This window comes from Siniperca chuatsi, linkage group LG15, assembly GCF_020085105.1.
Source record: "Siniperca chuatsi isolate FFG_IHB_CAS linkage group LG15, ASM2008510v1, whole genome shotgun sequence".
Taxonomy (NCBI): domain Eukaryota; kingdom Metazoa; phylum Chordata; class Actinopteri; order Centrarchiformes; family Sinipercidae; genus Siniperca; species Siniperca chuatsi.
Window position 1 is genome coordinate 18034410 of NC_058056.1, and position 288358 is coordinate 18322767.

General features: G+C 41.3%; 2 protein-coding genes and 2 long non-coding RNA genes across 17 annotated transcripts; 2 read left to right on the top strand and 2 right to left on the bottom strand.

Moving 5' to 3' along the window:
- The first annotated feature begins 10522 nt into the window (after window positions 1-10522).
- On the top strand, window positions 10523-192387 carry meis2a (Meis homeobox 2a). 10 transcript variants are annotated; one of them, XM_044165871.1, is made up of 14 exons: window positions 111812-111961; window positions 112285-113118; window positions 113602-113828; window positions 115366-115507; window positions 115778-115828; window positions 116243-116293; window positions 116814-116963; window positions 125672-125786; window positions 146067-146212; window positions 167148-167224; window positions 184870-184928; window positions 186668-186778; window positions 187283-187381; window positions 190579-190750. In XM_044165871.1, the coding sequence occupies exons 2-13, from the start codon at window positions 113107-113109 to the stop codon at window positions 187339-187341; spliced, it is 1200 nt and encodes a 399-aa protein (XP_044021806.1). In that variant the 5' UTR covers window positions 111812-111961; window positions 112285-113106; the 3' UTR covers window positions 187342-187381; window positions 190579-190750. The 10 variants fall into 10 exon arrangements, with proteins under 10 accessions (XP_044021802.1, XP_044021801.1, XP_044021805.1 ...); XM_044165873.1 differs by having other exon boundaries at window positions 186689-186778; XM_044165874.1 differs by having other exon boundaries at window positions 146070-146212; window positions 186689-186778.
- Window positions 106374-111727, bottom strand: LOC122861450. Its single transcript, XR_006374489.1, has 2 exons — window positions 110990-111727; window positions 106374-109289 (listed from the first exon to the last, which is right to left on the bottom strand). It is a non-coding gene; the product is annotated as an uncharacterized LOC122861450 (long non-coding RNA).
- Window positions 192388-204504: 12117 nt separating the features above from the next.
- Window positions 204505-256954, bottom strand: cdin1 (CDAN1 interacting nuclease 1). 4 transcript variants are annotated; one of them, XM_044166331.1, is made up of 13 exons: window positions 256821-256954; window positions 256437-256564; window positions 246677-246722; window positions 245609-245673; window positions 244732-244792; window positions 241559-241631; window positions 234715-234794; window positions 234290-234339; window positions 232728-232795; window positions 231133-231198; window positions 230804-230909; window positions 216898-216921; window positions 206043-206179 (listed from the first exon to the last, which is right to left on the bottom strand). In XM_044166331.1, exons 1-12 carry the CDS (start codon window positions 256821-256823, stop codon window positions 216918-216920), a joined length of 750 nt encoding a protein of 249 aa, XP_044022266.1. In that variant the 5' UTR covers window positions 256824-256954; the 3' UTR covers window positions 206043-206179; window positions 216898-216917. The 4 variants fall into 4 exon arrangements, with proteins under 4 accessions (XP_044022264.1, XP_044022263.1, XP_044022265.1 ...); XM_044166329.1 differs by lacking the exon at window positions 216898-216921 and having other exon boundaries at window positions 204505-206179; XM_044166328.1 differs by lacking the exon at window positions 216898-216921 and having other exon boundaries at window positions 204505-206207.
- Window positions 256955-257017: 63 nt separating this feature from the next.
- LOC122861636 lies at window positions 257018-267572 on the top strand. Of its 2 annotated transcripts, none has more exons than XR_006374516.1 (3): window positions 257018-257063; window positions 258411-258439; window positions 266687-267572. It is a non-coding gene; the product is annotated as an uncharacterized LOC122861636 (long non-coding RNA). The 2 variants fall into 2 exon arrangements; XR_006374517.1 differs by lacking the exon at window positions 266687-267572 and adding an exon at window positions 259786-260582 and having other exon boundaries at window positions 257028-257063.
- Window positions 267573-288358: the final 20786 nt, after the last annotated feature.

The following is a 288358-nucleotide window of genomic DNA, read 5'->3' on the forward strand; positions in this document are numbered from 1 at the left end:
GCAAGAGATCAGGCTAAATGATTCTGCCTGGTTGTCATAGTGACAGCTTGTTGTGTGAGAAGTTTCTTTGTATCTCTCTGGCTTTCATACAGCTTGTGCCACAGCCTTATGTTGCAGCCATATAAAACATCCATCTGTGTCACTGTATATAGACAGCCCGTGCACACAGGATCCTCACATGTGCAGCCTTGAAACATATTGTACACTTCCTTTGGTATTTGATCAGATTATCTGTCTGAGCTGTGCACTGCCTGAGAGCAAAGGTGAATTGTCTCTTGGGATGGTTTTCTCACCAAAAATACAGATGTCAGCCTGATATGAATGTTATGTGCACTTATTTACAAAAACAATCTGCATTTCTAAAAAGTCTCCCATTGGTAATCAAGTTACAGAAGACCGTCTCTGTCTGCATTTTACTAAATGTGGCCACTTGTCTTCACTTCTTCCTTTTTGAATTGGGTTACCATTGTCATGATCAAGCTTACAAGTCCAAATAAAGTGTCCCTTGTTTCAAATAGAGCAGAAAAAGCAATGACCATGAATTTTCCCACAAGCATGCTTGTATCCTTTAGAGTATTCAGAGTTCAGGAAGTCAGCCTTCTTTCTCATCTCACAAATGTGGATGGCCCTAGTGCATTTCCTGTGTTTTTCACACACTGAACACAACATACTGTAGTGTACTTTAACAAGGCAACAGGATGTTTAGCTAACAGAGGCATCCCTTGGCTTCCCTCACTAAGTGCAATCAGGGTCATCACAATTCTCTTTAAGACGGTAAACAAGCTAACATTCCTATATTGCCAACAAGCAACCACAGAATAAAGGATGTGTTTAGCTCAACACAAACCTCATTCAGCAGAGTCCAACACAAATAGAACTTTACTTGACTTTCAGGAAGATGAAATTTGCAGATCATAGTCTGATGTGGACTTGGATTTGACTTGTTATTCCACTTATGAACTTGAAAGCTTTCATTTCTGACTTTAGAGATGAGTTAGCACTTGAAATGCATACATTAAAGCTCACTTGTGACTTTGACATGAATGCTAATTAGTCTGTGTAGACCTGTAGGTTTGGAGTGGACTGTAATGCTTATTTTGAGATCCAGACACATCTCTCCAAGGCCACTTTTATTCAAAATAGCACGGGAGATTCATTGGACCATGATGACTAGAATCAGATGATGACCTCAAAACACAGGTGATGTGATCTCCAGCTCCCAGCAGCACAGGCAGCCTCTGGTCACAAGAGAGGAGAAGTGAAGGCCTCTCTTTGTTTATTTATTTATTCTGTTTATTTCTCAGACACGGGACAGTGCATATTAATAAACTTTACTGTAAATATGCCCGAATTAGCCAAAAGGCAACTATGGAAAGGAAATTCAGTGTCTGTGTAGTTGCCACCATACAGTCTGCAGAGACCTCAGAGCTACAAGTGAGAAAGACCGGAGATGGCTGATGACAGCTCTCAGTAAATGAACTAATCTCAGGATCCTCTGCCTTATATTTGTTTTACCTCCCTCCTTTTTCTCCATTAGTTACTTTTAAACATGTACGGACTGCGAGGACTGGTTTTCCGAGTGGTAAAAAAATGTTATTGCTTTCCATTCTTAAAAACGCACACCTGTAGAGTTTCTCCTGTTTGTCTGTAGGACCCCTCTGACAACGACAGTGGACTCTTGGTAATCTGGGCCAAGAGGTGTGGCTTAAACAAGAGGTGCTGGCAGCTGAACACAACAATGCATACCTATGATTAGTGTGGGCCTGGCCTCGGAAGCCTGCAACTTTTAGGCACGCTAATTGTAGGGTGGTTAGTAGAAAAGGTGTAGTGGCTAGAGGGGAAGGAAGTGTGAGGGCCTTCAGGCGTGTTTGACTATGTGCTGTGTACTAACTCTCTCTCTCTTTCTCACTCTTCATGACTGTGTGTATATGCATATGACCAGTGTGGAACTAAAGACACAAACATTTATTATATTGCTTAATCGTCCTCAGAATACTGGTTTGAGAAATCTTTGATGTTATTTAAGCAGCATGAGGAGATTTTCTTTTTCAAGGTTTTGTTTCAAGAATGTCTTAGAAGAGATGTGGATGTGGATAACTAGATGAGTAAAGTGTGTCAAGCTTAAAGAGCCAGTCTTGTGACCGTGCACAAGCATGTTGGTTCAGATGGAAGGTCATTATTGCTGCAAAGCCCTTGATGGAAACATCTCAGGGATTGTGTAAGTTCTGTAAATAGTTAGAATTTGAACTATGTGAGCATCTTAAAACCACACTGCAGTGTGTTTTAGAGGGGGAAATGAGTCGCGTGCTATGCTTATGGTTAGAATGAATAGAAACTAAAAGTGTAGCACTTAAAGTAAAAACATGTTTTACACTGTATTATACAGCTTTCTATCTAACATTACATGTGCCATGAGGGTAAGACAGTCTGTCACTCTATTTTTGATTCGCTCAAGATCTGCTTTACAGTAAATTTGTACCAGTCACTATGTCTCAACTACAAAAATGGGAAACTAAATTGGTTTCAGCCGCAGTTAGCTTTTTCAGTGCTCAAGACTCTGTTACTTCCTATTGTTTGCATGTTGTGCGTGGGCTTGATTGAAACCTGATCTAGCTGGGGAAGCTGTGTTTAGGGTGAGGTGGACAGGCCTTTGTTGCAGCCTGAGGGGTGTTTATTTGGGCGGCTTCAGTTGGCTTCCCTGTAATCATCATCCAGCCCCACAGGATAGAAGGGATTAATGAATATGTTGGAGGGGAAGTTACAGATGACTATTTACCATTCTCATGGGGATGAAAAGGAACAGCATGAGAGATGTAGGAGAAGAAGACGTTTGCGTGCATGTGTGTGTGCGTGGGCACGTGCATGCTTGAGCGGTTGTGTGTGTGCATTTATGTATATATGAAAGAAGAGCAAGAAACAGAGCTAGAGAGACATACATAGACATAAGGCGTTTTGTTTTTACAGTTACAGTTTTTACAGTTTTACAGAGCCAGGCTAGCTGTTTCCCCCAGTTTCCAGTCTGGCTGCAAAGCTAAGCCAGCTGCTGGCTCTTTACTGTACAGACATGAGAGTGGTATCAATCCTATCATCTAACTCTCGGCAACAAAGTAAATAAGCATATTTCCCAGAATGCCAAACTATTCCTGTAAGTAATACGCCTTAAATATACAGAGGTCATAAAGTTAGTTTAACTCATTGCACTGCAATTCATTTTTTGTTACCATTTACTCGCTTTGATTGTCCAACATTGCAAATATTAATTCAACATAGATGTTTTAATAGTTTTTTCTTACGATTAATTTTCACTGTGTTGTTTTCAATGCAATGTTTCCATTCTGCATCAAACGAGAAGGAATCAATGACTATAAAACCTCTGAGTCAGACATGACTCCTCATATGTCTTTTTGGAAGAATGTTCGGATGTCTTCCCTGATCCCAAAACATCCCTTCATGCAAAACTACCTACACACCCATACACACATTTTGCTATGAAAATCTAGTAACAATAAGTCCCCCAGCTGTGTAGCCCCCATCCCCATCCCTCTCTTTGGCTCCCCTATGGCCTCCTCCACTTAATCCTCCCGCTCATCTGGGAACCACCAGCACCCCTCCATGAAGAGACGCATTGTGCCCAGATTATTTGATTGTTTTCAGATGTTGAAGCTTTCCTACACAAAAGGGGAAGAACAGGGTTTGTCCAAAAGCCCTGGGCTACTTGGCCAATGGATGGACACACGGGGTTGTTGGATCGGCGCGGGGCTCAGGGAGCGGACACACGAGTCAGGAAGTGACCCCTGCAATGCCAGATTACAAACAATGTGCTCTCTCAACTCCTGCAGTCCACGCTGTGGAACATACCACTTCTGCGACAGCCAAAGGGGTGGCACTTGTAGGAGGAAGGAAGGACGGTTTCAGCCCTCTCTCTCCCTCTCTCTTTAATGCTACATCCATTCAGTGAGTGGTGGAGGGAGTGGGTGGGTTGGGGGAAGTCGGGCCAGGAAGGCACTTCACTGATGAAAAGTCGCCACATGGAAATGGATGAGAAGTGGGCTGAGGGGGGTGGGGGTTGAGTGGGAGAAGGGCGGGAATTGGCTTGCGCTACCAGCAGACATGAACGGGAATGTAAAGGGGAAGAAAGGGAGGGAGGTGAAGGATGAGAGACAAGGAAGGAGAAAAAGGATAAGGATAGTAATAGGGAATGTAAGAATAGGGGAAGTAAGCGTAACGGTGAGGGAGCAATGTCAAAGAGTAATGGTCTGATTCAGAGCTTGTCAAGCATGGAGTCCCGTGCCTGTCAAATAGCATGTAACCAACAGCCTTTTTCTCTGTCTGATGGTGGAATAGTGTGGAAGGGAAGCAATGCGTTAACACTGAATGGAGCTTTTGTTCTGGAGTTGTTGTGCCTTTACATTTGACCAAGCCTGCAGATGAAACTGACTTTGCATTAGGTCCCATTCTCTCTCATCAATCCATCTATATCTCCATCCCATTTTCCTCATCCTGTTATCTCCCAGTAACCCCTTTTATCTCCTTAACTTGCCCACCTCACCCTTGAGAAGATCTGATTATTCACGTTCTTTCTATCTGTGCTGGGTTTGTTCACATAAATTGTGGGATTTTCTATTTTATTCTTGTCAAGTCTAGAGAGAAAAGAACCTAAGCAAATCTCCTGATAAATGAAAGAAAAGACCCGGATGGGGACACATACACCCGCACACACACACACCATACACACACAGATACTCCACCCCCGTCTGCACTGTCATGTATGACTCACAGTGCATCGCAGTACCGTATGAACTTCAAAAAGAGGCTGGCTGTACATTCACAGTGTATTCAACCCCTGCTCTTTAAATAGCTCAGCCTCCTCCAAACAGAAAATATCCATGCATTAAAAATGACTGAATCATACAAGAATTAAAGAGGCAGAGAACATCTTTTCACATAATGTAGCGCACAACAGCAGCACTGCACAGACAATCCTAATTTTAAGCCTACGTGTACTCATGTGAGTGAGGTAGCACATGTATGTATGTACATAAAATATATACAGTATGTACTATATGTGTGTCTTACAAAGATGTATGTGTGTGTGTGTGTGTGTGTGTGCGTGTGTGTGTGTGTGTGTGTTTAGCTGATTGTTAATGAGGTAATAGGTTATTTCATATTTGGTTGTCATGCTGCTTTATTTGAAAAATGTGAACTTATACACATGGCTGTAATGTATGATCACCTATAAGTGCTTGTATGCACACATGGGTACGAATATACATGCCTACACATGTTGTATTTGTGATTGAGCTTAAATGTGTGTTGCTGAACTGTGTGTTGTTTGTCTAAATGTGTGTGTGTGTGTGTGTGTGTTCTGGAATGCACCTGGCCTGATAGGCAGGCAGAGGAATGCTGAATACTGTCTCTCGCCCAGGGAGGCAGGGCTGGAATGTGGCCCAGGCCCTATTCTTCCCTCCACGGCACAGCATAGGAGAGCTGCAGGTTCATACACACACACACACACACACACACACACACACACACACACACACACACACACACACACACACACACACACACGGTTGCACATCCAGTCCTAAGGCCTGGTTCAGCTCGCAGCCAAGGTTCCACGTGCACCTGTGTGTCTGTGTGCATGTGTGTGTGTGTGTGTTGGTCGGGGGTGTAAAAGTGCTTTCGTTCCTGACCATGAGTGTGTGTGTGTGCACGCACGTGCTTGAATGAGCAAACTTCTCTAGAGTGCAACCTGAGAGCAATTAATTTTTCCTTTCGAGCAGGAGCTGTGTAATTTTCATTGCTTCACGCATTGTTATTAAGTCGTTCCATGGTGCTGCAAATTCCAACCAACAAAGTGAGCTTACTGCTCCTTTTAAAACTTGCCAGATCTGCTGCCCCTTCACTTCAACCCCCTCAAATCCCAATACACTCCACTGACGGTCAAGTCCATAACACACAGCGTCTCAGTAACCCAGTCTGTGTTTTGTAATTTTATTGTATGGCACAGAAATTTAGACTTGAGATGCAACCACAATGCAGATTTTGCTGTAGAAACAAACAATTGCATTGTATATTATATCCAAATGCATAAAGCTGACCTTAAGTGCTGTATACAGTACAGCAGGTTAGCGGGTTAGGAGGGTTAGCAGTGTAAACCCCTCAAAATGGATTTAATACCAAACTAGAATCAAAGTAAACAAGAATATAAACTTTCATTTAGATGCAAACAGGAGTATGTCAGCATTTTCCTCCCTTCCTGCTGTAGTGTGCTGTATATGAAATGCTATCCATTCTCTCCATGGCCCTCTGAGCTGCCTCTGGCCTGAGCTCACTACATAGCACTCAGATCAAAGAGTTAGTCTAGGAAGTATGGGGGAAGTTGGCCTCTATGGTTTATATGTCTGTCACCCGCCAGCACACATGCAGACCGGAAAGCTAGGTCTTTTAATTGATCGGGAGTAATTAGTCTGTTTCCTACAGCGAGTATGGCTTTTCAGGGTCCTGACAAATTTGACTATCGTGATGAAGTTCAGCTCTCTAAGGAGCCAAATGTATGAAAAGATGTTTGGATGGATTTGTCCAGAAAATGGAGTTAATTTAACACAACTATCATTCATTCCCGTAAGCATTATCGAAAACCACAGAAGCTTGGTTTCTGTAAGTTTGGCCACTTGAGAATGACAATACCACAAAACCACTCACATGCTTTCAGTCAAAAGTCCCTTGATATGATTTTAGAGAAAGGAAGACAACAGTTGTGCACTCCAAATTTACCAAAGTTTGTTTTTATTTTTTTAAAAGAGGAACTATAAAAAAAAGACAGTCCACATAGTGCTGTCATTCAGAGCCAATTTACTGCATGGCAGTCTTGAGACTTGCAGAGCCAATTGATTTTAGCATTGCTTTTTTGATCTCCTACATGGCACTAGCATCTCCGGACTGTTTTCTCAAATGGGACAAATAAACAGGGTCTGTGTGTTTATTTGGAATGGGGACAGGGAAGGCAAATTGGAGAATCCAGAAACGAAGGGAGGAGAAAAAAGAATATGGGCGAGGGTGAATGGTGGAGAGTGGGAGATGAAGGGGTAAAAGTGGTGGGAGTAATTCTACTATTAGAGCCTGTTGCATTGACTCTGACCATGGCCTGAAAGCCAAATCAAAGTGTTTCCATTCACACTGAAAGTGGCTTTATGTGGGGCTGACAGTAGCACTTGGCTGTATGACAGAGCCCTGGTGTCACATGGTGACACCGCTTCTTCTTAACACTGCTGCCTGCTCTATTTGTCTGTATTTTCACTTGTTTAAATTCCATTGTTTATGTATGCAGAGCACTGTTTATCTGCATATGCATGTTAATGTTAGCAGATGAATAAGGTTTTACGTAGTAATCATCAGCCTATATACGTATGCAATTGTACCTGAGCTAGTGTGCTTGTATGTACTTGTGATGGATTGTTTGTACATGTGAAAGTGGAAGGGCATCACGTGTAACCATGTAGGTGTGTGAATGAACAAACAGCAGCAGCCCTGTTGCTAGGTGAAATTTGAACTGCTTCATTGTCAGTGCTTTCTTTTGGTCTATACTGCCATCAAGTGGGTATAGACAGTATTGTGAATATTGTTCATCGTGTGCAACAAAATGTAATGCTTAAGCCAAGTCTGTGATCCTGACTGTTTTAGACAAGGAGGCCAAGTAGAGACTGAGTCATTCCCAAGACCAAAGAGAGGTTAATTCAAGACTCAGGTCTTAAAATATATTCTAAGACTTTAATGTAACTATAATTTTTGGAATGGATTGGTATGGGGTTGAAGTGCATATTTGACACAAAAATATTCAAGGTCAAGTCTGAATCATGGCCCAAACACAGGACAAGAGTGAGAAGCAACAAGCCGTAGTTTAATGAAAGGTTCTTATCTATAAAACAACACACAGCTGAGTTTTGTGAAATAAGTGTGGTTAGCACCCCCTCGTGGCTGATGATGTATTGTTCAAGAAACTGGTCTGTGCCCAAAGTATGAGTGATGTCTTTTACTTTATCAATCTGCTCTGATATATGGCAGCACAACATGGTTGATAACTTTTTTGCTCACCAGGTCATTTATTCTGTTAAACATAAAACAAGCCTGTTTTCAGTTTGAAACGGTCTTGGCAATTCTGAAATAGGACATCCAACCTTGTAATACTGTATATGTGGATGCATTTTAAAATTGTTAAAATAAACAAACAAACAAAAAAGTTAAGTATGGGTAACTGTATTATCCAAACCACTTATTTAAAGTTTAACACTCCAGAAACAGAAATAGAAATAACTAAATAGAAACATGGTATAATTATATAACAGGAATATACAAGCATATTAGTTCAACTTAATTGTTTTTGAGTAGTTTCCCCCCAGCAATCAACAAACATGGAGCAGCAAAAACAATAATTTACTATATTATATAATTTACTATATATTTTTGATAGTTGCCCTATTGGATCATTTCACAACATAGTTTGCTCATATCTTTTCTTTATAATTATCAATATGAATACACATCAATTTAACACATTTATCAACACATGTTCTTGTAGCAGACCCAAACAGGTCATCAACAACATCAGGTTTTCTCCCATTAATGAGGACAGTGTAATTTAGTCTTCATGTTCCACAATGTAAAACAGTAGTAAAAAATGTTGGTATTGCTAATATAGCTGTTTCCCGTATCATAAAGCACTGAAAGTAAAGGTTTAACTACATGCTCTAAGGTGCAAATTGTACTCTATGGTGCATCCATGGGTGTTTAGAGCTGTTTATTGTTTATACACTTTATTGCTCCATTGGCTTTTCACCATGGATGTATTGCTTTTCACCCAAGGCACTAAAACAGGAGCAAACATATCTCAAAGCTGTTGCAAAATGCTGCACACCATTGCAACGAAACATTAGAACAAAACATACAGCATAGTTAAAAAACTGTTGCAATGCAGAACATTTTCGCAGTGAATGTACCTCATTCTTTCATATCTTTCAAAGAGCTTCGCCAACATTACTATTATGGTTGATATTGGTATTACAGTTAATTTCTCTATCCTGGGCCTGTCAAGATGGCCTCCGCATCACCCTCATCTCCCTCTGCCCCCATCTTTATTGTCCTAAGCCTCTGTTACTCCCTTATATTCACGTTGGATCTGAATTGTGAAACTACATTAATTTCTTTTTCTTTTCCTGACCTCTTATCCTTGACCCAGATAAGAAAAAGGCCATAAGGTTATGGAAAGAAGTACAAATTTAAGGAGGACAGGGAAAGACAATGTAAGTGCCAATAGAATCCAATAGGTGATACAAATATGCTGTATTACTTTAAATCTTTACCAACAAAATAAAATAAAGTGTTGCATCTCTCAGTACAGCCAAACTTCTGCTACAAGAGCCTAATAAAACACATTACACTAAGTATAAATTAATACATTGGACTCAAATGGAAAAATAACAAAATACAAGTATATACACAAAAACAAACACTAGCGGTAAACATATTAAGCTTAGCTAATTTAATTAATTTTACTTTGGGTTTCCTTGAAGTTAAGAAATGTGTTTAAAGCTGTACAGAATAATTCCCAGCATGTTCCTCTTTTTCTGTCATCTAACAAGAAGCAAAATATATTGTCTTTAACTCTTGAATTTAATTATTGCACCTGCGAGTATGAGTGCAGGCAGTGAAGAAAATTTCAGTTGATTTTATATATATATATATATATATATATATATATATATATATATATATATATATATATTACACAAAACACATTATATCATAGACTTTTTGAACACATCATATGTATGTGTTTATGTATGAGCTTTGTTTTTTGCTATCAAACTTTCTCAGGGCAGATATTTTGACTTATGGTAGTAAAACCACAGGTATGACTCATAACATTAATGATAGCTCTGTTCCATTTAGGTGTGCCAGTAAGCCATTATGAGCCAACATGCACTTAAGCAGGGCCCTGGCACCAGTACACTTAAATGGAATGCACCCATTATTGTTATTAGTTACACCTGTGTGTCCATTGCTCACCAGTAGGCAGTGCGTTCTCCCTTGTTCCTAACTTGCATAGATGTAACTCATGTCTTAATCTTCTGTCTCTCTTGATAAGTGGGGTATTGATAGATTTTTTTCCTTTTTTTAAATGTTCTGCTGTAGCAACAGCATAATACAAGAACCTGCTTAAATACGTTGACCAAACCTGCATGAGCTAAAATATATATATTAAAAATTACAAATCGGCCGACTTCCGCGTCACATGCATACCCCTCGATATCGCTTTAGTACGCCGGTCGATCTACATGTTCCCACCATAAACTTTATATACAGTCTATGGTTCCCACCTAGTTGTGCACAAGTGAACCATCCAGTATAGTTAATAATGCACAAATTGTGGATAATTTAGGTTTAGATATTGTACCTCGGTATAGGTCACTGCATCTACCTTAACTTTATTCATCAATGATTCACTGCACCGCCCGGCGACCACGTTCAGTGACCCAAATCGAACACGCCCTCAAGGGAACCGCGCGTCCAACAAGTGCGTCGAGTGAAACTGTCCAAATAGGATGGAGAATATTTGTCAAAATGTGGAAGCGTTATTAGCATTAAATTGGAAATCAAAACAGGAAAATAAAGATACATTTAAGAAAAAGAAGTTTTCAAACTAAAGAAATTGTATTTTATTCCCTGAGTCATCGTCAGCACGGGAAGAAGATGCTAGCTAGCAAGATGATTCGTGGTAAGTGAAAATGGGCTGCACCAGCTGTTGTGTTTAATGTGTTTAGCGTTATGTGTTGTCTGCCTTGGTGCTACTCTTCTGTTGAGTGTATAAGCAGTGTTACTTGTATTTATGCATGCGGCACCCTCCGTGGTGTCCACTTCGTTGGCTTTATGAAACTTTTAAATCCTGGTTCAGTTTGATGGGCTAACTGAAGTCAAACTTTTCATCTAAAGCCCTGCTTTACTGGGCATCCTTTATGTCTTGGGTTTGTTGCTGGCATAACATTGTTACACTAAGTGTCAATGGTATTTAGGTTAGCTAAGCATAACAGGGCTGTATCTTTGAGTGTGGTCAAAAAGGTATAATTGTAGTTTCTGGTTTACATTTTGAAAATTAAACACCTACATCATTTGTGGAGGCTGACATTTTTACAGCTGCTTTGTTGTAGCATTGCCTTGACCAGTGAATTTCTGAAGCAAACGTAAATAATTTGATATCAACCAATTAAGTGCCTGGACTTAAAGATGCTATTGAAAACATTAATAACATCCAGCCACTAGATGTCGCCCTCCCCCTCCCCCTCCCCCAGTGGTTGCCAATTCGTTGCACAACCTGCATATTTCATGGTCGAGTGGAGTGAAACTCAGTCATATCAAGTGATGAATCTTTTGTGATAAAGTGATGAATTCATTTTGCAACATATAGCTATACATTAGCTATAGATTTAGGTTACTTTGTGGTGGTGTTTCATGTAGCGTTATCTATGGTAATCTTAGGATATGGCTCTAGCTAGCCATATCCTAAGATTACCATAGATAACATTAGTTTAGGTAACCCGTTTTTCCCCGTCTTTTAATAATTATAGGGGCCCTATATTGCAACACTTACTGTAAAATGACATTTTAATCATCCTTACACTATAAGACATTAAGTATTTATTTACATTTTATCAATTGTTGTTTATTTTGTTTAAATATACAGAACTGTAATTTTATGGGTCATTGTTGTTCGGACGATTAAGCTATGGTTGGCAAATATGTGCTTATGTCAATGTCTGTTTTTTTCCACACTAACTGGCAACTATACCACGTGATACCGACGATGTTATACTATTGGCTCACAAGCCTTAGAAGTAGGAACCAAATGTCAGACATCTCACACAGAGATAAACAAAACATTCATTTTGGACCCGTCAAAAATGTTAAAATGATGAATTCACAGTCATAATTTTTTTTTTTTTTTGAAAAGTGATACTTTTATTCCGCACCTTTCTAAAAGCTCTGGGGATGTTTTTTTTTTTTTTTTTTTAAATATTCGTCTACATAAAAATGTTATCAATATAACCTTTAAAGTGCACATGCTGTCTCCTTTTTCACAAACAACATTTAAAGCACATCTTTGCTTTCCTGCCTGCTTTTGTGTAATGGTTGTACCTTCCTTTTGTCAACGTCAGCTGGGATAAACCCCAGCATAACTGTTTTTATTAATTTAGGATTTTGTAGCGGTTACCTAAAAACGCTTGTTATACTTTTCTTTGTTCTTTGATTATTTTACCTTGTAGCAGTATGTTTTTGTTTGGGTATCAACCGGAGTTGATGCATTATAACATTTTTTACCAGACTTCTTTGGGTGGTACTGTTCTGTTGTTTTAGCATGGATGGATGATATTTAAGATTTATTTTTTACACAGATTAATCAGTTCAGTTGAGTTGTGCAGCATTATGTCATTATCTCAACATACAGTAGCAATACACAGATATAAATAAGAGAGAGGGTAGAGTGTGTGTGTGAGAGAGAAATAGATGACCTTATCAGAGACAAACATGTTTATTGAGTGAGGAAAAACTTTGTTTGAATTGTTGTATGGATACCAAACCCCCACCCTAACACATAAAGCACACGTCTGTCTCCTCAAGGCGTGTCACCAGTGCTTTGATCATTGTGATGTGTTCATCCTGTCACCATGAAGGGATGAGTGTCATTATCATTTAACACACCACTTTGGAAAGAGAAACAGCAGTGTGCATCCCAGATATTCACATGTGCAACCACACATACATATGCACACACAGGAACTGTGATTCCACCATCAACTCTGTCAGTTTGTGGCATCTTGGCAAAACATTTGTCCATCGCATCAACATCTGGCATCAAAATTATGCCAAGCAAGTACAGCAAGAACATCCCAACTTGTATGTTTGTTCCAAGTGTACTTTACAGCTTGATGAGTGAGTCTTAGTGAAATTCTTTAAACTTGTTAACCTTAAGGAGGGCGAGGAGCAACATGCCAGATGCAGAGTAACCAATCATTGCCATTCAATGAATATGTAGAGAAAAATGTAACTAGGTGAACTATTTATAGAGGAGGTTCAGAAAGGACTTTTAAATGCTTCCTGTTATCTGTGAGTCCGCTTTGATGTTTGAGTCATCCTGCATCAAAATCGTTCTGTATTTATCCTCAGGTTTCCATTGCTTAAGCTAGAGGTTACCAAGGCTATAACTCTGCAGAATGCTGCTTCTGAGTTTTTCAGTAGTATCACGTTCTCGCCTTTGATGACCGTAGATGCAGCAAATGGAAATATTGTTTTTAGTTGTTAGAGGAGTAAAGAAAACAGGACTGTTTGCTTTTTTGACAAATATATAAAAAAATATATTTTAATGTTTTCACTTAGGAAAGCATTGTCATTCAGACAGGAACTATTTCATTCATGTAGGAGCTATTTTCTTTCTACTGATAGTTCCTACATGAAACTGCTCACAGCAAGGTCTGTGGATTATCTTGAGTAACCGGGTCATAATTTCTGGAAAGAGACATTGCTGTTGAATTTTTCAAATGTATGTTTTTGGCGCTTTGAGCACCACAAGCCGAGTGCCATATAGTTCCATTATATAAAAAAAAAAAAAAAAATGCAGACATCTCTACGGCCCATATCTCCAAAACTCGGGAACTTGCACCTAAACAATCTAGATGGATAAATAGCACTACAGGTAAGAGGAAAAATATGTACTTTTAATTTTGGGGTGAACTGTCCCTTTTAAGCAAAAACCTACATTATTGATTGATTATCAGAATAGTCGCTGATTATTTTTCTAATCGACTAATCATTTTTATCAACTAATCGTTGCAGCTGTAGTGACATCATGCCATTTACCTGCATAGCTCCACCCAACTTCGCCCTGAGCAGCGGTCTAATCAGCCACAATAATTGAAAACCCCTGTATGTCTCTGCATGGCCTTTAATATGAAGGACAATTGAGAAACTGGCTAACTTGTGGTCTGACCTACTGACTGATTTTGAAGTACAGATTTTGTTGTGGTGGGTGAAATCACCAGTGAACTATGGTACATGAATCCACACAGGTTTAGTTATATTAACTTTATCACTTAGGTCTAACTTCTTTGAAAAACCAATTGCATTCAGCAATGCTTGCTGCTGACCATGCACCGCTGTTTATGACTTACACAAAGCAAACGTGATGTCAGGTTATACACAACAATAAAAATGGTTGGTTGGCAGTAGTTTGGCTTCATTGTTAAAATAGCTTCTCTGTATGGGCAAGTATTTGTATACTAAAAGAGAGATTTGGATTCTTATGAGGCCTAAATTTAGTTTTGTTTACCCCTGAGGCATCAGGGCTCAAAAGTTAATAGATCTGCAATTTAGTTTAATTTTTAAGCTTTTAAAAGACTGGCAAAGTTTTTGTACTATTTTCCTTCTTTGTTTAAAACTTCAGGGTGTGAAATCATGTGCTTTTGCATAAAATATTAACATTTGAGTGTTTGTATATCCATCCTGTCTGACTCATATTGTTTATGTTCAGTTACAATTCATGTTAAAATATATTTTATCAATCCCGATGCGTTACACTTACCCTAACTACCGGGCAGGCATAGTGTAGCACTATTCTTTTACAACCAGTTCTGTGGGTTTTGAACAATAGCAGCTCACCCAAAGATTGTTTATGATGTAAAAAAACAAACAAACAAAAAAAAACTATCCCTCTCTAACTCCTCTGTACAACCGCAAGTGCATGTGGAGTGTTTTTGTTGTCCCAACAACTCCAACGGTGTGATGCATCTTATCTCTAGCAGATCTCTTCACGTTAGTTTCAGGAGTCACATTCTCTCAGTTAAACTTCATCATATCAGTAATTTAAGATTATTAGCTTTAATAAAAATAATGTGTGCCAAATTTAGAAGGCTACACATGTTATTTCAATGTGTCAGATAACCTACATATTTAATATACATTTAAGTAAATATAGTATCAGATCGGATTCGGTATTGAAGATACCCAGTGTCCGAAATGAACTTTTTGACTCACCGGCCAATGGGACTGGTAGATGAAAAAATCCACCGGCCAAGCATATTTTTTTTACCGGGCAAAATAATAAATTGAATTTAATAAACCTTTTTGTGTCACATATACATTCATTTCAGTACATTTCATTGCGATAATAAGGTATTATGTTAAATACAAACTTAAAAAAGAGGCCAGAGAAAAATTTGAAGCAACATTATTTTAATATATTGATCAATGGTTAATCAATTCAAGCCTGAATACAGCTCAAAATTCTACTGAAGTATTGAAATGTACTTAAGGATCAAACATAAAAGTAATGGGTCCGACACAGGAGACCGGGGTTTGTTTCCCGTGTGAAACCAATATTCAATTTTGATTGTTTTAAGGAAGAAGTTATTTTAACCCAAAACATGAGCTTTTCCTAAACCTAAACAAGTAGTTTTGTGGCCTAAACCTAACCAAACTGCGACCGTCACCTGAAATGTTTCTCAGCAAGCTTTATTTTAAAAAAGTCCAACCGGACATTGCATATTTATTGTTGCTAAATTGACGTGACTATTACATGACTATTTTTGTACACACATTTACCTGCCAGTGTGGCAGATAACCTTCCATAATTTACTCGCCAAATGGAAAGTCTACCTGCATTTGGTGCTTTGCAGGTGTTAATTTCGGACCCTGCAGATACCCAGTATGAAAGGACTTTGATCGGGATTCAGGACATCCCTACTTATGATATCTGGAAGTATTAAGTCCAAAATAATCTGGACTTGCTGAATCTGGACCTGTCACAATAACCACAGATGGTTCTTGAAATGCTGTTTGATAACAATAAACTAACACGCTCAAGGAACTTCTGTAGGTTCTGAATTATGTAGTAACAGAACGTTTTGGCTCCTCTAACTTTTGGATGTATTGGTGAACATAGTACCATCGTGGCACTGATGCAAAATGTCCACTAGAGAGGGCCGTTGATACTGGATTGAATTGCACTGTCTTATCCTCTCAAGATGACAGTTCTAGTAACTCAGCACTGTTGTACAGTATATTCAGATCTTTTATTGTTCTGTAATTAAAATTTTTTGTTTGTTGTATAGAAGTGTGAAACATACTCGCACCACCTGTTATTTTATGTTTTATTACTTAAACCAACTTCCATTATGTGGGAGGAAACCACACCAATACAGATGTTTAAAAAAATATAACAGATATGTGACATTGTTATGTGGAGTTGAACGAGGGGAATTCTGTCAGTCTAAAAAGAGACTTGAGGGAAACAATGGGGCAGGAGTAATTTAGGAAGACAGCTAATGTTAAAACCTTGGAACAATTTAAACATGTATTTTCATAAAGGGGATACAGCACAATATTAGTTGAAATACTGTGTGTAAGATGAAGCTTATTATATTGTAGCAAGAGGGTGATGCCCACAGTCATGTTTTTATGTTCATGTTAGTGGCCCTTACCAGTTTTATCATTAATTATTTCATTTCCCTGAAAATAATCAAGGTGATTTCCAAGTTACCAGTATGAACACACAGATACTATGTAGGCCACAATCATATGAACCATATATTGAAGCATTTAAATTCTCACTACAGTAAGTGTGCCACAGTGTCTACACAGGGACAAAACCCTGAGCTCCCAAAGAGCAGAGCTCTGTGTGACTGAGGCGACGGCTGCTCCTCTTGCTCACTGAACTCGGGTGCTTCACCTTCAACTACAGTCTAAGAGGAGATGGAGGGAGGGGGAGGGAGGAGAGAATTGGGGGGGGGATGTGCCCCATTATAAGAGGAAGTTCATCCTCTGATAAACACATAGCTACACATCCCACTGGACCCACTGTCTGAGATGGCAGCCAGTGCTAAATGTGAACTTGTCTGCGCTGCACCACTACAAGGGGAGAAACTGCATGGAATTCATGTTTTGTCCCTAGGTTGTTCGTTTGAGAGCTTTAGAGGATTTTAATGTGCCTCTCTGTACCTCACAGTTTCCATTCAAGGGGCTCTCCAGACGCAGTGCAGCTCTTCACAGAAGACATGCATAATCATGGCAGAGGGGAGGGGATGAAACAAAGAGGAGATGTGTAAAGCATCATATACATATGGCACTTTATATTGTACCCCTTTCAGGTATTCTTATGGGTATTTTGGTTTTAGGTTTGATTTTTTGCGTTGTTACACACAAAGGAAACAGCCGCAGCTCAGTACTTCAAAGGGGCCCCGCCAATCCCACAAAGACAGACCACATTTCAGTGGAGCATGCTGTGCTGTGCTGCACTGTGCTGCAGACAGACAGGAGCTGTTATGAAGAAGAGGAGACCATGGCTTCTCATTAAAAAACACTACTGTTTCCTCCACAGATTATACTGCTACGGGAAAACTACACAGGGAAGACACCCTTGCCACATCTACGGCTGAAAGATGCAGTGTTACATGATTGGAACTGTCAAATAAAGCATACAGTTGGAGAAGTCTCAAAACAAGTGTTCACAAAACAATGACAAAACATTTTTAATGGAAATGATTGACAGGTTGTTTACAGAGAAATCTCTGTTTTCTTGATGTTTTGAAATGTCTAGCCTTTTTGTGAGGGCTGCTTACTTTCAGCTTGTTGTTGCGCCTTACACCTGGTCAAGACCTTGTGACAGATCCTAATGGTTAAAAGGCCAGAAAAGTCCACAGTCTTGTATACACTAGGTACTGCATATATACATAGCTGGCACCCCCAAAGCTGCATGGGAAAAAATGTGTAGTGAGGGAGTTGTGTTTGGGAACGCATTGTGATTTTGAGGCCCCTTTCAAGGGCTGCTGATGTACACCTAAATTTGACAGACATTTCCTACTACTACTGTATGTAATTGAGGTCATAGCAAGTATGGATGACCTCTGTCCTTAAAATCAGCAGGCTCTGTGCTCCATTGGTACACCTTACTTCTTGTTTTAAGGCCCATACGTCTACTTTAGACCGGTCTAGTCTTAAAGCTGTAGTTTTATTGTTGCAAGGTTTATCACATACATTTAACCCAGGGAATAATTTCTTGATGTAGATATTCAAGCAGCAAAAAAGAGTGGGAGAGAGTGTGAAGGATCTTGCATGTACATAAGCTCTTTAAGTCACATTGTATCTGGCATACTTTACACAAAACAGTTTTTGGTGTATCACTTGAAGGAGAACATCAGACTTAGGATGGACAGGGTGTATATTATACCTCCAGCAAGGGGTTCTTTGGAAAGTGCAGAGACATTTATTGGTAAAGCCATGGGTGGTGCACTTTCATTTCCTGGTTTTAATGGAGAGTCTCTCAGCCCTCACATGGGTCAAAATGAGACTTTATTTGATGTTTTTTCTGCAGCTTGTGAGGACAGTGCAAACAGAAAGGGGACTGAAATCTGAAATATTTTTCACATATTGCATCTTATTTGGAGTTGTTTGTTGCTGTGGCTTTCTTAATCAAATTACTTTATTATTATTTATTTTATTTTTCTATATTCTTTATTTTCTCAGTGTTCATTTCTAGAATTGGTTGACAATGTATGTTAAATTCTTTAACATATACATTGTCAACCAATTCTAGAAATGAACACTGATAAAATAAAGAATATATAAAAATAAAATAAATAACTAAATAAACATCAGTACTGTATGTTCAGTATCAGTCAATTGCTGAAGTAGCAGAAAATGCCATCGAAATACTCAAGTAAAGTCAAAGTACCTCTAAATTGTACTAAAGTCCAGTGCTAAATGTACTTACACTCCACCACTGCTCTCTACTAACCCACTTATTCTCTAACTTACTCTATCAAGCTATGAGATTCATGCTACAGCTTTGTTCCGATTCTGAACCATTATTTTAATGGATTGAACTCCAATCAGAAACTCTTTTTTCTTGCTTATCAAAACATGTAATCTGTAGCAATATTTTGCAGTTAATGTAACAGTCACTAACATTAACTCATGGTTCGCTGCTGTCAAGAGATAAACAGCGCCTCTGCTATAAACATTCACCCTATAAGGTGAAAAAACAGGCTCCTGTGACTCGAATATGGGGACGTTATTTATTTACTTTCCAGCATTGCATCTCACCAACTAGGTAGTCAACACTCAACAGACTCAAACCACCACCGCACTGTTGTCAGCTGAGCTGCAGAATGATGAAGAGATGCTCTGATGCCAACCTTTCAGTCTGCTACTGACTGACCACTATAGCTGGCTAGCTACCTCGCTAACACTGCAAACAGTTGTGATAAACATGAGTGATGTGATGGTTGTCAGGGACAGGGTTATAATAGAATTATATTGAAAGGGGAAATTATCGGTTCATTGTTTAACAATGTATTTCACAAACTACTTAGCAATTTATCGTGAACACACCGCTTTGACACGCTTTGAGAGTAAGGTAGCCATTTCCCAGCATGCACGGGCTAATGCTGAAAGCAGTTTAAGTTAGCTGCCTTTTGTTCCAAAATGCAAAAGCAACTTTTTGTAAGTGTTTGTAATGTGTCTGTTCAGAACATGGTGGTAGTTGTCATTTTTATGCTGGTTTATACTTTTAACCATTAGTGAAGTGGCTGTTATATTTCATTCTGCTTCTTCTCTCTCTTATGTGAAATTGGTACCACTATAGCAACAGTGTTCTCTGCTGGATAAACCCAGTAGTGGCACAAATCTATTAACACAGGCCTTTCTTTCTACTTAATATACTGAAAAGAAAACTGTTTTATATTGGCTCATATCAGATAAGGCATAAGCTGATACCTACGTATCTGCGACAGGCTGATATCGGTCGATTACTGACCAATAAGTTGTTCGGGCTCTAACAATAATATTATGTCAAAACTAAACCCATTTAGTGCATTTAAATGCCATATTAAATTCTGGGTTTCAAAGAAAACATTTTCAGAAATGCAAAAACAAACACCTTTTACTTTAAAAAAGGTATATGTACTTAAGTTTGTGGCATTTGTAGGAGGCAAAAATGAGTGGACAGGAACTGTGACTATCATAATAATAACAAGAATGACGCTCATATTGACCGCAGCATTTTATTTTCTTGAGCAAAACCTAGCTAACTTAGGGACATCATAACTAGCCACCATATTCATTTACGTAACTAGCCATTACATATCAATGAAATCACAGTCAAATCACACCAAACATGCTCTTAACCGTCTCTGATCAGACACAGCATAAGCGCGTTGTGCGACAGTAATAATTATCTGTATGAAACACAGTGCGCTGTATGTAATTACATGGATGGATTAAACGAAAGTTTCGTTTAAGTAATCAAGTTACTCGAGGAATCGTCTCTGCCCTAGTAGTTTCAGAGAAAATTTTCATTTTAATTTTTCACTTAAAACGTGAAAAAGATGACTGTTTCTTACATTCATTCTTTGTTGAAAGGGACAGATATCAGACAGTGCCCTAATCCCTTTGGTCATAGTGCAGGTTCTCTGTATGTGAGCAGGTTATTAATCGCCGTTTTCCCTTCTACTCGGATAAATGAGAGAGTAAGTTGTCTCCTGCGACTCAGGGATGAGTTGCGTGCATGAATATAATACTGTACTATACTGTGACGCTATCTAGGACAGCTCTACTCTTCAGCCAATGTCCTCTTACAGTTACTGCGGTGCCTGTGACTCGCTGTCACACAGTGACCTGAATTGGTGTGTGACAGTGAGGTTGGCACTCAAGCACACACAGGCATAAACTCACTGTTGCAATTAAGGCAGATCACACTTGTAAACACAGACACACCAGAGAGCCCCCATGCACATATAATTAGACAAATATAACAAACAAACAACTAACTAGTTGTTTGTTTGTTATATTTTTTTCTTTTCAAGCTTGGTTTAAGTGCAGTTTATCTGATAACCTGTAAGCAGTGCAATTTAGTACACCATCAAAGAATCACAGAAGTGGAACAAGCGTAAACATGGTAATTGACCACCATACCAAAGCTGCATTACCCACAGTAGCCTCTGGATGGCAGTGTCAGGCTGTGCTACCTGCTGTCAGCCTCAGCTCTCTCATTAGTGAGGTCTAGCAGGCCCCCTCCGACATGTCTCATAAATGTCAACACCAATACAGCAGGGGACAGTGGGCCTGGATGTAACAAACACAGACGCCATGAAAGTCCACTCTGTCTGTCAAATCAATCACAGAGGCAAGCCACAAGCTGCATGTTCACACCTCACATGGAAACTACCTGCAAGTTGGCATTTAGTTAGTTTAAAGACACAAAGGGTTGTTAGGAACTATTTTGATCGTGAATGTAAGATGGAATTTGTAGCATGCAATGCACAGACTTTGGCATTGGTCTCCTTTATATGTGTATGTATGTGTATTCCTGTCTGTCTTTTGAAGTTATTGTCACCTTGCTGTGGTCAGTAAGTCCCTTTCACTATATCCTCCATTCCACCCTCTCCTCTTCCTCCTGCTCCTCCTCCTCCTCTCTTCTTTCTCTTTTCCGTTCTCTTCCCCATTCTCTTTCCCATTATCAAGCCATGTGCTGCCTGCACTCTTTTCCATTCTCTTCCAATCGGGCCACAGGAGCAGGTGGATTGGAGATAACTTGCGCTGTGCTTTGTTTTTGCCCTGACACTGTCATTAATCATTGCCCAAGCCACACTTCAACATATAATAATAAGGACTGGCTGCTGTGTGGGGGCTGCCGCCGCTCAATTGCCTTTCATTGCGCGGATGCCAAATTGGAGGTGAACGGCCATAGCCAGACACTACTCCCCTGTCCCCAGACTGTCTCATCATTTAGGTATTTATCTATCTCAGCCTTGTCTGTGGAGCTTCTCCCTGCCTTCCCAAGAGGCACAAGATTGTTAGGGGGAGGATTAGATTTGTTGCTCAGGCTTTTTGGCTTTGATTCTGTGCCTATAAGTTAGGGATTAGAAGCAAATTTCCCACAGGGCAGTGCTGGATTTTCTGCTGTTTAACTGTTTAACCTATCTTAGTCTGGTGTGGCAAAGAGGTGTGGGGGCGGCGGTGGGACAGAGAGGAAGCAGGGTTTTGGAGAGAGACTGGTCAACAGGCCCAGAGAGACCTAGGTGGGCTAAGCCAGAGCCAGGCCAGCGCTGATAAGAGAGGGTTCCTTATCCATCACATCTCCAGTGGAGTTGTTAGTACCAAAGTGTGTGTGTGTGTGTGTGGGGGAGAGACTGAAAATGCTTAAGAGGTTGTGTGTGTTTGTGAGTGGCTCCCCCTGGGTACCTCAGACTAATAAATCAGAATCATATTGGTCCTGCTTTGGTTACAACCCTCATGTCTTGCCTATAATACATAAAATGTGAGAACAGGTAGCTACATGTATTTTGCAAATGGCCCAGTGAGTAATCAATTATATGAGTGCCCCAGATATATTTACAGAAACTTGATCTTTGGAACAGGTTTGACCTTAATATTAATATGTAAACAAAACATAAACATAAAATACTATTCATGTAAAAATCTTTCACGCACATATATCAGTTATTTTGTATTGCAGATTGAGTTGTTGTATTGTATGTTGATTGATATAGTGTGTACACATGCTAGATAACATTTAATGTAAAATGTTAAGCTCAGGCTATATATAAAACAAGTTAGCAAGTGATTGCAGATACTCAAAATCATAAAATTCATATGTTCTTTTTGCCTCTAAGCTAAATCAAAGTGAAATTTGAAAAACCAAGAATATCAGTAAATGAATACACTTTAGATACAACATGCTGCAGATACAATGTGAGGGTTCTTAACCAGTTAAAAGGTGTATGTTCTCAAACATCTCATGGACTGAGCCAGGATGGTGGTTGGTTTGGGTCTGGGGTTAGGGTTTTGGCTGTAGCCACCCTCTGTGGGCTCTACTCTGGAACAGAGAGGAGGAACCCTGTTCTGTCAAACATAATCCAGGTGGATTACGGTGATCTGAGGGGAATTTTGGAGCCTTGAGCGTGAAGGTGTGCTCTTTGGGCCCTGCCATCTTTACTTCTACAAACAAGGACTAAATCCTAAGGTGTACACATCTGGATGGCAGTAGAGAGAATGGTCTTGGCTTTGATCTCTCACCTCCTTTTGCACAGTGCACAGGTGTATTAGTAAGTGATGTTAGACAGGAGAATGTCAACAAAGACTGGACGATTGGACATTGTTGCTGCACCAATTAGCTCTGATCTTAAAGCGTTTGTGTGTTTGGGATCGAGCTCAGACCTGCAGAAAGGTGAACTCATTATTGCTACAAACAACTCAATCCATAAGGTATTAATATGTCTTTCAGAACATCACTTTAGCAGTTTGGCATATTTCAGCTCACTGTTCTATACTTGCAAATGGTTTCATTTTGCACTTTGAATCTCCTTCAATACATATCTTGTGAACTTTTATATCATTCTGACATGTAGACAGTAAAAAGCTCCATGTCTCCTTTGGTGCTGTAGAAATGTACTGCAAAACCGTATTGATCTTTAATTAAAGAAGCTCTTAACCTTGGCTGGGCAGAGGACCCCCAGGCCAGTGAGTTAATTAATGTACTAATAGTCATAATATTTGTGCTGTGCACGGGAGGTACATAAAAGATTATCTATTGTGTGAGCAGTTTATCAGCCCAATGATGCTAGAGCCCCGTGCTGTGCGTATATCAATATTATGGGCAAAAATCTGCAATACAGACAGAAGAAGAGGTAGAGTCGGTCTTTTAATATCTCCCTCGGTTCATCAGCAGTTTAGCAAGGCCCTGTTTACCTCCTGGGATTGTCCTCTGATCGTAACCAGGCGGCATCGATGGGCCTTTACAGGCACTAATGCTTTGCTACCTTGACAACACACAGCAGCTATAAGCCCTCTAAAGGATCCACTTCTTCTCCAAATGAGTCAGGGGTCCCACTCCACCGTTTACCCCACACTCCCAAGGAGGGCGTCTCATCCCTGGATCAAAACCTCATACCACTGACCTTTCAGTTACTCCCACCAACCACCAGACCGCCTCATAAACAGGTCCCACTGAGGGAGGGAGGGAGAGAGAGAGAGGGGGAGAATATGTGCGTGGGGGCCCAGACACACTGTGATATCACCCTTTATAGCTTTATTGATTTCCTCTCAGGATGCAACTATTAACATTGAGCTGCTGTGGTGGCGGCTGCTGTGTTGTTCTCTGCAGGTAAGAACACTGGCTCACACCCCCGGTCTTGTGGATTGTATATGGGGGATAGAGTGGGTGGGGGAAGCACAGGGGAGGCACATGCTTTTATAATTAAGGTCAGCTGGGATGCATTACAGCATTTGGAGGTGTTAAAACGGGTCCTCCTCAGAGAGTATGTTGGCATTGCCCACACTCGTAAATTAGCCAAGCTCCCCGCAGATGTTAGGAACTGGAGATGGGGGTTGGAAGGAAAAGAGGGGAATTAGGTAGATGACTGGATGTAGACATAAGGCTGATTTTATTGTGTTGTATTTTTATTCTGTCTTTTTTTACCCCAAATCACTGATTTTATGTGTGTATGAAAAGGAACCATAAGGAACATGTTACAGTTAAAACAAGTGAAATCCAATGAGGTCTTGTTTGCTGTATGCAACCTATAAACCAATTAATTACACATATGGATGTCTTGTGGTTTACTCAGAAAATACTGAACCAATACTACTACTGCTACTACTACTACATATATCCCACATGTTCAAACTACAGAAGAGATGTTCAAATATCTGGTGTGTTTATAAAGTGATGAAATTAGATGGCAGCAGTGCTTTCAATTGGACAGATGACAACCAGACAAATGAGATTAACATCTATTAAGTATATTAAGTTTTTCCTTAATCAGTGGTACAATCATATTTTACTCTAGCATGATCATTCCACTTCCAAAATATTTTACGCTAAGAATGAAGTAGCTCCTATCCTATAATAATTTAGATGTTAATATTAGCAGCACAAATTAAAGAAAGGGATATCAGCTGTACATGAAACCCCACAAAACCTCCCAGAAAAGTTAATTAATAGGCAGAAAAAGTTAAATAGTGGGCAGGTAAGTCAACAGATGCTTCCACAGAATGAGCAGAGGTGTGTTCAAGCTCTCACTGGACCAACACTGGCTCCAGTGAGGTAGGCAAAAAAAAGCAGGGCCCTTCAGATTGACAATGGGCACACTGTCAGCAAGGACGGGAGGGGAGAGGGAACAAACAGAACACAAGAGTTTCACAAACAACCTCTCATACAGAATTCAGCCGGACAGGTCTGACTGGGACACCTAGCTCACACCCTGCGCCGGGGTTGAGGCAGGGGTCATCTCTGATGCATAATGGGAGAAGTATGACAAGCAGAAGGAGTGGGAGTAAGAGAGACAAGGAGGAAACATCAGGGCTATGTTACATGGCATCTTCATATTGCTGACTTATGACATGGGAGGTCTATTGTCTAAGGTTGGGTTTTTGCAAGGTGTTACATCACAGAGATAGTACAAAACATATTGTCTGATTTTGTTTCAAAAATAAACAATGTTTACCTTAAAGACACAGGGTGTATAAGTATATATGTTTTTAGTTTCTATTAAAGCATAATGTTTTAAAGCTGGAGTGCAGAACTTTTGTCTCCCCCTTCTGGCATTGAGAGTACAAACACAAACACTGTTGACGCGTGCTTATGATGTATGCCTACAGTGAGCTCACCCCAGTGAGCTCATGTTCAGAAATCGTTACGAAAATACAGAGAAATTTCCACAGTTCCAAAACAATAATCCATTATTTAGGCAGAGTATATGTAATAGCTACATAGCTTGCTCCGTCGCTACGGTTGCTCCAGAGCCATGTAGAGAGAGAGTTGCGTCCCCTGTTTAATTTAAATTCAAGTGGCTTTATTGGTATGACTGCATACAATACAACGTTGCCAAAGAATATTTTTTATTTAAAATGAATCGATTACCAAAATTGTTGCCAAGCTTAGACCCCTCCATTGGACACTCACCCTCTGGAAAAATTAAGCAGTGCATCTGGACCGAAATGCATTTATTATTTGCTTATTACTGGTCTATAAAGCATTAATAGATATATAGATGCTCGATGAAGCATAACTCTTTTATGAAGTATACCTCATTTGAAGTTACCATTAAGACAAAACAGAATTTGAAATACTGCTAGACAATTCAATTGTTTATAAAAGCTTGTTGCAACCTTCTTATAAGGCAGCCCATAACATTGCTTGTAAATTGTTTGACTCAATAGTTAAGGAAAAAAATAGTGTACTAGTGCTAAATCTCTGACACAATGACACAGCCGTTATTGTCATTTTGATTTTGTGGTATTGATTTTAGCTTTTAGTTGATAATTCTGGCCTACTTTGACAGCTTGTAGATACCAGTCATCACTCTGACCCTCCTGAGACTAAGCTGAGTGCCAAAAACCTGACAGAAACAGAGTAATCAGAGCCTGTGCCACTGACCATTGTTTGTGTGCTAACCAGAACTGACCTAGTGTCTGAGTGTTGCTTCTTTTTTAATCAACTAATCTGTCTTTGTGGATGACAAAAGGAAAACATCATTAAAAACGCAATATATTCATATATATTTGAAAGAAATATCACAATCATACTAAACAATTTTAAATATATATATTTTATTTTTCTTCTTAAATGTTTGATTTGCATTGCATCAACATTTCCTTCTGTAAAGTATATAAAGGGTAAATTCACACTGAATCACATAGGGCACAGTGCCAAGTTTACGTCCTCTGACGGTTACCATAATTACCACCTTCCCACTAGTACATATCATTCACCTGTTCAGACTAAGACTTTGGTATTTTTGTGATAGCTGTGACGTCGCTGAATAGGGTTTGGCTTAAACTTTTGAACCAACAGAGAACAATGCAGTAGCAGCATGTCTCAGAAACGTTGCTTTTTCATATTTTCCCGTTGTCAAATTCATATGTTGTTCTTCCTTAGTTGATTCTAAAATTGAGACTTTGCTGAGAAATCAAGTGTTAATGGATATTCCTCTAGAGAGTAATGAGTATGAGAATGAGAGTATAATGAGGAACTAAGAGTAGAGTTTCTCATTATTTTCCCAGATCATTGCATTTCTTGTTGCATCCTTACCACCTTGCCAGGTTCACTGAGCTGTACTTGCACTGCATTTCCGATCCAGCATATAAAACCAGAATGCGACCCCCCTGCATTAGCAAAATGGAATGAAATCTGTTGTACACCACTGAACTGTCACACAAAAAAAATAGTAATGGGCTTCAACCTGCCACCACTGTTCACAGGTGTTTTTTTACAACAGTATTTATTTGACCATTATGTTAAATTGTCCCCATAAAGCCGCACTTGGCAGCACCATTCTCTGAATCTCTCTGTGAGCCACTTAAGTATACCACTGGGGTTACTGTGTTCCATGGACAGAATATGGTCGCTTTAAACTGAATAAATAAAGCCAGTTTAGTTGGGCTGAGCTCCCTTGTTGGGGAAGCAGTGTTAAGGAAACAGCTCTCAAATTTTGTGGGTTTTCATGCATGTTGTAAAATGTAAATGCTATAAAGTTGTTAAGTTTACCTTGAGGAGATGGTAATGTTTAATATAGTATTTACCGGCCTCCTTGCATTCTAGAAGTGGATAATATTGATTACATGTGGGCGGTCAGGTTTTGACCTCTTAAGAATTTGCGTTTAAAGCAAAAATTAGGTATTGTATCTTGAACTTCTTTGTAGCCACACTTTGATATGGACTTTCTGGTATGCTGACAAGTTAAATAAGCAGCACAGAGCATAGGGAATCAGTATACATCATAATATATGAGTATATATCTCCATACATTTATATAAGTTTCAGATCTGGATTTCAGACTTTCTCTTCTTTGTGGTGCTGTTGTGATATAGAGGACTGTTGACCACAGGCAGGCAGCCATAAAATGAGGGGGCCTGACTCTGTTGAGACCACCTCTATTCATGGCCCAGGAGCCACTGGATGCTAAGTGGCAGCCGGAAAATCACAGCTGTGGGATCATGCACGCCACATTAAGAGAGAGAGTTCGGCTCCAAACAAGGGTACAGTACAGCACAAATAGGGTACCAAAAGCAAATTGATCTTCTCACTGATGCCGAGTATATATGCTCCTGTCGAGGCACCGGCACAACTTTCACAGGTTAAAACCAGAGTGCACGGAGATACTTGGAGCAGTAAATTGTGATTCCATTGTAGAAAACAGCCATGATTTCTTGTTGATTTTGCAATATTAAATTGTACTTCTGAAGTTTTTGGATATACTATTGCTGGACAGTTTTTGTCAATTATTTGAATGAAGAACGGAAAGGAAGGAATGAAATATTTTGTTACATTTACTTACTTTAAATCTATTTAGTTTATAACAAAACCATGCCAAATAAGTTTCTCAAGTCTTACTTTTCTGCTTACACAGAGACACTTGGTCCTTCATTATACCCTTTGGACAGAGCCTCACCATGTGCTTTTGCTGAATTTCAGAGACAGGGCATTTTTCTACAGCAATTTACACTCCTACAATTATAGCGTTCTGGTGCAGATATGGTGCCGGCCCCTCCTCCTTGACCTCTGCCCTTTGCGAAGCAGGCGAAAGTGTATTTCCTGATTAACGGCTGGCTGAGGTACATGGCTCCAGCTCCAGCACCTTGTCCTCCCAAACTGAAGTGACAGTCTCTTAGGCTCTTTATGGAAATTAACTGCAAAACATAGCCAATTAGACCTGCGTTATTTAGAACGACTCAGCTTTTCACCCTGAATAAAAGAAGGCCCAGATAAGACCTGTACACTCAGACACTGCAGCAAATTAATGTGAAGTTGGTGGCCTGCCAGTAAGCCAGTCCATCTAAAATGGGGACATTAAAAGCATGAAGTTTTTCTATAAGCTGTAAATTATTACTGAATAAAACACAGAATGATTAAAGAATGGGGTTTGTGAATAACTTTTAATGTGACAATTATAAATTGAACACATTACAAGTTGGATATGGTGATGTAAGATTTTTTTTTTTTTTTTGGCAAATTAGCAATTAACAATTCTTATCAAACGCTATACAATGATTTGTATGTTTCTAGTTTTAGTTTACAGTGTAGTTCCTGGACACAATGTTCCCAGGTTCTGCACCTTCTATTCCAAATGTGTAACTGGGGAATTAAGCATCTGTATAACGTCTTTTCACTCCACCAGCTAAAGATAGGGCTCTTAGCCTGATACGCTGTCTTAATTTCCCCTTTCTCAGGTCACTGCAGAGAGCGATGGCATTAGAGTGAGGAGGAGGGTCCTTACTCTATGTGCAAGAATACACTGTGGAAGTTGCAAAGGGCAGAGTCTCTAGGAAATCTACTCTTTCTTTGAAAAAATGTCACGGGAGAGATAGGAGATTGGCACCACAAAGAGCCCAAAATAGCACGGGCTGCTACGCATTGTCAGACAAGATTTGGGCTGAGACATTGACTTTTGTTCTGCAAAGTATTGGCCCCTGAAAGGGAGATGGGAGGTGTAAAAATTGTGATTTCTTCTCTTACCCTGGTTATGTGCAATACATTACCCTCCTGATAATGCATGCTGCTTGGGACTGAGGTTTGTAACGTCACAATTATTCCTTGTCTGCAACAAAAGCGGTGTACTTAGGATTGGGATAGAGTTGGGAAATGGGTAAATATGGATACTAAATCTTCCATTTTAGGTGAGTGGAATCAGTGGCTACAGAGGCAGTTATTTATCAAAATAAAGCAGAAGGCTTAGGGCCTTGTCCAGAAGATTAGGACAGATCCCTAACCCTTCTGCTTTCCCATAACTCCAGTGCACTCACATTTAACATTTCTTCTGCCTACCCCATGATAACAAAGGCCTCATATATTTTATGCAGGTTTGCCCCTTGGCCACATAATAGGATTATGAATAATTTCTACAAATTTATAAAAACAAATCACATGGCGCGGCTTAGAGTTTGCTAATAATTTCTCCATAGCTGATAGATCAAAGCAAGGCGCAGGGACTGCAGAGCCAGGCAGTAGATTGACCCTGGTCAGGCATTTTTAATGAAAGGGTTAATCTCCTCAGAGGTGACTATTCAGGAGCAAGCAGTGTGACCAAATGAAGAATTCAGGTCTGGGATAAGAAGGAGAATAGTGGTCTTGAGAGTGCTGTTGGCTGACAGCGAGGAAGCCCTGAGGTAAAACTGTGTGATGCTGTATTTGAGCCCATCTGACCAGACCTCCTCCTCAATCCATTGCTAAAAGAAAGAGAAAGGTGGGAAAAAAGTCAGGCTGTTTGAAGAACCTATGGCATGTAGGCCCAAGGCTATTTCATGGACGACCACAAACAAACCTGCTCAGTTGGCTCTGAAACCCCATGAAAAAAGTCCTAATATGCACAAAAACACACACAGGCGTGATGGCAGCTGTGTGCATACTCATACATAGAGACCAATGGGGATACGTGTGCACACACACACCCACACACACACACACACACACACACACACACACACTCTCTCAGACTCGCTCATACACTCACATACACTTTCCCATTAGGACAACTGCTGTTCATCTTAAAAAGTACCTGAATGTACTTAGAGTCCTGGCTGTTTGGGATAAACTTTGTTGTCAAGCACCTCTTGTGCTACTGTAAGCACACATGCCCTCTTGTGAGTAATTAGACTTGAATACCTTCCAAAAGGAGAGAGGGAGAGAGAGGGTAAAAAAAAAAGATGCTTTTATAAATGTATAAGCCTTGGCTGGTTAAGGAGGTTTAGAAATCTCATCATGACAGTGGCAAAATGGGCCTCTTGGTAATTAGGAACAAATGAAATTGCTTATCACTTATGGAGTTACTGTGCCAGCCATTTGGCTGTGTTCAGAGGGATTAATCAGAAGGCTATTGACATTACATTGTTCCACAATTATCATTCATACGTTTCATGGTAATTGGGCATTTTTTCACTGAGGAATTAAGGTGCCTACGTAATTCCAGACAAACATTAATCAAGTCCCTGAATTAACGCAACAACATTTCAGCTGCTGATCATCACGCAACAAAGTACTGAAATGAAATGTTAAAAATTAGGATATCAGTCTTCTCTTTGAGAGAAACTGAAATGCCATTTTAATAATTCATTTAAATTAATGATAGTTATTCATATGGAGTTAAAGATGTATTTCTGCCTAAATCAGTGATTTAAAGGAATAGCAAGGTTTATATAGCATTGTCTAAATGTTTGTAAATTGAAAATATGATGTGTGAAACTGATTTATTCCATATTTTACTCTGTTGCCATAAAAGTTCATTTACAATTTCTTCATAAGCCTGGTTGATGTGTTGCTTTAAGCATTCTTATTAGGACAACAACAAACCACAACGTGACTCATCCCTTGTACTCTTTTTCCAATACCTTCCTAACAGCACCTACATGTGAAAATTACATGTCATTGTCCTAATGGCCTGGAGGGGGGGGGCTGATAAAGGAAGACTTTGCCTAATGCTTCCATAAACGTGTTAGTCAAAGTCCAGCAGGATGTAATTGCATCTAATATATTTACAGAGGATTGATTTCCCTCCTACGACCCACCCACCAGGCAGCAACAAGCTGCGGTCAGCTCACCCAGGTCACTGTGGATCTGTGTCCACTCTGTCCTCTTTACATCAGGCAACAAGGCCGAGCCACAGAGACCATGGAAAGTATTGGAGTACAGCTTAATGAGGTAATTAGTCAAAGGCCATGACGATCCTTGGAGGCTAATACCTGTGACCTCTTGATCCTGGATTCCTGACACACGTCTCTGGAGACTGTACAGGAAAGACTGCGGCAAAATCCAAATACTGTCGCCTCGGCCAGACACTCCAGCCAATGTTTTTACCGAGAACGTGGGATATTACACTTCAAGAAAGGAGACTTGGGATTCAAGCTGAGCAACCCCACATATCTCTTCTTTTTTTGTTTAATTACTCCCACTATGCAGTAATGGGCCTGCCCCCTTTCTTTCCAAGAAGAAAAATATACCTTAGTAAACTTAAAGTACTTCACCTGTGTACTTAGAGAAATAAGTTCTGGAGAATTGACAAAGGCAGCACAAGAAAGGAAAAAGGATGAAGAACACAAAGCAGGTTGATATTTTTTCCACTCCCATCCCTTTCTTTTCTTTTTATCAGGTTACGTGACTGGAGGCTTCATTAATCACCACCTTGACAGCCTCTGCCAGGGGGAACTAACTGCATTTGGCCCAATTAGGCGCTGTAAAGACAATAGGAACAGCACAAGTTGTGCCTCTATGCCAAGAGCCAAGCGTTGCCTCCCTGTCATTACCTACAGAAAGGGAAAAATTAACCCCTACCAGCTTCCCTGCTTTCCTCCATTGATCCAAGGCTTTTGTGGTGTCCCTGGAGCGTGGCAGACAATTACAGATATTATTACATCTGCATTGATTTTTTTAAAGAGAGCAGAGTGTCTCCAAGCAATTAAAAAAATTACAGTTCGGAAGTGGGCCAATTAAAATGCCCCCGGCCCTGGAGGGTGGCAGCGATGCTGGTGGGAATGGAGATACAGACTTTACTTTCAGGATGTTGCAGTTTTTTAGAGACATTAATGTGCAAATTCACACAGTTGCATTGCGTTCAAAAACCTTTTCTTAGGTCAAAGAAATTTACTACAAAAAATAATGAATGAGTAAAAGAAGTCTGAAACATGGATATAATACTAGTCATTTACACATAAGTCCACAAAGGTTGTCCCATTAGCCTGTGTTGTCCATTGAGATTATCTGTCGCTTAATTTTGGTCCAAATTTAGCCTCAGATTGATGTCTGTTTTAATCCTTATAACTATTGTGGACAGTTTAACATTGTCAGGTTAATTTGTAAAGAACATAAATGATTCATTGAATACTATGTAAAATTCCTGTACATAGAATGTATGCCTCAACTTTCACTTTCATCCAAAACTAGAATTGCCTAATGTAAGTTGTCATTTCAGCGTCTTATTAATGGTATTTTTCTCTTGTTTTTTGTTTAGTAACTAATGAAATTTTTCAGCAGTAATTTAGCATAGCAGCTGTATCTCTGTCCTGACATAACCGACTCTTTCCTTTGGTTGTGTGTCTTCACACAGCTACCTCATAAATATTCATCTGAAGCCTTTTCTGATTCATGCTGTTAAAGTATTATACCTTTGGCAATCAGCTCCTCTGTCATCTTTTATCTGTCTGACCAAACCCCGAAACTCATGCAAACTTTCTCACCCTTACGGTCTCCATGTCTCTACATCTATCTCTTGCTCTCTTCATTTCTCCCTCATTCTCTCTCCCTCATTCTGTCACACACACACACACTTCCTCCTTTCCATCTTTCACTTGGGCCTTGACGTTGCTTTCCCCCATGGAGCAAAGTTGGCCTTTACCATGGCCATCTGACCAGACTTCCTGAAACCACAAAGAAAGGGAGAGCACTAATTGGAATTATGGGTAGATGGAAGACTGGCAGTGTAGAGATAAGGGATCAATGTGATGCAAATAAAGCCTGCATCCAGTGGCTGCAGAGCCTCCTAAGGGCCCATTGTTTTCTTGCTCTGCAATTAGAGCTAGGGAAGGAATAACTCTGTATTATTGCTATGTTTGGTAGTTTTTTTTTTTTTTTTTGGAGCGGTTTGAGGTGAGGAGGTGGGCTCTGGGATTATTCAAAACCAGCTTTTGACTAAGGAGGTAAACAATACCTCCAAATAAAAAACCCAGACACTTGGAAACCAAAAAAGAAAGGGTACGGTTTAAATAAACAGCATTTGGGGCTGGAGGAAAACCGACAATGAAACTCTGGTTCTGAGCTGTAGTCGTTTTATCACTCGACACGCTGCATGTGTTTGAAGTGGAAAATCGCAGTTTCTTTAATCCATGGAGCATTCAAATAAATTTATTTCTTTCGGATTAAAAACAGTAACAATAGCAGGCAGTTAAAAACAAACAGCTCCAAACAAATGGCGACGAGGCTGAGGCGCTCTGCACGGGTAAGCTCTCCATACATTGTGGTCTGTTTCATTAGCTGAAATGTATTATTATTGTTTATCTATTGAGCTTCCTGATAAAAACGAGCCATGCATCCCCTTTGGATTACAGAGTTAGAAAGGTTCAGGGGTGGCTTGCCAGTGTAATCCACAGAATTATTTTACAACAACAACAACCTCCGGAAGAGGGGAGAAAAAGAGTTTTCAACACCTGAACACCATGGCACATTTGATTAAAGAGGGCTAATTTCAGAATATCATCAAAGGCGAAAGGCGCTTGGTCTGTGTCTGTGTGTGTGTGTGTGTGTGTGTGTTAGCATGTGTGTGTTTGTGAGGGACCTGTTCATTGTGAAGTTCTGGCAGCTGTTTAAAGAAATAAATTCAGGAGTAGTCTCACGCAACCTTAAATTAAGGAAGTAAAAAGACTGGCCGACATGTCCTTATTGTTTTGTCACTCTTCTTTCAGATGCACATGGAATTTGGGAAGTACAAACTTGATAACAAGTTGGCCTTGTCACGTAATGTCATATATGTTGACTGTTCATTGTGACTGTCTCAAACCAGCAGGAATTTGGGCTTTTTTTATATTTAGTAAACAATTTTGATGGCTAATTCAGCTGCATAATCAGTCAAATACACTAACTATGTGCTGTGTTGTAGGTATTTTTACTAAAATCATCACCTGTGTCATGTAAACATTCTGTATGGTTGCTATGAAATATACTTGAATCTCATAATTCCAAAGTTTCCTATCACTTCAGTTTTTCTTAATGTACATTTGAAAAGAAAGCACAGTTTCAAGTTTTCCTCATCTGTTCTTTGCTATCTGAGATCCGCACAAATGTTTAATAATGTTATCTAACTGTCAGAGTTGCAATTCATCACCGGCGGTAAATACACATTAGAAAGACAGAAAAATATCAGATGATAACCAGATGAGTCAGGGCTGGGTCCAAGCAGATCAGACAAGCCTCACATTCCACCGGGGGCGATGGAGGGACGGGGAGGGCTGCAATGATTTTGGCAGAGTGAATATTCGGAAATATAAATGAGACAGTTGGCTCGTTTCATAATGAAATATCAAAAATTCACCTGGAATTGTCGCATTGGGTCCTTTTTAGGTGGCCGACTATGAAAGCTATTGGTAACATTTCAGCAGTTATAAATTTATGATAAAGGAAGTGATTTTAAGAGAGCCTAAAAAACTGTGCAGAATATTCCTTTGGGTTTTATTCAGACTATAAGCTGTTATCAGACATCTGTGATTCACATTTACACTTTGAGCCCACAATCATTCAAAACAGTCACCTCTGAGAAAGCGCCCCACTGAACTGAAACGCCCAAAAAAACATGAACATTTAAATGAAATTATGGGACCTGCCTCTCCCGACAGCCAGTGTGATGATACGCTTTCAGATCCTATTTGGAAGGGTTTGAATGTGCTGAAATGTAAATGACTGGACGCATGGAGGCCCAAATGGGAAGCTAGATTCTACATGGGTCAAAGACAGGAAGACTATAGAACTAAGATAAACGGAGGGAAGAAGGAGGGAGAGATTCTCATGCGAATCGTTTAACAGCGGACACACAGTGCCACTTGCATTATGGTGACTGTTGCATCAAGGGGCAATGCAAAGGGGCCCCTGGGTTTTTGGTCTTTTCTGAAAAAAGGAGCCAACCAGATTTAAGAGTGAGCTGCTAACTCATGTTATGGAATCAGCTATCTGATTTGCCATGCAAAAATAAACTTATGTACCTTTAAGTATTTGCATACAAATTAGCTGAATTACTAACATTTCAATACAATAATATATTTTAGAATTGCTTGAGAACCAATGTTAACATAGAAAAATGTGAAAATATACTAGTATATTAAGCTTTAGTATTAAAGTTTGGTGCTGATTTATGTCTGATGCTCATGTTTGTGTCATGCACCTCACCATTTTACTGCCTGTCAATGTCATTATATCTCGTGTGCAGTTCATTCATGGTGTCTGACATGCCTCACTCTCTTGGTCTAGTGAAATACATGCTCTATGCTCCCTGGAAGTTCAAAGCAGCCTTTTAATAGCAAAGATGCCTTCTTGTTAGCCAAAAAAAAAAAAAAAAAAAAAAAAAGGTCACGCAATTGGATTTCCGAGCTCTTGAAATCCCTAGATATTTACCTCAAACATGGTGTGCGCCTTGCCCTCTCAGCTCACCTTTCATTTTCTCTAACTGCTCTCATGCTGATTTGTCAACCATAGGTAGGATCAATTAATCTATTGAGTCTGAATAGCATGGAAAATTTAAATTGTTCATACACACACCCATGTGGCCAGCAAGCCCATTTTGTCTATTTATAGACAAATGCTGTGAGTGCTATAGACAAAAGCCTGTCAATTAAAAATACCCCCCCCTTCGTCTTTTTGGTGTCTGTGGGAGAAATGTGTAGCATTTACCTTTAATCTCACAGTAGCTCTTTTGTACAAGGCAATATAATGAATGTTTTTTCTCTCACAAAAACAGAGATGTACCTTAATCTAATTTTACAAAGAAACTCATTTAACTAGGCATACGTTTCATAGTTCATGCCATTTTTTCACATCAGCAATAAACAAGTTGAATTGTACATCGTGACTGCTTTCAATATTCAGTACTGTTTTCTTATGTATAAAAGGAAGACATGAAGACTGTGTTGTTTATTTCAATCTTGGAAGAGAAGAGGAAGATAAAAAAGAAATCAGTGATTCTCGACTTATTCCTTTCTTCCTTCTAGAAACAGGCAGGTACTGCAGCAATAGATTCATGTATAAGTTTCCCCTGCAGCCAGTAAGTGCCAAGCTGTGTCAAAAATTACATGCATATCCTGTTTCCATGTCATGCCATGCATTTGATGTGATGGGTGAATGAAGGCAGTTCCTGCATTATTAAGCCTCTTAAATTAGCGCCCCCTCTCACACAGCCCTTGCAATATTCCAAGACCCACAACCACACGCACACCTTCTGAACTCAACACATTAGACTTGACAAAGAAAATAATTTCCAAAGTTTACTTGCAGCAAACTCATTTCATATGTGATTATGATCCATTTAAAGTCAAAGTCACACATGTATGCTTTTAGAACCTGTTTGAGCAGAACCATGCTGTTAGTTATAGACTGTGCCAATTGCATGTCCTATGCAATGCAATTTACAGGTCTCTCCATCACTCTCACTTATATGGTTCAACTCACAAGAGCTACAATTTAGATCACTTAAGGGGGAGGGGAGAGGCAGCGAGCTACATCCCCTGGTATAATACCATATGTATGTACTGCAGTGGTATAGAGTGGTTGGCAACAGCAGCAGAAAGCTTAACCTCTGTTGCGCCTGAACTTGATCCTCAGTGAAACACAAATGACACCATGACAAACCCGGCTCGTGCCCCAGCCGTGGAAATGGTGCTTCTCCTCCCATTTTGATAGGCAGGTCCCACCACTCTAGCATCTGCCTGGCCCATCTAAACGCTCTTAATATCCCCAGATTAAAGAGACCTCAGCCCCAAGGTCAGCGTTTGAGGGAATGCCTCTTCTCAAGAGCAAACACTGCACCCCTTGTCTCACTTTTATTCCACTCCCTTTCACTGATTTTCTCTCTTCTATGTCTGTGTTTCGATCTATGCATCACAGTCTTTCCCTCTTTCTCTCTCGCTATCGTGTATATGTATATTTACAAGAGTGCACATAACTGGTGTCTGGGGAAGAGTAAGGAGCAGTGGGGAAGGGAAGCCATTAGGGGAATAAAGAGAGGTGCTGCCTCACAGCTGAGCTTCACAGGCCAGTGGAGCAAATCAAATTGGGTCTTGTTCTGCAGCAGGACACACGTGCACACACACACACACACACACACACACACATATACACTCAGTGACAGTGGTAGAGGCACACAGCTGACAGGAGGGCCTTTGGGACATAGCAGGGCTGGGCATGTCTAGAGCTGGCCCACCAAGGGATGCATTCATGACCCCAAACTCTCCTGAGCAAACAAATTTTAAGAAGAGTTTATGATTAGTTAGTATTGCTATTATATACAGAAGAACAGTGTTTTTCCATATAATTTCACAGCTACAGTCAATTTCAAATGTATGTGATTGTAAATTGTAAACCATCACGTAAAGACAGTAAATCCTTAAAAACCTGATATAGCTTATTTCTCTGTACCATAGACATCCATTGTTGTCCAAAAAGTATTAAAAACACACCAGTGAACCACATTGTTACACTGGGTGACATGCTCCTTCATTATGATGAACATGGGCACTGTAGTTTATTTTCATTCAATTCCACATACAGTACACCGTCCTGCCTGCACCAAATCCGCAGAAAGTAGTTACTAACAAATGTACTGGTTACTCCTGTTTGAGTAATGTTTGCTAAACACTCCAGTGACCAGCTGTTTTAGGAAATGATTTAGCCTTTTTAAATATGAAACTAAATACCTGTTTTTAAATATGTACATATTCAATAGGAATGAATGGGCTTGGGATTCAGAGCTACAGAAAAGCTGAGGAAGTCAAAGTATTGAGAGACAGACGAACTTGTTGGTTTTGGTCTTTTCATGGGATTTGTTAACAATAACAAAAATATTGAATATCTCCGGCCTTATCCTTTGGGTGTTAGTGCTGGAATAAAGTTTGGAAAGAAAGGTAAACAAATATACTCTCAAGAAATATACAGTAGAATATCATAAAATACACTGTCATATATTGTTAATGACATCCCCTGTGACAGTTTTTATGGCAAGTAGCAATATCCATCCAACCTCTCTGCACTAATACCTCATTTATAACTGCTCAAATCCTTTATTCCCATAATGTTCTGAATGAGATTTAAGTTATTAGCAGGCTCATAGCAAAGCTGAAGAATTGGCAGAGGACTCCAGGTAAAGGGCACTAAAGCTAATGAAAAATGAGATGGAGAGTCATTCTTAAGGCTTTAGTTTTATTAGAAATACATGGTAATAGCACCAAAACCTTAGTCAACATAATGTTCGCTGCCATCTATATGATACCAATGCCTATAGGGCACCATTCATCCACAGAGAAATAAAGGGAGATGGGTAAAAAATACATGCGATGCTTACACTTCATTCAGTTTCTCTAAAGGATTACCACCACAAATCACTTTTGCTCAATTCATTACATGCCTGCAGAGAGGGGGTAGATGTCTGATGGATGGTTGTCTGCAAATGGACTTGTCGGTAACAGAAAAATGCACACGCTTTAATTAAAGAGGGATGGACAAGTGGATCCAGAGTGGATTTGGGTGTCTCTCCACATCTGTACAGGTGGGATCATGTATCAGAGGGTTCTCGAGGCATAGGGCAGTAAGCACAAGCTGTATATGTTCAATCTGAAAATATTCATCTTCAGTAATCACAAATCACAATCAAATTCATCTTCAGTAATCACAAAGACAGTGTAAACCAGAAATAAAGACTACAGTGCAATAACATACTATATACCACTTGGTTTTGAGACTACTATACCTCTCACTCTCTTTAGTTTTTAAAAACCTTGTTTAATATGAATTTGGGTTTTGTAGAATTGCAGAGAGTTGGTTGGGTATAAAGTCTTACTTCAGTATTGCATAATTTAAAGTGGAAAATACAATTTTAATGCAAATTTTGTGATATATTTTAAAATTATACAAAAAATTTGTACTTTAAGGTACCATGTGGAGTTTTTGACCACCTTGAAGCAATGTTTTTATGAGTGAGTCCCCATTTTGTTTGCTTCTTGTGCATGCGCACAAAGACGCTTATGTACATGCATGAGTACACAGGCATGGGATACGCACGCTGGCGCTCTTTTGTATAACCCGATTTTTGAGGCTGACATATATCGGCCTAGCCTATTTATCGGTCTAGCTCTGGTTTTATGATATTCCAATACACAGTGGCGGTAATGCAACCAAAAAATTTAGCAAAGTGTCAGCAAAGGCAGAGAAGAAGACTGCTAACAGATGTAAATAATGGAATTTCAAAATATAAAAACAAATCAGCTTTGCAAAGGAATGCATTCAACTTCTATTTTGTGAGAAACACTGAATGTAAAGATAACTTTTGTTTGTTTGCGATAACATTCCACTACACAACGTTTTTGAGTAGACCTGTACATATGCTTTAATATAATTAAAGAAGTGTGTTAATGTTGTAACTGAAGTATACCTTTGCAAACTTTATACAGTGTGGTTTTTTTTTTTGTATGATTTGGAGTATGGGGTGTGCCACTAGAATAATTAAGTTGTAAACATGGCAGTGGAAATGGCGTAGAAAAACAAAATATCCCCTCTATGTTCTCACCATGCCTGTTGTTCTCCTTCTATCAATCACTATAGTCCTTTGCATTTCACTCCAATGACACAAATCCTATGCAGCTACTTTTGTTTAAAGCTGGCTATTAATGAAGAGCTCTTCAGCGAAATACATCTTTATTCTGCGATTAACGATGGTGCTTGAAGTAAGCACTGGTGTGAAAGGAGGCTGAGGCCCTTCAGCTTCCAAGCCTTTACAGCCTCTCTGCCATCAATCAGGCCTTGTGTCCAGTAAGTGCTGCTAACATTTATGAAATATTCATCAGCCATTCACTTTTGCTTTCCACTCACCCTAATCATTGCATTTAGGCAGCATTGTGTCACCTCTCTTAAAAAAAAAAAAAAAGAGCTACAATCATCTCGCTGAGGGGAGGTGAATTGCGTTCTTGCTTTTATGCCAGGCGTACCACGGGTGGACATTTTCGTTTTGGTATGAATGTGTCAGTCAAAGGTCTTCCCCTCCGTCCAATGATGTTGCCTTATGTTTTCAGGGGCAGTTTGCAATCCATGCTTTAATTAATGACAAATGTATACATATATGTTTAAATAACTTAAAATACACTATTTTGTGAAAATATAACTTGTGTCTTGGTACAAATCAATAGATAAATTTGAATTAATGCATATTGCAGTTTCACACAATGTTTCCAGTAAGCTGTGGCACTTATTTGTGTGGTTGAAATAACACAATATGTGTGTGTGAGCATGCACCGTATTGCTGCTAACACTTGGCCTCATTACATAAAAAGTTGCACTCAAAGGAAACTAACTGAAATATCTACTTTGACTCTTTTGTATCTTTAATCAGTTTCTAATATGACCCACTAACACAAACTAATTTCAGATTTTGCTGTTAACCTCTGTCTCTTTCTTTCCATCTCTGTGGCTCACTTACCTATGACTGTGATTAATGTCATTATAATACAATGAGTACAACATTCCCATCACTCATGTTCAACCAATCCAAGACCCAGCTGATGAAAGGTTGTGATATTCATCACCATCCACTGACTGCATTCAAACACACGTCTCAGTTCACAATAGCAAAGTGAAATTCCACCTTATTTTTTACCCATTTGCAATTCTTATTGCTGTGAGAAAGTTAATCTATCCCCAGCAATAAGTCATTGGATGTTACAGCTTAAGCGAAGATGTCCTCAGTTGCCCATCTTGCATTTTAAACAGGGGGCAAAGAGCCTTGGTACAATTTTCCAAACACAACTGAGCTAACACTGATTTATTGCTCCAGTTTATATAACTCATATTAGGAATTCATGGACCTGGCAAAAGGGATTAGAGCGTTTATTTCAGGCAGGGAGATGATCCTGTCATTAATGGTCGATACTTTCATCATCATTTAAACCAGAGGAATTTGCCTGGTGACGAATCGTGGCGGACATAGCTATCAGAGTTGTGCAGCTGTACTCGTTATCTGCCGACGACCCGCTCTGCTCGGTGAACGTGGACCCGCACCCATCAAACTTGGATTAGGCTGTCAATCAAGCGTCAGCCTCGTATATTGTGTTACAATTTCTCCCAAATGTCACCAAGATCAGAGTAATTTCTTGGCTAATTGCATTTCGTCTCCTTTTAATGCTGCACGTTTAATGGTTTTGTTACATTGCGTGACAAGATGGTGTTTCTCTCATACTGGCACGGTGATGAGCATAAAGAGGGCCACGCTTTTGTTTAGAGAAGGAAATGAAAGAATAAATGACTGTTAAAGTTCAGAGGGCGTATTTCTGAAATGGCAGCAAATAAAGAGAAGAAACTGAGAAATGATCCCAATCTTGCCATAGTGTGACATCAATTACACAAAATTCTCATTAGAAAGGGGTTGCTCTGTAAGTCTGCTAGCTTTGCCTGGGTTTTTTTATTCTGGAAGTGGCAGCATGTTATGCTGAAGATCTGTGTCAGACAGCTCAGAGCAATGCTGAGGATTTTCTCTCCTCTGACACCTACATTTTTTTACATGCCGCAGACTTAGTTTAAACATGACAAATACAATTTAAAGTATTGGACTATGTCCATGTGCTTCTCCACATCTAACAATAGTAGCCACAATACACCCATTAATTTCCTCCTCTCAGAAATCTTTGCTAGGGGAAATACTATTAACCATGTTAAATAAAATACTGAAATACTAATTCCACTGCACATCATCGGCAGGATTACATTTACAATACGTGTCAAGTCATACTGGAGGGAGCTGCACATATAATTACTAAAACTCTGTTTTTAAAATGACTCAAAGGTCAAACATGCACGGGGGGGTTGATTCATTACTGTACTATTATGATGGTGGCTCTGTGTTGCAATATATGCAATATGAAGGTGCCATGTACAGATTGCACAGGAAACATATCAAATATAATTTCAGATATTCACATAGAGACTATACTATACTATCCTTTCTCCTGTGTAAATTTAAAGAGTTTGACTGTCATGTTGGATATGATGTACAGCGTACCTGTGCCATCTTAACACTACTTAATTTTTTTGTCCACGGTATAATTGCACAAAACTGAAGCACTGCAAGGACAAGGAAGATGACGAGACAATGAGGTGCACTTAACACTACGCTCCAGCACCATTTATTATTGGATGGATGAATTAAAGAATTGCCATTAAAACATTCAAAAAATTTACATCTACGAACACAAACTATAAATATAGAAGAGAAAAGAAATAACGGAGCAACAATAACAAACACTTAACTGCTTTCCATTAGTGCACTTAACCTCCTCTTCATGGTGAGCAATCCCACTTTACATTTCCTGTGGCTAAATGCGTGTCTCTAATTCACAAATGAGGGGACGTTTTGAGTGGCCCTCTGTCTCCCCAATGAGCAAATGTTGCAATTAACTTTTCCTCCTCTTTTTGTAGAGGGAGAAGGTGTTTTAAAGACATTAGCCTATAGTCAACAGCATCTTCTAGCTACTGCTAAATTTAAGCAGATGGTCTTTTTTCCCCCGATTTTTCTGTGGTACTTAATATTACAGTTGAAGATAATAGCCCATTTATGCTGTATTATTCAAGGATGATTTAATGGAAAAATCTAAAGGTAGATAGTCATTAGACATTATTACTGTCATCAATTGAATTGCATATGCAACTTTGAACAAGTTTTTATTCAAAACAATTTTATGCTTAAACATGCACCATTACTTCTTTCCTTTTTAACAAACAGCCATTTTAATACAACTACAATATACTCAGAGTTAGTATTAATGACTTTGAATGGTGAAATTAATCTCAGGTGTACACAAGGTGTTTAGGGGAGGACCTTGATAGGGATTAGTGGTCAAGATAGCAATAATAAGCAACATCATGTTTTGGTGTTGCTGCTGACATGACACTCTGGTAAATAATAAGCATATGTCAGGATTAAACCTGATTTAGTCCTGTAATGATCTCATTGTATCCGTATGTGCATCATGTGTATGTGAGTCTCTGTGTGTGTGCACTGGGCTATGCATGCCCATGGGTGTGTATGTGTGTGTCTTTACAACAAGAGCTGGTTGCATCCATGAGCAAAATGGCTGCATAATTGGCGATGTCCATGACACTGTGCTCTCTGTAGGTGTTTTTTCTGCATGTTGCCCAGACTGTAATTACTGGGGTTTCAGCGGGGAGGTAAGGCAGGAGATGAGGAGAAGGCGCCTGTACTGCCTGATTCTGTCAACTGACGGGTTGTTCTGTCTGCGGCACAGCCAGGCAGCCCAGAATCCCTGGAGTGAGTTTGGGAGAGACCCAGGGACTGGTCATATCAACAAATCTTAATCAAAAGCCTGAAATTGTCAGCTGTCATACACTTTTTGTGATCTTTGATTCCTTGCCCCTCCCCTGACCCAGACCGCCAAATAATACCTACCTACACACGCGGACACAGACGCACATACACAGAAAACACATAAACAAAGCATATATTCACACATGGCTTACACGTGCACTCGCTTTCTCTCTCTCATACACACAAAGAACCAGTGAACATGCGCTTTCACACTGATGGCACATATGCAAGCTTGCAAGCCACACACACACAGACAGACAGACAGACAGAAAAGCAACAACTTGCAGTATCCTCCTTTGAAAAATGCAGACAGGCAGACAGGTTCAACATATTGATATATTATTTATAATAGCACTTATGACTCAACTTAAAACTTAGTATGTCTAGGTGTAATCCTGGTAAAAATACAATTTTCTCTCTTTAAGGAAATGAAAATGAGCTTTTGTAATTGTACTACCATTAAGGTGGCACAGTAACACCAGTGCTCGGTTCACTGCAATGTGTTCTGACTTTTCAATATAACACAATTATACTGCAGAATTTTGGATGAAGTCCAACACTTTCAAAACCAAAACCTTTTAGTATAATGAATGAAACCAGCACTGATGTGCTTCAGCTTAAGAACGGCACATTTTGGTTTACCGAGTCAGGTCAGTGGCAAACAATGCCATTTTATTTAGCCCCAAGTCCCCTTTCAGACAATCTTAAACTTGTGCTTCAGTTCAAGAGAGGATGGAAAGGCTGTGGTGGCTTTGATCGACCGACTGTTACTAAGAAGCTTTGAGGGGGTTTAAAGGACCTAAAATGTATAAAATGGATGGATCAAGAGCAAGCAGAAATTTGACGGTTCAGAGGCAGGTTAAAAAAGTAGGCGCATTCCCATACAATATATATCCAGTTAGTGCACATTAGGGGACGGCAGATGACAAAAGTGGAATCTAAGAGCCGATTAGCACCATAGTTAAACCTTCACAGGAGCAGGGGGTAAATACAGCTCCATACTCTGTTTTTCTCTGTCTTTGAAGGACAAGATGGAGGCCTATTTATGAGTGGAGTCAAAATAAAAGTAAAAAAATTTAACTATCTAGCAGATTGCCACTTTTAACTAGAAGAGGTAAAAAGAAAAGATGTGTGTGTGATGCTCAACTGCGCTCTAGGTCCTTAACTAAACCACCAAACAGTGTGCAATGCTGGAACGAGGGAAGTGTGAATGTGTGAAAGAGAATCCAGTGTGGTAAGTGCAACACACAAAGCAACCCCAAATAAACAGAGTTTACAGGCTAATACTGTCCAAGTACGCTGTAGCTTACCAGCCTGACGAACATTTTAATGAATTAATTTTTTCACATTCCTTAAGATCTATTGCCATGCCATGATTGAAAAAATAAATTATTTCTTGATTAGAATGCATGCATGATGATGATGAAGTAATTGTTAAATTGAAAAAAACAAATATGAAAGACAAAATGTTTTTAGTGTCGTCAAAAATACTTTCATCACTTAATTGTCAATTCATTGATAAAAAATTACAGAAAAACATTTCTCTTTTGTCAATAAGGACACATCAACAGAGGTCTTGCCCTCAGTAATGAAACAGGCTTGGACTGCTAATGATAACTGTTATTTATTCCACTGCTACCCAGGTTTATTTGGGCCAATGTGGCACCATGAACCTCTCTCACTTTGGTAATTAAGCGTGTTGATACTGCAGGATGCTTACCTGCAATTATGCCATTTTAATGAGCAGCAGCGGATGGAATAAGGGCAATGCGAGGTCAGCCAGAGGCAGCAAAGCATTGGTGTTTTAATAGATACTTAAATTCTGTTAATTTAGCTCTTGGTAATGGAGAAGCCTGCTAGTAAAAAAATATCTACAGTTCCAGGCGTGGCAAGTCACAGGCAAGCAGCTGAGGGACTTTTTGAGGGTAAGATAAAAATTCTTAAACTATTCAGAGACTTCTTTTACTGAGGAGGATCTCCACATCTTTTGCTTGTTATCGGAGGCAGCCTTGGCATGTTTTCAGCTCTCAAGACTGTTGATGGGTTTAGGCAAAGGTTTGGCAGGCCCTCACCTGTTCTCGCCTGCAAAATGTGTCAGTGTCAGGCTGAGTGCTGGATTTTCATAGAGCAGATCCAAGGTCTAAGGAAAGAAGAGAAAAAACGTAGTTAAGAATGCATAATATAGTGTATGGTACAGTCTATCTATCTATCTATCTATCTATCTATCTATCTATCTATCTATCTATCTATCTATCTATCTATCTATCTATCTATCTATCTATCTATCTATCTATCTATCTATCTATCTATCTATCTATCTATCTATCTATCTATCTATCTATCTATCTATAAAGAAAAGCATCAACATGTGGATGTTTAAAGACGGTGGAACAACAGTCTAGTTAATCTGAATCTCGCGTACATGACATTTTTCATGGTTTCTGTGAAGGTGGTGTGATAACAGTCATTAGGGTAGCCGTGGGAGGAAACTGAGTCTTATTAGAGAAGCATGGAGATTCATTGGAAAAACAAGCACTTTCATTAACAGGTGTGAAGCTATGCAAATACATAAACGCACCCTGGTAGCCCACCATCCTCACACCTGCATGTGAAAAATGGCTGCTTATTAACACAACAACCCTGCAATTAGTTTAGAGAATCTGATTCAATTAAACTGGACCAGAATGAATGTGTAAATGTCCAGATGCACGTGCAACTGGATAGATGTGATATGGAAAATAAAGATGCCAAATTGATCAGGTTCAAAGAAATGTTGGATGATATAGGTTATAAATACACAGCAGCCTTGCAGTAAAGCTGATTTGTCTGTTTGAAAATTTTGCCCTCAAAGTTTCTCCTTATATAAGGGTGACAGATGCCTGAACTAAAGTGGTAGCAAAAATTTAACACTTGGTTCTATGCTTAGCAGCCTTCAGTCCAAGCAGGGCCAGCATTGCTCCTATCTAGCTCTCTTTCCTCTCCTCCTGGGGCGATCACAACACCTGCCGTCATGCCTGGTCCGGTTGATCTGGCTGGGTCGATCGTTTCAAGGTCCGCTGCTCCTTAATCCAAATCCTGGCTTCCTTTTCTCATGACGATGATGATTCTGTCATAGGTAATGCATGTTTCAGCAATAAAGCAGAAAAAAAAAACATGAAAAAAGAATGTAGCTAGCGGAGTTTGAAGGAGCTACAGGCCGCAGCATCTGCCGTGCTCAGCCGTCGCCATAGTCAAAATCTCCTGTTCCAGTTGATTTGACCAATTTTGGCTTAGCTCTTTAAAACAAATCCAATCAGACATCATTCAATGATGTTTCAGCATTCAAACCGGAAAAAAAAACATTAAAACAAAAATGTAGTGAAGTTTGAAGTATGTACATGCATCTACATGCGCAGCCGTTGCCAAAGCGTTATTTTAGTGAATTATAGTTTCAATTGTGATTATGATCAAGTAATCTTTAATGGCAAAAATATGATACAGAAAAATGCCTCAAAACTTGTCATGATCCTAACAGTTAACATAATAAGCACTTAATAGTTAATGCTGTGCATTTTCTATTCAAACTCTTTGTTATAATACTGACATTTTCAAGTCTTTGTTTATGCTTGTTGTTTTACTCATCTTTTTTTAAATGAAACCAGTACAAGTACATGGCAGCAGCAGTGAGGTTTGGATTCAGATGGATCAGAAGACTCATACTTCCAGTGAGAGCTCTTGAATGAGTAGATTTTTGAAATGTGCCAGAGTGGCTCCCTACTGAGCAGTAAGCTAGGTCTTTAATGTATCGCGCTGTAATGTGGTTGTTATCCATAATCGGCTTGAATTCAGTAGGGCCACAGCTGAAAGAGAGGTACAACGGTAACATGTTCTTGTAGTACATTAAAATATGACCGTCTTCCCATTAAAAATCCTCCGCCCTTGCCCACTGCGACCAGAACTAAACACCCTGAAAACCCTTATTGCCGAAGCACCTGAAATTATACATTCACAAAAACACTACTACTACAAAATACTGATGTTTTTATAGTTTCCGACAGGATAAAGGATAATATTAGTAACAGAACATTGTATATCATTTAAATCCTGTGAACCCATAAGATGATGCTTAAATGGAGTTTCTTGATGCTTATGCAAATTTCCTGTTTCTGCACGTTTGTGATACCATAAGTTTAAACAAAAAATAATCCTGACGCTATCACATTAAGCTGTGATGTGAAAGGTGGGAGGCAGACAAGAGTTTGTGATACGCATCAATGTAGGGCTTGCAAGGAATATGGAGATGATATTTTGCATTGCATGAATAACGATCAACAGTTGAGGGAACAAAGAAGTGTTTTGAAATATGAACCCTATTACTCACTAAAATGAGACCCCTAGTAATGGAGTTTTAATGTTGCACCACGAAGCAGTGAATTTTCTGGAAAACAAAGATGGAAGTTACTTGGACCATAGAAATCTTAACATGTAATAATCCAAGGGAATCACGAGTTGTTGTGCTGTCATACATCTAATGAATAATATGGGTGCTTTCCAAAATCAAAAGCCATAACACTGCTGCACATTGTGCTCATCCTAACGGTTCAACACATCCTAATCTACATTACCTGTAATACGTATGCTGTAATAAAGACATTTTGATGATGCAGTTAGAGTTCCTAAAACAGTCTGATAGGCTGCCTAGTAAAAAATAAATAAAGTTAAGCACCCAGGTTGTGATTGTTGCTCTAGAGATCTACAATATTACCATCTAGCCTGTGCTTAGGGTTTTAATTTAGCAGTGATAATTTGCTTATGCAGGCCTCCACTGATTAGAGTTCTTTGTTGCACCAACAGTTTTTAATATAGTGTGAATTACCTACTGTGCTTGTTTATACCACCCGAACAGGACTGAAAATTTTACAGCGAGCCTATTTGAAATTAAAGATGGTTGAGAAACCAGAGAGACAGACTGAGAGAGAGACAGGTCTGGTGGAGACAGACAGCCAGCCAGAGGGAAATGGATGAGATTGTGGGGGTGGTTGGGGGGGTTGAGTGTTTGTAAAGGAGAGTAATCAAACTGCAAAAAAGACCAAAATATAATATTGAATGCAGCTGACTCTCTGACATTAGCTAGACTATAATAGTTAGGTTTGAGAGGCCATCCTCATTGAGGCTCGCAAGAGTGAATGGAAGTGTACTAGTTATGCATCATTACAGGGGGGAAAGCTGTCCACTTCCTGCTGGGAAGAGATGCCCTCTGCTTTCACACTAAGCGGAGTAGTTCACAAAATAACAGCATACCAAGTGTCTGTCCCCCTCTCTTTGACAGAGGGCTCATATGAAGAGCCCGTGGAAAAGGATACGCCTCCATTTAAACTTAAAAGCAGGCATCTAATTCACAGCGTACAAGAGAGAAGTCATAATAGCGCACAGTTAAAAGATGGCAGAGGAGGAAAGGCGTCAACAGTACATAAAAATGCACAATTACAAGGGTAAAACATGCAATTTGATGTTTTTCAACTAAAAAATGGCACATATGCAAGATTTTAAATTCAATTATGAGTCAAGTAAAAAAAAATAGAAGAATTTGGTTCTCTTTTCACTCTGTGTGAGCAGGCACAAGGTTGCCCTACGCATCATCAATCTGTATTGTGAAGAGCTCCTGAGGTTTTTTTCATCAAGGTCTTATCCACTTCAGAGGTTCAACAGATTAGCGATCCACTGGGGTGCAATGGCTTTTCAGCGCTGTGCTTTACGTCCAATTTGAAGTGTCTAAGAGCATTCTTGTCATTAGTGTTTACTCGAGACTGTTTTTTAGAGAGCCCAGACTGAGTGTGACATTAAAGACAAATAAAACCACATCAGCCGTGTTGATCTTTTCGAAGGCTCTGGAGAAACAGGCCCAACATTTTATCTTGGCAGACAGCAGTTTCAGAGGTTATAGATAGGCCAGCTTGCCGATGCTATTATTTACCAATGGAGCAGAATGTCAGCCCTCCTATATACCTCTTTGCTTTTCTCTCTGTATTGTTTGCCTGACTTTGTGAAAGGGGGCACTTTATAGAGGTGAGCGGTGAGAGAAAATATTTCTATCTTACCATCAATGGATCAATGGAGATGTGTTTACCTGTCTAGGGGCACAATGCTCACTCAATAATAATGGATATTAAACAGCTTGTTGACTGAGTGCTTTTGTCCTGGTCACTTGTCAATCTCTTAAACACTGCTGGCCAGTGGAGAGACACACACTACTGCTGTGGGGATACCACCGACACCTCCAGCAACCAGCGCCTGTCAAACTGTAGGCTGAACTGTTCATGGACGCCCCTCCCTCCCCTTGCTGGACAAAAAAGGACATGTCAGGTCAATGAGATTCTAAGTAATTACACTGAAAGGGGTCATTTTCAGTGCAAACTTTGAAGCCCTTTAGGTTTAGATGGTAGGTTGGAAGGTGCTGGCCTCTGCACACACTCCCTGATCAGTCTGAGTAAGCAGACTTGCTCAAGTTTCTGAAAGGAAAGATTGATTGGCACAGAATGTATATTTAAAACAATATATAATCCTCACTACAGAAGACAGCTCATCTCTTTAGATTACAACTTTTGATTAATGGTGCTAAAATGGTGATCAAACCATTAAGATTTCAGTAGCGACCAATTATACCCCACATAAACTCAACTTTACAAATGTTAAGCTGTAGGGAAAGTATTAATATGTTGCCAGAATCATGATCAATGACAGATACCTGCTGAATATTAGCACAGTCAGCTAAATCCTCGACCCCCCTCCAGTTAGACAGAACTCAGAATGAACCATCTCTTTGTTTTTAATCGTGACTCCTTGCCTTCTCCATAATCCAAACTGTGTAATAACTGTCTCTCATGTGGAGTGGATTTTTAGCTCATACATCAATAAAACAGAAACCCATGGTCATTTTGTGGCTGTTGGGCTACTTTGGGGAATGCAGAGTCTGGCTTTCTAGCCGCTGCGAAGTGGTACGATGGGAGCAGCAGAATGAAAAGGCTGGGTTTGTTTTACATAAAGGCTGCAGCCATCAGGACTCAGCAGGACAGGCGGAGAGTGGCTCTCTGGGCCCGATAAATCATGACCTGCATTCATTCATTCAGCACATTCAGACCCAGACACACATTTCTCTCCCAGCCAGCTCTGCTGACTCCTTATTTCTGCTCCTGTTTAATATGTGACCTTATGCTAGGATTTTAGTTTCCCAGTTCAGGGGGAGAAAAAGTGAGATGGCTGATAATAGAGCCAGGAGATGCTAGTTTTGGATTTGTAATAATTAGAGAAAACATAAGCTGAGAGAAGATCTTTACTTTTATTTCAAAAAAGACAAACTACACATTTAAAGTTATAGTGTATCACAAATGCTCGCCAACTATTGGTGTATATTTTTCCTTTCTTTCAGGTGAATACACGACGCCCTTTAGGTTAAATAGAATTCGTAGTAGTGAGTGACAGGGTTTGAATAGGCTGGAGAAAATGGGGAGGTAAAAGGGGCATTAGGAGTAGCTAAAGAGGTGGGGGTTGGCTAAAGACTGACACCATCTTCTGCCTGTGACACGAGCACACAAATACTCACACAGATATTCAATAAAGGGTCAAGGTACAATCATTTCAATACGTTTGTGGTGTGTGTGCTTGCGCGTGCGTGTATATGCATGTAATGTGCAAAAAAAACCCTTTTCACTCTTTGTTTCAATGGCTGAAAAGATCTGCAAGACTAAAGATGCAAAGCTGTTTTAGGTACTGGTTACTCACACACACAAGACATCAACACAATTTGGTGTGACTACCGAAAAAAGGGGGGAAAAAATTGAAATGCAGAAAATAAAACAGAAAAACACTGCACTTACAAACAGTAGTCTAAGTAGTTCAAGTAACAGCTTTAGAGCTCACTACTTTTCTTTCTCTGTATTGATGGAACATGGGTAAAGAGGTCAAGGCAGAGGTTGGTGATGGTAATTGTTTGTTGGTTTAATGCTCAGTGAGCTGTGTTTACTTCCCATACAGCAGTGGTTAATTATGTCCTCCGACTAAAGGCAGAGCTGATTACCACATGACAACTGGACTTATAATTCCTCACTTGTCATTAGCATCATGTGATGGCAGAGAACATGTGAATGCACTCAACTTTATCTGACTTTGGCCGGGGATAATTGTGTCTTGTGCCACAGAAATGACCACAGCAGCACTTTTAGCAAATTAATGATGCCAATGAGACAAACAGAGGGGGAAATAAGAAAAATGATACAGTCAATAACTCCTGACAGATGTTACTTTTAAAAATACTTAGAAGGAACAAACATTTCCTTGGATGGAGCTAGTAACCATGGTTGGGTCTTAAATAAACATGTTACACTGTAAGTGCAAGTGTTTAGGACTGGCAGACGTCTGGATTCCTCACACACTAAACAGACAGCAGTCTGTGATAAGCAAAGGCTTCCATTGTTATTAATTTGTTATTTCTCCTCTGTTTGGTTCCTGGCTGGATTATCATGTTGAACACACATTCCAAATTCCACTGTAAACATTAGCAATTAATCTTCTCACCGGCTCTCCCCCCTAAAATGACTGTTTAACATAAAGCTGATCAAATTAAGTTGTTTGCAGTGGCCAAATTTTGTTGTCACTTTGTCTGGAAATGCTACAACAGTCATTTACTGATAGACGGTTTCGCTTTTCTTTGTGACAGTAACTAACTATCATCAGAATTTGTGTTTTTTTTTTTCTCCTCTTGCATGTCTCATGCGTAGTCAACATTCTCAGTTGGCGCTCTGAACCAGAATGGGTGTGCACAACAGAAAACAGCCAATGTGATTTATATTCGAGTAATCCTTTAATTGCTTCATGGCAAAATGTCTATACCATATTAAGTAATTCAATACAGCCAGTTAATGGAAAGGCAGGGAGAGATATCATGTTTTGCATAAAACCTTTAAAGCCACTGCTTCACAACGTGGTCTGCCTCTCTCATTTTGATCACATTGACATATTCACATCCGAGGTAATCCCCAATCTATTTTGGGGCTAGGACTGAAGATGATCAGACTCTCTGAGAAGGCTAGGGCATGCTACTATTCAAAACCACTGTTACAATCACATCATGTTTATATAAATGCCACTTTTGTTGGACTGGCTAGATCAACATAAAGAATACAATCATTCCTTGTAAAAAAACAGAGGTGTGTAAACAACCAGTAACCAATGTACATCACATATGTATTTTGTCTCTCATCTATGTAAAATCTGACAAATATTTTAAATGATTGTGTTGAATTTCTTTAAGTCAAGTGCACAATGTTTTATTTCACACTACACCTTGATTCATAATCTAGCATCTTTGACATGGGTTAGGTCAGAACACATAACTAATGTGTAAATAAATGCCATCACAATTTCACATCTAAATGTAACAAGTATGTTGCATTTAGATTTTTGTGGCACACCTGGGATTATTGTGACAGCACAGTATACACGGCCATGGGTTAAAGAACAGCGAAAATTATATATCTTCAGTATTCCTATATGTTTTGAAAAACTCTATCAGTAAGTAATTTGCAGGCCCCTTGTGATGGCCTGAGGGACATTTAGAATTCATGAAGACATCACGAACCTTATTGACTAATGCCTGGAGTAGTATCTTTACCTAGCAGCCATTTTCCGTGGATGACTGACAAAAACAAAGAATATATGGGAGGAGTGTCTTAAAAAGCATCTGACCTGCATCTGCATAGCAAACCCTGTCATGTCATAATGAAAGTTTTCACAATATTCAAAGAGGACATGATGGAAAGCAGTAAACCATGAATGCTGTTTGAAGATGTGTAATGCTCTCCTGGGAGAAAGCTGTCTTAGTGGTGGACCTTTCTTAGCTAACATCATTCAGAGGGACTGGTGGACCCGAATGTTTTGGAATCATCAGCTTTTCAAATGTATGGTGTGTGGTGCATAATGAGAGCCAATTAAATTGTTCTTTCTTTACTTAACACAGAAAGTTGAGTTTCTTTTGTTGTATCGTGGGAGGATGAATTAAGTGTTTTGGAAAAGGTTTTCTTTCTATCTATATAGTATAGAGTGTATATATAGATGTGTCCATGTATTTATATGCTAAAGTATATGTATATAGAATTCAAATTCCACCAGGAAGATACACCCATGTTTGCTGAATTTAGAAGTGATCATTCAAACACTAGTCAAAGGCATGTTTGATCAAGACTTTAAACAAAACTAAAACAGAAAAGGCTGACAATGGACACTGTGAGACCAATGGCTTGTTGACACCATTTGACTGTCGGCACGTATACCGTCCATTGTCAAGGCCAACAGGCGGCCATTGGCGGCACTGATCACCATGTGAAACAAGCTTAGAACGAAGGTCCAACCAAGCTTTCTCATCAATGGAACTCCTCTGGCCGCTGCAGGACTCGGGGTCTCAGGGGTCGCAGCTACGGGCACCCTGGTCCAAAGCTAAGGTCAGTAGGTCTGACTCAGGTTTATACTCCAACAGTAGGGTGCGGACACAGAGAGCGAGACTTACGAGTCAGATGGATTACTAAAGAGTGCTCTCTCCATTTGTTTGTTCGTTGTCTAATCCTCTGGGAACAGAAAATGGTCAGTGTTGCCCTCTAAAGAAACTAAGTATGCTATGCAGTTAGAAGTGATTTATATGGGAATCAAACCTGTCAACCTGTCTGTAGGAGTTAAGATACCTGAGCTGGGTTAATACTTAACACAAGGGGTTAACGGCAGTTGATTTATAGTTCAGAGTTGGATTTCAACCATTGATAGCACCACCACAACACTAGACAGATGTACTTGATCAGTCTGTATCTTGGGCTTCTGTGCTTTAATTATATTCCCCAGACTGTGTTTACACTTACCTACACATTTCCTTTATGATATAGAGCGACGGTGGGTTACTCACATACTTGGAATTGGAATTACATCCAAGTAAGTTCCACTGTGTTTTGCCTTTTTACTGTTACTGGATTACCATGCCATTGTGGTGCTCTTTCATTTGTGGCGAGCAGAAGGTTTGCAGTGGAGATGGCTTTGCTAGATGTGTGTTACTGAAAAGGAGCTGATAATTAAGGCCTTTCTTCACCTTGCTTAATGCTGTCTTCACTAGCGATCATTTCATCATCAGCATCAGAAACTTGTTGGGGAAAACACAAGCAGCAGTTTTTGTGGTTTCTACATTGTATCTGTATAGCCTCGATGTGTAGTTAGATTTTTGAAGCGGTGCACGTCGCAAGCTAACCACTAAACGCACAAGTATACGTCCCCCGTTACACCCTCTGATTATGTAGGCCGTGTTTCCGAATGCAAAGTACAACAATTTCTTTTCATAGTAACAATTCTAAATACTTACCCAAGTGCTTTTTTTCGAATGTACTGATTTTTCTGGCTTGCACAATTTTTGTAGCTTAAAGGTAAAGATCTCAGTCCGCAGTGGATGAGTAAGGACAGGGAAGGCCAAGAAGACAATGGATACAGGCCAGGGGACAGGGATCTCATATTTAGCTCGTGATTGCACTCAGGGTAGACAATAAGTAAGATTCATTAGGTCATTTTTTACTTGCGTCTGCCAAGATCTGGAATGAAATGTTAAATGTTTCATGGGCTAAGAAAAGGGCAGAATTTGTCTTTGTGTTTGCCATCAGAGAGAGGAGAGAGAGAGAGTCGAGGGAAAAGTGAAGAGAGGGAATATGATAGACAGAAAGATATAAAACAATGAAAATAAGAAACGATGGGATGAGACAGAATGTGAAGGGAATACTGCGAGAGCAAGAGAGAGTCTGGGAAGGAAGAAGGAAGGAAATGGGAGGGAGGACAAAAAAAAATGAGGGAGAGTAAGTGGATAAGGGAGTCAGGGGGAGCAAGGAAAGGAGGGAGCATGGCTGGGTGTTTTGGGCTGTCTGATGGATGAGGGTGTAGTGGGGTTGGTGGGGGCGGTGTCTCCTGAATGATGATGGCCTAATATCATCATCCCCCTGTCAGGCCTAATAGGCTTTCCTTGGTAGAAATCACTCACACAGAGCCGCCATAATGCCCAGGCCCCTGACAGCATCATCCATCCACTCAAGCCAAGCGAACGTCTCCAAACTAATAAGGAAATATATGGTTCAAGGAGATCTGAAAAATTAAACAGGTAGCTTATGAACAATTTGTTTCACAGGGATGTTTATTATATTTATCGAATGTTGTAGCGGTTGAGGTGTCTCTCTCGCTTCGGCTTCATGTTTGAGACATTGGCTCGGAGCATGATTTGCTGACAAGGCAGGTCTGTAAAGTACGAAATAAACACCCTCTCCTACACCTCCTCTACCTCAGGGCTGGCCTTGTCCTCCAGTGTTGCCTGGCCTTACTTTTGTCATTCCTAACCAAGACAGAACAGCTCCTTCATCTTCGTAAAGCCATATTTTCCACCGTTGTTGAATTAACAATATGTGCAAGCAGGGAGGGAATAAAAATACTTTTTTGAATCCTTAATCCCCTGATCTAACAGTCCATTGTTCACATCTTCTAAAATATTCTAATTTTAGCGGCAGAGAGTTGCCCATTCCTGTTTTCCTCGCAGCAAGCCTATCTACAGTACACCTGTCATTGCTTTCCCTCATGCAATGGCTGATCACAGCACACTTTAAACATGGTTACTCTCCTCTTATCTCTTCCCATACCCTACCGATCCTGCTATCTCCAATCGCTGCTTTAATCATGTGACACCTTCCCAGCAATCCCCCTCCTCCTTCTCCTGCATCCACAAGAGAAAACTGCTGCCATCAATAGCGACAAGAACTTTTTCAGAGTCTGCTCTTAAAAGCCCCTGTCCCATCAAAATGGTCAGATTTCATTATCGATTGTGCACTATGAAAAAGTGCATTAGGCAGTCATTGTTTTGGCTTCACTTTGAGAAGCTATACATACATCCCTAACATGGCGATAATTCATTTACATCACAAGTCCTCCAGTGTCTTTCTTATGCATATAAAGTAATTACTTGAACACTCTTTCTGGAAGTTGGAGGGGGATGGAGTGGCCCTTATACACATTCACAAACATACACATATTCTTTGTGTTATACTCTGCATATAAGGATACTCTGCAGTGCTAACACTAACTCAAAGAGTAAGAATTCATTAGAGATTTTGTGAACAAGGGTATCTTTTTTTTTGCTGTTTGATACTGTAATTCTTGTTTTGGGAATCTGGTTCTGTATGTTGTTTTTGTAGTCAAACATGGCAACTGATGCTCCTACAAAGATATGACCATAGATTAATTAATAGCCAGTTCCCTGCTTTTTGGTTAACATCTTATTTTAAATGAACCTCTGTGTATTCAGCTGCATCTCAATTGTGGTCAGCTTTAATGCTGACATACACTCATCTGCAGCCATGTTATCATTCTGCATGTGGCAAACAGTCCACCCTCCATACGCCCCTCTCCAGTTGTAGGTTGAACCTGCAGCACGAAGGGTGTGTGTTAATAAGAGAGGGCTTGGTGAGGTGTGTTGTGAGGCCATTGTGGTCTCCACGCTCACTGGTTTTCTTTGTGCCATGAAAGCCTGGCGATACAGTAACAGCCAGAGGCAGAAAGGAGCTGTCTGTCGTCGAGACGGCTGGTAACACTTGTTTCACCCACCCTTCCAGGGGGCCGTGGAGAATAGAGGAGAGGCAGCTGGTAGGCTTAACAGGAAATGCAATGGTAACAGTGTCAACAGCTGCCCCCATGGCCACGCAAGCCAAACGGTTGGCAACAACAGGCCATATGAAAAGCTACGTGTTTGGATAGCTGGGGGGATTTGGTTCATACTGTATGTCTGTGTAATGCTGCAATGCCAAATGAGCGCCCTTGTGTGCTTCCTCATTAGAGCTTTATACTCGGAGCTTAGTCATTTCACAGGTGATGACAACATGGACGCCAGTGAATGTTGAGTAAACAAGACAAAAACAACAGCTGAAGTGAGAAGGACTGCTGCTTTGTAACCTTTTAAACACAAGATTATCAGTTCAGTCCATTGTTTACTCACGCAATGTCCTGTTTTAATTTTTCATTTAATAATTTTGAGATAAGAGAATAGTACAAGTGTAAAATGACTGACTTTTATATTGTATATGTCATGAGTTGTCCTGATACGTATTTGCATAACGCATGCTGCACAGTTTGTGTAAAGTGGAGATAAGGGCACGAAAATTCCCATTCCCCGTGGCTGTTATAGTGACCTCAAACTCAGGTCAAGATGACCCCCTGAGGAGTCAATAAATCACGATGTCACCTCTGCTGCCCAATCCCCTCTTGCTATCACTAACTTTGAGTGTCCTTAGCATTCTTTCACTTCCCCTGCTCCTTGCTTGACCCCCCCCCGTCCAAACAAACCGCCTGTCAGCACCGCAGCGACAGGTACGACAGCTCCAGCTCAACGTGAGGAGTGATCTCCCCCCAACAGTAACACTCTCCCTGTCCTCGACTTTCTGTCTCCAGCGCTCTGTCTCTTCTCCCTCTGTCTCTCAGGAACAACTCAAGACTCACTTTGGATGTCTTTTCCTCCTTTCCTTCCTTTCTGTAAATCATAGTTAAGCTGTGAAAATATGTAATTATCACATGTACACTAAGCTATTTGAAGGTGGAATTTGTTTTTAGTCTATATCCAAATTCCAAGTGAGAGTTTTCAAATAAGGAACATGGGGATAGCAGTATAAGTTTCAGTCTACAATATCAGAGTCTTTATTTAAGTCTTAGTTACATCCAATTTGGCTGGAGCTTTAATTCACCCTCACAGGATCATTGTTGGGCATACATCTTTGAATCTTGTGGTATTATCTACCATTTGCTAACTTTAATACCTTGCTGGGATTGCTCTGCATTCAAGCTTATTCTATGTCTGACTTGAAGATTTGGAGCTCCTTTTATGTACAATTCATTACTTTAATATGAAAGACTCATTGGGGTCATCTTGGAATGAATGTAGCCATCAGTTTACATTCTTAGTCATCATTAGATGAATAAATATCAATGAGATTACCTCATAAGCCATGGGAAGTTCCCCCCGCAACCCCACCACTACCAAGTCTTTTCAGACATGTAGGAAGTATTAAAGGACTATTTCAGTTAGCGTGTAAAATCTTAGCTGTGAAATAGCCTCAATTTTTGAGCCTGGACGAATTATCCAAGATCTTTTTCATGTTGCAAGAGAGACCAAGGCGCTTTCTCGTTTGGAGCGTAACATGGTTCTGATAATAGTAAAGAGGAAGGCCAACAGACAGTGGAATCTGCTTTCAATGACCTTAAATACCTTATCAGCACCTTTGAAGCCAGGGCGAGGTGATTGGCAGGTCAATTTGTGATAGTATCGGGATGTACTTGGCACTCTTAATGCTCTTTGCCACAGATAAGTCTGCTTAATATGAAAACTGTCAGAATTCATCCGCCTTTTCAGCAATATACATTTTCTTGCGGAATCATCAATCCGGTCAACTGTCAGAAAATACCTGTCAGGATTCCCATTCCACCATCCGCCCTTGTGTGATTTCACTTTATGGAGCTTATCCCACACTATGAAGCAGTTTGGATTATTCCTCTGGTATGTTGAATCAAAGTTAGTTTTTCCCTCCCTGAACACTGCGTGTAACAGAGATAGGGAGAGCGAGCGAGTTGCCCAGCCCACGCAGTGTGGATTTTCATTGTGTCCGCTCTTTGTCCAGTCCTCTGTCAAACCCATCACAGTCCCATCCCCTCTCAGTTGGTAGTTTCCTGTGTAAATTAACAGACTCAGTGGTGAAGTAGATTCCAATTTTGAAGCAAAGTAGAGTGTGCAAATAAGACATGTTTTTTAATTAAGCCCAGTGCACAGTGCGAAGGCAGAGGGCCATTGTTCCGGACGGGCCAGGTGCAAATTTATTCTCTGGGGAAGCGCCGCTATGTCCGTCCTCCAGCCGAGTCCCATACTCAGCCTAATCAGTCCCCAGCTTGAAAAATGTCCACTTTTTGGCACTCTCTTGCTGAGAGACACTGCTGAGACTGGTCAGAAATGATTCATTATTTGAGGGCCTCATTTGTAACATTTCCATTAAAAGTTGCCACCATGCAGACAGGCTCAACATTTGATTTTTGATAATTATAGTTGCTGGACAAATGTATCATTCAGTCTTTCTGTGTGTTTCTCTGTGGAGGCCCTTTACGTGTGGCATCTTTTTAGGAATCCTCTGTCCTGCCAATTTCTGTCAGTTCCCTCATAGGATGGTCTAGGATGCTGTCAGGGTCTCCCAGTGGGGTGGTATGCTGGAAATGTAAAACACTTGGTCATTTTTTCTTTGTTTTTTGAGGTGTTATGAAGATATTAACAGTAGAACTGAAATGATTAGTTGATAAATTTATTAGTTGATAGGCAGAAAATTAATTGCAGACTATTTTGATTTATTGTTTCAGTCATTTTTTAAGCAAAAATAGAGAAAAAATACCAAACATTCTCTGGTTCCAACTTCTCAAATGAGCATTTGTTGCTTTTCATACATCATTGTAAATTTTTCTTTCGGTTTTGGACTTTGGTCGAACAAAACAAAGACATTTAAAGACGTCATCTTGGGCTCTGGGAAGTTGTTAGGGTTATTTTTTCACTATTTTTTGATATTTCATAGACTAAACAATTCATCTGAAAATTGTCAGATTAATTAAATAATTAGATAGTAGATAATTTAAATAATAGTTGCATTCCTAATTAACAGCAAATTAATTATTGGAAAAATGTATTTGTTGTGGTCTTTCATTAGAAATAAAACCTGTGAATAATTAAGGTATTTATGATTAAGTTCAGAAAAGACATAATGAGCAATGAAATTCTATATCCAATTCTGGACTGGGTGGGACCTGAAATATCAAAAAGGCAGATTCTCTTTTGGGTGACAAGTGCGCCTTCTCTTTAGGTTGCACACATTGCTCTGTGGGGGCTTGAATCAGACAGAGAATAACCACAGATAATGAGCTGTCTTTAATCATGGGAGACAGTACTTTGAGATGCTTTGCATCGCATTTGCAGAGAAGCGAAAGGGGGGTCTAATTACTGTACTGCAGAAAAATCACACATCTTCCTGTCCATTGGAACTGATGCTGAGTCCTAACCAATCTTGACAGGAAGTGACAACAAAGACTGTCTCTGTTCTGAACACCGCAAAACAAAGAAAAGTAAAAGACAACAAAACTGAGACATTTATGATTGGAGGATTTGGATTAATGAATCATTTTCTATTTCAGAGTGGAGGCACAGTGATTCTCATTTGAGCTTGTCTTTGGAACTACAGATAACTATGTATGCTGATAAGATACAATATACTGCTTACAGTTGATAGCATATACCATATACTTTATTGATGCTTTAAAAATGCAATTTGTGACAGCTTTGTGCGAACATTTCCAATGCATATCAGTGATATGCCCCTTCCTGCTGACAGCGTAAAGATGAAACCATGTACATCAAAATAGAAATGCATCTGAATGTGAGCTGAAGTTGAATTTGACTCAAACCAGGTTCTGACTGAAATTGACAGGAGAGGATTCTTGTCAAAAATGCTCAAACACTTTTAAGAGGCAGTGAATACATTTCTGGATTGGTGACATAAAACAAAGCACATGTCCTGTACTCCCTCAGTGTCTCAAACACTAATTGCAAATGACACCTTAAGATGTTTTTAAAAATGAAACATGACTCATATCATTCCTGTGAGGTTTTTAAACTCGGTTAGTTCATGAAATCCAGATTTACATCAGGCCACACTGATATACACATTTGTATAATAAAACAATCTTGATGGTAGAATCCACCTTTCTTTCATCACCATGTACATTCCATTAAACGGAAATAGCTGCCTGAGATAAGTCCTCCAATCCCTCCACTATTTCATCCTTGTCCATATCCATAAGCAGCAGAAAAAGATTTGTCCCATAACCCTGTGTGATCATTTGCATCTAAAACGATATTCGACATTTGTTATTCCATCAATCAATACCATCTCTCCCATTCTCTGTGCGCATAATGTCAGAGCCTGCATGCAAAACGCTTAACAATAACATGTATGTTATACAAGAAGCCATATATCATCCCTGGACGCATTTACATCCTGTTAACAATTTCTCAGGGCAGATTAGAGGGCACTGCGACAGCAGCCCAGATCCCATGAGAGGTGGGCTTTGGGAGCTGATAAGGCCAGCCATAGGAAGGCAGGATTAATACGTATGACCAGGATACATGGAGGCCCTCTGATTATTCCAGCAGAAAAACGGCCCTATCCCATCGGCCCCTGCATGATTAAATACAGCCCGAGTGCGGACAGGGAGGCAAAGGGATGGGGAGATAACCGATTTTATTTATGCAAGCCGGTTAGCCTGGCAGATCACGTCTGAGGATTGTTCACGCTACAGGGCTGAGGGATCGCACCAGGGGAGCTCACCCCTGATCACACACAGGGCTGCTTTAGCTGTCACTTTTCCACCTTGTCTTCTTCCCTCTGTAGAATATAGATCAAGCATTCCCAAAATATTTCATACCAGAGTAATACTGCAGACCTCCATTTGATTTAGATTTTTTTGCTGCTCAGGAAACAAATTGGAGAAGACTTTTCCCATAAAGTATTATTTAGGTGGAGAATATACATTAGAACATTTATAGTCAAACTTAAGTATTTTGTCTTATTACATTGTCTTATGGAAAATAATAGAATCATTTCTCCTATTGTCAAGGAACTTCCTCATGGACCTTCTGAGGCTGATGGGCCTCAAACCTGAACAAATTCCAGGTCCCACCCAGTTTGTAAGGTTTTGGAGCAGCTGAACATAAGTGGAAAAACTCTTTTCCAAACTTATTTAAGCTCACACTGTACATATACATACACTCACACATTCTTTTCCCCACATTAAGAAGTCCAACTATTCAGGCTACATCCTTCAGAACTTCAGCGAGTTTTGCAGTAATTGTAGTTCACATTAGATTCTGTATACAAGACTTTGTGGGAGCGGGGATTACTTAATTAACTTCTTCAAAAACATGTACTCATTATAGATTGAATTCCTTTTGGTAGTTAGAGGGTGCTTAATTAATTAATCGTGTTAATGACCCATTAATGGTGGTGCACAAGAAATTCTAATGAGCCACCTTAATTAAATATTATCTCACTGTTTAATCAATGCGTTTAATTATTCACATGATATTTTCTGTGGAATCAATTTGGTCCTGGGTCGCAGCAGCAAAATGCTGATTGTGTGCTCCCTCACTGATTCATCACTGAATTGGTCATTCAGTTCAAAATCCTCTTTTAATCACAGGGAAAATAAGCCATTTGGCTCAGATCCATACATTTCTGTGTAAGAGAGTAATTCTGATCATTTTGATATCAATTTTAATTGACCCCGGGTCACATTTTACATCTGTTTGAGAGACATGTTTTAATTAGAGATATGAGATGTTGCAAATGCATTGCCATGGTCGCAGTGTGTTCCTAGCCATCAGGGAAGATAAATAGTAGGATTCCATATATTTTCATATATTAATGGACAATCTACCGGTAGTTTTCTCATTGTACAGCTTGCAATGTTATGTTAATGACTAGCCTAATATATGCCTTTTTGTATTTCTCTCAAACTTTAACAGAGTGTGGCTCCAAGATGTAAAATCTTTATGCTCCTTCACAGACAAGCCAAGGACAAACGGACATGTGGTCTCCCAGACACATCTGCATGCATATTCAAAACAATGTGTCATTTTTAGGTGGAAACGCATCTGTGAAAGAGAATGCATGTTCTCTAAAATGGGATTCATTGCCATGTCATCACCAAGTTGCTCTCCCTCTCAAGTCCATGAACCTCTGCTCTTCCTCCACAACCCCCATCTCCAGAGCAAGCAAACTGGAAGACCTCAGTCATCAGCCTCGTTTTGGCTCAAATTTGGTGGGATCAAAGGTGGCCAGCTGGGAGTGGGCGGGGAGCAGATGGTTGCATGCTCAGGGGGACCAGGCAAAGGCCCTTCAGGTTTTAACACCTCCTCTCCCCTGGGTGCCCGGGTGGGGGGGATCCGGCTCGGGGAACTTACCTGAGCTCAGTGGCATGACCAGCAGGCTTCCACTGCACCACCCCCTGCTTTGCTCACATATGGCGCCAGCCATGGGGGCCTTGAGCTGGGGTTCTGACCTGAGGAAAATAAACTGTGAAAGGACAGGGGAAGGTAAGCCTCACTCATTAGGATGAGTGCATGAGAATGAATCCATTCATTAACAAACAGTATGAAAAGTATGAGTTCAGGGAGTTGTGGATTAGACTTTGACATGTAGTACCTAAAAAGTTATGTTGTTGACAAAAACATATTGTAGGCCTATAGTTACATAGAACACAAAATATAAAAAGGTGTGAAATTTTATGAAACAATTTGAAAGGGATTAGTTGACTTTTTTTTATTGATTTCAGTACTTTTACCTCTTTACCTCTGGTAACCCGCTGTTGTGGGGTCTCTATAGGCCAGGCAATGGCTGGTTACAGAGACTGCAGGTGCTGGGGCAGATTAATCCCTTGCCAAATCAGCTCCGCCTCAGCAATCTCAAAGTTCCAGGAAAGGAGCCTGCTGGGAACGTGAAGTGGTACTTGTGGTCTGGGATTATGACTTTCAGACTTGTTGGCCTTGAGAACACAAATGTAGCCTCTTGAATTGAATTTGCAGAGGGAATAAGTTCTGTGGAGGAGGGGTTTGGATTCATCCACCGACCAATGTTTTTTTGGGGATAACTATTTTTCCATAAATCCATCTTAAGTAGTCACATTCTCCCTGTGGCTAATAGGATCATGATGGGAATAATCTTTACAAATCTGACAGAAAAAAAGAATGTCCTGGCCTTCAACTTCTTCCTCTCGGTAAATGAACAATTTCAAGAGTCTTTCCTGTGGGGGGGGACTTACATTGGCAACGAGACAAAAAAGTAAGAGAAAACAACACAATTTTCTCAGGAAAAGGTTTGGCTACTATTACTGAAACTACATAGGTTATACTGTATGTCCGCTGCGTATGCTCAGCTGCAAATGTGGATGATCAGTATGTAACTGTAATGCAATTTAAAGAAAAGGAAATGAAAAAATATACTGTAGATGTATGCATCAATAGTAAACTCTAGCATGTTGCTGTTTTCTGACTGCTTGTGAAAACTATGAATACAGATTCAAAGAAAATTAGTCATAAGGAAAATAAAAGGGACCTATAGCTTTCCAGTGAAGACTCTTTTTAAAATAGAACTGGCATCCTGTTCATAGTGGATTGAAATTGAAATGGTGCCCGGTCAGTCATTTGCTCCCCATTCACACCTTGTCACTCACATCCGCTTCTACATAGCCCTACAATAGCCTTGGAAGCACACAATATGACCAAGCAAACCTCTTATTGTCATATCAAACTCTGACAGCACTGGGGTATGGATCTGCTCTGTATTTACCCACCTGCTCCAGCGTACAAACACGTATCATTTTTAGCCTTCACAATTTCAAACAACAAAAATGACACCAGAGAGAAATCTGCAATATATTGTTGATATTTCTGATTTTCCCTTACATGTCTGGCCTCTTAAAGCAGATTTATAGTGGTGATACTATTCACATTTCTTAACATAAATCTATTTTTCTTTACACATAACATGAAACATTTGAAACTCAATCTTACTAGGGGTCAAAGAATCAGTCAATTGGTCGATCAACATCATCAAATCATTATTAAGCAAAAATGCCAAACATTCTTTGGTTGCAGCTTCTCAAATGTGATGATTTGCTGCTTTTCTCAGTTTCATATCATTGTACATTAGGACTCCAACTAACAGTTATTTTTGCAATCGATTAATCCGATTTTTGCCTTGATTAATGGTTTTGTGTGAGAAAAATGGTCATCACAATTTCTTAGAGCCCAATGTGACGTCTTCTAATGTCTTGTATTGTCCAACCAACAATCCAAAATTCAAAGACGTTCAGTTTAGAAAGATATAAAACAGAGAAAAGCAGCAAATCCTCACATTTGAGAAGCTGACTGACTAATAGATTAGGCGAATAATCGTTGCACCTCTGTTGCAAACTGAATATTTTTTGGTTTTCGACTATTGGTTGGACAAAACAAACAACTTGAAGACGTCACCTTGGCCTCTGGGAAATTATATTATTTTCTATAACATGACTATTTTCTGTTATGTTACAGCCTAAACGATTAATACTTACTATATTAAATACCACACATACTAGATAACAGGGCTATTAGTGACTAAATGATTCATTAATAAAAGTAAAGAAATCCCTCAAAATTCATCCGGCTGGTATTCACAATGTTTACAGTGAATGTACTGACTGTTGTAACTGAGATCCACAACTTAACAAAGAGCCTCATGCTGCTGGGCCTATTACATTCTGGGTGCCATCCAGGACCCATCTATCTTAAAGGATCTCAATGAAAGCAAGGAGTTGATTTAGCTGGCATGCATGTTTTTTCTCTGTGCCTTTTGTTTGTGTGTGTGTGTGTGTGTGTGTGTGTGTGTGTGCCAGTGCACGTGTATATCTGTGAGTGACCCATTGTGGCCAGACACCTGCCCACAGGCTCCTTGTCTGACTGATGAATCAGTGTCTTCAAGGTGTCTTTGAAGAAGTCTATTGTATGCCTTTGTTCTACAGTCTTAAGCATCCTGTCCTGCATCTCCCTCTGCACACTAAAGAGAAAATAAATCCACTGCTGACACCGCCACAATGAATGGCCCGAGCTACCATCCCATCAACCATCTCTTCAAGCTCAGAACAGAAGGAGAAAAGGATAATGGATGTTGGATCAGAGAAAAGAGAAATAAAAAAACAAGAGTGTATACAGAATCTGACAATAGACCTCTATCCATTTTCCATCTACCCATCATTTCTATGAAAGAATAAATTAAAAAAACTCCCCAAAAACTTTTTCTCATTTTTATTCAGTTTTCTCTTTATTCACTTCATTTGATTTCTCTCTTATTTGTGATGTCACACCTGCTATCATTCATGTGCTGCATGGTCTGTCAGGGCAGATTAGAAGCAGGAGCTTGTGCCTCGACAGCCATCGTACAGTATCAATATTGTGACGGCTGAGGAGCCGCCCGTCCTCACATCTCCTTGGAGTGCAAAGACAATTGAAAAGAGGAAGCGTCACAAACCTGACACCCAAGTCACTTCAAGGAATCCCTTTCAAGAAGAAATAAAACCTCACCTGACAAAGCAAAGCTAGCCCAGGACAAGAGTAAATAGCATCACACAGCAAGGGTATTTCCACTTTTAACAAAAGGAAATGCACCCGCTGGAATCAATTAAGATTCAGGAAGTGAAATTTGTTCTTAAAAGTTTTATTTTGCTAAAGGAATTTTGATTAAGTTGCATGTGGTCAATATGAGGTTTTTTGAATAAATAAAAATAGACAAAAGGAATTCTGCTTTGATCCAAACAGATGCAGAAAGCATGCGCTCTCATTGAAAAGTTGAGGTGATTTCAAAGGCGAACACAGTCTCATTATTGAAATAAAAAGCATTTTCTATAAGGGCTGATGCATGTTGGTGCATTTTTCAAATCTTGTAACATTAGGCAGAGTCGCTTTGGATTTTTTTAATGTAATGTCTGCCACTGAAATTTTTCATAGTTTGACTAAATGTAATAATTTCCTCTTGTACAGTACCACTCATTAACCCCAATTACTCTTCCAGGAGGCTATCAAAATTACTCTTTCTTTCCAGTGTTCTCATAACTCCAGCTGCTCTCCTCATCAACCAGTTTAATCTGGGCAAGTTAGACTGGGATGTAAGCCAAATGAAAAAATGTAACATGAGGTTAATCACCCTGAATACATTCTCCAAGTGGTGTAATTTGTCAATTTTTTGCCTTTTCTCTTAGTTTGCGCACACTCCCACCCTGCCGAATGTGTCATTAAAAGTTGGCCATTGCTTTCTTTGTAGCAGATTAGTAGAGTTTGTGACCTCTGGGAGTTACATTTACTGTGCCAATAACTTAGAACGAAGGAGAACTGTCACTGATTTGTATGCTTTTATTTTTTTTTTTGCTTGCTGCATGGGACCAGCCAGGTTTTAACCAAATTCCCTACTTTTCACCAGAAGATGCTTAATTTATAATTTAATTTAGTTTAGACCCACTGTTTACCCCTGGTAGGTCTGACCCACAGTCTGCAGAGCCTGGTGAGGAATGCAAGCAAAGGAGCACTGATTGTGCATCCCACTTAAGATCTCTGCAGAAAGCAACAAAGGTCCAGAAAAAAAGAAAACAACATGAAACAAATAGAGATAGAACGTGACAGAGAAAATAGAAAAAATATCAAGCAAAAAAAAAAAACAAAAAAAAAATCCCAGGGTGATTACAAGATCAGCATGCCACGGTACAATTACCGTCACTTTGAATTTGAAATGGCCATTTAAAGGGCAGTAGAGCATCCTGGAAAATTAAACTGGAGCCTAATTAGCACACTCCAACCTGACAACGGAGCAGCTTTCAGCCTGGCTGAGCAAAGCAGTCAAGCAAGAGGAAATGACTGACTGAAGGACTGATGGACCAAGGAGGCCCTGCCGCTCCTGCTCTGAACCCATCACACACCCAACTGTGAGACACACTTATACACAGACACGCATGTGCAAACACACACTGCACTAGCATACACACAAGTGCTCTCTTTTCCAGACACACCTATCTTCACAGACATACAAAAATGATCAACTTTACAATTCTACTGTATATCTGAAGGTTGCATGTTTCCATCTGTGGTGAATTCATGATATAATTTTTTGATATTTGTGGATTTTATGAGAGCAAACTGTTGTTGTGTACTTTTATTTTTCTAACGGAATGGTGGCGCTCAAGCATGTCTTATATCCCTCTCAGCCTGCCAGCAGCGGTTGGGTCAGGCACATGACCCCTGACCCCTCACTGTTAAATTACCTCTGCCCCCAGTTGGGTGTTGTGCCAAATGTCAGGAGCGGCCTCTAATCCTGTCTCGCTGTCTGGTTGGCCACTCAGCACCAGACTACCTTTCCTGTTCAGGCCAATCTACCTACATTCCAAACTCAGCTCAACTCTGCTGCAGGCTCTCCTGCACATAGAGAGGACCACCTACTCACTCCACCTGAATACTTGGTCGTCCAACTGAGATATATATTTTTTTTAATCGCACCAACAAAATGATGCAGCAGAAGAGTTTTAGTTTTGAGCTGAAACTTTTCACCGTCAAAGTGGGTGAAAAGTGGAATTGCTAAATCCTGCCGGAGGGATGGAAAACTGCTGAGGGGAGGTGAAACTAGACACTGTCAAGACAGCTATGTCTGTGTGTGTGTGTTTTTCACCTCTGTCTTTCCTGAGCCCTGGGGTCTTTACTGAGGTCTGGTCAAAGAGAAGGAGAGCCCCATGGCTATATCTGTCATAGAGCACAACAGGTCGACTTTAACTTCCCCTTTAACTTTGCACAGTGAAACTGAGTTTGATAGTTAGGTGTTACCTAGCTAAAGTTAGAAACAAAATGTGAAATAATTTAGAATTACAAAGAATATCACACACAAGGAATACCATTGGTAGAATGTCGTGCATGTTGCTGTTGTGATGTATCTTTTGCCATATTGATTGCGGCTTGAGCAGGAGATAATTTCCTCTGGACAGATCAATCCAAACCTGTTCCAGAGACCTATGCGACCTCTCCATACCACATTCATGGAGCAGCGACATTGTCTGAAGGCACAGCTAATTTGATTTGAGTCAAATGTGGGGCTCAATCACTGCCTATTAGCTTAGATTTAATTAACCCAAATCATGTTATTGTGTTTGATGACAAAGAGGTTGCTGTGTGGGAACCTCATTGTCAGATCATTGTTCTGTTGTCTCATTCAGCTCAGTCAAAGGTTGACAAAGAAAGACCAGCTGCCAATATGAACTATAGAGGGAAACAAACGTCTTACATTATTGTTAATGGAGGGTGGGTACTGCATACCTTGACATAGACACTGTGCATTGATCATAGGCACAAAATGAAGAGCTTGGTTGTATTTTAGAGTTATCTTTCAATGAAAATGAATCTGACAAATAAGGCATGGCATCCTGAATTTAAGGTAAATGGAAATTGGTGTCACATCAATATCTGAAATGTAGAATAAGAAATGTATTGCCTCACATCACTTCCTTTTCACATTCAACTTTTTCAGTATCTTGACTTCACTCTCACTAATTATGCTGTACAAAAGGAGTAGGACAATATATATAGCATTTAGGCAGTTTTAACTGGTCTTGCTGGCTTGTCACAGAAGCATCCTGTATGAAATCAAGTTTCTGTTGCAAGTCAAATTAATAGGAAAAAAAGCCCGACATGTAAAGAATGAAAAGTGCAAATCAATCACCTTCAAACAAAATGACATAAATACCATTAAATTCTATAAGATCTTATTTTACCTCACTCCTCTCTTAATGCCTTTCTCTCATCTGGAGTGACATGATATTTTTTCCCTGTGACGCGCTGTAATTGACAAAGCCTGGCTGCACTTTGCCAAAGTGTATTGAGCTGCTATCTGGTTGACGAATACAAATTCATCCTGAATCGGAAGTGCCCAACAAAACTGCTGCCAATTATCTGAAGCCCTGCAAATGATAACTTTGTGGCCACTCAAGCATAAAACAAGGAGATGAAGATGAATGTTACTCTTCCCCATCATTTCATCCCATTTAATTGACAAGCTCTCACTCGCTGTTAAATTTAGAAGATTACAAATATGAGCTGAATCTCGAGCACCCAATCCACCCGCTCTAATCACATGCAGAACCAGTCGCAAATTAATCTACATATTTTAATAAGGTGCCAGTAGCAGGGAAGGTGTGTGCAGACATTTAACGGATTATCATCCGCCGTCCCCCGAGTTCAGAAATTGAATAAATATCTTTCATATAAATACACGGGAACCTCGGCTGATAGTGAGGAGCTTTTCTCTTTCCAACTTGCTCATATTCTCATCTCTTTTCCCCTCTTTTTCTCTCTCACAGACGAACATGTGGACTAGGCTTTCAGGGGCTTTCACTTCACATGTGGTCCACAGTCTTATACTTGGGCCGATTAACAGTCCAAGCACTTATTGAACAAAGAAGATGTAATTTCCCGGTCCTGCTAATACCAACAGCTCCTGGGTTTCTTACTTCCAATGTAATCTTTATGAGCACATGAGTGGAATATGATGGCTTTTTCAAGAATTAAACCTGCTTTGGAGATGAAGAAGTCTTTGAGTATAAAAATGGCCATGTGTAAAACACTACTATAACTTGCAGTTTTAAAAGTTAATAGGCAAACTAAAAGCTTATTGAAGGTTGACTCATGTCAGTGTCGAGCAGAAGCAACAGCCCGATTAAACTGAAACCAATGATCTCTATTCCCTTTATTTCCAACCAAACTTCCTTTTTGGTCAAGATTACAGTATTGGACTGTTCCAAACAAATATCACAGATTAGCGATAAGCAAGCATGTCCACAAAAGCATTTCCTCCAAGGACTGGGTATATTCTAAGTATGTGTTACTGTCAACAAATTCCATGCAAAGACCAAAACCAGCAGTGTGTTAGTTCGTCTCTCAACATTTTCCAGCTTTCCTACCCTGTATGTAGCTCTCAGCCTCAAGTCCATTGGTTCCTACTGAAGATGTAAATCTTTAAAAAAATTAATGAATATATACTTTAATTTTTAAAAAAGGCTAAATAATTTCTCCAAACAGTTGGGCACTGTAGTTTTTAGCAAACGTTACTCACACAGGAGTAAATAGTGCATGCCTGCGGATTAATACACATTTAGTACACTTGTGGGTATTTGTGATAGCAGGACAGTGTATGTAAGACTACAGTGGCCATGTTCATGGCCACGAAGGAACATGTCTCCGTGTGACTCATTGATGTGTGTTTCATAGTTTTTGGATAACAATGAAGGTCTATGACAGAGGAATAAGCTGTTTTTTTTTATTTTCTAAACGTAGAATATCACCAGAAGTATCCCTTAACATTTGCAGTTGACAATACAGCTATGTTGACCTTTGTAGGTCAGATGTATCCATATTGTCATTACATGTTTTCATTGTGCTCATCTATAATCCCCTTACTAAACAAACACAAAACATGTCCTCAAATCCTGAACCTGCAGCTTAACCTGCTATTCACCTTCTTCAACATACCTATTTTCCTTGAGAAACAGTGAAAATTACAAGCTTCCTCTTTCACCACAAATAAACTGGTGATGGGAGTCCTTAAGTGGCAGTACAAAGAGTTATAAATTGTTTTTTTTCACCTTTTAACAATGCCAGGAGGAATATAGCCCCATTACACTCTTGAGGGTCACTTTTAGTGTCTGAAGGTAGTGCTTACACAGACTTTACAACGTGTATCATTATAGCTCGCCATATAAGGAAGCGGCTGGGATGAGAAAGAGAAAGGGAAAGAAAGAGGAGGTCACCAAGCCTGTCAGTTTCAGAGGGAAAGGAGGACTAAAGATCAGCACTCAATTATCACCACTTAACTGAAGTGAATCTTCCTTCTTATTCATGCCACCTGTTTGTGAAATCAGCTTTTTGAACCTTTAGCACATCATACAGTAGCCTAATACATTTTCTGTGTTTTCTGTCAGCTAATTCTTGCTTTAAAGTTCCCTTTTGTGGAGAGATTTTAAACCTATGACACAAAAATCACAAATATCACTCCTAACCAAACACATTTATCCTCAATCAGTGATAGACAAATATCAGTACCAAGACAAAACGGTGATAAACCACCACCACAACAGTGATTTGTCATTTAGAAGTAATTCGTCTGGTGCTGTCCCATCTCCTGGCTGAGTAAGACATCACATGTCAGCGGTGATTGACAGTTCCCAGTTCTGTCAGTTAGCTGCGGGGGAGCTGCAGGGAAAGATAAGGACATCTATCTGTGTAGTCCCTAATGGCAGGCTGGGGTCACGTGAAGGTCCCATCCAACCATGATGATATCTGTATCTAGTAGGCCTGGGTTTACTCCTCCTGTAACACCTGTCCTCGGCTGACCTTTCAACCCTTCCTGACCCCTACCACTTATCTGGATCAATCTGTATGATCAGTTATTGTTAAATACAGTATGTGAATAGAGTTAACATTCCAAAGTGAAGCAGAAGTGAAATTGCAGAACATGAGGTTTTGATTTAGAATAAACAGCCTTTATAGCATGATTAACTTATATTTACCTGCATGTTACTTTGTCCAGTCCACAGCGTGACATCCCTTTGTATTCACTGTCAGTTTAATGTAATAAGCAAGGTAATAAACACTAAAAACATGCTATAAATGTTTGCAGTTTTTATCAAGTTCTTTGACTATAGTTACATTGGTTATTGGTTCCTTTATTATTAAAGGAGCACTCCACTGATTTTACACATGATGTTCAGTTTACTTGTCATACAGAGTACCACACCACCTGCAAAAGCATTTGTATAATGTCTTCTGTGGCTCTGGAGGGAGCTTTCCAAAGTTTGAAACATTAACCCTGATGATGTCGCTAGGGACTAAAAGTCAGACTACCTCGACCTCTGCTGCTTCCATTCTTAGTTTTTTTGGTCTTTTTAAAAAAAAATCTCTTTTGTGTCCCTTAAGTAAATGGAATTACAATGCTAAATTGCTGGAGTGCCCCTTTAAATGGTGAGATTATCCTACTTTAGACTAGGCGATGTCTGTGGGACCAATCAGCAGCTTCTCTCAAAAGAAAGGACATACACTATAAAACTGCTCTAAAGATGGATGTCTGGTCTAACAAAACTACATATTGTGACAATTTCACAGTTGAAGAAATTAAATTATATCCATCCTCTCATCCACTTCTTTTTACATGCTCAAAACTACAGTGGATCAATACAAATATGGATATGCATTTCAATTGTAATGCAGTTGTCACTGTTTTATTAGCACTAAGCTCACGATTACAAAGTATGTAACCTTCATGCCTATAGGCATCCATGAACCCAGCCTAGCCTATGCTCAGTGTACCTTTAGACCTAAAAAAGATCTCTAAGTGGAAACTTAGCCAAATTCTCCTGCTAAAATAGCAGTATGTAGCTGAGCAAGATGAAGCCCCTGATGCACTGGACTGTACCAGACTGCACAATACCATAAGTGTGTTAGCAGATTTACGTGTCCTTTTCTTTTATCTCTTCAAATCTCCTTATTTGGGTTTATACAAAAGCAAATGGAGAATCAGGCATTGCAGGGGGTACTAGTGGGGGAGGGGCAAACCCTCCACCACTTAACCTTAAAGTACCTTGTAAATCCCTCAACATATGTAGTGTGGACCTAAGATCTGTGTCAGAGTTTGTTTAAATGTGTTTAACTGAGTAATTCTGTAATGTTATTAGCTCAGCATTACCATGTTGACTGTTACAGTAAAGAGGTTTGTGTGCTCTGGTGTGAGTGGGTGGTACAGTATATTCTGTTCAGATGCCTGTGGAGCCATCTGAGGTCAAATGACTTAGCCAAAGCATTAGAACAGGGCTATTCAATGACAAATTCAGTTGGACCAGATTTTAAAACCAGGAAATGTAGATGGGCCAGACATTTTCAGCAGCCTATTTAAAACCTTTTTTTGTTTGTTTTTGGTAAGGACAAATTTTAAACAAATGCAAATGAATGTAATAAAAAATAGCAGCCGTTTGGAGATGGTGGTAAAGTAAACAAATACATGCCAGTCCAGGCAGGGTTAAATTGATGATTTTCATTGTCAAATTTACACTTCAGGGTTGACAGACATATTTTCAGTAGAGCACTTCTCTACTTGTGACTGTCAATAGCCAGATTTTTTGAAAAGCTACTAAGCGTGGTCAGAACTCACATGAGAAACCGTTGATTTGTGAAAGATATGATTGGCGGTGTCGCTACATCTGTAAACATCCTGTGCGATCGGTAATGCGCATGTGCAACAGAGATGAGAAGGAAGCAGGAGATGGCTCACTCATTACTCGCTACTTCCATACTCCACATATGTAGTTTACTTATTTTGTCATATATCAGATTTATGTATGCTGGGCCACTCGGAGGTTGCTTCTGGGCCAGCAATTGAATGGACCTGCATTAGAAGATGGATGGGCTTAGAGAAAAACAGGACAAATGCTCAAACAGGAACACATTTTAATTACAGTATAGGTTTCACTGTGCATCTGTCACAACCATATGAAGAAAACCCTTGGTGATGTGCTAATGGAGGTAGTGTGTGCATGTGTGCATCTGTGGACATGTGTTGGCATGTTTGACTGTTTGTTTCTACATTGGAAGGCCCTCTGAGGTCAACCAGGGTCGTAAACTGACTTACCCTGTTTCTATTCTTACGTATCACAGGTAATAAGAGTCACTAGACCACAGCCTCCCCATGGGCTTATAGGTTATGTCATTTAAAGATGATGAATTTATGAAATAGAATTTAAGATTAAAACTTGTAGACCTGATTCTCATATTGATCCACAGTAAAAAGTATAAAAACGGACTGATATGGAATGCTGCAGAAAACTATAAATTGCAGCTCCAAAACCATAAATGACCTTGTCTGTGAAAGAAGAGAAAGAAAAATGCAAATAGCAATGGGAAATGACGGAGTGGAACAACAGGACATTTAAAGGAGAAACGAGACAGAAAGAGTTGGGGGGGGTTAAAGGGTAAGAGAGAAAGCCTTGCTTATTATCTCAATCATCGAGCGGAATAATAGGACAACAATAAGCCTGAGTGTGCCCAGACCTACCAGCCTGCCAGCCTGCAAGTCGGGCCTGATGTGGTTAAAAAGAGTTTGGCTAATCGACTAAGCGCTTCCTGTCCCCACCCCAGTGACCCAGAACAGCCATCTTCTTCTCCCCCATGAGACCCCTACAGAGCAAACACTGCAAGGACATTAAACACTCATACACATTTTTAACCATTAACCTAAATGGCAAGGACTGTTCTTTTCTCCTTCCATAAGGTTTGAGCCATTGAATAAACTCAAATGATAATCCATCAATTTATTTCTACTTAGGTTGGTGAATAATGGAGCAATATCAGTCCTGGAAGGAGCATTGGGGAGTACAGATAAGTTCATGAAAAATTGACATCATTTGTGTCAGTAGGGATCTGGATTTTCTTTTTAAACCTTTGCAAAAAAAATAAAAAATAATAATCTAAATATGGTCTGCCAGCTACTTCTCCACTCTGCTTGTCCATTATTTTCTTGCTGCCCAATTTCAACCTCCTACTAAACACTCACACATGGCTATGTGGCAGTAACATGGGCAGTATGCCAGACCCATTGTTACTGCTAGTGTTTCCTCAGAGGAATATCATTTGAACTGTAGCTATATCTTAACCACCTGTAACATGTGAACTAAGTTTGATCCCTTGAACATTTCCTGTCCCAGAAGAGAACATAAGGCTCTGTGGTGAAAGGAGGGTAAAATCCCCATGTTTGGATTTCCTTTTAATTACAATAACATTTGCGGTTAATTATGTACAAGTATTTTAACAGCACAGGTTGCCTGACCTTCTGTGTCACAAACTATTTAAGGATAAGCAACAAGCTAGAATTGTAAATGTTGACAAAAAGAACTGAATCAATTACAATATAAAGTAAAAATAAATGTAAACATGTAAAATATATATCAAATAAGAAAGCAACCACAGTATTATGACACCAAATTGTTTTAAAAAAAATAAGACAAAATTCCACTCTGAAGGCGATCACTTTTGGTTCTCCTGTACAGTTTGATGTGATTACACTTTACTTGAGTATTTCCACTTCATGATACTTTATACTTACAATCCACTACATTTCAGTGGTACGTTTTACTTCACTTCATTTATTTGTCAGCTATAATATCTAGCTACTTTACATATTAAGATTTTACACATACAGATTAAATTACCCAACAATATGTAAAGTACTTAATTAAAATTAGCTTCACTTCTTCCAGCTACAACATTAAAATGCTGCTCAGGCATTAAAGCAACAGTAATAATAATAAAATAATATGACATATATAATAATAAAACTTACACTTACAAGGGCCATTTTTCTGCATAACGAGTATTTTTACATTGTGGTATTGCTGCTTCTACTTAAAGGGACAGTTCACCACAAAATCAAAATTCTGTCTTTTTCCTCTTACATTTGTTGTGAGCAGTTTCATGTAGGAGCTATTTTCTTTCTACCGAGAGTTCCTGCATGAAACTGCTCACAACAAGGTCTGTGGATTATCTCAAGTAACAGGATCATGATCTCTGGAAAGAGACATTGCTGCTGAATTTTTCAAATTTATTTTTTTGGCTCTTTGAGCACCACAAGCCGAGTGCCATATAGTCCCATTATATTCAAAAAATGTATCGTGATTGTATCATGCATGTGCGTGGGCGATGCAATACACATTCCTGTGCCGGTTTCATGTTATTCCACGGTTTGACAGTTGGAGGCAGTGTCTTGAAGCTTGAAAAACATGGATGTAAACAAATCACAATTAAAAAAACAAAAAACAAAACACTTCGTGTAAACATAACTTTTGTTTGTTGACAAGAAAACTCCACAGGTACCTTTAAGTAAAAGATCTGATACTTCCTCTACCACTGGCTGCACATCAGGTTAAACATTTAGCTCTTTCCAAGTGGCGCTAACTTGAAAGGTCTACCAGCAGCTAAGAAAACAATGGCCCACTTTTGTCAGATGCTCCTCTAATTCCCTGTTGGCTTGACGGAGTTGGCGTGCTGACTTCCTGTGTGTGGGTGTGTGAGAGTGTGTGTGCATACAAGTTTGTAATAGTGAGGTGATTGTTAATTTACATCCGTTCATTGCCATCCCCTGGTTTTAATTCCACCATTAGAGCATTTAAGGCGCTGCTGGCAGAGGCCCTATTACTCTGTTACTGGGGGTGGTTGGAATGAAACAGTGTTATTATATAAATACCATTGCACTTTTGACTCCAGGAAGCTACTTCCTGAGGTGTAACCCTTAGTCATTCAGGGACCTGATTTACAGTAACTAGCCAGGGGTGGACGTGCTTCTCTAACACTTTATTTCACCCCTCTGCGCTCCTTCCCTCCTTTCTCTCCTTCTCCTTCCCACCCTTTACAGACACCCAGGTTTCTCATCTAATTTTAGGACTGGAAATCTCACTCTTTGACATGTCCTGGGGTTGATTTTCACCTCGACCACCGGCACAGCTGTCCATCCATGTGACGTCCAGAGGCGAGATGTTCTGCTTTATTAAAAAGTGTGAATATAGAAAAAAGGAGAGAGGGAAAGAGAGTGAGACACGCACACACACAAAAAGAGGTACAACGGCAGAGGCTGTTAACATACATCTGTCCAATTTGTACATGCAGAGATGCAGCCTTGTGCTAGCTGGGGCCGAGGTGTTTGTTTGAATTATAACTGGCCATCGTACATGTTGTGTAGTGTACAAATCCATAGAAGAAAGGGTGCTGTTGTGGATCCATTCATCTGACAAACGTCTCAGGCAATTTGAGGTAAAAGACAATAACAATTTACATGACAGAGAGAGAGAGAGAGGAGGAAAAAAGATGCAAACTCCCTGCCAATCAAACTTGCTTTTGTGTACACCACAGCAGATAAAAAAGAACCTGACTTTGGAATCAAAAGATTAAAACAAAAGCTCCCTTGTCGAGTGTCTGTAATAGCACCAACTCTCTGGCTACTGATTATATAGAAAACAACTGCAATTACATTTCTGAGCTCACAAGAGAGGCGAAGAGGCAAAACCAGGCCCAGGAGAGATGATTAATAATTAAATTTTTATTCAGACACAGCCAATGTACTGACAGCCACACCGTCTCACTGGTTCCCTCATCAGCCAAATGCAAAGCATGGCCACCAGGAGAAAAAAAAAGAAATAAACTGACTGTGTTTTTCTGGCACAGAATCTCAAAAAACACATAGGCGTCCCACGCCTTTTCTTCTAGTCTCACATTTGATGAGAGAGTAACAGTGGTGTTTTAATTTAAATGTGAAAATCCCAGTTCTCTGAAAGAGAATGATGCTATTTCCCCCCTAGTGAGTCTTTGGAGAAATCCTCAGCTCCCCTGTGCCTCCATAACTCCTAATTTATTTCAAGAGTGTGTGTGATTAGAAAAACCCTCCTAAATTACTGTATTGCACAAAACGGTATAATTAAATTAATATTGGATGTAATAATTACTTTGTGGATTCTCATTTTTCATACACGCAGCTGCTTTGTTGCCTGAACCATTAGCATTTGTCTGCCGCAATTAACAAAGGCTCTAATGAGATTTCTGCGTATGTATGTGTGTGTATGTGAGCGTGACTTTATGGTTCCATGTTTGAGTGTGTGTGTGTGTGTGCATGTGAGTGCTTATGCATGCAGATTTGACTGTATAGTGTGGGTTAGCAGGCGCACACCTCACTTACAAATATATAACAGCTCTGCATTTCATGACACGTTAAAAGGGTTTTGTCATCGTAGGGTTTTTTACGAGTATCTTTGGACAGAGTAATTTAGCTTCAATGAGAACATGAACTTTAAGGAAAAGGTGGAAAAGTTCCCACTTCTTAATGACTAAAGGTTGAAGAATCTCTGTGGTGCCAAGAAAGGTACATTACTCTCAATCTCAACTGTAATGTATTCCACTACTTGTGAAAAATAGCTGCATTTGTCTAATGCATGTCATGGAACTGACTTAATTCTGAATGATGATCCTGCCCACCGATTTCATTCACATTCTCACGCTTACCAAGGACATGAGTCATTTTATTTCAACTTCGATAGTTCGGATTTTATATCCGTGATTACTTGTACAGAGTTTAACACTGATGTTTAGGCTCGGTTAGGGGAATCCAATTCAAATATGCTCTCCGAGTTTCACATTGGCAACAAATAAATTGCATTAATAACATGGCTAAATATGTCAGTTAGTCAATAACTGTCACATGCTGTTGGGCAGGTTTGGGACCTGCTCAACCTCCTCCAGTGGTCTTTGAGATAACCCTGTCCATTTGTAATGACTACAGTGTGTGTCACAGTTGTCTCTGTGTATTCTGACTGGCAGGTGAACCTTCTCTTTTCTTCAAACAGGACAACAGTCTCCTTCTCTCCCTCTCTCTCTGTCTGTCTCTCTCTCTTCTTCTGTCTACAACAGACACACTTCTGTGCCAGTACTGTCACTGCGGATGAAAATGTCCCCTAGTTATCTGCCTGTGTAATTGCTGTCTTGTTTGGTTAGGAGATTAGAGGGCTGAAACTCTTTGTGTGGTCTTGCAGATTGAACAAACAGGCACCAGTAGGAACCCCTGTCCAAAAACCACAAGACAGACTCTTGTCTGTGTGACGATAGCAAGCCAGATGGACTGGCGCAGGTGATAATTGTGGTGGTTGGCGTGTTGATGGGCCATGTTAGGATTTGACGATGTAACCTCATTTGAAAGCCATTCCGCTCCATGCTATTACGTTTCCAGATATGATAGCTGAAGTTTTCCTGCAGAGCGAAGAAGAGTGTTTGGACAGCTCTGCTCATGAATACATACACATTACACCTAATGACTTTTTTAGCCACACAGAAGAAATGATTGTATAGTTAAATTTGTCAAAACTCTTTTGAGCTCTTACAGGGCCACATTCTGTCGCTATTGACTGGCCCACTCTCTTTAGTGTACTGTATGCAACTGCTGCACCTCTCCAAGTGGTGAAGCCTGGTTTGGTCCTCTGTGTGTTGTCGCTAGTCAGAAGTGACAGCCTTTATTTCAGCAGCCTGCACTTTTCCTCCTTGTCTCTGAGGGTGGTATCCCATCAACAGCACAGCCTCAGCCTCAGCCCCTTACAATACTACACTCAGGTCCTCACTATTAAGGCAAATTTCCATCCCAAGCCCTCCAGTCTCCTTTGGCCTGCATGCTTTTATTTTCCTCTTCTTGCTGCTTTTCGCATTTTCTTTCTGCTGTCCTCCCTCTTGTGAAAAGTGGAGAGAACGTCAGGCTCATCTTGTCACGGTGGTTCCAATCAGTGGGGCAAAGCTCAGGGATCATGTTTGATACTGTCAGATGGCCTGGAAAATTAAAAACCCAATTAAAGTGGCAGTCCAGAGGTCAGCTCTTCTGCATATCAAAAGCTCTCCTCTGGCTGTTCTACACAAATTATATCCGTTAACAGCTCACTTTGCTTAGGCTTCACCAGCACAGCACTTAGGGAGTAATAAATGCTTTCGCCTCTCTCTGTTCCATTTCAAATGTAAACCTCTGCGCCTGCTCAGCCAGAGGAAATAGAGACGAACAAATCATTACCAAATAATTTTTTCGTTGTTTCTTTCTTTGAGCAAGACACAAAGGTCTGTCATGGGTGTATTATTTATGTAGCGAGAGAAAGAGAAATACAACCAGGAGTTTATTTTTTAGATATGTTGCCACCTAACTCTTTTCTCCTCTTTCTCCTTTGTCCACACATGACATGCTGCATTTCTGCTCGAATTTATCTTTCACTTTTGAGAAATAGCCACCAACCAAGCCCCCTATTTCTCTCTCACTTTCTCTATCTCTCTCGTTCTTTTGTGTTCACTGTTTTACCCACGATTCATTAATTCCTGTACAGTGGTAGGGAAAGGACAGAGAGAAATGGCCAACTAAGCTTAATGGCATGCATCTCGGGCCAGGCCATTAATATTCAGCTTAATGTTTCTGATAACAGGGCTGGGGGCAATGAGGAGCCGCTGGCCCAGACAGCCTTATTAAGCAGCTGAAGTGGAATGATGCTCGCTCACGTCGGGGATCAAATGCAAGAGTAAACACATATGCATGCACGCACACACACATACACACACCCACCCACTCAGAGTCAAGACAGTTGTCTTCGGGACTTCAGACAGCATCAGGATCTTCCCACTAAATCGCTCCCACCATCCGCCCTCTCTTTATCTGTGTGTCAGTAGGAGCCTCAAAGGTTTGGTAAGTCGCAGTAGCTGTTTGTAAATGTATCACACCGCCATATGACGATGTTCTAGTGCATTGTCCTAGGTTGGTCAGCTTATTAAATGTTTATGTTCCCACAAATGAACATAGCCTTGATAGCCTTGACATTTCTCTTTTTTTATCTCAGATTTTCTTTTTCCCCCTCCCCCTTTCTTTTTCTTCTGCAAGCCACAAGTCCTCAGCATTGGGTCTTTTAGCTCCATCTCATTTACATTTAATGACATGATAATACACATTAGCAGACTATTTCAAATAATTACAGCCTTTCAATCGCTTTTTACCCTCACCTCTCTCCCCCAAATGTTCTTCTACGTCCCACATGGCTCTGTTCTTTTTCTCTCTCTAAATTTTCATATTTCTAATGGCAATAATAGAAAATGCTTTCCCTTAGAAACAGTGTATAATAATATGTCACAGGGACAGGGGAAAAGAAAAGATTGAGCAATTTTCGAAACGGTGCAGGGCGGGGGGTTGAATAGGACATTAAGTTCTTTTCGCTGGTAGTGGTGGTGTTTTTCTGTTTTTTTTCCTGTCGTACTGACGGGGTCTTACGTTAAAGCTAGACGGGAAGGGGACAGCTCTCCTGTCAGGTCAGCCATGGCCGATGCTGAATAAGAGCTGCTGTAAATCTCCCTTAAGTTCAAAGAATCTGAGAATCCATTGTATTATGTTCTCTCATACTTTTCCTTGTTATATGAGTAAAGTCCAACATGCTGTGGGTGATTTTAGATAGGGAGAGAGAGAGAGAGAGATGTATCTGATAAGATGTTGAGTGCCATGTGCAAAATAAACATTGTTCAACAGATTTATGAATAAACAAAAGAACAATAAATAAAGGAATTGGTATTGGCAAAATCTACTAATAACATTGAACTCTTACAGTAATTGCTGAGATCTGGGCATGACAGCATGGCTTCACAACAAAGTCTGACAGGCGAAGAAACAAGTGGTCAGATGATCAGACAAGTTGTAAACACGGCAACTGTTTAACCAGATTTTCTAAAACACTTTATTTGGATGTAAAACTGAAAGTGAGCACACGACCACTGCCCGGGTGTAAACTGTGATGGATGTTCACAACAGAGGGTTTGTGAAATAATTTTACCATTTGCCTTCGTTTTCTCTTGCAAATAAGTTTAGCTAATCTCAGGGTTTGTTTAAAGTCAGTCAAACGGCAGTTAGAGTGTCTTTAGCTTCTGTAATGTGATGTATTTGCGAGTGAAAGGAAATATGTGGGGAGGGTATGGATTCCTCACGCATGTTATTAGATCAGGAGGCAGAGGAAAACAGAAAAATGGATTAGAACTTGGAAATTGTATTTTATATTTCACTGTGTCTTTGAAACCAGACTAGAAGCAGGAATGATCACCAAAACTACAAAATAAGACCCAAATTGTAATAATCTGGAGTTTAATCCCTCACATTTTATCTTCATTTCCATCTCCTCTGCCCAAAATGTCCAGTGTTTTCCAAAATATCATCAGTCTTGGCTCTAGAACTTTCCATTAATGTTGAATGATGTTTTTCATCCTGGTGTTCATGAAACCACTGTTGAATCTATTTAGCCATGTGTATGAGGGCCTTATCAATTTTGGAAGCACAATGAGAGAACAGTGTTGGCACCCAGTGGTCCCACTGGTCCTGTAAAATGGCTTTGAATTCCTTTGCTGTTATGGTGCCCTGCAGAGTGATCATTGGACCTAATGGCTCTGAAAAGTTGGCTGTCCATACCACTCCAGTCCTACACCTTGTTTAACAGATGACAACAGAAATTGTGGGCTGAGCCTAAACACATTTGAATTTAGGCAAAGGTGTGAAAGATGACTCATCAACAAGCCATATAACGTTTTCTATCGCTCCAGGTGTTTATGTGCCAAAACATGTAATATACTGGCTAATGGTTTTATATACAGGTGGTTTCAGGCCATGCCATTTGTTTCTTTTTAGCATATTGTGTCAAAATTTCTGAGGCTGCTGCTCCTGTAACAGTCAAGTCATTTAGCAGTTTTAGTGGCTGACTTGTCAGCAATATAGGCATTGACTGTTTTCAGTCTTGTGTTGCTTTGAAATCTTGCATATCAAAGTGATGATTGTCAGACGTCCTCTAGAGTTGACACATCAATAACTGACATTCAGCGTAATATGGGCCACCTGTGAAGCTGCTTTTTGTGATTGAAACTCACAGTATTACCTTTTAAGTTATGGATTGTCTACCCCACTCAGCAATGTTTTTTGTCTGGAATGATTTATTTTTCTTTTAACAACACTGTTTGTGTGCACCAGCTCTGTAAATGTTCATGCTCCAGCTCCATGACCCACATGTTACTTACTGTGACCTCAAGTCTTTTTAAGCTTCAGGTCTACACATGAAGCATTTACATTTGAATGCAAGTCTGAACTATCACTGAACACAGTGAACACTGGACACTGATAGAGGACTTTCATGTCTTGCCAATGTCGTGCCAACATGCTGCCTGAATGTCAAGCCATTCGTAGACTTTATAGCTGAAGCCTTTATTTGTACAATGATTTCATTATTTTGTCCACTCCCTCATTTCAGAATGAGCTAAAAGCTCCTGTTGCTGATGTGAAACAATTTAATCAATGAAGAATTTCTAGAATAGGAAAGCCAAACAAAGGGAAAAGGAGAACCTGAAACATTGTAATTCTCTATTATGTACTGAAGTAGCTTAATATGTACATTGTCTTAATAGCATATGACAAACACAGAATGTTATCTTTGTATTAGCACGTGCTTATGTGAATACATTCTGAATACATTTGCATGTATGTGCAAGTGCATCCTCGTCTTAATGTGTCTTGGCCGGGGAAACGGGACTTGTAAATGAAATCAAGGTTTCCATAGTGTCTCTATTTTTTGCCATAATATTGCGTGAAAGAATTAGCCATGTGGAAGAGTAAGCAGAGCTCCCTCGTGGTGCCTGTATGAATCTATTCCTCGCAGTTGCACTGCACTGGTCAAACAAATTAAATTACTACACCAGTATGTAAGTAATTTTATGTAAATTATGGTGTTAATGTTCTGCATCGTGCTGTTGACGATGGGCTGGTGTGTTCCTTCTCTGGTGGCTCTCATCTGCGGGCCCGGCAGTCACCAACTGGAAATGAACACGTACATTTGCCAAGAACAGTCGACAGTCTGCCCTAATTTTTTCTCTCTACTGTCTGTACATTCAAAAGGATTTAACATTTTTTAGTTGGCTTGAGGCTAGAACAGTAGTGTGACTTTGTAAGGATAGTGAAGAGGGTGGTTAAGATGAACAGGCCTATTACTGTCAGTACAGATATATGTACATTTGGGAATTTTTTGGCCAAGAGGAGCACTTATGTAGAAGCTTACAGCAGGACAACATCCATTATATTGTGGGTGTTACTGGACAATATATATTGCATATGATGCTTGTTAATGTAAAGCAATATATCTTAATTTCACATGTTTCCAAGGCACTGTTTAATACAACGTCCAAGCCAGGAATGTTGCAATTACAAAACACATTTATGGACTTACAGACTCAGGTCCACCTAAGCAAATATCAACCTCCATCTCCTTTCTCCCTCACAAAAAGTCTCTGCTGGCATCCTCCCTCCCTCACGTTTCCTCCTCTCTCTGCTACAATTTATACACCCATAGAGGAGTGCAGGATTTACGCTGAATTTTTGTTTCAGCCATCTATGGAATTAAGAAGTCTATCCTTGTATTTCATTAAATCCTGCCTAATGAGATAACTGTCTCTCCCCAAAGAGCAGATGATAAAGTACCCTATGCCATGGTGCATAAATTAGTATGGTGAGGTTAAATGCTGGAACTGACTCATGTTTCACAAGAGGACCCTATCCAGCAGTTAAATCAACTTGCATAAATACTGTCAACTGCGGACTGAATTCACCTGCATACTTAGAACATGCATCCAAACTAATGCACCATTTGTTGGATCATAATGAAATCAAAAGGCAAAAGAATGGAAGTAAAAACTAACAACTTTGTGCTTTTCAAACCTGCACACAGATTCATATGTAGTATTGTTATTTTAGTTGCTGTGTACTGTAAGGAGTAGTAAACAGTATATCAACAATAGCAACAATACCGCATTGTATATATACTCCATTGCAAGTAAAAGTCCTCCATTTAAAATTTGTATTAAAAAATGTTTTAATCTATTACCTAGTTTCTATAGCTGTAAAATACACAATATTTACATTTTGAAATGTAGAGCAGTAGAAGTATTACGTAGCATAAAATGGAAATACGGAAGTAAAGTACAAGTACCTGAAAATTGTACTCAAGTACAATACTTAAGCAAATGTACTCTTATTGTATTGACCCTTTTTTCAAACTGTTTCAACTATATGTTAACATATTCTGCCAGAATTTGTTACAAATCTATATTGCATTTTCCATTGTTGTAACCCTTCTGCTATTTCTGTGGCTGTGGGTTTGAGAATACACAATGAGTGGTGATAATCAGTTTGATATATATTTCAGCCAAAACTATATTACTATAATGATGTGCCCCACATGGCTCATACACTTTGAAGGAGGCATTTCCGATGTATTAGTATAATTACCAGTGATGAGAAAACGAACCAAATTTCCTTTCATGAGTTCATCTGAGCTGCGGTTTCACCACACACACACACACACACACACACACACACACACACACACACACACACACACACACACACACATTCACACACAGTGAGTGAGAGACAGAGAGAGAGGAAAAGAGAGAGAAATTGAGAGAGAGAGAGAGAGAGAGAGAGAGACAGACAAAGAAATAATCAAGAACTCAAGAGTGGGGTTCATGCCTGATTTGATCATCACTTCTAATTGGAAGATAATTTTCATAAAGCCTTTCAAATAGCTGACAGCTTCTGTCCTCCATTTCTGTCTATCTCTACAAGTCTTTCACCATATTTTTCCATGTTTTAAAAGATGCCCTCGGCAGAAGGGGAGTGATTGGAGGGGATGCTGGGAGTTTGCTGATATTCCAGGTATTTTAAGCTTTTGGGTCCACATGGGTGTAATGGACTTATTCTTAAGCAGTTCTTGTCTCTAATTAGAGATCCCCCCTCGAGCCGTAACAAGGGCACTGACGAGAGAGGCTTTTTCCCAATGATAATGTGAATGGATACCTGCAGGGGGAGATTTCTGCACTGTTCCTCATCCTGTCAGCCACTCTGGGTAACACTGGGGCTTAATGAACCTGAAAACAAGACACTGTGTGTGGTGAGGGGAGTGTGTGTGTGTGTGTGAGTGTGTGTGCGTAGATCCAGATGGGTACTGTGCAGTACCTTAGAGCTGGCTGTGGTATGTTTGAAAAAATACAGTGTCCCTCTGGTGAGAAATAGGCACTCTGTGTTATGATGATGAAGTCAATTATTTGTTTGTGTTTTTAGGATTTCATGCAGTATGTCAGCTGTAAAGGTGAAACAGGCGTCGGCACCTCGCCACATTCACATAGGCAGAGTTTACCTTGTGTGAAAGTGCAAGAATCCGAGTCCAACCGTGTGCGTCTTTCCCGCTGGAACACAAGAGCTGCTGAACATGTAATGTGAAATGTATGTCCTGCCTGTGAGATAGTTTGACTGATAAGTTGACACCACGGAGATGCATATCTGGGATGCATGCAATGTCACAAATGTCACGTATGATCGATCGAACACCGCACTGTCTGAGTGAGAGGTCATTGCTCTCCATATACAGCCGGGGGGGTGGGGGGTGGGGATGGGACAGATCGCCTGGTCAGCACATGGTCACATTTTGGATGCATCATTTTTCCCTCCCTCCCCTCCTCAGTGGGTAATGAGCTGAGTTGTTGTTGGTGGAGCACACGTCACTCCATGTGACATTAGACTCACTCAGTGCTGCCAGAGCCTACCCTGTGCTTTATCTTGGACACTAGGTCCTTCCAATGAAGGGCTGCAACTACCTTCTCAAGCTTGCTGACATTGAATGATGTGTTTGTTTATTATGTCTGATAGGTGTCATGTTAGACATGCATTAAGTCCTTGCAAAGTGAACCATGCAATTTTTTTTCTCCTGTAATACTGCTGTAGACCAAAGCAGGGAAGCACTTGCTTGAGGATGAAGCAAAGCGGGAAAGTCTATGACAGACTAAACAAAGCTGGATGGAATAAGGGATAAGCAGGAGAAATATGGACAAGTTTGTGTGTGAGGGATGCAGAAAGACAAAGAGACAGAAAAACAGAGACAGAAAGATGGAAAGACTGAGAGACAGAGATGGAGGAAGGGAGCCACAGATGTGGCGGGGCCTCGGGCGATACAAGTCATTATGGTGTAAACTGCTCCAATGGTGATGTTGTGGGGAGAGCAGAGAGGTCACCAGCTCAGGGTGTGTCAAGCAATACATGCACGCATACACATAAGTAGATGCACATACACAGAGGAAATTGAGAGAACATCTGGATATGTGCCACCTGCCTAGAGGAAGTCATCTAGTTTACACGCAGTACAGGAGGGGGTTTGTCCCTTCCTGGATGTGCAACCTTCATGCTAGCCTGCACCACTGGGAGAGGATGGAGGACGAAGTGGAGAGTGAAGAGCGTGCAAACCAAATGACACACTTTACAGGGATTAAGTGTTAAAGTAAATACGGATATCGTGAGTTAGGACAGGAAATGGGAAGAAATACACACCATCGTCTTCCCTGCAGACCTCTATCATGTCACCACAGTTGCTTGTTTTACTCAGCTGCAAGGCCCTGGTCCGAGGTGCCGGATGGATGCTTACTGACGAGGGCTACATCCATAGCAAACCAATTCACAGGCATTAAATTGAGAAAATAAAGAGATTTTAGAATTTTAACAGAAAAGATCAAAAGTCAGTAAAAGACAAATTTACAATTAGAATATGATTTTTTTTAATGCTGTTTACTTCTTTATGCCTTCTTGAGCGTAAAAGCAAGAAAGAAAGGAGGAAAAGAAGAAAGACAGGAGCCACAAAACTCAGTGCTAAGTATTGACCATCTGGCTCCAGCCCAAGCTAGCGTGCCACAAAACAATTGCATTCATTAGGTTAATTTATCATGGTGGTAAGCTCAATTTACTTTTGCTTGTGCGAACGTGGCTCATTAAGATTCAGACTGCCGTTTCCTCAGGCCGTCTTGTGATCATTCACACAGGGTTAACGCATTTTGGAACAGATAGGAAGCACTCCGGGGCTATCTGCCAGACCTAAACTGTTTAAATAAAGGCAGCAAAAGAAGAGGTGGAGAGAGGGATTACGGTGACAAATGAGAGAATGAGAAAGGGATGGGGGGGTGTCAGCGGAGGAGTGATCTGAAGAAGAATGCCGTTGAAGAGTAGTGGGGAGAAAGAAAGGCTCAGCTCTCAGTTGACAGAATGGATGTAGCGAGGCCGTGGTGGAAGAGGAATGGAGAAAGAGTGAGGGAAGGGAGGCACGTGACTAAATGTATTCTGATAACTGAACAGCAGATGTCTCGCATGGAGCTCCTTTGTTGCCTGAACAGCAGGACCCTGCACTTCAGTGGGCTCACTTCACACCGCATTCATTTGCCTGCCAGCTGCCAATTTAGGGTAGAGAGAGAGAAAAAGAAGGAGAAAGAGAGAGAGAGACAGAGAAGGGAGGGAGGCTCACACCAGTCCATCCCTCCCCTCCCTCGGCATGTCATGCAGAGAGGCTGCCATTCCGTTCTCTCTTCCCCCGGTGGCCTGTACAATTAGTGATCTGCATAACCACCCACACCTCCACGCACTGCTCTCACAGAGCAGAGGGGGAGCTGCCTTTGTCTTTTGGCTGTTGTACAATGAGTCGCTTTAGACTTGGCTGGAAGCCAGGAACTGTGGCACAAAACTGCATGTTCTTGATGGATGACGAATACTCCCTGAGTCTTGTTTCCTCATGCAGCTGATTTGGCAGGTCAGAGATGAACTGCAGCAGCGGCTATCAACAGCCCTTTTGTTAAAACACCTCCTAAACTGTGGACAGGGAGAAGTTTCTGAATTGTGAACTCTTATTATCCTCCCAGGTACCTTTGCTCAATAGAAGCACACTCTCATTAAGCCCACAAAGCCCACAGTTCATTAACGCCTGGGTGAAAACAAATTCACACCCCTCTGCTAAGTGATGTGGGCCGAGGCGTGAAGGCATCGAGGCTTCAGCAAGGCTGGCTGTGTGAGGCGAGACTCAGGTGACTGCAACTACAACTTCACAGTTCACCTGAAGCTTGTGACCTTGCTGAGAACCAAATCACATCTCACTTTGTGCTACACATCCTCCACCTTATGAGCAAGAGGAAAAGAAGTGTTAAGTTCCTATTTAGTTAATATAATTGGTTATGAGCACACTTCTTATGTAATATAAGAGGAAAACTTGAGGCAAAAGGCTTTATTTTTCTCTAAACTCCTCCGTCATTGTATTCTCCCTCATTGCACAGCAGCACCATGAACTTCTGCTCTGTTTGACATTCACCATATTATTATCTTAATTGTGAAGGCCATTCAGTGACGTGGGTGCTATGGAGGTTTGTAGGGATTGCTAACCCCATTATTAAGGCTTGTGTGGTGCATCGAATGGGAGATAATACATGTATTGATCGACGACCACCAGCTCATCTAAATTGTGCTCACTTGTTACAGTACAAAAGGCAGCAAGAGCAGATCCCTCTCATCACCCTCCCCAATGTCAATTCACAGGACGAGCAATGGAACGAACATTATCCCCACTTCCTGAGTTGGAGAGGGGGGAGATGATAAAAACTTTTTGATTAAGGGAAGAGAATCATTCTGATTCGGGAAGCAGGAGAAAGAGCGGAGGATTAATCTTAAGGCCGTCGTTTTACTGCCTATCCCCACTCCTGTCTCAGAGCTGAAGAAGCGCGAGTGAATAATGGGGTGTCCATCAGCCATGGGCTCAAGCCCAGATTGGGATTTTCTCTGGGGATAATACAAAGCAGGGCGACAATTGATGATTCATAATGTACAGTTTTAGCCTGGCGATAGCGCCAGCTATTGTGGCGGTGTTGGCATTAGTATTACAGTATCTCCCAGTGAGGTGTTCCCGCTTGACAGCAATCTTTCGAAGTGCTCTTCTGCTGAGGATGGGAGAATCATGAGTTTATAAATATAGATACAGAGAATCATATATTCTGTAATTCAGATATGTGACAAATTGCACTTTTAAGTCGTCTGAGGTAACATCCTCAGTCATACATGCACAATATTTAAGAATCCTTTGAAAGGAAGGGAGGATCCAGCTATGGCAAGAACCAGCGAGGAATAATGGCGCCTTGTTGTGTTCACTTACTTGACTTCCTCATTTTGTGCACAGCGGCTTTACACTGAACCGAGAACAATCCTGCTAACAAAGTTGTCTGGCTTTCCAGTCATGTGAGCAGCACCTGTCGTGTCAGAGAGTGGAGGCAGAGGCGGCGCTGGGGATCTATGGAAGGGACGCTATCCATCAGTGGTTCCATTTGATATTTAATTTAGACTTTTATGAGCCTTAGAGGATGGGCCATGTCATTTTTCTCTCGCAGGCTCTCTCTATATGGATTGAGGGTAAATTCCTTCCATCCGTGCAGCAGCCTAACGTGGGCTCCCTCAGATTTATAACTGTATGTGATAGTGGTGATGCTGTCGGTAGACGATGACTGGTCCACATACAGGACATAGCACATGGGTCTCTGTCCGGGTCATACCTGCGCTAACTTAGTAAAAACCTGCTCTGTACTTGCTCAAATTTGGATAAAAGTAAAAGACGCACTGATTCATTGCAGATTTTAGTAGTTGCCATAAAAGTTGACCATGGACATTATTACGGTGGCATTATATTAATAAGAAAGAACTGGCGTCTTTAGAAGAACAATATTCTTATTTAAAAGCAGCAGAACAAAATCAATTAATTTAGCATTAATCAACAGAGTGTGATATTATGCATACATGTTTTTTATTTCCATGAGTTATGGATGGAGTAGAACAGGCGATATTCTGAGAGGGTAATTTTAAGGAGCAGCAACGAGTTTTATAAACTAATCCTCTCCTAATGGTCTGTTTTAACGTAATTTATAGCTTCATTCATTACCCCTTTTGTATCAGTAATTATTTCTAAAATACCAAAGAGCCATCTTTTCTTTCCTGGTTCTTCTCCGGCTCTGATTTATCGCCCCGGCTCTGGCCTGATGCTGTCTTCCCAAGGTGTGACATTTCAAAATATTTATAGCTCTGGCACATTAAAGGCCTTCCTTTGAAGGTGACCGACTGCTCTTCCACACCAGTGTAATTAATGGAATCTCAGCTTGTTCACCTTGTGTTATTTATCCAGTCCATTCTGTTGAAACACTATGGAAAACAGCAAGGTGTTGGCTTTGCTACCTCAGCTCATAAACAGGCATTTTATACCCGCTGGTCCCAGGATGCATTGCACTTGGGGCGATAGGAAGACCATTTCATGTCAAAGCCCCAAAAGTTTAATATTTTATTGATTAGATCTAAACCTTCTGTCCAAAGTGGCAATTAAAATTCAATTAAACTGACTGAAAGCATCATATTAAATTTCATCTCTTTATGAGCTCCAAGATAATGCTGGAGGACAAGACCTGAATATAATCACGTCCTTTTTAGATTATATTATCCTGTTCATTCACTATAAATGTGACACTTTTAGGTATACTTTCAATATTTCTTAACTATAACCTTCTAATGAACACATTTATAGCCATTAAATCAACTATTGTTAGGCATTGTAATAAAGAGAGATAGCTGCTTTTTGTTCTGCTCTCCAAATTAGACAAGAATAAGTTGCAACCACTTTTTTCCAAATTAGTGCACATGCGCCAACGTGCATGCTGCCTGTTGCCGTAGCTCCGTCTTGTCGTCTTAAAGAGTTTCCCCTCGGGGATCAATAAAGTATTTCTGATTCTGATTCACAGAGGTAAATAAAATGTCCACCAACCAGTAAAATATAAACAGATTGATTTAGCATATTTATTTAAACCTCCATAATGCTTACTGACATTACACACAATAGTGACAAAATATTTGAGTCTTGTAGTGTTGGATAACTAATAAGGTGGCTTAAAACTTTAGTTTTATAGAAATGTGCACATCAATATTATAAATAATGTGCTTTGTTTTAAGTCTATCCTTAGGGTAATTCACCAGTAATGTTTTTTTCGGTGCAGATCACTGCACAGCCAGGACAAATGTGTGAAAAATGGGTGAAAACCAGAAACAAGACAAAGAGTCTACAGCCATGCTAGCAGCTCTGAGAGGCTGCACATAGGCACAGCGGTGCTTTGAAAATCAGCATGCTGTGCTCATGTGCACACAATGACAACATTAACATGCTGATGTTTAGCTGGTATAATGTTGACTATGGTCAGCATCTTAGCGTGTTAGCATGCTAACATTTGCTAATTAGCTTAAAACACAAAGTAGCCTACGCCTGAGGCTGATGGGAATGTCATTAGTTTTGCAGAACTAAAATTAATAATAAAATATAATGCTCATGGTGGCACTAGATGAAAAGTCAGAGGAACACCAAAGTGATTACAATTTGTCCTGAAGGAGACATGAATGTGTGTGCCAAATTTTGAGGCAATCCATCCAATAGTTGTTGAAATATTTCACTAAAAACTAAAATATCAACCTTATAGTAGTGCTAAAGGAAAAGTCAAAGGATCACCAGTCAGCAGACTGTTTTCCTCTGGAGAACATGAGTGTGTGTACAAAATTTCATAGCCATCCATCCAATAGTTATTGTAATATTTCAGTCTGGACCAAAGTGATGGACAGACAAACATTGCCATCCATCGAGCCATATTGCTAGCATGGCTAAAAACGTGGCCAACATGTCTCAATTTTAACTAAAACATTTACACTTATGTTTTATTTGTTGACCAAAAATGTGTCAGGACTCATGTTGTAACTCCACCATGTCCTTTCACTTTTTTCCTACAGGCTCACCAAAGGTCAAAGGTCAGCGCTAAGCCATAGCAAGGCCATTGATCCCGCAGCATCCACCGCAGTAAGCAGGCTATTTAGATGTACACAGAGAGCAGTGTGGGAGACTGAGAGAGGTTGTTATTACTGAGTGCCTCTCTGTTTCCCCAAGACTGTTTGCTCTGTGTGATTATTCTCTCCAGCTCCCTGAGCATCCTGGCTCCTGCCTCTGTGATAAAGATATTCATTTACCTGATATGAAAATCTTGTTCATGCCGATCCCAAATGACTCCAGATAGAAGAGGAAGAAAGCAGGGAGGTGAGAGACAGCGAAGGAGGATAGAGGAGGTGATAGGATGGAAGTGCATGAGGGAAGGGAGTGAGAGTGGCTGGAAAGAATGACATGAAATATTAACACGATCTGAGCCAATGTGACATCTAAAGTTTGCATGATAACAAAATAATGCTTTGTATCAAATGTGGGTCCAGGATTTTTTATTGATTTGTGGAGAAACCAATGCCAAAACATACAAGTCAGTTGAAGGGCAGAATATGAATTTCCCATAGGTTTGAATATGCTTGTCTTGTAGTGATTCAGGAAATTAATGAATGAATGGAGGCTGTGCATGACCGACTGTGTGTGTGTGTGCACAAGCTTATATTGTAGGTGTGAATGTGTGTTGCTCTTTTCTCTGTTTTGTTGTGTGTGTTCATGACTGTTGTCAAGGAGTATCCTACAGTACACATCCTCCCCTTTCTGTTAATGATGAGATTCATATAGTTTTAACTGTTTCTGGATGAGGGTGCTTTGCATGCAGTGCTGGCATCCATTCACTAACTCTTCCACAGATATGAAGTAGAGAGAGATAGATGTATTTTGGGGGGGGACTAAATGTGTCCTCTCAAATGCATCCTCATGGATAAAAGGGTAAAATGAGATACAGGGGTGCGATAGTCACTCCCCTTTATCACGTAGCCAGCCCATCTTCTCTTCCTTTATTTTGTTTGAGTATATGGCTCACTCATCTCAGGTTTTATTGTCTCTATCTCGGGGAGCGCTGCTTTTCCCTATAACATGGTCACCATGCGCGGCACATCAGGCAAGTTTTTGATTCTGTACTCAGTAATTTAAAGCCTTTATGGAATTGCAATTTCAGGGCTCAGTGCTTGTTTTTCTAAAATGTACTCAAGGAATTAGCTACTCTAGCCACAAATCAGTTGAATTTATGCACAGTTGTAATACACTTTATGGGCTCATGGTACATTGCTTCAAAAACAGCAGATGTGAAATTATGATAAATATAATGAGGGTTTTTTTCCCTCCTCGCTTGCCTTTTTCTGTCCCTCACCCTCCTTCCCTCACTCTCTCTTTCGACTGTGAGAGAGAAGGATGTGAAGCGTGTTTACTTACCCCATACAATACATTTAATGTCTTAGTAAGGGCCGCCAACAAAACCTGATTAATGTCCTCATCTCTTTTATTAAAGATAAGAGTGGCACTGCAGTCAGGAGATAGAGAGAGTGCCATAAATCTCAGGCAAAATGAGCAGTCAAATAATCACTCATCAGAAATGAAATCTACATACATTAACACTCGCAGACATTCTGCTGAGAATATAAACACAGGGCTACGGGCGTTGAAGCCAGCTCCATTTATCCACATATTTGTGGTTAGGGGGAGGTAAAGGTGTCTGCAGAAGGTAAACTCTCAGCTGGTGATGATGTTTAAAGGAGTCCTGTCCTGCTAAGCTACAGTCCACCAGACTAACCATGTGTCCAAGGAAGCAGACGCACAATCATTAGGGCAATGGATGAGCTGGATGGCGGAGGCAATTAAGCATCACCCTGAATAGGACATAATGTTGATCCATCCCTACGATTAATCAAGGCATGCATTAGACAGTGATGGGCGACCCTGTGCCTTTGTGACAAAATGATTCTTCATCCTGTGTTTGGGGATTGGGATCCTGAGGTCCCTAATGCGCCTTAGAGGCGCCCCAATGAAACCCTGTCATTTATTCTGTTTCTGTCCCTGACAGCTATCAACCTGTCTTCTGCCAGCCAAGGAACATTATCTGAACTCCCAAGGCGGTTAGCGACAGGGACTAAGCTTATGAGTGGTGCTAGCAGACAGGCAGATATGTAAAGCAATGATAATGCTACCTTTCTTTTGTACTATCACAATCAGTGTCAACCCAGGTACATGTACACTCAGTTGCCAGTTTAGGTACACCTAGCTAAAACTAATGCAGTCTGATACAACAGACCTTTAATAAAACCTGCCTTCACAGTTTTAATTGAAACTGTTTTAGAGAGGTGTTGATTCAACTGTATAATTATTTTGGAGAATGTTGAATTGCATTGCATTATACAGAGAGGTGTTTCTGTTATTTAGCCTACCCTCATTGATATAAATGAGGTGGACAAGATAATACAAATGCCTGTCAGTATAACGCAATACAATTCAACAGCACCACCACTCCAAAATGATACATTGATACAACAATGATACAACAATACAGTTGAATCAACACCTCTCTAAAATGGTTTCAACAAAACCTGAACATTACAACCTTTGTAAAGATTGGATTTATTAAAGGACTGTTATATCAGACTTTATTACTTTTAGCTAGGTGTACCTAATAAACTGGCAACTGAGTGTATCAATGTATGTTCTTATATATGTACTGTAGACACAACAAAAAAACATATATAGATGCATACAAGCACTTATGTACACATACAATATACATGTACAAGCAAGTCATGTATGCACAAATGCATGAAGCCATTCATAAACACACTGTTATCCATACAGCACAAATAGAGCCACATGTGCTTTTTCCCATCTCACTCACATCAGAGGCCTCCCTGTGACAGATGTCATATGTTGTGAATAAAAACTTGTGGAAAATTAAAAACAAATGCACAATGCACTATGACTGCTCTTTGTTTTGGCGTCAATCATATCTTGATAATCAAAGTGATTTTATTTTTTCTTTCACTCATTCGACACTACTGTGGCATCTGGCAGGGACAGGCTGACGAGGTGTCTTTACAGCGGAAATTACAAGAAATGGATTTTCCATGCTTGATAAGAGTGTCAATCCACTTCATATAGAGTTGTGCAAAGTACTGCAGCTCCACTCAAAATATTGACAGGGATGCGTAGCAACATTAGTGGTCTCACTGTGATAATGAGTTGCTTGAAAGCTGATACTGTACATGTGCCTCATAGACATGATGCCAAAGCACATTTATGGTTGTTAATCTTTCATTAGTCACTCATGGTCTAAATATCATGTCTTATTTGTTTTTTGTTAAACTTTATAGTTACTGTTTTTCTGCACATTCACCCTCTGACCTTTTTAAAAAGATCAAACCGGTAGAGAATTTAAATATAAAATCTTTGATCATTTACTGTGATTTAGGATTATATTACCGCCATTATTTCTAATCACAATGTAATTTTACACATATTATTTAAATGTATAAGATGTCCAGTTGTTCTGCTCCACAGTTTTCTGCCTCTCTGTAGTCTCCCACTGTCCATATGATTACCTATTCACCTGTATTGCTGGATCATGAATGTCATTACCTCCATCATTGAGCCCAGGCATCTAAGAGCCTGTTAACCTGGAACAGGCCTGCCTGTGCAGCCCTGTGCTGATGGTACAATATGCTCCTTGTTATTCCAGGATCATTGACGCTAAAGCCCTGGCAATCAAGTCAGTTTTGTTGAAGCTCATTGGCTCAGTGGGGTCTCATCTCATCTGCTTAGAATGAGGAAAGGAGTGTTCGGGTTAGTTGGGTCGTTAGGTAGAAATTCTTTGATAATGGTGCATGTTACATTAGACCCTTACAAACCAAGGATAAGTGTTTCATAGTCTGTGTAATGTAATTTACAGAATGGTTATGGTAGATAAGAAATTCTCTTGAGGTGTGAAGTATGGAGATGAATAGGTCCTTATTAATCTAGACTCAGCACATGCTATACAGCCAAGACACACTAGTTACAATGTGAATAGATTCATACATATCCGAGACACTTTTATTGCAGATGATATATGGCTAAATGTATCTTTTCAAACTGCAGACCCAACACAGTTAGTAGAGGGGTGGGATTGTTGGTGCTATCATCTTACTTGTTTAAAACAATTGTCCAAACAACAGCTAATTTCATGTATCATTAATAAGACTTTCATAAATGCCCATTAGTTGTGAGCAATCTCTCAGCATTAACAGGAGCCTGATGAAATGTACACCCATGATGAAATGGAAACGGCTGAACAGCTGAAGTCAGAGGTGACCTGCAGCCACCAGATTTCCCTCATATGAAACAATGTGTGGTGGGACACTTTTTCATTGGTCCCCTGTGAGACCAACTTAACACATGAAACTTTTTCATGCAGCTTGGTGCAACCAAAGCCGCACTGTATATAATGCTATCGCAGTCTTGAATAGGTGTAGGCAATGAGGATGGAATCCTATATTGTGGTCTATCGTGGTAGTGAGAGGTGCCATAGTTGCTGAATTCATCCAAAATTTACCCAGAATCCACAAGTGAAATGATTTAAGATCTTTAGCTTTCAGCTACCTTTAGCAGCAAACAATGGAATTTTAAGCTCTGTGATTGGATGTTTCTTGCTGAAATGCACCTTGGGAGTCGTAGTTTACTTCTCACCTTATGTTTTTATGTGCACAGGCTTGTACCTTCAACTACTTTTCAAAGAACCATATATTTTCTAGTGCAACTGTTAATCTTTTGTACTGACGTTTCAACCAGGAGACTATCAAGGACATCCAAGCCATGGAAGTACCAACCACCTGTATTGTTTATGGAGATAATTATATTTTAATGAAATGTAATACTATTCAACTTCAGGGATGTTAAATTATATAAATATAAACTTTAACTGGCAAAGATTTCTGTTTTTTCTATTTTTTTTTTTACCATAGCCTACTTTAAACTGTTACTTTTGATGTAATTATGATTACATTTGAGTGTTTAGTGTAACAGTAAAATAGCACAAACTTTATGAAACATGTAGCTCACCTCCACAGTCTGACTGTAGGCACAGTAGTTTTATCTTGCAACAACAGCTCAATCTATGTTGCAACTTTTGCGTGGTTCATGCTGGCATATCACAACTTTAAGGAATGTAAAGTAAGGATAAAATTTTACCATTATGATTGTATTCAGTGTTGAGTTGTAGTGAACCCTTCCGTAATTCCCTCAGCAGATCGTCAGCAGCATCTCAGTTGATCCCTCTCCCTGTGGGACGTCAGCCTCTCAGAGGAAGAGGGGGCATCTTTGAGGAGGTGGCGTCACACAGCTGCCATAGCCTAGCAAAGCTCCTCGAGGAAAGACATGTTGTCAGTGCGCATTAATCATCGGGCCCACCATCGGAAACAGATTCCCCTCATAAGCAATTTCACTCATTAGAGTTACGGTGCTGATTTGCTGATTGGAGTTACGCTGTGGCTACTACACTGTGAGGGAAAGAGAGGAGAGCAGGAGTGAGATGAGGGAAGGAGGGAGGAGAGGTGGAGAGAGGGTCTGACACATTTACAGTGATGTGAAAGCTGAGATGTTGATTAATGTGCATTGTTCCTGTCACATAAACTGAATAAATAAATATCAAACAAAAGCAGAGGGAGAGACTCATTTACAAACCAGGAAATGAAAGTTCCATTTAGTTAGGGAGTAAGACAGACTGGGATGACAGTCTGTAGACATGACTGTAAACAAGAAATCACCACAGTCAAGGTCATGTGCCCACATGCACAAAGCACCTGGTGTGGCTGTTTCAAGCATTCCTTAAATTGACTCAGTTCAATTCTTGTGACATAGACAAAACATTAAGAGAGCCCCACTGCCCTGCCAGCTCCTCTGAAGTCCACCACTGTGATAAGTGGCCTTCCTGGTTAGCATGACATCTTGCAATCAGCTCTTGAAAGCCCTCGGGCTGTGATTGGTTTCAAAACAATCTTGCAGCTCACAATTCAAGCAGGGACACAAAATAAATGCTGTTTACACCCTTCAAGTGATGCATGGTGATAACAGAATATTCCACAACAGCCCATCTCTGTTTTGGTCATATTTAGGATAGGCTGTTTATATTGATCTTCATATCCTATTCACAAACACCCTTGTTTACATAAATAAACAATATTGAGTTTGCTGCCATGGAAACAGAGTTTACACAGGCCACAAAATCACCATTTAATGGAGTAAGATGTTTACATGCCTGAGAATGCTGGCTAATAATGGCATATCTCAGCTGTCATACTCTGGTTTCTCATAACTGGAATATGTGTTTATGCAGGCTATTGGGAGTGGAAGATGGTGTTTACAAGCAACTGTTAAACGTAACACTCGTGTATTCCAAGTAATTTCAGAATATTAACGGTGAACAGTGCTCCTGTGATAATCCTCTGACAGTAATAGATATAGATTTTAAAAACCATTGATCATTATTTTCTATTATATTTCAATGTATTTTTACACTTTCTGACATGAAGTCTATGCAGTTATGTTCCTGTAGCAGAATTTTGTGAACAGACTTACTCCGCAACAGACTGCATCCATTGTTTAACAGTGCCAACTTTGCGGTATGTTTTGGTTTGATCCTATCCATTACATCCTCTCCCTGCGTGCCCCCCCCCCCAGTCATTAGATCATTACTCCGTTTTAGGGAGCAGCAAACATCCGAGGCCGTCTGAACTTTTCCTGTGGAGTGGAGCCAACTACCACATGACTTAATAAATGGTGACAAACATAAGCCAGCACTCACATCAGCAACATTACATCTTAGCAGAGACATGGAGCAAGTTCAACCAAATAAATGGTCACTGCAGGTTCTGTGTGTTTATATGTATGTGCATATGTGTGTGTGCACTCTCCTCATCTGTCATGCCAGCATCATTTCCGTACTTTGATCATTTTCAAATGATACTTGGCATGTGATTCTTCTCTGACTATGTTTAGATACACAGCTTGCGCTAATTAGGCATTATTTTGTCAGGTGAACGATGGATACCAATACACCCCTCTGTCATTATCTTCAAGAGAAAATGCACTCGTGCAGGAATTCCTCTGTCAGCTTCCCTCAGCTCCTTTTTTCTCCCTGGTTTTGCAGATTCCTCCTTCCGCCTGGGAGAAGTCGTTTTACAGTTCAATCAGGAATTCTAATAAACTGACCTGTGCTTTAATGACTAATTCATTGTCTCCTTTACTACCTTCATGGGTATAAAGCGGATTAATGACTTGAGCAAGGTTAAAAACAGTACCACTGTGCTTTTCCTTCATCTATTATCAATCATCCTTTAGATTCTTAGGAGAGCAACGGAAATTGAAGGAAAATTAGTAATCCTTTTGATGGATGATAGCATAGGTAGGAGTGTATGCGTGAAGATATAAGTGTGGCTATAGCACTAAATGGAAATCGCCTGATGAGTAGCATCACATGAGGAGCTTGCATTTTAAGACTTGCCACATATATGAAACAAACTATAATGCTGTATGACAGGAGAATTATCATGCTGTGACAACAAAGCCACTGCAGTTTTAGACAACCCGAGTGAGGAAAAGAAGTCATATTTTTGATTATTCTCTCAACAGAGGACTCATAGATACCTGTTATCAAAATGGCACAGAGACATAATCTCATATATTGCACAGCACAGTTCTTTACAGCATGTTTACAACAAAGAGCTTTTAGGAAAAACTCCAAGGAGAAAGGAAAAACTCCACAGCAGTTAAGAGAATAGAGGTTAAGAATTTCACGAGAGTTGTTAAACTTCTTTGACAGTTTATTTACTTTTCCTCACACTGTACTTCTTTCTTGTTGTTCAGAAATCCCATGGAAGAGGAGAGAAATAAAAAAACCAAAGGGGAGGCAAAGGGGAACAGCAAGGAAAAGGGAAGAGCGGGTATAAGGCTGCGTCTCTTTGTTTACCATTCTATATTCCCATTATACGTACGGACGCCTCCGCTGCATCACTGGGCTCTTCCCATTCTTGGCCCAGTCATTTCTGACAATGTTAATGATTTAGTGAAGAGCCCTCCACAACGGATGATTTGTGACATGTAGGAAGGCTCGAAACGGGGAGGACTAGGCAGGTTTCTGTGGGGAGTGTTTGGGATCCAGGGATGCCTTGAAGATAGTGATTCATTATATTTAAGACAAGTGTGACATCCTACTTCAAGGAAGCAGCACACATATGTATGGAGGGGGAGATTTTTCGGGTGGCCAAAGTGGGGAGGGGTAGGTAAGTACAAAGGAATGCCTCAGTGTTTTTTGAGATGACATAGGAATAGGAGGCAGGCATATGGAGACGGCAGACTGGAAAATAATGGGTAATGGAGGAATTTAGCCTCAGGCTATATGCCTGCTTTGCCTACTTCTGTATAACTAGTATATTTATAATTCAAATACATACCTTTAATAATTAACAACTAGTGAATATTAAAGGAGAATGCATGATATCTTCTCTACAGATGGAGTCAGGTGAAAAATAGTATTACATTTCAAATCTGACAACAACACAGAACAAAGGACTGAATATCGAAAACAAAAAGTTGGCTGCCATTTTGGGCCAATTTCTTATCTTGGCTTTTTGTTTATTGCATGAGCCCATCTTGTATGAGTGTGAGATTTATTCTTAACACATGATAGTGTCTTTGCACTAAAAAAATATCTTAATGTCACTGGATTTTACAGGCTGGCTTAATAGTTTTGTTAGTAAATTAGAAGACATTCAATTGCTGGCTGCTTTTACAGTAGTCTAATTGTTTGCTTGGTTTCTGTTAGTGAATCATACCATATGTCAGTCAAGGGCAACTCCCTGGAAACTTTAGTGTGCAGTTACACAAGCAAACATATCACTGATTTTGCTGGAGTTTCTTGTTCAGTATTCAATTGTTGTCTGGAGTCATTGTGAATTTTTGCTCTGCTCCAGTCATCAGCATAACAGCACAAGTGCTGGTCTAGTGTTGACACCCTTTTGTCTGCAGTGTGACATACACATCACATTCATGTATGACATTCAAGTGACTGAGTGATACTCTACATAAAATGATGTCATTTCAGACACATTTAGGCTGTGGCAATTTGTAAATAAGAACTGTTACCAAATGCATTGAAATTCAGTGTATTTATGCAGAGCTCCAAGTGTTCCTTTTAAAATAAAATATCCCAAAGGACAGTGTGTTTTGTAGTCTGTACACAAGTGGCACAGAAAAGCTCTCATAGACGGTGTCAACCGAAGTTATGCAAACACCAGAGTTCAACAAAAACCAACACATTTGCATATTCTGGATCTAAAATGTGTTCCGCTTTTGTGCAGGCCTCATTTCTATCTCTACGCTTTGATGTAGCTCATACATATTGACGACCCGCTGAAGAAACCAACCATGTTAACTAAAGCATGAGCTCAATTTGTGCATCCCCTTTAAAAAAAAAATGGTGCATTAGTTTGTCCCATTTATATTTCCAGGGTTAATTAGCAAGTGAGAGATTGGACAATTAGTTCATCCATGCTAATTGATTATAATATTACAACTTGGTGATGATAGGATGAACATAGACTCCTCGTTCCATATTCCTCTAAGGGATTCGATAATATATACAATGCTTCTGTGTAATGAGGGTTTTTAAAAAGACCAAATCAGCTAGGGAAATTGTTAATTCAATTCCACTCAGATGATACTGAGTTTTTCAGGTCACAAATGAATTGAATTGGATTGCAGCGATGCAGGGATCCTGTAGAGTGGCAGTGTCCTTTTTGATTCTGACTCATGTCAACACAAATGATGTAGATCACTGGTTCATTTCTGTCACTGGCACAATAGGATGCAAACTCTCAAAGACCTGATTGTATCTAGGTCATTTTTTTCTTCTGCTTGTAATTGAAAAACTCTCAGAAATGCATGCTGCTTCGGAGGGAGAGATACAGTGAATATAGAAGAGGCAGAATGTGGTGTCTTTAAACATGATACTGCTTCAGCACAACACCCTCAGTGTCCATATTATACCACAAGTATAGAATTACACTTTCTTTCACTATCCGCTGTTCCTCCCCTTATCTAACTTTACCGTCATATAGGACCACTTCTCTCCTCAGTTGTCAAATGTCTGGAGTGTGAAGCTCAGGTATGGACCTCTAACCACCTCTCGCTGGTGGCCCCACTCGAGCTCCATCATGCTGTGACAGTCTGTCAAGAGGCACAGGCCGCCAGGCTGTGCAGAGGAAAAGAGCTGCAGGAATGAGTACTGATGTAGTTCACCTAGAAAGTTACACAGGAAGTGCTCAAACTTCCACTTTATATATGAAAAATCAAGCAGAAAAGACAGTTTAACTTACTTTGCCTTTTAGCTCAGATGTCAATGATGTATACACATTGCTCATGTTCAATGTGAGAATTATTACTCTTTATTTCTTTAAAGTCATCATTATTAAGCACACCCTTATTTTTTCAGCCTCACAATGAGAACCATTTTGTGAAAAATGTCTCGTCTCACCTCGAAATGTTCATCCTCGGGTGCAGCAAATAAAAAATAAGATTCATGTGTTAAATGCCGAAGTATTACACTTCTTTACTGTGCTTAATAATTAATAGCCCATCCCATCACCCTATGAATATTTACATGCAAAGTGTCCCTGGGAGCCTTCCATATGCCAGAGGGAGGGAAGTCTGTGTGTTTATAGCATTAAACACTCAAACATCGTCACCAACCCTATTTCGCCTCCAACCATGAAAAACAGTCACTAAAGCATTGTGAGCATTTTATTTGTTGTTGCACAATGTAACCTATTCAACTTCCATTTAGATGTGGCAAGTCAAATTACGGGTACTCTCTCTGTGCTCAACTGAAATCCCAGGACGCCGCTTGTCTAGTTCGAATGTGAAAGGAGCAGAAATGAGGTTTCGTAGGGGTTGTTTCCAGAGCAATGACATTGTTCATTGAGATCACCTTCCACTTACTGTGTCAAAGTGTCAAAGGTCTTGTTGTCAGCCCTGCTCAAATCAAGGCGTCATTATGCAGCTGAAGAAATTACATAGTGTATTAGATTATGTTGTAAAAGCAGAATCATGCAGTGCAGGGGGAGAAAAGCTGTGCATGCTGATTTCAAAAGTTCATTTGAGCCTGTACAACTTTCAGCAAGAGGAAAATTAAAATACAAACTCTGCAAATTCTAAATGATTGCTGTGGTTATCTGAACTAATAAGGCTGAGGACTTTGGACTTTTACAATGCCAGACATTAATGCGCTATTCATTTCTAATCTTAGCGACTTGCTTCTCTTTATTCCTCCCTTTTTTGTATCTGAAGTATAGAATAAATGCTGCAACCTCTTGTAAAAGTTGCACTGCGGCCGCTATAATGGATACCACAAGCTAATAATGGACAAGTATGATATGTAATACAAATAAATACGCTGTTGCCGGTGAACCTGGGCATGTTTGGCTCAGTTGCTTCCATTGGTGATATTTATCTAGGAAGCGAAGGCTGAGTGTTGTTGTTGCCTCTCTGCAGGTCCCCGAGCTCTCAGATCTCCTCTCTGTCTCCTGTGTGGATAAGCAGTGGCTGCAAAGGCAATGCTGGTCTTTGATATTTCACTCCTCATTTGAATCAGTGGTCGCTTTATTTGACAATGCCAGGTAAATTACCTGAGTACCTTGCTTGATCATGTGAACTCCTGCAGAACCAGAGTTGAGGGAGGGAGGAAAGGAGGGAGTGAAGTGGGGGAGGGTGGAGGCCTGGGCTGTGGGTATCGGAGAGGAGATGGAAATGGGAACACATAAACAGGAAGAAAACAAAAAGCAAGGGGACAAAAACAAAACACACAAACACAAACAAGCCATCTGCATTTGTTTAGCTGCATTGTTTTCTGCAAATATTTCAAACGAGTGGAGCCATGACTAAGACACGTGCTGTGTTGTGTTAAGCAACTCGTGTGTGTTTTTAAACGTTCAGCAGTGGTTTTTCTACTGGGACTGTCCCATGCTGTGAAGGGAGAGAGCATGAGGTCAGACACTGAGAGATACTTGAGAGAGAAGATACACTAAGTGCAAGTTTATTGTAACTCATATTAACAGTTTTTGGCTCTTGGGTCATTTGATTAGCTCATAGTCTGTAGTGTGTGTGTGTGTGTGTGTGTGTGTGTGTGAGAGAGAGAAAATTATTCATTGAAACCTTTTACGTATGAGCATGTGCGTATTTCATGTGTGCTGAAGCAGAAACACATTTTGAACATAAAAGAGAAGAGACAAACCAAAATACAGTTTAAAAATATTTTAATGGCACCAGGAAATCATGGAAGTTACAAAATGTACAATACAATTTCAGAGAACAAAGTATAATTTGTTACAATGGGTACATGATACAGACTAAAAGATAAGGAAAGGAATTTAACTGTGATTTTTTTTTTCATTTACAAATAACAAAATGGTGTTTCTCAATGGGGTTAAGCCCAGTATTTCAAATAGCTGTATGGAACCTTGTCAATGATGTTTATTGAATAGGAGAGCAGTGTTTACTCTGTTGTGTGACTAGAATATCAAAACCCATCACTCCATGTGACTGCAGCTGCGTTCAGGCTGACTGACTGAGCTCTCCTTGGAGGAAACCAGCAGACAACTTAGGCTTGGCCCTGAAGTTTAACTGAAACACTGTGGCTGCATTTATTTAAAAAAACAAAAAAACAAACAATATCCCTCTCCTGTAGCCAAATATACAATATAAAGATTTTTAATTTAAATCACAAAACTAAACTTTTAGGTTACATTTGCACAGAGTTAAGAGTAAGCAGCTGCTTTAATTGCCTCCCTATAAAGGACATGCAATTCATTAAGGCTATAAATAAAAGAGAATGACACACAAGACAGGCTAAATATATCCCAGCTTTTCACACCGAAGTCTTGTCTCTTTTTCTCACCTTTTACTTAATTTTATGACTAAAGCAGCTTCGATGTGTGCAGGTAGTTTTGCCTGATATCTTCGGCGTGAGTTGAGATAAGAGATGCAAATGTATTTTCTTTACAGCCTTGTTGAATGTCTCTCATGCTCCCGAGTTTTAACGCTTCATGCATTATTTCGGTTCTGGACAAGTTTTGCAGTTTGGAGGCAGCGTGCTTTAACTCGGTGCTATTTTATTCCCTTTCTAATCATATTGGGAACCGTGAAAACATCCGCACTTACATTCCCCCGCTTCCGCACTGGACAAACAACACAAGAGTGGAATTTGTATTCATTTCAAAGTGTAGAGGGGAATTAAGACAATTTAATAAAGGCTTAAACCGCTGGGGTTGTCTCTGCAGCGCCTAAAGCCATATTTCCTCTGATCAGCGGAGGAGGTCGACTTTATTGGACATGTTTCTATTTCCAAATCCGCATAACAGGCAACGATGCATGGATTCCCTATAATGTAGATAAGGGAGAGAGGGTTTGATATGTAATAAAAGGTGGGTCTGTGCTGCCTGTTTAAGCCCCTTAAGCCTGATAAATGATGAGCGACAGAGGCACAGCAAGAGGGTCACCGCTATTAACTCCTCGGTTTCCCGGCCTCCACTTAAACTTCTCTCAATTACATCTGGTAATGTGGCTGGATACGGGCCTTATAGGCTTCGACCTGCTCAATCTAACTGGAATAAAACAAAAAAAGAAATCATACTAAAATCTCCACAAGCACCTTTGTGAATGGAGGCTATAGGATGTCCCTAAAGCCACGTGTTAAGGAGGAAACACAGGGATTATAGTCTGTGGCGTTACTAACACATGCACACCAGGTATTCTGGGACAACACCCAATGCAAGCTCATTAAATCAGCATTTGGTGTATCCGCACAGGCGTTAACGACGGGCTCTAATCTCGGCGGTGACCTGCTCCAACTGTGTCTCAGCCGAGCAGAGCTGAGAGGCTGCAGAGAGGCTGCAGACATGGCCGAGAGTTGTAGTTTGACCAGGAAGTTTTTATTTTGTGCACATGTTAGAAAAATTCACTTATAGCTTTGAAATTCGTTTTGGGGGGGGGGGGGGGCAATATACTTTTACATCTGAAAGAATTTAATCGACATAAAGAAGAATTTTAAATAAGTTATTTTCCAACATTTATATTTTATTATAATAATGTTGATTACTTCGTCGCGCTGTTTTCCAAATCACAATATGAATCCATTGAATGTTATTTTTCTTTTACATTTTTAGGCTTCGCTTGAGCGATAGTTGAACTCTTACTGATTCATTTGTTCATTTTTTTTATTTTAACATGCAACAACGCGTATAAAAGCACATAATAAAAGTCGTCCGGATTATATTAATATTAAAATAATCATATAAGCATCAGTGTGTTTTGGGGTTATATACCCTATAAGGCTACATATTAAATATTTTTATCTAACTGATTTGGATTTATACGAATGCCGATTTACATTTCAAATACATTTTAAACCCACATAAATTTACAAAATCAAAATAATTCTTGCACACGAAATTAAAGACAAACTGCGACTAATAAAGCCCACATTTTTCTATTTTGTTCGGCACAAGTCACAATCTTGTAACAGCATCAGCTGTGAAGGGTGTAAACAGTTCAACCGAATTTATGGTCAAAGCACTGGCAGCGAACAAATAAAACATTATAAGAAACAAATGCATGGGACGCTCCATTTAGACAAGCTCACTGACACAAAATCTGCATTTTATAATATTCATATTTTAGATTTAGGCTACGTTTCTGTGTTGTGAGAAATTACTAATTTGATTGCAATCCCTTTCATATTAATTTTAAAACACTGATCTTGGTGACATTTGTGGAGAGATTTGTGTAAACTGAGTCAATCATTGTTTGGTTTATTTTGCGGGCCTTCTCTCATTTATTGCAAAGCTTTCGACAGCTCGGCATCCGCTGCGGCCGCCAGGTGTCGCTACATGGCCGCAGATTTTCTAATGAGTCTATGAAGGGAAAAGCCACAGTTACATTTTGTCTCTCTCCCTCCCTCCTCCCTTTACTAACCCTCTGACACCAGACTCTGAGAATCGGTGGAGGGGAAAATGAGGCTTTGGAGCTGAAGAATTTACAGTTAGTCGCGAAACTTTTACAAGTATTTGAGTTGTTCACTCCACTTTCTGAAATCCTAGTCACATTTCACTCCGGGGTCAAAAAGAGTTCAGATTCAGATGAGTGAGGTAATGCTTTCTGCAGAGGAAAACACAGAGGAGCCAAATTATTATAAACAAATCATAAATAAAATCATCTAAAAATATGTCGACAAATGAGGAAAATCAAATGCAGTTGGTGGAGATGATTGATGGAATTTCATCAGTTGCCTTCTTTACAGTTGGGACCCACGGGGCGACGTAAAACTGCATTACTTTTATTTTGTGCAAAAATTGAACTTTAAAGTTAAATTATGCATCAGCAGCTGCATTTCTTTTAAATTTGAAAAAAGAAAGAAAAAAGAAAGGGACATGCTGCAAGGTTTTTACTTTCCGAGCCTCTCCAGTAGTCAGTCTATGATCCAGTCTTATCTCGGGCGCCTCTATACATTAGCTTAGCTGATTTACATAATCTCAAATACTGAAGAGGGCCAAAGAAGAACAAAGTTACAAACAAGATTAGGGCGATTTTATTTGTTCCTGCGGTTGAGCGCCAATTGTTTCTCCAGGAGTGTTTAGGGTCACTAAGAGGATTTGAAGCTCGTTTCATATCGGTGATCTTTTTGAGGGAATTAAATCAACAATGCATTTCTCTCCATATTTAGCAACAGGCTTGTGTGTGTGAACAACCGAGCCCTGCAGGGCAGGAGAGGGGGAGAGGGATTGTAAGTCCTGCAAAGAGTAAACAGAGTGGAAGTTCAGTGCTGGTATCGCATGCAGGCGGTCCTGGTGCACCTTTAGGATGTGACATGCAGTGGATCTTTAGCCTGGTGGTTGTGCCAGTAGTGTTTTCCTTGAAATGGATCCTCTTCCCCCCCTAATGAATCCAAACGCAGCTGGCCATGTCCCACACGGACACCGAGAGCTTTAACCCTAAACTGACCTCAATTTGACACCACCAGATGAAATTTTACCGCCTGTTAATGCCATCCACTGATTTTTTCATACGCGTAAGAGTTGTGTGTGCACCTGAAAATGGTCGCAACGTGAAAGCCACTTGTAAGAAATATAAAACTACTTAAAAAGTGTAATTGTCTGTGATAGGTGTCCTCCTGGAATTATCTGGCTTGTAAACGCGGTCAGGTTATAAGCAGGGGAGTTTAAGTTGGCACAGGTCTTGTTTATGAGGAAAATTAATTTTAATTACCTATTGAGTGAATGATGATTAAAATAAAATTAGAAAATTAAACACCGACATGTGTAATGTCACATCAAAAGCTGTTATTAAGCGAAATTAACCTATTTCACAGCCTAAATATTGTTAATGATGATGTCTTGTGTTTATAGCTTCTATTAATTACTCAAACAAATAGTTCACAAAAGAAGGAGTCTGAAATTTCACGTCGTTAGGAGTCGTTTCTGGAAGTTTTATAGGGAAGGATGTGTTTCTGTGGAGCCGTACATTGGACACGCATAATTAGCCTCTGCTATTTTCACACGCTCTTCGGGTGTTTACATCCCTCTCCTCGGGGGCAAATCACATATTTCCACAATAAATGGGAAGAAATGCGGAAAAATTGCAAGATCTAAAAGTGCGTAGGCTATATTTAAAAATTCGCTCCAGCGTTTGGATTTTTAGGAAACAGTGTGCGCTTTAACGGCAGATTAAACATGTATATGAAAATATATTCTACGTTATTTTTTTATAGTCCAGCCTCAAAACGTCCCCTTCACTGCGCCGTGAATGGACGCGCGTTCACAACAAAGCGGTAGATACAGTATAAGGTTTATGCTACTTACCGTGGTTGTCCAAAAGAGGAAGATGGGGAAAAAAAGTCAAGCGTTAGTGCACAAATCAACGTGAACGATAGTATTTAGCTTATGAAAATATCAGTCTTCAATAGCAGAGTCTGCCGGGCTGGTTGTGTTTACAGAGTGTAAGAGAGACTTGGAGACGGTGAATGCCTTGGCTCTCTGCGCACCGCTCTGCAGCTCCTTCCCGGGGTATTGCACGTTGAAATGTCCACACAGCCGTTTGTCAAAGCCTGCAGTCCTACACTTCCCACCCCCCTTTATGCCAACAAACATAACTGTTGTCACGGTTTCATTTATTAAATCTTTTCCCTTTTTAAAAAAAAAAAAACAACTGCTATTTCTGTAATCGACCCTGAGCAACTCTGCTTGGTATTTTGTTTGTTGGGAGAGTTTATTGACCCTCCAACGGTAGCCACAGCCCATCTCCCTGAGCGTGTCTACCTTAATCCTAACCTGTGAATAATTAATTTCCACCATCAAAAATGTCACGGAGCCATAAATGGAGCCTTTATGTGAGTATCTGCCAATACAGCCACGATGCCATATTAGCATTGATGGAGCTAAATATTAAAGGGGATAGATGGCCTGCTTCTGTTTTGTGCGTAAAAGTGCTCAGGCTCCAAAAAGGGCTTCGCTGCAATCGATGGCCGGAGTTGCTCCTCCTCTAAACTTCAATCTCCTCACATGATTGATGATCTTGGGGAGCTTTGATAATTGACTACTCTGAGGTAAGGCACATATTTCTATCAAGAGAGGGGATTGGACGAAAGAAACATACAAAATTACTTTCTCCACAAAAGCTTTTTTTTTTCCTCTTGGAAAAGTTCATTCTGGGCTTGGAGGGGTGCTGCGTGACTTTAATTTGCAAAAAAGACCAGAGCAATAATTAGCTGTAAGATTAGGAGGTATTACTGAGATATTAGGCACACCGGCTTATAACCACAACACAGATAACAAGTAAGCGTCATGCTTATATATTAAACTCAGCATTCATAAGATGTCCTGAGAATTTTAGCTGAAGATGCTTTATATGCTTTTCTTTAACTTTTATCACTGACTGTAAGGATGGATAACAGTTAAAATATGCATTGTTTATCTGTGGGTAAAAGGCATGCTTCGTGCGCAATTCTGCGTTAAAATGGACTTTTTTAAAACTCTAAATCATGATTCGTGTAGTTTAATTCATTCAGTGTTATGTTTAATTTAACTCAGATGAGATGCAGCAGAAGTGTCCGCGCTGGTAAACCTTCCTCATTCAGCCTTTTCTGCTTTTTCTTTAGGACTCTTCTCTGCGAAAAGGAATTGGGTGGGAGTTGGAGCTGTGTTGGTTTGGCTTTTACCCCCAGTGTGGAGTTGAAGCCGTCCCTGTGCCTCGCATATACTCTGCATATCACAAGATTTGGTCTCTCCTCTCTCTTTTCTGGAGCTGCTGTAGGACTGGCTATGGCCACCACTACTTCCGGGATCCGTCATTTCATTCGCCCACCGCTCAGCGCTGCGAACTGACTCTGTTTCTATAAGCAAGCTAGCAGCCAACCTGCCAACACTCGCTGACACTCACTCATCTCAGTTTCGCCAGATAGACGAAATACCTACGGGGGAAAGAAAGGAAAGATCTGAATCGCAATCTCTTAATTTCTACTGCTTTTTTCTTTTTTACAGTGATAATAAAACAAGATAGCGATCTGGAGGCATTAAAGGAGACGCGGACTTGCGGGATGAAAACGGACTAAAAAGATTCGTCCTTCTCTTGAACATTATCACCAACCGTCATTCATTCATTACCTTGACAACCTCTGGCTTTGATTGACAGCTGGAGTGGCAAAAAGCCATGAGACACGACAGTTTAGTTACATGCAGGTTGTTGATGGGCCGATTGTAACCTTCACTTTGGCGCATTTTTTTCTTTTTTTCCGAGGAAAGAGGGAAAACAAGAAAAATTGCAAAACTCCCCGATGCTACGTTTTCTACTGAACCACACTGGCGAATAGGAGAAGTCGCAAAGTTGGTTGAAAAAGGAATCTTGCCACTAAATCACTTTCTAACCGGGACTGGGATATTAAATATACGACAGATTCAGGAGTTTATTGGAGCGCAGCCTGATGGCGCAAAGGGTAGGTTTTAAATCTCCTACACTTACCTGTTCAAATCCACTGTAGGGAGGCCCTCGTATCGATAACCTCTTGTCGGGTGGTGGCAAATTTACAAAGTATTCATATCAAAGCCGCTGTATTTGACATTGTTGCAGCGCCCTTACTCTTCAAGCAAAGTGACAGCCTCTGCTTTTACCGACAGCCTCCACGACAGCCGTGGAGCAGTTTCGCAGGAGACTCCAAACTAATTCGCTCTTTTCACCCACCAAACTGTCTTTCGTGGAGCACCTAAGTTATAATGTTTTTGGTAATGACAAACCGTTTAGCAGATATATAATATATGGCACTTTTCTGCCCTGGCTGCAGCGCATTTTCAAAGCAACAGCTTATTAGTTTCTCCTTTGTGTATATTCAAAATGAGACGGCATGCTTTTTGTACTTTTCACATTTGTTTAAAAAAGTAACCGGGCAGCCCGCTGATTTTTGCTCTGATTTTATTCCCAGTACGATGAGCTGGCCCATTACGGTGGGATGGACGGAGTCACGGCGTCGATGTACGGGGACCCGCATGCTCCCCGGCCGCTTCCCCAGGTCCACCACCTGAACCACGGACCGCCGCTGCACGCCAGCCAGCACTACGGAGCCCACGCTCCTCATCCAAACGTTATGCCCACCAGCATGGGCTCTGCTGTCAACGACGTTTTAAAGAGGGATAAAGATCAAATTTATGGGTAAGGTTTGCATGAACCAAATACGCGTACAGTTATATTTTTTTCCCCCCAAGTTTTCAGCTTTTCTATAAGTTTGTTTTGTTGGAGTTTCTCCCCCACCGCTAAATTTAAATGCTGTTTTGTGCAGAATTGACCGCAATTTTGGAGCTCTATTGTTGGTCAGCGGAGTTTAGTTGATGTGTAATTTTATACGCATTGTAGAAGGCATCGTCGAGCCTGCAGTAAGTTAGAGTAAGCCTTGAGCTTGAAATACAAGCTATAAAATAATATGGAAGCTCTCTGTGTATAGTCCAAGCTTGAACGCCACAGACTGCATGGGAATATAAAAAAAAAACAATTTTAAACATCATAACAATTGTTCCATGTTCTAAAGTTTGCTTTAATATTTCTTCCCACTATTATTTGCCTATCTTTTAAAATAGTCTCTACTCGTTTAAACGTTCTCTCGTTGCTGCCTGCCAAAACTTCTCAAATGTTTTCAAATATTGTTTGCAGTAACACAACGCACCGTGTGCCTTAATAATTATACTTTTATCAGGTTATTCTCAAATAATGAAAGAAAACGTATTTAGACGCTCTTACCGATGATTGCAAAACTTTACAAATGTTTTCAGACATTGCTCACTAACACACGTACACAGAAAGTACTGTAATCCGCAGTGTGTCATTAGAATCTGGGATGTAGTGCAGAGTAAATCCTCTTCATCTCTTTTACTCACGGTTTCATATATGCGGAATAGAGTTTACCTTCATTTTTATACTGACACAAATCTAAATGACATAAATTAAGCAAGTGATGCCACTTTTATGAAGTTAACGTTTGTTCTAGAAATAGCATTTTTCCCCCCTGAAATTATAGTTTAGTTTTGTGTCATGATGCTGACTGAATGGAAGTTAGACTTTACCCATTTTTTATTCACCTCTGCCTCACTTTTAAAGCTGTAGTTCTAATAGGGAAGAAATAATAAAGTAATCGGCGACTCAGTACGTCTGTAGTGTCACTCCGCAAAATTATTTCATTTTAATTTTTTTGTAGACTATAAAAAACAACAACACAATGAAGTCACTGGGATATTATTATTAATTTGTAGAGTTTTGTTGACTTCTCAGCCGTTTTCACTTTGCACTGCAAGAAATGTCAGTCTCAACAAGTCGATTAATATCATGTTGAGCCTAAAATCCTCATATTTCCCAAAACGAAAAGTCAGAATTTCCAGATGCGTATTCACCCATGCTTTCAACTCGAAACAGCTTCTAAAAACAATGATCTTGAATCCAGATATATTGTTTTAGTTGTTGTCTGTCTTATTTTAACATGCGGTCACTTGTTTTAAGAGAAGTGTGTAAAAACTACACAGTGGGGGGAAAAAAGTAAAATTATCTCATTCAACTGTTATATTTTTCAGTTGCTATGAGGAAAGTAAGACTTTTAGGGCCAGGGAGCCGACAGATATGCAGGTTGATTGGACATTTTTTGCAGTGGGCATTGTGGAGCCGGTGTGCTGCTTGTACTCAGGCTGTGTTTCCCCTCTTGCAGTCACCCTTTATTCCCACTGCTCGCACTGGTTTTTGAGAAGTGCGAGTTGGCGACGTGTACTCCGAGGGAGCCCGGCGTAGCAGGCGGCGATGTCTGCTCCTCAGACTCCTTCAATGAGGACATTGCAGTCTTTGCCAAACAGGTCGAGCATTTCGAAATATTACAAAAACTTTTTTTTTTTTGGATGTTGTGGCTGCGTCATGGCACATAGTTTTCTGCCTGCTTCATATATTTTTTTTATTGCAATAAAACTTTCTCTTGATATGATTAAAGAATAGTGTGTGTTCTCTGCAGAATTTCCACTTTGATAAGAGTTGTCTTATTTTTGAAGAGTTACATTTCAGGATAGAAATAAGACACATTCCGCACATTTCATGCCAAACTAACTTTGACATTTGGTGTATTATTTTAGGTCCGAGCAGAAAAACCTTTATTTTCATCCAATCCAGAGTTGGACAATTTGGTAAGCGCACACTTTGACCTCTCTATAAGAATTGCCGCTTTGCTGCGGTTATACTCTGCCTTGTTTTGGGATACTCTGGAGTGTCCGCAGCATCACATAGTAAATATGTGAACATATGATTTAAACTTCCCCACAGATGCCAGATCAATTTTTAAGTGAAGCTGTGTGACCACATTTGCCGCTGTCATTGTTCAGTCTTCCCATCTAACTAACCCAGTGTGTGATGACCAGCTAGATTGTGAAATGCAGCTTCCTTTTAGAGTTAAAAAATATTTAGCTCCTGCTGGCTGTAGTGCACGCCATAGTGTTTTGACGGGCGGATTATCACAAGATAACTCTACACAAGTGTAACACAAATATTCATCCTGTAAATTCTGTGATGTGAATTGTGCATATTTTGCTTTTTATTTTCAGATGATACAAGCCATACAAGTATTACGGTTTCACCTCTTGGAATTAGAAAAGGTAAATATTTTCAATCTGTACAGCCTATTGTAGACTTCTCCTATCTGAGGAAAATGCATGACGCCACCTGCACAAACAGCCTGTATTTTAATGTAACTGACATTATTAAAAATGCTTTCATATTCAGTGCAGTGCTGTAGCTATTAGCAGATGTAAAAAAAAATAACCGGCATGCATTGGGAGGAAGTTTCAGGTGTTTCATTTTCATAAAATGTGCTATTTTATTTAGCCAACTATTTATGTGACTATTGATAAAATATGTTGGAGCCTCTTTGCTCACGTTGCACAATGTTATCGATCCGCAGATTTAGTTTCAACTGCTCATTATTTCCCCAGCTTTACGGCATGCTGTTTGTTTTTTGTCGTTCAACTTGTTGCTCCAGTCTCAGGAGAATAATAAACACTGCAACAATTTCACTATTGTTTCCTTGCCGCCGATAATGCCCCTTAATTGGAGTTATTCTTGGACTGGCTGAAGCGTTTCCCCATCCTGAAAAAGGTGTTTTCTTCCCTTTTCTAGGTGCATGAGCTCTGCGACAATTTTTGCCACCGGTACATCAGTTGTTTGAAAGGAAAAATGCCAATAGATCTAGTTATTGACGAACGGGATGGCAGCTCAAAATCAGATCACGAAGAGCTCTCGGGATCGTCGACTAACCTTGCAGATCATGTAAGTGACAGAACCTTTATTATATTCAGAATATGTGATGTGCTGTTTTTGTCCGTGTCATGCTGCTGATGGAGAACACCCGAGCTTTGCATATGAATAATCGGCTGTTTTTAAATAATCAGATTAATTTGATGTATCTCATAATGCCAACTTTTGTGCTACTTAGCCTCTGCTCAGTGTGTGACCCTGCTGTGCCATCAGTAAATAGAGCATGCTCTGTTCTGCAAGGGAAATCTGCCGATCGATGTTCTAAGGTCAAAAGCTAGATGTGATACAATAGACTGAGTTATTGTTTTAGTCTTTTGATTAGAAGCAGTCATGTGTGCATAATGCGTCTGTGCTTGCTTGTGTGCTCGAGATTTGAATGTGTGTGTGTGTGTGCATTAGTGGGTGCGCGTGCGCGCGTGCAAATCGCTGCAGTGCATTATGGAGAGTTGCACGCTGAAAAAAAAAAAAACTTGAGGCAATTATCTGTTACGCAGGTTTAACGTTAAAGCAGGGTATCAGTGGTAAGCTTTAGCTTTAGGCCAATATTTAAAAAGAAAAGGGCTTTATATTTGGGGCTGTGGGAGCTGGATATGGCCTGTGCGTAAAGCTGTGGATTTTGCTGCAGAGGTGGAGAAAGTGGTAGCCTATTGAAATAGATCTCAGAGCTAAAGGCTTACCATCAATGTCAAGTTCACAAGGCATATGATGGTTCGTCTGGCCTTCCATTGCTGTTGATGTTAATGTGTTTAATTGTTTCGTATTGATTGCCGTGTGGTTTGCTCTGCAGTGGCTTTCTCCTCTGCTCCCCATTTTATGGCTGGAGGCTCCATAATGCTGAATTCAATTATATGCACCTGAAGTACAGTAGCTTTAAATTTGAAGATCGATTCCCTGGTTTAAATCGTGCATTTTCGGTGTAATAAACCCCCGCAATATGGATTGAGCTGACAGTGTATTATTGAGTTGATATCTGTGAATTATTACGTCTTGCATATCCGTGATAAAGCTAATAATTTGGTGTGGAAAACATGAGCGGCTATTGCAGCAAAGTGACTAGTTAATATCTGTGCAGCACAAGGCCAAACCTATTAGGAATTAAAGCAGATTTAAGTGTTATGCAAAGTCACTGCGCTACATCTGTTGGGTCTGGCTATAGGCCTAATAGCGGTGGATTCCCTTTGAAAGCCCGTCACGTTTACAGGGCCAGGCAGCGCACCGCACTAGGTGAATTAAAACATAATTAGACCTAAGATGCCGATGTTGGTTTGAGAAACGGTCAAAACGGCAATATTGTGGTCCTCCAACACAAGTGTAGAAATGAGGCATGCTGTTGTTTATATTGTTGAGATTAGATAAACTAGCCTGTTTAGTTTCATGGCAGATGGTTGATACTCAAGCCAGTTTCCAATGGTGCCTCCAGTGCTCAGACACCGGCTTTGTCATCAGTCCTCTTGTGAGAAATATTTGGATAATTAGAAAATTAGATATGCCAATAAAGCAAATCAGGAGCAGCAATAAACAAAGAAGGTTGCATGACACAGCATTTATCTTGGAGTCATTTGGACTGACCACCTCATTAGGTGTTTACATTTTGAGGGATTTATTTCACTTTTGTGGCACCAATGAACTTTTTATCATAGCTAACTGCTTGGCTGAATTTGACAAAAGGAGAGGAGAGTTTTTTCCCCCTGTTTGCTTTTAGATCTCTGAGCTGAGAGGTGATTTTAATAATGGCTACATGTTATGGAAATACAAACTCCAGCTTATAGTTATTTTTTGCTGAATAAAAATACAGTGTCTTATATTAGTACAGTGTGTGAGAGAATTTTGCACCTTATGATGCTTTAGTGTAAATGATATTTGCAGAAAGTGAAACTATTGAGGTGAAAATGTGCACAGTGCAGTCATGATCTAAAAGCCTTATGGTAAAGAGTTAACTTCTTCTTCAGTAATTTCCATGTGTAATTGAAAGGAGTCCAGCTTGTCATGCCTGAAATGTGCTTTGAATATTGGAAACAATGCACAAAAATGCATTTGGCTGCAAAACTGTGCCGATGGATGGAAAGCAGTTTCTGTCCTACTTGTCTTGATTCATTTATTTTATTTATTCATTTGTATTTGGCTCTATTTTATAATTCATTTCTATCCTCGCTTCCCATTGAGGACAGAAAGGCGGTTTGATAGTTAGATATGCTAATTTATTTAGTTAGAATCTCTCACGTCCATTTTTCTTTGCTTTGATATGCATTTTTAATATATAGCCCTGGGCTACATCTCATTTGGCGAAAGTTGGTTTTTCTGGAGATGATGAGGCTCTTCACTGTGAAGGAGGCGGCCCGTTGAGCTTGTTTTTATATGTGTGTGTATATGCGTGTGTTTCCTTTTCTACCTCTTTCTGTTTCCCTCCTCTCCCCTCTTCAAACCTGACAGCGAAGCATAATAAGCACAGTTTTATTTACACTTGAATGCAGCATTGTTTTTGAGATGAGTGGATTATGGTATAGTGAGAGCGGGATGAGTCCTTGCTGACACTGTTGATTTCCCTTATTCGCTTGCGGTGACTATCTCAACCATGTAGCCCACCCAAGGCTTCCTAACTCATCGCCCCTCCTCAGATCAACCCTATCCCAATTAAAAGAAAGAAAAAAAAGATGTTGTATTACACATGAAGGGTGATGGGGAAAAAGAAAAAACAGAGCAGTGTAGATTTGTAAACGGTTGATACAGTGTGTGTGTGTGTGTGTGTGTGTATGTGTGTGTGTCTGTGCTTGTCAATCGTTTGCTCTCTTGTCTTTTAATTAATGAATAAAATTTCTGTCTCTTCTGTGCTACATCCAATTAGGGAGGCAAATAGAATTAACAGTGTCTGAATATTATCTGTTCTAATGAATTAGCCTTTGTGTCTTCTCGTGCTATTGTGTTGCTTCTACAGTCAAGCTTACATATTAGCAGAAGGCTTTTCATTTCCTCCATGCATATGCATTACGCTTTTGAAACTGTCTTTGAATTTGTGCATAGTTTCACATTTGTTATACAGAAAGTCTGTAGGATTTGCAGGTCGCTTTGTTTTGGAGAGCTTTCCTCAGGGAGTGATAGTAGTTCCCATAGAGGTTATGGCATAGCTTATCTTGACTCTGCAAGGCTGGAAAAGGGAAAAGGGGGAAAAAAGCTTTCCCTGTTTACATTTGATTCTCTGGTACAGGCTCTGAGCGCTCTAGACCATTGGTCAGACATGGTGATGTCACAGGTTCAGTCAAGTAATGCAATAGTTCATCTTGTGCCCATGCAGTGATTTACTGTGTGTATCAGTAGAGATGGGTGCTCAGTAATGTCCTGTTTCTGTATGTCACTATGCATGGTGCAGCGCACACACAGCCCTCTGCCTCCACTCTCTGCCTGTGGACCGCGAGCCCTCGGGCCGAGCCGGCCTGCTGAACCGTGGAATTTCTCAGTTTTGGAGTTGTGGTGTTCTAATTCAACTAGCTTTGTTCTCCTTGGGGACCGACTATGTTTGGATCTCTCCCCCCTTCTCATGAAAACAGTACATTGTTGACTTGGACCACTCTATCTGTTCCACACAATTGTTTTGTGATGATGGGATGTCTAGCTTAACATTTCCTATTTTATTAGTGTTCAGAGGCAGGGCCCTGTTGGCAGGTATATCTAATCATTGCTACCGTGCCTGGCTATCGAGGCTGGGCTCACTTGTTGCGTCTTGCACACTCCCCTTCCTTTAACTGCATATATGCTCTAAATGACTGCAATAAAAAACATTTACTGTGAAGTCATTTTAGGATCAAGACATGCATGTATGTTGACATGTATTGAAATAAAACATACAGTTAATGTTACTACAGACATACACTCAGTTGCCACTTTAATAGTTACACCTGTACAATCTATTGCAATTCAATACAACAGCTCTGCCATGAATTCTAACTTCACAAAGTTAATAATGTTCAGTTTTGGTTGATATTGTCAGAAATGTGTAAAATCAATTACATGTTTATTACTGAGGTCATAGTTAAAGGTGGTGTTGTAATGGACTGCACTATATTGAGAGGCGTTTCTAATTTTCTGTCCCTCCCATTTACATACATGAGGGGTGCAGAATATTAGAGACACCACTCAATATAATACAGTCTAGAAAAACCCCACCACTAACTATGACCTCAATGCTAAAACATATAATTAAATTAAAACCTCTATGACAGTGTCAACAAACAACAGAACACTATATGCATTTATAGACTTTATGGGAACAGTTGTGTTGGATTGCATTAGATTGTACAGGTGTATGAGTTAAGTGGCCACTGAGGGTATATTTACATACTAATTTGAAAGCCCATATTTTGGGGTTATTTGTTACAAGGGATAACTGAAAGTAGAATTATCTATAATGACTTGTATGTTTTATATTTATGCCATTTCATGTTTTGGAATAGCTCTGTCATTTTGATGTGAGGCAAACCCATGTATCACAATAGCAATCACATTTTTTTATTTAATCTCTTCCTTCTAAAGACATATTTGCACATGTAATCTGCCATTTACTACAGTGAAAAAGGTTGTTTTTGCCTCAGAGAAAGTTTTGAAGAATAAATACAATCAGTTAATCCCTTGTGTCTGTTAAAACATGCTGCAGTGAATTATTAGCTGCTAAATTAAGGACTCTATATTCTGGATAATTGGCGGTGTGGTAAATACTCAGTTGTTCAATAGAGGTACACCTACACTTTTCTAAAGTGGCTGTATATAATTACATGCTCAACCCAACAAAAATGTTGGAGTTTTTCTCTGTTTATACCATGTGGCAAGATGTGTCTTGAAATGTCAGCTTGCTTTATGATTTATGGTCCTGTATGTTTCTGGTGTGTCAGCAATTCTGAACATGTTCAGCACAGGATCCCTGAAGCTGCTCTTCGCAGTGGCAGTACAACACAAACACACACACACACACACACACACACACACACACACACACACACACACACACACACACACACACACTCACACACACACACACAAGGCTAGTCGTTGTCAGCCTACCTTACACTGCTACAGATTTCTTCCCTTTCCTCCAGGTTCTAGGGGAATTTGAGGGAAATTCAATGATGCTGCTAAATCAATTTTATTTGAAATTCCTAGGGATGTAGGCAGAATACAGTGAGGGAAGTGAGATTGTGCCAGGCAGGTGTTTGTAAATGAGAAACAGGGGACAGGAGCAGAGGAGACGGCAGCATTCTCCTGCTCTCCTGTGGCCTGGATTCACTACAAGCCTTCCTCCCCATATTGTCTCCTGCTTTTATATTAATTACAACTTGTATTATCAGCTGCCAGTTGCTAACCCCAGCAAATAGAAAAGGCTGCCCCTAGAGACCATGCTTCTTTTGTATCTTATTCTCGATATAGTCCTATTGTGTTTGTGTGTGCGTTCCCGCCTGCACATGTATGTGTGTTTGCTTACTGGCGTTCTCCTCCTCCTCCTCCTCCTCCTCCTGGTAACACTGCTCTTTAACACAATTAGTGAAGAGCATGGAGTGAACCATGTTTGACTCCTAATTATGCCCAGCTTTAGGGAATAGTCACATGGGCTAGAGGCCTTTTTTCTCTTTTGCTTCTTCCTCTGTTTTTTTTTTTCGAGGACTTCTTGTGTAGGTTGAAGAAGATTGTTTGGGTGACATGATTTTTTTTTCAACTTGTTTGAACTTTATCAGACCCACAAGGGTTGTGACAAAATGGTTGTGTGTGTTTGTGTTGCGCGGTGCGGTGTCTGTTGATGCACCCTCCATAGCTCAGAGAGGCTCACTAAATTATTCATGGGGAGGAAAGGCTGTTGCTTTTGTCGCCTTGTTGAGCTTGGAAAGTTAACACTTTTGTTGTGGTATTTGTTGTCTTGTTTTGCAGACAGGGTTATGAATGAGAGGTGACTTACAGGTATTGAAAGCAGAGAGTGTGCTCCATCAAACTATTTAAAACTGCATATTCACTGGGCCTAGTATCCACTGTATTATTATTATTATTATTATTATTATTAGGTCATATAAAGTGCTGTGGTCTGCTTTTTGCCCTATGAGAAACAAACTAACAAAGCTTTATCTATATCATTGCATACAGGCCCATTAAATCCACAGGGTAGCAAATCACAGCAAAATATAATTCCCTTTAACACCATTAGCTGAGGTGTCTTTGAATTTAATTTAGTGCCAGCACCATTAAAAATGACACATTACTCTGCAATGATAGCTAAATTAATTCCTATCGATTCAGCTGTTGCATTAAAGCCATGCTGTGGCAATAGCTGGCAAGTGTTAGAGAGAGAGAGAACAAGAGAGCGAGAGTGTGTAAAAGCAGCGAGCATAGTTTTTCAGGTCTGTCTCGCATCTTGCCGGCAGTGGGTGTCTCATTGTGAGGAAGTAGAACCCAGTCATTTTCTTCTCTTGGAACAACAACAGCCCGTTCGGAGAGCACCGATCCCAGCTCTGCCTAAATACATTATGCACCCGGGGAGTCTGGGATTTTTACCTCTTTCTTCCTTCCCTCCTTGTTTCATATGACAAAGACAAAATTAAACAGTTTTCAAAGGGTTGATGAGGCTTTTCCCACATTAGTGATTTTACTTAAGTGTACGCTATGTTGAGAACAGAAGCCTTGTTCCCATGAAGTATACCATGTGTTGACACTATCCCAGAGAGTGAACACATCACAATCATCTATTCCTCTCAGAGCAGGGACACTTTTCCCTCCGCTCACTCTGGAGGGCTAAAACCCACGCATGGGCTATTGTTCACCCTGTCTTCTTACCCCTCTTCTGAGTAATTCTCCGAGCTCTTTATCTGATTGCCATCCGGTGAACAGCTGACGCTGAGAGGGCCTTGAGTGGAGCGGAGGGTCTGAAGGGCCTTGTGTGTTTCTGTCTGCTGTTTGCAGCTCCGAGCTGTTTGAGAAAACAGCCCTCCTTCCCCAAAAAACTTAGCAGATAAAAGGGTCTCGCTCACAGGCATAGCAGCAGCCTCGCCTCTGCAGCAGAACAAGCAGCAGCACATCAGGACTGTACACCCAGGGGAGCTCGGCAGCCGCTTGTCTTATAGCCTCTGTTTCCCTACAAACCTCCACTAGTCTCCAGGCTCTATTCTGTCTGTACTCCACCAGTACAGCTCACTCTGACTGGGGCACCAAAGTGGGCAGGCAGGCTCCTCTTTGGCGGAAGCTGAGGGAAAAGAAGTTCATCAGGAACTCTACTGAAGTTAGACAAAATGGTAAAAACGGCCTCTTTCTTGGAATATTCTGTAGCGTGTACATTTTCCTTCTGCTTTCGTATGTATGTATATGTGTTTATGTGTGTTTGAGGGAGAAAAAAAACCCAAAGTGGGTTGAGGTTTGTGGGAAGCCTTGGTGCAGGCCTGTGTTTGTTTGGCTTGGGATCTGCTCAAGGGGCTGCTTTTCTCGGGCCCCAGACAACGTTGGGCTTACGTTCGCCAACATTTTGTCATCATGCTCAGGTGACAAGTTAAATGGGAAAGACTAGCTAGGGTTTTGTGAGCTATGAAGCTGTATCAAGAGAGGCTGTTTGGAGTGTGTATTTGATTGAGCCTGTCTGTATGTGAGTGCGATTGTAGTAAATGACGTGATCAGTCTGTCCCTCTATTGCCTGAATGGCAGAGGAAATTCCACCTCCAGCCTGCCTTCGTGTGGCACTGATAAAGCCTTTCCTGTACAGTAGAAAATCCTGTTTCCCTGTGTGCACTGACAGGGCAGTGGGGAATGACCAGGAAAGAGAGGAGGAGGAGGAGAAAGAGAAGGAGAGAAAATGAGCTATAGAGGGAGGGAAGGAAAAAAGAAAGACGCCTTAAAAGCTATGAATTTGTTTATGGACATTTCTTTGAAGTTAGCCAGCAGAGATTTAACACTTTTTTTCAGCATGTGTTTGTATATATAAAAGTGAGTGTGTGCATGTGTGTTTATACTTCTTGCTCTATTATGTCATTAGCATGTGTGCATAAGTGTATTTCTGCAAGCCTCTGTGGGCGTGTGTGTTTGTCAGTGTGGGCGTGTACACATTTTTGGCAGATTAGCTGGAGAATCACTGTCATATCTTATTTTCATTTCTGACAGTGGTAATGATTAATGGCGGCTGTGGTGTGTTTGGACTTTTTACCTCTATATTTCTCACTTGACACGGAAGTCTCAATTGGTTATGGTATAAATGAACTCCACTGGGCTCTGCCATATGTGTTTAGACAATTACTCACAAGTGCTCCACTTGCAACGTTCAAAATCAAACGCAACATTAAAAGTTCTGCATTTTGCTCTCATGCATTAATGAAACACTTTGATTACAGTGTTTTGACTTATTGCCAGCTGCTTTAGTGCATTTGTTTCTTTCTAATTCATCCATGATTTTTGTGGCATCGTTGATTGTCTGCTAGATGGGAAATAGGCAGTGGGGCTCTTCGCCTTGCCAGGAGAATGTAGGCAGGCCAAGGACCCTCACAGTGCCTGTAGACTCTTACAGATGTCACTCTCACTTTTCCAGCATACTCATATGGTCTCTCTCTCTTTCTGTATCTCTCCCTGTCTACCTTCCCCTCCTCCCCTTCTCCCCTTCTCCCTCTTCCTGCTCTCTCTGCTCCTGGTTTGCGGTTTGGACGGGGAATGTGGATGGATGCACGGATGGATGGATGGATCCCACGCTCGCTTTCTCTCTTTTCAAACCTCAGAACCCAGCTTCCTGGAGAGACCACGATGACGCCACCTCCACACACTCAGCCGGCACACCGGGGCCCTCCAGCGGGGGACATGCTTCACAGAGCGGTGACAACAGCAGTGAACAAGGTGAGCCAGCTCAGAAATGGGCATGCACATGCACGCATGCTCACACACACACACACACACACACACACACACAAACACACATATACATGCACTTGTGCACTCAAGCACTCATACATAAACATACAAAGATACAGGCACAGATCCATGCGGGACATATTAATCATCATTCATGGGTAGAGTTGCCAACACTTCACTTTAACCCTGTCTAATGTGAGATCTACAGTGAATAGATGCCACATCTCTCTATACACATACGTCCCAGTCCTTCCTTTTGCACGTTGGATTATCCCACTTTTTGACTGGCGTCCATGTAAACACATAGTCACACCTAAAAATGAACACGCTTATCCACTCGTGCAAATGTAAGCAACAGCCACTGTAATACACCAGCCTACTAAAGGGCTCTCCAAAATGTTGCTATTTAGAGAGCTGAACAAAAGCTGGTGATGATTAATAGTACATTTCTGCCAGTTCTTGTTTGCATTTAAACCATATTAACTTTGCTCGCACAACAGCCCCTAATTATGTCTCAGTGAGCCTTGTGTTATCTAGTACGTGACCTGCCAAACAGTAATAATGCATTTCAAAACAAATGTATTTGAATTGATTACAGACAGCATGTGCAAGTCACAGCTATCCTATCTGCCTTGTATTTTTGTCACCGTCTGTATCAATATTGACATGTAAATTATCAGAAACATATGCTATTAGTTGAATTTAGAGGTGAGGCCAAGCATCAATACATTGTGAGGTTAAAATTGTTTATTAAATGCAAAGCTGGCTGAACTAAGAGAACAGACGATGAGCTGCTGGCCTCTCCTTTCATGTCTTACCCTTGTTTTGAATCACCAAGATCTCCTTTCACTGGCGGCAGAGTGTGTGTGTGTGTGTGTGTGTTTTGTGAGTCTCTGTCTGTATCTGTGTGTGCCCTCTGGCAGTGTCCATGGTTTTGCATGAAATTTCATCACACTGTCTACACACGCAAACACACTCAAATACTCAGATACACACGTATAACAGCTTGCTCACAGAGTGAAGCTGCTTGTTGTGTCCATTCAAGGCTATCGTTTTGCCAATAAGCAGTCAAATGTATCGATGCAATGTGTGTCTGTGGTGGGGCTGTTTAAATCATCATCTCCTCTTCAGACAGAAGCAGTTGCAGCCTCTGAATCATTACTGACCACAGACTGAGGGCCACAGCAGACCTCTGTGGTTGGCTGTGTCAGGACTAGTTGGATCACAGGCTGTTGTCAGGCTAGTTGATGATAGCTAGGCCTTGGCTAAGCAACAGGATATGTCTGCTTGACAGTATAAGCATAATGAAGGAATGGGACAGAACAGTCTCTTGCTAAAGGACACTCCAGCAGGGCAAATGCTTACTGACACTGGGCTTACTCTCATATAATCTGTATACAGGACATTCTCATTAAATGATGGGCTTTTAGAGTGAACAGGTGTCTCATTTTTTAACAAAGAAAAGCAAAGAGAGAAATTGCAGTAAATTAGGTGTTGGATTTTCTGGTATGAAAGTAATAATATTAGTTAAAAACACTGTGTGATTACAGGTCAGAAGACGGAGCATAGGTAGAGTTTTTGCACTCATCTTTGCAATTGCATGTAGCATGGGAGATGAAGACTGCAGGAACAACAGAGAGAGGAGGGGGGATGAGCAAAAGAAATGCACTGCTTATTGATTATCTTGCACACATAAGTACAAGTGACCTGTAATCCACAGAGCACTTATCGACTCCTCTCCCCACCGTATCCAGTAACAGCAGATCAATATGGGCCAAAGACAGTTACGGTACAACACCGTGCACTGGGCCAAGATAGACTTGGACTAGATCAGGGCCAGAGCCTGACCTACACTCAAGACTGCTAAATGCTAGATCCACCAGCTCAAAGCCTTTCAAGTTAAAAACAAGTATAAGCATATAAAAGAGGCAAAGATTTAAAAGAAGGACTGAAGTACAGAGGTGAAAGAGTAGAGAAGGTGAAAAAGTAGGCAGAATGAGAAAGAGAAAAAAAGAGAGAGAGAGGGCAGCTGATTTAATGGTCTAATGAGGCCGTCCTCCAGCCAGTTGTTTTGTGTGAGGCATGCTCTGACCTTTCGCTCCGCTTGGGAGCCCCGCCGCCTCATTTTTCACATTCTTGCAATTACGTTAACGCTTGAAGCGCTCGCTGACTCCCAACTCTGGCCCTTCCATTCTGACAGAGCCTTCCCTCCCCAACCTCTCCACCTTTCCCTTCTCTCCTCCACTCCACTCCACGCATGAACTCGCCTCCTATCTCAATACATTGCCACATAAAATTTGTAGTCCACACTCTCAAGCCCACAGAGAAAATGTGAAATGTGTGCTTCACTTCAGTAATGGGGTCTTTAACAGCTTGGCCCCTGTTAAAAGGGGTGACGATGTGGATCAGTTGTGGAAGACAGAATAGATGGGAGAGAGTGGGAGAGAGGGATAAAAAGTGTGTGAGACCCACAGTGCTGTTTGGTTTCAGCTGCCAAGAAAAACATCAACTTTCTTCCGCCATCTTCCATCTTGAAAGGTGTGTGTTATATGTGTCCCTGTGGCTTGAAAAACATTTACCTCGAAAATTGATCCAGAAGCATCCCTGTGTTGAAAATGTGACTCCACTCCATTTCTCCCAAAAATGGTGAAGCCAACTGTTTTGAAGGTTAAAAAGTTTCTCCCTTTGCCTTTGTCTGATGTTAGGGGATGTACAGTAGAATAAAGTTCAGTATCACTCACATACCTTTTTTTCAAGATGGTCGCTGTGAGCAGAATTCACGTCCTCAATCTCCGGCTTGTATCTCAACATTGAGCATTGCTCTGAACTTGTGCCAAAAAACAATTTAACAAGTGCGCAAATATGTATTGCCCCTCTTGTGGAATAATTTATTGTCAAGCAGTAAACCAAGGTGAAGCATGCTCATAGCTGTCAGTAAAGATTGCCAGTTAAGGTTCTGACACATTTGAAAAAGGTTTCAGTACAATCTGCAACCTCTCCCCATGCTCTCCCCCGTTCTTAACAGACTTTTCTTTTTCTCAGAATTTCCCTCCAAAAAAGAAAATATGAATTATCACCCTCAGGGCAAATTCTGCACTCTCACTTACTGACTCTTACAGAGTGACTCCCTATGTTCTGGCTAGATAAACAAATATCAGCAGATAACGGGATATGGTTCAGAAGGTAACACACAATAACTTCATTGGCTCTGCTTGCACATCATTTTGATTAACAGTCCTTTGGAACTCCTCCAAGCTTATCTAAAAAACATCAGAAACATCAGTTGCAGGGAGTTGAATGTGCGTGCCTTAAGATAGCACTCATTTCCAAGCCGGTGTTCATAATATGTTAAACACCCAAGGTGTGATGGAGCAGCGTGATGAAATACTCTGCACATTTGCCCACACCAAACACAGTAGAGTCAAATGCACTCAGTCATGAACTGTAAATCCCAAACACTGATTCAGCACGGTAGGTAACGTTTTCCCCCTCTTGCTGCATATGTGTGTGTCTGAGTGTGTGCGTGTGCATGCCTCAGCTCCAGTCCACACTTGTAATTATTAGCTATGCATGAAGACCAAATCCACGTTGACATCTTGAGTGGTGAGCAAAGGGGCTTTCTGTACAATTCCCCGATTCTACCGTAGATGGAAAAAGCTCAACAGAAGAGAGGAGAAAGCATTTTGTACATTTTCTCAGCAATTGAACAATCCCCACGCTCTGCGGATAGATAGACTCCCCAGAGAGATTGAGAGAGGCAGAGATGGAGAGAAAGGGAGGAAGAGAGGGAGAGCTTGAGTGTTCGGCTCCAAAGGAGCATGCTGCGCTTGATGGTATTGTGGTACATTTGTGTATGTGTGTATGCGTGGGGAGTGTGGTGAGCTCCCTTGGCCCTGGCCAGGGGCCCCACTCAGCAAGGTCTTTGTGGTTGAGCTCACTAGAGGGGGGTCATTCCTGGTGGGGACACGTCTCCCTGTGTCCGCCCAGACAGTCCCAGCATGAACAAGGCCTGTTGAATCTGGCATTTTCCAGACCTTTGGCTTTGCTTTTTTGCAGCTACACTTAGGGCTCAAGAAGACCCAAAAAGGAGGGAGGAGAGAGAAAGAAAACAAAATGTAACCACAACAGAAAGAACAGCAGAGTCTGTGCTAAACGCAAGATGGAAGCCTTGTTGCGTTTTAGTAGCCTGTACTCCAGCTCTGAAGTGATCAGTGAGGTGTGTCTGTGTATATAAAATATACAGTGTGTGTGTGGGCATGCATGTGCGTGTGTTAGCTGGTTCCCTCTAAGTGCCTGTTAGAGTTTAATTTAGTGTAGTAATTAAAGCTGAACACTGGCCCATAAACAACAGATAAACAATAAAGCAGACCCAAGCCCTGCTGTTTCATGGCTCTAACTCCCAGCTGTTGGAGCACTGATAATTTTTACACAGTGCCCCCACCTCACCACAACACAATGCTGAAGCAACAACTGTGTGTATGTGTTGTAAATGTGTGCTTGGATATATTTTAGTGTGTGATGGCAGAGGCTGAACAAAAAAGGCCAAAGAAACATAAATACACAGGATATGTCCACTTCCTTTCTCGAAAGAAAACACAGAGAACCACAGTGAAGCAATCAGAAAGTATAAGAGGAGTAGTCTGCCTCGGTAGCCACTTACGAAACTAGCTCAATGGCAACAGCGACCACATGAACATTAAACCAAGTGCAGCTATGATGTGCATTCAACCTATAACTTACAATATCTCGCTATCAGTGGCAGCAAGTAGAAGTGAACTGCGCTTAAACAGAAAACAAGCTAAAGATGTACCTGCTTAATGTCAATAACAATGCTACAATGTTTCTCAATAAGCTACTGTGGGCAATTTTAGCCTTGTCACTACATGTCAGCCCCATGTTAGTCAGGTGTCTGTTGTGAAAACAGTGCAGATGGTTTGTTGGGAAGGGGCAGGGCCATTGTTGAAAGCTGAGAAGAGTTGCTGTGGAGGGGGAGAAAACACGGTACGGAGGGGATACTTTCATGATCCCATTAGCATAAGAGAGGCTAAATTATTCATGTGGAGTGCTTAATCTATGGGGAAAAGTATAGTTAATGCACATAGTTTTAAAATGGATCCCTGCCTCTGCTCTAACACCAGATTCTTGCTGGATTCAGCATTCGCGGGCATTTACGGGAACGCTGTCACTCTCCCTCGCATACACACACACATAGACATAGTATGTGTGGGCATATGTGCACTCTTGCTTAAGCGCTGTTGCACTTCAGGCTGTTTCAAGGGGCTCTGCTCTCAGGCTCATCCCCTCTCCCTCTCTTTCCATTTATTCCTCCATCTCTCTCTACCTCTCTTTCTCCCAACCCCTCCCTATCTTATTGTCTCCCTCACACTCCTCTCCTCACTCACCCCTCTCTGTCTCGCTCTCAGTACTGCAGACTACCTGGCCCTCATCCAAAATGTGATTAAAGAGAATGATCAGCTCCCTCAGCTCCCTCCTTCCTTCCTCCCTTCCGCTCTCTCTCTCTTCCTTTTTTATGTCTCTGTCTTTCTTCTGACCCTGTGTTACGTTCTTAGAGTCTATAGATCATGAGAGAAAAAAACACATGAAAACAGCGAAAGCAAAGGAACTGTAAAAGGATGAGGGTTGCCAGTACAGTCAGCTCCACTTCCAGTAACATAGTCCTCTACCCACAACATCACCACCACTCTATGTCCTAATATCCACACTGCAGCTCAAGCTTTCTCCTCTTTCCCGCTCTTCCTCTTATCGTCTCCTTCTTTCCACTCCTCCCTTTCTCCCTCTCCCCTCCGCCTCAGCTCTGGCTGGGGCCTGGTCCCTCTGGTCCATAATCATGAACAGGCCCCCGGCGCGACCCGGCCCAACCCAGCCTGGCCTAGCTTGGCCAGGAACTGGGTCCTACACAGCAGGAAAGGCACGTTAACTGGGTCAGCCTAATGTGCAAACTAATGTTTGGAGAACATAGGGAAAAAATTACCCAGATTATTCTGACAGCAACTGAGGAGAATGTCTGTTTTGCACCATTAAGGGAAAGCTTGGGGGAGACGTTAATTTCTTTCTTTCTTTTCTTCTCTTTCTGTCTTTCTCTGAGAAGTAGATGAATGTCAGCTTATCTGGGAGTGAGTTGAGCATAATTAGAAAGCAGAAAAGGAAAAGGTGTTGCAGGGACGTAATCATGGTTGAACTACAGTGAAAGGACGGGAATTACTTTTTCTCTCTTTTACCCATCTTGGGCCAAAAACAAAGAGAGTGCAGTTCTGTAGTATCAGTTCATTATACAGTGGGTTTACACACCCATGTTCCATTGCTGATTACTCCAGTGCATGTGGTGATGATGAGGAGTGCACAGGGGTCTGATGTAATATGTCTAAAAGGGATTTGAGCGTGTGCCCCAAAGGGCATTTCCACGTCCATTAATGCTGCTAACGCTGTATTTTCTCAAGGATGACAGTGCTTCTGTTCTTTAAAGGGAGAGTGTTTTCCCAGGAAATTTTCTGTCTTGTTTCAGCAGGCTAGCCTGAAGGGGGTCAGCCAAGAAGTCACCCCTTAAGAGGTGATAATCCAATTGCTCTAGTCCTCACCAGATTTGTTTCCCCCTTGTCTGGCAGTGTGTTTGTGTGTGTGTTTACAGAGAGTGTAAGCATGCGTGTGTAAATGTAATAGACATAGAATGGCAGGCAGAGGCAGCAAGATGCCACCGGTTTCTTCTGTGTCCAACCCCGGGCCCCATTCTAGATCAGAGAGAGGTTATGGAGGCCAAGTCTGTCAAAGGCACACCTGCAGGGAAACTCCAAAAACCCTGACTGCCAGCTTACACAGGCCCGTTTAAGGTGTGCTTATTTGGAGTTTAACCCTGACTTCAAATGTCCTTTCCCTCTCTCCCCCTTTGTGTTTGACCAATGGGCCTTGTGCTCTTTTACTTTCTTTCTTCTGCCTCCCTTGGCTCTTTAATCTCTTCCACCACCCCCACCCTCCCAATTCTCCTCCCCCTAATATCCGAACCCCACATCACAGCAAAGGTCCCTCCCAAAAGACAGCAAGCGGTTGAGTAGAGTGGCTTAGCAAGGCCAGCTATAGCTTGTTCACTTGCTGTGTGGTTAACTCTTGTGTAAACTAGGGTTTACACACTGAAGCATATTTGGAACTGAGCACAGCAGCTATACCCTACAGGTAGTGCTTTAACCATGCTGCCATCGTCCAAGAGAGTGGGAGGATGATAAAGGAAGTGTGTTACAATCCGAGTTCTTCCTCTCTGCTGCTGATTTTCACGCGCACATCTTTCACGTTTATGCAAAGCTTTTGAGGGCATTATGCAAGATAAGCTCATTTTCTAGTCTGATTCCCACTCTAGTACATGCTTTAATGACTCTTAAAGCCAAGGGCTGCTTTTTTAGGCATAATAGCAGTCCCGCGGTCTCTCAGTTTCCATGTAGCCAGAGTGCTTTTTCCACACCTGATCACTTTTGTTCACCCATTTTATGGCTATTGGGGAGCAGGCGGAGGTGAGTGATTTGACAGTGGTTAGTGCCACGAGCCCTAATGTTTATTGGAAGCAAGCGTCTAATAATTTTTGATTACCCCAGAGGAGGTATTAGCCATGTTAGTCAGCAAGGATAATTTCTTATTTACATGCCCCAAGCAGTGAACACTCTGAAGGAACACTGGGGCTAAATGCGCAACAAAACGAATCAAACATGCCAAACGAGATGCTCCATCCTGGCTGGCTGCAGGGCTGAAGCTGAGAAAACCTTCATTATGCATTTACCATAATTCATTTAGAGGGTTATCAATTTGCAGAATACAGAGAAGATGTTTGGAGGAGGAAGCAAGAACACCATATCAAACGAAGGAAGAGAAAAAGGAACAAGGGAAAGCGAGATGAAAAGGAGTAAGATATTCAAGGATAGCTCAGTGCCTGGATTTTTAAAATGTTGTTCCAATTACACACTTTTCCATGTTCTGAGGCAGAACTTGCATGTTAAATGCTGCAATCGCTTCTCTTTAACCAGTGTCATGCTCCGCCCCCTAAAAAAGCAGAAGCGGATTTCCCTTTAATGAAAGCCATTTGGCCCTGGAATTCTCTTCTACACAATTTTTGTTGGGATTGAGGCTACACAGTGATGTTCTAGTTCAAATATGGTCTTTCTGTTCATTTAGGGTCACTCTTTGTTTGGCTTCTGCCTGCTTACTCAAGGGTTTCTTGTATCTGTCTCTCAGTGTGGATTTCAGGACAGTTACTACACTCATTTTTCTCTCCTGGCAACACATACTGAGAGAAGAAAAATACCTTTAAAAGCATCTTTCCCACTGCCATCAGGCAAGGATGACTAAGGCCCCATTAGAACAATTGGAGGAAACTTAGGGAGACGGGGAGTGTTTAAAAGAATGAAAGCAGCCAGAAAACACCACTAGCTTGTGATAACCAGTGCTTTCTTTCATTATCTAAACACAAAAACCTCCACCTTGGAAAAATTGCACTCACTCTATAGCTTCATTCAAAAATAAAACAATGAAAACAGAGAGGTAGAAAAAAGCGAGACAAAAAAAGAAAAAACATTTAACATTTTCCAAAGTAGGGGGGGAAAGCTGCATTGTTCAGTACGAATGCTTACTCCCAGGGATGCAGTCCTTAGACAACTGAGTGTCTGCAGGAGACATCTGTGAAGCCTGACCTTGTGACCCCGGAAAGAATGCTCTTAAGGTGGGGGAAAACTGCCTTTACCACTGCATCATGGCCTACAGGATAGCCCAGCAGACGCACAACAAACACTACCACTACAGGAAATAACAACACAACAGACCAACAGTCGATGAAAAAAACGAGAATGCGGTGAAAACAAAGTGGAGTTAGTGTGAGACAAGCAAAAGAGAGAGGAAGGGTATGTAAAGAGAGAGAAAAGAGTGATAAGGAAAAGCAATAGAGATAGAGAACAAGAAGGAGAGAAAGGCATGTAACATACACAGAAAACACAAGACAGACTTGATTTGAATTGTGCCTCACAGACCTGGCTGTCTCTTACTCTTTCGCCCCCCCATGAGATCATTTTCATCCTTTATGGGTCAAAAGGAAGCCCGGTTGAAAATGAAAGGTTACACAAGCCAGAGCCCAAGCCCTCGGAGTGAGAGAGAAGATCCCTGCTGCATAGGCCCTGCTGCTATTCAAAGCACCTGCCATTGTGTGGGCGCCCATCCAGGCCTATTGTTGTGCAGAAATTAGTCGTGCTCCCTTTGGCTCCCTTCGGCTCCAGAGGCATGCGGCAGACCCCCTTGTTGTTTTGGGTTCAGATACGTGGTTGGATAGATGCGTGGCCCTGGCTACCATCACCACTGGCTGTGGCCCTTTGCCCTCTCTCCCAAAGCACAGTATCATTCTGTTTTTTTTTCTCCTCCACTCTGTTGTTCACTTCTCAAGAACACTTTCAGGCCAACATTCCTATAGTTTTCTCTCTCTTTCTTTTGTACTCCTACTCTCCTTTCTCCTTTGGTGTATATGCTTATTGTTCTTTGGAGCACCCTCATTATACCCATGGTTATATTTTAAGGGCCTCTCTCTTTGATTTTGGTCTTGTGGGGAGTAAGTGGTGGGCTGGTGGGAGCTGTAGGGCTGGCCCAGCTCTCAGGGCTCCCCAGCCAGCGTCTCGTAGAGTGGGCTTGGGGGTATTGTTGGGCTGGGCACTGCTGCAGAAGAGACTGGTGCTACTGCTAGTGCAGAGGGTGGATGTGAAGGGAAAATTGAAAAGTCAATAACGAAGGCCGCACAAAAAAATGAAAAGAGAGGGTGAAACAAAAGGAGAGCTTCAAAAAGCTGAGAGCTATAGAACACTGCTAATTAATAGCATCAGAGGAAGACCTTTTTTTCTTCCTTGTGGAACTTTAATGCTGCATATTAACTTGCAAGGCGAGGCGATTAAGAGCTCACATCGTGAGTCAGGTCCATCTCACTGCCAGACTGACCCACAGTAACCATGTCACATGAGGGAGGATTGGTAATGTCTCATTTAGAAAATGGAAAAACAAACAAAAAAATTGCATTGAATGGCCAGGAATAATAAACCACTGTATATTGTAATGCAATCCTACCTTTGTAAAACTATTGAATCATCAATCACTGTGTTAGAGAGGTGTTGATTCAACTTTGTGGTAATTTATGAGGCTTTAGTTTGTGGTGTTAATTGAGTTGCATTTTATTGGAAGCTGTTTCTAATATTTGTGTTCTACCATATGTAAATGAGATGGTTAAAATATTAGAAACACCTCTGAATATAATGCAGTCCAATACAACACTATCACAAAGTACAGCCTCAATGCACCATATAATTGAATGAACACACAAATAAGTAAACTAGTAGTCAAAAACAGAACTTTTTAAGTATTTATTTCAAGGCTTTTGTATTGCATTTCATTACATTGTAGCTGTGTTCCAATTTTTTGGGTCACTCAGTGTAGAATTACTGTACATTATTGTCAATAGGCATGTGTATATTCACATGCACTTCTTTCTCTGCATTTGTCAAATGAAGATAAGGTAGGTAAGGTCCATGCCCAGGAACGTGACGAAATACGAATTTTGGTGGGCCAGCGAGGAAGTGGCAGTAATTTCAACCAAGGCTTTGCAATTTGTATTTTTCACAGCAGTAATAGGCTCCTCTCTCACTGTTCCTGCCATAGCAATTTCCACTACCAACAGCTGTCAAGTCCCTAAAATCAAAATTAGTGCCATGGAATAGGGCCTTAATGAAATGACCTGCTGGATTTACCTTAAGGAGCAGGGTGGACAGTCAATACTAGCCTCATCAAAACCCTTTTTCTGCATGCTGCAGTCCCATTAATGAAAGGAAATAGTCTCAAGTAAATGTATTAAGCGCTACTTCCACCTTCTAATTATATTTTTCCCTTCTCCCTTCATAATTCATTCACTCTTTCATTAGTTCTTAATATAGAAAAAGGCTTTTAACTGGCTCTTCTGGTCTCATGGGGTCACTAATTATTTGTCACTATGTATTATAGGAATGTCAGAGGAGTCCATATTGTATATTTGGAATAAATGTAGTGTCCCACCACAGCTGGGACCATGGAAATATATTTCCTTATGTGTTAGGAGCATTTTCATAGCAGAAATACAACATTATTTCCAAAATATCATACAGAATAATGTAGGATTAAGGGTTACACCATGGAATCCAGAACTGTGGGCTCCTCCCACCCCTGCTTCCTATAGAAAGAGGTGAATATGTGCCAGGACCCAGTGGAGGACACTGGGCCCTGGTTATTGACTTGTAAAGGAGCCGGTAGGTGAGGGGTCTTGACAAGACATGAGCGGCTGACTCTCTTGTAAAGCTGTATCTGATTTCTCTGCTAGTTGGTTCCCCGGAGAGACCCGCTTTACCCTCTGTTGATCAGACTCTCACTCACAGCTGTATGGAAAAACGCAGTGATAAAAAGAATGAAAGAGTAGTTTTGTGAAAGGAGACACTCTTGTTCTGTATGCCATGATTTCCTTTTAGGGTGAGAATGAGAGCAAGGGAGGAGGGAGAAGGAAGCAAAGGAATCAGCTGCTAGGTGAAAGAGCTGTACCAAAGAGTAGTAGAAGTATGTAGTATCTCAATATGGCAGAAAAAAACCCTCAGATTACTGTTTTGGTGAGCTGTGTAACATGGACTTGTCAATAAGGGCATCTGCGTTTTTGTAGGTGTGTTAGTATAAAATAACAGAATTGTATCAGCAAGAGGGCAGACAAAGCAATTATCAACTAAGCAAGAGCCTCACTCCTCACAGATCTGACTAATTTATGAGAGTAAACTGTGCTGACAGAAAGAGAGAGATGCAGGTGGAGGGAGGAAGTTTTCATTGACTCTCCAGAGCAGGCCAAGCCAAAGCCCTGGAGGGATCTCTCAGTTTGAACTTTATCAGGGGCTACGCTTAATCAATACACTATCGGAAAAAGAATTAATTACTAAAGCAGAATAAAACAGCTGCATTTTAAACCAAGGATTCATCAATTCTGTAATCTCTTGGTTACAGCTCAGGTGTCAGGAGGATCATTTCAACTCCATGTAATGAGGAACTGTGGGAGTTTACCAACCCTATGCTGTCCTCCTCCACTTCTCCATTTCTGCCCCCCCCCAACAAACACCCAGTTCCTATCCTATACCTCCTCGTCAAGATATTTTCCTTCCCCTCTTTTCTTTTTTCATCCAATTTCCTACCTTCTCAGCTGTTTATCTACCTACAATATTCTTTCTATTTACCTCTTTCCTTGCCCCTTGCCCCATCCTTAATAGACCAATTGTATTCCACTCTCTCAGGCCCCCATCCCGTTACATTCCCTTCCCACTAAATTCCTGTCTTTGCGGGGATGGGACGAAGGGGTATTAAACTTGAAATCTCTGGTGCGAATGCTGACTGGAACGGGACATTCCCGCTGCTGCAGCCATCAAGCCGGACATTCCTCCGCTCAGACTGGGACACTGCTGGTGTTGCGAAAGAGGGGGGGCATAAGGGATGGGGGAGGTTGGTGTAGGGCATAAAAAACGACCCACCATGCTCAAATAGTAAAAATAAATATATTTTTTGTGTATAAAATCAATGGAGTGTGACAATCAAAGGAGAACATTGGTTGGAAGGAAATCAATGGCGTATGGTGAACACATTTAAATACTGGGGAACAGACAAGCCTACATACGAAGTATCCCTTGTGTCAAAATAACCTTGGCCGCGCTGTTGCCACTACCACTGCCATCCACCCCTCACAGCCCTTGACCCCAGCCCAAAGCCTGTAAACGGACTGTCCTTGACTCCCCATAATGGGGGATTTCAAGGCAGGTTGAGAAGGGGTTATGGGTGATGAATTGGGTTTTTAGTGAGCTCATTAGGAAGCCAAACAGAGTTTAGACTGGCGGAGCGGGGCAGCAGCGCAGTAATCAGTTCTGCTCGCTTTGTTCCCTGCCTCCAGGACATTTGTGTGAAAAAAAAGAGAGAGCGAGGAGAAAAAAAACTTCATGGCATTTGGCTGATGAGAGGGCTCCTGAGCAGAGGCTACAATCTGATGGTTGACTTGTTGATTTATAAACCTTTTAATCCATTTACTCTACCAACCCCCCCCCCAGCTCTATGTAGAAATCCCCATCTCTGTTAAACTCTACTTTGATGCCACTGTCCATCAGGTGTGGCAAAGATGTCTGCAATACATCCTCTCTCAGTATAAAAACAGTGTTTGTTTGTTTGGTTTTAAATTGTAATTGAGGGTAGAGAATCACTGCTGATGCTGTTATCATACATTGCCTCAAACAGTGTAAGCTGTTCTGAATCACAAAACCACACTCTATTAAAACTGGCGAACTGCATACAGCTGCTCTTTCTGGTGGTTTTGGTAGAAGACTTTGATATACAATGTTTCCTAGCGGGGATTGTAAAGCCATTTCTTCACTAGCAGATGGATCCATACGATGCATTTGCATGCTCTCCATCTCTTTGTTTTCTTTTGCTCTGTCTCATCTCTTTATTCTCTGCTTTCGCTCCTCATCATTCCAAAGCAGAGCAACTTAGTCACTTTTAGAAAGCAAAAAATATGGAAGCTGCTTGTTTTACTAATGATTGTGCTTGTTTCAATTCAACATAGCCCCACTTGCTATTGGGAAATACCTCTTCTTTAATATTTAATGCAACATCAAGCCTTAGGATTTAGGTATGCCTCTCTGTGGGCACCCATCCCTGTTTTTCTATCGTAACAATTATAAATGATAGAAGGAGTAGCTTCAATAAATGCAATTTAACCGCTAAGATCAAAAATAGCTCCATTGTACCATATTTGGTAAGGGAAGAAAGGAGGACGAAGTCTGGGTAGACAGAAGGAAGGTTTGGACAGGTGCATTGGCAGGTTTGTAAATTTGTTTATTAAGAAACAAGGGGTGAACCAAGATTACCTGTGAGACCAATTAGCCTCATTCGATTTGGAATCTAAGGAAAAGCAGCGGCAGTGTTGGAGTGCAGGGGGAGCAGGGTGGAGTTGTCAGGGAGGCAGAGAGTGTGAAATGTCTGGTGGAGACCCAAAGCCCTTCATTAGCCACTGATCCCTGTCTGCTGAGTGAAGAGCAGTCATGGGCATCACAGCTCCCTTTTAGTTCCCCCAAAAAGAGCGGGGTGAGGGGGTGGAGGGTAGTTCCCCATCCCCTGCAATTTAGCCCTTTGCCATTCATGCAAATTGGGTCCTGACATCTGCAACAGCCTGCCTCCTTTCTTTTATACATCTTTATTCCATCTCTTTTCTTTGGGTTCTTTTTCCTCCTCAAATAAAGTCCCCTTTAGATGGAGTCTTGTCTCAGCTGACATGCATCCTTTTATACATACTTCACATCTATGTAAAAGTAGCACTTTTCTGTGTGTTCATATACACATATATATGTCCGGAATTGGAGGAAAATATTAGAAAAATCAAGATCCCAGGAGTCATAAATGGTCATTGTGCAACCCTAAAAGTCCCAATTTATGATGTAATAAGAAAATTGTTGTTGCAGGTAGAAGGTGAATTGTACCAATAGTTAGTTCAGTCTAAAGCCTTGGATAATGTGCATACTTGTGCACCCAGTGCTAAATTTTAGTTTCTTGGCAGATGATAATCTTATGAAAAGATCAATAGAGTTCTAGGTAGTGACTCTGGAGAAAAAGCAGTAACCAGGCAGCCTGCCCCCCTCCCTCCCTCTCCCTTCTGGACGAACTACTCTTCTTTGGCTCCAGGGGAGAAGCTGAAAGGGGAGGGTGGCTTTGCTCCAGCCCTTATTTTGGGTTAAAAGGTAAAATAGCCTAACTGGCTGTTAAAAACAAAGTTTTACCTCCAACCCTCCACCCTCACCCCTCCCCTCTCTTTCTCTCTGCTCCCTCACCTCGCCCTCTATGGTAGGGATGTGCACAGTGGGGTCAACACTGTGCCTGAGAGGAGAGAGGCCTTGTATCGGTGGAGAGGTGATAGTTATCTCCAGCATTCCAGGGATGACAGAGAGATATCTGCCTGATGGCAGGGTTAGGGGGTTTAGAGAAGGGGTGGAGAGGGGAGGGGGAGAGGAGGTGAGCAACTACCTCACCCCCCACCTCCCTCCCTGCCTTTCTTACTGCCTGACTGCCTCGCTTCCCCACACGTAGAAAAAAACCCATCTAATTAGAAGCTCTTATTCCACTTCATTTAAGGGAACACTTAATGATGTGTTTTTGGATGGAGACAACTACACATTACTTCTCATGCAAAAGGAACCACTCAGTCGTAGCACTCAGGATGCAGATACAGCTGTGTTTGAGATGGAGGTTTGTCGTCATTTCTCTGGGGTGTCATGGCTATTGGAGGAGAGAGGAAAATGTAGTAGTCTTCTCTCCTTCACCTTTAGCCAGTGTCCTGGTGGTAAGAGGTGGCAGTAAAGAGAAGGCGGGTAGTGACATCTGAGTTTGGCAGGGAGACTTGCTGAAGGAGAGAGTTTGTTGTAATTGCTCTGACAGGTTTTAGGGCTGTTAATGACTCCGGCCTGAGCGCTACCAATTTGTCAGCATGCTTGCTGTTTACTAAGCTGTTGTTTTATGGTCCAGTGCAAGGGGCTGCTGCTTGTTTAAGCACAGATCAGGAAATAATCAGCATAAAACACTGGCTGCAGTGGTGCAGCCACACTAAAACAGTTCTGTTTAGAGCCCTCGTCTACTGTATGGATCTGAATGAGCGCAGTAAACCATATGGTGTGGTCACACAAAAACACACAAACACACTGATGGGTGACTTACTGTTTGAAATCGGACGCTCAAGTGTGTTTTATCATTAAAAGGATTATGTTCTCCTTGTTAGCACTCGTCTGTGTTATATGTTATGTGAGTGAGAAGCATATTGCTAGCATGTGGTTATAGCCAGAAGACCTGTAGTCCCTAGTCGGCGCAGAGCAACAGAGGGCTGGCCATTCCACTAGTGTGAATAGAGCCTCTACGTGTTTGTGTATGTGTGTATGTGAGAGAGATTGTGTGTGTGTGTCAAGAGCATGTGGTCCCAGAGCCGGCAAAGACCCCTTCGTAAATCCAGAGTAAATAAAAGGGGTAACCAGACGGACAAAAGAGGAGCCCCCACTGCTTCTCTCATTCGCTGCCATTTGGGGGACTGAATGTGCTAAACGCCGCTTATGTTGGCTGAAAAGTTGAGGGGAAAAAAGAGGGAAACGGGAGGCTCTAAATCCCCCTCTTCTTTTCTCTTCATTCTCTGTGGCCAAGCCTGCAGGGCTAGAGGTGGTGTAATAGGAGGGTGTTGGAGAAAGGGTTAGAGGGTCCGGTCACTATGGTGTGCTAAGGTAGAGATGGCCAAAGGAGGTCCTGGTACAACAAACCTCTTAGCTTCTGTTGTCCGTCTACTCCTCTTTCCTTCTAACTTTCCTCATGAGTTTCTCTCTTCTCCTCATTTGGGTAAGCTTGGGTGAACATGCCTGACTAGTTTGGACTGACATGGGGCTTGGGGGGTCTGTTGTAATTAGTCACTTTAACCACAGCTTCCATAAGCCACTGCCTCTACACTCTTGCTTCATTACCCTGAAACAAATGCCGGGGCCTCCCAGTGCAAAATCACTGCACAGACTTTAGAATAATACACACACAACATATAAAGCTTATCTAGAGGCTTTTCAGTAGGTGTATTAATAGTAAAAGGACCAATAAGTCTGGAGTGTTATTTGATAACTAGCCATGACTGGGTTTGAATGTTTTGCAGTTACTGACAAGTCATTATACATTCATGCAAGGGTATATCAGAATGGTATACTGGAGCAGCAAAGGGAGGTCATTCTTGGTGTACTGTTAGAGCCGCAATATGTGTTACTCGCGGTCATATCCATAATGCTTCTAGGGCGGACTAGACCTTAGTGGCTCCCTGAGGGACAGGGTGCCTTCTAGACATGAAGCATGATCTCTAGAGTCATTAGGACTCCCCTGAATCCCCCCTTACTCTCAGCAGACTGTAGGACACTTTGTGCTAAACCAGTTCTTTGTGCAAGAAATCCTGAAGCGACCCTGAATGTGCCAACATTAGATAAGCAGAGTTGCAGTGTGTTTACAGTCCTCTCCCAACCCGTTAATGAGCTCAGCCCTGAGACCAATTTACTCACAGGGAGATATATCTGAATGCATTTTTAATAACCACCCACTGGTGATGAGAGAGGGAATGTATGTGAGCATAATGTGCTCCTGGACTTGTGCTTGTTTGTTTGCTAGTGTGTTCATTCACTCTCTCACCCTCATTGCGTCTGGTCATTGTCTTCCATCTTGCCTGATTACACTGTCTCGGTGTCTGTGCATATGAAAATATGCACAAACTTTCATTGCAAGCACTTTAAGTCAAGATATTGATAGAGTGGGTAAGGGTGAAGAAGAGAGGAGGAAAGAGTGAGGGAAGACAGAAGTGGGGAGAGTGGGAGAGAGGGGGGCTGTCTTTTTTCCGTCTCCAAGGGCACTGCTTTTCCAAAAGTGCCTGGGGCTACACTCCAGCACCTCGGCTCCCTTAGGCCTTTCGGCTGCCTCCTAATAGCCAACCCCCATCTGTGTCACATGGCCAGATGATGGGACGCTTCCCCCTGCTCTGCCCTGCACTTTTTTTTTTTCCTTTCCCCATTTTTTTCAGAGTGCACATCCACACAGGTTAGAATGGCAGAGTTGCCAGGGAACAGTCAGAAGCCATTAGCGTTTGGGACAATTTGCCCTGCAGCGTTCCTTCTCTCGCTCATAAGAAAGGAGTGGGGGTGGATGCAAAGCACCAGCTCTCCTTTAGATGTAATGAGGTTGTGCAAGTTGGATCTTCTTTATTCTTTTTCTACTCTTTCTTTTCTTCCTCCTGCTTCTTCTTGTTCCTCTTCTTTCTTTGTTTCTTTCTTTTCACCTTCTGTCCACACTTGATTTTCCTTCATTCTCTATTTAGAATACACATATTTCTACATGTAGATAGTAAGTCAAAAACAACTATTAATACTGTACACAAAATTCATGCTTGAATGCCACATGTCTGATCTGTGCACACATGACAATATCCATGTGCATGTGAGAGAAAGACAGAGGGAGAGAGGAGCTGAAAGCCTTGGAGTCTGGTTTCACCCTTGCGGGCTAGGGCAGGAGGCAGCGAGCATGCTGGGTAATGAAGTGACAGGTCAGTCTGTAAATACGCATGGGTCCCTCTGGCCCTGGCCAGGGGGAAGGCTATCACATTGCAGTGAAAATGGAAACGTCAATAAAATTAATCTGCCAGCCTTTTGGCCACTGTGTGGTTCCATTGGATGAGCCTGACTGCTCACAGCAGGAGAGGGATTTGGAGACTAGCTCGAAAATCAACACAAAACCTAGCGGCACACAAACAAACAACCAAACTGTGTATCAACATTATTCAGTGAAGCTCAAAGCAGAGAAACAAGGAGAGGGTGGTTAAAATTCACAGCTCACTAGTTGTGTTGTTATTGAAGTTTGGAAGCAAACTGAGGGAGTTAGACTTGACTTCCGTCTGGGTTGCATTTCTCAGGAAGCCCCTCACAGTCAGGGTAGGGCTATGGCCAGACCAAAGTTTATTGTTTTAGGCTTTCCTGAACAAGGATTCGTACTTAGCCTGGGATTTACGGCATTTGCCACTAATGAATGCCCATTCTACAATTACAACACCCCTAGTCTGTGTCCGCATTCCCCATATGTCCTTCTGAAGGGCTGTTGCTTCTCTAACTCTAACACACAGGGAGCGCAAAGTCGGCACTTCTCTGTTTTCCTCTTTCGTGTGGCTCTGCACTAATGATGTAGAAGAAAAACACTGTGGACAGAAAGAAAAGAAAGACAAAAGAAAAAAGAGGGAAAACAAGGGGGAGGAAAAAGAAAAAGAAAGTGGGGAAAGTAGTTAGAAGTGAGGGCCCCTGATGTCCTTGTATTCTTCATGTATTTTGCATTTGATTACGCCACCAGTCGGATCCTTTTTCTTTCCTCCTTTTTAATGTTATTAGTTCAAATATTTATGCAAGATTAAGGCTTGTATAGGTGGTTGTGATTGATGCCTCCCCAAAAATAGGAGGACATGTGAGTCTGAATTTTGAGAACGTCAGGGTCCGTCTCTGCCTTAGTGGAGGAGTTTTTCAGATACATAATTTAGATGCCCTCAAGGAAGGCTTTCAAGGCATTTGTGCCCGGGGGCAAGAAAAAATAACTATGACTGTTAAAAGTAAATCATTTTTGCTAATGCACAATTAATGCAGGGGAAGAGGAACAAGGAAAAGGCAAGGGACAAAGATGGAAACTTCGATTTAAAGGAGAAATCATGCTTGGGTATGTGCATCCTCTTGAAATCAAACACTGACGGACATTAATGCAGGCGAGGCTGCCGCTGGCCTGTCATGCTAATCTTGTGGCGGAATGGGGAGGGGTTGCTGCAAGGGAAGGGAGTGGGAGAGGAGGACTAAGAGAGTCTGGGTTTGGGATGGGGTGGGGGAGGCAGACGAGTCCATTATGTGCATCGAAGTGCAACAATGAACCACCCCAAATCACATCCCTACTTTAATGCTCATGCATCTCAACTGGATGCCGTGAATTATCAACGCCTTTGAGTTTTGTTTGTATGTTGGTGTGTGTCTGTGCACGCAACATGAATGCATGAATGTCTGTGTATTACTGTATATGTCTGCATAACTCCTTCTTGTCTCATTTGGCTCTCTTCAAAAGATGAAAAAAAAAAGCTCTACTTTATGTCAAGCATGCAAATTTAATTGAATTAATGACTTGAGTCCAAGCCTCTACTGTACATGAAGGCTCCTTGTCCTTTTTTTGTCATCTCGCTCCATTTTTTTCTTTCCTCCTACTGTAGAACTGGAATGAGGAACGTGGTGTTTCAACGTCCAACCATAACATTATAGTCATTAACCCCTATTCCCCTCTCCCGTGCTCTGGGGTATAGAACAACTCTGCTAGGCCTCTGTGTAAACCCCTCACTCTCTGTACAGGCCTTTGTCTAAGGCCATCTAAATCCCCCTACCTCCATATCTTCACTAAACAGCACTGGCTTTGCTGCTGCGATTCTCTTGGCCTCAGTGCTTTTGAATTCCTTCGTAGGTATCTGTGGTATTTGTCCATTTATCCATCTTTCATAAGCCTTAAACTCAGCTTTGACTGTCTGTACTGCTGTTTCAGCTTTGAGAATTTTTAGATCAGAATTTTTTTGTTGTATTGAGTCTGTGGTGTGTTCAGGGATGTTATTTAACCCTGGGTTTGGTTTCCGTCCAGGAGATGGCTTAGACAACAGCGTTGCATCGCCTGGCACAGGGGATGACGATGATCCAGACAAGGATAAGAAGAGGCAGAAAAAGCGTGGCATTTTCCCCAAAGTGGCCACTAACATCATGAGGGCGTGGCTGTTCCAGCATCTCACGGTAAGCTCAGCCATTACTTTTTGGAGATCCACATGATTGAAAACAACCCAGGTAGAAACACACACACTTAAAAAAGCATGCTAAAGCACACACACACACCTGTCACATAGTCGTTACTGAGGGAGTGAGTGACGGCAGCACTGTGATGCTCACCTGTCAGCCACCTGTCAGAGGGACACGGTGACCAGGTCAATCTAATCAGTTTGGACTGTTTACTCTGCTCAGCACACTCTGAGTAAGAGGGAGATGGCCCAACAATCCATGACATTTACGCCAATATGAGATGCACTGTTTGTTTTGCCTGAGGAAGAATGTTTTTCTGGGGCAGACTAAGAGAAGGAGTGGTAGTTACTGGAGAATGATTGTGAGTGTAAAGGTGTGTAAAGATTTAGGTTGAGTACACTGATTTTTTAAACATCTAACATGATCACTTGAAGTCAAACATACTTTTGTTATTTTTACAGTAACTCCTGTGTCGGTGTATAGACGGTTATGGGTACAAATATGTCATGTCTTTAAAAATGCTGTTTTTTTCATTGGAATGAGCAAAGACTTAATTTATTCACCTTTTGATGAGTTTCACATTTTAAAATCTGGTTGAAGATATTCTAGTTTATGTTTGAGGTTGAGATGGTACATGGTAATATATTTCTCCTCTGTAGCTGAGAGGAAATTGTTTGTTTGCCCAACAGTTCACTCAGAAACTCATTCACTTCACTAAGCACAGTGATGCTACATGGCTTAAATATTTAAATGCCACAGTAATTCAAACATACTTGGTAAAATAATTAAATACTCTTTGCTTAGCTGTTTGCTGTATGTATCAGTCTACCTTTCTGTCTGTCTATCTGTGTGTGTCAAGTATAAGGGGATGGACCACATGTCCCCCCGCCCCCACTAATGTCAGGACATAATCAGAACATCAGGCTGTATTGATTTTGCAACCCAGGTCAGATTTCAGGAGGAGGTGGCCACGTCAGGACACATAAGCTGCTCTCTGAGCACGTGGCTCCCTGTCCCAGAGATGGAGGGACAATGTAGAGGGAAGTGAGAAGTAAAAGAAGAGAGAGAGAGAAAGTAGAAGAGTATTAGTTTAGAGCTTCAGCCTTATGGATCGTCCACACATTTAAGAGGGTCAGGTGCCCCCTGTGTACCCTGTACCCCCTCCCCACACACACCATGCCCAAAGCCCCTGTACCCTGATTACCTAACCAAAAGCCCAAGTAATGTGTGGCCAGCAAATACGGCCTAATTGAAAGGGCTGTAAATCCATTACATATTGGTCAGGGATAATCAGGAGTGCTTTAATCACTTTTATCTATTCAGGAGCAGTGAAGCTGCAACAGCAAAGCCCTGAGCCTTGCAGGCCTTAGCGGCTCCACCACGCCAGTCTGCATGCTTATTATTCTCATCATTATCAAAATGACTTCACAGCTGTTCACAGCTCCATCGCTCCCTGACCGGAGACCTCTCACCAAACCATACAGACCAGGCTTCATTCAGAGGCTGAGGGCGGGAGGGAGGCTAAACTTTTTTTTAATTATTTGAGAGAAATTCTTTTTCTGTTTTTTTTTTTTTCCTTCTTCCCTGAGCTTGGAGTAGAATGCATGTATGTTTGTGCATGAAGGGGACAAACAGAAAAGTCAAAATGTTTTAAGTGCAATTCACTGTATGTTCATATATGCATGAACAAAATACATGAACACACCTTATGTAGACTAAAAATTCCCTCATGATTTGGCATCTTTCCTGGTGAAAGCCTCACACAGCTTCAGCACTCCCTTCTGCAAAAGATGCAGAGAGAAAGACAGAATGACGCATACAGAGCTTTTGGAAGAGTCGCCAACAATTTTCTTTAGACTTGTTTTAAAATTGAATTGAAAGACTGGAAAAGAAAGGAGGGGGGAAAGCCCAATGTTGGGCACAGGCACATGTTTCAGAGAGCTGGTTAATTCAGACAGAGCAGAGCTTTCAAGGCCCTCTTTTTCTCTGTCCCTCTCTCCTTTATCACATCCCCTGCTTGTAGATGTTCTCTCCAATCTTTATTTGTTTCTTTTGTGTAAAGCCCTGGCCGGTCTTGTACAAATAATAATCCCTCCCTTTTAACCTGCCTTCATTTCTCTACTGAGGAAGAGGACTAATTGAATTATCCCCCTTCTCTTCTCACCATCCAATTCTCCCACCCATAAACTCGCTCACTTTCTCTCTCTCTCTCTCTCACACTCACACACACACACACACGCACACTCACACCCATTAGCCATTCTCCTTTCTTTTAATTTGTTAAGCAAATGTATTTGCTATTGCTGGATGCGTTTGTGCAAGGGTGAATTCTTGGGGACTTTGGCCCCTGAATGGCCTATAGCGGCATTCTGCCATTCATGCATTCATTAACTGAGGGGTGAGGAGTGAAAGGAGCGGCCTTGTATTTTCTCAAACTGCGGGGCCAGCATGGAGCTCCTCTTCCATGAGCCACAGGGGTCTCTCTACATATGTTCTCAACATCCAGCCATTGTCACATCTTCTGAAAAGCTCAAAAGGACTGGACCCCCCTTCACACACAGAAAAACAACACAGGCCAATAGTAACAACTGTTGGCTTTTGGATTCAGTATAACAAAATTGCCCTCTCCCTCTCCCTTCCCACCCTCCCTTGCTTTACTCTGACCTCACACTCTCTTGGGAGAAATCACAAGATGGTTTTGTTCATGACAGTCACATATAGAAAGTAACCTCATTTCAACTCATATTTACCATCAGTCCTACAATGCCAACATTCCAGCTGAGTGGAAAATACAGTATTTGGTGCCATAAAGATTTCACAAAATATGCAAAGATTCCACAATTACTCTGGAAAGGTGGAAGTTGTGATAACCCTGACCTCTTTTATGTTGATCCCATATTTACATGCAGTAGAGAGCTTGTGAGCTGGCGACCTTAAATGCTCCATATGTAATTGGCAAACGGCTGGGCAGATCAGCTGGTGTTAGCTGGCAGAAGAGGGTCAGACTGTCTCTTCACTCCCTCCTTCTATCCTCCCTCCCACTCAAACCCCCCCCTGAGTTCCTGGATGTCTTCCAGCCACATTAGGGGAAGGAAAATCCCAGACTGTTGTTATAAGCTTTTCAATACTACAGGGAGATTATGTTATCAGAAAGGTAAACTTCACTGTGAGGGGTAAAATGTTCTACTGCACTTCAAAAGCATGGACTACAAAATCCAGGAGAGGAAGAGAAGGATAGGTAGATAGAGGGAATGTAAGATAGAAGAAGAAAAGTGGAAAGAGAGGTTGGCAGATGGAAAAATAGAGAGGCAGTGATAGTAGTTTTTTCTTATTGTTGCACAAGGTGATGCCCTTTTGTTTGGCAAAAGCAAACTCTAAAATCTACAATTAGCCCCTTGGCAGTCCTGGTCTTCCTTCCCTCTCACCTCCTGCTAGCCCCCTGCTAGCCTTTACTCACCCCTGTAAAGACAAGGGTCGGCCTCGCAATGAAAACAGGAAGCACTCAAATCCAAAGATACCACTCTGGTCTCTGGTCTTGTCTTTTAACTAGTGTAAACCTTCAAACACCTATGAAAATAAATAGGGGACCTCAGGAGCAAACCAGACCAGTTGAGAGTTTGCACACGTGTGTATGTGTTAGCTCGAAGGAGGGAGGGAGGGATTGAGGGAGAGGGGGAGAGTGGTCAGTCAGATGAGTAAGTAGGTAGCCCTCTCAAGCATCAAGCGTCTCAGGTTTTGTGCCGGGCCACCCTTTGGCCTGGGTGTTTGGGGAAATTCTGTTAAGCTGCTAAGCCAGGTGTATTGGTCCCCTGGGCTCCTTGAAAGGGAAGTGATATATCCCTTGGTCATTTGGAAAGTCCTTGGACTGTGTGCATTAGAGCTGTGTGTTCAGATGAGAAATGTTTATGTATAATTAGATGGTATTTAAATATAGTTATTTTTAAAATACATCATTGTCTTTTATCCTGTAACATCAATGTGAGAACTGACTCATAAACAGTTTTTTGACTGAATTGATAAAATGAACCTTATTGTGCTCCTCTTGTATAAATGGAAGAACACTCACAGCAGAGCCCAGAGGATGCCCTGTTAATACAGGCGTTAACCAGAGTGAGGACACATCACACTTTGTGAGGAGATGAGTGCATTGTGCTACAAACATCATTAGACACTAGTGACAGTGGCTACCACCCCCCAACTACCAATCGAAGCCCAACATAGCATTAGTCTCCATGACAACAGGGTGTCATCGTCAGGTCGAGCCCTCCTAGCTGCTCTCTCAACCGCCCTTTATAGACGCACATAAAAGAGATGGCTAGGGTCATTCACGAGACATGGGCGCAGGCAAGGCCAAACCCTGGCAACGGATGTTTGTCCTATATGATAAACAAGTGTACAAGTCCATCCCTCCAAAAGAGACGGCATGTTGTTTGAGCAGACTAAACAGTCAGCTCTGTAGTATCCCCAGTTTTGTTTAAGCTCCTCTAGTCCTTCTAATCCTTGTGTGTTGTTCCAGTACAAGTAGCATTTAACTGGTGGAGACACACATCTGCAAACAGTTTGAAATACCCAAGCCCTTTCTTCTTTTACATTAAACTGCTGAAAGCTGTTTATTCCATATTTGCTGGTGCCCACTTTATCTTTTCAGTATACATGCTATAATGCCGTTATTTTGTTTTTAATTCATGCTTAGTTAGTTGACTTACTTGTCATCTAGTGCAATTGCATTGTTAATTTGTTTGAATTTTACTTGTATTCGTGTTTGGAAATAGCATTGTATAATGAACTTTCTAAAGCCAGAAATATTATAAAGAAGCAACTTTAGGCTTTGTGACAGTGATGTACATTGAAAATATGTTTGCTTTTCACCTCCTTAGGTTGTGTGAGTTTGGATGAAGAGAAGGTGGAGACAAAGGCGAAAAAGGGAGGGGGGTTTAGGGGTAAGCGCAAGGGTGAGGAGGGGATAAAGAGGGGGCTCCTAAGGGTCACAGAGGTGGAAGCCTGGAGGAGGCCCACACACTAATCTGTCATGTGCTCGTTTGCCTCAGAGCCCAAAAGTCAGCTCTCCAGTCACCCGTAGCAACTCAGGCGACAGTTTGGTTCACTGCCACTGCCCAAATGTGTGACTATTAGTGGGAGACGCAGGAAAAAGAGTCATCACATTACTTTTGTGACAATACCCATTGCTTTGTGTGTTTACAAAAGAGACGTTAGTGACAATATGACAGGATAGTTTGGTGATGTTTAGCACAGGAGTCATTGAAAGTCATCGATAATGATATAATGGGGGGGGGGGTGCGCCTAGCTATTGTCTAGTCACTGTGTTCTAACGTTGGCTGCTCAGCGACCCTGGAAAACAGAGACACAAGCCACCTTAGTCTGCCATCTGTTCTTCCCCAGCCACCACAGAGGGGCAGACCTCACAGGGAAAAGACACTCAAATGCAGACACTCCCATTCTGACACTACAGTGAAAAGATACTCAAGAAATTAATTCAAGAATCTCACCTTCCTTGTCAGAACTCAACAAATTACCACCACATGTCAACAAGATGCTTTTTTGTAGGAGAGAGCAGTAAACAGAATGAAAGTTTAGAAGGGCGATCCAGTGACTTCCCATTTTCACAGGCGGTATAATTATAACTTTGCCATCTCACTGTAGAGCGGCTTTGCGGTAATTTCCCAGTGTTAGTGTGTCACAGCTCTGTTTACAGTGTGTTTTGGCATAGTTGGTAGCTGTTCCAGAGGTTTAGTGCTGCATTAGAATGTAATAAGCCCTAATTCATTTCATGCTCAGACATCAGACCTTTACACTTTGCCCCCTAATCCAAATCTGTCAGTTTCACTTCAAAGCCAACTAACCCCACTTGGAATCCCCTAACATATAAAGCACAGCACATTAACCTTGCATACACTATGCGGTTTGTGTATGCTTGTGAAAAGAACAGACATGTTTGCTGTTTTTTTAACTTTTCATTCCCATAGGTTTGCTTATCCTCAAGATGAGCATCATGTTATTGCGCATGTGGAAATGCAGGGCTTCCTGTATAATCCCAACACTTCTCCTCCCTCTACCTCATGTTTCCTCCCCTTTCCCTCCCTCCCTGTTAATTTTCATTCCTGCTGTTTGCATCTTAATGCAGGTTGTTTAATGAAGTAGCAGAAATGAGTGCTTTCGCTAAGGGACTGTTTACGACACGTTCCCACTGCATGGAGGTGATTAAGCTGTGTGAAAATCCACAGTGTTTGCCAAAGAAAAAAAAGAGCAACCCTCAACGTATCCTCCAGTAAGACAACAGCAAGGAAAAAACAAAGGAGGAGAGTGTTGCCTGAAATGTGATGCCATGTGCATTTGTTTAAATGAGGTTTTACAACATGGATGTCCTCATAGAAGACCGGGAGCACAGCATGAGTTTGACCGTCCCCTGCAGAGGTGGCTGCACATGCCCTGACCGCAGCAGAATACAAACAGAGCTATGCCTGTGGTGGGCAGTCAGATTTATAAACTCACAGCTCTGAACAGTGAGAGACTCTTATAAGGCCCTATTCTCCACTGAGAATAGGCCACAGTCCGGGAATGTTTCCCTGCCAATACACTGCTGCTGTAGTCATAACACTGATCCGTTGGCTAGGACCTGGCTGAGCTGACTATAAGAAGTAGGGCTGAATGACGTCATGTGTAATAAGGGACCCCGCAAGGTAGTCTGTGATAGCACACATGCCCCCAGTGGAAAACCGGGGTTATTAAGATAGTGGTAGCTGATTTTGTGCCGTTTTCCCTTTTCTACACTTTTGGGGTTATCTTACTCATAATAAAATGTATAAGACGATTTTGGTTTCACATCTTAGAGCTAGTTTCCTTAAATTACGCCTTACCCTTCCAGGGGTACCGCCCTGCAGGCTAGCCTCATCCCCCCCACTGTTGATTGCGGAGTTGTGGCAAGAGCTGCTAGAACGGTGGCTGCTGCATGCTGGGGACCGTGGAGGCCAATGAGATTCTGCTGCAGGCCTCCAAGCTGCCCCAGCAGTGCTTTGATATTCATCTCACACCAAGAGAAGAAAATGCAAAAGGGAAAAGGAGTAGCACAAGCATGGAAACAGCAAACCAGGCTAAAGAAGGGAGGGAGGCAAGGAAAGAGAAAAGGTTGAGGGATGGAGGCACTGAGTAGAAATCAAAAACAGACCTTGTGTTTCACTGTTTGGTTTGTCATGGGACCCTGGCTGCACCAAATCCCACTCCTGCCATTTTGTGCGATTTTTCTCCCCTCCCTGCCTACTCCTCTCAAATGCATGCTTTTGTTTCGCCCAGCGCTCAGTCCAGGGGCAGGCAGTGGGATTCCTGCACAGTGGGGTCCTTATAACTGGGAGCCATGTCTCTTGTTCTCACCTCTTCCCCCCACTTCCTCACCTTTTCATTTTTTCCCCATTGATATCCTCTCTCTTTCCCTCTCTGAACATATGGACTGGCTTTTAAGAGAGAGCCCAGTCCACATCAAAGGCTGAGGCTGAGCGGGTCAATTTGTTGCTCCTTTCCCCGACTCTTCCCCCTCCACTAGCCTCAGTGGACCCTCCCTGCACTGCAGCCATTTACCCAGAATGCTCCATTGCTCAAGTAGTTCTGCCTAGCATATATATTGAGTCTCGTGTTGTTAGTGTCTGTTCTCTACATGGACCAGACCTCGTTCACTTCAGACCTCTGAATTTCTCCGCAGCCACATCCTCCTAAAATCATATAAGGCTATACAAATGCACATGTGTGATAGATAGCAATTCCTGTATCAAAAAATAGCTGTACCACACGCTGATAAGAAAAAACAGACGGATAGAAGAAGAAGAGAACAAAAGAAAAAAATATATAAATCCAAATCTAAGAAGAGCAGGCCTTGGCTCCAGATGTGAATCTCTCTGAATATTGATCATGGGGAAAGCTAGTCCCCCATATCCCCAGGGCTACAGCGACTGACACACAAAGCACCTCTTTTAAGCCCATAAACCAGCTTGTACAATGATTTAGATAAAGAGGGCGACAACAGCAATGTATGCCTCCCAACCCCGAACCTCCTCCTTGGCTCTCATCCTCCTACTTCTACTCCTGCTCCTCCTTTTCCTCTTTCTCATAACAGTATGAAGATGAAAAAAATTAAAAAGGAGGGCAAATGTGTAATTAGCCACACATTTCTGAATCCTCCTTAATGTTCATTACTGAAACCAGGGGCAATTACAAGTTCAAAGGGGTTTAGGGTACCAGCAGCCTGCATAATCAGTCGCAAATTAAGCACAGCTCATTTGTCACAGCACAGCACAGCACGCACACTTGTATGTGCTCACAGAAACACACATGCATGCATACTGTCAGAGTTGAGTCATAGACAAGCTGACAGGCATCAATTTCCATACAGGCACAAATCTCAGCTACCCCAAGGCACTGTGTTAGGTCGCCCAATCCTCTTACGCTCTGATGCTTTGTTTTCACTAGACAACAGCAAACACCACTGACACCTTCACCTTAGCTTGCTCGACATTATACTGTATCCTACTTGCATTGATCCTCTTATAGGTGTCCTGTTTGCTCTTACAATCCCTGCCACCACCTGTTCCGTCGTGTATCCATTTTACAGCTTTTTTTTACCTATCTTATCTTCCTCTCTGTCTGTCTCCTCTCACCTGGCTGTGTCTCTGCAACACGTGACAGTGTGTGTTTCATGTCTGTCCCCGGAGGTGTATCTCGGTTACCTCTGGGGCCGGGTCACAATGGCTAATCCTGTCTTCAGGTGGCTGTTTAGCACACTGAGAGGAGAGCTCGCAGAACCGGAGGTGAGCTCCTGTTACAGGACTCCCTGACCAGGGGTCACCTCCGACGCTGTCAGAATACACACACAGAAACATGCACACATGTCCTGGCAGATAGGCAAGAATGCTTGCACATGCATGCACACACACACAAAAGTTTTCACACACAAACACTGTCACTCAAACACATTGAGCCTGCTTATCTATCCCAGGTGGCTCAGCCTTCATCTCTCTCCTCCCTTGTTCTTCTTTATCTGTCTACTGTAATACTCCTCTTCTAGTCTTTCTCTGTCTTCTCTCATTCCCAGATCAGTCAGACTCTTGTTCACATTAGGATTCCCTGATATGATCTCCATAAAGACTTGCTCTAGTGGCCATGCGTTGCCTGTCCTGCCCAGCACCCTCATTGTTTAAGCTGCTCTCACACGGGGACACACTCAGGTCTCCAGTGAATTGAATGGAGCCCTATCATGTGTGGCTCAGTGTAGTGGGAGAGAGAACTCATTTTTCACTGGTGGAACAACATCCATCTTAGCAGCCGAACGCTGGCTGTTTCATTAGGTAGCCCATCCAGGCAGACAGATGTGTTCACCACACAGCCATGTTTGCCTATGCAAGAGCGTGTATTAACCCACAATCCTTTGGGGGAGATTAATAGGCTACCAGCCCCTTTCCATTGATTATCTCCATGCCATGTTCCCCTCCTTTCCTTGGCTAGATATTAAAAACTAATGAAGCCTATTGAAAATGGGAACCGCGAGGCTCTTCACGGATCATTTTAGGTTATTTGGATTCAAACAGAGAGGGATCTCTTTAAGGCACAGTTTGAGTCGAATTAAGAAAATAAATGTGGAGAGCAGTGTTGAAGAAACAGGAGGAAAAAAGAGGAGAGAGAGTAGAGAGTGTGACTGTAAAAAGATGTGTGTTTAAGAAAAGACAACTCTACTCTGACACATGGAGCGGAGACACGGCAGATGTTAGCAATTCCAGAACATAGCAAAGCATTCCTAGTGTTGGAACCACATCCTAATTGCCATAATGGAGGTGGTAAGCGCTGACAGTAATGGAGTTGTGGGGATCCATCCCCAGCAACCTGAATTAGGGGCCACTTGGCAGATCCACTTCAAGATGGCCTGTGTTTTTTTGTCAAAATGCTCTTGTTTTCACTGTTCTGCAAACTTTTTTAATCTTGCTTTTTTTGTTCTGTTGCATCACCAACTTTCTCTCCCTGCCATGCTGTCAGAAGCAGGGGGCTCAGGGGTGGTGGTTGGCAAAGGGTGCAGTGTAGAGGGAGAAGATGGTGTGAGATAGATGGGTCAGAGAGACCTGGGCGGAGAGTAAGCAAAGAGTTAAAAGCATCCATGAGATGGGCTCACCTCTGCACCAGGCCTGGTGAAAGGCGGCGGGGTGCTGTCGGGGAAAATGACTTCCTGAGACATTACCATCAATCACCAGACAGGTCAGGCCCCCCAATCCCTCCATCAGGATGGAGGAGAAGAGAGGGGGATGGGGAAGGAGGATTAGACTAGAGGGGACGAAAACAGAGAGGAAGTCTGAGTTAAGGCTTGTTGGGGAACAGACTATTAACAATCTCTTTTTCTTGCTGTCTGACTGTTTTATGTCTTTCTCTTCCTCTGCCTATCTGTCTCTCCGTGTCTTTCTCTCTTTCTATTTTCCGGTCTTCCATAAAACGGCTACCCATGCATTCAGGAACGGCCCCTGCTGGTCAGAGTCCTCTCCTCGGCTCAATTGCATCATTAATTATTCCACAGGCAGTGGGCTAGAAGCAAATCTAAAGAGAGGAAGAGAAATAGAGATGGAGCAAGAGTTAGATGGGGAGATGGGGACAGCTGTCTAACACTCCCAGTTGGTCTTGCTTTCGCTCTTTTTCTCTCTCTGTCTCTTTTTCTTTCTGTAAATGAAGGATGGGAGAGGGGAGGGGCTTGAGTTACCTCAGTGAGCGGTTGTGTTACATTCCTGAGAAGGGAAGGGGTAGGGGGGTGGTTCAACGAGTTGTTGAAAAGAACACAGACGCTTGTCAACAGCCTCCGAGCTGGGGAGCCATCATGCCTCGCTTTAGGCCCGCAGGTCAATGACCCTCTGTTGCACCCAGATAGAGAGAGGTAAAGCGAAACAGAGAGAGAGAGAGAGAGAACCACCAAAAGCTGCAACAAATCACCGTATGGTACGTGTCACTGCTTGTCTGTGGCAGAGGTCAGTCAAAAGCCTCAAAAATCTCTAAATCCTTCTCTTTCTCTCTTCACCCATAAAATTCTATATGTGAGCAGTGGCAGAGTGACTGTGGATTAGCTTTCTCCAAAGCACTAGTAGAGTAGAAGGAAGAGGTGAGAGACAGAGAAAATGGCAAGCGCTGGCAGTCATGGCAAAATGGCCCATTAGATTTAAGGAGTAAAAGTTCATCAGCTTTATTAATGGGAAGGTATATAAATGAAGTATGAATTACCTGACTTTTATGGAGTGGCGAGAGTGAAACTGGAGTGTCTTATGATATAATGTTTTAGTGAGCTGTTCTGAGCGCTCTGATGAGCAGGCTGCAGAGAGGAGGAGAGAAAGTGGAGAGAGAGAGAGAGAGAGAGAGAGAGAGAGAGAGACTGAAGTGTGCTGGGGTCCCCTGAGTCCAGTGGCTGGAAGGTTGCCTGATTGTTGCTAACATGCGTAGCTGATCGGGTTAGCTTGGAGACAGGGACGTTCGTAGCTTCCAGGCTTATTCTTTGCGTGTCATTAGCTAGCACAGTAAAAATTGCCGACACCAAAAAAAAAAGGTCAGCCACATTTCTGATTGTGTCGCTCTTCTACACATGTGCACGCAATCATAAGTATGCAGCTACAGTCGAACATGCCTGCAGTTGCACATGCACAAGTATTTTTATTAACAAGCATGCATGCACTCATACAGTATGCAAGTACACATGCAAGCACAAGGACACACACGCCAGTGCACAGACAGACACACACACACACAAACACACATGCTCCCCACCATCCTGTAATAAGCGGTAAGCTGAGCTAGCTGATGGTCATCCTCCCATGGGGCTGCTGGGTGGCTGCCAACTTCCTGCCTGCTTTGTCAGTGGATAAAGCCCCTAACAAACGAGAGGGCTGTAGCTAGGCAGGCCAGCCAGGTCAAAGGTCACCTCGGCCCCCGGGCAGGATTGAGCCTAAGAGCACTATAAGGAGAGAGAGGGAGAGGATGGAAGAATGCACTTAAAGATTGGCTGCTATTAACTAGGCCTAAAAGCTATATCCCTGCCTTAGCACTCCTACTCTTCTTCTCTTCTCTTCTCTTCTCTTGGCGGCACTTCACAAAGGCATTTTAACTCCTGTCACATGTCGACTCTGCTTTGAGGAACATTAAGAAAGTGAAAGATCCTGAGGGCATTTGTCAGTCCACACAGCCCCATGCAGCCAGGGTGTTGAGCAATGACAGGAGATATCTCCTTGACTCATACACCCCTAGATGAAAGGAGAGCTCAGAAGACGTGCATTTCTGAAAGGCAAAAATGGTATTCAGCAAAAGAGAACAGACACAACAGGTAGGGATGGGGTGGTGACTGATCAGGGCTTGGCTGGCTTTGTTCCATGGAAGTACTTGTGATCTCAGATGAATGCACCTATGGTTACCATCAGCTATGCTCCTCTGTCTCACTGACAGGGACATGATCTGAAATGTCTGTCTGTCATGGGCCTAAGAGCTTCTCTCACTGGCAGAGGATAGAGGAGAAGAGGAGAGAAAATCTTTCTTTCCACCCCAGCTGTCCATTCAGAGGGAGAGAAAATTTTACATGGTTGACTTGAACACATTTAGCATCATTAGCAAACAGGAAGCGTCCCCTGCAGCTGTTTTTTGGCAGGGGAGGGAGAGTTCCTGCCCACACTGTAATGGACAAATGTTACCCACCATGTTTGCCTTTGATTTTTGACCTGAAAACAAAAATTGACATTACAAATGTCCTATGATATCTTCCAAATTGGCTTGACATTCCATAGCTGGCCCCGGGGGTTTCTTGTTTGTCCTCTGTAAGTGGTTGTGCTCTTGTTGTTGTGTCCTGAGGCTCACTATTAGAATGTACTGGCCTTTCTCTCGAGAATGTGAAGTCTTAAAGAGGCCGAGGTAAAGACTAGAAAGAGAGAGAGGGAGAGCTAAAAGAGGTCCTGGTTGTGTATTTGAATACTTATGCTCATTAAGTTAATGCACAATGAAAAGGAGAACCGTCAAGTGGAAACTCTCAGAAGCTTCTGTTTGAGGAGCGAACACACTCGCTTTTCTCTCCCCAGTCTGTCCATCTCTCCACAAATTAATCTGTTTCTATTTCAATTGAAGATCAGCCCCACTTTACTTTGACTTAGGAAGTTAAACAAAGTCTAAAGAACACAATAGAGAAAGAGGATAAACTTAAAGAGACCCTGTATGTTAATATTAAGTCCTTTTCCCAACAGACTTTATCAACAAGCTCTAGGTTGTAAGTGCTTTACTGTTTTGTCATTGGCCCCTCGTGCTTTCCCAGCATTTCTTTAAAGCAGCCTATAAGCCTCAGTATGCCTGAATAGTGTCTAATAACCTAGACCTATTTAATGCAGAACATTTCTAATTATTTATGTATATATTAAGCCTAAGGAAAAACAAAGCCACATTTGTCAGGAGGTAGTTATAGTATAGTTTGGACACTGAATTATGGAATCACAGAAACAGAATTATTTTTTCCCTATTATCATATAGAAACTGAAAAAGATGTATAACATATTTTTGGGTAAAATGATTTGGTGACAACCTTTGTGTTTCACCCTCAAATCCCATTCCAGAGGTTTTCTTAGGACAAGTCTCAGTTTATCAGTGTAGAAAATCATTGCTTTTTTACAATGTGTACATACATCATTAAACCAGTGCTGATGTTTATTCAGAGGCCTAGTTCGTTCACTATGATTTAGCTATAGCATGTGCTCCCAATGACTTTATGAATGGCAACAGTGACAAGTGGTGTCCAATGCAGGCAAAGTGGGTGGGTCTTCTGCTTTGACAGGCCCACCGGGCCTCTAATCATCTGCTTATAGGCCCTAAAAGTCCCTTGCAAAGGCAAGAGACCAGTTACCTCACAGTCCCAACAATCAACATTATAGAGGATAAAAGAACAGGAGATTCATTTTCAGAGAATTATAAAAAAAAAAAAATCAACTTTACTTGAAAATTTTAACATATTGAAATTGAATAGGAAAAAATCCTTTGTAGGAGGGTGATCCTTTGGCTCAGATGCAGTCATTGCAACAAGATGTTTTAAAGATTTCTTGAGAGCCACTAGTGAGCGTGGCTGTGTGTTGACATCAGGCGAGCTGGAGAGCAGAGCAGAACAGAGCTGGGTGCCCCTGAGCAGGCAGTTACCACAACAAAGCCAACAGACTGGTCTGAAAAACCAGGCCAAATTCCTGCCCTCTAGGACCTGGCTTAAAGCTTGAGCAGAAACTTTGAAAGAGGGGGACGAGATGAGATGAGAGGAGAGGAGAAGAGAAGAGAAGACGTGGAGTGAAGAGGATACAAGACGAGGCCAGATGGGTTAGTGTGTAGCGAGAAAGGGATTGCTGCTGGGGCCTGTGGAGTATGGCAGGAGAAGGAAAGATCGACAGAAATGAGAGAGAGAGAGAGGAAGAGACTGAGAGGAGACCAGGCCCCCACTGTAAGGATGGAGGGATCGTATTCCTCCTCTCGAAAGCGGAGGGGTAGCCGTGTGGTGGAAAAAGAAGCCATGAACTCGATCTGACGATTAAATAGGCACATCTCTATGGCTGCAGGTCACAAATGAGACAGGGTCCACAACACAGCACACACACAGTTTGTGTATATAACTGTTGGCAAACTCCAATAGATCTATGGGTTGAGTTCAGTTGATCCTTGTTTGGGAGTGTTTTGCGGATCTCTGCGTAGATAATGAACACCGTTTTATTTTCTTTATTGGATACAACTGATACCTTATTATAATTATGCATGATAGCATTTGGAAAAACATCTCTCTTTTCTTTAGTCGATCTGCTAAGTCCGGAGGTGCATTGGGATTGTGTGGGAGTGATTGCTATTTAGCCTCATGGAGCTTGGTACAATCAGATGCCTATATCTTGCATATCCTCCAGGGCTCCTTCCCCTCCCTCCATTCATTCTTCGCTCCTTCCGACTCCCCTCACCCACATTACTGTTACTGTAGCTTGGCAGGCAAGCAGGGCAGTTATGCCGTAGAGCTTCTCTACAACCTTGCACCATCTCCAGTGAACATAAATTAATGGTGTAGAGCAAACAGGCTGCTGGCTTGGGTCCAAGAGCTGGTTTCAGGAGCCCAGCCAGCGATTGTTGTGGCGGGCCATGGCAGCAACAGCAGCAGTAGTAGTACTGATGCACTGCCAACCAACCAGCCAGCCAGCCAGTCAGAGAGGCAGACAGACAGAATGGGGGCCCTTTTGCTCTATAATAGATGCCGCAGGCCTCGCCAGTCTGCCTTGTATTTGCAGTCATCACCGTTTTACTGTCAGAGGGCAGTCCGCTGAGAGCCCTTATACTTATTGTGGAAGCTCTGGAGTCTGGAGTGAGAGAGACAGAAGTGTAGTGGTATGTTCTGAATGCAGATCGTGTGAGGTGTAGATATGGATGTACTTTAATTTGCTGTTATAAGAGGTTGGCATGCAGTGTGTCTGTGTGCGCGTGTGTGTGTGTGTGAGTGTGTGTGTGCGTGTACATCTGTGTATGTGTGCAATCAAGAGAGGGTAGAGAGCGAAAGGGAGAGCAGCAGGGTTGAATCATTGAGTCATGTGGCATTCTTGCCTGTTTTCAGACTGTTGTCAGGAAGCAGTGTAGTTCCCAGTAAAATAAAACAAACACCCTCTACTCCCTCCCACCTCCACCCGCCCAAAAACACACAAAAAAAAGGGAGTGAGAGAGAGGGATGGAGAGAAAGACAGAACAATGGAGAAAGAGATAAAAAATGGAGATGGATATGACTTTTTTTAATTTAACTTTAGTTTACACACACTGTTCAAAACAACTTCAACTCAACCAGTTTAGTTAGTTTAGTTCAACTTAGTTTGTGCTCAGCTAAACATGAGAATAAACCAGACATTAGTTCATAATTGATGAAATAAATCAAATTGATCTTTGAAATCTCAAATCTGCATCACCAATAATAATTTTAACTCATGATAATTGTATAATTATTTGCAGTTTATACTGCTAAATTTGAAAAACTGATAATTTCATTGTCATAGAAATGTAAAGCTCTTCTTTTTTAATTGTCAGTTGTCAATCTATTTGATGTTTACAGACGGAAGTAATTAACTATATCCTTCAATTCAAACCACAAAATCAGTCAGAAAACTGCAGCTAAAAAGCCAGATATTGCTCTGTGCACAGTAAACACTCATGATGGATTCAAAAACTCCAACTGGATTTATTTGTCATATCTGGTTGATCTCCCAGTAATGCCGATATGCATTCAATCTCATTGTCATTTGTCAAAGAAGCCAATTGTAACATTATTAACAACGGCAACGTGATATTTAAAATGTGCCAATCTTACCCCAACTCAATGCAGAATCCATATTAAAATGTCATTCCTATATTTGATTGCATTTATTTCTGACAGTGAATATTATTATCATCCTCCAGTCACTTTGATTAAAAACAAATAAGATTCCAATCAATGTGAGGAAGGCCTATATGAAAGGAATACTGGTATACAATATTGCTGTAAAACTAGACACAAACTCACAATAAAGCCCATCAAATGCTCCCAACACATAAAGCATTACTATGAAAAAAGTTATTGTATAGAATTATGCCTGTTTAGCAATTGACACTTTTTATTAAGTCCAATACTTTACAATGAATAAACGGTTTTATAGAATGAAAAATGTAAATGCAGATTATCCAATAGCCCTATCCAAGTGACAAAATAGCTGGAGCTAAATCACACCAGTCATCAGTAAATCCTTTGTGTTGCCATGGCACCTGGGTAAACAGCCAATGGCCTGTGATTTCCTCAGAGTCATTAGCATGGAATAGGTTTGTAAGCCACTGTAACCTTATGACCTGGCTCTATAACTCATGTCACACACTGATGATGTCATTCATTAATGGGGTCCACCAGCTTCTCAGGCAGGGGCTGCAGGTTTGGTGAGTGGAGGGGAAGGGGCAGAGTGGTAGAAGCAGTGGGGGTTGAATGGAATGGCTGGGATAATGATCGGGCTGTGGGATTTGACAACGGCAGCAAATAGGTGTCAGGAGAGTATGAATCTGATATATAGCAAGCTGGACGTTGAAGGAGTAGATTGGAGTCAGTGTGGGCGAAAGGTATGGTGTGAAGTAAGCAGTAGATGTGGTTATTGTATATGGTGAAATGCCAAGCTAGGCTCAGGGGGAGGTTTAAGGACCATACACAGCAGATGATGGAGTTACCTCAGTTTGTAATGTTCAGCAACCATAGGGGCCATTACATCTAGCACTATCAGAGAGCACAGAGCACATCACACCCTGTAATTTTGCCAGCAGTCGGTCACACACACACACACACACACACACACACACACACACACACACACACACACACACAGCTTGATTCTCAGTGACTGGCAGAATGTGATCCACCTGCATATGCGCCTGTGTTTGTGTTTATGTGTTTGTGTTGATGTTTGGCTCTGCTTTTTCAGGTCAGATTGTAGGAATTGGACAACATGTGTGCATCAGGTTATTAACAGGCTTCAGCATAATTAACAGAGCTGTTTCGATCGGAAACCAGCACTGCCTGGACAACAAATTGAAGCTGCTCATTTCTGGCTTATTTATAGACTGGCTGTTTTACATTTGGCGGTCAATCCTGTTTTAAGGATATTGGCCTTGGTGTTTGTAAGTGAACATATTGAGCGGATCCAAAGCTAGTGGGGAGATTATCAATACCATCTTTGATCTTGCTCTGTGTTTGCGCTTCATCCATTAAGTAACCATGTCATACTGTCTCCTGAGGGTAGAGAAGGACATCTCCAGGAAGAAACTCATTAGAACAGATTTACAACTCTGACTTTATGAGTTTGATTTGATATTTATTCACCAATTCATCTCACGTTTACTCTTTTCATATCAGATTTTTTTTGTGCTCATTGGGTGATTTACTAACATATATTTTTTTACTGAGGCAATTAACATTAAGAGGTTACTCAGAGGTCTAAATAGCCGTTCTCCAATTTCACGGCTGCTGAAGCCCTGTAACCACTAGGCCCACCATGCTGGCTTACCTCTCATGTCCGTGTGTGTGTGTGTGTGTGTGTGTGTGTGTGTGTGTTGCGATTGCGCCACACACCATTTTCTGTAGCTGAGATTTCGGAGTGCCATGCTTTAAGGAAAGCTTCCACAACGTAAAGTGTGGGTGGCCTGCAGTCGCAGCCATAAAAAGTGCGCGTGTGTTTGGGTGGGGTGTCAGCAAGAAAAGCGAGTGAGAGAGTTGAGGACAGATGAAGACAGGATGAGGAAAGGTTGTATACAGGCATACTGTGTGTATGTTTGTATGTGTGTTTGTAAATTTGCTTGTCTGTGTGTGTGCTTGGCGGTGCATATGTGCAAGTGAATACAAGTCTTGGGGTTGCAGGCGAGCAATTTTGTCTGACACAGGGAGGCAAGGTGTGGGGGAATGAGCGCTGGGAGGAGTATGAGCTGAACGAAATAGGATTTTTTTTTGTGTTGTGTCTATGTGGTTAGAGTAAATCTCCTTACTCAGGGGTTTTGTGTTCGAGGGGGGCTTTAACGTCCCCACTCTCCTTGATGAGACATCTTTCTTGTTTGTTCAAACCATTCATTACGTGGTGGCTGCTGGACGAGCTATGCCGCTGGCCGGCGTATTTATCACTGAGCTAAAACGCGCTCTGGCTGACACTAGGCGATTGATGACTGGGTCTGGGCCTGAGAGGCTGAGGAAGCCTTAATACAATGTAGATGACCCACTCCCATTTCCAATTTAGGCTGCTCCTCTCCCCACACCTTCACACCACATCATCTTTAGCTACGTCTCAATTTGTGTGAGTCTGCGCATGTGTATATGTTTGTGTAGTTTGCATACATAAAAAAGAGTGGGAGGGAGTGTGTGTTCTGTTATATTTGCGAGCGTGTTTTGATTATGACCGAGGTCATAGCTAATGTGAAAACACCAAGGAAGCCTGAGAGTGTAAGGGGTAGGGAAAAAGAGGCTGTACTCTTATTACATGTTGTTGTCCAGAGTGCACACACACAAACACACACAAACATGGGGATGTAGATATGTATATCTGTTCTTTGGACATTGTGCACACTGTGCATTCTCTTGAGCATGTTTACACCCACATATATACATATATATATATATATGTGTGTGTGTGTGTGTGTGCACGCACATACATACACACACACACTAACCAACAGAAATTGCTCTGTCTTCCATAGCCAAGGAAATGTCACCACCTGGCAATCAAAAAATGTATTTCTATGCAAGCATTATCATCTTTCCTTTGTTAATGATTTTAGCATATTAAAAGGAACTGCGTACACAAGTACAAATCAGATTAATCCCTCTCTGCAGCCGGGATTCATTATTTGTCCAATCTCAGCCTTGTTTGTTATTAATTGAGCACATTCCTCAAACCATTTTTTCATCTCTTCTTTAATTAAAATAGACTACATTTAGACAGGCAGTAGTACTACCTGAAAGGAGACACCCCCCTCTCTGCTGATATGAAACCTCACTTACATCAATTATTTCAGCAGTAAATGAGAAAATAGTTCTTGAGCAACTGTTATCATTTCATGTTAAAATTGAACTCAATTAACACAAGCAAGGCAGACATCACCAGCTTTATGAAATTTGCTTTCTCAATGAGTGTGGAGGAGGAAAGGAGCTGAAAAAAATGGTATAAGTCGTGAGGCTAAAGTTGTTTTCCTTGAAGGGGAAGAATATGTGTTAATGGAGCTTGAAACCACCCAAAAATAGAGGAGGATTTAAGTGTCACTTTTTAAAAGGATTTTTTGTGTGTTGTGATTTGCAGGTGTCATGTCTATGAATATTTGTTTGTATCTGTGTGCATTTCTGTTTGCACATGCTTGTGTGAATGTATAACTCCGTGTGCACGCATGCTCTCTGTCTACAGTGGCTGAATGAAACACATAGTGTCTCATTTGTTTCGTTTGCATGTGCCCCGACTCCTAATCTGGCCCTTAAAGACATCTGTCACCAGCGATCACTGTTGTTTTGTCATGCTTCATAGCAGGCCCAGGGGGAACAAGGCAGCCCAAGGTCTGCCATTTATATCAGCCTATGTTCTCCAGATTGGACCTGACGCAAATAGTATCATTGCAGTCCTGGTCGCAGAATTACATTTTCAGGTAAAAATCTTGGCGAGGCTGTGGAGGAGATTTCATAGGATTCTGTTCTTCTAGCATTAGTCTGTATTCAGCTGCTCTCTATGAAAGAACCACAACCAGGATACATGTCAGACATTCAAGGAAAGATAAATGTATTCGCTGCAAATCTGCACCCACTCATTCTGTTGCTTGGTATTATAAAAGGATTCTCAGACACCAGTATCTGCATTAGGCCTGCTTGAAAGTCTTGTGTGTGTGTGTGTGTGTGTGTGTGTGTGTGTCTCATAAGTGTTTGTTTTTGTGTGGTACATATGTTTGGTGCGTACACTATATGTTGTTTGTGTGTGGGCGTGGTGGGGATAGGGAAGGGGTTTATTACAGTTAACAGTTTTGACAAACTTGTTCGGCCAGCTCTGACAGGTTTTGTTGTTGTGTGTGTGTGTGTGTGTGTGTGTGTGTGTGTGTGTGTGTGTGTGTTGTGTTGATGTGTGAGTGGACACGTGTATGCTCTGAATGTCTATACTGTGCAAGGGAGGGGCAGGGTTGGGTGGAGGTCACAAGAAGGTGTAGTCTTGGGTTACACAATACAACAAACACAGGGACATATTGAATACATACAGTAAAAAGCAACAGCCAGGAACTTGACTCGGTGCATGTGTTCCCTTCCAGCGTTTCTCTTTTTGAGTGCTTACATGCATGAATATTTATGTTAATCTGTATGTCAAAGATGCTCATATGTGTGTGTTTCTCTCTTGGTTTGCTCCCACAGCACCCATACCCTTCTGAAGAGCAGAAGAAGCAGCTAGCCCAAGACACAGGCCTCACCATCTTACAAGTAAACAACTGGTGAGTCAAGATTTCCGCTCGCCCTATCTCCACCACCAGCATCGCTCTGCCTTTCATTTTCAAAAGCCTTCGCCTCCCTCTCCCCACCAAGTGTGAAAACCGTTTATGTACAGCCCTCCCCATCACATATAGACACACACAGAGGTGCACGTGTAGACATACACACTGACAACCTTTGTAACATTATTATATGTAAGCTACCAGGATGTTCCGGTGTTATCGGCAAAGTGTTCTGCGGCTAAGTCAGTGGTCTTTGTGGTTTGATACACATGTATTCATTGGGATATATTTAAGGGAGAAAGGCAGAGATCATAAGCTACCCCTACATCCCCCACACCCACTCCACCCCTTCATCCAAAACCATACCTAGCACCGCCACTGGTGCCCCCACAAAAGGCAAAACTGCCTTCCACCCCCTCCCCGTTTTGCACAAGCTATATGGTGGATTAAGGTTTGGTGGCCTGGCCAGCAGGGCCTTTGTAGATGGCTTAGCACATAACTGGGGGTGGTGGATTAAATAAAATGATCACAGAAGCAAAGAAATGATACAGGAATTACTTATCAAAATACTAGCCCAGGTTTTATCTGCAGCTTAATTTTGTTCAGTACATTCTCAGGGTGATGTTCAGATTAATTGAACTGACAGCTTCCTTTCAAATTTCCGGCAAGGTATTTGCACGGATTTCAGGTCTTACACAAACTTAATTATATGGAACCCCATTTTATCATTCTAATTCCATGTAGCGGGGGTTCTATTTACAAATGACAAGTCTGTGCCTTTTATTCACAGCTTTCCTTAATGTATTTATCAAAGCGGGTTCATTTACAAAGTGCTCTATCTGTTGGGTACAGGCAGGCCGACATTAACGAAGCTTTTAGGTTTATCAGACTCACAGCCTGACAAGCCACCCGAGGGTCAATTGATTTTTTGGTTCTGTGATACATTTTTTTCTCATTTTTCCTGGATCACAATGAGAAACATGCCTGGAGAATTAGCCTGGATTGTCGGCCTTATCTATCAGCCCCCTCCCTCGTCCTCCCCCCTCCGTCCTGACATACTCTCTCTCTTTCTGTCTCTCTCTCTCACCCTTTTCTTTATTCCCTTCTAGCCAAGGGAAGTCAAGCTACTTAAATTGGCCACAGGAACCGCTGTTATCAGACTTTAATGCACCCTACAGTGTGGATAGCATTTCAATTACACCAGTAACCAAAGATTAGCCCCTGCTTGCCTGTTTCATGCCTCGTGCCACCGTTTCGGGACGCCACGCACCTTACCTACAGGAGCAGAAAATTGAGTTGCCTTGCCTGTGTCATGGTGATTAATGCAGAAATAGTCTGCAAACCTGCGAGGAGAGAAAGAGAGGGAAATAGACATAGACAGAGATAGATATAGGAAGAGTCCCTGCCTTCTCAGAGGCCATGAAATCCAAGCCTGGCGCTGAAATGCCTCAGATCCATTTATAAAGAAGTCTGAAAAAATCTCGTGCTGGGTAACATCCTCATGAACCTTGTTTCCACACATTCACATGCACATGCACTTACACATACGTGGTCATAGAGCTGTGTATTAATGTTACACCAGCCATGTTAACAAAAACACACCAGGAATCCATTTTCACAAATAAAGTCATTAGAGAAGCTTAGACTCTGCTGGTTTATCTCTGGTACATTCTGGGTGTCGTCAACTCGCCTGGTGGATGCTGTCACATTATTGGCTATTTTACAGTGAGGGAAAGATGAGAAAGAGAGAGGATGCTGAAGTTTCATTTTTCCTTTGTAGTGCTTAACCAGGCAGGACAGTGAGTTAGTTAAATATCGCTTTGTTTGGGTCGTCCCTTTGCCTTTTCTCTTTGGTTCCAGTGGCTGCTCAGATGGTCCACCCAGGATATGACAAAATCTGCCATATGAAATTCCTGTTTTAAAAAAAAAAAAAGCTCTTCAAATTCCTGGCTGGCCCCTTGCATTGTTCTGTAGTTCCCTTTGATGCACGACTGCTGCCATGTTACTGGCCAAAGAGAGGGAGATAGAGACAGAGGGAGGGAGAGACAGAAGCAGAGGATGAGTGGGGGAAATGGGAGGGGATGGCCGGCGTCTTCGGTTTCCAGAGCTTTCCCTCGGGGAAAGGATGTGCTGAATCAGGGCTTTGTGCACCGGCACAATCGCAGCCCAGCGAGGGCACAAGGGTGCTCTGTGTGATAGTCAATAGACAGTGCATCTCGCTCTCTCCCCACTTACTCCATCAAACCTCCCCGAACCTTACCCTCCAACTGTCACCTCCCTTTACGTTTACCTGCAGCTCACCTGTACACAGAAAACAAAACCCATAGTAGACCACTTCCAGCTGGTTGGAAACCTTTTGTCTCAGTACCACCTGGTTCTATATCTAGTCTATATCATTAGTTAGCAGTCTCACCTGTTTGTAGCCCACACCCCATTAGCTGTTTGATGTTAATAAGGAACAAAAGAGAAGGTTAAAGTCCACAATCTCGTGTAGAGCAGATGAGGAGGAGGACTTGATTATTCAGTTAATAGTATCCTCTGTTTGCATAAGTGTGTGTGTGTGTGCGCATCTTATGCACATAATTACTAATAGGACACTATGCTTTCTCAGTATGTACAGAGATGTTATGTGTGTACAGTGTGTCAGGACACCATTAGTTGAGCATTAGGTAGTGTGTTTGCTCTGTTTACATTTGAGACAACTGGCGTCATGCTAACAGAAACAGGGAGTGGTCTGACATGTAATTGCATTTGTTTAAGATTGCAGGAAAAGGTGAGGGCCATGTCACACATGACATTCTGAGATGATGAAGTAGGTGAAACGGCAGACTCAGGTGTCTATTCGCTGGAGAAGCGTTTACAGTTTACAGTATCTAGCGGTATATTTGCCTGCCTCAGCAGCTCCTGGTGTCCTGCTATCAGTCTGGGCTAAATGGGGCCTGACCGAATCCTTTCATGTCTCAGCGTCAGACCCAGCATGATGTGCCCTCACTCACTGCCATAAACACACACACCAACTGCCCTGCTGTTATTTACCACTGAGGCAATGCACACACACACACACACACACAAGACACACATAACATGCAGGATTATTACATGGGCCTGAGAGATGATGCCGATAACAGATGACTGAGAGAAACAGCATCTAAAAAAAGGAAGGAAATCGTCCCCTCATTATTCCCTCATCTCACAGGCAGCCAGTTGGTCATTTCCATGGCAGAGAGAGAGAGAAAAGAGAGGCAGAGCAAGTCAGAGAGCGAATATGTCAGTTCTTGGCATCTATGATGACTGACTGCTGTGCCACTGGAGCACTAATAACAATAAAGAGGGCACTAAGCCACACTCTATTTTTACTTCTCTGCCTCCTCTCTATAGCCCAGGGGGGAATACATGCATAGACACACCGACACACACACACACACACAGACACACACACACACACACACACAGGGGAGAGGCTCTCATTAGCGGCAGAAAGGAATACAATGAGTGAGTTATTAAGACACAGGGGCGGATCGCAGCCAACCTTTGCCCCCTGTCGGAGCACAGGTCACATGATAAGGGAAGGATATCCGCCAGACGACGGCGCCAAGCAGCCTGTGCCCACTGAGGAGATGAAATAGCCATTCAGGGCAAGGCATGGTGCACTGATTGTTTTTTTTTTTGTTGTTGTTGTTTTTCTTGAGAATCCATCGTCACCAGGGGGACAAACTCCACCTTTATCAACAGTTATCATATCACTAAATATACATTTACTGCATGTTATGTTATTTAATTTAATTGTTTTGAGACTGAGAAACAGTAGAAAAAGATCCATCGTATGTACATGTCTGTGTCCAGTAAATGTAAGACAGTAAGACAGGTGTGCAGGTGGAATAAATAAATTAAATAAAACAGAGGTCGAAAGGATACTACAGTTAAAAGACATACTTTTCAAAAGTCATTGCACTTGTATGCTTTTATTACTTTTGCCTATCTACGTATAATCCAGATTATCCTCCCAGATTGCATCCTGCTATAGCATAGCATGCAGATAAATTGAGTTTAGCTATCTCTACACTGACTGCTCTGTAGCTCTCTTCACAGCATGTTCCCCATTCCCACTCAGATCCTCATTTTTCCTCTCTCCCTCCCTTCTATGGATCCCTCCAGACTTCTCAGAGTTTAACCTACCCAACAGAGGTACATAGAAGCTGTACTACAGGTTCACATGCAAAATGTTAACGGTCAAGCACATGTATTTGTAGTATCTAAGAACAAGAAAGAGGAAAACCAAAGCCAAATTTGTTCCTCCACTTAGCAAAACATTTTCCACCCCCCTTCCTCAGTCCAATGAGACACTTAGGAACACTGGCTTTTATGATTTTTTATGATCCTCTGGTTTGGCGGGCGAGCCCATTATGAAATGCAAAATAATAACTAATATTTTCCAAATGTAACATAAAGCTATGAAACTGGCCCAGCCGCCTCTGTTTTTTCCACATTCTTTATAAGTATTTAAGTCTTATGAATCTAACACAGAGGCTTTTGAGGTCCTTTTCCCCTCTCCTTACTCTTCTCTCTATCACTGCCTATTCCTTACTTTTCTGTCTCTTCATTTCTGCCACATTGGTGGGCTAGTTGACTGAAGTTGCTGGTTATCTGTCTAACTTTGACCCAGATGGAAATGTCAGGCCTTTTTTTGGCTGCAACCAGGGACTCCCAGCAGTGGCCATCTTATGCCCCTGGCTTTCTAAATATACAGCTGGAGTGTGGAGAGGTTGTGGCTGTGTGTGTGTGTTTGTGTGTAGTCTGTGTGTGCGAGCATGAATGTATATGTGAGTCTGACTGAGAGAGAGAGACTATCGGGGCGCTGCCAACACAGGCATCATGATCCCTCTCATTTAGGGACCGCTAATTGGCAGTTAATTAGCAGAATTGACTCTGTTGTCAGATCCCAAGTGCCAGCCCCCCTACCAACACCCCCTACCCACTAAGTTCATTTGATCTGGCTGCTTTCTTGATGCTGTAATAATAATCCCATTTTATCTGTTTTGGAGGGAGAAACACATTTGGAAAAACATATTTTCATCATTGGCAGAGTAAAAGAGAACAGACTCCCTGTTGTAGTAGGTTTCATTTTGTTTTTCATTTTGTTCAGCCATTGTTACAGATCCAAATATCTGTTTGCAGTGCAATCTAGACACATGCTGTACTCACAGGATAAGCCATGGAAGTCTTGAATAGCTGATGCTAATGTGCCACTGTGTTTATGTGTGCACTCACAGTATATGTGTTGAGTGTGAGTACATGAGCACATGCTGCTGTCGAAACACTCGACAGCAGTGTGATTAACAGGGCCAACTCCCACTTTATCAGGCACTGGGGGCACATTGGGTCATAGCATGGCATGGACACCCACCGTGGCCACGGAACAGCCCAGTGCCCACCTCTCTGTGGGTCTAGAGTTATGAAAAACAGGTGGTGCTTTAATAAAATTGGCAGTGTTGGGCAATCATGCACAAAAATGAATGCTTTTTAACTTGTTTTCCCATTATAAGCTCAAGACTCTCCAAGGCTGTGGAATTCTCCCAGAAAAGACGGCATGCAAGGAGAACGAAGCCAGACGAGGCAAGATAGAGGCAAAGAGCTGAAAGAGGCATTACAGAGAAAGCATTAGAGAGAGATGGAGAGAGATGGGAGGAGGGAGGTCTTTGTACTTCTCTTCTCCTTTTGGCTCTTTTATTCCTCAACGGCTTGGTTTTATTGGTGGGTCGTTTAATAACAAGGGCTCTGCGTTTGAAATGAAGTCGAGCTGCGTTTGCGTGGGCGAGTCTCCTTTTTTTATTTTAAGATGGTAATTTCTGTACTAGGGGTGAGAACTGGAGAGAGATCGAGAGAGAGAACGAGGTAGAGAATACACGAGAGAGAGAAGAAAAAGAGAGAGAGACTTTGAGGGAGAGCAAGAGGGTGAAAGTGTGGGAGAGGGAGAATTCAAGGAGAATACAAGGGAGGAAAGTAGGTTAATTTATTTCATTTGCAGGAAGAGAAAGAACTTAAAAAGAAAAAAAGGTTGGTGATAGTGAGAAAGAAAGTGTAGGATGCTGTTTTCATGAACAAGCAGCTTAATGCACACGGGTAGCCACAGTAAGCCTGCCAGAATCTCCCTGTGCCTGAGGCCATCTGTGAGCAGAATAGCAATTTTATTACTTTGTCATTAAACCAATTTCACAGCAGTATTGTTTGTTAATGAGCAGCCGCAAACGAGCGAAGATGTCACGTACTAGAATAGCACCAAGATTTGTGACCCCAGTTCTCCTCTGTCTCATTCTGCCAACCTGTACCTCATTCTTATTCTTTTGCTCTTTCTGCCATCGTCTTCTTCCTTAATATCCTTACTATCATCCTTACTCTCTCACTGCCATCCTCCCATCTTGCTCATCCCTCCGTTCCTCCCCCTGTTATAGGGGTCCCTGGCTCATAAAAGGGGAAACTGCTGAAAGATAAAATGCAAAGTCTATACAGTCAAGTCTCTGTTTATGAGCTTCCATTTGCCTTTAAAGCTCATTGGGACGAATGGTTTCTCCTTGGGCTTTCAGGGCGTGCAGCTGGAAAGCCTGGGATGTTGGCCTGTTATTTAGCTCTAAAGCCTAACATGGGTGCCAACGGGAAGTGCCAACAGAGGGACTAGGCATCTGAATAGGTGCATAAGTCCATTGGATTGTATGCTAGATGATGTCATGCATTTTTCGTGATTTTTCAAAGTTGTTTAGACTACCAGGCTTGATCAGTGCTTTTTTTGTGGATTTGATTAGCCTTGTAGTTGTGCATTTAAAGAAAAATCTAACTTCAGGTCAGTCTGGTAGTTGTTGGTAATGGTCTGTTTTCTCAAAGAAAGCCATGTGCTTCAGCTATGGTGCTCTATATGTGTCTTTATAGCTATTCACTCTGTTTATGTTTTTACTCTGGTGGTCAGTTGGCAGAGATTCTTGGTCTTTTTGTGGCTTATGACAGAGAGAGAGAGAGAGAGAGAGAGAGAGAGAGAGAGAGAGAGAGAGAGAGAGAGAGAGAGAGAGAGAGAGAGAGAGAGAGAGAGAGAGAGAGAGAGAGAGAGAGAGAGAGAGAGAGAGAGAGAGAGAGAGAGAGAGAGAGAGAGAGAGAGAGAGAGAGAGAGAGATTTAATCTGAGGCCCCAGAGGATCAGACAACCTGACAGAGTAGATTTGGAATAATTAGTTTTATCTGCTGAGGGAGATAGCCAGAGGAGCTGTGCATTAGCCACAGGGTGCAGCTTTGTATGTCTTGGTGGTGATGTGTTTCAGGTGGCTGAATGTTGTGTATGTGTTTGGGTGTATGGTGAATGGTGGATATGTATGGAAGGAAGGGTGAGGTTGTGGGGGACTAAAAAGGATAAAGGTGACCAGGTGTAACAGAATGGCCTTGAGGCTGTGTGTGTGTGTGTGTGTGTGTGTGTGTGTGTGTGTGGAGCCAGAGAGGACAGGAGCTCCTTCTTTGGCTGAGCTCTTTAAACTCTGTGAACCTCTACAAGGTATTTTCTCTGTCCAGGCATGCTCGTTCTCTCACCTTTTCTCTCTCTTTCTCTTTACCTCCCTCTTTCACACTTTGCATTCCCTCTATCCCTGCGTTTGGATATACAGTAACGGCATGTAAATAACCATGCTCTTCTATCTTTGCTTTGTTTGTGTGGTGTCACAGTCAAAATAACCTCCATTGACCTCCCTCACCCTCCTTTAAGACACAATGAAAGTGAGTGTTGTATATGAGAGGGAGAGAGGGTTGTAATCACATCCTTAACAATGCTCCAATGTATTATTCTTACCTGTTGTGAGCGTGTGTTTGTGTGTAATTTCTGAAGCTGTGATTCATGGCTTGGTGCCCTCTGTGGCTCTGAGGTGCAGGCCAATAAGCGCATCATGGAAGACCCTATAAATCAATATAGCCCTTTGTTTGTTTAAGTCATGCTCTGCCCCAGTTCAGGCCTGTTATGGATGAGATATCAGTGGAGTCTGTGCCAAGCAGAAAAGGGGAGGGGAAAGGCAGGAGGGAGAGAGTCGCAGGGCCTCTCCAAAAAACAATCCAATCTTAATTGGAACGTGGCCCAAAATCTTGGAGATATCAAACCTGGTAATTTGCAATTTGGGAGAGGTGAGAAGTAAATGGTGCAGCTTGCTGCTTCTCTCCATGCACACAAACAAACACATGTGCACATACTTTGATGAAGTTATCAGAGGTAGCTGGAGGAATTAGCCACTATTAGCCAACACTATTACATGCATAACAAGATGCAGAGATACAGAGGAAGAGCTGGAGAAAGGCAGGGGGAGAACAATGAGAAGTATATTACTCTAATCTAGGGTTTCTCTCTTCCCAGCCTCATGAATATTTATTCCTCCCATTACCAACAATGATGTTTCAATTGGGAGATTCTGTGAGCATCTGTGGTGAGGAGGTGGGAATGTCTTTTCCCTAGTGGGGGTGGAGGCCGTCTGCCTGTAGCCCCCCCAAGACATTTCTGCTTTATCATCTCCTTGTTATATTGTATGGTAGACTTTCTTCAGCTTTGTTTTTTCTGAGGTGAAGAAATAGCAAGTCTCCAAAATGATATATCTGCCATTTGATAAAAAGTTACACCTTTTCTGAAATAATTGCAGATATCAATGTAAAACTCATCTCTGTTTAGGGATATTTTTAATATTAACCTACAAAATATAACGTTATGGGGTCAACTGTACTTTGGTTTTATTACTAGACCCTTCATAAGAAGAATTACTTATGACGGTTCACAGATTTAAGGACCATATTCTACAGGGTAGGCTGAATTGAATATGGCTTTTGTGAGACACAGAGATTGTTGTATGTGTTTCTGGCTGTCACATTTGAAGGAGGCCAGTCAAAGCTGTACACAGTCAGTGGTAGAGCTGATCTGAGAGGCAGAGGGCTCGCTTCAGGCCACCAGACACATCAGAGTCCCTGTGGTCCGCTCCACAGTGTCAGCGCTGCTTCTGCCAGCAGTCCCCTCCACAAACAACAGCTATTTATATCACTAGCCTGCTGCTGGGCTTTTTAGCCCTAAACTCTGCTTCTGACTGTGCCTGCACATGTGTGTTTGTGTGCCTGTGTTCATGGTTATGTATGTCAAAGCGATTATGTGCAATTGAAACTCAGATTAATTATTTAATAGGGAAGTCAGAGGCAAGCTGACAACATTTGACCGATGACTCTCGTGGTCACTAATATGTGCTAGACACAAACACACTTACTCAGACACATCATGGAAACGTGCTTGGTGGAAACACTCACTCACACGCCAGAGACACAATGATGAGAAGATGATGACATCCCAGTGGGAGGGAGAATCCCTTTCCAAACACACACACACTGAGTCCTGTACTAGCCAGTAGTCTGGCTCTTAAAGACCCCGAGTGCAATGGCACCTAATCCCAGGCATTAGAGAATCTTGACAGTCTATTCACTAGGTTTAGGTGTCACTTTTGAATTGCTCAAACTGGGTGCATTTTTACTGCCCTAAATTCATGGTTAATAGTACAGCAGTGTGAGAAGAAAAAAGTAAGTGGCAAGAAGAGAGAGCGCATGTGCATGTGTATATATATTTTTGGGGGTGGGGTGCTAAAATGGGGGCACCTTCCCTGCGCCACCTCCCAATGGCTCTGCTTTCTGACTTGTGCTAATGCATTTGAGATTCAGAAATGTAAGTTAATGTCTGCAAGTGTGTGTGTACATGTACAGCACATGCATGCTCACAAGTGCACCCAAGCATGTATGTGTGTTGCGTAAGGACGTAACTGTTGAAGCCCTTCTTGGCAGGCCCCCTCTTCTTCTCTAAGAGCTGAACCCATTATAGTCTTATAAAGGAGGGAGAAGAAGAGACGTTTGATATGAAGCAAAGGAAATAGATTGGCCTTATTTCCTTCCTGGCTGCTGCAACGCAGACACTTGTGTTGCCTAGACGATTCAGGCAATTGACACTCAATTTTGTTTGAAATATCACGCCTCTATCATGTCATTATCAGCTTCCCCTGGTAATCCACAAAGCCGCCCTGTTTGATATCTGACAATAAGGGGGAGTCACAGAGTCGCAGAATCTCTCACTCGATTACCAGGCAGAGTGGGGAAAAAAGGTTGAGAATGAAAGGGAGCAGAAGACGATAGAGCAAGAGACAAAGAGAGGTTAAAAGAAATAGAGATGGAAAGATAGTGCAGGAGGGAGACAGAGAGGCTAAAAAAAGTCCCACATTTGTATGATAGCAGTGAGAAGTGGATGGAATGGATTATACCTGCCCTCCCAGTAGAAACATACAAAGGAATCCAACAGGCCTGGCATTGTGGGAGAAAGAGAAATCTGGGCAATAGGGGTGGCCCTCTTCACAACTTTGAAAATAGGGCGTTCTTGTAAGCACACCCACTCATCTCAGGAGGGCTGATGGGTAGGCCGGCTTAATGATAGTGCTAGATTCATTCTTTCTTTCTATTCTCCCCCTCTCTCCTCTGTGTGTGTCTGAGTATCTGTGTGTGTGTGCGCCAGCCTGCCAGCATGTCTCTGTTCTATTTCTTGCTGGCCCTGCATGAAAGCAGGAAGCCCTCACCCACCCAAAAGGTGAGAAGCTGGCTTATGAGTAGTGAGTGTTACCTTCCAGCACTGACGACCCCTGTCATGCGCTATGTGCTGGAACCTTTGACGGGGGCTAATATTGACATATGTTGGGTGTTTTCAGATGCTCTTCAAACAACGGAAAACACAGCTGTTGGTCCCTCAGCTCCTGGGCAGGCAGACAATGCCTTTTGTGCACCTATGCACGTTAATAAGGTGTTGTCTTAAGGGAGGGAGTGCAAGAGTAAGAGAAAAGGGGCCTTGCTAACAAGGGAGATGTGGATCAACTCTTTCCTTAATCCCCCTGTCTGGTGGTGATACTCAAAAATAACAGCGTTAGTAAAAACATTCCAGGGTGGAGGTGCCAGCCTCTGAGGAAAGGGAGGTTAATGACGGGAAATATTAGGGGACTGTCTGGGAGAAAGAAAGAGATAGAAGAGATGATTCCACCCTCCCTCCTAACATCAGAAAACTGGTAGAGCTAGGGCAGGATAGCCATGCTGGGTTGCTACAATAAGGTCTCTTTCATACAGGTGTGTTGACGCCCGGGGCAGGCTTGGCCTCGGTCCATTCCATCACCCTGGCTGATTTGAACAATAACTATCATATCTCTTAAAAGAGAAGGGAGGGTGAAGCGTCAAGAAGGAGATGCCTGAGAGCTGTGTCGGGGCCAAGAAAAACCCCCGCTGCCGTTGTCAGAGCTTGTTGATGTTGTAGTGAGGAAAAAACAGGCAAGTTTTTTTAACCCCCCACCGCCCTCCATAACCCCCACATTTTTTCCTCTTCTCCTTTCTCTCCCTCCACTTCTGCACGGATTCAGTATTTTTGTGCCGTAGGACAGAGTGTGGTGAGGAGACAGAGGAACAAAGTGCTGCTGTGTGGAGCAGCAGCTGCTACTTGCCGGATCAAAGGGGCAACAAGCGTGGTCTTCCTGGCCCAACGCTGCTCTGGAGGTGTTTGACGGACAGTCAGCAGCTGGGGCCGCACAGCCCGCCATGTAGGGGTTAGGCTGCTGGACTGCAAGGCCCAGGGGTGACATGCCCTCACTGGACAGGGGGAAGAGGGGAGAAGGTGTTAGATGGGAGGGTAAATAGAGGGAGAGATGTCTATGTTTGTTTCTTTTGTTGTTTGTCTTCCTGTTGTAGTTTAGAGTTACTGTATATTTCTATCATTCAAATTGTGTCGGACTGTATGATATTTACTCTTTCAAGATGAGCCAGTGAGTTCTTACTTACTCATCATAATGCATAGGCAGTAGTTGAAGCCTGATTTTAAGGGTAAAATCATCACTAGAATAGCATTGCACTCCACACTGCAGTATTCCACCTCTTTGGTGCTGACAGAAAATCAGAACGAGAGAAGAGAGACAGACAGCGAGCGTGCATGCCGCAGTGCTATTGATTTATTTTAATTAGCTGCTCGTTAAATCGTGTCAGTTTGCAACACAAATATATAATTCTTTGTCTGATTTTCCACTCAAGTCTTAATGACTCGTTCTCCCCGGGTTTCAGAGAGGAATGACTTCTGCAGCTAGACTGACAGAGCAGTGCAAATGTTACTCATATAGGGCTGAGGGGGGGGATGCCACAAAAGGGCAATGAGTGGAGTAATAAAAAGGGAAAGAAAAACAGGTCAGTGAAAGTCCATGGAGGAGAGGTGAAACAGTTCCCCTTTGAGAGGCAGACAAAAGAGTGTGGAGGGGGGTATGGAGGAGGCACTGTGGATGAGAGAGGGAGAGAAAGACAGAGGTAAAACTATGTAAACACAGTGGCTGCCCTAAACGTGGGCCCTCTCTGACGTTCCTAAAAAAACGAGCCTGCCTCGCTCCGCTTCACATCTGCACTAAATCAAACACGGGGGTGAGGTAATGTTCGCTCGGCCTGGCCTCTTAACTCCTGTTTTAACTTAAAGAAAGGAAGAAGGGATAGAAAAAGGGAAACTCTGTCTCTGATAGGATGAGAATGAGGAAGCTTCCTCAATCCTACCCTATCTCTTTGTCCTCTATCTCCATCCTGGAGGAGTGGAGCCTGTGAAAAGCTCCTAAGTAGTAGTTTATGATCAATCCACAGATACAGTAGGTTCAGTCTGGTGGCGAGCTATGTATAAACTGTTACAAGGGGCCTGTTAGGACCATGTGAGCTGATTCAGTCAGTGTTGTTGACACTACAGTAGATCAGTGTTGGAGGTTCAGTAGCCCCAGACTGCCCCACTGTCTGACCGGACCATAATTAGTGTTTGCTTATACTAAACACACCCTCCTCATGGGGTTAATTTGCATGCACTTCCTGGTCAAAGGACACTGAGTGTTTTACTCCTTTCTGCCTGTGTTTCTTTTTGTGGGGGGAGAAGATCAAACTAAAGCCTTCCTCCTTTGATTCCACTGAGTTGTGACTCAATCGCTGGAGGTTTGGAATCTTTATTTTTGTCTGAAGCAAAAGTATGGAAGCAATGAGCTTTAATAGGAACCAGAGGACAGTCATGTTTGCAAGCAGTGATCAGGGATTGAGTTCAGCACGTTCTTGTTCAGATTGTGTTGCATCTAATCTTCCTCCAATGACAGACAGGGGCCCAGGCATTTGACTGACAAACGGAAACTTAGCCCCCTGTCCCAGGCATATGAGCTCTCAAAATGGGCATTTGCAGGTCAGCCATGAAGGCAATAAACTGTCAATGATTTCTGTGTCACAATTTCAATGCTGCCTCCTCTCTTTGCACACTCTATAGGGCGACATTTGGAGCAGTCCGGCTCTCATTTCTTGGAGAAGACATGTTTAGTATTTCTCTGTTTCTCTCTCCTGTCTCACTCTGGCTCTGGCTCGGTTTCTTTCTTTCATCACAAACTCGTCAAACGAGTGACCCTTCTCCTGATTGGCTAGGTTCCCTCGGATCTCCACAGCAATTGGCCAGCCAAGCAGCGAGGCTCTCTCTCTCTCTCTCTCTCTCTCTCTCTCTCTCTCTCTCTCTCTCTCTCTCTCTCTCTCTCTCTCTCTCTCTCACTCTCTTGTCTCCCTCCCTCTCACTCTCTCTCTCTGTTGGCTGTGCTCCAGGGTAGGGTGGTTTGGCATGACGATTTCTCAGGGAAGGAATGCTGACAACAGGAGCGAGCTACCAGGTGTGGCTGCAAGTCAGTTAAGCAGAAACAAGGCCTTTGTGACAGATTGAGACGAGGAAGCAAGCAAAAAAAAAAAAAAGAATAATACAAGCACTGAGTCACAGACTGGTTTGCTGTGATTTAATCTCCAAACTTCCAGTAACCTTCCATAGTACTTGTCAGCTTATAAGGTTGTTTCTTTTATGATGATAATGCTGTTGGTTTGTTGTCTCATGAAGTTGAAGGACTCTACTTCATTAAATCGATGTTTTACAATTATGTAAGTTCCCTAATGGACCTAAGTCTCTTCTTCTGTCTCTGACCCCCCCCCCCGACACACACACACACACACACTGGGTATAGCATAACATTGTATGCTAGCCAGGGTATTTAACACCTAAGCAGACACTCTCTGAAGCCCCCCCATGTGTGAGCATATATTAGTAACCAGGGATGCCGTGTTGATCCAGCCTAGCGGAGACCCTGTGTCAAGTGGACTCCTGCTGCCCTGGCTCCATCATTCATATCTGTCTGTTATTATCCTCTGCGACCTGCACAGCCATAACACTCGGAGCACTAGTAAACTTAGCACTCTATATCGTTATGGAGCAGGGTTCTGTCTTCCAGTGGAGATGCATATTGTATCTGCAGATACACGTGTCTGTATACATGTGTTGCTCATGCCATTTCAGGGTATGTCAGCGGGGAGTGCTACTGTAGGCCAATTGGCAGTAGTGTGTGAAGAATTCACTGACATGCACATACACACATATTGACTGACAAGTGCATACATATTCACACGCATGCTCCAAAGCATTCTTAGCACTGCAAGAGCAGTTTTTGATATGCAACTTGAAAATGTGTTTAAGGCTTATTGGCTAGAAGACACCAGTTGCCCACATTAAATGGCAGTGGACCGCTGCCCCCACCAACCCGCTTTCTCCTGGGGTAATGTACACATTCTGAGCTGTATCCCAAGGAATGACCTCCACATGACCCCCTAACCTTGCCTTTAATTATTTGTTTGAAGATAGCATAGAGTTCCCATGCTGAGAGGTACTCTGTGTACTGTGTGTATGTGTCTGTCTGCGTGTGTGTGTGTTGGTGTTTCTGTGCTCTAACATTGAGCAGAGGCAGGCCATAATAAGCTAGACCACCAGATGTAGATAATAAAACATGGGCTTTGGGGTTGGAGGTTTTTTAGCTAGTGTCCCCTGTGAGCCTCCTATGTTCTGGTTAGCCTACAAACACACTGGCAGTGGTTGTGGTCATGTCCATGGTGTCAATGTGTGGATTTACAGCGTGCACGTATGTTTTAGCGAGTGGTTGGGAATTCTGAGTCCCTGTGGTCAACCTCTGTGTCTCTCCCAGGGCCTTGCGTCCTCAGATCCATTCATCTATCCGTCCATCCCAGTTGACTGGCCTTCATCTCTGGAGGATTCCTGGTTGTGTTGTTCTAAGCACACACCATTAGCAGCTCACGGGTCGAGGGAAAACAGTGTTATCAGGCCTTGCTCTGATAATCTCAATTGGCTTTACTCAGACTGATAAAAGGTGCTCTGAGGCCACGAGAGGGGCCCTTGGTCACCCCCCACTCCCTCCAAAGCACCGCATCACCTCCCGGTTACTGTAGCAACTTATTTAGCGTACAAAAACAGAGCCTTTGTGTGTGTGTGTGTGTGTGTGTGTGTGGGTGGGTGATATGGTGATTGTTGGCCAATAAGGGATGTTGACAAGAAGCAGGTCCATCTCTGAAGCAGTTCGTATGGAAAATATTTGAATATCCATATGTTTGTGTACACGGCAATTTATACTCAAAAATTACCATTTCAATAAGAGTTAACACCCTGATAGTTAAACATTTTCCTGTATGCTTTATGTCATATATTTCCTACAAGAAGTCAGAAAACACAAGAGGAAGAACAATGTTTTCAAAGGAACACTTAGAAAAATAAATAAATCTGAAAACGGCACTTTGATCATACAGCATACTCTCTAGTGCATAGAGTATTTCCTCTGCAGTCACTGGAAACCGTATGGGCAAATTTAGCACCTGGGAAGAACATTCCTAATATTATGTGTTTATGGTTATGTCCCAGAATAGGTAAGAACACACGTGGTTGTGATTTTGAGCCCCTTGGTGCATCTAGAAAGGTAGAAAGCAGGACATATATTTTGTCAGGCCTTGCACTCTGAGCTTAAAGAGGGAGTGTGATACCAGGAATGTCTTACTGTTTACTTGCTCAGCTGGTTTTGATGCTGGAAGCGTCTTTCTCTCTTAAGCACTGCAGGCATTTCTGACAGCAAAGCTATCTAAGAATGCTTTGTCCTCTTGTTCTATCAAAAAAGACTTTCAAAGTTAATAAAACTTAATTCTCATTCCTTCCTTAAATCACAAATTATGCATTACAGTCATATAATTTCCAATCCCGTTCTCGCTCTCATTCACGCACCCCACCTCCCTTCCTCCTCGTTCATTCTCTCTTATTCTCATATGGATGTGTTTCATCTTTTTCTCTCAGGGGCCCGCGGCACCCCTGCGTACCTGCACTCTGGATGCCCCCTGGCAAATGAGCACAGCGTCTCTCTTTTCCCAACCGTGCATTTTGTACGTTTAACCATGTCACTTTGAGCCGGGCAGATTACAGGCGTTTAAGTTCATTGGAGAAGGTAAGGGCAGGTATCAGGGCTTCATGGGGGATTAGGAGCCCAAATTGGTTCCAGCTCTCCCTTCCTTCTAATGACCTGTTCTTTAGCCGTACTGATGGTGCCGTGGCCTGTACGTTAGAAGAGGGCGGTGGGGCCTTTTTTTTCTCTCCTCTGCTCTCCTCTCTTTTTGGGACCAGCAAAGGACTCCATGCTGGACAGCTCCAACGTGATTTGAAACCCCTCTTTAATATCAACCACATGGTGGTACCTGTAGTGTTAAGTCCACGCTACGTTTTTAGTATGTGAAAGTGAAAGGGAGAAAGACAGAGAAAAGGGGGTAAAAGAAGAAGAAAGAGAGGAAGGTGGAACGCTTGCTCGGCCTGAGTGGCCAGCTTGTGTTTGACACAGCCCAAGGCATCCCATTCCAAGTTTAAAAGGTTGCCCCTGGCAGGCAGTCACCTCCAAATGACCTCCGGCTCTACACTGGAAAAGCCACAGGAGCAAGGCCGGCTGGGGAGGCTTTGTGGAGCTGCACTTATTCGCTGCTGTGGTGGTGATAAAACTTCAGACAGCCTAATTGATGGGCTCGCTGACATAACAATACCTTGTGAAAGCACGGAGTGGCCCATGCCTGGTCCTCATTTCTAGACAGCTGGAAGGGGAGCAGAACCCCCTACAATGCAGCCAGAGTGGGGGTCCCACAGAGGGAAAGGGTGGAGGTGGGGGTGGAATGGTGGGGAGTAATGAAAGGAACCATTTGTATCCTGCACTTTGCTAACTTAAAGCTTACTTTGAAATTCCAATGTGTGATAACACTCCAGAAGCAACGTTATTTTGGAGAAGGACCTGTAGACAGGATACTGTACACTATGTATGAAGTTGGTGTGTGCTGTGTGCAACTGGCTCCAGGAGCGACTAAGAAAGACAGAGGGAGAGAGGGATGTGCCACGACGAGGGTTCTTCTGTGCCCAAGCTGCACTTAATACTTGAGGAATGTCTCCCTGGTGCCCATAGCAACCAAACGTAATCAAAAGCTTTATTAAAAGAGGGGGGAATAGATCATATGAACATTAAAAGTATCCCTCACTGGGTTCCCAAGTCAGCACACAATTGCCCTTTTGTTTGTTGCTGTTTTGTTGTGAGCGCCTCTCTCAAGGACTCGGTAGCTAATGTTGCCATTAAGTCATGCAAAACTGTTTTGTCTTTGTGGTGGCTTGTGATGAATCTTCCTGTGTGTGAATGCAGGGTGATTTAACATTTGTTTTTCTCCTCTCTGTTTTTTTCTCTCTGCCAGGTTCATTAATGCCAGGAGAAGAATAGTACAGCCCATGATTGACCAGTCAAATCGAGCAGGTAAAAAAAAAAAGAACAACCCAGCCGACGTACAGCAGAGTACTGCTTCTCTCTCTTTCTTTCCCCAGCATCCCAAATCCGTTACTGGCATGTACATCATGCCTGGAGCCCAGATTTTTTAAAGGAGCACCCTACATCTGCTCCCCCCAAAAATCCCTTCTACTCCCTCCTCTTCCTCTCTCTCGCTTCATCCCCTTTTCCATTTTCTCTATGAGATGTGTTCAGCAGTGGTGCAGGCCGTTTGCTGATTGACTCTAATTGGAGATTTCCCGGTCTAAGTGGAGAGAGAGGTATATTAGCACTCTCTCTCTGTGAATTACTAATTGGACACAAGAGGAGTGCCAGAAACGCTAGCAGCATTTTATGAGTTATCTCCTTTCTTAGGCTGTTTTGTTTTTAATTTTTTTTCCAGTCCAGGGTTAGGGGTTTCCCCTCGCTTTTTCTGCTGCGTTTTTATTTTATTCCCTCAAGAATCACTGCTCTGAATTTTGATCTTAAGTAGTCATTCAGCAAATTTTAAATAGGCCACTGCATGGCTACTTAGCAAATTTTCAGTTTAACAGTATCAATTAATGTATTTTCAGTCATGAAAATTGCCCTTAGGAGGGAGAATGAGTTTTATGTGATGCCTTGATTAAATCAGATCAGATGTTTTGATTTAACGCCAATGCAGAGAGGGATTACCATTTCTTTAAAACAGATTATGGAAAGCTTCATATTGTTAATTGATAAAAACATTTATTTTCCATATCTTTTGTGGTCAGATTACAAAAAGCACAAACTGAGTAGTAAACATGCCACTGTGTGATCCTGTGGAATGATTTAGTCACCCTAAGGTTAATTGACTATGGCATTTCCAAAAAGAAGCTAAGTAATTTGTCTCTGGGAGGGAAAAGCTGTTTTTGTTTATTAGCAAGCTCCCCATCTTAAAAAGGTCCCTACACACCGAGGTGGAGGTCGTTCAAACGAACATGAGCCATGAATAAAATGAGATGCACTTGTTCGTTGGGTGACTCTTTCTACAATTACTGCACTCTGGTGTGGAATATTTGTCAGCATGCAATCTCTACAAAAACAGCTCCCCCTAATCTAGACAAATTACAGATTATCCAAGTTAATACAGTTATAGAATACACTGTTTTCTACAGTCTCCAAAGAGCATTAGTTCATTAGGGCTAATAATAGACAAAGCAAGATACAACTGAGCAAATTGATTGCTACTGTGTCTTCTGATAATCATTCATAATATTGAATGATTTGGCAGTTTTGGGATTATCTACATGCTTAGAATTATATTATATTTATATTTATTATATTTAAGATTAGAAATGTATATGCTGTGAATATGGCTACTGATTTGAATACTGACTAGGGGAATTGCCTGCCATGGCAGTAATTCTTCTCATCCTGTCAAACTGCATGCTTTCTTTTCTCGGTTAGAGAACAATGTATCTCCTGTGAGTGTGGTTTTGAATGACACTGGCTGTGTGTGTGCATGCGTGAGTGTGTGTGTGTGTGTGTGTGTGTGTGTGTGTGTGTGTGTGTGTGTGTGCTTGCATGCATGAGGACCTACTGTATGCGTGTTTGCATGCCACGCGTCAGTCAGTGCGGTCCACAAACATGAGCACAATGTCTTACAGTATGTTTGGGCTGAAGCTGGGACAATTGCTGATTGTCTGGTGTGTTTTCTCTTCTTCTTCCCCCTCCCTTTTTCATGTCCACGTTTTGACTACAATCAGGTTTTCTTCTTGATCCTTCAGTGAGCCAAGGAGCAGCATACAGTCCAGAGGGCCAGCCAATGGGCAGCTTCGTGCTGGATGGTCAGCAACACATGGGGATCCGACCAGCTGGTAAGTCCATCCACCTCTCTTCCTTCATCTCTCTTCTCTCCGTCATGCCTGCTTTACCAGACACCAGTTTCACCCTCAGTTATCACAGAGCTGATCAACACTGATCCTCTTGTTTGTAGCATGAGATTTAGTGACCTCCGCACGAAGCAGGTCCCCAAGTCAGCCACGTAAACCTAATACTAACAAGTACTACACAACTACAATAACATTTCTCTTTAAAAGTCCCCTCACCATTCCCCAGACTGTCTTGCTTGTTTTTTCTCCCTTTCTAATCTAACACATCTGGGAAAATCCCTTATAAATGATCATAACAAAGGGATTTGTGGGATGCAATGCAAAATAAAAACACTTATGGCACTTCTTTACATCTTTCACTTCCCCCTCCCTCACCATTTTCCATCTAAAGCTAACCAACCTCAACCTCTCTATCAGTGGGTCTCCTCTGACCTCTCTGTGATTCAAACTCCTGCTGACCCTTTTCTGGCATTTATCTCTTCTTTCTAGGGCCTATGAGTGGAATGGGGATGAATATGGGCATGGATGGGCAATGGCACTACATGTAACCTCCATCTTGTAAAGCAAAACGCAAAGAAAAAGGGGGAAGTAAGTACTGGGGTCTTTTCCTTGTTTTTTACACTTTGGGGCTGTGGGTTTTATTTTTTTCACCCACAATTCCCTTTCACTTCACCAGCACTACCCCTTCTTACCCTGGCCATAATTTTGCGGCAAGCGCCGACCCCCTACTCTCTAGCATCAACAGCTATGAGCTAGCATGCATGGGTGTTTTAGCAAGATGCTTTAAGGGGTAGAGAGGGGCCAGTAGCCGAGGATGAATTAAAGACTTGGGAAAAAGGGGGGACCGTCTTGGGACAGAGAGGGCCTGACTTGTGGCGCCAGACAACAGGAACAACAACAGAAGAAGGAGGGGAAGAAACAACCTGGCATGGCATGCACAAATTTATTTATCACAACAGCACCATCGCTCTCCCCATCTCGGACAGCTAATGCAAATGTTGGACATTTAGGGAAAAAATAACATCTCCTGGGGAAGGGGCTGACGGGGAGAAATTAAGCAGGCTCCAGTGAAGCGATAAAGAAGGAGAAGTGAAACTGTCCTCCGAGTGACATAAATCTGTCTGGGGAAGGATTGATGCCCAAATTATCTTATATGCAAAGATGGGAACACCGCAGTACATTACGGTCCCTGAGCGAGATATACGGGCCATGGGTGACATGGCCGATCCTTCACTGGGGGTTTGGTTTGAGCTGTGTAAAGGGAGGAATGTGTGTGTGTGTGTGTGTGTGTGTGTGTGGGGTGTTTTGATTATTTTTTACTGGAGGGAGACGATTTAAGGGGGGTGAGGGCCTGACCTGAGACTCACAGACAAGAGCAGGGAGACATTGAGATAAATTTATTAGGCTGTAGACACAAGCACGACTGCATCTAAAAGAAGGGGATCTCTTTCACACATACAGATACAGTCTTTCTGTGTTGCTGTTTTTCTGGCTCTCTCTCTCTCACACACACACACGCAAATCCCTATACGGCTAAATGGCGGCAGTCTGATTAAGCTGGCCATTCCACCTCCCGCTAGTGCTACAGTGCTGACATTTGAAAAATCAAGACATATCACATCCCAAAGGCGGCAGGGCAGAAGAGATTTTATTTTAACACCTAAACTCCCTTGCCCAATGAGGCACAATATAATAACACTTACCTTGATTAAAAGAACCCTCTATATGTAAATGGAGACTGGATTTTTCAAAGGGTCACAGCGGCAATTCTGTCGACAGAGATCATTTCACCCCTCTAGTCCCCTCTCTCTCTCTCTCTCTCTCTCTCTCTCTCTCTCTCTCTCTCTCTCTCTCTCTCTCTCTCTCTCTCTCTCTCTCTCTCCCTCTCCTACTGTCTTTGCTAATGGCAGCAGAAAAAAAATCAGGAAGCAATGTTCCCTAAAACAGCCACACAGAGACAACATTTGCTCAGGTTGGCTAATTCTTAATATAGGGCTATATAATTTTGAGACTATTTAATTACATAACATACTTTATGCTTCATGACCAATTACATTAATAGCTTAATACAGAGGAATATTATCCTCTCTTGATTTGATTACACAGCCACACAATATGGTATATTTGGTACTTAATTATGACCAGTCATTGAGCAGGGCTGCTGTGCCATAACAGAAGTACAGCACAGCCAGCAAGGGAGGCAGGAATACAGAGATGGAGAGAGAGAGAGTGGCCCAGTCTGTCCTCCAGTTATTGTCTTCAGATGGTTTTACCACTCTTGTTAATAAAGGAGGGGGGTCTCGATCTACTTAACGGAATGACTGCAGCTTACAAGACTGGAGATTACCAGTTTACAGTGTCAAAAACATCTGCTGGGCCTTTTAACAGGAGCTGCTCTAGGTTATATGGAGGTGAGGGCACCCATCATACTGCAACACCCTGAATGATTTATTTATTTTATGACCCCAGTAGTGAGATTTTAAGAGACCTGCTCTGACAAACATGTGCATTTCAAATGAACTGATATGGAAGGGGAGTATTAGAAAATGACACAGCTTTCAGCCAATGAGACTGGTCATTAATCTTGGCCTTTGCTGTCCCTTTTTTTCCTCTCTCCTTTCTGTCCTCCTCTTCCCCTCACCGGGGCCCTTCAGTGTAATTTCTTAATTGCAGTGTACTAAGGTGGAGGAATGCAGAGAGTGAGCATGCCTAGTGACCTTGCAGCAACCTCTCCCCTCCTATTACAGCTTCTAATCCCCCAGGGGTTCACATTACAAAGCAGGTCAGCCCAGACCCAATCCCAGACCCAGGCCCCCCGGCTGCTCTCACTTGTCTCTCCCCAAGGTCCAGGCCTCTGGACCAGCCATGTTCCCATACTCCAGTCCCTGGTTCCAGGAACAACCCCCCACATCTTACTTTTTTTTTTGTCTTTCTGATTACAACAAACAGCCGTGTGAAGAGCCAAACAGTGGCACTGCTGAGCCAGCTCTATGTCCTGGGTCCTGTCACAGTATGAGAGATGCCAGCATGCTGAGGACTCCACACATATGAAGTGGAGTCCATCTTAAGGGACATCAATATACCCCACCTGCTCTTCCTTTCTTTTCTCTTTTTACTCCCTTTTATCTTTGCTGCTCTGTCTTGGTGCGGTTTCCTGCTCTTTTTCTACTTCCAAAACCCACACTCCATGCATTTAAGAGCAGTACTTTGTTTTGCGTAAAATGCTTTCATTCAGGGGTGGAAGCAAGCCTTTAATGCTTGCTGTCTTGGTGATACAGCTAACTGAGTCCTAAATTATTTAATAACTTCTTTAAGGGATTCTAAATCTAATATGTTCACAGAGGCACATCCCCATGAGAGAATGCCTGTTCGGTTTGTCACTAAAGTCAGCTGGGGAATTGATTGTTCCACTTGTAAAAGTATTAGCACATCTCCACATCAATACGGCTGCTTGGTTTTCCTCACATCCTCCAGGACTACAGTGTCTGTGGATGACTGAGGATCATTTTCCAACCTGAGACCTGACCACAACACTATTGGGCATTGTAAACCACTCACCATAGCCTAAAATAGCCCAGTGCAATAATGCCTCTCTTTACTTGTTGAAGCTAAAAAGCGCTGTAGTCACAGACGCAGTGTCATAAAATCTGCTACGCTCTTTGTTGTTGAAGTTGTTTTTAAATTGAATTAAGGCCTGTTAATGGAGACGGAGCATGTCAAAGCTGCAGTGAGAAAATAGTTTTATTGACTGTAGATTAATTTCTCTCTTTCGGTCTTTTTCTCAGGTCTGCCAGGCATGCCAGGGGAGTACGTACCTCAGAGCGGTCCTATGGGCATGAGCATGGCCCCGCATACTTACACCAACTCTCATCAGATGACCTCTCACCCCTCCCAGCTCAGACACGGACCCCCTCTCCATGCGTACCTGCCCGACCACCCCCACGCCCACCACCCTCACCACCACCCCCACCACGCCATGCTGATGCATGGAGGACCCTCGTCGCACCCAGGAATGACCATGTCTGCACAGAGACCCCCTTTACTCACTCCCATTGACCCCAGTACTGGAGGACAAGGCCTGGACATCCATGCCCAATAGTATAAGGGAACTTTGCTAACACGACAACAGCAGCTACTACAAGAAAACAGTTAAAAAAAAAAGAAAGCAGCAGCCCACAATAAATCCTATTTTGAGACTATTTTTAAGAATAAAAAGCGAACCCTTTTGACCAGAATTTGACACTAAAGAAACAGAATTCCAGATGAGCTGTGATAAATCTTCTCTTTTTTTTAAGACTTGTCAATTTTGTTACTTTCATCCAAACGGAGGACCAAGCTGACAAGAACACTTTGTAAAGTCTTGGGCTTTTGGTAAAGATCAACAGAGGATGTTTTGATGTACACGTGTGCAAAGAACGGACAGATGCACACACTCAAAAACACACACTTTTCGCACACTCACTCACACACCATCATAAACATGTTCAGTACACTTTCATGTGATGCGCTCAAACGCTTCTAAAATAAAATCACTCTGGAAGATTTAAAAAAAGAAACAACAGAAAGACTCCAAGAGTTATAACTACTGTAGTATAAAAAGTATAGATAAATAAGTTAAAACTTGTGCATTTTTCGTTGATCACATGGTTTATGTTTCCTGAGCTAGTTTTAGAATTAAAGGTTAACCTTTTCTCTCTCACACTGTGTGTGCTCCTTCCTGGAGGAGAAACTGTCTCGCAGCACAGCACTATAAAAGAAAAAAAAAACAATAAGAAGATGGAACATCTCAAAAAGGCTCCAAACCACAGAGGGCAATCAGGTCCTGTCCCCCATAAGAACAGGGCATGATGGGAAAAGGCTGCTAAATGACACCGGATCTCTCCAGAAGATTCAGTTTGAACATTTGTCATGCCCCTCTTTTTTTTTGGTTCATGAATGAATGTTGCCCTGTAGGTTTTAAAGGAAAAAAAGTTCTTTGTTTGAATTGCCCAAGCACTGGATTGTGTTGGTTTTATACATTTTTATTTTAATATTATTTTATTTTTTTGTACCCTGGACTCTCATTGGTAAGAGCCTATTGAAGGAAGCTTAATAGTGGAAAAGCAACATCCTATGGCGCTTCTTTATCTGCGGATCAATGTTCTTGCCATAAGGACAATACCGACACAAACGTTGATTCTGCGGCACTGGAGAAGCATTTGACGGTTGATGCACCAAAAAACCTATAACTAAAAAAAAAAAAAGAAAGAAAAAAAACTTAAATTATGAACTCAATGCTTTTGGGGGGGAAAAAGCTGAGAGAATATTGTAACAAACTTCGTACAGAGTTCAGTCTATTAATTGTTTCATGTTAGATATTCTATGTGTTTACCTCAATTGAAAAAGAATGTTTTTGCTAGTTTCAGATCTGCTGTGGCATTGATATTGTATGTCCATGAATTCCTTCCTTTTTCAGCACGTGTTCCTCACTAGATGATAAGATGCCGTCTCCCTTAAGCTTTGTCAAAAATACATTAAATACTTGTATGAGGACTGTGACGTAATGTTTAAAAGGTGTTCAGTCACAAATGCTGTAATAAATATTTCATTTTTGATTTTTGTTAGATTTTTGTGTGATTACCTGTGTTATAAACAGTCTTTATATACATGTCCATTTTAATAGTGATAAGATTAATTGGTTTATTATTATTATTCAGAAAATGTGTTTTGGGTATGATGCAAGGTCTTAATTATTTATTTTAACTGAGTCAAGTTCCCACTTTTTCCTGCACTCTATTTGCAATAGCTTGTTTTTAACCAGACTGCCCATTTGGTTATTGAATGCCCTCTTAAAATGACATTAACAAATTATGGTTGAAATATATCTTGCCATGGCAATTTATTTAGGCACACAAATATGTCCTCGAAATTATGAATTACTGTCAAATGCAAATGAAGGCTGCAAATTCACCAGCCACCCATCTTAGTTTTAGACCAAAAGATAAACTGTCAGCAGTGATGTGGTGGTAAATAAAAAGGGTCAATTGTGGCCTCCGGTTCATAAACATAAGGGATAAAAATTTTCTTGAAAATATCCCAATTTACAGAAATACATATGAATTAATAAAATTCAGATGAAATAATATTTTAGATATTTCTTCATATATATATATATATATATATATATATAGAGAGAGAGAGAGAGAGAGAGAGAGAGAGAGAGAGAGAGAGAGAGAGAGAGAGAGAGAGAGAGAGAGAGAGAGAGAGAGAGAGAGAGAGAGAGAGAGAGAGAGAGAGAGAGAGAGAGAGAGAGAGAGAGAGAGAGGATGGTAGGGTAACCTTAATTTGGGGGAGGGAGACCAAACACACAGTTAATTTAGTTTAGATGGATTCACCCTTCACTCTTTCCCTGTCGTTCAAACAATAGAACAAGGATTCGTCTCCAGCGTAATTGCTCCTGTAGTGAGAACCATGGCTGGCCCTCCAAGTGTGTGCTCTGCTCATTTCTGCCGTTTTGCAGCGCCGCCTGTCGGCCGAACGTGGCACCGCCGCCCAGGAGTACAGAGATGGGCTTTGATAAGATATCTCCTCTCTCTTCTGTGTCTCTTTGCCTGTGTTTTCCCGCGGCCATCCAAGTCACAGCCTTAAACCAGAAATGACAACATCACTTCGGCTGAAATATTTTCTGTCCTTCACATAGAAGTGTAAACGTCTGCTGTGTCGGATTCAAGGCCTTACATATATTTTCCTTCAGTTTTGTTTGTCTTTAAATTTTTGTTACGAACACTGCTTATCACTGACTTAGTCCTGTGTGTGAATCAACAAATATAATAGGTGGCTATAATAATAATAATAATAATAACTAATGATAGTAATAATAATAACAATAATTTAATGCATGTATATTTTATTTGTATTAAGTGCACTAAAACAAACTGCCCTGGCTGGGAATTTTGTTTATCAGTTCAGCTTTTTATTATTCTCTTGTGGCCTTCTGAAAGTTTTTTTTTTTGTCCAGCAATTTGTTAAAAAAAAAAAAACATTGGCCTAAATATAACGTGATCCATAATTTGTTATTTATTAATTTGCAATTAATAGTAAATATAGTAAATTATTAATTCTTAAGATTTCTGCAAACACGGAATTGTTTATCCAGCAGCTCTATAGGCCTTTTAATTTATTTAACTGTTGGCTTTTGTTTGTTCCAGTTTTTTTTTTTTAAAACGAACAAACACGAAAAAAGTGATGAAAATCACAATGACACCTATTTATGATTTAAATCACTTTTACACACTAAATATCTCCAGCACAACTCCCCGCGTGGAAAGACCCGTTTTAAATCTTAAAACTAATAGAAACAGTTTATTTTATGTTTATTCAACATTTTCAGCCTACAGCATTCTTTCCTTTTAGGTTATTTTAGCATTTGATTTGAATGTTTCACCGGTTGTTTTTAGTGAAATTCTGGACATAAACCCTGCGCAGTTCATTTTTTTTGTTGAACACTTTCTCACCACACATAGAGGGATGTTAGGCCTTAACTAGGTTTGAAAAAAAGTAGACATTTATTGGTTTTACACCAGAGTCTAGTTAATGCATCTTCATCTCTCAACTATTCAAAACCTAAAAGTTCTTTTTTGTTTTTCTTGTGCTCTATTATTCTGCGGATAAAACGGAAGGAAGAAGCCCTCCGTTTTGTGCGGAGATTATCAGATGAAAAAGAGAGAAAACGTGAGGATTACTGTGGATGGAGAGGATTTTAATATTAATAGTTATTTTTTTCTTTTCGCTTTCCCCTCCCCCTCCTCCTCCACCCCCCTCCTCCCCGATGAGACAGAAGGTAGATTGCCTCTGCTGCTTTCCTTTTGCCGATTCGGTGTGACAGGGATGATGGATGATCCAGCCGAGCTAAACAACTCCTCCCCTTCATCTCCTCCCTGTCAAAGCCAGTCCGGGCTGCTGCTGCAGGAATAAAATAAGGAATATATTCCCTCTGCACTGCTGCACAATGCAGCCCGGTCCTCTGGAAGACACTCACTTCGCACCGTGCAACAATATTAAAAGTCCACACACAGATTCTCCCTGTGTGCGTGTGTGTGCGTTACAGAGGCAACATGTTAATACTGCTTATGTTATTGGCTCTTTTTCTCTGCAGAGCATCTGGTAAAGTGGGGTGAATGATCTGAGAGAGAGGACGGCAAATGTGTATTTTTAGATACACAAGTGCATCTGTCGGCAGCAAGGGAGAAACACGTTAAAAAAAAGTTTTGTTTCTCCTTTGGTTTTCTTTCAAATTGCTGATTTGGGCAGTGGTCATAAAAATGGACGCGCACGCAGGGGCTGAGTGTCCTTCGCTTTGCAGCTGGCTCTCCCCAAAAATGGCTTGCTCTGGGGGACAGTTTTTAGGTTTTGTGTATTATGTAGGCCTGTGTGTGTGTGTGTGTGTGTGTGTGTGTGTGTGTGTGTGCTGCCCTCCTTTTTTTTTAACATTTCAGCAGTTTTCTCTCCTCTTGCCATAAGGTGTTTCTATGACTACGTTATGTAGGCCTGTGTGAGCGGGTCAGAGGCGGGGGTCCCTGGGAGAAAAGGGCCGCATTTGGCTGATCATTTATCAATGTCAACCGCATAATGATTCTCCCTGCAGTCCCCCTATTGATGAGGATAATTACATTAGCTCAGAGTGACTGATCAATAAAGCCCAGGGAAAATGGTTTATTATAGCACCACCGAAAAGGCTTTCTTTAAGAGGGGACTGGCTGCTTCTTTTTTTTGTTTTGTTTTGTTTTTTCGACTATAATCGAGTGAGAAGCCAAACTTCCAGATTTCATGTTGGGATTTTGACTCGGAATGTTTCTATTTTCTCATTTTTCTTTCTCGTGTTGTTTATTGCCTGAAGTGAACCATAGTTTAGCCTATTTTTTTCTTCATGGGTTGGAATCCAAAATAAAATACACTATTTACATCTGTCTTTATCACATGTGGAAATAGTTCAGTTTCTTGGGATAAAAAGAGTTCAGTTTTAGCAGCTTGTAAAGTCATTGATTTAAAGTACATGAAGCCGCATGCATTCACGTCTTGTTTGATTTTTAAGTCAAACTGGAAGCCACACAAGACTTAAAGGCTGCCAACCATCTTATAGCCACAAGGTGTCATTTCAGATACAAATATTCTCTTTTAAATGTATTTTGTCTGCATCTTGGTGGCAAAAACGACGTTCAAATGGCAGCAACACCCGATGCAGTGTCCAAAAATCGAGCCGGCCCTGAAGAGAAAGCCTTAAAATGAAGAGTAAACAAAAAAAAGTCTTGTTTTGTGGGTCAAGTAGCAAAAATACTGCACCGAAATAAACGAAACAGCCTTAAAAGACGGACAGTAAGCGCATTTCTGACCCCTCTCTCTCTCCCCCCGTGTGTGTGTGTGTGTTCTTTAATTGTCAACAACTTATCCCCTGCAGGAATGTTGCAAACTCTTTCGCCTTAATTCTCCGTGGTGCTCCGCGCCAGCTCCCATTTACCGCTGATGAACGTGTCTGCAGGAGACAGCTCCATTATCTATTTATCATTTATGATAGTATTTTCTCAGACAATGGAGGAAGAAACGCGCCTGCAGACAGTCCCCTCTTCACTGCCCTTTTATAAACGCGCACTTCCTTAGCCTATTTATTCGTTGGCATTTTGATAAATAGAAAATTAGGATTTTTATCTTAAAAATAAAGCCTTGACATGTTGGATATTATGTAAATATGCGTAATCAGACTTTAAATTAAACCTGATGACAATTTATTTTATTTTTTAAAATGTTTTTTTAACATAGCCTAGTCTACAGTGTCATTTTAAAACGACAAATCATGAAAAAAAAGATCAAACTGAGAAATGAGTGAAAGTGTGGTTTTAGAGGAAGTACTGAAAACAAATCTCTAACTAGATGGGTGATAGTCAGGACTTTTTGCGCTTGGCCGCGACTACTTGAATTAGAGGCGATTTTTTTCACACTTCAGCGGTGCTTGTCCGCTTAAAAATGAGTGACAGCCCCCCCACCACCACCACCACACACACACACTCTCACCCCACAAAAATAAATCTTAATGATGTGAAAATTATAATCAGTCAAATAATATATTTGGAATGAGCAGAAGCTGAAAATTGCAGTGGCCAGTGGTGAAGAAGCAGAAAAAGAGGGCATATGAGTGCAGAATAAATAAAGCGCAATAAAAAGGAAAATAACCGGAGTTTAGTCAAGCCTTGAGGTACTCAAACCTTTATTTCAATCAGTTAAGATTTAATTAGGCAAGCCTCAGGCCCGAGCGTCTCTTTTTTCCTCATTATGTTGCCTTCTCCAGCGCTGTGCTACAATGGCCCCAAGGTTGGCAACATTTGACCGGTTTTTCCAGTGAAATAATCACGGGTTATGGCTTGAGAAACCCATAAGACTCGCAAATAAATCTGGCATTATTCCATTATGAGACGGAAGTGGCGAACATATCGATTGGCTTAATTTATGGGTTGTTGTCCTAAGTTGTTTTTTTATTATTAATTTCCTCCGGTTTATTTTGAGAGCTTAAAAAAGGTTAGAAATATCTTGCGGGTAGCCGAGGTGAGCAAAGTGAGACATTTCACAAGAACTGTAAATAACAGAAGAGGGCTGAGAGACAGAAACCGGGGGGGTTAGAAAGACAGAGAGAGAGAGGAAGAGAGAGTACACTTACTAAAACATGAAATTTCTCCAGGTTATTGATTAATGTGCGCATTTCTATAGGCACAGTGCACGTTTCAGATCAATTAATTATTAACTCCAATATAATAGATGTTCGTTGGTTTTTGAAGAGAGAGAGAGCTGGAGACCCCCTCCCCACTACACCCTTGGGCGTACTGTTATTACATGATGGCGACCCCTTCTGGAGGCCAAAGTAAATGTGTTTATAGAAAGAGAAGAAGAAGAAGCGGCCTCTTCGTCTCTGTTCAGCTCCTGATTCGCCTTAATTCACATTTCTGCTTTAAATATTGAGATTTGTCCGCTCTGTGTTTTTTTTTCCCATATAAAAAAATCTTGCAAAAAGGCCTCCCGCCGTTTTCATTCTCTAAGATGTTAAGACCCTGACCTGCTGCAGTAAATGTGACCTCCAAAGACTCTCATCTCATATTTACTCGCAGGGATAAAACTCCTTATGCATGTATTAGGCGGCCACGTTGATGGTAAAATCAATAAAGATGGATTGTATGGTCAATACTAGCTTCGCACCTGGGGACTTGTTGCCCGGCTCCTACAGAGAGAGAGAGAGAGTGACAGAGAGAGAGAAATGAGCAATTCATAATATGCAACCGCAACATCTCACACGGCCGAGACTGTGTGTGTGTTTAAAGGGAAGAGAGAGAGAGAGAGAGAGAGAGAGAGCTTGAAGAGCAGGGCAGCAGGGCTGAAGTCATCCAGCCAGGGGCCTGAAGGACCCGGCGAACACCGACATCATTAATCACGGCCCACTTGAAGATTATGACTGAAAGTATAGAATCGGTAACCATTATCGTCTCGGATGGCAGTTAAAACCTCTCCTTATTTTTCAAAACAATTTAATGGCATAGAGGTTTATGTAAAAAAAAAAAAAAAAAAAGGGGGCCAAAGAAAGGGGGAGGGAGGACGAGGAGAGGGAGACTGGTGTCACTGGGATGGAGTTACAGACCAGCGTTTCCTCTGGAGGAAATATCAAGGAGACACAGAGCTGGTCCACTTCATTATGTAGCCTGCATTGCTTTAATAATGATCAGAAGAACAATAATAGACCCATAATTATATCAAACGAACAACAACAATCGGCTTCCATTGCTTTAAATAATAATAACAATGGCGCCATATATACGGATTATTATTATTTGTTTTGTTATTGCTAGAATTGATCATCCATATGTTTTATAACATGTCTACATGATTAGAATTCTGTTAAAATAAAAAACTAATTACAACCATTTCGTTTGGAAATTACATTAACGCGTTTTTTTATTGCCGTTAAAGTACAAAGAAAAAGGCTGTCGACATCTTGACATCGATTTAAAAAAAACAAGAATATTTCGGTTCTGTAAATATTTCTACAAAATGTTGTGAACAAGTAGCAACTTAGGGGGATTACATCACTTTAAATTTAATGACCCGAAAGCAGAAAGTAGTCGTCGAAATTTAGTCTTTTGAAAAACAAAGATTACAGCCGTATTTTCTTTTTTATCTTCTTTATTTCGGCAGAGACTGATATCGTGTCATTTGGCGATATCAAAAGGGCAAAACAAAATGCGTAACGACTGAAAACTACGGAACTGAATTTCCCTTCTGATTTACGTTACAAAACAAAGGATGGAAACCGTTTTGGTTTGGCATTTCAGCTGTTTTATGCACAAAACCTCAAATGACTGATGCTGTGAGGATTCCTACGAACTACATTTTATAGCTGCCATCCTACTATTGCTCTGTGATAACTTTAACGTGTGTGTTTCTGGTTTATATGTGAGAGAGGCAGGGGGGGGCTAGCATGGCCCCTGTTAGCAGACGGAAGCTGCAGTGATGAAAAGCAATAGCTGGTGTCAAGAACTTTTTTAGCACATCACTACAGCTGGTGGGAATAAATAGTGGCCAACTGAAGAGGAGCAGGAGGAGGGAGGGGGTGCAAGCTGTGACATAAGGCTATTTGGGTGTGTGACCACAGGGAACCTGAGTTTTCATATCTCCTCCACACAATAAAAGCCCTGTGTGCGACTGTCTCACAAGTCCAACTTTGTTTCTCAACAAGGAGTGTAAACTGTTGTCAATATTCAGATAGCCTTCATCTGCCAATAATGACAGGCAGCCGGCTTCCTATCTTATCTGCGGGCCAGGTAGCGCCGTACCTGGGGGGAATAACTGCTGCGATAAAGAGTGTCTGGGCCAATAGAAAGGCTCTTGTCTGTCTGTGAGGAGTTAATGGAGAACGCCACTGGAGACAGGAAGTCCTCAGAAAGTGAAAAGCACTTTATTGCGCACCTGAATGGCCTGGCATAGGGTTTCTCTCAAATCCAATGGGAAAACCACATTACAGGTCCTTACACAGGGTCATTACAACAGGGCAATGGAGTTCAAGTGATCCATTGCATTTGAATGACAACATCACATCGCTCCATTCATTCTTCCCCTCTTGTGTGACCTGACGATGATCCCTGGGGGACTGGGATGTTGTCAGTGGAGTGATGTGCTGAAGTTACAGTAAAGAGAGCGCAAGATTCGGCTCATTCAAGTTTGTCCTCAAAGTGTGCGTAAAAATCCACTGTGGCGCACGTGTTGCATGTTGCGTCACCGACTCCGAGTCCGAGTGTGGTGGCTGTTGCTTTCTTGCAGCAACAGGTTCATGGACCCATTACCCACAGTACACTGCAACGTGACATCATCAAGCCTCTAAAAATGAACTGCAACATCGATCCCTCGCAGGCTGACCTCCCGTAAGTCAAATATAGACCATGTGGGGCATGTGTTTGGATGGAAGTGTATATTTACCTGCCACCAGGAACTCAAGGACATGGGAGCAGTGAGGTTGTATCCAGCCCAAGAGTGGAGTGTTTTGGGGTGAAAATTAGTTGTAAAAGTGATAAATGGGCTACATTTCTCTAGCTGAGGAGCACTGGAGCTGGCACCGTGCTTTCAGCCAAACAGTTAATTGCCCAGCACAGTGAAGGCCCAACAAAATACTCGTAAAGCATCACAAAAAAAAAGTTTAGTCCAGTCAACTCTTCCTCTCTTCTCTCTCTCTGCTTCTTCCTTTTCTCGACTCCTCCGGCTAAACGGCTGCGTCAGTCCCTGCCCTTCACAATTTCCCAGCACAAAAATATTATGTTGCCAGTGGCAACAATTTAATAAAATAACCAATCACATCTGCTCTTTCAGATATTTCCAAAATTAAGCTGAGTCTGTACATAATGGAGCAGTCGTCTCATCTGTGCGTTAGGACTTCAAGCCAGGATTTATTGCGGTGCGATAAATGATCATAAGGCTTGTTTTGACAAATGCAAGGGTACGTTCTGATGCAGGGCCAGACCCACTGTTATCAACTGGATTAGTGGCTCTGATTATGCCCTGGATTCAAGCTTTGCTCTCAGCACCAATCAAAACCTGTGGTCGATGCATCCCATAATAGCTACGCTCGTCTCCATGGTCACCGCCACCCGTGTACAGTAGCCCCACCTCCTCCTAAGTGCACTTATTTCACAATAACAAGCTTGCGACAACTCTCATCAGGCAATCACGCTCACAAACAGAGGACAAGGGAAAGGGTGAGCCAGGGTTTGTTTTGGCTGAATCAAATTTTGTCTCCAGCCTCTTGCAACTAACCTTTTTCCCCCCAGGTTACCTCCACAGTCATATTTTCCTACCACACAGCTCTAATCTTTTAGAATGTCACTGGCACTCATACATCTACTGCTGCCTCTTCCTCCTCTACCTCTCCTCTACCCTGATGCACCCCCATGCTGGCCTGTACCTGTACCTGTGGATGTTACCGGGTCTTCTCTGGACCCTTGCTGAGAACAGGAGATGACACAGTTTCTGGGTCACTTCTGTCACAGTCCAAATGCCACTCAGGGGGGCTGACCTTTCCGGTGGCCGATGCTAGAGCAGGCAGCCTCCATGCTGGCTGTCACCCCTGTGGTTCCAACCACAAACGCACGCTCCTTCCATTTCACTGACAGACCCTTTTTTCCCTGCAAACTCCCCACGCTCCTCTGCCGTATTCACCTCCTCCTTTTTTATCCATGACAATACATGTTAAAACAATGGGGACGAATCAAAGCTGACAAGCAAAAATAGCCAATGTAAAATATGGCTGATGTATGAGATCTTGGCTAAACTCAGGACCCTCACAGGCCTCAGCGATGGCCACAGACACATGGTGTATCAGGTCTCACTGGAAGGAACTCCAAAAATGCTTCCTGGATTTATCTGAAGGCATGGGTTACACGGCGAGTGCCACTTTTTTTTACAAATGAGATCTTGGCTCTAAATGGAATACCTCAATTAGTAAGAAGCCCAGTCGACACCTTTCTCTTTAACATAGTATACCATCTAAGATATTTAGGTTTCCACTGCCAAGCTGTTCCTTTTAACAGAAAGTGACTTGAGTTGCTCATTTAGGGCTGTCAAAAAGGAATATTTCAATGGCCAGGCCCTGGGTGCATGTGATCCGATGCCACATCAGTGTCAGGAGTGATTTTTGCAAGGGTGTTCAGAGCTCTGGATTTTTTGTTTTTTGAAGCTCTCGGCCGTGTCTCTGTTTGTCCCGCACCACCAGTGACTCATACATCACTAAACTAAACTATCCTCCACATCTCCCCGCACCCCTCTGAGAGGATTAATGTGTCATAGTTGTTCAGTTTCCCTCAAACATACCATCTGCCCTCCGTCCTGTCAATCAAACATCCACTGCTTTGCCATTTAAAATCCCCCAGACCATTTTTCTCATGATCCATTGTTGTTTTTAAATAACAGCCTCTGATTAGCAGGCAGAGAGCTTCCTAAAAATAAAAATGAAATCTCTTCATATCTGCTTCAGCTCAGGGCAGAGGCTGCTTTTTTCCCAGTGCTGATATTCAAGCCCTCTTAAAAAAAAAAAAAAAAAAAAAAATCCTTTTTTAATTTCAAACTGGCTGCTCTGACTCTTCCAGGAGAACTTTTATTTATTTCCACCCTGTGATGTCTTGCTGGCTGAGGGAGGCTGAGAGGATCCCTACTAAAAGCACTATGCTGCCTAAGGCAGAAACAGGCCAGAGCTCTCTCCACATAAATAACACAGGAGTGTGGAGGAAGTCCGTTTGGTGGTCTGCTGGAGGGATAGAACCTACCCTTCAGTCTGTCTCTGGTTCTGTCCTTCTTTCTCTTTCTCTGCGTCTCAGTGGTCTATCTAGCAGCTTGGCTGAAGAGGCATAAAACAGCAGGATCTGGAAGAGATTGGGCCAAGATGTACATCTGAGTGGATAGTGGACTTCCAATAGCCTGCGGGCCCAGGCCAGACAGAGTGGATGCTGTGAACTGCATCAAACTAATCTGACACATGGGAGTCACAGATTTAAAAATTGTAACCAATATTACAATACTGAATAAAATGTGTAACTAAATTGTTTTGCATGTAGTTTATTGCCAATATTGTAACAGGAAAAATATGATTAATAATATGCTTTAATTTTTTTCTCCTTCACAGAAAATTGATTATCAGTAATCCTCATATATTACTGTAAATCTTTTTTTTTTTTAATGAAAAAGTACTGTATGTTGAGTCTTGTACTTGCTGGATGCCTCTTGAGGATCAAATTTCTCCAGAACACTGGTGTTCCTGGCCTCAGGAAACGACCTCTCCAGACTGGCCTTATTTGGAGAGCACTCGAGTGCCCCATTGTTGTGGCAAGAACAATGAATCTAAAAAGAGATGAGAGACAAAGGCAAGGAAAACACAAAATAGATGATGTCTGGCTCTTAAAAATCCTCAGATGGAAGATTTCTTTCTATATTTGCACTCACATCATGGAAATATTATCAGCTGATGCTGACGTCAGCCCTCGCCTTTGAAGTAGATTTTAAAAAAGCTGTATTTAGTTTGCATTGTGTGCAGAACCTAATTTATAGGAGTTGACCCTGGCTCCTCTTTTGTGCGACAGCCATCTTGGAAAACAATGGCAGGAAGGCTTGAAACTTGAGAGGAACTGAATCTGCTGTTTTCCGTTTTTTTTCTGTTCTTATTCAACAGAGAATTTTCCCTCCCTGAGTAAAATGGCTCTGTTTTTGTGTCCAACAGGAGCCATAAACTGATGTCTAAGCATTCCATGGCCAGGCAATAGGGCTGAGTTTAACTGGACACATGGGGACAGTTGTTTTGTACCACATGGAGCAGGGAGGCCTGACAGAGGAAGCCATGGCCGCCTGGCGACCTCGCGGTGACCCACTGGCCTCCTCTTGGAGGGATGAAGGCCTAGATGGGAGCTGGCTGAGGGTTAGAGGTTTAAGGGTAACAAATCAAGCAACACTTTAGTGTTATTTAACCCCCACATTCCATATCTCTCCATAACTGAGTGAGCGGTGCATAACTGCAGAACAAGAATAGAAACGCTTATTTGTATTTTATATGGGGGAGTTCTCTTCAGTAACTGAACTGGAGTGGGTCAGGTCTGGGAATGATGACACTAGCGGAGACAAGGAGAACATAATTTCCATCATATGTCACTATACCTTTCACCTCAGGTCTGCTTTGATTCATCTCTCTGCAGGACAATAGGCGAGCACTGATGGTCAGCTACAAAGCCTCTGTACTGAAAGATCTGTGATATTAGGAAACAAATTCTCTTCTTTACTCAGTTTTAATATTGTGACAGTTAAGGGGCACAATACAATGATTCCCCTGTTATTATAAGATGCATTCTCTGAGGTGGTGGCAGGTTCTTCACCCTTTCACTTTCTTTCCTCTTATCGTTTTTTTGTGCCATAAAAAGAGGACAGGACAGGGACCCCCTACAGGCAGTGCATATCTGCCTCTAAAAGCATCACTCAACTTTATGTTCACTTCTGGTTCCCCTAGCTCGGCTGTGTTTCTTCCATTGGTGTGTGCTCATAAAAGGTACTGGGGTTGTAAAGATGTGCAACAGACAACTGCTGGATAGTCACACACCTTTACATGGAAATCAGGTGTTTCTAAACATAGAAAGTTTATGCTGTTAATATTCACGACAAGAACATATTGAAAATCATTTATCAAAACATATTTATTAATATAAACACATATACAAAATCGCACTGTACAATAAGAAAATATTTTAAAATATCAGCGTAAAATGTGGGATAGAGGGTGACAAATACTGAATGTTTTGTTTTTTTCCAATACCTACAGTGCACTCATGGAAATGACAGACCTAATTAATTAGCATTTTATTTGACTGTGAGCTCATGAGATGCTTAATTCCTTGTGTGAAGAACACTAACATCAGGCTACTTGGCTTGCTAATTGATGTTAGCAAAGGTTAGCTAACACAGCTTATAGGACACATGTAGTACAGACTTTAGGCTAATAAATAACCTTGTGACCTATGATCAGTGCTGAAACAATTCGTCGACAGAGAGAAAAATCGCCAAACAATTTTGATCATCAATTAATCATTTTGATTTGTGAAGCAGAAAATGCCAAACACGCTTCTCATATGTGAGGATTTACCTCTTTTTCTTTTCACTGTAAATTGAATATCATTGGGTTTTGGACTGTTGGTTGTGAAATTGTGATGGCAGATTTTTGTGATTTTCTGACATTTTGCAGACTAACCAATTAATCAAAAAATATTAAATTAATTGAAAAAATATTCAACACTTTAATCGGTAATGAAAACAATCGTTAATTGCAGCACAGACTATAGAATATAAACACCTGTTGTGTAATGTCATCACAATTGTTGGCATATGAGGTTAGTGGGAGCTGTGTGAAAAACTGTACCCAAAATTTGAAGATTTACAGTTAATTAATTTATAGTTTCACACTAAAGAAGCAGATACAAAGTGTTGATAATAATTCTGTGATGAAATTCAGTTGCGGTGTGAACTCTTGCTTCAACTCACTGTGGTCAGAGAAAAAAAGGAACCCCCCCATTAGATTTTTTAACGAGAGGTGAAAAAGGTCACAGTGAGACCAACTTTAATCAGAAATGATCCTGTTTACCCCCTTGGAGAGTGACTGAGAGGGCACTGAGTGACGCAGGTAAGAGTCAGGCGTCCACCCAGCCCCCGGACCGCACCTCTCTTATCTGCCTATTGAGCAGAGGAGGAAGGAGTGACAAAGGCCAGGGCTTTTGGGTGTGATAAGGAAGGGCCATATGTCTTACTTTGGCCCTGGCTCTCACCCTGGCCGTCCGTTGCGAGAGGCCATCCAGGGGCCAAGAGCTGACCACAACCAGGAAAGCCTCCATGACGGTGTTTTCACACACAGGTATGAATCTGACCCTGTGCTGTCAGATATACAGAATTCTGGCGTGTATTTACATGTGGTAGCTTTGGGGCAGTGAAAGAGAGGGATGGAGGAAGAAAGGGAGAGACAGAGGGTCAGGTGGAGTTCAGGGCAGATTTTTGCCAGAAGTCTCACACTGCAGGAAAACCAAATTGCTTCCGGATCTAAGTATCCACCCCTGTTCCTACCCTTCCTGCCTCCTTGTCTTCCTCTCTCTTTCCTCCCATCTTTATAGTTGTTTGTATTTTTCCTCATCTTTTCTCACTCTTTGTCTTTATTCTGGCTCTTGTGGCAGTCGGTCCTGCTGGGCGGCATGGCACAGGGTGACAATGTCTGTAGGGAAGCAGTCTTTGAGCAGGATACCTCTGTCTCTCTGGCAGTCCAGCTCTTCTATGAAACCGTACCAGTAGATCACAAGGCCTGGACCAAATCTGCGGTGCAAAACAAAAGAAACAAAGCCTGTCATTTGTTAGTACATCATTGCTGTCATCTCAGAGAGCTCTGAAGTAGCTACGAATGAGTTATACCGTTGCTTTTAAATTCATATCTGTAAAATGCTTACGGCTCTTGACTTTGGATTTGGAAGGCATAACAAAAAAGCAGGAATAAGTAAGCAAAGAGATAGAAAGATGGGATGCTAGCGAGATTGATCTATGAGAGATAAAGTCGCTTAGGTATTTTCCTTTGATCACCATCCAGGAAACTTGCGCTGAATCAAACAAAAAAAGCCGCCAAGAAGATTAAGATCGTTCCGACAGGGTGATACACACTCGATCACATTACAATGGCAGTGAAATAACAATAATCAGTGAAATAACAAAGCTCTACACCAAGGTCTCTGCATCCTGTCATCAGAAGCCTTTGGCACATAGCAGAGCACACAGAGTTCAACACAAAGTCTGAGACTTAAATACGCTGCATGATCTGGTGGTTAATGTTAGCCAGTCCAGCAGTGTCCAGCTGTTTCATTCACATTCACTTTGAAAACCAAAGCAACTTTGCCTTAGTTGGTGAGCACTGCAGTTCCTAAAAGCTATAAATAATAACTTGCCAAGCAACTGAGAAGTCAAGTTCAGACTATTTAAATATAAGGTGTTTTTTTACTTTCATCTTTTGTTTTCTCCCTCTCATCACTTTTCTGCTATTGTGTCTTATAGACACTGTAGCTACTGTACACCTGAGGGTCTGCCGAAAGGTGCAGAAACAATTAAAATGGAGCAGTTCTTCACTGGGAAAGTGCAACGTTATTTCACTACTTCTCCTCACAAAGGCAATAAATCATCTTTCAAGATATTTATTATGCCCCAAAGAGCCACCGGTGGCCCCTCTCTGCCTCATATAGATCATACCTATTCTTTGAACATTAGCTGCCATGCATAAAGACATGTCACAGTTGAACTCTGAACAGAGAGCTCCTCAGCCCCCACATGCAAGACCAGATTCAGGGGGCTGACAGTACTCTGGTCTTAGACACTCTATCCTCAGACAGTTAACAATGTTGTGGGGCCTCTGGAGACCCAGACAGGAAGCTAGCCAAAGGGCCACAGAGAGCAACAGAAGTTCAACTCCAAGGTAAAGTGCATAAAACCTTGAATCTATGATTAATCATTTCATATTAAAATATGGACTCAAACCTTATGGTGTTATTTTAATAATAATTATGGGAATCTTTTGTTTTTTGTATGGTTATAATTTATGAGCCATCTAGGTATATATTATAAATACCTAGACGGCTGACTTTACAACTTCGACAAGATATTTTAACCACATAAATTATAAATGCGAATGTAAGTATCAGTTGTCATGACACTGCCAGCTATTTGCGTGTACTGTACTGTATTGACTGGGCCTTGAGGCAGTGCATGTTCTACATACAGTATTTGTATGGAGAAAGACATATGCACAAAATAATATGTGACTATACATGCACACATCCCTCCCTCCAAGAGGCCCTTGCAGCAGTACATGCTTCTGCACCCCATCCCCGTATTCTACATTTTACAGTGTGTGATTTATGGTGCTGTATCTATGAGCAAACAGGCCAAAGCTAACAGCCCTGGAGAAAGCCCACAGATGCACACTGAAAGTTCACCACAATGTCACACACATAGCTCAGCCTTTCAGCGCTACACAAAGCTCAAACCCTGAAACTCTCATCGTTTCCATGGTCCACCGCTGCACATGGCCGCCAACTCTTAATATGGAAATGTTATGGAAACAAAACCTAAACATTTACATTAGATGACTTTTGGGTTATGCTCTTCTTTTTATTCAGCCGCCGTGCTGTATGTATTTCCTGTGCTCTGGATGGGGAGGTGAGGCTGAAAAGGGGAGAAAAGGGAGACCAGTCTGCACAGAGTGGAGAGAGGCAACCTTCTGAAAAGGTTAAAACTGTACATCAACAGATAAGGCAGCAGTGTACGATACATCATGTCCCGGGTCTGTCAGGGGAGGCCAAGCACAAATTGAAACAAGCAAAATTATAAACACAGGGGAGCCACGTCACCAAGGCCTTTCCATACCGTAAAGAAAATAAATGGACTTTGAATCCTACTCAGAATTAATACAAGTCAATACTACAGGGACCTTGAGGTAAAAATCTGAGACTGGGAATACAAACAATAACACTGAGGGGGAAGGGAACGGTCAGGGGGCCAAGACTGAGCCTGATGGCTACAGTATGAGATTCTTAAGAAAAAGTTCCAAGCAGCATCCAGACACTGTAAAGAGTAATTATAAATATACAGTATATGAAGCCCTATATTCGACTATACAGTCCCTATGAACATTGTGTGTTATAATGCCTAAGGAAGTGAACGGAAGTTCAGTTTGAATTTGTAGGCAAATTATAGTTTATTATGTGGGCTGGTTCATCTTAACCTGGTGTGTGCTTATTACACACACCACCTCTAAGTTAGAGTCAGCCATCTTCCAATAAACACCTAACTATGTAACGAGTTGGTGAAATTGTTTGTGAAATGTAGCTAATTTTAGCAAGGGGGCCACTTGACGAGGCTGGGCGTGTATTGCGGCTGCCAGCCATGCTTTCGTTAGTGTTAATGAGCGGGTGGTGGTCGCATTTAAAGCAGGTGCCAAGCAGCTTACTACGGCAGCTTAATGAGAGCAAAGGCACTCAGGAACAAAAAACCCTCGAATGGAGAAGAGGGAGTGTTATTAGTGTCTGCCTGCGTGTACACACAGCGAGTCATACACAGACAGAGCTGAGCACTGAATTAAATCTCTGCATTTTAAATGCACAACCCATACATACACAGGGCACTAGTAAAAATATGAACTGCAAAAGCTAATAAAAATACTATAAAATACAAACTGTAGCCTTCAAAGAATGTGTGCAAACTTGCTTTCTTGATTTTATTTATGCCCTTCTCATTTTCTGAGGTCTGAGGTTGCTGAAGGTAAGACAGCACCCCCCCTCAAAAAACATTTCAACTGAACACACAGATCAAGGCTAATTTGATCTGCCACATTTGGTGAGAAAAAGCTTTACTAAAACTGGGGGCCGAGCACTTCTGCCAAAACACATTACACGACATGATGAATTATCAATAAAATCAAGATGAATTTACGCTCGACTTTAAAACACCGTCACTTCATTTTACATACTGCACAGACCCATTTTAAACAAACGCCCCAGCAATGATTTAGACAGCGTAAGCCTCTACCTGAGAGTGAACTTTATGTCTCTGTGGTCTCCCCACAAAGACCTCTTTGTTTTCATCATCCATACATCAGGTCACAAGGTAGGCCCACTAAAACACTGCCAAACATTAGCTTTAGTCAGTCTTTTCTCTGCTCCCTGAAATGCAGGTATGGGACCTGCTCAACTTCTTTTAAGACAGAAAGCATTGAGAGTGATTGGGGTGAGAGGTATAGAGGAATAAAAGTCTCAGTGTTGGAGACACAAGAACTATGTACGTAGCGAGAAAGACAAAATATGTGTATAAGTGACAAATGGCTTGTTCTTTCATGGTCAGGCCATACTATAGGCAGCTGCCTATAGGAGTTAATTTACATGTTCAGATAATGGTTCTGTGATGTGTTTTTATGTGTGGAGTTTTAGAAGAGGGGCAGTGACCCAGAGCCTGCATACCAGGTGATATGGCCCTGCAGCTGATCACTGTACATCCAGCTTGTGTATTTTAATGGCCTCGCAGTGGCTGTTTGTAGCAAGTGAGCCAGCCTGATGATGAAGACGCCCCGATAACACAAGCTTCCGCGCACACAAATAGGATATTTAAAGGCTGACTGCCCGGAGGGCCGTCCACGCACAGGGAGGTAAATAATCCCTTGCTACAAACTATACATCCACCTGTCCATACATAACAGGAGTTGAATGGAAGAGTTAACCTCCCACAGACAGGTTATGAACATGACTAGAGCTAATAATAGAACACCTTCTTTTCTCTCTCCACTTCCCTGTTTGTCTTTGTGGGCAAGGAAAAGTTCTATTCTGCTCAGGTATGTAAAACACAATTACAAGGCTGAAGCACACAATCGTATGTTAAATGAGTCGCCCAAACCTACACAAGCATCGTAATTAAGGTGGAATAGAGGGCAATAAAAAATAAAACATCTTCCTCCAGGTGTAATTCTCCCCGACATTTTTATGTTTTCTGTAGATGGGGTATGGAAATGGAACGTGACACGGATGTGTTTCGTCTTTGTCACTGTTGGAGGTAGAGAGAGTGTTTTATGTGTATGTATGTTTGTGTAGTGTAGCGTTAGGTTTAACACAGAGGTGTGGAGGTGTAATGTGTGAGTATGGAGGGTGTGGGAGGTCAGGTTGAGTCAGTGTGTTGCGAGTTGTATGTTGCACTAGGAGCTAATTTACACTCACTGATGGGAGATACCAATACAAGAATAGCTGTGCTTTCAGAAGTAACACATAAAAATTTGAGAAATAAAAACATTTTTTAATTTAAATTTAACACTGATATCTAGCCTCAAATCATCACACAGTATAGTGTTATAACAATATATTGCCCCACTCTATAGACAATATTGTTCTTATGGCAGTGGTGTTTAAGATGTGTCAATTTACTGCATCAGGACAATTGTTTTATGAGCACTGAAGAAGGATACACAACATTTAGTTAACATACACAACTGCGATGAGTGTTAACTTTGTGGTACTCATAGCAATATCCACAAATTTGTGATTTGGTTAAAACAAAAAAAACAAACTATAATAAGCATTTCAATAATACCAATTAATCTAAGCTTTGCACATTAGTTATTTGACTTTTTTCTCAATGATAAATAGTACAAATGATTTATTCTTATTATTTTATTAACTCCTACACCCTTAAGCTCCCCCAACATTATTGTACTGTGGTACTCTGCAGTCTTTATCTCCTACTAACGAATTATCACTTTCTCTGACCTTAGTCCCCCTCGCAACCTCCTATCACTTTAGCCACCTTCTCACATTAACCCTAAATCTTATCACCTTACCCACACACACACACACACACAATCTGACACACTCTATATCAATAAACTGTTTGATAACTTGGCTAGCACGTGATTATATGAATGGGCACAGGAGCTAATAAGCATCAGCCTTGTTTTTTTATTTTGATAGCTCAATAGCAAGACATAGAAAGCACTGCCTCTCAACGGCATTTGGTCCTGGTTAGGATCCGTTTGTACAATATCATGCTTCCCAAACATCCTCCAGCTGAAGGGAGGAGTCTCAATCAGTGTTTGGAACTCGTTAAGTCCCTTAACAGAGCATGTCGCCTACCACATTAGCAACACGTATCTGAGGGACATGTGTGCGTTGTGTGTGTAATGTGTGCTGGTCCCCTCTCAGATCTACGGCGTCACAGTCCAACGCGCTCTGACACACTCTGGTCTGCTTTGGATGTGGAGCAAAACCAAACACGGTGTGGTCTGGCTTTGGCTTTGTCTGTTTAGTGTTCAGAAGTTGGTCCAAACAGCATCGAGGACACTGCATGCGACTAAACAACCTACTGACGACAGCTCTATGATGACACCAGAACAGTCTATATTAAAGTTAGGTTGGAGTTGTGAAACAACTTATATTTCAGACAAAAACGTTCTGTGCATCATTCCTCTTTCACAAACACTGTCGCTTTTAAATTCAGCCTTCGTAATATGAATGTAATAATAAGAATGCTCTGTCTCTGTGTTATTCTCTGGCTGTGTGAGGGTTAACATTCAGACGATCAGAGCTCACCTCATCTTTTCTAAGATATAGACTCTCCATCCTCTATAATGACCCTCTACATCATGAAAACGGCTTGATCTCTTCAGTTATGACACACTGAGTGGGTATTCATTAACGCTTGATGCTGATATTATTAAATTCTTATTCTTATTATACTGTTACTATATATACTATATACTGTTTTCAGATGAGGCTTATCTTAAACACTGGCCACAGCGCTAATTTGGAGATCTGTCCAGGGAGTCCCTCTGGCCTTTGATGAGCCCCCATGTCTGTAAGTTCTGCTTGGAGACAGGAAGCTCCCCACGGTGGAAGGCGAGCAGGCTGGGGGCTGGGAGCTTGTGCAGACGGAGAGGACCACATCATCAGGGGGATACATGCTCCTTTAACCTGTTATTGTGAACTCCCAGCAGCCCTAGCCGATAATTGCCACCTGTCTCTAGGGAAACACAGTCAAAGGCAGGCAGAGCGACAGCCATTTTGTGTCTGCTGCTGCTCTTCGCCCCACGCAGCCCTGGTCCTAGTCCTGCCCTTAACCCTGGCGGCTAATGTGTTTTCAATTTAGGATGATCCCCCACTACAGGCACGGCCCTAATCAACAACAGTTTGTACTGTAACCCTATATGCACTTGCAAAGGCAGCGTCAGCCTGACCGGGCGCCTGCAAACCTGGTGTGTCCAGCAGAGGAACAGTGTTATATGTGTATATATGGATGATATCATGTTTAAATGTGAGGTCATAGGACATGTGCCTGATACCTTGGCTGTTTGTCTTCTACATCTTGTTATGCTATTGAAACAAACATAAACATCCACACGCACGCAATGCAACAGCACCTACAAGCACTCAAGCAAGTTGCACATAATGCCACACGTCATTTTACAAACTAAACACACTTTTAATGATGAATGTACATAAAACAATGAAAGTCAGCGCTCTGTTTTTAAACATACATTATTTGGGAATACCTCACATTAATGAAGGCAAAAAAATATTACAAATTTTAAATATTCTGTTTGTTATGGCTGTGTTTCATTTTAAGTAACATTTTAACAAAGTGACAAATGCCCTTTATATATTCTTTATGTCACTCCTAATTGTTCTTTATTTTGCAAAGGAACTTGCATTTCCATTCTGAAAAAGCCATACTATCCATTGGCTGAATCTCTCGGTCAGATTCAGGAATAAGTCTTACATTTTAAATTCTGCTGCCATTTCAGGGAGGGCTGAATCAAAAGTTAGGCATGGAAAGGCAGGTGTGAATGTTTGTTGTGTAGGGCCTTCTGGCCTCTGAATCCATGAGTAGAACCCTGCCCCAAAATTAGAGTGTGGCCTCTAATGTCTCCCTGGGAGAAAAAGAGGCCTGGCTTTCGTCCAAGTCAGCACCTTTGGAAGTGCAGTCGTGTTACCACCACTAAATCAACATGTCAGCGCCTGGCCCAGTGAACTTCTTCACCCAGACTCCACTGCTTACAGCTACCCCACACACCTAATGAATTGGTGTGAATGCCCATCTGTCTGCTACAATGAAAAGGGGAAAGGAGATATGAGGAGAAAGAGGGGGGGAAAAAAAGATATGTCTTTTTCAGCTGTTGCATAGAACATTTGCAGTCAGCCATTATGATTACCATCACTAGAGACAGAAACAATGTATTAGTCCTGTTACTTGAACAGAGAACTGCTGTGACAAAATAGCTGAAGCCAGGTTAAGGTATCCTCGCCATCAACCTTGGCCTCTGAGTCCAAAATGGAACTGTCCCAGTTTGGAGGGTGAGTTTAGAGACGGACGCAGGCGAAGGGCCACAGAAAGCTGTGTGCTTACTCGGCAGTCTGTTTACATTCCTGAGGGTAATTTTAGCCCTGGGGAGCAGGGGGTCGACAAGTCGTTGGGGCTTGTCAGTGGTCGACGGGCCAGCCGGCGTAGTGGCGGCACCTGGACATGTGGGTGGTACATAAAAACACACACAGACGTAGACCTCCAGCATACAAATCACTGGAACTGTGATCCGTGTTTGTGCTAATCAATTATTTACCAGGTGTAGTAATAGGAAAGAGCCAACTTGCATCTTCTACATCAGTGGTTACTTTGTCTATGAATGGACAACTAAACAGAGACACAAACTAATGAGGAGGCCTTGTGGAAAAAACACAGAAGTGAGGGTGTAGTCTTACTAACAGGCCCACCACAGAGCACCATTAGCTTTGGACAACACAGGATATCCCCAGTGTTTTCACTGATGATCTGGGGTGAAAATCTAATTTCATTGTAATTTTTAAAAATTTGCTATGCAAACAAAACAATAATCCTAGTTCAAGAATCACTGAGGGCTTCTGTGCGCGTGTTGGGATTTGTCTTTTTATTACTCCCAGCCCAGAGTGTCCCTTCAAAGGGCAAGAAAGCAAAATGTCCATGTGTTTGCGATGCTTGTGTGTCAGTGCACATGTAAGAGAGAAGGAGAGAGAGAGAGAGGCAGAGAGAGAGAGACTCAGAGCTTATCGAAACTAATTAGGCGAGGGATCAGGATGGAAGTTAAATACTGGGCTACATGTAATGAAAGAAGCAGAGTGGGGGACATCTAGGGGTCAGGCCCACACCAAACAGTGGTCCTCAGGCAATCTGGTATTGATTTTCACTCGTTTGGGGATGAAGGTGGACAAGGGGGAGGGAGCCATGGAGAGAGAGAGAGAGAGAGAGAGAGAGAGAGAGAGAGAGAGAGAGAGAGAGAGAGAGAGAGAGAGAGACAGGGAGAGGCAGTAGTCCAGAGTCTAAGGGTCTTGTGAGTTGTCAACTTGACAGTTTAACCCCTTTTGGAGGAGAACAAACAAATAGAGGGATCTCCTGGGCTGACAGCGTTGATCTGTCATAGCGATGACACTGCAAAGCCCCACACAATGCCCACACGGGAGAGGAGAGTGGGAAGGAAAAGGAGGGAGGGTGGGTTGATACAGATATGCAGAGGCACATTCCTTAAGCCTAAGAAGATAGGACTGTGCTCTGCTTAAGATCTGGGAAGCCTGATCTATGAATATCTGCACTTTCAAAAATTCAGAGAAGGAACAAATTCAATAACTAGACTACATTTCCACTGAAACTGTCCAATTTTAGAACAAATATAGACTAAATATGAATACAGTATAAGCATGACATTTCTTATTAATGGTGTTCTGTAACTGTGGTAAATGACAGAGCACACACAAAAGAGGGCCATACAAAGTGGGCAAATCAGTTACATTTTAGTCTTTCCCCATGTCAAAAAGTTTGGGTGTCTCTGATAAAGCAGTATGGGTGACCGTCCACAACCACACAGACACAGATACACAGATGTCAGCGCTCCTCTCTTGTCACTCAATCTGTGAAGGCCGTCACCCCGAGCACCTTCCCTCTCATGTCCTTAAACACTTGAAGACCCCTTTTCACTTTTCCCCTCAGACTGCCTCATCGCTTTGTCACATTGCCAAAGGGGCCTCCATTAGCCTGGCCATGCACAGAGCCCCCAGCTCTCACAAATTCTTAACACACACAACCAAACACACACACATAGGGAGGCTGATACGCGCAGCTAAGGCTGTCCACATCAAATTAGCGTGGCCCCTATTGTCCCTATTACGGCCTGGGAATGCTCCATCATGACGGATGCTACGGGGTCCTTCACTTGTCAGGAGTTGTCAGACAGACAGGGAGTCTGGATACACACAGCTGACAGGTAATCTTAATGTCTTCAATTAGCCCTATTAGGCCTGTCATAAACAATTCGATAAGTGCTCGACCAACACAAACAGATAAACACACGCACAAGCACACACAGACGCACACACTCACACACCGAGGTCTGCAGGGTATTAATGAGAAGGGTAATGGGTATATCAGCGGACGGTTGACTTGTCTTTTGTTTCAAGGAGGGGTGTGTCCCCATCCCTTGCTCTCAGCTGTGCACTGCTGGCTGCTACCTGGTCAGTTCAAATTGTACTATCTCCTTTCATTAGCGCATCGCTGGCTGAGAATCTGAAAGGCCGTGACAAAATTCATTTGAGACGAGTGGGAGCAGATTGCCTGAAGCAGGTGCTATAAGGGAGATAAAACAAAAGCAGCACCTCTGAGAAGCTCTGTGTGTGCATGTAGGTGTGTGTTTTCCCATCTGTGTGTGTGTGAGACGTTTTTCCCTGGTCTTCACATTCTGTTCTTTTCCTTGCTATGGTAAATGGGTAATGACACAAAAGTGCTTTTGAAAAAAAAAGAAAAAAAGAAAGAACCGGGACCAGAGAGGAATCAGCCCAGCGCACAATTGGAGAGTTTACAAAGCTGTGGTGAAAGCTAAATATTGTTTCTAGCATGACTAAACAGGCCAACACCTTTCTGTGCAGAGGATGTGCGATAGCTAACATTGTTTGATTTGGTCTCTCCTTTATAATATCTTATCATTGAACAACGGTGACACCCACACTACATCCCCTGCTATTGTCCTCTAACAGTTTCTTTAAATCCATCTATTTGCATTCAATATCAATTTCTTTTTCCCAATGTATGCAGAACATGTTTCAGGAACCATGAAGCATAAGCTAATGTTTAAAACAGAGATTCCATAGTTTGCAAACACAAGACCTGAGCAAAGTTAGCATTAATATTTGTACAAGAACTTCACATCAACACTGCCTTGATCTTATGTACAGAGGCCCTGAAATGCCTCATATTAAGCAACAACGCTGACACTTTCAATGCAGCGCTTATACACTAGTCTCTGGGAATTCAGGGCAATGTTGCACAAAGGCAAGAAAAAAAATTAACAGTATACAATCAACACAGAAGAAACCAAGGCAATATGCCGAATGGTGTAATCTCAAGGCACATTTTCATTCAGTCAAACTGGCACGAGAAGACAAACCAACTGCTATCAGCAAGAACTGTGATGGACATCTAACTCTTCTTCTGATCTTTACCTCAAGTGACGGCTGGAATGCTATCTGAGAAAAAAAAAGAAAGAAAGAGAAAAGCAGTCACCGGGAAGTTGTAATAGGAAATTGCTCTTGGCAACTATTTGTTCAAGCACCAGATTTTTTTCATCTTTATGCCAACCCAGCGAACCCCCATTGGAAAACAGGGCAGGTCCCCCTAATGAGTAATCTATTTCAAAGCAGTCGTGTCTGGGCATGACAGTTTACTGAGAGGCTTGAAGAACTGGTAATTACCAGTGTTACGGGGCAATTAATGCATATTACACTGCGGCACTCATGGCGGTGACTGTCAGCTCCCCAATAAAAATGAGCACTCTTCAGCTAAAGGGTGACATTAATTGGGCCCTTAATGACTATGCAGAGGAACCAAGCCAAATAGGAACAAAACAGGGGACTCGCTCTGACTCCAGCAGAGGGCTGGAAATTGGACTAAAAATGAGATTAATTGCTGTTTAGAAAAAAAAGAAGGGAAAAAATGCAGAGAGGGGAAGGGGGGGAAAGAGGTTGGAATTATAGGGTGCAGAGAGCAAGGGCTGCTCATACAAATGACAATTCAATTAATTATATTATACTGTATTTTCTATACCTTAAGGAGTGCAGACAGGCCTCAGGCCCATTCCGAGGGCTTTGTCTTGATATGATGCTCAATGCATAAACAGCTACATGTACATTTCCTACAGCACCCACACACAGCGTCATTGTACATATGCTCAATATAATAAATACATCTAAAATCTTCATTTAAGTGAAAAGAAGCTTCCCCACATAACACAAAGAAGGCATGAATATATAGCTGTGATGAATGTAAAGGAGATCAGCTAGTTAGGTCTTCCATAATGTGCAATAGAGAAAAATCATCCTAGGAAGAAAGTATTAAGAGTTTCTGGGTTACACACTTTCCTATAAAGCCTAAGGCCTTAAGTATGTCTTTCCACTTAAAACAGTCCATAAAAACATTAAGCAAAGCTTAAAAGTAAATCTGCCAAATTGCAGGCCTTCCACCCCCAGAAATGTTTGTTCAGAAGGAGATCAAGGATGTGGTGAAGACATGAAGTAATTCTGATTAATGTTGCTAAAGCTAGGCACGTACTGAACACCACCTGAATATGCAAGCCCCAAATCATAAAAATATCAGCATGCAAAACATGCCATCATTTGCATACATTTTTGATTTTGGATTTCCTTGCTATTTAAATATGCAGTTAGAAATAGTCCAGCACTGCCTCTTGCGCTGTCACGCTGCACACTCACACTGTCATTGGTCCTGATAGAACTCTTCCGCTTCAAAGGGAGCTTTGCAATGGAGAGGAGAATGAGCAAATATTTGAATTGCAAAAACACATCATCTTGCGAGGGGAGAAAATTCAAGACAACTTTTTAGAGTTAGACACCCCCAAACCCCAGCAAGCTAACCCTCTGCACACAGAACAAAAAAGTCAACATATTCATAGCGTAAGCGCTCTCATTGCTAATTTACCATATCCAAATTTGTATAATGGGATATGACACATTTTAGAGGGGATTGCGGAAAAAAACTTTAATTTGAGGAGAGAACCATAAAATGTATTAGCTGCCCCTGTATTTAACTGAAATCCACCACACAAATCCAGGTTCTTAGACAACCTGACATGGGTTTGATTACAGACTGAAGTGTAATTAGCTACTTAAATTATCCTTTGGTAGGTTGGAGTGAGCAGTACCACCACTGTAGCTGCAGTAGCTATTTCAGCATAACTAAAGAGACCTTAAGATTCTACGGGAATATATTTACCCTCAGGATTCAGCACAGCCAGTTTACAGCCATTTATATGTAATCACTCCAGGAGAATCTCTGACAGCTTCCAACTTTTGCAGAAGTTAGTGGAAAAAAAGTGCAATAAATAATCTTCATGACAAATCAATAATATGACTCATAGCATATTTGAAAGTATGAGCTCCCCAATGTGATGCCAGGATAAATAGAACATTTAAGCCAAAAGTTACAAGTCTAGCCACGAAGGCCATGAACAACATTAACAGTAATAAATACCCATCTTCAGACATCTGAAAAAATACCCCTGCAAAGGGGGAAAACTATGTTTATGATTGTAAATTTATTTACCCCAGGCTGAGAACTACCTTGAATTTTAAATCGGGGAAAATGTGAGCGTCTCAAACACATACTCAAAAAATGTCTAAGACACATGGAGAATTATTGAGAGTAGCAAAATAAACTGTGGAAAGACAGGCAATCAGCTACTGGTGGAAAAAAATCAAGGCTACATATATTTTCTAAGCATGTCAAAGCTTTAAATGTAAGACAAATAGTTTGTGGATTCCATACAATAATTAGAAGATCCAAATTAAGCTTATACGGTTACCTTATTTCTAAATTATATCTAAACATCATTTCATCATTTTTAAAATAGGAGTCAAACTGTAATCACAGTCTTAAAATGCTAAATTCTTGTCATCTCTTAACACACACTTAGCATCACCCAGAGCTCCTCAATACACAGTCCACATCACACCTCCCACCAGTCCAACCCTCCTGTGGCCTCTACTCCTTGTGACTTGCATATGTGTAGACAACTTGGAGACAGGTCTGAGCAGAAATCAAACCTGAATGATGGATAGCTTTACTGCACAATGACCTCTGTCACTGGGTTCTTGCCCTAAATCAATGCTGGCGATAAGGGCCCTGCGCCAGCGCTCACCTTGGTATGTTCACCAGCAGACCTTATCTATGGCAGGAGGAAGTGTGAGTAATAACTAAAGACAAGCCACGACAAAACCACTAACTCCACCTTGTCAAACATAATTTACAATGTATATCCCTCTACCCCCCCTCTGCTGCTGTTAAAACAGTAATTATGAGAACCAAAGAGATTTGGGACTGTGTTTGGAAGATTAACTTGTTGTAGGATGGTGGGATCTTTGGTCCAAGTGGGGTTCATATTTTAACAAGGAAACTGAGAGATGGATTGACTGAGGACTGACATACTCTACTCTTGATACATTGGCGTGCCCATACACATTCATTCACAAAATTATGAATAAGATCCTTAAATTTCACCCTTGTCAGGTCTGTGTGGAGCAGTCAACATTTCAGTGATGCATACAAGGAGAGGTTGGAGGTTGAAGTTGAGAGGAGGGCTGACAGGAAGTAGAAGCAAAGACTTTATGAAGATTACAGCATTGAGAACTCTAAGACCTTTCAGTAGTTTTTCATTTGAGTGTGTGTGTGATAAAGTGTGTGTGGGACAGAGAGAGAGAGAGACACAGAGAGCAGAGCGAGCATGCTTCCAGGCAGTCACATCAAAATGGAGAGAGAGACCAAACATGACATCAAACGTTGCAATTAGCTGACCCCTTTCTCCTAGAGTCACAGTTTGAGAAGCTCTGCCTTTAAAACCCTGATTAAAATATGTTTGCTTTCACATTCAAAATGACATTTGACAAGGTTAGTAATATTTCAACTAACTGCAAAAACATTCTTGTGGCCATAATCCTTTTTTTCCATCACTTTTCAGGGGCGCAGGTAACCTCGGAGCGAGTTTCCCATGAACTCAGCGCTGCAATTTGAAAACAAAACGACTGTGGGGAAAAAAAATGAAAGAGTAGTTCAAAGTTTTAATGAAGCGTGTTTTGTTTCACCCGGGTAGCTGAAGCTAAAAGTTTTGCGTTATTCAGAGAATTTATCCCCTTTCTAATTCAAACCACAACGAATATTTAAAATAGAGCCAGTAGTCTTTTCTCTAACCGTGAGCTCCATCCTTAACAGCGACTCAGGGGGGCTGAGGACTGTCAGCAGCTCTGGGGATAGAGTTCCTCAAACTGTTAAACCCCCTCATCACCAAATTAGGAGAGGTGTAGTCTGTAGTTCAATGGCCTCTTCAATGGAAAGCTAATACAAAAAGTAAAATGTAAGTTATTGGTGCATGACATTATATAAATGTAATACTATTTTTTGAAAGGGTATATTGCAGTCACAACTTTGTTTTAAAATTGACATTGAGCCCAAGTTAAAAAAAAAGGCTTCAAAGAGTCAGCAAACTTAAATAAACAAAATGTAAATGTTGTCTGAGTTAGTCTTTGTCAATGTGCATTCCCGACAAAACAACCTGAAGATAAGCAATGAATAAGGGGAAGGGATCAGAACTGGTCAGGCCAAAACTCTGTCTCAAGTTAATAGTTTTCACATCCATTCCAGTCGCAGGAGAAGAGAATGTGACGTGTCGGGCCGGACAGTGAGCCAGCCCAGGCTTAGCTGCAGCTGTGCTCAAATTGAAGTGGCACTTTCTATCAGAGGCCTTTCGCCAGACAGCTCTATTCTGTCCTTTCACTTGTAACCTCCATGACACACGTTACAAAAAATAAGAGTGGTCATTTAAAACACACAGCCGTCATCGAAGAGACAGATTCCGGGTTTAACATGGGGGAAGATTCATGGTGCGAACGTGCCAGCTGATAGAGATATCACTCAAAATGAGAAATAGATTTCTCCGACATATCCGTGGCGGCCGTACAAAGGGGGCGGCTCAAAGCACCAAACTCTGTGCAGAGTTTATATTTCACTTGTTCAGAAATGTATGCCTCTGTTATCTTGCATCAGTCCAAAGGAAAAGGATTGGATATCGTCCGTTTCAACTTCCCGCCTATGATGAAACGTTACATCGACAGCGGACAGAGTTGGAATTTGGATCATATCATTACCCTGTTAACTCCTTAAGCCCTTGTCACAAAGGTTTGGTTCATGGTGCTCATTTAAAATACATAATACAGAAAAAAAACATATTAGCATTATTAACACAAGAGTGGAAAGAATACATTAGCAGTAATATTGAGTGCACATTTATTCTAAGAAGTTTTAATAGGGTTCAGTGGCCAAACGCATTTTTCCCCCTAATCATTTACAGACCTGACAGAGCTTGCGGAGACAAATCTGTTGACCTGATAGATCTTGTACATTAACCCCCAGAATTGATGAGCAAAATCAGAAGGTCAGCACTTGGACACAGGATCCTCATGTGTCTTTGATTACACACTCCCACTAAGGGATAGGCAGGGAGAGATTTTTAAGCTATCAGGCAATCAGACCGCCGCGAGACGTGAAACTCAAACCAGAGACGGGAGAAGGCTGCCTGGGAACAAAGATGGGGGAAGAGGGTCCTGACGAAGCTCTTTAACAAATGCCAGGCCAGTGAGGAAAGACTCAGATGTGCTTGTATCTCTTTCAGTGTTTCTGGCAACAACGCAATGAAGTGAATTAATACTGAAATACAAAGCAAAGTTCACAAAAACAAATACCTTTTCATCTGGTATTTAAATTCAATTCCTTATGGTACATCAAACAAAATGACTGCCATGAGGTACAATCAGATATAGGTCTTACATAGTGAAACAAACAATTCAAACCATATATCAATGTTATTTTAGGAGATGGATGAGGTCAGACGGTGAATGGAAAAAAAATAAAATCCCTACTTAACTAAATGCAGAATGATGGGTGCAAATTCAGAACAGCACTGCTGCTTTTGACGTCATTTATTGTGGAATAAATACAGAATCTAATTGGTGTTTTGGTGATGTAGGTTTCTACAGATTTGTTTAACATTTTTCTGTTCTCATTTTAATTTACTTAATTGTCCAAGAAGAAGAGAACCTTGCCCCCTTGGTTCAGAATATCAAAAGCTTTATATAGGTATAAATCAGCAAAAGCTTTTTATCAGGATCTTTCTGCAGTCAATACACACAGTTACCACTTATTACACTTATTATTACCACTTTTTACACCAAAATTAATTTGGTACTTGTTGAGGATTACAAGACTAGGAAAAGATTTAAATGTACGCAGAGCTAAACAAGAAGGTGAAATCACTGGAAAAGAACGAAAATAAGAATGGGTGGTTAAAAAAAAAAAAAACAAGGTTATGTGAGGGACAGTGGGCCTATAAAAAGAAACCTACTGTCTAGATTATCTATAAGGAACCACTTATCACAAGCGACCAGCTCCACACAGTGACTGATGGGCCTCCACAGACCATGAGTACCAGCACATTATCTGGTACACACAGAGCTGCTCTTTAAAACACAAAGGCAGAAATATGAAGCATTGTTTTCATGGCTGTCATTTGTTAAAAATATTATATTTGTTCTTGGTCTGAAATAGAAAGAGTGTTTACTGTTTTTGTGCACAGAAATACACAAGACAATGCTGACCAACATATAAATTAAAGCAAAGTTAAATTAGCTAAACTAAACTAAACTATTACTTTTTAGCATGTAAAAGACCACTGATTTGAACCCAAGTAGCTCTTAAAAAGGTTAGATGAAATCTTGAAGTATACTATTAAAAATGAGCACAAGTAACCTATATAATAGTCAGTGAGTCAAGGCAACCCAAAAAAATAAATAAACTGGAAAAAAATTTCAAGGAAATCATAATTTGCCAAAAGTTGCCATATCATGAAACTCATTCCTCCTCTATCCATGTGAACCATGGAAAAATAAAAGCCCTCTTCCTCTGTACCAAATGCCATTCCTTAAAACAAAATGTCAGGACCATATTGGTTGATAGAAGAAAAAAAGACTAGATTGTTTCTTTAGATTTTCTGTAGATTGCATTTATTTCCTGTGACAGGCCACAGGACTCATGGTCCAGTGCTCTCCTTAGGCCTTGCAAGGACACTGGAGGAATCATCTGATGACTCCTGGCCTCTCTCATCCTCCTCTACGGAGAGGTTAAGACACAGTTAAGCCCTTTGGTTGGGCAGTGTTAAGACGCTTCTGAAGCAGCTGTGGAGGTGCATGAAATGAAATACTTAAATGGCCTCATGAACCAAAGGTCCTTGAAAGCATTAAATATTTGTGTTGTAGCTTTATGTCTACTGAGCAGCAGCAATAACTGTGCTCACAGGCCTTTGTGTGATGCAAAGCAAGCACCATGTATTGTGTGCAAAATCTATTTGTCTAGGCTAACTCTGTGTCAAGAAAATATCACTGCAAGTTTTATGTCATATTGTAAGGTGGACCTGAATGTCTTTTGGGGGTCAGGCAGCCATCGAAATTCTCCTGTTAGACTGAGTTTTACAAAGAGTCATTCTAATCCTTGCCCACTACTCTCTGTGCTTTTGACAAATTCTGCTGACTTCTTCCGGGAATGAAACGCAGAAGGTCACTGTAGAGGGGGAAAAAAGGAAGGGGAAAAAGAAAGCGAGACCGGGGGGGGGGGGGGTATGTGTGTCTCTAAGTCTGATGACATACATCGTGAAAGCTGACAAAAAATGTACGTTAATCTTTTAAAAAGTTCCATAGCAAAACAGGAATTCATGGAGTAGACATGCTTGCACCTCATTTTACTCGAGGCTTTCTTCTCCATCTCACAGTGTCACAGGCAAGCAGAAAGACAGGAGGAGGGGTATGTATCGCTGGGGTGCCGCTTTCTGTCCCACTCCTTGCTTATACACACAGCGGCCGTGTCAAAGCTGCTCTCACACTCAATGGTGAATGACAAATTTGGATAATGCACACATACAACCCTACAAAAATAAATAGGAGACATGGAGGCTTAACCGGAGCTAAATCCTGAGGCTGCTTGAGACCTGAGAGTGCGGATTACACCCCAGACGCCTTAAACAATGCACCCAAATGTGCATCCTTAAAACCATGAAATCCTTGAAGCATCAGAGCTGACTTGTCATTTGCCATTAATATTCCAAGTTGCTTGTGCTTTGGGGCCAGCATTGCACTTCTGTGTGCTGATGTGCCCTAAAACAAACACTTACAAAGCCCTAAAGGAACCACCATTGTGGATAGTTATTTTTCTAGCTGTGGAATATTCTACGAGAGGATGTCATAACAAAGGAAACAATAAAAAAGGCCACGTTCCTGCACTGCATGGGGTATCCATAACTATAAATAGGAGGAAGGCAATGTCAGAGGCACTTGCGCTTTACCAGGAAAACTGATATTTGTGCTTTCAAAAAACAGAGGGAATTAAGCTCCAACTAGAATTTTCCATGCATATTAAGTAAATAAAAACTCCACAACCTTAAAATACTTTAACCCTGAAAAGCCACCTCATCAATATCACAATAGAAAGGCTTATATAAGAAACTAAACATGGTGCTAGTAGGTGCAGTAATGCAGCTATTCACATATTTGATCACTATCTAGTTAAAATCAGATATTCTTTAAAGGCCACTATTGCATGGAGATTTGTTTCACTTTTCCTCCCTTTCTTTGTTGTACACATCTCTGACAGGAAGGTGGGGTAAAGTATGGCAGGGCACAGGTCTTGGAGGTGTCACATTGTCACCCCAGAAGTGCCAGTACCTGTCCTCGGGGATGGCCCTGTAATGTCCAGCCTCATTGGATCAGCAGCAGCCACGACCTGTGGGCACCCTCTCTCAGGTGACATCCTCTATCTGCTCTGGCTCTATGATGGCCCTACTGCTGCTGAGGCTTATATTACTCTTATGCTACTATTGCATCAAATGAGACCACATAACCTGGCTATATGCAAACAAACACATATAGGTACACTATATGCACATGCAAGTATTTCTAAATATGAGTAAATGCCTTTATTCCTATTTAACCAGTCATCTGAGTAAAAGCAAACTAGCTGCACATCTAAGGATCTAGGCATAAAACCTTGTTTAAAGATAAAGGTATAATCACCTGAATTCAATAAGAGTTGTCTACAACACACTGTGTCATTACACTCCACTTATTAAGCATTCCTGTCATTACTGCTTTGAAAAGTTCAACAAAAAATGATGGACATGTCCATTAAAAAAGGATGGCAATGTGGAATATCTTAAAACAAAAAATTAATTTCATGTCGCAAATGGATTGACGGTTCTGAGAATATAACAGAATTACCATGCAATTTCAGCTGTAAAATCTACAGCATACAGTTCCAGATATAATTGGAAAAAGTTCACAAAGACCTCAAGATGTCTAATTGCAGCTGTGTCAACTAATATAAAACATCACATAAATCAGATTTTTGTCTATTCATTAGCCAATGTGTCAGCGAGCAGATTAGTGATGTTGTAGGAACAGTCTGGTGAGTCTTCAGAATTATGACTTCCTCATTAATTGTAGTTTTCCTTCCATTATGTGCATCAAAAAAATGCTACAACAAAGGACAAGCACTAATCTCATTTGCACAAAACAGATTTAAATAGAGATCAATATGCACTTTTGGAGCATGAGAATTTTCTGCTGGTAATTACTGGAGGACATAAATTATCCACATTACGACAGGCGATGACTTTCAAAATTATTAAAACAAAAGAGCCAGATGAAACATAATGCATGTGCGTGCATTCAAGTCTCAACAAATTTCCAAGTGGTCAAGCCAGATGATGTATAATGGCAAACCCAAAAGTCTTAACCCCCATTTCATATGAGGGAGAAATGAGGCATACTGTCCCATTATATTGCTATAAATCATTTTTTGTGGACGGCTGACAGCTTTTTATCAGATCTAACCTTTTCAAGCCTCCATTAAGAGAGCTAACATTTTCAACTCTGACACATTTGCAGTTTACGAATCTCACAGCTGATTTACTTTGGGAGGGGGCACGCTGGCGTCCATGCTCATTTCCACACAGGCTGTCCATTGTGTTGGATTGGGTGGAATGGGGGAGGGAAAAAAGGAAACAGTGAAGAGAGAAGAACGGGCTCTGAATCTATTCATTTAACTCTACATTACCCCTTTAATTTGCTATACTACAGTGCAAAGTAGTTTTGCTGCTGAAAAGCTATTTTGTGGTAAACAGTATATTCTGATTTACACTATTGATCCTTTCACACAACTGCGGCGTAGAGGACAATTAAGGGCCACAAAGACCCCTCATAATCTGACAAATTAATCATGAGTGGACTCTTAGCGAGGAGATGCAGTGAGACTATGAAATTAGCAAAGTCTAGACAAATAAAAATACAAATGACAAGCATTAAATCAATTTAAGAAGAACCATTGTAGCCATTTGTGTCAGATGTTTGCTTTGTGACTGTGCTTTGATGTGAAAGGATGTAGTGTTAATGTTTTGACTGATTTTTGTGTTTAGTATTTTTTGTACAAGCTGTGATACACACTCTCCTGACAATGAGGACCAATCATTGATTTATAGATCCATCTATTTATCCATCCATCAAGTATCAAAACTTCTCTGGTGTCTTTTGTCCTCCATTCCAGATACACTGCCTTTACAAAGGACTCCACAGACTGACAACAACATATTAAGTAACTAAACCTCACAGGCACCACTAGAGTAGCATGGTCAAAATTTGCAATAAGCAATGATAAAAACCCAAGTACATAATTATGGCAAATTCATCACAAGTATTCAAGTGCACAAATAATCAGGTCAGCAAATAATTGTCATTATCTGAATGTATTTTGGATTAAGTACTTGATGAGATCAACTAATAAGACAAGTACAAGGGCAGAACTTTAGTTGCTGCTCGGAGAGTTATAGAAGGAACTTTGCCAACCATAATTGATTTAAGTACACCATAATCAAGGAGGGGCAGTTAAGGTAGCACCACACAAGGGTCCATATTTCATTACATGCTGTGTTTAACCTTACCCACTTCTCCTAAAACACACAAGAGGCTCATTATGTGTTTAATATTCACCAGCAGGTGAATAATTTTTATGCAACTCTGATAGTTGGGCGAGATGGATAACTCAATTATCCGAACATCCGTCAGAGCAGAGGGCTTGCTGGCTCTGGAAAGGCACCAGCTAAGATTGATGGCTGGAAGACACCAATAGCTGCTGCTTCGCCATCTCATCCAGGCACTGGGCCTGAACACGCCGCTTGATTCTGCAGAAGACCGTTTTTCTCTCCATTTTTTTTCCTTTTATCTTTTTTCTTGGGAGCATTGTAGGTGAAGCGTCATTACCCCTCACTCCACTGAAGAGGGGTTCATTATGGGGTTAGTGTGTTGGCAAGACTATTGTTTGGATGATAAATGCAGTTGGTGAGGGCTTTGGAGGGAAAATTAGTTATGTTTTTTCTTTCCGTCTACAAAAACATGTCCCCATAGCTCACTCTGCAATGCTTGAGGGCAAACCAAGAACAATTAACACAAGCAATGGGTGAAGCAGCTCAGATAAAGCAAAGAGGGAATTCATGAAAAATAAGCAAATCACTGGAAATGTCAATCAGGGGCAATGAAGTAATTACAAACACTGCTGTGCGATTCCAAGGGCAGTCAAAAAGAAAACTGAAAGGTTTAGAGTCAAGCACTGAAATCTGAGTTGGAATGAAAGAATGGACAAACACCCTAAACATCAGCCCTTCAGGGCTCGTCTCATAAACTGAATCCGACTAATGAGAAGTGAAAGGAGGATGATGTCACCCATCCCTCTCTTGTCCCCTATTTCTCTATTGGTTTATGGTTTTGTGACTATAAAGCGCTGACCCCAAATTCACTGCCTTCACTTTACAAACACACACAAATATGCACATGTGTGCACACACTTGTACCTCAGACGATAATGCATAAGGTCTAACAATAAGAGAAAGATGAGGCACATTTTCAAATGTCAGCAGTAAATGTCAATTAAAAATTACAAGGGTGCTGGAAAAGGTAGGGTCTGAAGGGACTGACATTTTTTCTTTTTTGACACAACAATGTTTATCTGACCGGGCGGCTGGCTGACATGATAGGATCTACTTTGTCAGTTCCTTAATATACTCAGAGGCCGCCCCAGTGAATATCAATGAAAGACACCCATGGGCAAATATGTAAGACTCAGACTAACCCTAAACATCCAATCAGCCTGTTAGTATTCTGACCTACTGTAAACTAATACCACAAATACCAAAGAGGAACACCAAAGACAGATTAATGCCACTTTCTTCAATCCAAACGAAGAAAGAACATTGATTTACACAGTGAAATATTTATGACATCTGATCTTCATGTCATGCTGCCCGTGGTGCTAATCAGATTAGCTCTTTTCACATTATTTTAAGTTTGACTGACTGAGACAGCAATCATTTAAGTACTTTCACATCAAACATGGTCTAGAAATGTTCTGGAGCTTAAGTAAAACCTTTTATTGTCACCAACTTTCTTAGTGACATTAAATGATGCCTAACAAAGTTGGTAACAAAGATTTTCCCTTTTTTAAATTCACACCTCAGTGACTTTTAGTTCCTGACGTCAACAATAGTAAAAGAAAATCACAAAAAAGCACCATTGATTATGAACTTGACCTCATCTCCCACATTTTAACTGCTCAATGATATTGGATGAGTCATCTTCCCTGAAAATCAAATGATTGTTCTGCTGGCAGCTTCTGAGTGAAATCAGTAGGTCAGTCATCTATTTTAAAAACACTATCAGTCTTTACATATAAAAAAAACTGTTTTAGAAGTTATTGCTTAAAATGCAGATTAATTTTACATTATTTGTAGGATTTATGGGAGCCTCCCCGGAAATCCTGAGTATGAAGGGGTTATCAATAAAAAAAACATATATTACCAACTTAGTTTGTATATTGTAAATTAAAATTGAGAATAAGAAAAAAGAATAAGTACAGGCTACAACAACAACAAGCTATTTTGAATGCATATTGGTTATCTATATCAGGAAAACCCTAATATAAATAAGTATATTGCTATCTAATCTCTGATAGGCAGACGTTAGAAGGATTGTTTTAGGTAGGGGAACAACGCATACAAAAACCATACATCAAAATTCATTCATGATAAACAGCTTCTCTTTCTGGGTTGTGGTCTCCTGATCTGGTACTGTACATGCACCAAGAAAACAAAAACAAAGACAGAAAGAGAGAGTCCGGCTGCGCCTGGAACCTCCTGACATTCCAGCACCATGTCACAACATGTCAGCTGGCCGTCACGGCTGAGGGGGGCCGGGGCCGTAGCGAAGCGAATGGAAGCAGTGTGGCCGACTTTTCAACTTGGTGACTGGAACCTCGTGCCAAGGGAGGCAGGGATGTGAAGACCATGTGTGAGCAACCACTACTCTTCTCTCTGTGTGTGCCTCAACACAAACATCACTCTACCTGATTACTTCAGTTTGAAATTAAGCCTATATAACAATGGGTATTGCTAAATGATTTTGATAATGACTGGTGACACTTTGTATGACAGGTGCTCGTAGCCAATTTTGCTGGCACCTAATAGGGAAAGACTGACCTATCCAATTTATTCAATGGCTGGGACACTATAGGACATTTTCAGCCTTTAAACTAAGAACTAGAACATAAATGACTAAATAAAAAGTAAGCCTTATGTTTTCACAGTGTGATGAAAAATAAAATAAAGTTGGTGTTTTCTTTGGGTAGACTGTGTAAAGATATTCTAAATAAAATTTATGTTCTCTCAAGAGATAATGAAATAAGTATGTATGTTGTGCACTGGGACACACACATTCATATGCATACAAATGCATACACCTCTGTTTCCCTAGGGTCACGACCACGAAGACCCGTTCCTGTCCAAAAGGTTCTCATGACAACAGATGCAACGAATTAATCAACCATTTCACAGCTTCCCTTCCAAAACAATATGTGTACTCTGGAAAACAATCAAGCTCACAGGCAGACTTCTTCAGGCTGTAAAAGGCTCCAGTGGCAGGAGTTCATGTAGAAGTACTGTGATGTACAGATGTGACATATGGAAGTGTGGGGTTAGTGTGGCCTATGCCAGGGAGGAAGTGGTTAGCATTGTTAGACAGAGATATGAGTTGCCTTTATAATACTGAGAAAAAGCTGATCGTGGTTAGTGGTCAAAAAGGAGAAGTCATAAACAACATGCAAACTGGGAAAACAGGAGTTGCAACATTTTATGGATAATTTAGAGAAAGCAAATGAAAACAGAATACAAAGAGGTGAGAATACGAAGAAAAGGCTCACCTGTTCCAGTAGCTCCAGAACTGTTCGTTGAGATAGGTGCGATGACTGTGGTCGTCTCCGAATGAGGCTTTGCTCTCAATCCAGTGTACAATGTGTCCCTCCACGGCTTTTCAGAAACAGAAACAAACAACAACACTCAAAAAAACACAAGCAAGTTCCAGAAGGGACAAGTGAGATTTTCTTTCTTTAGTTTTTTCTCTGTCATCCAAAAAATATCAAAGAAGAGCTGGCATTGACATGACAGTGTTTTCACAACTGCATAATCCTTTTGAAACACGTTAACAAAGGTTAACAGATAAAATAGTGACATTTGTAATGTAAATACTAACCAATGGGAACCTCCAGGATGATATCAGGTGTTTTGTCGTAGCCCATAGCTCTCAGTTGGTTTTCATCTACAGGAGATTAAGGGCAGAATTTTGACATTTGACTCTTACGTTGCAGTAAGTTTTACTCGTCACTGACCAAGTTCTGCTACATCAATCAAAGGCTGGTAACCTAACAGCCTTCGCCAAGGTGCTGGTAACAAAACCCCTTAGTGTTAGCAAAGCAGAAGAAATAACAGTAGAGGACAGCAAGCACAGTAAAACCATTAACTACATCTGCCACATATTCGCTGTCGTTGCACAAAAACCTGTAAAGCCCAGTTACAGAGCTGCTCTCCAGTTTGCAGTTTGGCAGAGCTTTATAAAATATACAGCAAGGGGACAAGGTTGGCATTATAGACTCTGTAAGCCTGACCCCTGCCTGCACAGGCCACAGCCATTGTCCTTGACTTCTGGTGCGCTTCGGCCATTATCCCTACAACACCTGATTTCTCCATTAAATCTCAGGCTGACCAGGTCATTCAGTTCCAAGGGCCTGCCTCTTTGTCTCCAGCCAAGCTCAACTAATGGGGCATGGAAGGGAATTGAGGAGAGATGGAGGGTGGCGGTGACAGTGGTGGTGAGGAGGTAGCATCAGCCAAGGGGGGAGAAAGAGAGCTGAGTGAGGTCAGTGAGGCTGCCAGAGGCCTGTGGTACAGAGGGGTATCCTGTGTGTGGCAGTGTGGGTGTAGATGTGTATGTGGTAGGATGGGAGCCTCTATTCATACCTACTGGGCTGTTGACATTGTCATGTGGCTCTGATCGCCTTTTTACATCACCTTTGATTAAAATTAATGGGCCATCCCTGCTGTTGGGTAGCTTATTTCCAATCCATTTATCAGATAGGGTGAGGCTGCCTCAGTGGCCCTTGTGCCGCCCGAACTCTGACAGTTTTAGAACAGTCCCCTGTACAGCTCTGAGGAAAGGTCAGCACTCCAGGTCCAAATAAATGATATGGTCTTTATGGCAGAGGGAATGACTTTTATCCTTCATCACTCATCTGACCTAGGGGATAGTGATGGGATGGTGGTGATGGTAGTACGGGAGGGTTAAAAATTCAGTTTCACAATTTCACACCTGGACACTCTACCTTGATTTAATAATGTTGGAACAAGACAATGGTGTTAGAGTTCCTTTTTTCTAAACTTTAAAAGCCCAAAAATACCCATTGGAGAAAAAAATGGCAACAGTCTTTGCAGTCAAAGATCCCCTTAATGGTACCAACATAATATTCATGTTTATGTAAATAGAAACTGGCCTTTTTTATTCAATTTTGAAAGAAAAATTGAAAAAAGCAACCTGAGAGGACTAGCATTACAACTAATGAAGCATGAAAATCTACCTTTGAAGCTTTTATTCTTTAAATATTCATTGTATGCTGGTGCATAAGCATCCAAGGGTAGTTGATAACAGCTCCTTGTTGTTAGCAAATCAATAAGAGATAACGTCCAATGCATCAGTCATGTCCAGGTCTTCCTTTACTAAGCTTACAAAAAGGCTACACTGCCATGTCCAGATTGACTTTAGAAATGTGATGAGAAGGTCAAGAGATGGCTTACCTAAAAAGGAAAGGTTCCTTTCCTTCAATTTGTCACAGAGCAGCACCTCATGCTCCTGGCCAATAGCGCTGAGAATAGAGTCAAGGATTCCAACATATAGCAACAGCAGTATTTTATATATCTACTGAAACACCAAAATGTTTAGGTAGTGTGTCTAAGCAGGGGTACAACATAAAATTAAATAAAGTAATAAGTAAATAAATTATATTTATGAGGATACAAAAAAGTTGAACATAACAATTCTATAGCAAAAAAATCAGGCATTTAACCTATAAAATTGGTTACTACGGAAACTACAAAATACACTGTAAAAATGCTTACTATGAAAAGTGAAGGCCACTTTCTGAAGATGTATAGTGCACAATCTTTGGTCAGAGTTGTCAGGTCAACCTTAATCTGCTTTCACAACAAATCTCCAAAGTGCATTACCTAAATGAGGAAGATGAAACAAATGCCAATTTGGCAAAATGCATAGAGCGCCTGGACTAGCTGCTCAACTCATTCCTCTAAAATCTTTGAAGAAAAATGCTTTTAGAATAAATGCCATTTTGCATCACGATACACGCTCCTTGATGCCACAGAAAGGAATCCTGCATTTGAAGAGGCTAGATATTATATATGCAAAACTTTAGCTTTTAGCTTTTTCCAAGAGAAAGAGAAAAGTTCTTATGGCATTATAATGCCCTCACGAAACACTAATCACACAAAATGGATTCTAATTAATACATACATATTGTGATTAGCACAAATGCATCCATCTTGTCATGTGAGGACGGAGCTCTTCAAAGCACATAGTAGTGGGGCGGTTATCAAGAATTCTCTGTGGCGGTGTAATTGACTAAGTTGACACTGACGAGAGGACTGCCAAAGAAAGGTAAAAAAGGGGGATGTGGAAGGGGGGCAGGATGGGACAGGGTTGACTGACTATGAACTGAACAACCCAGCCCCACCACACACATGAAAGCTTGGAGAGACACAATAACATACAGACATACACATGTATACTCATTCAAATAAGTCTCCTCCCCCAGGAAATAGTTGGTCTGCTACCCAGCTGCTTGCCCCTAAATAGCCTGGACTACAATTCTGCCCCTATAGTATTTGTAGGGCAAAGAAAAGGAAGGAAAACACAGAGGAGTACAATTGAAATACGGCATAAGAATGATCAGAACAAATAAAAAGGATTTAATAATTCAGCATGTAAGAATATTTTTTTGTAATTAACATAAAATAACAAATCATCTGAGTTAAATAAAATGCCAAACAAAAGAACACATCAACCACCACAAGGTTTATGAATGACAATTTTTTTCTTGTATCATAGAACATTGGGTCTGATCCACCGTGTGCACATGGAGATGCATTTAGATCAGCCTATCCTCTCCTCCTCCTCTTCCCTCCATCACCTTCCAGCCCCTGTATCTGTGATAGTGGGATGGCAGGCAGGATGAAACACTTCCTCTGTGAAGCAGAACTTTTATGTCAGGTGAAGCCAGACACATCTCATCCCCTTCAATAGCTCCTCGTCAATTTCAGGCTTAAAATTTTATGGGATAGGATACTGTTTGATGCAGTCTACCAGCGGTCCATAACAGCAGTCATTTATTGTGCACTGAAAAGAGGGGGAAGAAATATTATGGTGCGCGAAAAGGGTGGGTGGGTGGAAGGGAGGTGAGGGAAGGAAGCCCATACAGTGCCGGGAAAGGAGAAAACACAGGAGATGCTGGCAGACTGGCAGGCATGACCGCCGGCTCTCACGTGACCTCATCAGCAAACATGAGCGGCTGATGCCGTCTGTCAGCCAGGTGGTACAATAACACTTAAAAACTCACTGTACATACAGTAAAGCAGTGGATTGGTCACATGGAAAAGGGTAGGGCCGCAAACTTAATAATAAGTAATTAAAAAAATATCATTCCACGACACCAAAAAATTTAAATGATTTCCTATAACATTTCAGTTTAAATTAAAACATTGAAACACTTACTTGGTAGACGTTATTGGCCAAAATTTGGTCTGGAATTAATGAGGGCTCCTTCAGCATGCTGTTGAGAACCGTTTTAGAGGCTGAAAACAAGACAGAAAGGCAAGACAGGGAGAGAAACAAATTCAAAAATCACATAAATATTAATATGCAAATTACACCAAACATTATAGCTTGTCTACATTGCCTATAAATGTAAAACATTATTCTAATTGCTGCATTGAATTGAGAGCAAACAGTGAAAATATACAGAAAAAAGACAGGCTTGACATACTGTAATTCACCATGCCACTGCAGTATTTCCACACTAGTCCATTAGATGGCTGCTTGGTGTCTATACAGATTTTCTATAGATAAATGTTTCAGTCCAGAGCACAGGAGCCCCATGTAGTTTATCTATGTTATGAACGCTGACTATTCTGCATCTCTCATCCCCATTCTTGCTCTACTAACATTATAAATCAGAAAGGAAAGCCTGGTGGATTGATTCGCTGGAACTGCAACAGCAAAAAATTCCTTAAATCATTTCTTAAAAAGATTTGGATTAAATGGATTGTATCATTGTGTGACGAAATGGTTGAGGCACGCCATTTTAGTGATACATGGTCCTGACAGACATTGCAGCATTACAGACAATACAAGGAATGTTTCTATTCACATTTCAGGCATGGATGGTGCCTGTACCAACACTGCACAGAGATTCCCAAGCTCATCTAGAAAACCGCTAAGTATATAAATGTTAAAAACAAGACAGTTTATTTGAAGATTCATAAAAATGGATAAAAAGGGACTTACCCCCCCACCCCAACAGAAAGACTTGGATGTACATTTACAAACGCTGACTGAATTATTAAGCATCTGTTAAATGTATTTCATAAAATAGAAAAGGATTTAGAAGAGCATTTAAAACCCTTAAGACCCTTCTTTTCTGTCCTGTCTTCCCCTTTGCATTTCCTTCATAGGAATTACTCCTTGAGAAAACTATCACAGAGAGGACAAACAGTGCTGTGATCCCTCATCTACCTTATGAGGAAATAAAGAGGGAGGTGGGTACAGAAGAACAAAGCCCATTCAACGCTCCCTCCTCTCTTTCTGTTTCTTCTTCTTTGTCTCCATCTTTCTCTAGAACCAGTTTTTTTTTGCTACCTCCTCTCTATTTCAGTCTCTCCCAGCCACGGTACTCCCCCAGCCCACCCCATAACCTCACACTCCCTCTTTGAGCTGCAAGGCACAGGGCTGTGCTTTATTTCTTTGCTCATTTTTCTCAGAGATTGGTACCTTCACACGCAGATCCATACCATGCTCCTGTGCAGTGCGGGCGGCGGTGAAGAAAGAGGGTTATATTTTCCCCTTGAGTTAGGACACCTCATGACAAATGATAATGGATAATCAATAAAGCGGGAAATATGAGGCAGCAAACTTTATGAAGCCAAGAGACATATTACTCCCCAACAACACTGGTTTCCCTTAACAAAGTCACTACTCGACTGTGCCTAATAATCTGAAGGAAAATCAAAGGACCCGCAACCACATCAGCAATATTGGCAACTTATTCCACTTTAATGGCATTTTGATTGATTTTTTCCCTCTTCCTAATGGTCGTTTTATAGATTTGACGCTGCTTCTGCAAAACAGTAGTGTGCAATAAACCTCCCCGAAGGCAAATGGTAGCCATTAAAGCTCTTGTCTTACTAGCGCTCATAATTGGAGGTTGACCACCACCACATTTTGGTCTCTCACATAACACACACAAACACACGCTTCCAGGACTAGGCTTCTCTCTCTCTCCTTGTCTCTCCAGCCCTTTGATATTTTTGGTAGATGGCCATAATAAGTGATAGGATCCCTTACTCCTGCTCTTTTTGAGCGATGGGGTTAAAAATAGCCATAAAGAGCTGACCTTGGCTCTGACATTGTGGAATTTCAGCCAAGCACTGACCTGATGAAAATGGAAGGCCAGGCCGCTAATAAATCAGGATGCTTTTAAAATGAGTTTACCCTAATGCTCATTCATCACCGGCTGTAATGCCATTTGCAGGCCCAGGATTCGCTGCTGTGCACAAACACAGCAGTAAATAACAACAGGGCCCTTGCATCCCTCGCATCGTTGCAGCCTCCAACATCAGCATACATTTATTAAAGACGCCCCCGCCTTGCACGGCAGCACTCCTCTATGACACCCTGAGCTCCCCAACTACCACCACACACACACACACACACACACACACACACACAATGCTCTTTAAATACACACACTCGAGGCACACACAGACGCACACATAAAACACGCGCAGGAAAATAAAAAGAATAATCTGAAGAACACCAGACACAGAGAACAAAGCCCTGCAGCACGACTTTGCACCTTGTAAACATTCACCAAATTTACTGTAATTGTCCCATGTTGGTATAAATTCTGACTAAGGCACCATATCACACCGTCAACATCTGAACAGAAAGAACAGAGAAGAGGAGAATAATAGATGTGAAACGCTACGCCTCCATTGAGGTTTGCTAAAGAAAACAACCAGTGTAAACAAATCACAAGCCTGTTTTCATATGCAACTCCAAAACAAGATAAACTATATAAAGGCAAGGTAACAGCGACATAACCTTGGCTTGATTTCTTATTGCTTACTTGTGTCATTTGTAACTACTCTTCCTTTCTCCACTAGGGTGAAAAAGTCATTATCTCAAACAAAAAAATGTTGAGAAACCTCATTAGATAGCAACATTTGTTGAGGGAGGACGTAATAAACAATAACGGATGACGATTGTTATTGCCCCTGACACTGATGAGCTCCTCTGCAAGTTTGTTTATTAATTAAAAAACCCACTTTTTTCCACGGATGGGGGGGCACTTACCCATTTCCTCTATATAACCCCCCCCCCACACACACACACACACTCCCCATGTACAAGCCATTGAGCTGTGGAGGGGCACTCGTTCATCAAACTTCATGGAGCAAGGGAGAGACAGGTCCTGATAATGTGCGCCGCTAAAGCTGATTTTCCATGATGAATCTCGGAGCATATAAATTGGCTAATATCTGAAAACATTTACAGATACTAGAGGAATTGACTACTTGTGGGACATGATGGATGAGGCTCTGCGACGCTGGCCGACAGCTCTGCAAATCTCTGCGGCTGCCTAAAGCCCTCATTTGATTTTCCAATTTACTCCTTTTAAATTTATCCTCCCGTATTGAAAAAAACATAAGATGGGAAAGAGGGAGAGAGACAGAGAGAGAGGGAGATGAGAGGAAGGGGGAAAAAATGCGTTTTTTTAAAGCTATCTGTGGTGGTGTGTAGGTGCTAGTTGATGATATGAGGTGGTATCTCCTGTGCAGGAGGAGCCCAGTCCCTGAAGAGGTTACTGGGGCAGAACTGATCTGCTTCCACCTGATTCTCCCTGATAGCAGTGAGATGAGACTCTACATTTCTGTGTGTGTGTATGTGCGCACGTCTATGTGTGTGTGTGTAGCAGTAGTAATAGTAGATCTGGGGAAGCTCTGCTATGGAGAGAGGCTTCCTAGGTCAGGCCATTAGACTGTGGCAGAGGCAGAGCTTCTCTGCTGAAAAGGAGTAATTAGTATACTTGTCAAGTGAAGTGCCACGCTGCTGCTTACCTCCCTTGCACCCACCCCTTGCATGCATACACACACGCACACAAACACTCATCCTGCCTTCGCCTCCTTAGTCCCTCCCGTCTTGCTAATGAAGTGCCCTTGCTCTCATTATTTAAAAAAAAAAAGGCTGCATATACACACCAACTCCACCACATTGGAGAGGTGAGGGAGAGAAGAAAGGAGCACTTGAAGACAAAAGAGGAGGAACCATAGCAATCATAGTGGAAGTTGAGATTTTACTGGATAGAACATAATACAATATTCAGTTATCAACACATCTGATCTGCAAAACACTGAAGCTATTATGAATTCTGTCAAGGAACCAAAGGATCATAGTAGACGCTAACATTCTCACAGTGTTAACATCAAACACAGGACATTTATAACCTTGCGTACAAGGCTTCTGTAAAGGAATGTGACAATAAATCTTAAAGGCGGTCGAATCACATAGTTACAAAACATGGAGCAGCAATCTAATCTGGAGCTGGGCCTTGGGAAAATGGAAAAGGTCAAATAGCTAGCAAAATTGCCTCCTCAAAAAAGTATGTCTAAATCTAGAGGCACATCAAGTCCTGTCAAAGGAGGAATAGAGAGAAAGATGAAGAGATAGCAGGAAGGGGAAAAGAAAGAGCAGGAGCTCCCCCAATGTGCCTTATAGTGACTTCTGAGAGGTAGTATCTACAGACAGAATTGAAATGACAATACGGCTGTTTACAACGTAATTGTATCATTTACTGAACTGAGAGGTGTGTAGGTTTAATCCATCTTATGATATCCGTCCATTTCAAACATCATTCCTAAACTATTTTGAAATATAATTTTCAGCGATATCAGTTCAGTTTTCAATAAATCAATTTAAAGTTTTGTTTGTTTTGATAATCAGTAAAAACTCCAAACATTAGCTTGTTCCAGTGCAGCTTTTAGTGACCTTAATATAGTGGATATAAACAGTGTAAAAGTGCACATGTGACCTTTCCTCCCCTACTGCCTAGCCTGTTTCCATGAGACAAGGAGCATTATGGATGTTGATATCATATTCAATACGTGATAAAACTGCTTTGAATGTATTGATTTATTTACAAGCGCCACCAGATAGTCTTTCATTCTGCTTGACTGATGCTCTCTCCAATACTTTTGCTGCAAGGAGAGGGGGGAGGCAGCTTGTTGGTGGTGTCGTCATGTTGAGGTGTGGTGGTGGTGTGTGTAGCTAGTGGGAAGGAGGGAGGGAAGGAGGGAGGGAGGAAGGAAGGGGGCAACAACAAGCGAGCAAAACAAAACAAGGAAGGGACAGAAAACAATTTAAAACTCTGTATTGATCCAGCACTAGTGATTGTACATATATTCCACAGTCCCAAAGGCCCCATTCCTGTGTCTCTTAAATGCAAAGGGAAAGAGAAGGGGAATAAAAAAACAATGGTGCTAGGCAAAGGCAAGCCACTGATCCAGTTGGGGGTAATGTCCCTTATATAGAAGTCTATTGATCTTTGCAGTGCGCCTGCCCTCCCTCCCTCTGGAGTCTGACAAAAACACACAAATACACACACATGCACACTGGAGCGCAGTCTGGTGCTGGAGGAGGCCATGACGGATATGCCTGACAATAGCACTGGACCAACCTGTTAGCTAATTGCCAGCAAAGACAATTATCCTTGCATTGTTTTATAATGGCAGCACATTACTGGAGTCTAATATACACACAGGGAGATTGGATGATTTGACTGTGCAGCCCATGTGGGCAGCAGTTCATTTGCAAAGGCCAAGCAGGTCATGAAGACATTGCAGAGGAGCTCTGTCGAAACGGAAGTCACCCTCAAAGCAACTGACTTTACAGCTGGCAACAATGGAAAGGTACAGTATAATCACATATTCGTATAGCAGGTAACAGTCAAACTACTTTAACCAGATAAAATAGTAGATATTAATCAGATCTAAATAATAGTGTTTTGTCACAGCATCTAGGCTTAGTTAGACTGATTTGGATCTATGATTATCCTGTGAAAGCCTAGATGGCTTCTGTGAAATCACTTTCTATAAGGAGAACCATGACCATGACATTACTGGCTAGTGTAACACTGAGATACTGCATGGTTACAACACTGTTTTGAAATTAAACAACGATCATCCAGGAAGTTTCATCTGCTACAAATCTATTCTAAGCAATAATAAAGCATGCTCTCACTGTATGGAGATGGAGGGATGCAGTGCGCTATTATCTGAGATGGAGTTCTTCTCCTGGATGAATGCCCTGTTCTACAAGCTGCTCAGACTAGTATTTTGACAGGCAGTGGATAACGGTGGGTCCAAAGCAATCACATCTTTGACTTTGACAAATGGCTGTGCTGTGGCGAAGTTGAAAATAACACACATCCACTTTAATCTCTTTCTTGATTAAATTGGAAGCACGTCTTTTTGACATCATGCTATTCACTCACAAAGCACTGACTACTGCACAGACACACACACACAATCCAGGATAGGCCTATTGAAATTATATAGAATCATGTGTGCATGTGATATTGGGAGTTCCTGAAGTAAAAAAAAGGGAGAGAAAGGGTTTTTGTATGAATTAACAAATGTTACATGTAAAAAGGTGTAACTGCAAATTATGCCAGTATTCATGCCAAAAAATATTACAGAAGATTACATAAGAAAGTTCTAGAGAGGAAGACACTAACCAGAATGTGGACAATTATTCACCCAATTTCTGGACAATTTCTGGTCTCTGACATGTTCAACAAAAATATTTGCATCTGGAATTTTGTTCTCCCGCAGCGTGCCCATCAGCATTACCTAGGAATGGTTTGCTTTTTCTGCCACACTTTTCCTCAACTCAGTTTCCTCAGAGGACCTCAGCAGGGACGAAAGAGAAGAGAAGAAGAAAAGGTAGGGGGTAGATGGTTGCATTGGGGAATGAAGGAGGGTGAGGAAAGAAATCAGGGGTGTTATAAATAACACTGATGAGGTGAGCTAGCATTGATCTACACTGCAGTTGAGAGGTGGGTGGTCCCCCCAGTGCTTAATTGCCAGTCATGTGCCCTGGGATGCAGCTACTACTAAATGTGGTCTGTCTCTCATTAGGCTTGGACAGGCTGAAAATACAGAATCTTGAACTGGAATTGGGACTCAAACAGAAAGGGATTCAAAAGACAAAGTGCTACAATTAAGACTGATGGGGGGAATGATAGAATGGACAGAGTGAGAAATGGAAAGGTGTTACTCACGCATTCCACCCTCCAGGCCCTGAAGGAACCTGTCGAGGATGATACGAGCCATCAGTGCAGGAGACAGATCCACCTTTACATAGATTGAACAAAAAAAAAAAAAAAAAAGAATTGAAGAATTTGCCTTAATAAAAAACAGGCTATGGCATCAATGGGCATTTAATGCTACTTCAAAACATAGGTATAGTGGAACTGTTATTCCTCTCTGGAGAATTACTCCATTTACAAAACTTCAGACTAAATCCCACATCCAGTTAGAAGTGCAAACATATTTCAAAAAGCCTAAGAATTACGGCACTGAAAATAGACGGCCAGTCTACCTTCGGCTGATGTCACATAGATAATAATGATTGTAATGGCTCTAAATGATATTATTGCGTTTCCAAACCTTGACCTAACTTTCAACAATCCCTGTGCAAATTGGTCTTTGAAAGCCTTGCTTTGCAATAACCTTTCCCACAGGAACAAGGGATCGCCTATTACGCAGCCAAGCTACCCAGCTGAATTGTCTTCGCCTCTGTCAAACGAACAACTGTAGTCTCTCATCTCATATGAAAAAGCGGAACAAACTATGCCCAGGCTAGAGGACAATGGAGAGCTTTAATCATAGGATGATCACCAAGGCAAAACTGCAGGAATCAACAGGACACACCGGAGGGACTGTGGGAATGCAGTCCTTAATAGGAAGGATAGAACCTATGGCTGCAGCACTCTTTGAACACAAACACACCTTGAGAGGTGTGCGATGTTTTTGGTTTGAATGCAGGGAGAAGCTCTGACAGGTAAGGGAGCACTAATGACTGATACTCAAGGTGTCTATCTGACACCATTCTTATCAGCACATAAATCCTTTCCACACATTCTAAATAATATTACCATGAAAGTGTGTGAAGAATTAGAAAAAGTCCCAAATGTTCAGAGGTATGTATAGCATACCAGGCGTATGGAGCGAATTTCTTTTTAAAGTTTGTGTATTTCAAAGCCTCTTCAGTATGGAGGGAATTAAAATATTGCTTGAGTGCTATTCCTAGCCAGCTCGTTATGAAACACAACATTCTTGCAGCCAGATCATTTTTTCTCTTGTTAGCATAATTGGGGACCAAAAGTGAATTTGCCCTTAGCCTATAGTGAGAATAGTGCGTTTCATCTTTTCTCTGATGCTTCCTGGTAACGCTGGGAGCAGAGCAGCTTCTGTCTAAACAATGTCTTTTTACCCGCAGTAGTATTTGTTAACATCTCAATAATATTCCACAAAGAAGGTAGCTTGTAAAAAAAGGCCAAATATGTCTATAATAACTAAGGGGTGAGCACAGAGTTTATATCTTCATTAAGACCTCTGATAGTGTTTCAGACTTAGCATTTGTAGCTTGCAGCTAGAGTAGCTCTTTTTCCTCTCCCTAACCCTTCTCACTTTCTCTCCCTTTCTTATCTCCTCTCAATCCTTTCCTCTTTGTGCTTATTGGCCTGCTCTCCATTCACACCTTTGGATAACATGAGAGCATCAGATTCCTGGTAACCTGCATCAGGGCTGACACATGAAAAATGGCAACATTATGAACGCTGGCCCAGCCTGAATAAGGACCACCTGATTAGTTCAGGTACTTGCGTCTCCCTAATTTTCATATTAATCATGAGTCCATCTCCATTCTCAGGTCAGACCGCAGCACTTCATGAGTTTAACATGTGACTAAGATTCACAGATCCTTGAATTCCTGCAGAAAACAATTATTGTTCAGTAAAACTCTGGTTTTATTAGCCCCCAAAGCTAATAGGTGTCACATACAGAACAACATAACCGCACCTGTTCTAAATCCTGTATGTTTAAGTAACCTTTACTTAAAGCTCCATATAAAGCATGCAAAAAAACAGCAAATGTTGAGTTTAGAAGCCTCATTCATGGAAGACTTCTGGGGGCAAAAAAAGCAATTCATGAATAGTTTTCATCATTGTTAATCATTTCCCTCTGTTGGAGATATATTGTCTCATAAAGGGATGAAACTACATCAATTAGTGGTCTGGGAGACCATGAGTGCTTGGTTTAAATGTTAAGTAGCATATTAAAATGACAGTTAAACGGTTCATAGACAGTTATCTCTGAGCTGAATTTAATCCTTTGGAGAAAAAAAATCATGTGTCAATTAAATGGAGAATGAATAATGGCAGTTAGCTTTGAGGTGCCACTGATGCATGTGAACTACTCTGATTTTAGATTAAGAAACTCTCAAATCTTGTTCCCTGGTGTAAGCACCAATAAAAATTGAAATGTGCATTTAAATATTTTAAAAGGTTACGCAGCCTATTCTAACAATGAAAATAAGAGGAAACTGGAATAACAATGCATTCAAATGACAAAAAAATAAATAAGTGGGAAAAAATATCAATATCTGGCTTCACAAAACATGCAGCTATGCAGTATAAAATAGCATAATAATCTAAAACGTACTGCATTAATTCTATAGTAATTCAGCCACATTAGCTGCTTTTGCTGCATTTTGTTGACTGAGTAGGAACTGTTGGTTGATTCTTTGGTACTACCTTAATGGAAATTATTATTTATTGACTGGGTGCAAAATGTAAGAAACACTAGTGGCCACTGAGTAGATGCAGAAACTTGGTCATGTGAATAACTTAAGTACTTAAAGCATGAGGCTATTTTATAACAAACACCCACCACCCTCTATTTGAGTTCTGTACCACTGAAAAACTTGGATTTAAGTTCACATAGAATTATATGTATGAATACCATTTGTTAACAAGAGCACAAATCCTACACTGACCTCCTAAAGTAAACAAGTGATGAAGTGATGAAGAGAAGAATTAACCAGTGACCCTGCCCTCACCTGTCCGCAGTTTGTGGCAACTCTGACTGAAGTGCAATTTGGAAAATTACATAATAAAACACAAAAAGTATTTTCACATCTGCTTAATGGAGGTGAGAGCTAATTACATTAAATAATTGATAATGGAGCGGACCATTTTACCAATTTTGATAATGACTAACAGACAAGGGAGAAAATCAAAAACTGCAGCCAACTTCTACAGATCTACCTTGTTTTCTATACCCATGTATAGAAAACCCATGTATAGAAAACAAGGATCAGTTGAAGAGATTTTTTTCAAACATAAGAAAAAAGAGAGAGAGAGAAAAAAAAACCTGAAGGTTATGCCATTACCTCAATGGCCAACTCCAGCAGGACGGGAGCAGTGGGATGTGCCTTGGCTTCACTCAGATACCTTCATTATAACAAAGAATAATGAAGAACAACAGCAGTGAAAAAACATGGCCAACAAAGGCAGACAGAAGGGTAGAGGGGACTAGAGCAGGCTAGCCAAGACATGCTAATGTCCCTGATGACTTTGCCCTAGGTGGCATATGGCAGGCTTGGTGCGGTTAAAACAGCACTGCTTGAAGGGCTTCAAATTTCCTTGAAGCCAGACAAGCATATGATAGTTAAGTTAACCCCTGCCGCCCAAAAAGCCTTTTTTCCCTCGCCAGCTAAAACTGCTGCTCCCCCCTGATCTTACCCAGATCATCTCTGAGGTTTGTTGTTGTAAGTGGATTAGAAGTGCATTATCCAGCCTTGTTTTCCCCAGAACAATGGCCTAATAAGCTAGATAAAGGCTAATTGCAATATGCAAAGAGGCTTCCCCCCCTACAGCCTGTTTTTCTTTTTTTATTTATTGAATTACAGATAATCATCCCATCATAAGCCTGTGTGAGGCAAATGTCCAATGGCTAGTTATTTATTTATTTTTCTGCTTTCAATTTGACATGGAGAACAGAGCTTTAGCTTAGCAGGTGCAAGTGGAGGTCTGGAATGAATCCTGAGGGTGGTGATTTGTTTGGAGGAGATTATATCTGTCATGGTGGCCCACCTACTCTCTGACTGAGAGTCAGAGAACGGAGAAGACAAAGAGAGCACGCAAGAGTGGGAGACAGATTTTTAAAAAAAGAAAAAACAGTGATAGAGATGAGAGGAAGATAAACAGAGAGTGCTAGAAAGAGGAGAGAAGAGTAATAAAGCAATACAATCCAAAGTAATACAGCACCTTTGGTAGTGGCTTTCAATAACATCTGGTGCATGGTGTCTTGAGAATGTTCTTTTGGTTCGTTTCTGTCACAAAGAGAACACAGATGTAATAATAATAATAATAATAATAATAATAATAATGATAAATGAAGTATCAATAATAAAGATATTTCCATACAATACACTTCGCTAGGAGGTAAAAGCTTTACGTTTTTCCAGTCCACCTGAATAAAATGCAGACTTGTTTAGCCTTGGGTCCTCTTTCATGCTCTATTGTATATCAACAAGCGCAAGACATCTCGGGTCACAGTAATTTAATTTCACTAAGTTTGCTGGGGGTCAAAGTGGCCCAGGCAACCTTGTTCAAACCCCGTAGCCCCCTCACTCAAACCTTGTATTCATTTCCCCTTTTTCGATCAAACAATGACCTTATTCCACATTCCACACCCTGACATTTCCATGCAATTCAATTGCTATCTTCACCGAGAAGGAGGAGGATAGGGGATAAAAGAGGAAGAGCATTGGTTAAAAAACAACTTATTTAAAAACTACTACACACAAAAAAATGTAATTCCACAGAGACAGGCAGTGTGACTGACACCTGTCAGGGGGATGATAAATGACTCCATTTTCTGCCTGTGCTGCCTTCTGCCACTGGCGGCAGTGGCCATTTATCATCATCCGCTGTCAGCCGTGGAAAGCAGCAGTGACAGTGCGAGTCAGCAAACATTTAGCACACGCAGCCGCACTACACGGGGAAATTATTATTGTCAGAATAATAATGGTTTAGCATAATTTATTACAGGTCCACCAAATAAGCAGGGGCTAGATGTTATTAGACAGATGGATGGGAAGGCTTGGCAGACATCCACTGAGGCTCAGTCAGGCAAGGGCCCTCAACGTGAACGTGAGGAGGAGGAGGGAGTGGAGGTGTGGGGGTGAAATAAACGGGGGTATGGTGGTGGGGTGTGGGGGGGCATCCTCCAAACCAATCAGAGAGCTGGCAGTTCAATTACAAAGAAATAAAGGGACATTCATCATTCAATTAGGCACCTGTCAGGGCTCACAAAGGAAGAAAACTTCTAACCTGGTACTCCAGGGAGAAGATGCTCAGAAGAGTGGACTGCGAGTGACTGGAACAAATAAAAGAAGGACAAAGTTAATTACCAGAGTGCATTGCACAGAGACAAAGGAAGAGGGGGAGCTTCAAAGCTGGGGCCAGCTGCCCTGTAATCTAAAAGAACATGAAAACAAGTGTGGCAAAGTTGTTCCAGATGAACACCTCTGACAAAGGATTCCTGCCATGATGGCGTGGGGGTGGGAGAAAGGAGGAGGTTGTGTGTGGTATGAGAGATGAAAAAAATATAGCCCGTTTTTTTTTCTTTCACTCATTCATACATACCATCTTCTTCCATCCCCTTTCCCTCCAGTAAAGAGTGATGAAAGCTAAATTGTCCTTAATTGAAGTGCAGTTTCTGCTGTTGTAAAACTACATAAAAGGCAAGAACACTCACTCATAGCCAAACTAAACAGAGAAATGAATAACATTAATGTCATTAATTGACATTCATGCAAATAATTGATAGGATTCAAGTCCTGAGAGAAGCACAGCATTCACTGGCAATTACACTCCCTTGTTTGGTAGATGTCTCTTTGCAAAGGGGTTGACCACTGAGTGTGTGTATTTGTTTGTGTGAGTAGTGTAGTAATACACGGATAGGAGAAAGTTTTCCTGCTTCATTGTCAGTGCTGGCATATGGGTCGTTCTGGAGCCCTCCCACTGCAACTGATGGGCTTTGAAAATGGAAACTTTCACTGCAGGAAGCTGGGATTCCCAGGAGTCGGTCAATTCCATGGGTTGCCATAAGTTACATTCATCTCCAGCTCCAGTCAATGTCAAACACCTGGCAGAGAGGCAAACCTGGAAAACAGGCAGCTCCAACAGGGACTCACAGCCCCTTCGATACCCCTCCCCAACCCCCACAGCATCCTTTGAGTTGAAGATATTTAAAGCAGTGACAGATATTATTCTAATTGGATGATACATCCCTCCACCCTGCATATATAAAAAAAATAAAAATAAAAAATTGCAGTAGAAGCATGCACACACATACAAACTGCTCTGTGATAGTCTCTAGTGGTTTTGTGTCTCCATACAATGCTCTCAGTACACTTGATTGTTAAATTTAATGGACTTTTCATTACAAGTCACCTGAGAGTAGTATGTAAATACTGACAAGAAGCCAAAGCTTGCAATCTGCATTGAAATATTGAGTCCACATAGGCATTCGACATCTATCACTATAAACCATGAAATAACTATGTGACATGTAAACAAAGCCAAAGAAATCTCAAACATTGAGTTCTGTCTAGAGTCTCAGTCTGTGACCAAATCTTAATAAAAGCATTTCAACCACTGGAATAGTTTAGCAGTTTATAATGACTTACCCCACCAAAGATGTCATCTTGGGTTTAAACAGTTTTACTGCTCTTGCTGGAGAACAGCTAATTCTCAACTATTCAAACTCCCTGGGGCTAGACCTATCACACAGATGAGTCTCGTCAACCACAAACTTACAGTTACAGTGAAGGAACAAATGTATGAAGTAAAGGAGAATAAGGGGAAACTCTCAGAAAAACACTGCCACCTCAGCATTAATTTACAATGATGCTTGGGGACGAAGGGGCACTGCAATTAAGTGGGCCATTAAATGGTCAACTGTCAACATGTGGACACTTAAGGAAGGAAAAAAAATTCTTCCACACTTCAACCTTGCACCTGAGCATTTCAACAACATTACAGCCTTATTGTTGGCATGGGACCATCACGACCCCCTGTTGGAAGAGACATCTGTTAGGTTTTAAATGGATTACTCTCTATAATGAGCATGATTACCGCCTAATTGCTAAATCTATACCCTGTTAAGTTTAAAGGGACATAAACTGCTCTAAATATCTGGGAAAACATATCTGTTTCAAAAACACAACAAAAACTTTGGGGACTTTTTTTTTCTTTTCTTTTTTTTTTTTTACCTCAATCAGTTTTTTCCAACATCAAAACTGGACAAAAGCATCAAAAACACTGAAAAGTCCCAAAACAAGAACAAATATTTTAAGATTTAAAAAATATAAAAATAATGAGAGCAATGTAAAGAGATGAGGGCAGATACCTGAAGAGTTGTCTACGTTTTACATTGCGTTCATATCGCATACTGCCCTTTTTCCATTTAAAAGACATTAATAGTAAGTTATTGCGGGGTTTACATTAATGTATATCCAACCTGTGCTCTCCTGGGAACAGTACGCTCACTTCATGCTAAAATATGGAGCTAAGTACAGTCTTACAATTGGGATCTGATCTGCCTGCTGCACAGTTGCATTACATTTTCATTGTGATACATCCACTCCCTTGCCTCATAATACAAGCATTTGAGGGACTCAGTGGTTATGAAAATAAACTGATAACAAAAAAAAATAACATAACTATTCCAAAACCAGATGAAGTCTTTTTTTGGCTCTAAACAAAGCTAATGAGCAGCATTTTATTCAGATTTGTGCGCATGATGAGCACAGCAGACGGATTAGTTTCTGTATAAAACATTTTTTAATGCTATATGACATAAAGTTAAAGTAGAAAAAAGACAACAAGGTAACAAGATTTGTATAGTAATGTCGCTTATTTAAAATAATTGTTAGATTAGACAAATTTCTTCTCAGAGTTAATCCTAAAACAACCCTCTGGCTATGACAGAGAATAGGAGAACTTGGAAAGCTTGTTTTTTCAATACATCTGTAAAATGTCTATGTAAACAATTGAGTTCATTAATCTCTCTCCTACTTACTTAGCCTACTTGATTGCATTTTTTGAATTACAGAGGTTTGCCAGTTTAGTTTCAAACCAGTGTTAAATTATCAAACTGTATTAAAGAAAACAGTGAATATATTTGAAAATTAATTTCCAAAAGAGTCCGTCACATTGCAATGCATCCTTACATTGACCTTTATGTGAGTAGAAAAAAATAAAAATCCCTCCCTCTTGGATATAATTTAGAACATGGGGAAACAGAAGGTTGGGAGACAGAAGAGTGGTTAGGGAATCATTCACTCTCAACCTAATTACCCTTCCTTACAACATAAGACAGAGCATTAATATGCACTGGCACCCAAAATAGTAAAGCAGCAGATTAAATTAAAAACAATTAGGGACTTTCACTTTGTCATGGAGCTGGTATGCCTGTCTGGTCAGTGCTTTAGGCTCTATTAAGTTAGGCTATCCACTGGTTATGAATCTGACAAATTCATGTTTCAGTGTTGAATTGCCTTATCTCCTTATGCATTCAGAGTGTATCAGTGTCTTAAACATACAGGGAAAAACAGCAGCAAAAAGCCTAGCAATTCCCATCAACCTAATTAATAGGAGATGGGGGAAAATTCAAGCTATCAATTATATTCAGAATCTTCCTATTTGCAAAAAATTAATTATAAACAATAGCTGTAATTTAGGTAATGAAAGCCACCTGGCTAATGGCATTGGTATCATATGCTGCGACAGTACTTAGCATTTGGTGGATCTGCATGCAGAGAGTGTTGCATGGTGCGACTCTTCAGGGCATGGAACTGGCTAAGTGAGGCATAGCACGTATTTTTACTAATGGCAATTAAGCTATTTTGAAAAGGGAATGACATGGATAAAACGATTCACTCCTACAAAGTGTATGGAAATATTGTTTAGTTTTAATACCTTGATCTAATGTTATCCACACCCCCATTACTATAATTATTAGCTGATGCTTTCCTAGTATAGTTAGGATTTATATCTCATCTAAGGATTTCATTCAAGCAAGAGTGCTGACAATAATATATTAAGCATTTACTTTCCTATAGATCAATATTTTATAAAAGTGAAAAAGAGCTGAATCTGGATATGCAAATGTTGCTAATTACACATGCTGATAGGCAAAATGCTAACATCTGTTTCTCAGCTAAGCCTGCCGTCATCAGCAGCAAAACAAATGTGTACCAAAAAAATCTTTACACGTTAATGTATAAATGTGATATATTTTGACAAGAGATAGAAACAAACACAAATCTCAGTGTGTCATGCAGCCTCAAACAAATACTTGCACAATGAGCACACATGTTTACAGTTCAAATTAGTTTTACTGCAAAACAACTGTAAAGCCTTCTTCCTATTACAATCAATGCAACAACAGTCATGTATGGCATTTACTATAGTTACAGAAATGTACTATCATTTTCATTATTATTTTCTTTTCTTTATTTTTCATTAGTTAGCATGTAAAGTATGGCAAATCAACAGTTTCCCTATAACCCCCATAACTGAAGAAAGAGTTACCAAAGGTCTGACTCAGAGTACATTCCACTACATTTACTGATAGTGACCCCCCTGTCTCTCAGCGGAAGGCCATACAAACCTACAAGCCTGCGGGGGGCTGTGGACAGAAATGGCTTTAGCAGAAGCACACCAGGGCATCTCACTGCCTACAATTGTCCTAATAGACAACAAATATGACCCCTACACAGCCCCCTTCACTTTATTACAATCTTTAAAATTTCTGTCTGCTGAGGTGCCCTAAGATGTCAGAACTGTTATATTAAGGTGGCAAAAAGTGCGGCAAAGATCCCGCAATCATCCCCCTAATTGTGATTCCTCCTGAAAGCTAGGGATCTTCATGACTCTGTCTATGACAAAACACATTATAACTATTATAGTGCGTTGCCATTGTTATCGTGTAATTACTGTCACTGCTGCTTCTGGAAACTCTCATGGAAAATGAAAATGAGGTCCATGTTATCTGTCAAGTGGCGAGCGACCACTGGTCTGGCAAAGGAACACATTACACTGACCAATTCTCTACTCCCCCCCAAGCGTGGCTGGGGAACTTGTACCATTCTGGGCAATTTGTTTCATTCCTCTTTTGCAATTGATCCTAGTATGCAAAGAGGACCTGGGGCAAGAGACTCTACCATAGCTGCCCAGCTGAACTGTGGTACTCTATGCTGTAGGTTTCTCTCTGTGTGTGTATAGCTTTGGGGGTTGAGGGACGACACTGATGCTACCACCAAGTACAGCGCACAATAAGTTGGTCTTACGCACAATAGCTCATACTCCTGTGTCAATAATTTGCTTCTACTAATATTAACATCTTATTCTGTCTAGCAATCCAATAACCACAGTTTTCATCCTTCAAGATAGTGTCCCTTATAATTGCTATACCTTACTTAAGCAACAGGCTGCTTTCCTTAGTGTTTTTAGCCCAATGAGCCGAAAAGGCTTTATAATCTATAGTTTGTGCTTGGACAACTACCTTACGATATGAAGAGGAAGTAGTCATTCCTGTGCTTCCTAATCAAGTAATTGATTGCATCTATTATTCATGAACTCCTTAGCCTGACATGGAGTTGTAAAGTCAGCACAGCTTCTCTTCTTACCACATCTCTCTTCTCTGCTCACACTTCATTCATCCCTTTACCCTTCCAATGCTCATCTAACCACATAAAACTGTGGAATTAGTTTGCCAGCCTCTCAGCCTTCAAGGGTTGTACCCCTAAGCCCCAACTGCCAGTTTGTGTTTTGTTCAATATGGGCAGCCAGAAGTGTGAGGCTGTGCATTGGAGGCCGTCGGGGCTTCCCCCACAGGCTCTGCACTAGATCAGTCTCTGGGTAATGTCATTGCCACTTGCAGGCAACAAAATAGCTGTAGAATTCTACCTTCGCAAGAGCTACAACAGAGCAACTCAGTTGATTCCACAGAGACAATAGTGGAAATCACAGTGAAATCTAGAAACATTCCAACTGGGACATATAGCACCTGCACTGTTTATAAATTTTATATGCTTAAAACTTCGGCAGTATGAGTAGGTATGTCTTTAGATCCCCCTCACCTTAAAAACCTTGATCCAGGCGATCTTTAGTTAGTAAATGGTTTTTGAACTGAAAATAAAAATGTGAATTTTCTGGTTACTAAGAGGGCCAATATAACAATAAAGATAGTTACTGTAGATAACTTAGCAGTTTGATGAAGGCTGATACATTTTCTGATTTTCAAAAATGTTATTTGGCTTTCTAAGCTATATACAAAGATTCCTAATCTTCTGATACTGAAAAATTATTGGGTAATCTTGGTCATACGCAACTGTAATAGTGTGAGTCCTAAAAAGGTAAACATTTTTGGGCGTGAACAATAAATAACTGTAAACAGATTCTTAAAACTATGCCCTACACTGTAAAATATAGGATTATATAAAGGAATAGTAAAAAACAGATTTTCACAAATACGTGGATATTGCTGAGGAGTTGAGCTATAAAGTTAAACTAAATGTATAAAAAGCTTGCCAGTTTAATGCATCGTGCCTGTTACCAAATCCTTAGGTTTAACCAGCATGTAAAAAAATAGATAAACACTACAGCCACAATTAATAATCAATGAGTAAGTCCCTAAGCTTCACCCTGAGCCTAGATATTACCATCAAAAACAAAGTGTCTGTAGCCAAGAAATCACCATATCAATGGCACATGCCACAACAACCTCGTCCCTTGCCTTCCTTCCAAAGATCATGCTAGATAAACCCCAAATAACAGAGAAATTAACAAATGCTTGACATTTGCTCAACATCCATTATTCTGACACTTCTTCAGAATTTCAAAAGGCTGAACGCATGCTTAATCAACATTCATATTCCCAGAGCGAGCCCCTGCACCATATTGCAGCCCGCCTCAGTGCTGATGAAAACGGCACATTAGGGCCCGATTCGAAAAACGTTCAGGGACTCCTCACCAGGGAGCTGTGTGTGTGTGTGTGTGTGTGTGTGTGTGTGAGTAAAAGGGAGAGAGAGATGCAGTGGCTGTGTTTAGAAGGGAGGGATGCTTCACACTTTTTAAGCATTTTCCAAAACAGGGGCATCTGCCCCTTTCTGCACACCCTCCTTCTTTCATGACTGTGAAAGCCATATGAGGAGTGAGCTGAATGGCATTTTAAAGAGGGGGGTAATCATTACATCCAAATTCATTCATAATACAGCACAGAAGGACACAGAGGACTCACATTCCCTCCCTCTTTTTCTTGCCCTTCTTACACAGACACTCTCTGGGGACAAAGGGTGGAAGGACTGGGGTCCCCTCTAGACCCAAGGGAAGCCAGGCAAGGCCTCAGAGAGCAGCCCATCATTTCCAATTCTAATACGTGGCAAGAGAAGGACGTGATGGGACTGATGTCACATTTCCCCCGCACCGGCCTACGATGAGCCCTCCCACCCCTCTTGCTGCAGCCCAGATACTAGGCAGGACACCACGGCTGGCTAAGAGGAGGGCAAGGAAGAGAGGGCAGGAATGGGGGTTGATATTTGCATGTCCTTCCATTGTGAGTGGGGGTAAAAAGTGACAGCACCATGTCCAATTCTTTTCCCCCCAGAGCAGCTCGGGCCCGGCAAGAGAGGCCAGGCTGACAGATGACTCCCAACATCTGTGTTATGCAGCCGTTACAGATGAGGGACTCCACATCGCAATCTCTCTCTTTCTGTCTGTCTATGGGACACTCCCTCTCTCCTCCCACTATCCATACTCATAGTACAACAGAAAGACTGACAGACCTTCCATGGAAATTACATTGAAATGGCCTATAACAATCAAGTTTAAATTTTCCTCCTTTTAAGTCCCCAATCAAAAGCATGAAATGGTTTTGAACTCAATACAGCATTCAGAGATTTGAGGATAATGGCTATTCCTATTGACCTACATCATTGGAACTCAAATCTAATGTTTTAATCCTAAAAAAAGACTGGGCAGTACAGTTAAAATCAATATCAGGATACAATAAGAATATTTTTTTTCTGATATAAATATAAATCAAAATATGGAAAACTACATGTTAAATAATAAAATTATGTTCAACATAATGATGTAATGCATACATATGTTCCACTGTTCTGCATTACAGACAAGTCTTTGCACATGCAATACCACTTTCTTTGAATTTTACTTTTTAATTACAATTTGATCATAAACATTCATTTTGTCGGCAAAAAATGATAACACAGTACCATGATATCATCACAATATGATCAATAACAGATGATACCAAATTATAGTCCACCATTAATTGCAACTAATTACTATCAGCGTGCATTTCCTGTTGAAAATTTTCATATATTGATTGGACAGATAAGTTAGCATAAAAATATAAGAAACAATATTTTATACATGATAAAATGATCACTTCATAGGTGTGTCCTCTGCAACAAAAACATGGCACATGCCCCTAAAAAAACTACCACAGCCTCCGCCATGACACTGGTAGACAACACATGAATCTACAGTTCACTCAGCATTGCTTGCATCATATGGAAATCACCCAGTGCGATGTGAAATGATTTGATATCCAGATACCTGTCTTTTCTACTCCTCTGACTATTATAATCCAACCAATCTCTTGCCCACCGCCTTAGTGCAGGCTTGTCCACAACAAACCCCTAACCCCCCCTCCAACCCCCTCCCCTGCCAGCCCCAGCCTGGCCAATATTTACGCAGTGGCAGGGATCCCACACAGTCCGAGGGGACAGGAGGGGTGTGGGGCGGGGGTGGCTGACTGCCGTGCCGGAGCGCATGCTAAGAGATGATGGATGGCCTAGTCGATATGTTATGTCTTAAGAGCCTGATTTCCTGCCAGTCCAATCACTAACCCTCCAGAGCCCAGCTCAGCTGATTGGACAACCAGAATAATTTCGCAGGCTGTGAAAACACTGCTGCCGTGCCTGTCTGTCAGGCCCAGTGACGAGACTCAGGGATTTTAAAGAGCAAGGGCCTCCCCAAGATTGGTTATGGTGAACGAAATAATAACAATAACCAGCAAGACTAAACAAAAGAGCCAGCACCTTCGGGAGAGAGAGATCGTGCAGAATTATTGGAATGAAAACGGTCCAGTGTTTTTCTTTAATTATTACACCCACCAGTACCACTTTTTGAAAAACTGGCATTTGGACTGTTTGTTAAAGACAGTTTGGATTAGGAAACCAAAAGGAGAAAGGAAACTCAAAATAAACATGAGAAGGACCTCCTAGTGTTGGTGCCTAAACATACAGGATATTGAATGAACTTTACACGCATGACATATTCTGTAAAATGCTGACAGTAAGAACAAAGGCAAGCTCAAGATCTGCTGTGTCCCCTTTGGGGACCTGATACCTTCTTCTAGATTGGTGATTAGAGCACAATGGAAGTAGGAAGCTCCAAATACATACGACTTTGTAAGTGACCTCGACGGGATCAGCCACGGTGTCCTGGTGGCCTTGGGGGATTACACATGTTACGTTCAATAAAGTGAGGGCCCTCGGTGTCAAGGAGAAAGGCAAACACAACCATTAACCTCTCTCTTCGATTTCTGGATGTGCAGGCGCTGCATGGCAAAACACTGGCTAATGCTGTAGTGAAAGCCTATACAGAAACCTGTGTGGAATTAATTGGTGATCATTAAGAAGTGAATTAAATGGGGTTATAAATATCTAATAATATAAGATAAAAAAAGAGACACAGGGATAAATAAACTATGGGGAGTTGATAGACAGATGATAAAGTCTCTGTATTTACCTTAATTTGATTTCATGCATATAAACTATTATCTAAACACATTTTGTTTTGTGAATTTTAAACATTAATCATTGATTCACAATGTAACGTTACAAAGCATGGTAAAAGATGCTTATGCACAGCAGTTTGTCGTTTTCACCCTCTGTCATACATAAACACACACGCCTACAGTAGCCATACACAATACATTCGCACATGTAAGGAATCTCACAAAATAAATACAGTCCAGTGTGTAACCACCTACTTTGGAAATCTTTCCTTCAGCATCTTCATACATTGGCGGGTGGGTCTCAGTTGTTCAGTCCATCTCACTATCTCTTTATATTCAGCTCGGGATAATCTCATCTTCCTTTGATTAGCTGCTGTATCTATCTGTATAAACAAAGAGTGAGAGTTTGATTAACGGGATGCTCCTGTAGCAATGTGATCTGACAGCTGTCGAAAACAGCTGTACCTGCTTTGCTAACCAAACTTAGCTTTATGTTACGGCTAACGCGACACACCAAACGCATATCACAAAATAAAACATTTTGACTCCTCTTCGAAGGATTACTGAATAACTACTTTATGCGACACATTATCAAATATGACTCTAGAACTATAGATAACATGGAAAACAGGTGTTTACCATTGATCACTGCTGCCTGTGGACAGTTCCTGATAGCGGCTTCCCGCTAGGAAGTTGAAGAGGTGACTTTTGTCTGAGCAGCGCGTTGATTGGTCGATTCATCCATGGAGCTGAGTATAGCAGCAGGTGATTGGTTACTTGGCAGCACGAAAGCGAGCGGTGTCCAGCTAAGACATGCTGCTCACTCACTGCATCTCCGAAGCATCACTGGATTCGTGTCAAATGCAAGCGATACAAAGGCAGGTACTAGAAATGACATTGGCTCTCCTGCAACGCTCGTTGACTACTTTCAAGTCCGACAGAACAAAGAAAAAATGAAAATGATTAAACTGTACGGACGGGGAAAGTTGTATTTTAGAGAGGGAGAGAGAGTGACAGAAATAGTGACACAGAGGAGGCGAGAGAAGGGAGCGCCTTTGTGAATGTGTAGCCCATGTAAAGTACAGTATAAATACAACTACTTACTACAATTTATGTGTCAATATTTTTAACGACAGTAGCCTATTAGTTTTGTGCTTGCATGTATTTTTGCACTTACTGAAGACGAAAGACACAAAATAGGCTGCCTACAGCCTGCTTTAAACATGATGCCTCCCCAAAAGACATGCTCTTTTGCTTTGATCATGGTCACATTTGTATGTGCATTTGGTACTGCAGCCTACAGTCGAATGCAACTTAAAACGTAGGGCTTAGACAGAAATCTAAGATAAACTATTTATTTAATGATTAACTAGCAAAGCCTGATATATGTTCCCCTGGCTTTCATGGAGCAGACAACTACAGTGGCTTAGGCTCTTTTTTAATTCTGCCTCTTTCTTCAAATTTGAATTAACTTGAAATTGGACAATTGGAAGTCATAACAGAAATGCCCATTTAAAACAGTGTTCTCATCATTATTTTATTGATAATATTAATATATAATGTTTACCACATTCCACTGCAGTGACACATCATTAATGTGTATATACTGTATTCTATCACATTTGCAGTGGTTGAATCAGGCGTGTAGACAGGAATTCTGCCCCCCTGAGAGAATATTGGTCTTGGCTTTTCTTAATTATTTTCTACAACCTGCAGGAATTTTTGTTGGCCATCCCCAGTGGTGGGCCTCCAGAATCATCAACACCTTTCACCTCACCAGTGAAGATAGTGCTTTAAATGCCCCCGGCAGAAATATGTAAATTAGACCAAGGATGATGATATACTGTAGAGTACTGTGGTAGAAAAGACTTGGGAGATTTGTAAAACATACAAGAATAACAGTTGTAACATTTGTAACTCCAAACTGCTTGCATTTCAATAGAAATAGTTACAAATGCAAACTGATATTTGAGGGAAAATAGTCAATAGTTAATTAATGATTTATTTTGTTTTTTATTTCCCTCTGAACCATATGATTGCTTCATGTTCTGGAGTGTTGATTTTGACAACACTGAGGACTAAAATCTTTAAGACCTAATTTGTCAAATACATCCCTTGAGATCAATATAATTTTACAATGGCATTGCTGTGTAATTAGTCTCTGAGCAGTGCTATACCTCTGTCTACCCTAATAGATTTTTTTCTTTAACCTTCTCTCTTTACATACAGATGCAGGGAAGTCTCAAATACATTTTATGGTGAGTTTCACATTTTTCTTTTTTTGTTTGTTTTTTATTTTGCTAACATAAAACAACATAATCATCACCACATAATTAGCCTTAAAATGTAAAAAAAAATCTCAACTAAAACTGTCATTATTGTCGGCAAGCCTGTGACATTATCAAATAATTCTATGTTGTATTCTTTTGACAACAACATTGCTGGTGTACTCTGTTGTGGGTGAACAATGCATCGGTGAGCAGAAAGTCGCTATCTGACCTGTGGTGCATCACAAAATAGAGCTCATTGTTGTTGAGCAGTGTAGTATGATGTCTGAGATGAGCTGAGGTCTGGGGCTGTGTGTTCACCGGCACAATCCCTGGGTCTGAAAGGGCTCAGTGCTCTGTGGTGGCTACAAAAGGGAGCTGTGTAGTGGGATTGGTATGGCCAGATAAGATCAGGGCCTCTGAGGAAGTCTGGTCTGATTGCTACAAAGGGCTGAGGTCAGGGGCAGGAGGAGCAGTTTACTCATCTAGGTATCAGAGGATCAGGGGGTTTGGTGGGGAGCCGCTTGTGTAATAGGTATAAAAGGATCAGTGTAATGTGATGGTATAAAAAGATAAAAATCAGAAAAGGGGTTGGAAGGCAGTGTACTGTAATGGCCCCAAAAGCAAGGGAATCAGAGATTTTGTTGTGTGTAGGTGTCTGCTCGTGTGTGTATGTACTCCTGTGTGCGCACACACACACACCCTTGCATTGAATCAGTTTGTGTGCATCTTTGATGGCGATGAGAGCCACAGTGGGCTGTGATGAGAGCTAAAGGAGAGAGCAAGGCAATGGAGGGGATACAGGGAAAGGGGGAAAGACGAGTGCTTTGGAGGCTGCGTGTAAACAGGGCAGTGGTACACACAGTGCCGTTAACCAGCTGTGAAGCCTGCTCACAGTGGGAGATGAATTTACAAAGCATGTCTCCCTCTGATATCCAGGAGATGCTGCACTGATCTCTGCTCCACTGCTCTCGGCACACCATTGTAGTGCTAAGCACTGTACCACTAATGGCACTTATATACCTTAATGCCTGGAAAACATTTACATTGTGCTTGCAGCAGAGGGAAAGTGTGTGGCTGTGCAGGGAAGAAAATGTGTGTGTGCATGAAAAATATTTTTTTACTGACAGCATTTTCAGTCAATGAATCTAAGATTTGTGAGGTTGTGTAATTTCCTTTACTCATCACGCAGTTTAGGGAAATTGCAAATCCTCCCATGTCTTGCACATTAGTCCCTCCTTACCATAGTAATATTACCACCATACAGAGAGAGCATTTTGTTACACTAGATTGTCAGCATTACTGTCATAATGTTTCTTTTTTTTCCATTTGTGAAGTCAGTGACTTCACTCCTCTACACTACAGAATTGCGCTCCAATCTTCAGGGAGTCTGGGATCTCAGCTCTAAAATTCACAGTTTAAACATGAGGCAAGCCATAACCAGGAAATGCCTGTAGTATTAGCAAGGTATCAGATTCATGCATTCCCCCCTGAACAGCATGACTGCCCCTGAAAATCCCACATCCATATTTTACATCACGGAAGACAAGACACATGTGTTTTACCCTAGCTTTCAAAGCTGTTTCTTCCATTTATTTTATTATCCTTTAATGAATTTAATTAGAGGACATGTAATTAAATGCAACTGTGCTCACCCCCATAACATATACACATGCACATGCAGACACACATGCACACATTTGGCTGTAAATTGCTCAAAACAACATGTGCGGTGTGAACAAATTTACTGGATTAATAGGGGATTGATAATATTTTGGGATTGTATTTCACTCTAAACGGCTGCACGAGGAAACAAAGGCTGCAGCCCAGGCTCATTAATCATAGTCAACGGGTTGCCCGGGTGCAATTTGCATGTCCAAGGTGGCTGCACATGCTGCCGTTCGGACTAGGTTGCTGGATCTGCCTCGATTTGGCCAGACCGTTAACGCTGCGTCAATCAAGGATAACCCAATAATAGTATGACAGAGGAAGAGGGAAAAACACATTTTCTCCTCATTACCCAACACTCCTTCCCCTCCCTCCCTTCCCCTGTCTGCCCAACTTCTTATTTTAGTTAGCACTAATTACACTGGCCTGATGAAAAATGAAACCATTCCGTTGCATTTATTACTGAAAGCACAAATTTAAGTTAAAAAAAAAAGAATGATGTGTATTTGAAATACTTAAAATAGTAATTTAAAATATTTCATTTCCAGTATATGTGAATACACTTTTAAGATATATTAATATCATCCAAATATAATAATATTTGGTTTGAATGATACGTCAAATAGAAGGCGAGCCTTTTAGCCTCTTAGAAAATTTGGGGAAAATAATCACTTTTATCTATAAAGAAAACTTTTTTGGTTCGTCTGTATTTTTTGTCAGTCACAGTTTGGAGCCTCACTAAGCCATTTTAACTGCAGATAATTGGGTTGAGGTGTGATGCAGTGAAGTTCAAAATGTAGCACAATTTCACAAAGCTGTAATCTCACCACTGGCTCCATACACTGAATTCTAATTATCTCGTCATGAACTTTAAAAAAAGAGGCAATGTTTTAATGGCTTTTTAACTCCATAAGAGGTGTGTGTTTGTGTGTGTACATACATGCATGTGTGTATGTGCATGAGATAGAAGTTGTTCCACGTGTGCATGCGTGTGTGGGGTTTTTGTGTGTTAGACACACACGCAGACACCCACCATCACCACACACAGACATGTGAATGCGGCTTGTGTCTGGTCTGGCCTCTCTACCTAGCTCTGCTGCCGAGGCTCACGCTGTGCTCTCCCCCCATCCCCTAATATCCTGGAGGCATTTTTCTCATTATCAAATATTGTTTGATGTCTTTGTTTCTTGATGATTAACCATGGTCACCAAACACTGGTCTGGATTGTTTAAAATTTAATTTTGGGGCTCTGAAGTACCTGCAGAGGGGCTGACTGCTGGGGACACCCGTATTTTATGTATGCTATTTTTCACGCTGAAATGCAAGAGGACACACATTGAAAAACACAATAAATCCTGGAGGAGAATCATTAGTGGAATACTAGTGGTTTTTATGACCATTGTTATTCAACGTTGTATTGAGATGCTGTAAATTATTCTGTTTATTATGGGTTTATGGATTCAGTCGCATTTTCAGAATAATTATGTTGTTCCTCATTGTGCATAAATAAAACTACTCTCTATATACTTTTCTATGTGTTTAAACATAAATGTAAATGCTGCATATATACACTGTAAATATTTATTTTTCAGCAATGATTTTTTTTCAAAATGATTTTTATTTGTGCATCTTTTGCATATTATTCCTGTTTAGATTGCTCTGATCATGTATATATTTCTGTGGTAATTTGAACATCATAAAGACAAACATCTTGCCTTAGGAATCTAATATTTATGACTGAATCGACATTGTAAGCAAACAAATAGGGAAACAACACTCTCCTCTAATGTCAGCATGTCAAAACTATATTGAATACTTGAAATATCTGTGTATCTAAGGCTGAATAGCAGCCATTGTATTGGTCTAATGATATTATCCTCTGAAATTTGGAGTGAAAGAAAAATGGCAGAAATGAGCAGTACCATTGTCTGCCCCATTTTATTTAAACAAATTGCAAAAGCAGAGAGACACAGACTGAGGGAGAGAACGAGCAAGGGAGAGGGAGAGAGAGACAAAAAGAGAGAGAGAGTGCTCTGTAAATGAAAGGTTATGCGTCGTCCCATGTGTTTGTATTGTCAATAACTGAAGAAGGCTGTCAAGAAAGTGGGGAGATAAAGGTCAATAACTCAGGCAAATGTGTTTGTATTTGTACACTCCTGCTGATACCATAGCAAACGTCAGGGCCTGTGTCTGACACCCCACAACAATAACACAAATAGTGGGGCTAGCACTAGAATAGTCATTATTATTGTTGGTGCTGGAAATGAGAGGGAACCTCAGCACATGGCTGTGACAGCCGGCACAGTGTCACTCAAACGTCACTCCATAATGAAACACGCTGGAGATCAGAAAAGGCGATGATAAAGTGTAAACACAAAGAGATTATGCTGCTTGGTGATTTTGATATTTGCCTTTTTTTCATGTCTCTGAATAAATATGATCGTTATCATGTTGTTTTGGAAGCACTTGAGACAAATGTAAATATTGGAATATTAGGGCTGTTGGTTTACTTTATTTTTTCTTGAAAATAAAGTTGTTAAAAATTAAATTTTGTCATTTATTAATCTATGATTTTTCACTCAGTCCTGCTCATCAGGCATACATATTGTTAACAATATTTTTAGACTATAGTAAAATGTGGTAGTTGGGAATTTAGCCCTTTTTTTCTTCATAAAATGATTGGTTAAGAATTTTCCATTTTCCTCTAAAAGACAGAACAGCAAGTAAATAAAATGTGTAAGACTTATTTTTGCCACACAAGGTTAAGCTGTAATCTAAAAGCTTAATATATTTTTCATGATTCCTATACATGTTCAAGTGTTATTTTATTCCGGAGCCATTTAGTGTAACTCTCTGTGGCCTTGAGTGTAATAAATGTGCAATTAACAGACTTAACTAATTCATGAGGAACATTGTGAAACTAACGAAGGGCATAACTACTGTACAGACGCTGCTGTCATTGGTGAATATTGTTATTGTTCTGCTTTTAATTGCTGGAGGAGGAGGAGGAAGAGGAGGCAGCGTGTTTTGAATATACGTCCTCGGTTACCATAGCAAAAAAAGAAACACTGGCTCCCTCCTGACAGTTATATCTAACGTCAGAGGTATGTGGATGTGTTAACTTCCCTGGTTTAAGCAGTCACCAAATAAATGACCCTTTTTAACGTACAACACAAAGAGAACAGATAAAAGTAGCAATGCCTCAAGTAACAGCGTAAAATCCTCTGGCCATTCATCTTGATCTGTGGTCAAAGAAAAGGTCCCTGTATTTTTGTGTCTCATTAACACACAGACTTCCTTTTTAATGCCAGATATAAGTTCCCTGTGGAATCAGCATTAAATGTTGTGCTTTCTTTAGGAAATGCAATAATTAAAGCTAGAAATCATTTTAAGTAAATAAAAAAAATACAGCTTAAAATTGGTGCTTCTCATTCTGTGCTTGACGTATATTTAGAGGTATACCTGAGAAGCTTATTTTCTGTTGAATCATCAGCACACAAGGCTGCAGAATTTGCAAATGTTGTCCTATTGTTGTGAGCAGATGAAGCAAAATGTACTTTTAGTAAATATATAAAGTCCATAGGGGAAAGTGGATCCCTCTCCCTCTGTCACCCTCTCCCCAGTCAGTTTGTTTGTTGGCTGCAGAGCCTCGTAGTGGTTTACATTACATATGATTATGTAAATCTGGAGCTGTTCCTGTGCATTATGGGCCAACGCATTGTCAAGATCTTTTCTAAAGCAGTCAAGTAGCTATTTCTGAATTCTTTTATTATCTGAGAGTGCAACAAAGAAAGTCTTTTGTTCACTGTTTGCCGCACACACACTCACATGCATACACAAACACACACACACATACATATACGCGCACAGCTCCTGCTGCCGTCCATGACTTACTACTGTCCCCTAGTGGTGCTCGACTCCATAGTCTCTCTTAACTCTCCATTTCCATCAACTTTCCACTCTTCCATTCACCTGACTTCCCCCTGTCTTCGTCCTGCTCCCCCTCTGTGTGCCTTCTCTCTGCCTTATCATGCTCAAACATTTAAAGGGTTGATTTGTTGTATTGTATGACAGAGAGCTCCGATTATGCATTGCTGTGTCCACAGTGGCTTTGCCTTCAATGGAGGGCTCAAACAGTGTCAACAAAAACAGGAACCCTGATGTTTTGTGGCTATTGTGAGGCCAGAGCTCGTGTCAATAAGGTATTGTTTAGTCAGAGTGCCACACCGAAACTGCAGTGAGAATGTTATCAGACCTGTGGAAAAAGGGTGTGCGCATAATGGTGCTAAAATGTAAGTATGATTGTTTGGACAAGCCCAACAGAAATGCACACAGGGAACAGCTTGGGAGCCTTGTCACCTCTCCACACTGTTTTTTTTTTTTTTTAGCTGAGATACACTGCATGCACTTTTACGAAACAAAAACCTTTTTGCATCTATGATTTTTTTTCATCCCATTCTATAATTACTCCTCGATTATTTATTCTTTTTAGAATATTTTTAGTAAGGTCAAAGAGTACTCTCATATTCTTGCCATCACTGAGCTGATCCTCCATTCCTTGGCTAATAGTATGCATTTTTGTACTTTTTGTTTTCCTTTCCTGATCACTGTTATTCCAGCCCTAATTGGTGTGATAACCTGGAACAGTTCTAATAAACAATAGGGTAAAAGGGTCAGTCTCTACTGGCGGTGCACGGACACACACAGTCAAGTCACTCATGTCAAGTGACCAATTATACAGGTTATAGAAGATGGCACCTCCGACTCCAGTGCCCCATCCCTCCTGGGATAGCTCTCCAATGAGAGGGCTATCACTCAAACCCAAACCACATTCATTCATTAGCCTGTTAAGATGAGCATCAATTATTCATTAAGAAGGTGGCCAGTGGATTATTTCTGTCAGCACTTGGCTTATTGTATCAAAGGTTGATTATGGCTTGGTTGATTTAGTATGCACTATTGTCTGTGTGATTAATCAAATCATATAATGAAACTTTCTTAAATAACAACAAATATGAATATAAAATTTTACTTTTTGCAGAAAAATCAATGCAGTTTTAAAGTTTGTTTAAAACTTTCACATCAGCATGATTGCTTATTTTAATAATGTTTGTTTATACTGAAGTGCACAGCAGCATTAACTTACTGAGAGTGCATTAATCTGATTTCAGGCATCATTTTGGTATTACTCAGCATGATTCAACCAACTTAAATGGTGTCTTCTTGATTTATGAGTAGAATATGCTCACCACCTTGCCTTTATTATTCCTGTCCCTCACTAACAATCTTGTGCTCACCTCCTTTTCTTTTTTCCATGGCATCATCCCCAAAATTCACACTCACACCACTGTGTAAAATCTTTTTATTAGAATGTTAAAAAGTCCCGTGGGGATTTTTTTTAGAGATTCTCTCTGAGAGGGAAACTAGTAAAATAGTCGCGCTAAACTGACAAAGCCTTGGCTGAGACTGCAAGCATGGATTAATACAGTCCATTGTTTCAAATCCCACTGTAGACTTAGTGTTAATTACATCATGTTTTTTTGTTTCTCTTATCTACTTTTATACTGGTATCACTAAAAAGTCAGTTTGAATGATAAAATAATGTTTGTTTGTCAAGTGAGAGGCTTAAAAAGTATTCCCATTATTATGTTGTCCATGATTAATACATGAAGGTTGTCTTCATTTGTGCCTACTTTTTTTTTTTAAACAGCTTCATCATAAAGACAGTTGACAGTTGATGCTACTTTTTTCATAAAACACTGATTACCTATCACAGAAATGCCTCCACATTAACCTACTTTTTTCCTTCCTTTGACCCACAGGATACCTTTTTGAAAACATGAGCGAGTGAAGTGCCATTTAAGCAAACAGGTTGAGAGTGAGGCAATGTTTTAGCAAATACAGATGGAGTGTTTAGGAGATTAGCATCCTGTTACAACACATAGCAGCACACTTCAGTGTCATGTCTGCAGGACTTTTCGATGACAAATTTGACCTCCGACTTCAGAAAAGTTGTTCAGAACAGCGATAGCATTCAGCGGAGCAGATATGGCATGTAAATATACACCATGTAAACAATTCTTTCCTTTATCAAAGATCATTTTTGTACACTTTGATTTGTTTTACCTTACTTGCCTTTTTCATGTTGTGTAAAAGTGTGTGTGTATTTTTATCTATCGAATATACTGAATATATATGTGTATGTGTCACAGTTTATTTATAATTAGGGTTTTTTATATAGAGATTTTTTTTTACATTTCATCAAATAAAATGTTTTAGTGGAAGTCCACATATCACCCTCTCCTGTCCTATTTTTAGAATGTAATGTTCTTCACAGGCTTGAACCATACAGTATGCACACACACACACACAAATGCAGTAAAACTTTATGTGCTCAAAACACTAGATCACTCCTCTTGGTGCATTTTACCCCAACCTTTTCTCCCTACACCAACCCCTGCAAGTGTTAAAACAATAACCAAGTGTCATGTTGTCGCACAATGTCACCACCTCATAGGTTAGAAAAATTCATTGAGGGGAAAAAAATCATGGGTGTGTCTGTGTTTTCAGAGTCGTAATGAAGGATAAACATTGTGACGAGGTGACAGAGCGCAGACCTTGGACTTGGCCCTCGGCTTTGAGCCCCAGCAGGCACTTACACGTGATTCAATGACAGCTCTTGAGATGGTGGGGAAATTAATTCTTGCTCAGTGTAAAGAATCTATTCATAAGCGCTTTGCGTAAGAAAACATGAACACTTTTTCATATGGATCAAAGTGGCCATCTGGTTAAATTCACACAGGCTATACCTTATTCATGCAACTCCTTTACTACTCTCGGTGGATTAGTTTAATTTTCTGTCTTCCTTTTTCCCTCAGGTTTGTGCAGCACTTGCAGAGTGAGACTCTCTCAAGAATGTGTCTAATTTAGTGGCTAAGAGGCAGATTTATACCTGTGCTAGTTATGAAGAGGGTTGCTCCCTCGAGAAGCCCAATGACTGTTTACGGGCGGCCTGACAATGCCTTAGCAGATGATGAAGCACCTGCCATGAGTTCCCCCATGTCTGTTCCATCCCTTTCTGTCTGTCTGCTTGCCTCCCTTCCTCTCGCTTTCTTCCTTCTTTCTCTCTTTCTCAGCCTTCTCTCCTTCCTCACTCCTTCCTGTCTCCCGCCCTTTCTCTCACGTTTCTTTTCTCAGCAGAGCCACAATCCTTCAGTTACCATGGAGTTGTGCATTTTACAGCCATTCCCACTGCTCTCCCCAGAGTGAACCCATCTACTTACTTCATCTACCGCTATGAGTTTTCGTCTTCATGTCCCTCCACCATTCTTCTTCTCTCCCTCCCCCTTCACACACATACTGGATAGACAAATCAACAGCAACACACACACACAGCGGTGAACAGAACTGTGGTCAGGTTTTGTTTATGACAGGGAAAGGCAATATCGAGATTGTTTCAGAGTAGTGTCATCACGTGAAATGTATCGCTGTCAGGAGTATGTTTTTATATGTCTGGGCCCTTGGCTGAAGCCATTTTGGGAAACAGAAAATATCATATCGTATGACCTCCTCTGGCATAAAAGTAAACTATCAGCTGTAAATCCAATACACAACTACAGTAGTGTGTGTGAAGAGGAAGGGAAGTGAGTTCTCTATGACATGGAGCTCACTAGCAAAATAATAATCAGCTATGTCTTGCAGTAAATTCTAATGAAGATGTTTGAAATTGATTTATAATATTAATAATTATTTATTTTTATTGTTATGTTGATATATATGAAACAAGACGTATTGTAGATTATATATTTCTCAGAGTGATAGATTTTTTAAAGAAACCTTCAGGTCTGCTTCTGATATGCTTGCATTGATTTTTGCTCTCAAGATTGCTGGCTGAATGTGCTCGTGTTTGCATCTGGACTCAAGCTGAATAGTTGCAACTTGGGGGAATGGGAAAACAAAATAGTGACCATGCATTTAATTTTTCTGTGATTTCTACTCTTTTACTGTTATTTTTTAGCAAGGATTCTGATAAAAAAAAAGCTCTCTGAAAACATAACCTTTACAATTTTCTCTGGTTTTTGGATGGTCATTTTAAAACTTCTAACAAGAAGACAGAAGAGAAATATCTTAATTTCCCACAGATGGAAAAAAAAAAGAGTAAATACAAATACTCTGCCAGTTGCTGTATTTCAACTTTCAAAGGGTTTAATTTTATTTATTTTCCCAATAGAAAGGGCTTCTAATTTTGGTTGCCTCAGAAATTATATTTCCTGCAGTAAAACCCAATAAATGATTGTATAAATCTCCAAACACATTATTTATGTCTCTCCTTTTGTCATTTGTGTATTAAATCATCAAGCGTTGACCAATTCTTGGACGCAGTGCTGTAATTCCAGTTCTTCTTTCTCTTCAATATCCAGGCTGCATTATACTCAATGGGCCGTAACTCATTAATGTATGTGGTATGATTTTGTACCTGTAATTAAGTGTCAGTTTATAAACACACAAACACTAATAATACCCAGAGCTTTTCTGGGAGAGCCTGGTGGTGGCAATAGCCCATCCATCAATGTCCCTAATGAGGCTCCATATAGACAAGTCAGTGGAGGCTTCCTGGGCCGTTCAGTCTTATTTTTCATGCTCACTATGATAACCACCCAAATCCCTGGTAAGATGATATCAGCCAAGATAGGGAAGATGTTAATGTGTGTGTGGTTTTGTGTGCAAGCCTGCATACTTACAGCATGTGTGTGTATTAGGGGTCCTGTTCAAAGTTCCCATTACCCTCACTGTCATTTTAGTGTTGGTGATGTTAATCAAAACCAACACCATTAAGTGTGAGGTGGTTAATATGGCTTCTGTTTTCAATGTTGCCATTAATAATATGATGCAGAGAGGCCAACTTGAAGAGTTAATGAGGTGTCACAGGTCATTTAGACCAATCAGAAGCCACCACAGGACATTAGCTAAACAAAGGCCTTGGCTCTGCTACAGTGTGCTACTGGGACAACACAGCATGTAAGGGAGAATGTAGTTGGAGCAACAATAACATACTTATTAAGCTGGAGCAAGCTGACACCAGAACAAGTAGGCCCTTCTCTTATTTTTGTAGAGATCTTGTTTATTTATGGTCTCAGCAAACCCAACATTCTCCACTGAAGTTCTTATGCAGCTTATGAGTGATAATCCTCTTCCTGTTTATTTGAATTATAGATCTTTCCGTCTCTCTCTCTCTCCCTCTCGCCCTCTTTCTCTCTCTCTCTCTCTCTCTTCTCTCTCTCTCCTCTCTCTCTCTCCATCTCGCCCTCTTTCTCTCTCTCTCTTCTCTCTCTCTCTCTCTCTCTCAGGCCGCAGAAGCAAACAGCACAGAATGTGGTCGACATGTTTAGCTAACAGATAGAAGCTGAGGCCCTCGCACTGTGGGACGGATTTCATGCTCCGGATCGTCACCGCACCAGTGCTGAGACAAGGTTTAGACTGGACCTGGGATCCTGCAAGGATGGGAGGAGGTTTCTCAACATAACATTTACAGTAGGCCTATCATTGGGAGTGCTGATGACACATTTTAGGTACTTATGATAACAGAGGTCAGTGTTCCTGATAGCTAAAGTGCCCATAAACAGTTTGCCTCTGCCTGGGTCTAACAAGCAAAGTGAGAAGAAGGTTATAATCTTTTCATAAGATTACAGTCACTAAGTCCCCTCATGAACATCAGCCTGAAAGGCAAGTTGTTGATTAGTTTTCATTTCTGCAAATAATGTACTAAGAGCTGAGCCTCACTATTATTTATTTATCATAATTGTTGTCCATTCAATCAGGTAATCAATCCTGATCCAGTGCTCAATGTGTTGGCATCTCTTACTTTACACTATCAAACAAATGGCTGAGAAGGAGCTGAATTTTACAAGAAAAGTAATAAGAAAACCTAACAATGGGTGAGGAATGAGGTCATACAATATTTTCAATAATGCCATGAAGGACTGAACTCTCTTCTTCTCTATATTGAATGTGATTGTGTAGCTCTCTCCCAAGACCCCAAATATTTTATATCTGTTCTGATACTTACTGATGATTCCAAATGTTCACATCCACCTAGTGATTAGTGTTGCGTTAATGTAACAATAAGGAGAGACCACTCTTGAAATACTTTAAGACTGCTTGATATTTTTTCTGTGTGTCAGTATGAAAGCGGCAGCAGCCAGCATGTCAGCGGGTAATGATAGAGGAAGTGACGTCTGACAACTATGGCCTGCCACTGTGGTTGGTTCTTTTAGAGCAAACGGAGGTGGCCACGTCTCAACGCTAATGGAGGAGGAGAAAATGGCCGTGTCAGTCCTGTCAACGTATTATGTTTTAAACCTAGACAGTTGTTGTCGCTCTTACAGGCCCATAATTTTATGCCATTAAAAGTGCCAAGGGGGAAAGAGTGAAGGAAGAAGGAAGGGAGGGAGGTGGGCTCTGAAGTGAAAGCAGTTGTAGGGTTTTTCTACCTCTTGTTCCCTTCATGCCTGATTCCCTGCCACTTTTGTGCTGCAAACTTTTGGCATTTCTTGAAAGCATAAAGACTAGTTGGGACTTTAAAGTGATCATAAAGTCAATCATGTTGGCTTGAATTACCCAGCAATCTCTGTCAGTTAGTCCCCTCTCAGCCACTACACCGTGAGATGTGAGTGGGAGTGGGGTGTAGACGTGTGTGTATGTGTGTGTGTGCATACATGTGTGATCCTCTGTGTACATTAGTGTACATACTGTAAATGTGTAGAAGTTAGAGACTCAAACGAAAATTGATGGAGGAAGAGGACTCATTTTCATGCCTAACTGCCTTTGGTCCAGTAAAATTGTTGACATGTTAGTCACTTAAAAGAAATAAGACAAAAACAAATTTAATTAATTTCTTATTTTTAGAGGAAACTATATGTTTAGAATACTTTTATAAGCAGAGATTTAAAGCAAACCGTGGGGCCAAATTATAATACCCTGCAGGTCCGAGCAACTCTGACACTTCTTTATGAATTGCCACTAATCGAAAAATGTTGGCGGGAATTACTGTCACTTGTTCTGATTTGTATGCATGACAACCTTTTTCATCTCAAAGAATACCAGACCCCACAAGGTCTTTACATTATGTGCAAACATTTGCAATTATGATGAACTCCGCCAGCTTATCTCAAAAGAAACAGGTTCTTACTGATGGACAAGTAGACATTTTAATGAAATAAACTGCTTTGAGCTGATGAAATAAAGATTGCGCCACCTCGGGGCACACTCAGATTCAATTATCAAGATGACTGCATGCATGCCGCTCCCATTAACTCAGGTATAGCAACAGCCTAATCACACTGCACTTGTTCTATATAGTATTTGTGAAGCAAGTACTTTATTCAGTGAATGATGATACAGTGGTGTCTGTTTTTCATTCTCTGTCCTATTTCTCTCCTATGATGGCTAAAGGCCTCACAGATTCTCTTTTACTCCATTCAGGGGGATGAACTAATGTTAAAACCATGTGTTGTCCCTAGAGGCTAAGTGAGTAGACACTGTGATGCATGCAGTTTTATGCGCGCAGATAAACATGGGCCCGATGGCTTGTCAGAAGCCTGTGGAAGGAGCCCAGAGTCCTCTGCCTTAAAACAATGTTGGTGTTGGGGTGAGAGGGACTGTGACTGGCAATGGGAAACACCTGTGCTGGGGTGAGCAGCCGGGCAGTATGTGTGGGGGGGGGATTACCACTGTTAGAAGAGGAAGGGAAGGGAGGAAGGCCACTACATCCTCACCATTTGCTGCTGTGAAGTGGAGGTCTAAGGAAATTAGTTACAGTAATGTCTTGACTGTTGCCGCTTACATTTTAACACAAGGCTGTATGTGTTCAGGCATATACAGATACATTAGCTGAGACCATCAAAATGATTTTTGGTATGGTGGAGAAAACACAGTGGAAAACTGAATTCAGAAATATGACTTCAATATTCAGCTATGTTTCCCAACGGTATTTTTGTGCTGATGCGATCTATCCTCCAAAAATTTCTGAAGTCATGAAATTTAAACAAAGGCATTCTTTTCCCATATCATAATATTTGAGTAAAGATTTGGCTCTGCTGTGACAATTAAGACTTATTTTTGGATTTAGTCTATCTGTGTATGTAGCAGAAGGCTCCAGGAATATCTACAGCCACATAGAAAAACTACAATGCTCCTGGCATCTATAAGCCTGTGGCAGCATTTCAGACAATCTCTACACTAAGGAATAATGGCAGTTTTTCTCTCCAGTTGATACATATTCTGACTTTTTGTTGGCTCGCATGGCTTTAAGATATTTTGATTAGAAACATTTTAACCTTTAAGCAATCCCAGTAGCTTATAAAACTTGTTTTTTTTAGGTGAAAGGGTCATTACTTCAACAACTTTCATTAAAAAGTTATTATTCATGTCAAAATGTGCTGATATACATGTAAGAATACAAAACCATTAATTAATTCATTTCTGTATACCATCAAAAAACGGTTTAAACTGTATAAAGGCAATTCATGCAGGTACGTCAGTTTTATTAGCTTTTAAATAATAACTAACTATGAAAAAGTGTGCATACAGTATAAACATGTAAATCCCAAATGAAACAAAGAACACACAACACAGCACACATTTTTACAGCCAAACATCTTACCCTGCTGTATATCAATCAGCCTCTCCTCAGCGGCCCAGCCCTCCACCCTCAAGTCAGGTTGATCATTCCATCTCCTGCTTCTCTATCCTGAGGTGCCTGCTGTCAATTTATCAGACTCTTCTTTTTAATTTCATACTTTCCACAGTGTAAGCATCCATCTCCGCTGTCTGCAGCACTGTTAGAGGGTTCAGAGCATAGCGGTGTGAAACAGGCTGATGTGTAGCCCACAACTGACAGGGAGAAGCGGGTTGCGATGGATTAAGGATCTCGTGGAAAAAAGCAGTATACTGTACACACAGTTTACAGTTCTCACTGTACATTTTCCATATTCTAGTCTATATTGAATGCTTTCTAGTATCTGTGGTTATTAAATAAATATTTTTCTGTACACTTTTGAATCAGAATCCAAAATGCTTTTAAGTCTAATTTCCATAGTGGATAATATGCTACCAGTTGTGCTTCAGAGAGAGTGAGTAATACGCTGATAATATGCCCTGACATAATATACTTTAGATTGATACCATGCTACTTACAAACCTGAATCCATGTGTAGGCGAGCACAATATACAGTAATTGAATGGATATTACAGTATCCATGTCCTGAACTGACATTTACAGTATCAGTGTGTGAATTTAGCAGTCAAACTGTATTATAATCTGAAGTATTTATATTGATAAATGAGAAATCAGATGTATTTTAGGAATCAAGCATGCAATCTGTAGATTATATTCATGTTAATCTCCATTGGCTTCATTGCTCTCCCTTTGACACATCTGGAATTTGAAAATAAAGTAAATTTGTATGAGATTTGACTCATAAACTATCATTAAGTTTAATCTTAATTTAGGACTCCCAAACCATCTTTCCATAGACCGCTCCTCATCTCCTCCTTCCTGATATCTCTCTCTCTCTCTACGTCTAACAAAATTAATTACTGTATGTTTTATTTTATGAAGGTGTCAGGATGAAATGATGAATGGCTTGTAATATCAAAAGATTAAAGACAATGCAATGAAGGACGTGCCTGCTTACATTGTGGTAGTGCTTACATGCAGACACATGTACACACACATGCACACACACACACACACACAGTCTCTGGGCCCATTGATATCTGGTTTCATATTTGATATTAACTTACTGGAGGAGCGAGTATGGTCACAATGTCATTACCAGTGGTAGAGGGACATAATAGAAGTGAACTTTTCAAAAAGGTCCTTATAATTGCAGCCTGGGCCTTTCTCGATAAAATTCCATATTGATATGTACACTGGTCCCCTCATTATGGCCACAGATGAAAAAGAGCATTTCAGCGTTCTTTAATGAGCACAGTACCAGTGAAGGTCATCTTAATGGGGTTCAACTTGCTGTTGGGAGCCAGAGGTAATATTCTAATGAGAAAGAGCCACTACACCACTCTAGTAATTCTGTAATTGCACCCATGGATCCCATTTTATTGTTGCCTGTGCAGTGGTATTGAAGTCCTTTGTTGTCATTTGCAACATTGCTTGTCCTCTCTGGTCTGGTTTGGTGGTCCAGCCGAAGCTCAGTACGTGCATACGCACTCACTCTCATTACCATATTTCAAATCCAATTCACACACCGTCCAGTGTTTATTAGAAGCTACAGTTTATTCATTGCTTACTTATGGGTGGAGGTACATCAGAACCACCTAGCAAAAGGAATGAATATTAACCTCAGTACAGAAAGAATGTTTGTGTGCATCTGTGCATGTGTTGTTTTGAGTTTGCATGTGTGTCCAAAAAGAAAAAAAACATTATGCCTGAGGTTGTTTCTCTTCTGAATCTCAGCCTATTCTTTAGAATAACATGAACGTTTGCATATTGCAGTTATAAATTTATAAGTGTATTTCTATATGCATTTTCCTCAATTTTGTCATTGCCACTTAACATTTGTTGCACAAGATGGGGAGTGGGCCACAGAGGTCTGGTAAACTCTTTTTTCTAACTCCACACCCCCAGAATTTTTTCACTTTCAAACTTGTAGTCCTCAGCCCCAATCAACGTTGACTCAAGTGACATAATTTGAGGCAATTTATCAGATTTTGTGCAGCTCCGTCTGGAGCCACATAAGGCTATATACAACATTACTGTATATTGTATATTTCACATATACAGTAGTACTCCCCAAGAGCTGTAAACAGACTTTGATATGTAAAATCGGTGCAGTTCCTCTTTAAGCAAATATACAGTAGTTACATCACAGATTATATGAAGAGTATGGAGAAGAAGTAGACATTCAGTATGTCTGATCCTGAATGTAATTTCCTCTGCTGAACTGTTTTCCTTGAGTCCAGTCTCTAAATAACTGTCCCACTGAACCATGCTGACAAGACGAATGGAGGGACAGATGGCACGTGGCGTTCCCACCATAACAACCCTCACATTAGCTCTTCACTCAGATGAGAAACAGAGAAGTGTGTACTGTACCTCTGGCATCACCCATGTTTAGACTTACAGTAGCCTTTGGTTGCAGTGTTGCAACAGGTTAATGGCTTGAGACAGTCATAATTTCTGAAACACTGAGTGGGTTAATCTCAGTTGCACAGCACAGTAAATAGGTTCTGAAATAGATTGATAGATGTCTGATTAGCAGTGTAAGGTGGCAGTTTCAGATTATACATGTTGATAGTACCATAAGTTCGAGAGTCATTTCTCTGATAGAAAAATTGGGTCTGAAAAAAAGGGGTGAACATAGTTAAACATAACCTAAAACAGGCTTATAGATTTCTCCCTCCCTTTTCCTCTCTGCACTATTATTCCCTCTTTGTAGGTCATGTCAGTTTAAACAAATATTTTCACCATGACTTGTATGCACATGGGAGATGCACAACAGAACCAATGGTTAAAGGTCATGCAGCCTTTTCCCTTTTTGGACACAAAAAAAATGTTCAAAGTCACGAATCATCAACATTCGACTTCCCATCCAAAACTGTTTCAATTCAAGACAATGATGAAAAAGATGTAACCTAAACTTATAGAGTGAAAGCTTAGGGGCATATACTCTTTGGGGAATTAAAATGAGCAATTTGTCAAATTCCATTCCTAGCACTGAAGTGTAGATGAATTTAAATCTGTCTCCTCTGTCTTTGTCTGACTGAAATAGGAGAGTGTAGAAGAGTGAACCTGCTCCATATGATTCAGGCGGCTGTGTAAAAGTATGAGGGAGTTTTAAAGGTGATAAAAAAAAAAGGCAAGGCAGTGAATATCATCTTGTAGATAAGACAGCCACCCCGCTTTCCATGTGCTACATCCGTTTTATCGCATCTGGCAGCGAATTAAGGCACGTGTGGGGGGGGGAAATGGACGATTGAAAATGAAACCCGGGGCTAAGACCGCATTCAGCCTGACTGCTTTCTTCCCTTAACACTGACATTAGGCTTTGATTCTCACATGAGATCCTCTGATGATGATGATGAACCATAAAAAATGATATAGCTCAATAAAAGTAACAAAAGGCACGAGTTCATAAAGAGGACCTGAGGGCCATGTTAGGTTTGGTCCGTGCCAATGCATTTCTTCTCCCTCTGCTGGCTTTTAGAGATGATTACCTTGGATATTTATGGATGAAACATTTTTTGATTTGAGGGAGTTAGTGTGGCTGGGTGTTTGTGTCTGCAGGCTCTTGTGAGGCTGCACATATCCAATACAGTGTGTTTTCTCTTGCCAGTACTAAAGATCTATGACCTGTTATCTGTTAAAAACTGTGATAATGTAGTATTGTTGTCATCACTGTCATCATAAATAGCACTGGAAAAAACCTACTGTAATATATGAGGGGTGACAGAATTGGAAAACCGACTGATATTGACACACCGATTGAAAGGACAAATGGACGCTTGTTGGGGTTTTCTTGGTCACCTTGAAAGTCCACATTGGCTTCACTCAAAGTCCAAAACATACAAATGGGTCACCTGCCTTCATATATCATAATGAGACCATGCCAATACATTGAGTTTTGTGTCAATACATTGCGGAAAATCAACAGCTATCTGCAGCCAAGAAACAACAGGAACATATCGGACCTCTCCTCTCCTCTCCTCTCCTCATTGATTCTTTTATCCTCTCTATTGAAAGAGTGCAGACTGGAGAAGGCAGGCTCTGGTGAGCACCAGCTCCCTCCTCTTCAGGCAGCGTGTGATGTGACTTGAGCCGTGTGATCTCCATGAGAGAAAACCCTGATGCATACAGGAAATAATCAGGGCAACACAGGCAGGGTTCAGAGGAATGCAAATATTTTCAGAGTGCTTAAAAAACAATACCACACACACGCACACTGCCTGATACTACCCCCACCCCACCCCCACCCTCACACACACACACACACACACACACACACACACACACACACACAGACACACACAACATCATACACACATTTAACCACAATACATACCCACATATACATCACACAACAGAGGAACAAAAAAACAACAACCAGCCCCCTGACAAAACTCTCCCCAAGTGAATTTGCATAAAACATTAAGCTTAACAAAATGATTACACCTGACAAGTTGAGTTGGAGGAAGAACATCGCCGGTGGCAGCCAGTTACTTGCAGATCCTGCAATCATTCTCTCGTCAAGCAACTGTTTCATGGCCGCCTTTGTAGGCACTGTCATGCCACTGCATCGTGATTAATCCTTCCCTTTTGTTTTTCTTTTCTCCCTTCCACCCCTCTCAGTCCCTCCCACAAATCCAATAAGTTGCCCTTAAATCAGGTTACCCTGCACCTTGCAGATAGGAGTATTGTGATGGATATGCTAAAATGCATGCCAGGCAGCATGTTTTTGTGCAGAAGCACTGTGAAATTGTACTGCTGTGATTCTGCATTATGGTGCTAAGTGTTTGTCTTGTAATGCAATTAAATGTGCATGTAAGCCGCCCCCACACTCCCCAAACTATTGTGTGTTGTATTTAATCATTTTATATACGCTCTTTTGTGACATTGCCATTTAACCTGAGGTAAAATAGAATAATTTAGGGGAGTATTAAAAGAATAACTTTAGAGTGTTTGCCATAGAGAACACAAGCTGGATCATTTTAGAAAAAAAAGATGACTATCAAAACATTAATATCCTTCTCGCTCATATAAGCCTGCTGAAAATTCCTAGCTCTGAATACTTTGCTGAAGGATAGCTTGCAGATAAAGAAAGAGAGAGATTATTGTCTCCTTTCATTTCTGCCCCCCTGGCAGCGGTAGGTATGGTAATATGGTTTTTGAATATTTGCAAGCATAAACTTAAGAAATGAGTGCTGATAAGGAGTGACAGCAACAGAGGCAGCAGAGATCTTCAGCATGACAGGCGATGTCAAAAACCCCGGTGACGCTGTCACTGTGACAAACTTTTCAAAAGAACAATGCACACACACACCGTTATTGAAGTGAGCTGCTGCAAGCCTCTGACAGTGTTGTCCCAGCAGTTAAAAAATGGAAACATCACCTAATTATGCACGCCATATTTTTTCTCTGAATACTTAAGCCTACAAACTTTCAACGTATGTCAATATACTTTGCAGAGCGCCCGGGTGCACAGGCACATCGGTAGAATGAAAGATTTATAGCCGAGATTCAGGCTGTGTAATAACAGATTCAATCAAAAAAAAAAAAACAAACATTTTAAATAATAAATATTGAAACTGTTGATTCAAAAATATTTTTTCAGGGATGGTCAAACAAATAAGAACTATTGCACTATTTATGCCCTGAACCTGACATTAACTTCCACAAGAGCAGGTGTCTGTCTGACATGCAGGTTCGGTTATTGAGTTTTACTCTTTTAATCTTATCTATACTTTTATTAGTAACTCTGCAGACCCCGTCACGTCTGCAAGAAGCCGTGAGGATCATTACTTTCAAAAAGAACCAGCTGGCCCATTGTTTAGGCTCTGCCAGCTGTGTCTGTTTTCATAACCCATTTTCCTTTTGTTCTGCTACACCTCCCTATAAAAGTACAGACAGGAAGACAAAGTTGTATTTCACCATTTTCATCAACTCATACCCTTACAATAGCCTAATGCTCAACACTTCACTGTTGGTGTGTGTGCCTGCATGCATGTATGTGTCTGTATGTGTGTCAATGTGCATGTGAGAGTGACTGTGAGGAGGAAGGCAAGGTCTGTAATCATCTAATCCAAACATACACTCGGGGAATCTCATTACTGGACCTAACAGTTCCATTTGAACCTTATCTGGTTTCAATCAGCAGCCTCTCATTTGGCAAAAGGTGCAGAAACTTGATTCCTTTTGTCTAGAAGTTTCTACTATCAGGGGTCTTATGTTTGTCTTGTCTATCACCATCTTTTACAGCTAACAGTATTTTAAATTCTCCATAAGCGGTGAGGAGAGCGACTTCAGTGGCAGTAAAAAGCTGCTTCTCGTCATCCAGTTTGCAAGTAGCTGTGTGACATCAGGGGTATGTGCAGAATGGACGGCTGCCATGGGGAACTCCCGCTAACCCCACACCCTTCCACACTAACCCCAGTTCTTCCCCAGCCACCCGCTCCCACAGCCCCCCATCCACATGCAAACGGACATTAAAACGAAACCTGACCCTGGCCCTGGAATCTGTATGGTACTGTTTTTTTCCCTTCTTTTCTTTTTTCCTAAACAGGGAATCCTGCAGTTTGTGTGTGTGTGTGATCGTGTGTGCAGCGTTAGGGTAGTCAAGAGGGGGGTCAGAGAAAGGTGAGCAAGAAGCGACGTCAGCCACTGCGAGTGAACTGTCTCAGGAATCCCCAGATTAAAAAACTCCAGAAGGTTGAGAGTCGAGAGTGAGAGATAATCACAGGATCTGGAATTCACAATAACAAACTGGCCATATATCTACCTGTCTCCGGCCTTCCTCCCTGACACGGCCACAGGGTCAACCAAATGGCTGCATTCCATCAACAGCTCTTTTTTTTCCTCCTGCTGGGCTCCCAATGAAGTGTCTGGAAGGATCAAACATGGCCTCTGAAGCTAAACTTTTAACTCTTCTTTCTCTTTCTCCACCTACCTACCCAGCATTTTTTCATCTAACGTGTATTGCCATGTAATGCTTTTCGGGCACTGAGAGTCGAAGTTAATATCACAGCTTCACTTTATCACACTGTGCTTTGAGTTATGAAAAGGGACTGAAACAGAGACTCAAGGGCTAGATCTTGGACTCATGATTAATGTAGGATTTTGAGGTAGATGCTACTAAGACCCCACCACTACAGCCTCCCAACTGTGACTCCAGCTAAGGGCTCGGGGCTGCAGCGTAGGAGCTGAGGTTAGAGGTCTGGAGCTTTGTGGCTGGGGTTAGAGCGTTTCCTCTGAGACTTAGGTTGGAGCCACGGGCTCTGTGGCTGTAGCGATTTCTGGGTTGAATTAACAGTTGAGCAGGGGAGCTGTGAGTAGTGTCTGGAGGGGGCTGTTGGGGTCTGGTGGAGGGTCTAGTAGGGCAGGTATGATTTACATAGCTGTGAGAGAGTCCAGGATCTAAGTCTGCCCAGACCCTTCCCCAGGGAATCTTGTTGAAGGAGGTGCTGCATTGTGATACTTGTGTGATTTATGTTCCCCATGTACTCTTCCTTCCATTGCCTGACAACTTCATTATTTATTTCTGTTTGTTGTGATTATTTGCTTTAGCGCAGTTACAGATACTGTATATTGCGTAGACTTTGTGTAAACCTTGGGTTGTAGCCTAGAGATTTGACTGTGTGCCTGTCTTTTCTTCAGATCTGTTCTCTGTAGAGGTTAGTCTTTGTTGTTGCCCGTGTACCCGTCTAGACACTGAGGATAATTTGTCCCTTTGCTTCCTCCTCTGGTTGCTCCGTTCTCAGCAAGGGAAATTACCTTACAATGAGGGCAAGGGTTGCCGATTGAAAGTAAGTTATTTCGTCAGTGTAAAGTATAGTAAATAGCCCGAGGTTAGGAGAAAATAATGATATACAGTCCTGTCCATAGGGAAACTACAACATGAGACACAATCAGACCCTTGCAGAAAACATTCTAAAATGCTTTCAGAGGATGTATTTCATCATGTTAGATTACTACTGTGGATAGCACCACTACTGGATGGTTATATCATATTCTTATCCTGGTGCAGAGTCTCACAGCATTGTGCACCAACATTCCTCGAGCGTAGTGCATGGGGTTTAGGACTGCAGGGTATATCTAAATTCAGCTATTGATTAACACTGCAGCAGAAAAAATAAAAAGGAAAGCCCCTGTAAAGACATCACCGTCTGCAGTTACACAGCAGACTGTTTAATTCCCCCCTCACTGCTGCATTCAAATTATTTGCTTTCACAGTCGAAAATCGAAGGGTTGTAAAAATTGACTTCCTGTACAGCCAGAGAGAAATAAATTTTAGCAGCATTGACAGCAGCAAAACAGAAAAGCTATTGCCCAGCATTTAATTATTGAAGACATTGATCAACAAAGTGATTTATTTGCTGTGGTTTGGTTAAAATGCCTAATTGAGTCGCAGTGTTCTGTAAAAGGCTTTTATTTGTTCATTTGGTCTGGATCAGATTGCATGATAACCCACTGTCAGAAAGTAAGAACACTGTTTAGTTTGAATGAATGCATTTAATGAAGTCTTTTGAAAGCAGAATTTAATTTAGGTATGTTAACAAAAGAAGTAAAAATGACAGGCTAGTTATTTATTATAGAGGCAGAGATAGGACAAGAAACAAAGAGAGAGCAGGCTTCAGAAATATACTTTTTTACAATCTCAGTGCAAGCACATTGCTGTGCCTAGAATGAACATATAATCGAGGTATATCCTCCTTCAATAGTGCAAAATATACCTATGAATCCATGGACAATCAGCCATCCCTAGAAAATCACTCTCATCTGTACCCAAAACCCTCAGTGACGACAGCACAGCAAATGTGGGAGTTCATTTGTACAGTAGAGAGGGACCTCCTGGTCTCCAGCTATTAAACTGCAGTCCTCCACCTCCCCTTTGATCATTCACTCTCATCAATAAGCAGGGAGTCTGATCTATCAGACACTTGTGCTGCACAGCATTGCCTATGGTATCCCTGTGGGAGCTGAAGTAATCTGTTTTAGGAAAAACAATGTTGACTTAGACTCTGGAAGGCCATGCAAAATCTGTTGATGTATTTCCCTTACAAAGTTTATGGTCAATCAAACGTGATGCACGAAACACATCACATTAATTACATTATGTAATTAATACACCCAGAGGGATTCTGAGGCATCCATATTTTTACAAACAACATGCTTTTGCTGCACTTTCAGTATCCTTTTTGTGTCCTACATATGCCAACTTACATACTATGCAGAGAATATCATTAGAAATGTTGATAGTGCCAAAAAAATAAGTTTTGTCCATTTAGGTAAGAGTAGCCTTTTCTGCAGATGTTTGGGCAATATAAAGAGTGGTGTTGGGCAGACTGCACCTTCTTTCTCCTGCCTCTCCATCCATCCTAAACCTCTGGCTGACACCAGCAACATACACAGGGAAGAGAAAAGAGGAGCAGGCAGCAGGATGTTTTCATCAGAATATGTCTCTTAACTCCACAGCCGGTGAGCGGTCTAATGATCTCACTTTAGACAGAGATGGGAATGTCGGGATTAATGGCATTCCAAGAGGAGGGCTGGAGCTCCAGGTTGTGTCCCCGGCACAGTTTGAGACTGGAGGGAAGAGGCAGACAGCAGGACTGGAAGAAATTATGAGATAAAGAGAATTGAAAGAGAGAGAGAAAGGTGAAGGAGGGGTGGTGTCAGAGAAAGAAACCATGGGGGGGAGAGTGGGTTGTTCATTTTCTGGATAGATAGATCAGATGGAATGGAACCATGCGTCAGAATGAAGGCAGCTGTGCTTTTGTCAAAGACTTTCTTGGCGCACACAAGCACATGAGCGCACACATGCTCCTCATCCCCTCAGACACAATATACATACACTGCACACATGGAGGTAAAGGGATCGTTATGGACAGGTGAGGGTTAGCTTTTTGTATTAGCTCTGTGCTGCAAGCCTGGATGAGCTCAGCCACTGATTTCTCCTTCTTTCTTCCTCTCTGGGGCTTTAGCCAAGGGAGCAGAGTTTAGCAGGCCCTCAAGGCATGGAGCCATTTAAGCAGTACTAAGTCCTGGAACTGCTTCAGATTACCTGCTGTGTTCTTTGCCAGATAGCGCTGTGTGACTGCGCTTTTGTGTATTTGTGCGCACGCTGTATGTTTACTGCAGGTTTGCTACAATTGATGTCATTATCAGATTACTTAAAACTGCATATGAATGCTGCATATCATGCACTTTATGGGTTTCCATTACTTTTAGTAGATCTTAGTTTAGTGGTGCAACTCATATATTAGCACGGGTTAAATCAAATATTCATATGCACAAATTAGAGTAAAACATTTTCTCACTTAACTCTAGTGGTATCAAGCCATGCAGATGTTTCTGGAAAGATACTTTGCTGTTGAACATTTAAATAAAGATTTTAAATGATATGAACAACACAAACTATCTTTCCTTAGTCTCTATTGTATTGGGTTGGGGGCAGAAACTTTAGAGACGGACGTTGCAAAACCAGGGCGAATGAAACCAGCATGAGAGTTTTTTGTAATTTTGGTGAACTAACCCTTTAAATATACACCGTATAAGAAATTGGTATGAAATGGAAATTGATGCACAAGAATTGCCTTTCTCTTACATTTTACAGTGGGATTTTTGTTCACTGTTGCAAAGAGCAAGGCACAGTCCCGCCAGTCCTGAAACAAAAATAAACTGTTATCCTTGGAAGTGTCTTTACTGTACTTAGTCACACACGCATTTATCATGAGGTTATAAATCTCTGTGAGTGAAGGTTGTTAATGACTCCGAGAGACAGTGGTGGAAGTGCTCTGTCTCCTCCATCAGACGGGTTGTGATTCTAGTTGCAAAAGACAGAGCTGTGGCTGGGATAGTACTTTACCTGGCCCAGGACTCCCTTGGGCTCACTATAGTGGAACGCTCTGCAGACTGGGGGCCCTGGCCTCATGCTGGGCCTGTCTGCATCCAGCAGTTTATGGACACGCCGCATATAGACTGACACTGACAGTTTGATGTCTGCAAGCCGCCTCTTGTAACTTCCTGTTTGAGAGTGTAGCTATCTCTGTCTTTATTTGTTTAACTCTTTCTCTTTGCCTCTTACCCTCTCTTTCTTTATCCCTTTCTATTTCTGTCCATTATTTTGTTTAAATAGAGACTTAAGAGGTGGGTAGAGCTGGCTGTGCACCTTTAGGCTATAGTGTGTTTCCTGGGTCTGCATGATTTCAGTCAGGAAACACTTTGCCCACACCAGTGGGCAGAAATATCAATGTGTGGTGTAGTTGTTTAATATTTCCTTTCCTCTGTAGATATGGACATGAGGGAAATATCCATCTCCTGGGATCCTGACCCCATAGGAACTATCTGTATTCCAGACGGAACTCAAACAATGACGTTTGGACTGGGCAGGGGGGCTATTTGTAGTGCCGGGTCACTTCCAAGGCATCAGCCCCAACCTTTCAGGGCCTCAGACCTCAGTCCATTTTTAGTGGGGAGTGCAGTGAAAATAAGCATCTCCAGCAGTTTATCTTTTTACTGCCTTGCATCATTTCCTGCCTCCCCCTCTCTTTTGATCATACTCTCTCCCATTGTGCTCGAACACACACTCATACGCAAACAAACTTGCACCATCCTCTGACTCCTCCGTCTTTCTATCCTTCTAGCCCTAATGAGTCTTTCTGCTGAGCGATGATAGACTTGTATTTATTCTCCAGGCCGATAATTTTAGGGAGTGCATCTCCACTCTCGGTACCTGGGGCCCATGCCAGGGACAGATCAGCCCCAGCCCCAGGCAGTGAGAGGAATGGGGAAATAGTTTTTCGGTATCCTCCTTTTTCTTTACAGTAAGTATACACACTATACATAAGTATTACTTCATTCTCCCGCAGGCATTGTCACTACTTGAATTTTTTCCAAAACAATTTACCCTCAACGCACAGTTATGCACACTCTAACGCACGCACACACACAGCTAATCCTTTTAGCTCATAACACACTGACAATGGACTAACTCCAAGCAAAAGCCCGAGGCTACGACTTCCTACCTCCCAGCTCAGTAAACAAGGAAAAAACTGACAAAAAAGACAACATCATATAAATGTTTCCACCTGTCATGGAGTCAGGTTCAAGTACCCCAGCAGTTGTTTGCTTTTGCATATAAACTTCAAAGTTATCAGTGAGCAGCTGTATGTTGTAGTGAGAGACCCACGGCATGATGGAGAGTGCCGAGCTGGGGGGAGATGGAGCAGCACTGTGAGATAAATCTAACATGTCGCACATGAGCTCATTAATTCAACATTTCAGTCCATGTGGATGAGACAGGGAGGGCCTATCCAAACGCTGTCCCTCCGCAGCAGGGCTCTGAGCACTCTAAAGCACTCTATATTTACTGTAGGCCTGTGTTTGGGCTTGTGCCATGTAACACTTTGACCCAGCGAGAGGAGATTGTGGAGACTTGTATCCAAGAAGGGAAACAGTGAGCTATTGTGAGTCTCAGCACAGCAGGGTTTGGTTTTGGTGGGCTTTATCATTTTCTCAACTTACTGACACATGTGATTTGTAGTCTCTTTAAATCTTTACGCTATTTTCCTCTATGACCCTCCTCCATTATTTAATGTGTTACATTGTAACTTCATACAGAATTTTTTTTTATTCATTGATAAAATGTAGTGATGGAATATGAAAACAAAAAATGTAAGCTGAATTACACAGAGCACATTTGTAAAACTCTCAAAGCATATGTTGTTTATTTTTCAGCTGCTGCTTTTGGCAAAAAAAACACATGGAAAAATGGGTGAAATATCTTTTCAGTGATTGCAAAGAAAACCTATCCCAGGCCAGTCCACCCCTACCCTGCTATCTTTTGCAAATACACCCATACCTCTGACTCAATACTTTAGATTCCACCATTGCTCCCAAACATCCCCTTGGTGTTGACATTAGATCTATGGGATCAGTGTCTCCCCGGGGCAGATGGTCTTCGGGGAGGGGTAGCACAGCTCCCTGGATGCCTGAATTTGTGCTGGAACACGCAGGACGAATCAGAGCACCTGTGTTCGTTTGGACATAGCTCTGCACATCACATGATCTGTCTGAGGCGGGACAGGGAGTAGAGAGGGGGTGCAGCTAGGGCATCCTGGCTGATCAGTACCTCCTCAAACTGACCTTGTGTTTACCAAGGAAAAGACCCATCCATCTCTGCCTCCACTTACCTCTAAGATGACCTCATCTACCATATTTGATGTTTTATTGTCTGAAATTGTCAGTTAATTACTAACATTGTCTTAATTTTTTTGTTGAATTTATACCATAAAATGCAGAATCTCAATTAATATACTTTAAAAGGTTATTTATTTCAATACCCTATTTCTCATTATAATTCTGCAGCACTCAAAACCTCTATTCTGCATATTCTGCCTATGCTTGATGTATTCAGAAGTTATTAATTATAAATACTGCTTACTTCTTTGCTGGGGCTACAGTTCATAGAAGGTGAACAGGCACAACATCATAGCCCAGACATCTTTATAATGCTTTCATACGTCCATAAGACAAGCTTCAGGTCACAAGGCTCGATGATATCAGCCTCACTACTCTTCCATCAGAGTGATACCACATGCGGGTCTTTAGGTCTGGGAAATATTATTTTGAGGCAAGGGCTCGTGTGTACTCCAATGTAGCACTATACTGTCCCAAAAAAGGAGCATAATGTGGAACAGAAGTGCAGTGTTGTGCTGTTGTCCAGTGCATTAACCCCAATCAGGACAGTATCCTTGAGAGAAATGGGGGTAAGGGAAACAAGGAAAAACAGTATGGGAGACACATCTCTCTCACTTTTTTTTTTGTTTTTTGTTTGCTTCTGATTTCTTGATTTTTTTCTAATTTACACTAATATTTCTGGGGTAGAATTATAATTACTTGAGAGAGTCAAACTTTTTGTCCTTTTTACCATCAGACTTCGTTCTGTTTCCTTTACATTTCCTGACTTTTCTCTGGCGACCACATCTGAATCATTCCTAAACCATTACATGTATTTGAGGCAACTTTTCTTATCCAGGGGACTCATACAGGGAGAAGTTTGGTATTGTAAAAATAGTGTTAATTGTCAGCATCAATCATCACTACTATCCTGATAAATCCAACAAATTTGAAAAAGTTACTTGAAAAAGGCTTCATAGTATGTTAATTGCAAAAACTATATTATCAAATTTTAATTGTATTAGATCCCCCCAGCCTCTCAAAGCCTTTAAAGTCATCCTGTCTGGTAGATGTGATGTGTAGTTGTCCTCTGCCTTGTTCATCCCTACTGTCATAGTGGATGACAGATAAATGACCTCTGAAAGTGCAAATACTGTCACTCCACTGTCATAAATGCTGCTGTATAGCACGAAGCAACATGCATATTTATGATGTCGCATAAACACTGCCCTTACGTCACACCAGCAGGCAAATGTGTACCTCACCATGCCACTCATCTCCCACCCTCCAGAGCCCCGATGGCACAGAACACCACATGAAGAAACGTCAAAGTGAATGCCAACCTTTGTCAAACTCTACATGGTGAATTCCATCAAGGCACAAACCAGAAAAAATACCCTTTAATCTGCCCATGGGGGAATTATTCCCAAATACTCAGCGATAGGAGTGTGGCCATTTCATCCTGTTTTGATTTGGAGGCCTCTGATGGGATCTAAAGTGCATGTTGAGGCAGTGGGGGCCTGCTGCTGTGAAGTATCAGTCATCCTAACCTGTCAGAGGTGAGAGACTTTTATAAACTCTGATGATTAGTGGATGATGAGTCCAGACATGTCGCTGACTGACAGCTTCACCGCCCTGCCAAAGCCTTAATCCAGGAGGAATGGCAGGAGGCAAGGCCAGGTATTTATCCTGTGTGTGTTAGGTCCATGACAACAGAAACACCACTCAGTGTTTTTACAAAAGCATTCTAGGCAATTCTAATTTTCATTTGAGTATAAGCTTCACATTACAGTGCATAGTGTGGGACTGTTGCTCACTTTCATACTCCTGCCAGTGAGGTGGAGTTGTTAATAACCTGGAATAAATTCTGGGATAAGCCTAAACAATTGACCACAACTGGTGTGAAATCCTTTTTGGTCCCCTGTGAGGTGCTCTGACTCCTCCACCACACCTCGGCCTATCTTTCCTCTCAGTGGGGTGCCCCTATGACATCTCCGGTTTCCCCTGGCATAGCAGCCAGACTTCCTGTATTTCTCAGCCATGAGATATTAGTATGTGCAGTTGTTGGCAGTGAAAAGGTCCAGTTAAAAAACAATAAATTCAAACAGACGTCTGACTGTTAATTGGTTTATGTTCTTTTTGTTTTCCTTTTGGCTACTGTAGTTAGTCTGACTTTACGTTCCGTATATTTGTTGGAAATGTTGAAGAAGAGCAAAGTGCTGTGAAGTAAGTAGATTTAACTAGGTGCAGAAGAAAATGTAGTCTTTTTATTGGTCTCAAACACTCATGCATGCACACACGCACGGACACACACACACACACACACAGACCAC

Excerpts from the sequence above, each read along its gene's own strand:
- meis2a (XM_044165867.1), top strand. Across the intron at positions 167,225-184,869 it reads ATCTTACAAGTAAACAACTG|GTTCATTAATGCCAGGAGAA; the intron begins GTGAGTCAAGAT and ends TCTCTCTGCCAG. Across the intron at positions 184,929-186,667 it reads TGACCAGTCAAATCGAGCAG|GTTTTCTTCTTGATCCTTCA; the intron begins GTAAAAAAAAAA and ends GACTACAATCAG.
- cdin1 (XM_044166328.1), bottom strand. Across the intron at positions 245,674-246,676 it reads TCTTCTCCCTGGAGTACCAG|AAACGAACCAAAAGAACATT; the intron begins GTTAGAAGTTTT and ends TCTTTGTGACAG. Across the intron at positions 231,199-232,727 it reads AAGGAACCTTTCCTTTTTAG|ATGAAAACCAACTGAGAGCT; the intron begins GTAAGCCATCTC and ends AATCTCCTGTAG.